This window comes from Clarias gariepinus, chromosome 1 (assembly GCF_024256425.1).
Source record: "Clarias gariepinus isolate MV-2021 ecotype Netherlands chromosome 1, CGAR_prim_01v2, whole genome shotgun sequence".
Lineage (NCBI taxonomy): Eukaryota > Metazoa > Chordata > Actinopteri > Siluriformes > Clariidae > Clarias > Clarias gariepinus.
The window spans coordinates 45,459,183-45,747,540 of NC_071100.1; the positions used below are offsets into that span (position 1 = coordinate 45,459,183).

General features: G+C 38.6%; 7 protein-coding genes and 1 long non-coding RNA gene across 14 annotated transcripts; all 8 read right to left on the minus strand.

The window, feature by feature from the left end:
• Positions 1–395: 395 nt before the first annotated feature.
• Positions 396–5,106, minus strand: LOC128528008 (zinc finger protein ZFP2-like). The gene is made up of 3 exons (XM_053500721.1): positions 4,764–5,106; positions 2,392–2,411; positions 396–2,310 (listed from the first exon to the last, which is right to left on the minus strand). Exons 1-3 carry the CDS (start codon positions 5,019–5,021, stop codon positions 774–776), a joined length of 1,815 nt encoding a protein of 604 aa, XP_053356696.1. The 5' UTR covers positions 5,022–5,106; the 3' UTR covers positions 396–773.
• An 11,652-nt stretch (positions 5,107–16,758) lies between these two features.
• LOC128534302 (zinc finger protein 883-like) lies at positions 16,759–28,197 on the minus strand. Of its 2 annotated transcripts, none has more exons than XM_053508799.1 (4): positions 27,840–28,197; positions 18,620–18,781; positions 18,504–18,523; positions 16,759–18,422 (listed from the first exon to the last, which is right to left on the minus strand). In XM_053508799.1, the coding sequence occupies exons 1-4, from the start codon at positions 28,095–28,097 to the stop codon at positions 16,883–16,885; spliced, it is 1,980 nt and encodes a 659-aa protein (XP_053364774.1). In that variant the 5' UTR covers positions 28,098–28,197; the 3' UTR covers positions 16,759–16,882. The 2 variants fall into 2 exon arrangements, with proteins under 2 accessions (XP_053364774.1, XP_053364697.1); XM_053508722.1 differs by having other exon boundaries at positions 18,620–18,793.
• A 2,612-nt stretch (positions 28,198–30,809) lies between these two features.
• On the minus strand, positions 30,810–37,992 carry LOC128535471 (oocyte zinc finger protein XlCOF6-like). Of its 3 annotated transcripts, none has more exons than XM_053509586.1 (4): positions 37,704–37,992; positions 34,416–34,435; positions 32,794–34,326; positions 30,810–30,868 (listed from the first exon to the last, which is right to left on the minus strand). In XM_053509586.1, the coding sequence occupies exons 1-3, from the start codon at positions 37,959–37,961 to the stop codon at positions 32,796–32,798; spliced, it is 1,809 nt and encodes a 602-aa protein (XP_053365561.1). In that variant the 5' UTR covers positions 37,962–37,992; the 3' UTR covers positions 30,810–30,868; positions 32,794–32,795. The 3 variants fall into 3 exon arrangements, with proteins under 3 accessions (XP_053365561.1, XP_053365480.1, XP_053365397.1); XM_053509505.1 differs by lacking the exon at positions 30,810–30,868 and adding an exon at positions 32,224–32,465; XM_053509422.1 differs by lacking the exon at positions 30,810–30,868 and having other exon boundaries at positions 32,641–34,326.
• An 8,749-nt stretch (positions 37,993–46,741) lies between these two features.
• Positions 46,742–59,686, minus strand: copb2 (COPI coat complex subunit beta 2). 2 transcript variants are annotated; one of them, XM_053501344.1, is made up of 22 exons: positions 59,569–59,686; positions 55,516–55,653; positions 55,317–55,403; positions 54,841–54,967; positions 54,056–54,204; positions 53,188–53,334; positions 52,961–53,060; positions 52,739–52,881; positions 52,427–52,626; positions 52,233–52,343; positions 51,787–51,875; positions 51,532–51,638; positions 51,288–51,431; positions 50,978–51,108; positions 50,086–50,293; positions 49,886–49,996; positions 49,504–49,718; positions 48,152–48,244; positions 47,761–47,944; positions 47,559–47,633; positions 47,319–47,465; positions 46,742–47,166 (listed from the first exon to the last, which is right to left on the minus strand). In XM_053501344.1, exons 1-22 carry the CDS (start codon positions 59,569–59,571, stop codon positions 47,071–47,073), a joined length of 2,805 nt encoding a protein of 934 aa, XP_053357319.1. In that variant the 5' UTR covers positions 59,572–59,686; the 3' UTR covers positions 46,742–47,070. The 2 variants fall into 2 exon arrangements, with proteins under 2 accessions (XP_053357319.1, XP_053357310.1); XM_053501335.1 differs by having other exon boundaries at positions 47,319–47,468.
• Positions 59,687–62,710: 3,024 nt separating this feature from the next.
• On the minus strand, positions 62,711–63,388 carry LOC128537648 (uncharacterized). Its single transcript, XR_008363078.1, has 3 exons — positions 63,239–63,388; positions 63,031–63,145; positions 62,711–62,888 (listed from the first exon to the last, which is right to left on the minus strand). It is a non-coding gene; the product is annotated as an uncharacterized LOC128537648 (long non-coding RNA).
• A 10,750-nt stretch (positions 63,389–74,138) lies between these two features.
• LOC128526951 (retinol-binding protein 2-like) lies at positions 74,139–76,685 on the minus strand. Of its 2 annotated transcripts, none has more exons than XM_053499183.1 (4): positions 76,586–76,685; positions 76,281–76,459; positions 74,353–74,454; positions 74,139–74,249 (listed from the first exon to the last, which is right to left on the minus strand). In XM_053499183.1, the coding sequence occupies exons 1-4, from the start codon at positions 76,656–76,658 to the stop codon at positions 74,196–74,198; spliced, it is 408 nt and encodes a 135-aa protein (XP_053355158.1). In that variant the 5' UTR covers positions 76,659–76,685; the 3' UTR covers positions 74,139–74,195. The 2 variants fall into 2 exon arrangements, with proteins under 2 accessions (XP_053355158.1, XP_053355167.1); XM_053499192.1 differs by having other exon boundaries at positions 74,163–74,249; positions 74,353–74,459.
• A 6,493-nt stretch (positions 76,686–83,178) lies between these two features.
• Positions 83,179–183,487, minus strand: clstn2a (calsyntenin 2a). Its single transcript, XM_053495610.1, has 17 exons — positions 183,333–183,487; positions 139,677–139,799; positions 120,568–120,763; positions 119,109–119,317; positions 116,221–116,370; positions 111,884–112,069; positions 109,049–109,306; positions 106,947–107,068; positions 95,555–95,717; positions 92,939–93,105; positions 92,712–92,860; positions 92,412–92,620; positions 89,713–89,880; positions 88,284–88,429; positions 87,980–88,100; positions 86,294–86,481; positions 83,179–83,662 (listed from the first exon to the last, which is right to left on the minus strand). Exons 1-17 carry the CDS (start codon positions 183,400–183,402, stop codon positions 83,453–83,455), a joined length of 2,835 nt encoding a protein of 944 aa, XP_053351585.1. The 5' UTR covers positions 183,403–183,487; the 3' UTR covers positions 83,179–83,452.
• A 45,765-nt stretch (positions 183,488–229,252) lies between these two features.
• On the minus strand, positions 229,253–262,902 carry spsb4a (splA/ryanodine receptor domain and SOCS box containing 4a). Of its 2 annotated transcripts, none has more exons than XM_053506771.1 (3): positions 262,478–262,902; positions 251,120–251,937; positions 229,253–230,261 (listed from the first exon to the last, which is right to left on the minus strand). In XM_053506771.1, the coding sequence occupies exons 2-3, from the start codon at positions 251,823–251,825 to the stop codon at positions 230,134–230,136; spliced, it is 834 nt and encodes a 277-aa protein (XP_053362746.1). In that variant the 5' UTR covers positions 251,826–251,937; positions 262,478–262,902; the 3' UTR covers positions 229,253–230,133. The 2 variants fall into 2 exon arrangements, with proteins under 2 accessions (XP_053362746.1, XP_053362826.1); XM_053506851.1 differs by having other exon boundaries at positions 262,467–262,902.
• Between the last annotated feature and the right edge of the window lie 25,456 nt (positions 262,903–288,358).

Consider the following 288,358-nt stretch of genomic DNA (forward strand, 5'->3'; position numbering starts at 1 on the left):
GAGTTGTTGACCCGGCCTCCAAATTCCCCAGATCCCACTTTGATCAAATTTTATGGGGTGCGGCAGTCCCATGGCTGGTCCTACCCAGTAACTTTCAGCACCCTATGGACACCACAGGTGCTAGACACCACCTTACACCCCTAGACGTCTTATGGTCGAGGGGCCAGAGCTGCCCCAGTGACACAAAGAGAATCTAAATCCTAGGTGGTTTTAATGTTAATGGTTTAAAAGTTATGGCTAATTGTGCATACTGAAATTAAGTATTAGTCGTTTAGCCGTGGTTAGCAGGGCTTCAGTACATTGATGGACAATAAAACATAAGAAAAATAGGTTGGATAAATTTGGTCACATGCTTTTAATAAATTCATAAAATTTCAGACCATTTGACTTTTGTAAATAACATTTAAAAAAGCCTAAATTATTTAATGTGAAACGATTCTAAACCAAAAACTGACCAATTAATTGCATCAGACAAAAATATTCAATTGCATAAAAGATTTAATCTCAACAGTATTGCATTACCTAAAAATATATATTTGGCAATAAGATATTGAAATGAAAATTGTTTGTTAAGGCTAACAGGTACTTCACAGAAATACCTGAATCTTATAATTAACAATCTGGATTAAATGATAATGGAAAGAAAAACTCCAGCAAACTGATGAGCAGGGAAAATACTGGAAAAAATTGTCATTCTTCATGAGCATTATTCAGGCAATACTTTCATCCCATTCTGTGAGGACCTCTCAAGTATCTCAGCTAGCAACAGCCTTTTATTTTGCACAGACATATGGACTCTCTCCAGCATGCACGACTTTCTGGTGCTTCCTCAGGTATGCCGCACTCTTGAAACACTTCTCACACTCGCCGCAGTAAAACTTTCTTGTTTCTTTGTGGCTCTGCATGTGTACAAGTAAACAGCTGTAGGAGCTGTAGCTTTTTCCACACTCCGAGCAGTTGTTGACTTTGGCCCCTGTATGGAGCTGTTTGTGAATTCTTAAGGTATCTTTGCGGGTGAAAATCTTGCCGCAATCGTCGCAGGGGTACTCTGTTTTGGTTGAATGGGTTATTTGGTGGGATTTTAGAGTTGTGGGGCTATTAAATCCCTGGCCGCACACTGTGCACCGGTAACGTCGCTCGTTTTTGTGTATTTCTTCATGGACTCTAAGAGAGGAGGAATCAGAAAAGCTTTTACCACACTCTCGGCAATGGTATGGCTTCTCCTGAGTGTGTCTTCGCTGGTGGTGGACCTTTAAGGTAGACAAGTGTCGAAAACTCTTCTCACACTCAGAACACTTGTAATCCTTTTTTTCTGAGTGGACTCGTCGATGGATATTTAGCTTGCCCGATGAGACAAAACGCTTTTCACAGTGGTCACAGCTGTACGGCTTTTCTCCTGTATGAATGCGTACATGAATCTTAAGAGAATACCGAGACTTAACAGCTTTGCCGCAGTGACTGCATTTAAATGGCAAGTCACCCGAGTGGGTCAACCCGTGGGCCTGTAGGTGGTGGACTCGTTTAAAACTCATGCCACAGTCTGGGCACTTAAACGGACGTTCTTCCTGATGAATTATTTTGTGGGTGTTAAGGACCTGGCTCGACCTGAAAGCCTTCCCGCACACTGAGCAACTATATGGAGTCTCTCCTGAATGCACACGCACATGGTTTTCCAGTTCAGATTTCTGAAAAAATCTCTTATCGCACTGATGACAAGCAAAGGGCTTTTCTCCTGTGTGCTTTGCCTTGTGTAACCTCAAGGACGCTGCCGTATAGAAAGACATTCCACACTGGTCGCACTGGTGAAGCTTGATCTCCTTGTGTCGCTTTATATGCATAACTAGTGAGTTTTTATGACTGAAGCACTTCCCACACAAAGAACAGGAGAAAGGCTTCTCTCCGGTGTGGCTTCTTTCATGGGATATCAAAGTTTTCTTTGTCATGAATTTCTTGTCACAGTAGGCACAATGGTGTAACCCCTCATTTGTATGTAGCCGCTGATGTAAATGAAGTTCACCCTTGCGGCTATATTGCTTTCCACAGGTGGAGCACTCGTATGGCCGCTGCACATTATGGGATTTCTGGTGGGTTTTCAGGGCTGTTTTGCTTTTAAAACTTTTGCCACATTCAGAACACAGATTGGATCTCAAGGCCAGGAAAGATGATGGGGCATTTGAAGGAGTGTGGGCCTCAAGATCCGCTGAATCCAAGCTTGGGTTCAGGACGTCGCCAGGATACTTTCTTGCAGATCTGGATTGAGAGGTAAGCTTTTTCTTCTTAACTTCGGCATTCTGTTCTTCTTCCTTTAACCTAAAAAGGTGCCAACTGTGTTAGGGTTCAAGTACACTAAAGCACAGTTAGTTATTTCTATATAGTCATGATTATACATACCTGAATCTTCTGGACGGCTTCTAAAAATACAAAGACAACAGTTTAATAGTTGGACACAGTCGATTTATTAGTCATAATAGCAAATCTTATGAATACTTTACTATTAAATGATTGACACTGCTCACATTTGACACTCGTGTGCCAGGTTCCTGGATGGTAAAATAACTTGACGTTTTTAGCTTTGCTGGGTGATTGTCCGGCCTCTTTTCTTTTGCAGTTCTGTGATTTTGATGGCCCTCAGAAGTCACCAGGCTTACTGAATTTTGAAGACGCATCTTTGCTTCTTCCTGCCAAGGAAACTTTAATAACACGAATTGTTATTTGTTATCTTGCTGCTACTATCTGGAGAACATGGTGATCCACATGGAATGGCCAATCCGGTGATAAAATTCTTATAACCTTTGTCGGGGTTAGTTCACTATAGGGCTGCACTAAGATCTTGATTCTTGTGAAAAAAAAAATTTCCAAACAAAATATTTTCTTCACTAGTAAAAAAAAAACAACAAAAAAAAACCTCTACTATGGGAGTAATTTTTCATTTGATTTAATGTGATTTTACTTACTTCTAAGGAATAAACGGTACCCCATCTTGATATAATCGACATTTACTGTAGCTAGCAGATCTGATGTGTGCGTATCTGAGCGTTTAGAGCCCCCTGGAATGTGCTTGCACAGGAAATCTTAGCTAAACATTGGGGCACCTAGAACGGAAAAGCTTAATGAAACCCAGATGTTGAAGATGACATCAACCCATTTATAATGGACCCAATTGTGGGGGGATGAGTATATAATGGGGAAGCGGTCGTGAGTGAGTGCGGCTCTGCAGACCTTCCACGCTTTATTGATCAACCAATAAAAGTTTCTTCTGAAACCAAAGCCTGTGCATCTTTGATTATTTTCTACGACACTACGAAGGAATTCGAACTCTTTTAAAACAGTCACTTCACCTTTAGAATCCTTAAAGTGAATAACTTAAAAGCTGTTGTACATAAATAAAATGTTAACAGTAATAAATAAAAATATCTAATAAATATTACCTGTTGCTTTTGGACACTTAACCAACTACAGTACTTCATCATTAGATGCATATGCTTACATTATTATTCTTTTTTATCAGCATAAAACAAAAAAGTTTAAGTTAGTTTAAAACGAAATACATAGTTTAAAGTATATATATATATTTTTTTTTTTAAGTTGCACACTCGAAGATTTTATTGTCATCTTTAGCTCTGATTACTGCACACAACCTGGTGTCCGGTTCAAGTTTGAAAATAATATTATGCTCTCAGCACCACTCTTACACAATTTAAGTCCGTCTGTGCCTTCAGGGAAGGAAAACTCCATAGATTTGATACTGCGGTCATTTAGTACATTCAGGTCAGCAGCTGATATTTATTGCCACATCTAAATCTAGACCTGACCAACTGAAGCAACCCCAGATCAAAAAACGTGACTCCGGAGGCTTCTACAGTGGCCACTATGCATGATGGGTGCATGCATACATACATACTGTACACACACACACACACACACACACACACACAGACGCAGATCTAAAAGTGTGTGTGTGTGTCATTGTTACACGTAGTGAATAAGGAAAAGAGCAGCGATTGAGATGTATGACTGAATCATTTGCTGACTGGTTAGTAAATTAATAGTGTTTAAAATAAGCAAACACGTGGATGCAGCGAGATCTGAATGCACAGAAATACATGCAAGAGTGAATCATGAAGAATCACAATCAAAAAATGTTTTTTGAATAACCGTGCAGCTCTAGTTCACTAGTTGCTTCTTTTAATTTAAAGGAAGTTTGAGGGATACCAAACACATTATCTGAGTTTCAGCAGCAGCATTAACACACACAGGTTGGGCTACCAATAAGATATTTTAAAACCTATTATATTAACTTGTAAATCTTTCATTACATAACTGAGTACAAATGAAGACTAAAATACTTAGTAACATGTGAGGTATGTCATTACCAAGAAGAGAAAAAGGAGTTCAAATACTTCCTCATTTCGCATCATGTGTAGTGATGCAAACACAATGGAGCTCAGTACTGAAGACACAGCAAAATCTCAAATCAGATTTTCCAAGCACGAACATTGGATGTAATACAGTACACTGAATCACTGAAACACTTCTGATATGTGTAGTAATCATTTTAAAATTTTATTTATAGATAGATATTTTATTGATGCTGAACGAAACTTCTTAAAGCTTTTTCTTTTTCCTCAACATCTGCATCTATGAACTTTTACTAAGACATTTTACTCCTTTCTTCATCATTTAGTATATCATTTAATATATAATAAATATTCATGCAAATTCCACGTTAATTAATAATTTTCATATAAAAGACATGCACTCACCGTTTTATCTCCTGTTTTCTCCATAAAAACATTTCCACTCTTTGATCCTGACATCTCAGCCCTGACATTTTGCAAAGTCACCCTACACAACGTCTCTTCCAAACAGACAGGACATTTCAGCGCGCGTGTCCTCTCCCAGTAACTTTGTACACAGCTCCAGCACAGCCTGTGATTACATCTTAACACCACAGGGTTGTTTAAACATCCCAAACAAACTGAACATCTGCTGTCCTCAGGAGGAGCTTGTCCTCTGGCCATGTTCTTACACAATAAAGGAAATGATTTTAAGGAGAAGGACACAATGGAGACACGTCCTACAACAAGCTGAAGGAAGCAAGTAACAACTCAGTGTTTAGCTTCTTTCCCTCTTCTTTCTGAATGGGCATGGACTTTTCTTCCTTTTTTCTATGGTGGCTTACTAGAATGCTGATTAGTGATGTCAGCACCACCTTCTGGACAGGATGACAAACATTTTTTCTTTCTTTCTTGTTTAAAGTTCCTATAGCTTTTCTCTTTCTTTTGCTCCACTTTCCTGGTACAATAAATTAAGGTTCACATTCTCACTATTTATAGGCCAATGTATCTTCTATTTCTAATGGTAAAGCATCAGAGTGGGGAAAAATAGCGGATCTGAATGAAACTGCTGATCTAGGGGGATTTTCACACACAACCATCTCAGGGGTTTACAGGGAAAGCAGAAGATCTCTAGAGGATTGGAAAAACAAGTTTAAAGTACTTGTTCAAGTCTAATAAGTCACATTTAAATCTCAAACTCAAGTTAATCTCAAATCTATTTTTTGTCACATACTGTATACAACTATACTTAAGTGAAATGCTTACAGGAGTGCTACTGACCAGAAAAAGTAAAAGGTTTAAGGTAGTTAAAGTCAGAGACAGTTTCATGATCTGAAGTTGCTTAAGTTGGTCAGATCTAGGCTCAGCAACGTTATGTGGAAATAAGCTGATAACCTGAATGTACTGAATGACCAGGTTATCACTTATATGGAGTTTTTCTTTCCTAATAGTACAGGCATATTCCAGGATTCAAATAGTGAATGTGTGGTTCTGGAATCATTTTCAAACATGATTTTGACACACACACACTCTCCAGTCCACTACATGGCAGTATTTTCACACGGCAAAAATAAACTCTAAAGTAGTATTTATAGAACATGCAAACATTTTGTATTTTAAATTAAATGTTTTATATTTTAACAAAACAATGTCAGAGGAACATTATTATCTAGATGTCACACAAGGCAAACAAACAAGAATATAACGCAATGTAAAGGTCCTCCGTGGAATGACAGGATGAAGTTGAATAAACTGTGATCCCAGCTTTAGAGTGTTGTCTTCCAAAGATCAAAGATTAGCTGCCTGTGTCAACCACAGCTTTACAGATGGTATCTGAAGTGGCTTAAATGCAGTTAAATCCACCAGCATAAACTCCAAGCCCTTACGGTGTTGATTAAAAAACAGAACTATACCTATATAAATAAGAGAAAGGTTTTGTATGTAAATTGGTCTTTCTTGAATGCTAAAATATTAAATATCTGAAACCTATCTCAGAAGTATGTCTGCTTGTCTGTATGTCTGTCCAGCAAGATTTTTTCACAGCATCATGTAAAACTAGCTGAACAGAATTTAATAATATTTTAGCAAAACCTTTGGGTTAACCTTCACCATAAGTGACATCTAATTTTTTTAATAAAACGCAAAATAATCTGCAAATTAAGTCTGCCTTTATAGTGATAGAAAATTAAACAAATGGTTTTCTGTATAAAAATATATGCTTGATTAAAAAAAAAAAGCCCTAGAATAAACTTGGTCCAACCCATCTCTTTTAAGCTTTAGGTGTTCAGATTCTTACAAACATGTCTCCTGTAAAAGAGCAATAGCTACCTTTCCCTTTTCCAAAAAGTTTAAATTGTCTTCTTTTTGATGACATTTCTCATGCCCTTCACATTCCCTGTAATCACTTTAGTTAGGCTGATCATTTAAAGGACACAATTGAAATAGCAGTAATTAATGCTGTTAATTAAATTTAATTGAATTCCTTTAGAAAAATAAGGGTGTACATGCAGTATATGATCCTTAAATGTAACTAGCTCCATGAAACAAGGACAATAACCATTTACCCTCCCCCAAGCCCAAGTGGATTGGTATGCTTGGTATGCCATAATGATAAGCACTGACCACGTAGAAGAACCTAGAAGAACAGTCAAATGAGACCATAATACCAATCCTCAAAAGGAAATTGAGAGTCAGTTATAAATTCACTAGACGAAAATTAAAGATTCAATTAATAAATATTATAAATACATAATATATGCACACATTCATAAGCAGTAAAACAAACTAACATAAATGAAAAAGGAATATTCCAGGATTTAAATAGTGAATGTGTGGTTCTGGAATCATTTTTACCCATGATTTTGGCACACACTGTGCAGCATAATCAAAGCTAAGGACATATATTGTTACCGTATATTGCACTTTGCGTTAAGCGACAAAGTGAGATCTCACAGCTTCATCGTACAGTGGTTCCCAGAGCTCCATATTTAATTCCATGACATTTAACCATTACCAGTGTACCATATTCATTTGAGAGCCATGCAGTATATGGGAACTAAATTATTTATATACACTCACCTAGAGGATTATTAGGAACACCATACTAATACAATGTTTGACCCCCTTTCGCCTTCAGAACTGCCTTAATTCTACATGGCACTAATTCAACAAGGTGCTGAAAACATTCTTTAAAAATTTTGGCCCATATTTATAGGATAGCATCTTGCAGTTGATGAAGATTTGTGGGATGCACATCCAGGGCACGAAGCTCCCGTTCCACCACATCACAAAGATGCTCTATTGGGTTGAGATCTGGTGACTGTGGGGGCCATTTTAGTACAGTAAACTCATTGTCATGTTCAAGAAATTAATTTGAAATTATTCGAGCTTTGTGACATGGTACATTATCCTGCTGGAAGTAGCCATAGTGGACATAATCAGAAACAATGCTCAGGTAACCCGTGGCATTTAAACGATGCCCAATTGGCACTAAGGGGCCTAAAGTGTGCCAAGAAAACATCCCCCACACCATTACACCACCACCAGCAGCCTGCACAGTGGTAACAAGGCATGATGGATCCATGTTCTCGTTATGTTTATGCCAAATTCTGACTCTACCATTTGAATGTCTCAACAGAAATCGAGACTCATCAGACCAGGCAACATTTTTCCAGTCTTCTGGAAAACTGTTGAATTTTGGTGAGCTCGTGCAAACTGTGGCCTCTTTTTCCTATTTGTAGTGGAGATGAGTGGTACCCAGTGGGGTCTTTTGCTGTTGTAGCCCATCCGCCTCAAGGTTGTGCGTGTTGTGGCTTCACAAATGCTTTGCTGCATACCTCGGTTGTAACGAGTGGTTATTTCAGTCAAAGTTGCTTTTCTATCAGCTTGAATAAGTCGGCCCATTCTCCTCTGACCTCTAGCATCAACAAGGTATTTTCGCCCACATGACTGCCGCATACTGGATGTTTTTCCCTTTTCACACCATTCTTTGTAAACCCTAGAAATTGTTGTGCGTGAAAATCCCAGTAACTAAGCAGATTGAGAAATACTCAGACCGGCCCGTCTGGCACCAACAACCATGCCACGCTCAAAATTGCTTAAATCACCTTTCTTCCCCATTTTGACATTCAGTTTGGAGTTCAGGAGATTGTCTTGACCAGGACAATAATGACACACCCCTAAATGCATTGAAGCAACCGCCATGTGATTGGTTAATTAGATAATTGCATCAATGAGAAATTGAACAGGTGTTCCTAATAATCCTTTAGGTGAGTGTACATTTAATTACCTTTTTTTATTTTATTTAGGCACGTATATTTTACTAGGTAGAATGTTTTATTAATATTTTGGGGACGTGGGATTTTCTATTTAATTTGATTTAGTAGCTCTCAGGGTTAAAAAAAAATACAGTGGAACCTCGGATTACGAGCTCAATTCGTTCCAGAAGCAGGCTCGTATTCCAAAACACTCGTAAACCAAATTTAATTTACCCATAGGAAATAATGGAAACTTAAATTATTCGTTCTACAGCCCAAAAAAATAAATACATAAATATAATTAACACAAAATATAAAGTAAAAATAAAACAAATTAACCTGTACTTTACCTTAAATTATTTTTAAAATAAATCCCGACAGATAAGGGTTTTCGTTTGTGCACGCAGGGTGTATGTGTGTAAAATGTGCATGCACACACACACACACACATTAACGGGTAGACCGTTTTTGAAACCGTTTAAAAATTAGCAAGGAACATTCCTAGTCACACTCACGTGAGCGCATACTAACAGGATCACTGCTGTAAGTAAAACAACAACAAAAAAATTAAACAGCTCCTCACCCTTGAAAACAATCGCGACAAAGAGAAGTTTGTGTGTTTATTTGGCAACCTGAGAAGAGGGGGGCTGAAGGGGGGCTCGCTCGCGTTTACAGCCCCCTTCTCTCAGGTTGCCAAACAAACACACAAACTCTCTGCCTTACACAGACACAAACACGCACGCGCACTCAAAAACACTGCAAGCACTAAGACCCAGCAGGGGAGACGATAGGTCTCGGCTTTACAGCTCCCCTTCTCTCAGGTTGCCAAATAAACACACAAACTTCTCTCTGTCGCGATTGTTTTCAAAGGTGAGGAGCTGTTTAATTTGTTTTTTGTTGTTGTTTTACTTACAGCAGTGATCCTGTTAGTATGCGCTCACGTGAGTGTGACTAGGAATGTTCCTTGCTAATTTTTAAACGGTTTTAAAAATGGTCTCTCCGTTAATGTGTGTGTGTGTGTGCGCGCACGTACATCACACACACACACACAGTATGTGTGCGTGTGTGTATTCACTCAGCAGGAGAGGCAATTACCTACAATTCTGCTGCAAGAGAGAGAAAAACCGTTGGCTCACTTGTGATGTAACGCTCGTTGTTAAAACAAGAAGCGCATGCGTGAAACATGATACTCGGTGCTCGCAAACTAAGACAATGCTTGTTTTTTAAGGCAAAAATTATTAAAAATTGTTGCTCGTCTTGCGAAACACTCGTAAACTGCGTTACTCGTAATCCGAGGTTCCACTGTATATGTAATTAAAATTTTAATTGTCACATACAGTCAAACATAGTACGATATGCAATGAAATGCTTAGACAACTTTGCCCGTGACCTTAAAATAAAAGACTATGAATAGGAAATAAATATTAAAAGAGAATAGAAGGTAAATTTAACTAAGAAAGAAAAAAATTAAATATAATAAATGAACAGTACAAAATATACAATATAAGAAACATATATGAAAAAACAGCTGTACAATATAGAATATATGGAATTTTTGTGTTAATATAAATGGAAATGTGTGCAAATGTGTCTGAAAGTGTAATGATTCACATATCCACATATTTAAAGTGGCTCTGTGCATCAGGAAAACAGAATGGCCAGGTGGTGTGCAAATGTGCTTTAAAGTGGCTTATTTAAAGTTACTTGTGATAGAGTAAACTAATTTCCATGAATGTGCAATTGTGCAGTGGCCACTAGTGTCAGTGAATGTCCAGAATGTCCAGAGTTAGTGCAAGAAACTTGGATGTGCAAAATGGATCAGTACTGTGTGGTGTAGACAGTATCGCCTGCGGGAAGAAGCTTCTCCTCAGTCTCTCTGTGTTGGTCTTCAGGGATGTCACACAAGGCAAACAAACAAGAATATATTAATTCATAAATGAGAACCATGGAACGGCAGGATGAAGTTAAATAAAGTGTGTTTCCAGCTTTAAAGTGTTGTCTTTCAAAGGTCGACGATTAGCTGCCTGTGTCAAACACATACAGTACCTGAAGTAGCTGAAATGCAGTTAACATCATCCACCAACATAAAGCCCAAGCCCTTACAGTGTTAAATAACACCATGTTTGACAGATATTGTGCTATGCTTTGGATCATGAGCGGATCGTTTCTTTATCTATACTTTTCTATTCCCATTGTTCTAGTACTGTACAAGAAAATTTTGGTCCAAAGAATCTGGCGAAGTTTTCTAGCAAAGTTTAACCTGGCCTTTCTGTTCTTGAACGTTACCAGTGATTTGCACCTGGTTGTGAAGCATTTGTATTTACTTTCAAAAGCCGTCTCTTTAGCCGACTGTAGACTTTGACCATGACACGGGTACTTTCCTCAAGAGTGTTCTTGACTTTGCTAGATGCTGAGAAATAGTTCTTCAACATGGATATTATCCTGCGGTCATCCACTTTGGTTGTCTCCCATAGTCTTTCAGGCCCATTGCTGTTTCTGAGCTTGCCAGTTAATTCCATTCTTTAAGAATATTCCAAACTGTTGTATTAGCAAAAACATTAGGATTGGCCATCTTTCTGATGGGTTAATTTTGTTTGTTTCAGCAAAATGATGCTTACTTTCAATTGAAAAAAAAAAAACTCTTCAGACCTCATGTTGAGAGTTTGAGCAGGTGAACAGCTATCAAATGCAAACATAACAGTCAGAACCATCTCCAGGCCTTTTATCTGCTTTATCTGATTAGTCATGGAGTAACGAGAAAATAGCCACACTTGGACATGCAACTGTTCCTGTCCTTCCAACATGATACAGTGGGAATTAAGGACCTGTGGGTGTTAAGGAGCTGACTCGATCTGAAAGCCTATTTTGCAGTTCCGTGCTTTTGAGGGCCCTCAGAAGTCACCAGGTTTACTGGATTTTTAAGTCGTATCTTTGGTTGTTCCTGCCAAGGAAACTTTAATGGCATGAGTTGTTATTTGTTATCTTGCTTCTACTATCATGGGGGACATGGTAATCCACATGGCAGCCAGTCAATCCAGTGATAAAATTCCTATAACCTATGTCAGGGTTAGTTCATTACAGGGCTGCATTGAGATCTTGATTCTTGAGGGTTTTTTTTTTTTGTCTACAAAGGAATTCGAACTCTTTCAAAACAGTCATTTCACCTTTAGGCTCCTTGAAGTGAATAACTTAAAAGCTGTTATAATATCTACAGCGGGGAAAATAAGTATTTGACACATCAGCATTTTTATCAGTAAGGGGATTTCTAAGTGGACTATTGACACAACATTTCCACCAGATGTTGCCATCAAGCCAAATATTGAATTCATACAAACAAATCAGAACATTTAAGTATACAAGTTAAACCATAATAAATAAAGTGAAATGACACAGGGAATAAGTATTGAATACATGAAGATAACAAGGTGCAAAATGACATAGAAAGCCAGGAGATCACCTGAAATCTGTCAGTATTGATAGAGAAATCCTGTCCCCTATCAGTACTAATTGATATCAGCTGCTTTAGTCCTAATTGATGGCCTATAAAGGCTTCTCATTACCCAGAAGGCACACAGGAAAGACTTCATGATGGGTAAAAGCAAAGAACTCTCTCAAGATCTTCGTAATCTTATCGTTGAAAAGCATTTTGATGGGAATGGTTATAGGTGCATTTCCAGAATGCTGAATGTTCCTGTGAGCACTGTGGGGGCCATTATCCGGAAATGGAAAGAGCATCAGTTCACCATAAACCAGCCACGATCAGGTGCTCCACGCAAGATCCCTGTCCGAGGAGTCCAAAGAATAATCAGGAGAGTTCTCCAAGAGCCAAGAACCACTCGGACAGAACTTCAGGAAGACCTTGCATCAGCAGGTACTGTTGTTTCAAAGAAAACTATAAGCAATGCACTGAACCGCCATGGCATCCATGCATGCTCACCACGCAAGACTCCATTGCTGAACAAAAAGCATGTCAAGGCTCGGTTAAAATTTGCGAAACAGCATTTGGAGAAGCCTGTGGATTATTGGGAGACTATAGTATGGTCAGATGAAAGCAAAATTGAACTTTTTGGCAGTCATTCTACACACCATGTTTGGAGAAGAAATGGCACTGCTCACCACCCCAAAAACACCATACCAACAGTTAAGTTTGGGGGTGGAAGCATCATGGTTTGGGGCTGCTTTTCAGCAAGGGGTACTGGCAGACTTCATATTATTGAAGGCAGGATGAATGGAGAAATGTACCGGGACATTCTGGATAAAAATCTGCTGCCATCTACCAGGAAGCTAAAAATGAAAAGAGGGTGGACATTTCAGCAAGACAATGATCCCAAACACAAGACCAAGGAAACAATGAAGTGGTTTCAAAGAAAGAAAATCAAGTTGCTTGAATGGCCCAGTCAATCACCTGACCTAAATCCCATAGAAAATCTATGGAGAGAACTGAAGATCAAAGTTCATAAAAGAGGCCCAAGGAACCTTCAAGATTTAAAGACCGTTTGTGTGGAAGAATGGGCCAGAATCACTCCTGAGCAATGCAGACGACTGGTCTATCCATACAAGAGGCGTCTAGAAGCTGTAATCACCAACAAAGGCTTTTCTACAAAGTATTAAATAAAGTGTGTTCAATACTTATTCCCTGTGTCATTGCACTTTATTTAATATGATTCAACTTGTATACTTAAATGTTCTGATTTGTTTGTATGAATTCAATATTTGGCTTGATGGCAACATCTGGTGGAAATGTTGTGTCAATAGTCCACTTAGAAATCCCCTTACTGATAAAAATGCTGATGTGTCAAATACTTATTTTCCCCGCTGTATATATCTAATAAAAAAAATATTAGATATATAGATATCTATAGATATATATCTAATTTTATCCAACTTTTTTCAATAAATTTACCCATTATATTTTTGTCTTTCTACCATGTTGCCATGTCACCACCTTGTAGTGGTAAGGTAAAGTACACTCAAAAAAATGAACCTGGCTACCTGTTACATGTACTAAAATGATATATGTGTTTTGTACATAATAATTTCATTTTTCCAAGATAAACATGAATAAATGATGTTGTATTTACATGAAATTCAACAACATGTATTAGATTTAATCATGTTGAGATAAACCAAAGAGATCTTGTCACTATAAAAAGCAGAAATATCAGATCAAACATCGCGAGACACACCGTGTTGAGAAGACAAACGTTTGGCGGGCGTGTGGAAAAGGTAAGCAGGAATTAATTCCCATCGTTCTAAATAAAAACGAAATACTGAACATAAATGTCACCTGCTGTTTAACGATGTTTAGTCACATTATTTTGGTTTAAGCTATTTCTTGTATTTTTAATCACACTTAAAATACCGACGGTTACATGCGCGTGCTTAATCTGCAGTTCGGTTCTGGTTTCAGTCTGTTCTCATGAGTTGTGAAGCGAGAGGAAGAAAGTATAAATATTGCTCATTTGATAAATTAAGTATCATGGTGGAAATTCTTTCCATAATTTAATTATGTTCATTCAACGGGTTATTTTTTTGAGTGTATTTCCTTGTGTTTTCCATACACTTATTACTAATTTACTATTTTAATTTTAGAAAAGAGCCTTAAGGCCTGCAGTTAAAATTCCTGAAATACTTGACAATATACTATATTCTTAGTTTGGCCAACTGTTGCAAAAATAAACAAATTCTTTGGGGAACCCACCCTTGAGCATGCAAGATAAAATTACCCGTGAGAAAAATACGGACCTCGGTTTAAGTAAAGTCTGACAATTGAAAAAAAAAAAAAAAAAAAAAGACTTTGATCTTGCAATCAGAATGCACAGTTCAACACTCACTGAAAAACTGATTATGTCCCTACTGTAACTCTGGAAGGTGTTTTTATTCAGCTCCTACCACCTCGGCAGCCATCTTGAAAATGAGCAGTGATATTTAACATGCATGTGAAAATATGTTGAGGTAAAGTCTGCCATCTGTGGTCAGCCTTGGAAACGCAATCTATACTCAATACAGTGAAAGACTCCTCATTAGCCATCTCGAAAATGGAATGGAATGAAATCAGTATTCTCTTGAAAATTAATGAGTATTAGGGGATGAAACCATAGCAGTATTTTGACCAGTGGAATGATAAATATATGGGCCACGTTTGGCCCAGATCCCCCAAAGCATGGAACAGCCTATAAGGAACATACATACATACTTACGTTGACATTTAGGGCTGCAACAGCGCTGTTGCGCAACGCAGAAAGATTTCATTTATAAAAAAAAAAAAAAAACTTTAGTTGAGCGCGGCGGGAGTGAACAACCTCGGTCTCGCGCACTGATGCTAGCAGAGTTCGGCACCTCATACACAGTGCGGAGCAAAAAAAAAAAAACAGCTCCGGGGTTGTTGTCTTTCCCAATCTCCTAAAAACACTACTAGGATACAGCACTTGGGGCACTAGCCTCACAATGGGGGAGTAGTCCTTTTATTGATTTAATATGCAAACATTTACAACTTAAAAATAAAGATATATACAACTACAGTGGAACCTTGGATTACGAGCATAATTTGTTCAGGAAGGAGGCTCATATTTCAAAAGACTCATGAACCAAATAGAATTTTTCCATAAGAAATAATGGAAACTCAAATTATTCATTTCACAGCCCCAAAAAACAACTAACACAAAATATTAAGTAAAAACAAATTAACCTGCACTTTAAAAAAAAAAAAGGAAAAATAAATCCCGACAGATAATTGTTTCCGTTTGTGCACGCAGGCGCTGTGTGTGTGTGTTTGTGTAAACCTCAAGTAAGCTCCCCTCTCTCCCTCGTCTTACAGTTACCCTTCCTACACATTTTTCACACATACGCACGCGGGCTCAATTAAATGTCTCTAATGACACTTGATTGAGCGACACACTAACGGAATCACTGCTTTAAATGAAAAAATAAAACAAATTTACCTGTACCTGGGTGTGTGTGTGTCTCTGAGGGCGAAAGTCTCCTACTTTGTGTGTGTGGGGCACGGTGTCCAATGACGCGCGCGCACAAAGAGCAGGCTGAGGTCAGTGTTATAGTAAATAAAAGATGCAGGCAAAGATGATTATACCAGTAAGAGACGCGCACTAAGACAGGGCAGGGAAGCCGATTGCCCAGAATTCCACAGCGCAAGAGAGAGAAAAAACGTTGGCTCAGTTGTGATCATGTGTCGCTCGGCGTCAAAACAAGAAGCGCATGCGTGATACATGATACTCTGTACTCGTAAAGCAAAACTTGCTCATTTTTCAAGTCAACCGTGTCATTCGCAATGCGAGGTTTCATTGTATATAAATAATATAAGATTTACACAGATAACTAAGTGAAAAGGTTCTAAAGAAAACAAAATGAGTAGAAGGACCAGTGTAGTCAGATTGCTGAGTAGATCAACACCTTAACACTCATTGGGCAGAAAATAAAGTGTAATCTAACAAATAGATAATGCAGCACAAAACCGAATAAAGTCAATGCTGGCCATGAAAGAAAGGTACCAGAACACCCAGTGCATCACAGTCTGCCATGTAGCTGGCTTAGCAGGAAAAGAGTTCAAGGTTTTTGACCCGGCCTCCAAATTCCCCAGATCCCACTTTGATCAAATTCTATGGGATGCGGTGGCCCCATGGCTGGTCTTACCCAGTAACTCACAGCACCCAAAGGACACCACAGGTGCCAGACACCACCTCACACCCCTAGATGTCTTATGGTTGAGGGGCCAGAGCTGCCCCAGTGACACAAAAAGAATCTAAATCCTAGGTGGTTTTAATGTTAATAGTTTAAAAGTTATGGCTAATTGTGCATACTGAAATTAAGTATTAGTCATTTAGCCATGGTTAGCAGGGCTTCAGTACATTAGTGGACAAATAATACAAGAACAAAAGGACACGTTGGATAAATATGGAGTTTGGAAGCAGAAAAAAACCCTGAGCTGCCATCATGCTTTGGTAACGTTTTAAATAAATTTATTTAAAAAAAATTTCGACCATTTGACTTTTGTAAATAACATTTTTAAAAAGGCTAAATTATTTAACGTAAAACGATTCTAAACCAAAAACTGACCAATTAATTGCACCAGACAAAAAAAAGAAATAAAAGATTAAATCTCACAACCGTATTGCATACTAAAAAATATATATTTGGCAATGAGATGAAGCTCCAGCAAACTGATGAGCAGGGCAAATACTGGAAAAAATTTTCATTCTACATGATCATTATTCAGGGAATACTTTCATCCTTTTCTGTGAGGACCTCTCAAGTATCTCAGCTAGCAACAGCCTTTTATTTTGCACAGACATATGGACTCTCTCCAGCATGCATGACTTTCTGGTGCTTCCTCAGGTATGCCGCACTCTTGAAACACTTCTCACACTCGCCGCAGTAATACTTTCTTGTTTCTTTGTGGCTCTGCATGTGTACAAGTAAACAGCTGTAGGAGCTGTAGCTTTTTCCACACTCCGAGCAGTTGTTGACTTTGACCCCTGTATGGAGCTGTTTGTGAATTCTTAAGGTATCTTTGCGGGTGAAAATCTTGCCGCAATCCTCGCAAGGGTACTCTGTTTTGGTTAAATGGGTCATTTGGTGGGACCTCAAAGTTGCAGGGGCATTAAATCCCTGGCCGCACACTGTGCACCGGTAGCGTCGCTCGTTTTTGTGTATTCCTTCATGAAGTCTGAGAGAGGAGGAATCAGAAAAGCTTTTACCACACTCCCGGCAATGGTATGGCTTCTCCTGAGTATGTCTTCGCTGGTGGTGGAGCCTCAAGGAAGACAAATGTCGAAAACTCTCCTTACACTTGGAGCACTTGTAGTTTCGTTCTTCCGAGTGGACTCGTCGATGGACGCTTAGGTCGCCCGATGAGATAAAACGCTTTTCACAGTGGTCACAGCTGTACGGCCTTTCTCCTGTATGAATGCGTACATGAAGCTTAAGAGAATGCCGAGTCCTAACAGCTTTGCCGCAATGACTGCATTTGAATGGCAAGTCACCCGAGTGGGTCAACCCGTGGGCCTGTAGGTGGTGGAATCGTTTAAAACTCATGCCACAGTCTGGGCACTTAAACGGACGTTCTTCCTGATGAATTATTTTGTGGGTGTTAAGGACCTGGCTCGACCTGAAAGCCTTCCCGCACACTGAGCAACTATATGGAGTTTCTCCTGAATGCACACGCACATGGTTTTCCAGTTCAGATTTCTGAAAAAATCTCTTATCGCACTGATGACAAGCAAAGGGCTTTTCTCCTGTGTGCCTTGCCTTGTGTAACCTCAAGGACGCTGCATTACAGAAAGACATTCCACACTGGTCGCACTGGTGAGGCTTGATCCCCTTGTGTCGCTTTATATGCATAACTAGTGAGGCTTTATAACTGAAGCTCGTCCCACACAAAGAACAGGAGAAAGGCTTCTCTCCGGTGTGGCTTCTTTCATGGGATATCAAATTTTTCTTTGTTGTGAACTTCTTGTCGCAGTAGGCACAATGGTGTAACCCCTCATTTGTATGTAGCCGCTGATGTAAACGAAGTTCACCCTTGCGGCTATATTGCTTTCCACAGGTGGAGCACTCGTATGGCCGCTGCACATAATGGGATTTCTGATGGGTTTTCAGGGCTGATTTGCTTTTAAAATTTTTGCCACATTCAGAACACAGATTGGATCTCAAGACCAGGAAAGATGATGGGGCATTTGAAGGAGTGTGGGTCTCAAGATCCGCTGAATCTACGTGTGGGGTCGGGACGTCGTCAGGATACTTTCTTGAAGTCGATCTGGATTGAGAAGAAAGCTTTTTCTTCTTAACTTCGGTATTCTGTTCTTCATTCTTTAATCTTAAAAGGTGCCAACTGTGTTAGGGTTCAAGGACATTAAAGCACAGTTAGTTATTTCTATATAGTCGTGATTATACATACCTGGATCTTCTGGATGGCTTCTAAAAATACAAAGACAAAGTTGGACACAGTCGATTTATTAGTCATAATAGCAAAACTTATGAATACTTTAATATTAAATGATTAACACTGCTCACATTTGACACTCGTGTGCCAGGTTCCTGAATGGTAAAATAACCTGACGTTTTTAGCTTTGCTGGGTGATTGTTCGGCCTCTTCTCTTTTGCAGTTCTGTGCTTTTGACGGCCCTCAGAAGTCACCAGGTTTACTGAATTTTGAAGACGTATCTTTGGTTGTTCCTGCCAAGGAAACTTTAATAGTATGAATTGTTATTTGTTATCTTGCTGCTACTATTAGGAAAACATGGTGGACATATAACCTATGTCAGGCTTAGATCTGGATGAAGTAAGCGGGATTTATTGCAGCAACAAAATCCAAGTGAGCCGCGCTTGCAATGCCTAGGTCATAGATCCAAGCACTATCAAGAGCAGACAGACTGACAGTTACATGCAGGCTCATTTTATACAGTTTGCAAGGGGAGGGGCTCACATCTTGTCCCCTTCTCTTTACTTCTTTTTTCCATTCCTTACCAAATTATTAACCTATTATAATCCAAATTTATCCAATAAATTCACCCATTACAGTTACTACCATGTTCTGACACATTAAATATCTCATCTGACTCCCCCTCGTGCTTATATATTTTTTTACCATTATAATAAATTTTTCTTGGCAATTACTTTCCATTATCTATTTAAATTTTTTAAATATTGGGGTGGCGCTTAATTTTACTAATACATTCCTTGTTTTTCCTGGTTTATTCTAAGGTTCTCAAGAGACGGGCCATAGGTAAACATCTCCTTCATAATATTTAAATTATTTGTTTTATTTTCCTAATTTGTTGTATTTACGTATTTTATTTTAATCTTATAGCTGATTATAATTGCTCAAGCGCTCAATTACATTCCTCTGGATGACTCAGACATCATGGGCAGTACGGATTACAACCCTACTGAACCTGCAATGTACGGGGCCTCTGTGAGTTTTATCCAGGCTGAGTCTGAGCCGGCTGTATTACTGTGCAATGTCTACAAGGGAGAGGGCTTACATACTTTAAGCAGGATGACTCCAAACCTGGTCCTTCTAAAAGACTGCATCTGGAGGTAAATAGCTTCCTTCTCGTGCTTTTAGGCCTGTACATGTTTGTCATGTAAGTGTTGCCACTCAGACCGGTTTTAAAGTGTCCGTTTTTACACTAACTAACGAGTGTGCCTCTGTTGGTACCCAAACAGATTTTTCTCCAGCACTTACAGCAATTTTGAACCGTGGCATTTCTGCTTTTGTCCCCCTTACTGATCTTCCTGTGGGTGTTGTTCTGGCTTAAAGAAGGTTTGATATGTGATTTATGTATTTTACTTCATTATTGATGCTAACCCAGGCCCCCTAAGTTATTTGCACTTTTATGTTGGGCCTTATATTTTGTATTTTTATATTATATTCTTCATGCATTTCCTTGTTTTGTCATTATGTAGATGCACATACTATTTTACTTTTGTGGGGGGGGTTCCAATTTCCTCCCTAATTTAGTCGTGGCTACTACTACCACTCAGTCGGGAGGGCAAATGCTATCCCGTGTTTCCTCCGAACCGCGTGACGTCAGCCGACCGCATCTTTTCGAACTGCTCGCTCACGCACCATTAGGGGCGGAGTAACACACTCTGAGGAAAAAGCGCTAGCCGCTCCTTCCACGTGCGCGAGCTCATAAACGCCCCTGATTTGTGGGAGCACAAGTACTTCTCATCCCTCCCCCCTGAGAGAGCTCGGCCAATCAGCTCTCTCTGTGCCTCCGACTGTGAGAGGAAAACAGTATCACCCGGGATTCGAACCAGCGATCTCTGGATGATAGGGCGAGTGCTACCACTGTGCCACTCCGAGGCGCTTTCCTTTTATATCTCATTTCCACTACACTGGTGCTGGTGCCAGAACCGGCCGTCATTTACACTAGGCAGGAGCTCAGCAAGAGCTGCATAATACATCACAGGCCACGCCCACTAAACAGAAACAAACATGACCGAAGTCAATTCACTCATTATTCTCCAAACAATGAAAAAATACTATTAATTTTTTTTATTTTTGTCCCTGTATTCTATCTTCAGTTTTCTTTTAGCTTATTCACTATTTGGTTGGTTGTTCGACTTTTCAATTTCTGCTGAATCTCGGCGGATGTCCAAATTGCTAAAAGCGCTTTTGTTTCATCCGCACTCCACATTAACAGACTTTTTTTTTTTTTTATTATTTTAGGGCACCGGCACCAATTTTTTCTGCGGAAAAGCGCAGCACTGGTTCCAAAATTGGGAACCGGCACAGGAACCAGAGCAGTAGAAAAGGGGTATTGGACATGTGTGCGCAACTGTGGGTGCGTGTGTATTTAACACCTGATTCGTCTATTACATCATATCTGAGATTACATAATGTCTTGAGATCACACCATGTCTTTAGATGACATCATGTCTAGGGTTACTATTACATCATGTACCTTGGGTACACATTGTACACCGAGCGTCATTACATCATCTGCTTTCTGCTATGATTTACGACCTGTCTTCATGTCGTCTGCTTTTTCTTGGATCACCTGTTTCCTTACCATCTGCGTTCCTCGTCTTACATCTATTTTATTTTATCAAGATCAATATTCTGTTGATTACTATTATGTTTTTGTTACATTGCTGCATAAACAAGTATATTTAATTAAAATATAATTACATCATTAGATGCATATGTTTACATTATTATTCTTTTTATCAACATGAAGCAAATGTCAGAGTTTCTTAATTAGTTTAAAACGAAATACATAGTTTAAAGTATAGGATAATAAAAAAAAGTGGTACACTCAAAGATTTCATTCAGTCACCTTTAGCTTTGATTACAGCACACAACCTGGTGTCCAGTCCATGTTTGAAAATGATTCCTCATGCTCCCAGCACCACTCTATAAGACAAGTGTTTTTCTTATGGATAAACAGCTGTTTAGTCCCATGTGAGTTCTCATCACATTGTGTGCGTGTGTGTGTGTGTGGAAATTCTTTTACTATTAAATATAGGTTTTTAGGTTTTAAATATGGTTTTTACTGTTGATTTTTTTTTACCATGCAATATATATCGTTTATGATAGCCATCAAACAATTATTTCAACGAAGTTGATTGTTCAGCACTATCCTGGCAGGTTTTAATGATGTGTTGTAGGAATCTTAAGCCAGTTCAAGCACTAGGACCAGAACCAACAGTACCGGTTGATTTTCTTAGCTTGATGCAGCTTAAAATTTGACCAATTTAAAATGCTTTTGATTAATTATTTTTGTCCAGGCAGTGTGTATGTCTGTGTATTAGGGATGCACCAAATGTTCGGCAACCGAATAAGTAAAAAGGACGAATAAGTTAAAAAGCCGAATAAATTTTGCCGAACAATGCCGTTTTTAATGACGCAATCAAATAGCCACCCGCATAGAGTGAGAGGCGCGCGCTTTATGCAGCAAACATGTCAGCAGTGTGGAAGCACTTTAAAGTGTCAGAGAAAGAGGCAAAAACGGCCGTTTGCAGACACTGTTCTGCTGAATTGTCCAGAGGGGGTGCATCTGCAAAAACGTACAGCACTTTAAGTTTAATTTATTACTTAAAATCAAGACACCCCGAACATCATGCAGAGTACGAGAAAGACACGGCGGCTGCTACGGCAACAGCAGCAGTGAATCCACATTTTTTGCACTATTTAATGCACATTTGTTGTTGTAGACATACAGAGTTACATTCTTTTAACGGTCAGTTACAGGCCTAACATAGGCTATTCAAGAAGGGGCGCTTCAAAGATGGCCAAATAAAAATATTTTTTTATTTTACTAATTTATTTATTTTAAGTTATATTGTGCTTTGTTTCTATAATATCTGCTAAAATGTTTAAAAAAAAATGTTCAGCGTTGAATAAATATTTTTAAATTGTATTTTTGTTATTTGATTTATTTTTCTGAAAAGCAACACAAAATAGTAAAAAGCAAATTTTTACTATTTATTAAATAATTAATATAAATTGGCAAAATAAATGAAAAAAAAAATGCGAAACACCGCGTTCGGTATTCGACCTTCGGCCAAGCATTTCATTATTGTTCGGCTTCGGCCAAGAATTCTATTTCGGTGCATCCCTACTGTGTATGTGTACAGTATGTATGTGTGTGTGGGGGGGGGAGATAATTCTTTCACCTGTCGATGTTGCTTTTAGTTTAAAATATCAAACATTTAACAAACTACTTACAAAATTAAATTAAAGAAAATTTCAGACGCCACGCAGAGCTGGATAAAGTAAGTCAGGCTTTTATTGCAGCAATAAGACCCCAGATGAGCCAGCTTAGCAATGCTTTGGATCAAAACCCAAGCAGTACCAAGTTCAGACTGAATTCACAAAGAAAAGCATGCTCCTTTTATACAGTTCGTGAGAGAAGGAGAAAATATCTAGTCTCCTGCCCTATACAATCATCTGTTGATTACGGCAAATATCAACCCATTATAGTCCAATAATGGTCAATAATCTTTTCCATTAAAATTACACCTCGTCATTTGACCCTTCCCTGCGCTTATCTGACTCCTCCCATGCTTATAATTTTTTCCATTATAATTTATTTTCTTTAATACTTATTTTCTATTATCTTTACATTTTTCGTATCTTTTTATAAAAAATCTAGGGTGGCGCTTGTTTTCAAGCCTTTTTTTCACGTTTTTCTTTGGTTTGTTCTTCATTTCTCAAGAGACCAGCCATGGTTAAGCATCTCCGTTGTACTATTTTACTTGTTTGCCTTATTTTAGCCAATTCATTGTTTCTATACATTTTATTCTATTTTATAGCTAACTGCTAACTGCTAACTTCTCCATTGATGACTTCATCCCTTTGGGTGACTCGGACGGCAGGGCAGTCCAGATTGTGTTCCATCTGAGGACTACAACCCGACTGAACCCGTTATGGATCAGGCCTACGTGAGTCCTATCCGAGCTGATTCTGAGTTGTCTGGATCTCTGTGGCAGTATCTACGAGATAAGGGACTTACTTATTGTAAGAAAGGTAATTCTAAACCTGGTTCTTCTAAAAGACGGTGTCTGGATTTTGAGAGTCCTCATTGTTTTTTTCAGCCAGTGGGCCAGAGTCTAGCACTCCAGCTCCATCTATCAGAAAGCCTAGATGTAATGTAAGTGTTGGTACCCAAACTGATTTTAAAGTGTCTGTTAGTACACAGACTAACGAGACAGCTACCATTGGTACTTAAACAGATTTTCCTTAGGCTTCTGTGCCTTTGTTAAATTGTGGTATTTCTGCTTTTATTCATCTCACTGATCTTCCTCTTGCTGTTGTCCTAGCTCAGAGAAGGTTTGTTATATAACTTTATTTCTGTTGATGCTTTTACCCTGGCCCCTTATGTTTTGTATTTTATGCTGGACCTTATACTTTGTATTTTATATCATTATCATGTAAATACACTCATTTTATACTGTGTCTACTCTTATTAAGATATGTTATTCACAAGACTGGCTCTGTGTCTATGGTTTATTTCTTATCTGCCCGTCGTACCAGTCTGCGCCCGCGGCTATTTGCACATATGCTTTATCTCATAGGAAACTCCTGATCCTTTCAAGTTTGGTTTCGAGTGTACAATTTATTACATAGCTCCCTGTACATTCTTATAACATGTACGTGAGTCTCTTTCCAATTATCTGGTTTCTATTGCCTGGTCATCCTTTCTTTATAGGGTGTTCTAGGTATTTTCCATTCCCCCTCTGCTTTGCTTGTTCTAGCTGCATGGGCCCCCGGTATCGCTGTTCCTGACTTGCTCCTGTCCTCCCTTTTTGCTATAATGGTACATTTGTAGATCTTTTTATTTTTCTGCCTGCATAAGTATATGTTGATTAAAATATGCTTACATATGTATTCACACATACTGTACAAGCGCACGCGCGCACACACACACACACACACACACACACACACACAAAGAGTACATCCTGGGCTTTCTATTGATAAAATACACGTGCTATTTTTATAACAGGCTTAAGCTTTGTCACTTATCTAGAGTTTTCTTTCAAAGAGGTCAAGTGGCCTATTAACATGACTGGGGTGTGTTGTCTCTAAGTGTCTTCCTACTTTGTTGAGTCTCATGCTGTCTGCTGCCAGCCGTTTTAAGACACACAACACACACGGGTCTCTCCTCTGTCCCACCACCTCCACCATGAATACCGCCCCACCCCACATAATCTCTTTCAAATAATATATTAGAACAAATTCATAGGTTTATAAATTACAAATTATAACAAAGGAATTTTATTATAAAATAAGCAATATAATAATATATATAGCATATAATATTTTTTTACCACAAACAATATTTATATAGTGTAATTTGTGATAAATAATTAGTTATTTGTACATTGACAAACCCCTGCAAAATAAATGTGCCATAAAATAATCATTTTTGAAAATTTGTATTAATCGTCTCGACGACAGTCACGTGCCTAGGGTTAATTAGGAAAGTAATAATATATTTGATAATAATAAACCTTTGAGTGTATGTCCTAATATAATATTTGATAGAGATTATGTAGGGGAGCAATCCGTGGCAGGGGCATTTTAGCGCATAACACCTGTTTGTGTCCGCGGTAAAGTTAGTTTGATATTCGCATCTCTGAATTTAATAGCTGCGTAAATAAACCCGCAAATAAGATACCCACATATATTTCCTCTCTACATTGTCTTTAAGCTACATCTGCTTTTAATTATACATGTTTAAAAGCATAAACACTTTTATTCTCTACAACGCAACGAATGATTAAGGGATCATCGCAAAATGCCGGACACCAACAAAATGCGTGGAACAATATTGATCTTCCCTTTTGTTCAGCACCTGAAGGATCAAAAAGGAAACTTTGTTGCCACACTGGAAACTAGAAATGCCAGACTAGTACTGCCTGATAAAATATAAATTTTTAACAACAATACAGAAACATCAGCATACACATAGGAATAAATGAAATTACATATATAATACCGAATGTTTCCTTATATATTGTTCCTCTGGAATTAACATGCTGACGTTAAACCGTTATTGTTGCACTATGGTTCCACTTTGTCTCTGATGTTATCTTAATTTTTTTGTATTAATGATCCATTTCTTAGCATGTGATTGTTTAGTTTCGAGTGTCCGATCTTTATTGTCAATAAACAAAAGCATGAATTAGAATAGGTACTTTCCCATTATTTTCCACTAATTCCCTGCCGTTCATTGCGCCCCACCTGTCATGTCTGTATTCCCCACAAGTGGCACGCGCCCCACACTTTGAGAACCACGGCATTAACAGCTCATTGAGCTAAACAAATTTCACATTGCAAGTCATGGGCTCAACTCAACAGGAAGTCAGTTATTTTGTGTCTGCCAATTTTGGAATTATGCAATCGACACCGAACTGGGCCTATGTGATCTAAAGACATTGAGGATGCAAGATTGCAGAGGGATTTTTGATATATCAAACAGGTCAGCTGTGACGATGCCTTAAACATAAACAGAAAATTGGTTAATAACTTTCTGGGTAACAACAGGTTCAGTGACATCACGTTCAGTGACATCACGTTCAGTGACATCACAGCTTTGCCTAGGTGGTGATGGCGCAGGATGCTTGGGCCTGCTCATTGTTGCTTCCAACTATATTACTTATTATATAATACTTATATAACTATTGTGGGAGATAATTCTTTAACCTTTTAAAGTATTAAACATTTCCTTAACAACTTACAAAGAGAATCAAAGAAGATTTTAGACTCCACGCAGATCTGGATGAAGTAAGACAGGATTTTATTGCAGCAATAAGAACCCAAATGAGCCAGTCTAGCAATGCTTAGGTTGAAAGCTTTTTCCTCGTTTTTCTTTGGTTTGTTCTTAATTTCTCAAGAGACCAGCGATGGGTAAGCATCTCCGCTATTTTACTTATTTGCCTTATTTTAGCCAATTCAATATGCATTGCAATGCATTTTATTCTATTTCATAGCTAACTGCAACTGCTCTAATGTTGACTACATCCCTTTGGATGATTCGGACAGCCAGGGCTGTAGTGTAAGGACAGTGGGCTCTAGTACTCCAGCTCCATCTGTCAGGAAACCTGGGTGTCATGTAAGTGTTGGTACTCAAACTGATTTGAAAGTATCTGTTAGTACACAGACTAATGAGCGCACCACTATTGGCACTCAAACAGATTTTCCTCAGGCACCTGTGCCTCTGTTAAATCGTGGTATTTCGGCTTTTGTTCCTCTTACTGATCTTCCTCTCTGCGTTGTTCTGGCTCAAAGAAGGTTTGCTATGTGATTTTATTTTGTTGATGCCTACCCAGGCCTCTTATGTTTTGTATTTTATGTTGGGCTTTCATACTTTTGTATTTTCATATCATTACCATTTAGATACACATGTTTTTATCCTGTGTAATATGTTATTTTTGCTGCCCTTTTGCTGTTTGCATACATGTTCTTAGCATACAGTGAAACTCCATGAATCGCCAAAGGGTGGTTTCGGGCATACATTTCGCATGACATATACGTGTGTTTTTTTTGGTCCCTAGTCGCCTAGTTATTTGCTCTTTATGTTCTTAGACTTTGCCTTAGTTGTTTTAGGTGCTTTCCAATCCCCCCTGTTTTGCTCTTCCAGTTACATGGGCTGTTTCAGGTGCTTCCCTGCATTGCTATTCCTGACTTACTCCTGTCCTCCTTTTTTGCTATAATGGTGTATTGATATAGTTATTTATATTTCTGCATGCATAAGTATATGTTTACTAAAATATGCTTACACTATAGTATATATTACTAAATAGAACTAAAAAAATGCATTGTACTTCTATCTTCAAAGCAAGACCCAGTGTACAGTACATTGCGAGGGACATGTTATAACTAATAAATAAATGACAGTTTTGAAAAAAAAAAATCTGTGCGACATGTTTCTGACATCTCACAGACTTATGTTATATAAAAAAATTAATATTAAAACTTTTTTTTTCTTTCAGGTCTCAGGAGGATAAGTGTAGCAATCATCTATAAATCATCTATAAATCATCTATAAATCTTAATTATAGACAGATATTTAATTGATCCTGAAGGAAAATGACATTACATTAAAGCACACCATTTTCCTTTCCTCCTAATTTATTATATGATTTAATATATAATAAACAATAAATATTTATGCAAATCCCCCAAAATGATTATATATATATATACATACATACATACATACACACATATATATATATATATATATATATATATATAAATAAGACATGCACTCACCGTTTTATCTCCTGTTTTCTCCATAAAAACATTTCCACTCTTTGATCCTGACATCTCAGCCCTGACATTTTGCAAAGTCACCCTACACAACGTCTCTTCTAAACAGACAGGACATTTCAGCGCGCGTGTCCTCTCCCAGTAACTTTGTACACAGCTCCAGCACAGCCTGTGATTACATCTTAACACCACAGGGTTGTTTAAACATCCCAAACAAACTGAACACCCGCTGTCCCCAGGAGGAGCTTGTCCTCTGGCCATGTTCTTACACAATAAAGAAAATGATTTTAAGTGGAGGAGGGACGCAATGAATACTGTAAGCGTCCTGCAACAAGCTGAAGGAAGCAAGTAACAGCGTCTAAGTAAGCGTTTAGCGTCGTTCTTCTTCTTCTTTGTTTTTGTTTTGGCGGCTGGCAGCCAACTTATATGTGCATTACTGCCACCTGCTGGACTGGAGTGTGCCTCATCAGATAGACAGTAAAACACACATAAAAAAAGAGTGGGGGGAAATGGATTATAGTTCCTTCTCTTAGATTCTATCGACTAGGCCAGTTTCCCTTCGGCAGTTACAGACTTTTATATATTTTCCGGTTTGGAAGATATCTTCCCTAGTATGTTTTCTGTTGTTGTTTCTGGTCCTTCTTCTTGCTGTCTTTCTTTGTCGTACCTTTTACAGTTTGTTAGCATATGTTTATTACTATCTCTGTTTGTCCACAGAATTCACATTCCGCAGTTGGGTGTTTGACTATTATTGTAAGACTTTGGTTTAGTCCTGCGTGTCCTATTCTTAGTCTAGTTGTGTTAATTTCCTCTCTTCTGTTTCTGCCCCACACTTTCTCTCTTTTGATCTGTTTTTGAAATGTATGCATATGTCTACCTTTTTCTTCTTCATCCCATCTTTCGTTTGCGTTTTCTTTCAATATTTTATAACTTCTAATTTTATAACTAATTTTATAAGTATAACTTCTGCTCTGCTTATTGGGATTTTTTATTTGGACATTTTTGCTTTTGAGTGCTTGTTTGGCGAGTTTATCTGCTTTGTTTTTTCCTTTTACACTTACATGTGCTGGTACCCATAGGACGGTTATGACTGACATGTTATCAGATGCTATTATTGTCTCTCCTTGGTGATTCTTCTCCACCCATTTAAGTACCATTTGTATTCCTATTAGTTCGGAAGTGTATACTGATAGTTGGTCTGTTATTCTTTCTTTAGCTGATATTTTATGTTGTGGGATGTAGAACGCTGCCCCTGTTCTTCCAGTACCTGGGTCTTTGGAACCATCCATGTATATTATTAGTTTCTTATTTCCTACTGTTTTTATGTGGTTTTGCACTATTAGCCAGCATGGGATGTTTGTTGTATTTTAAATTCTATTCTTAATATTTTAACAAAACAATGTCAGAGGAAGATTATTATCCAGATGTCACACCAGGCAAACAAATAAGAATATAATGCAATGTAAAGGAGGACCATGGAATGACAGGATAAAATGATCCCAGCTTTAGAGTGTTGTCTTCCAACACTCTAAAATTAGCTGCCTGTGTCAACCACAGCTTTACAGATGGTATCTGAAGTGGCTCAAATGCAGTTAAATCCAATAGATGTTAATTAGAAAATCTAAACTGATTTTTTTCACGGGGATTATTTCATATTTTTACCTCTGTAATAACAGCGTTGAAGTGGTACAGTATAAGTGAATTTTAACATGACAAAGTTGTTTTAAGACAAAACTCAATCTTTGAACTTAAGTGATTTGCTTTCCAATTACAGAACAGGGAGCATATTTAAATGACAACGAAAGTAGTACAACGTAGGGTAAACAAGGTGTAAGATTACAAAAATGTATTTCTTTGTATTAATAGGTTAGGCTGTACAGAAAAACAGGCAGACAGGTACATGGGCTTCAACCTGAAATAATAATAAACATTAAAGCTGATCAGCTTATTTTTAGCTTTAACCTTTTAACTATTTATACAAACTCTTCTCCCCATCAATGACAGGTACTTCAGCAAGTTTGACATAAAATCAGACCTATCATCAACTAGAGCATACACAAATAAGGGACAGTCAGAGATTTCCCTAAGATGTGACCTGCAAAATAATCTGCAAATTAAATATGCCTTTATAGTGATCGAAAATTAAACAAATGGTATACTGTATAAAAATAAATACACTCCGTTTGCTTGATAAAAAAAAAGCCATAGAATACTGTACACTTGGCTCAACACATCTCTTTTAAGCTTTAGGTGTTCCGATTTTTACAAACATGTCTCCTGTAAAAGAGCAATAGCTACCTTTTCCCTCTTCAAAAAAGTTGAAATTGTATTCTTTTTAATGACATTTCTCATGCCCTTCACATTCCCTGTGATCACTTTAGTTAGGCTCATCATTAAATGGAGATAATTGAAATAGCAGTAATTAATGGTGTTGCTAAAGAAAAATAAGGGTCAACATACAGTATATGATCCTTAAATGTAACTAGCTTCATGAAACAAGGACAATAACCATTCACCCTCCCCCAAGCCCAAGTGGATTGGTATGCTTGGTATGCCATAATGATAAGCACTGACCACCTAGAAGAACCTAAAAGAACAGTCAAATGAGACCATAATACCAATCCTCAAAAGGAAACTGAGAGTCAGTTATAACAAATTTCACTAGATGAAAATTGAAGAGTAAATTAATAAATGTTACAAATAAATAATATATGCACACATTCATAAGCAGTGAAAAACTACCGTAATTACAATTATAAGAGTTGCATTTAATACTTTGATGAAAATCCTTTGCAGTCAACGCCTGATTAAAGTCACATGGAAACACATGGACCAAATGCTGAGTTTCCCTCAAGATGCTTTGCCAGGCCTTTACAGCGGCGGCCTTCAGCTGCTTGGCTGAGGGACTTTCTGCCTTCAGTCTTGTCTTCAGTAAGTGAAACATATGTTCTATTGGGTTGTGAGCAGGTAACTGACTTGGCCTGTGATGATTATCCCATATTTTTGCTTAGGGTAGCTTTCACATTATCCATCTGCAATATAAAGCAGCATCCTATTGGTTTTACAGAATCTAAACAGAGAGTATAGCCCTGTACAATTTGAATTCTAGTTCAATATACATGAATACACAATATATTTATTCTGCTACTTTTATCAGCAGTCAGGTCATCAAGAAAATGTGTTTACATGCTCTCCCTGTTCTTGGTGGGATTTCTCTCTCTATCGTGCATAGTTCCCGCATAGTTTATAAGCATCTGGAGGCAGTGTTATGATCTGGGCTTGCTCTAGTCGGTCAGGTCTAGACTCAGCAAATATGTGGATCTGAAATATGTGGAAATAATATGAAGTCAGCTGACAACCTGAATGTACTAAATGACTAGGTTATCACATCTATAGAGTTTTTCCTCCCTGATGGCACTGGAATATTCCAGGATTTAAATAGTGAATGTGTGGTGTAAGGCCATATTTCATTTTTATGATTCTGTTGTTGTGTTTATTAAAATAAATTAGTTAAGCATTCACCTATAATCGTAAGTTGTTGTGTGACGTCATTCCATAAATGCGTAGTTGCATGATTATTACGCACAGTAGAAGCTGTTAAGTTGCGGAAGTTTTGGAGAACACAAGCTTTTGACCGTTATCTAACAGAGCCATGACTGGAAGTACAATTCATCAAGATACAGCAAATAAGTTGTTGTAACCATATTGGATTTATGCAAGAAAACTGTAAGAAGTGTTGAGCTTTTGATGTTAAAAATAAACGAAGGAACAAAAGGAATTCTCGGATGTCCGAGTCGTGAGTAAACGAGTTCAATAAGAAAGATACGCAACAGAACTTGTGGAATAACATGCCCATACATGTGGTTCTGGAATCATTTTCACACATGATTTTGGCACCACACTGTGCAGCATAATCAAAGCTAAAGACAGTTACATTTTAGTTTTTTTTGGCCAAGCAGTGTATGTTGTTACAGCATATTGCACTTTGCGTTAAGCGACAAAGTGAGATCTCACAGTATTTCCAGATATACAGTATTTCCCAGAGTTCCATATTAAATTCCATGACATTTAACCATTACATATTTAACCATTACCAGTGTAACATATTCTCTTGAGAGCCATGCAGTATATCGTGGGATTTCCTATTCAATTTGATTCAGTAGCCCTCAGCATACAGATTTTGTATTAAGTTTTGTATTATTTAAATATTAAAAACTATGACTCTGCTTTTGCTCTTTACTCTTCTGCTCCACACACACGCACACTCCAGTCCACTACATGGCAGTATTTTCACAAGGCAACAATAAACTCAAGTAGTATTCATAGAACATGCAAACATTTTGTATTTTAAATTCAATTTTTTTATATTTTAACAAAATATTGTCAGAGGAAGATAATTATCCTGATGTCACACAAGGCAAACAAAAAAGGATATAATGCAATGTAAATGAGAACCATGGAATGACAGGATGAAGTTAAATAAAGTGTGTTCCACTTTGGTTGTCTCCCATAGTTAATTCCATTCTTTAAGAATATTCCAAACTGTTCCTGTCCTTCCAACATGAGACGGTGGGAGTAACAGTTTAGTTTTAGACTTGAAAGATCAATACACTTTTGTGTGATCGTCATCTGAAAGTAATAAGTGTCTATTTAAAATGTTATGACTTTTCACCGCATTCAAAAAAATACTCAAGTAAAGTACAGATACATTAAAATACACATGTAACAAAACAGTAACAAAGTTTTATATGTAGTTTATTACTTGCAACCCTCCCCCCCCCCACCCCAAGCTTTGGTAGAAGTTTTAAAGGATGTGACAATTTTGGATCATTTAACTTCTGTAAATAACTTGTTTGTTTATCATAAATAAAAAGCCTAAATAATTTTAAAACAGTAAATCAATTATGAATCTCTCTAGGATCTCTGCTAGCGAAAACCAGGATCATGAATACTTTACCTTTACTCTGCACAGACATATGGACTCTCTCCAGCATGCACGACTTTCTGGTGCTTCCTCAGGTATGCCGCACTCTTAAAACACTTCTCACATTCGCCGCAGTAATACTTTCTTGTTCCTTTGTGGCTCTGCATGTGTACAAGAAAACTGCTGTAGGAGCTATAGCTTTTTCCACACTCCGAGCAGACTTTGGCCCCTGTATGGAGCCGTTTGTGAATTCTTAAGGTATCTTTGCGGGTGAAAATCTTGCCGCAATCATCGCAACGGTACTCTGTTTTGGTCGAATGGGTCTTTTGGTGGGACCTCAGAGTTGTGTGGGCATTAAATCCTTGGCCGCACACTGTGCACTGGTAACGTCGCTCGTTTTTGTGTATTTTTCCATGGACTCTAAGAGAGGAGGAATCAGAAAAGCTTTTACCACACTCTCGGCAATGGTATGGCTTCTCCTGAGTGTGTCTTCGCTGGTGGTGGAGCTTCAAGGAAGACAGGTGTCGAAAACTATTCTCACACTCAGAACACTTGTAAACCTTTTCTTCCGAGTGGACTCGTCGATGGACGCTTAGGTCGCCCGATGAGACAAAACGCTTTTCACAGTGGTCACAGCTGTACGGCCTTTCTCCTGTATGAATGCGTACATGAAGCTTAAGAGAATGCCGAGTCCTAACAGCTTTGCCGCAATGACTGCATTTGAATGGCAAGTCACCCGAGTGGGTCAACCCGTGGGCCTGTAGGTGGTGGACTCGTTTAAAACTCATGCCACAGTCTGGGCACTTAAACGGACGTTCTTCCTGATGAATTATTTTGTGGGTGTTAAGGACCTGGCTCGACCTGAAAGCCTTCCCGCACACTGAGCAACTATATGGAGTCTCTCCTGAATGCACACGCACATGGTTTTCCAGTTCAGATTTCTGGAAAAATCTCTTATCGCACTGATGACAAGCAAAGGGCTTTTCTCCTGTGTGCTTTGCCTTGTGTAATCTCAAGGACGCTGCCGTATAGAAAGACATTCCACACTGGTCGCACTGGTAAAGCTTGATCCCTTTGTGTCGCTTTATATGCATAACTAGTGAGTTTTTATAACTGAAGCTCGTCCCACACAAAGAACAGGAGAAAGGCTTCTCTCCGGTGTGGCTTCTTTCATGGCATATCAATGTTTTTTTTCTCGTGAACTTCTTGTCGCAGTAGGCACAATGGTGGAGCTGCTCATTTGTATGTAGCCGCTGATGTAAACGAAGTTCACTCTTGCTGCTATATTGCTTTCCACAGGTGGAGCACTCGTATGGCCGCTGCACATAATGGGATTTCTGATGGGTTTTCAGGGCTGATTTGCTTTTAAAACATTTGCCACATTCAGAACACAGATTGGATCTCAAGACCAGGAAAGATGATGGGGCATTTGAAGTTTGGGCTTCTGAATCCATTGAGTCCATGCTAGTGTTCAGAATGTCATTAGAAGACTTTCGTGCAGTGGATCTGGATTGAGAGGAAAGCTTTTTCTTTTTAACATTTGCATGATGCTCTTCATCTTTTAACCTGAAAAGGTGCCAACTGTGTTAGAGTTCAATGACATGCTACAGTAAGTGCACAGCTAATTATTATAGTTGTGATCATACAGTACGTACCTGGATCTTCTGGTCGGCTTCTAAAAATACGGAAGACAACAGTTTAATAATTGGACAAATGTTCAAATTACTAGTCATTATACCAAACATTTTTATTATCATTAAAAGAATCTTTCCCACATCTTTCTCTTTGAACCCAGTCTCCTGGATGATAAAAATTACCTGACATTTTTTTAAGCTCTTCTTTTTTGCAGTACCAGGCTTTTGACATTAACATTTGCATTGTTACTTGTTAATTTGTAAGCCACATAAAAATCTGAGAATCCAGTGATAAAATCCAATTAGTTTATTATTATAAGTAGTAATATCCATTTGATATATTTACTCAATTCAAACATTGCACTGATTCATGCATATCATGGTCGTTTAGCACCTTTACATGATATATACTTGATATATACACATGATATATACGCTTGAGAGACTTTAGACTGCCCTCCAGGGTGCTTAGGAACTTTTACTCTTGCACCATAGAGAGCATCCTGACGGGGAAACATGACGACCTGGTTCGGGAACAGCAGGACAGACAAGCTTTTCAGAGGATGGTGAGATGACTCGAGCACACCATCTGCATCAAGCTCCCTGACCTGCACACAATCTACAGCAAGCGGTGCTGGTCCAAGCCCAGGAAGATTGTGCAGGACGTTAGCCACCCCAACAATGGACTGTTCCCTCTGTTGCAGTCAGGAAAGCGATTCTGCTCCCTGACGGCCAACACAGAGAAACTGAGGAGGAGTTTCTTCCAGCAGGCGATATGGTCTCTCAATCAGAACTCCACACAGGACTAAAACATTCTTTTTGCACATTGCAACTTAGACATATATAGACATTGCTCACACCCAAAACATTTATGGACATTATACATTTGCACATTCATGCACATTTGCACTCATCCCAGATATTTCTATATAAATTCTACACAAGTTTCCATATCTTCCATATTTGTACATTTTGTACAGCTAAGTTTTTACAATATTTTTTTACATTCTATATTTTATATATTGTTCTTCAATTTTTTTCTGCAGCTAAGTCTTTCTATATTTTATTCTTATTCTATTCTATTATTTATTTCTTATTAATAATCTTGATTTTAAGGTCACGAGCGGTCGTATAAGCATTTCACTGAATATTGTACTGTGTATGACTAGGTTTTTGAATACACACACACACACACACACAATAGCAAGAAAAATATGTGACCCTTTTGGAATTTCATGTTTTTCTGCATTAATTTGTCATAAAATGTGATCCGATCTTCATCTAAGTCAAGGGTGTTGACAAATATAAGGTGCCTAAAATAATAACACAATTTACTGATCTTTCATGTCTTTATTGAACACACTCATTCAAAAGTGGACAAAGTAAGTAAACCCTTGGATTTAAAAAAGTGGATGCCCATAATCCTTTAACTCAAGGGTTCACATACTTTCCACTAGCACTATGAGGTTTTTATGGTTGTTCTCAATAAAGACAAATTTTCGTGTTATTATTTTAGGAATGTTATATTTGTCAATACTCTTAACTTTAGATCAGATCACATTTTATGACAAATTTTTATATATATATATTAGACATGCAGATAAATCTCCAATGTGCATGTACAAATGAAAAACCATGAGATTGTCTTGTGTTCTTGTCTTCTTAGTGTTTATCTGCAGTAGGTTTCTATTGGTTGTATTGGTTCCATTGCCTTTCGCCACCTTCTGGTCTTGATCTCCCTCGTCTTCCTTTGAGTTTAAATCCTCTGGTATCCTATCAGCTTTTAAAAAAAAAAAACATCAAATACTTTCTTGTCCTCTTTCTCCATTTCTGAAATACTTTTCACAGTGTACTCAACTCCCATGGCTCCTCGCCTAAAGGTTGGGGTGGAGCTTGCTGTGTCTTGCTTCCCACAAGTTTTTCATGCTTCTTGGCATATAGCTGCATAGGACATACACTCAGACAATCAGATAATCTCTTGCTGCTTTCCAATTTGTAACTAGGTACAGCAACTGTAGCCCCAGGTTTCTCCCATCCTTAGATTCATATGCCATGCCGCATACACTATCTTTATATTTCTGGTCAATATATCTACAGTATTCGCTAACAAGGTCAATTATCTTGTCAAGATGCTTGTTCATTAATAATTTCAAATCAGTATTTGGTGTTTCTAATATTTAGAACGGTCTAAACAGGCCTGTAGGGAATATTTCATTTCTACTGTGTTCCCTGATATTCTGTATGCATGAGAACAGTGTTTTCTTTCTTTGACCTCTACATGCTGCACTATCAACACATTCCTTAGTATAATCTATGTTCAGGGTCGTAAAACTGCTAAAGGCTCAGAATTGCAGAACTGTTCCCAAGCCTCTATTCTTCTTCACGTTATCTTTTATAAACATTCCAGACCAGTTGTACCGTAACTGCTCCTGTGCACTCCTTTTTGTTTCTTTTTGTGTGTGTGCATATAATATATACTCCTGTCTTCCAGCACTGACCACTGACTTGTGTGTTTACAAGGCCACACTCTGGTTGCACCAAAATCTTTACCATACACACCTATCTCTATTGCCAGATGATCTCTTTTTCAGCAGGACATGATCAGCTTTCCTTTTGAGTCCTCTCCATGAGATTTTCTCCCTATTATGACCTCATATAAAGATAACTCCTCCCCCCAAAAAATAATAATAATAACTTCTTGCTCACTCTTTTGGGGTGTGGCTCAGCAGTAGCCCACTTTTGTAGAAACTCAAACAAGTGCATTTGAAGGAGGTGTAAAATAATGGGAGTTTAAGGTATAAAATCTGTGACATTAAAACATGTAAAATCTGTGACATTTAAACACAACATTTTGCACAATACATTTTTTTTTCATATGGTGAATGCCTGAAACACTTCTGTTATATGCATCAATATAAATATTATTATGATTTTCATGTCAAGTTCCTTTATAAGCCTTAAAAAACACAATGAAAACACATTAAACCACATTCATAGAGCTTCTAGAACAGTACCTGGATATTTGCATGCATGAACTTTCATGCATTTACTCCTATTATCACTTAGGACTATGTATATTAGAGAAAATATTATTATTTTTAGATTATTATGTCTAAAGATATATGTCTAGGAACAATATTGCGAAATGTGCACGATACCAAACGTCATGCAGGAAGTAGACTTACATCCATTGTCCATATTATAGCAAGTACAATAATAGAGACTTTTCTAAATGTTAATATATATATATATATATATATATATATATATATATAAATATTTTTTTTAAACGCCCAAACATGCACTCACCATTTTAACTTCTGTTTTCTCGATAAAATCATTTATCCTGTTTAATCTTGCCACCTCTGCCAATTCATTTTGTAAAGACACCTTAGACAACGTCTCTTCCAAACAGACAGGACATTTCAGCGCGCATGTCCTCTCCCAGTAACTTTGTACACAGTTCCAGCACAGCCTATGATTACATCTTAACACCACAGGGTTGTTTAAACATCCCAAACAAACTAAACACCTGCTGTCCTCAGGGGGAGTTTGTCCTCTCGCCATGTTTTTTACAGAATGGAGGAAATGAGTCTCAAGCAACAACTTACTTCCCTTTTCTCACTGCATGAGGTGCCTTTTTTTTCTTTCTTCTATTGTGACTGACTAGAATGCTGACTAGTAATGTCTGCACCACCTTCTGGTAAGGATGATAAGGATTGTTCTAAATGACAGGTCAAACATCTGTCAAACGTTTTATCTTAGCTCGACCCCTTCTGTTGCTGAACTTTCCTGACAAAACACATTCAAGGGAAAGTTGTTATACACATGACAGCAACTCGATGTATTTACACATGTGGACATGATCGAGACAACTCGCTGAAGTTTAAACCGCACCTCAGAACGGGGAATGAAGCTGATTTAAGTGACATGAACATGGCATGGTTCCTGGTTTAAGTCTTTCTGAAACAGCTGATCTACTGGGATTTTCACACAAACCATAGGGTTTACAGAGAATGGTCGGAAAAAGTGAAAATATCCAGTGAGTGGCAGTTCTCCATGTGAAAATGCCATATTGATGGCAGAGGTTGGAGGAGAATTACTAGAATGTTAACTGAGGAATGCCAAAGAGCTTCTCTGAATGCACAACATGTCAAACCTTGAAGCAGGTTTGGCTACAACAGCAGAAGACCACAACAGGTGCTGCTCCTGTCAGCCAAAAACAAGAAACTGAGGCTATGGGCTCATCAAATTTGGAAAAAAATTTTGCTTAGTCTGATAAGTCTTAAACATTTTTGCTGTGACATTTGGATGTTAGGGTAAGAATTTCTCATAAATAACACGAAACCGTGGATCCATTTTACCGTGATGGTGGCGTAATGATGTGGGGGATAAAACTAGGTCTCGTGAAGACCATCCCAGGAAAGCAAGGCCAAAACATCAGTGCCAGGCCATTACACAGCTGTTATACACAGTAAATAAAAAAGCTGTCCCCAAAATTCCCCCAAACATCTAATAAGGAACATCTACCGGCTTATTGCAAACCACTGTGTCAGATTCTGTAAAGGTCAGTATGAGGATAAATCAACACTCCTTGAGAATGTATCCCCCCGGGTTGTCGTTTCCAATCTCCCAAAAACACTACTAGGATACGGCACTTGGGGCACTAGCCACACAATGGGAGGTAGTCCTTTTATTGATTTAATATGCAAAAAGTTACAACTTAAGCAAAATAAAGCAATAAAAGATAAGATACTCTATATAAAAAGTTGATGAGGACAACTATGCAAAATAATTTCTAAGGAAAAAAAAAATAATTACAAGGACCAGGGAATTCAGATTCCTCCAATCAAAGAACAAACATCTAAGTACAGATATGTTATATACCCTGGTTCTGTGACTTAACATTCTTCCAAGGTTTAATAATCTTATGTAACATTATTTCCAACAAACAAGCTAAAACTTGGCCACAAAACCACGCACATGTAAATTCGGAGACCCTGAAGATCTCATGATACAAGACAACATATTATTTAGCACAACTGACTCAGGGCTTTGTGATTGTCTTTGTGAACGTTGATGTAGACAACTAACTGTCAGAAGTAGACACACTGTTTAGTGATGTTGGCACTCAAATCTGCGTATGGCAGGCAGGATTGTTACCTTCAAGCTTGACATGGATGCTGAAGCGAATGTCATTCTAAAGAAAATCATTGATCGGCTTGGGATTGCTGTAAACATTTAAAAGACAAACACTGTGCTTGTATGTGCTTGTATCATATGGAGGCACCCGCCTTAAACCAAAAAGTGTTGTTAAACTACCTGTAGAGGCTGGAAACAAAACAACTGACATGATATTCTTTGTGACCACAGCATCGAATACACCCTCCTGGGGAGACAGGGATGGAAAAAGTGCAGACACTCAAACATTCAACATGCTCCACAAAAACTGAGCTCCTCAGCTGCTATGCATCAGTGTTTCAAGAATAAGGCCAGATTCCAAGATTGCATCATATCCAAACTGTTCCTAATGTTCCACCTGTCTAGAGATCCTAGATGAGAGGATCCTGGATTAGAAGGATGGCTATGGGCAGATTAAACTGGATGAGGAGTCAAAAGACCTGTACGCTTTCAACACTCCATGGGGCAGGTACCGCTTTAATCGCATGCCTTTTGGGATCAAGTCAGCAAGAGAAGTCTTTCAGCGCTTGAACTCAGAGAGTTTTGGGGATTCAATGTGTCTTCATGGTGGCCGAGGACATGATCATAGTGGCAGCCACCAAAGCAGAGTATGATGCCAAGTTAGAAAAGGTGATGAAGCAGGGAGTCTTAACATCAAGTTCAACAAAGACAATGTCTTTGTTGCAATATATGGTGAATGAGGTGACTTACCTTCTGTAGGCCATGTCATTACATCGGATGCATCGAAACTTAATGAATCAAAGGTATCAGCAATATTACAGCTTCCTCATCCCACTGACAGAAAAACACTTGAACAGCCTCTGCTAGGTATGACAAGTTACCTGTCGCAATACAAACCCAATGAAGCCTCCCTTACTGCACAACTCAGGCTGTTGCTAAGGAAAGATATAGACTGGAAATGGCATCCTGAACAGCAGACAGCTCTAGACAGGCTAAAAACAGTCAATAAAATGTTACTCAGACATTTTGATCCAAAAGAGCCCATAAAGGTGCACGCAAATGCCTTAAAAGATGGCTTGGGAGCCACTCTGATGCAGAAACAACAACCTATAGCATATGCTTCAGGAGCTCTCTCTGCTGCTAAAAAGAACTATGCTCAGATAGAAAATGAACTGCTGGCCATAGTGTTTGCTCTGAGGAAATTTCGCCAGTATGTTTATGGCGTTCTCAACAGAGTTCAGTCGGATCATAAACCGATTGAGGCAATATTGTCCTAACAAATTGGGGCAACGCCAGCACGTCTTCAAAGAATGCTGCTCCAGTTACAAAGGTATGACATTCATATCGTCTTCACTCCGGGCCACCAAATGTTGATCGCTCACATACTGTCCAGAATGTATATTCCATCTGACGGAGCAGAGAATCTAGATCTGAGTGAAGAGAAAGTAATCTACGCAGTAAATGGAGAATCACTCTAAGGTTACATCATGATGGACATGACTGCACCATCTACAGTGGTGATAACCTGTGGAACAATATAGCTTCTGAGCCTGTTCAAACCACTCTGCACCCCTGAAAATATACACTACCGTTCAAAAGTTTGGGCTCAATTTCTAACTCCATGATGGTTCCTGATTTCTATTTCTTTCTACATTGTAAAGGAATGCTGAAGGCATCTAAAAAAATGCATTAATCTCCTTTGAACAGTTAATGGTGAGATGTTTCTGCTACTTCTGCTCTGTAAAGACTTCATAACGCCTCTAATCTGAGGTGCTGTTAATTGGTCATTTTTCAGGCTGATAACTCTTAATGAACTTCTCGTCTGTGGCAGAGATCCTGAGATGCCCTTCATGAGAGCCAGTTTCATTATGGGGCTTGACGGATTTTGCAAATGCACTTGACAATACTGTTCTTGCAAGAACTATTACAGAAAGGCTGACCTCTGTGTCTTAAAATAACAAATAACTGTTGTTTTTCTTGTTGTTACGTAATTACCTAATCCCATATGTGTTATTTTATAGTTTTGAAATCCCCAGTATTGTTGAAGAATGTAGAAAATAAATCAAACAAAAACAAAGAAATTTGCAAGTGTTCTAAAACTTTTGAACGGTAGTGTATATTTAGCAAACAGATATTGAAATAAAAACAGTTTGTTAAGGCTAACAGCTACTTCACAGAAATAACTGAATCTTATAATTAACAATCCGGATTAAATGACAATGGAAAGAAAAACTCAGGTAAACAAATGAGCAGGGCAAATACTGGGAGAAATTATCATTCTTCGTAAAATAGCCTTTCCCACTTGTCGACAATTAAGTGATACTTTCATCCCATTCTGTGAGGACCTCTCAAGTATCTCAGCTAGCAACAGCCTTTTATTTTGCACAGACATATGGACCCTCTCCAGCATGCACGACTTTCTGGTGCTTCCTCAGGTATGCCGCACTCTTAAAACACTTCTCACACTCGCCGCAGTAATACTTTCTTGTTGCTTTGTGGCTCTGCATGTGTATAAGTAAACAGCTGTAGCTTTTTCCACACTTCAAGCAGTTGTTGACTTTGACCCCTGTATGGAGCTGTTTGTGAATTCTTAAGGTATCTTTGCGCGTAAAAATCTTGCGCAATCGTCGCAACGGTACTCTGTTTTGGCCGAATTGGTCATTTGGTGCTTGTACAGAGTTGTGTGGGCATTAAATCCCTGGCCGCACACTGTGCACCGGTAACGTCGCTCGTTTTTGTGTATTTTTTCATGGACCTTTAGGTGATGGATTAGTTTAAAGCCTTTAAAGTCTTGGCATGTAAACGGACGTTCTTCCTGATAAGTTATTTTGTGGGTGTTAAGAACATGCCTCCACCTAAAAGCCTTGCCGCACACTGAACTGGAGTTTCTCCTGAATGCACACCGACATGGTTTTCCAGTTTAGATTTCTGATGGGTTTTCAGGGCTGATTTGCTTTCAAAACTTTTACCACACACAGAACACAGATTGGCTCTCAAGGCCAGGAACGAAGATGGGGCATTTAAAGGAATGTGGGCTTCTTCATCCGTTGAGTCCATGCTCGAGTTCTGAAGATCTGCAAGCTGGTTTAAACCTTTAATCTAAAAAGGTGCCAACTGTGTTAAGATTAAGGTTCAAGGACACATTAAGTACATTAGTGCTAGTTAGGTGTGACTATACATACTTGGATATTCTGACCGGCTCCTAAAAATACACAAGACAACAGTTTAATAAATGGACACACAGTCAAATTACTAATCATTACAGCCAAAACAAATACATATTGCATGTTGTTGTTATGTACAGCAAGAAGCTGTAGAAATCATTTTGGTTCAAACTTTTTATTGTGTAGTCATCATGACATATAAATTTAAGCGATTGTCCATTTTTAACAATATAAACATGCAAAAAACAATAAAGCAAGCATTAAGTACAATCAAACAAGAACCAACAACCACACCCCAAACATTGAGAAAAAAAAAAATAATAATAATAATAATAATAACAAAACACACAAAAAATAATAATAATAAATAAAAAATAAAAAAAACATTTTTTATAAATTAATAAATAAAAAAACTATTATAAAAAATAAAAAATAATTACACTAAACAGAAGGCAGAATATTGAGAGATTTAAAATATGAAATAAATGATTGCCATTTTTTAAAAAAGCAACTACTCCCAGAGCATCTAATCTTTTCTAGTTTAAGAAAGAACATGGTATCTACGAGCCATTGAGACGCAGTAGGAGGCTTAGCAGATTTCCAGTGGATCAGAATACGGCGCCTAGCCATTAAAGCCAAAATATCGAGTTGTTTGGAACTAAACTGAGACCAGACGCGTGGAACCCCAAAAATTGCAATAGCAGGGCAAACATCAATATCAACCCGGAGCACCTTGGACATCACTGTAAAATAGTTAATCCAGTAAGCTTGCAGCTTAGAACAAGTGAAAAACATGTGACTTAAATTGCACTGAGATGCTTGACATCTGTCACATATGTCCTCTACAGTCGAATATATTGTAGATAAGCGGGCCTTAGAGAAATGAATTCTATGTAGTACTTTAAATTGTATAAGGCTCAGACGAGCACATATTGTACTAGAACGTATTCTGTCCAATGCAGCGGCCCACCATTCCTCTTCAAAATCCTCTCCAAGCTCCCCCTCCCAGGCTCTTTTAATTTTATCAATAACACTGCCATCTAAAGATAATAATCGACCATAAATTCTTGAGATTTGTGACTTATGATGAGGGTGAAAAATTCTTCCCATTCTTGCATATGGGGTAAAGAGGGGTAGCTAGGAAACAGAGTGGCAGCACAATGTCTAACCTGAAAGAACCGAAACAGATGGGAATCAGGCAGCCCCAGTTCTGAAGACAACTGCAGATAATTGCAAAAGGTACCTTCTTTATATAGGTCTTGAAAGCATCTAATACCTTTTCCATACCATTGCTTAAAAACAGGGGTAGGAATCATTTTAATGCAATAATGTTTATTATAATGACTTTGGAGTGGACCTATCATCAAAAAATGAAACTTTTTTACCCATTTGTTGACTTTTAGACTTGCTTGTCCAAACAAAAAAGAGAGCGAGACAGAAATTCCATGCTTTTGTCGTTTTTGCATTTTTATATTGGCCAGAGGTTAAACAAGCCATTCATGACTTCATATCAGAAGATACCTTCCCCCACCTGTTTTGGGACAGGGGTAGCTCAGTGGTTAAGGCATTGGACTACGGTTCAGAACCCCACAACCACCAAGTTGCCACTGGTGGGCCCTTGAGCAAGGCCCTTAACCCTCATCTGCTCAGATGTATAATGAGATAAAATGTAAGTCGCTCTGGATAAGAGCGTCTGCTAAATGCCTAAATGTAAATGTATGTAAATGTTTTCTGCCAGGATGTGGCTCAGCAGTAGCTCATTTACATAAACACTGAAACAGCACAGTTGGAGACTGGAGTATTAAGAATACATTATCTGAGGGTATTTTACCTGGAGACAAAAAAGTCCTACAGAAATCCTGGAGGTCTATTCCCTAAGAGTACATTAGAATTCAAGGAAGTCTTTGGAAGTAAAATATAAAGAAATGAAATAACAAACAGACAAGACATTTCAGAGAGTGTGTCCTCTCCCAGTAACTGTGTCTAGCTCCAGCACAGCCTGTGATTACATCTGAACACCACAGGGTTGTTAAAACTAAACATCTGCTGTCCTCAGGAGGAGCTTGTCCTCTGGCCATGTTCTTACACAACGGAGGAAATGTAATGCATTAGTTTTCCTGCTATGTACAAGCACCTAGCTGATAGCTGTTAAGTCGACTTCCGTAGTTTCCCTACTGCATCTGCATTTATTGTGCATGTGTATGACTTTCTTCCTTTCTTCTATGGTGGCTGACTGGAATGCTGATTAGAAAAGTCATTTATAACCTTAGCTCTACCCCCTGAACTTTCCTGACAAAACACATTAAGTTAAGTTCTTGTTAGTTATAGGCCAAAGGAGCTTCTACTATTTTAGGTTTTACTATTTGAGTTTTGTCTCAATCTCATTGACCGACCCATTAAGATGGTGAAAATGTGAGAAGTTAATACTCAGAATAAAAAAGGTGTACAATTGTGTGTTGTAATTTCCACCACAATAACCAAAATAAAATTTCTTGGACTACACTTTGAGAAACACTGCCCTATAAGGCAGAGTAACATCTCCAGGAGCTAAAATACAAGACGTGTAATAGGGATATTTTAGGCAACAGGTGAAAAGTTAAATCTTGCTTTTAAAGTCTGAAAAATGGGCAAGCTTAAGGACTAAGTGACTGACTACTGAGAGTGAAATTGTAAAGCCTAGACAACTGCATGAGGACATCTTCAAAGTCCTTTGAGGTGTTCCCAGTATGGAAGAACAAACAGTGAACTGGGGACAGGATCATGTGTGCCCAAGACACACTGATGTGCATAGAACGCAAAGGCTAGCCCGATCCCACAGAACAGGTACTGTTACACAAATTGCTGAAAAATGTAATGAAAAAAAGGTGTATTAAATAACAGCTTGCTGTGTAAGAGGCTGCATAACTGCAGACAGCTTAGAGTGCCCATTGACCCGCGTACAGCATAGAACACACCTTCTATGGGCATCAGAAATGGACCATGGAGCAATAGAAGAAGGTGGCCTGGTCTGATGGATCAAGTTTTTTTTAAAACATTTGAATGGCTCAGGGCGTATACATCATTGGCCACATAGCGTATCTCAAGGCTCTATTTTAGGCCCAATGCTATTTTATAGCATTATTAATAAAAGTACAATAATGACTATATTACTGTATACGTTTCTGATCGATCAAGATTAATTCTCTGCAACTGCAGCTTTGACAGTATTTACAGTAGTTAGTAATAACCCTCACTCACTCATCCTCCAAATCCTACGGGGTGGGCTGTAGGAGCCTATTCCAGTGGATAGGCAAAATCCTGAACAGGGATTTGAGACAGTAACCAAGAGTAGTGGTGTTGTACACAGAAAATAGTGTATGATTTGAATTGATAGTAAAGGATGTTCAAGGTAATGACTGTATAAAACTCATTTTATAGGTGTCATTCTTAAATAAGAGTATATATACACAAGAGAGAAATACTGTACAATGCATAAGGGTGCAGTGTTATTGGAAAATAATCAATTTCTGGCGGAAAGAGTACAGTAACTCCACTTTGTACCAGAATATCATGCACAAGATAAATGTCATTAAATCAGTTTCTCAGACAGCATCTCTCTCTAAATCTTGATGTTTGTTTTATTTCAGCTCTTAACTAGTAAAAAGTTCCAAAAAGGTCGCCAAATCAAAATCCTCTCTTTTCCTGGAGATTGCTGCTGACGCAGATGTTCCTATTTTTTTTTTTTTAGCTCACTGGCAGCCTGTCCAGTCACTGCATCATTTTTATATAATGCTATCAACATAAATGAACCGTGCAAAGCTGAAGGAGTCAGTTACTCATAAATCCAATTGTGTATACTTATTACTTTAAAAAGTTATCAGGTTAAAATGAGGTATCCAAAACATGAACCCTTTAGAGCAACTATGGTCCCCTTGATGTAATACAAATTGAGCAAAAAAATCACTTTAACAATGCCATTTATGTGAAATTCATTAACAGGGGAAACTTTTTTTTAAACGGCTAAATTTGTGCATTCTCTTTATTATATACACAAATAAACTATTTTTAGATTATTGAATATATATTTATTGAGCACTTGAATCAGGCGGATTCACACTTTCAGATATGACTCGAAATTTACAGTTTAATGTAATGGCAAAAAAAAAAAAAAAAGGGAGAGAAGAAGGAATCAGATCCTGCATGAAATACAAAATTCAGACTTGACAACATTTTTTTTCCCCCCAAACCCAGCATGTCGTCAAAAGATATTCTGCTCAGTCCACATTACCCCTCCACATCCTGACTTCAGGGAGACTTTCTGATTAATGACAGAACAACAGATACAAAAAGGCTTGGTCTTTTAAATAAAACTTGACGTCTCTGGGATGTGATCAGTCGTCTAGGAAGTCGTCGTCGAGGTTGACGTCTGTAGTGTCTATGTCGTCCAGCTCCAGGTTGTCCAGGTCGTCCTCCAGTTCCTCGAGAGTCTATGTGCAAAAAGCCAAACATTTTTTTTAAAACACTATGAATACATTGTTTATACAACTGTTACAAAGTATAAAAAGTCAAAGGTTTACTTCTTTACGTTTTAAAGATAATATATAATTAACCATTAAAAAAAAAAGACTATGTTGCATACCTTATCTCTAAAGTTTTTTATTTCTTCCTCTTGTTTCTTAGAAGGTTCAGGCTGTGGAGGAGCCACACTAACTACTGGAGCAGGTACTGGATTAGCCATGACTGGAGATACTTCTGCTTCTTCTGTAGCCTTCTCAGTCTCAGAAGTCTGCTGTGATTGAACATACACACAGATATTATGTCCATCTCTTCAACCTGGGAATCATAGGCATGCATTTAAAATGGTGTAAATGTACAGTACCTGTGTATGGGTGGGAATAACGCCCTTGGGTTCATAGCCGCTGGCTTCTTCTAGAATGTTCCGTTCTTCATTGGGCTAGATGGACACAGATTCAAAAAGTTATTATTATTAATTTTATCATCAGTTTAAAGATACATAGTATATATAAAGAACTGGCAGTTAAACATGGTCAGGATGAAAACAGCGTGCTGAACTCCCTCACCGTGACCAGTGGGTAGTCGGTGGCAGGTCTGCTCTTGCCCAGGCAGGTCTCTCTGAGGTACTGCTCAGCCACGAACGCCTCCTTCAGCCCAGGGAACAAATTCTCGTATTCTGTGGGGTCGGCCAGTGACTCTGCCGCCTTCTGGTTTACTTTCGACAGACTCTCTCTCCACAGCTTGACGACTCTGTAAGCATTACACACCACCACTTCTAGTTCGATCGTATACTTCTGCTGACTAATGTTAACCTGGTAATGATTAGACTGGCCAGTAGGTGGCAGCAGTGTTTTGGAAGAAGTGTTTTGGTGGGAAAGTATGAAGATGTCTGTGTATATAAATTATAATTTAAGGTGTTGAGAAGTAGTGATGGAGTGCATGAGTGTGTGAAGGCACCTGGACACTTGACTGGGCAGGTAGGTGCGAGCGAGGAAGGCGGCCTCAGGCAGGCGATTGGTCCTGATCAGAAGTTCTAGACACTGGTCCAACCTGAAGGTAAAAACAGCAACATGCACATGTAAGTACATTACACATGGCAAGATTTTTTTTGGTATTTTAGATTAGCCTTCTAACAGCTTTTATTGTAGTCTTTGAGCCTACTTTCTCACATTTTTACAAAGTTTCACCCACAAGATGTCTGTAAGACCACCAACAAATATTACATTCTTGACCAGAAGAAGTCACTCATCCAAATAAAGATTTTTTAAAAACAAATTTTTTACATATTCTACTACTTTATTTATACTAGCAAGGATTAAAACATTATCACCTACAGTCATTAGATTCTTTTAAACAACATGACAGACATCTACAACTACTATAATACATATTTATTAGAGATGTAGGTAAAAAAATAAACAAAATCAGTTACATATTTCTTTTATGAATTCTTTCATTTAAAGATTCTTTCTGCAGCAATTCATGAATTGTAACATTGACTCCATAATTGATGTTTTAAATTTAAATATTTTTTTTTCTATTTACATTTGAGTTGTTAATAATGTTGCTGTTTCTCTATAATCCTACAGATGGTAGGTATTATTATCATTATTGTTCACACATGGCCAGGCAGCACATTATCTTGTATGGGAGGCACAAATTGGAATAGAATAGAATATCTTTATCGGTGCTTTACACAAGATATTACACAAGATACACAAATGACGCAAGAAACAGTTCATGCATATTGCACAAAAAAAGTTACATATATTGCACCTTAACTAATGTACTGAAAATTTTTACATTTCCTAAATGCTTGTACTGTGCTTTTATCTACACTCTTTTTTGCCTAACGGGTAACAGTTCAAACAGAGGGTGACACAGATCTCTAATGACACTGCTAGCTTTATTGACGAAGCTGGAATTATAGTAAAATATAGTATTATAGGGGAGAGGACACTCAGTGATCATGTGGGCATAGTTAATTATCCTAATTTTTTCAATTATTTGTCAAGTTTGTTTAGAATTGTAACAAAATGGGGAAAAAAAACCCAAAGAATAATTTTAAATCGGGATATTTATAAAATTGTTCCTTCACAAAAATCTTAATACAAATCAAATCAGCACCTGGGTATCGTGATAATATCGTATCAGGTGGCACCTGGTGATTCCCATCCCAAACATCACTTTATATTGAAAATTTGTTAACACTGCGCTTAGTTTATTAACTAATCTTTATTCACAATGATGGACTTTCCGTTAAAGGTTTGCTTTTTAAAATTAAAATAAAAAATTAAAAATGTACATACTTCCCCTGCAAGAAGTAGGTCATAAAGGCGACGTTGTTCTTGCCGTCACGTTCAGCGCCCTCTGCCAGTTTGCTCACCATAGCAGCATTGCCAGAGGCTGTAGCCAACAGCAGCAGGCCTCCATAGTCCTGGGCATGATGGAGGCACTCTTGTGCCAAGGCAAACTGGCACTTACTGATAGCCAGCTCTGCCAGCTGCTTCCACTTTTGCTCAGACTAGACAGAAAAGAAAAACAAAAACAATTTTTTTTTGACTATGGTTGTAAGCATTTTTTTTTTCTTCTTCTTCCCTTTTACCCTACCCTGTATTAAACTAGGAATTGGATGCCTTGCCTTAGATAAGACACAAAGCAGAATAAAGGGGAAAATAGACATTTGCTTACTTCTGCTTCTACTGCAAGCTGGTAGCCAATCTTCAGTTCCCCGAGTTGCAAAGCAAGCTCGAACCTGTGCTCTGGGTCAGTGGACACGGCCAGCGCTTGCTGTTTAAAACCCTATAAATATAAAATTTAATTAAACTCAAGCCCTTTTATATAAAAAGATAAGCAACTAGAGTGCTGCGGCACATAATGTGAAGTCGAACCTGTTTCTCCAGGAAGTGTGCCACCCTGGTCCTCTGCTCCTTTGGAATGGTCGGGAGCACTTTGTCAGCCATGGAGAAGTCGCGTCGCATGACGGCGGTCTGATACTCCAACACCGAAACCAGCAGCGAGTAACTGACGATGTTCAGCTCCTTGTCTCCCAGGTACAGTCGATCGTCTTTGGGAATGTAGCCCAGCAGGTACATCGTCCTGATGGAGATCAAAGAAAACGACTTAATAGTAAACCAGGCAAAAAAATAAAAATTAATTGTAACACCCTACATGCACAGTACCAGTCAAAAGTTTGGACACATGTTCTAAATTCTTGATTTCTGTTACTTTCTACAATACTGAAAGGGTTTATCCAAAATGTGAAATCTGAACAGGTGATATTGAGATGTATCTGAGATTACGTATGCTCTATAACACCTTCATAACGGCTCTAATCTGAGGTCCTTTATTTTTAATTGGTGATTTCTGAGGTAACTGGAGACTCAAAATGAACTCCTCCTCTGTAGCAGAGGTCCGTTTTGGTCTTGTTTTCCTGGGAAGGTCTTCACGAGAGTTTCATCATCCCGGTGCTTGATGGGTTTTGCAATTGCACTTGACAAAATACTGTTCTTGCAAGAACGATTCCAGAACAGCTGACCTTCATGTCTTAAAATAACAACTGACTGTATTTGTTGTTACTTAATTACCTCATGCCACAGTTTTGAAATTTCCAGTATTGTTCTAAAATGTATTAAATAAATCCGCACAACAAACAATCAAACAAAAAAACAAAAACATGGAACTGAATTAAGGAGGTTGTCCAAACTTTTGCCATCATTACAGCCAGGCAACCTTTAAATTCTACAACACTGAAGGAAATTTAAATGGTCTACTGAAATTCACCTATCCAGATGAGCAATGGTGACGATCTCTCCTCCAACAAAGTAGTTGAGTCGGTTGACAGAGCTGGTGTAGATGAAGCAGTCTCCCACCCACAGACCTGTCTTGACAATCTCCTGAATCTCACCCTGGACCTGTGCACAGAAAGTAGTTCAGTCATGTTCAGTCACTGTTTTTGCAATTTATCTGACAAGTAGGTTCTTACTTCCTATGGACTATTCGTAAGTAAAAAAAAGAAAAGTTTTTATTAGTTATACATTGTTAAGACTAATACTGTCTATGTCAGTGTATTTATTATTGATTGGAAGCAAACCTCAAAAGCATCCTCGATTCCGTCCTCGGTAACCCCCTCGTTGGACTCTTGCGATGCGGCCACTTTGTCCGCCAGGTAGCGCAAGATGAAGAACGACTCCTCTGTCGCGATGCACACCAGCTCTCCAGAATCTGACCAGAAGATCTGAGCACAGGCATTACGAAAGAAGGCTCGGGTAATTAATGCCGGGGTTAGGCACAAACAAACGGAATGATGAGATGGGAGACGGAATTTTGTCACGTACGTGCTTGGGCTGGATCTCGATGCGCCGAATCAGCTCGGTGTTCTCCCAGTCGTAGAATGCTAAGCCGTTAACGGACCTGACGCCCAGCAGGAATCCACCGTAGATACCTGAAAGGAACAACAACAAAAATCTAGATTGGCGCATACATCTCTTGATTCTGCTGAAAACTCTCTTTTGGGCAATGCCCTGACCCGTAACACACACCCGCTTAGCTCTAGTACAAGTTATTTTGTAAATGAATAATAAATAAATTACCTTCTGCTCCAAAGTCAGGCTTGAAGGACTTCTTCTCCTTAAAATTCTTAAAGATTTTCACCACGCTGCTGGTTTCTCTGATCGCATACCTGTACAGGAGGACAAGCTGTTTACATACTTAGCTTTTATATGCTTAGTTCAAGGGTAATCACAAATATAAACAAACATGACTTAAATTCCAGGGTTTTTTTTGTTGCTAAACCTTTAATCAACTAACTAATGCTTCATGTTTGCTTATCGTCTGTACCACATTTTCACTGTATTCTGTTTTTTTGATGGTTAACCATGTTAACCATCAAACTTCATGCACACAGATGGAAATTTAACCTGGAACCTGGAGGTGCAAGGTGCAACAGTGCTAACCACTACGCCACATCTGTCACTTCATTTCCAGTTTTTTTCCCCCTGAGATTCTTGCGTCAGCGCTAGTTGAGATAAACACTCACTCTGAAGAATCATGAGCCCAAACGAACTCCTGAGCCGAGCCGAAGCTCTTGTTCCTCAGAGCCATGGCTGTGTAGATGATGTACTCTCCATCTCCGCAGACCACCACAAACCTGGCGAACATACAACATCATCCGGTTGGTCGTAATACAGATGATTACAGATACGTGTGTTTATCATCGGCATGCAAACTGACCTCCCGTTGGGGTTATGCTGAATGGTCTGGGGGTAGATCTCACAGCTGCCCATGTCTTTGACGGCTAGAGGCAGCCTCTCTCCGTCTTTAATCTCTGTATCGCCCATGGCTTTCAGGTTGGCCTGTTGTACCTCTGAATGCTTGGCCCAGATAATCTTCCCGTTGGTGTCCATGGACATGGCAGGCTCCTCACGACCAAGCTAATTAAAAGACAGACAAAGCAAAAACATGAAAACCGTTTACGGATATAATTCAAACCCTAGCTTTTACGTTAACACGTTTATATATTTTATTAAATCATATTGCGTGTACCTTAATGATGATGCTGCCTTCGTCGTAACCAAGCGCGACGTTATTGGAACCGCGCAGGCCGCACACGCACCACACCCGCTCCATGCCGTAGTTCAGCGTGCTCTCCAGTCGGTAGGTGCTGGAGTGCCAGATGCGCACCGTGCCTAAACATGAACGCAACATAAATAACCCCCACAAAAAAACTAAATCAGTCACATGCTGCGAGTCCTTTGACGCTCTTACCGTCTTCAGATCCCGTCACGATGATCGGCAGCTCGGGATGGAAACTGACGCATGACACGTTCTGGGCGTGACCCTCCAGGGTCTGCACGCACGTCTTATTCTGAAAGGGAATCGTTATGTAAGATAAGGGTCCCGAGACAAGATCACATCACATCAGGAATGAAAAGAGAAAAAGAGAGACTAAGAGAGAGACGGGGAGAGAGAGAGAGAGAGAGAGAGGTGCTCACCTGGTAGTCCCAGATCTTTACCAGCCTGTCATCAGCTCCTGAAATGAGATACGGCTTATCTCCACCGCTGTAATAATCGATGCAGTTCACTCCCTTCTCGTGGCCCTCCAGAGTGAAGTTGGGGGACGAAGAGCCCAGCTGCCACACCTGAAACATCACACACCATCATCATCTCAAAGTCTTAATGGTTCCTTTTCCCTTTCTCTTTTCAAGGTTGTGTAAGCATTTCACTGCCTATTAGTGATGGGTCATTTATGAACGATTAGTTCTTTTTTTAACGAATCTTTAACGTGACTCAGAAGAACGAGTAGTCTCGGAAAGTAATTCGTTCATTTTCTACTTGGTTGCCCATGCGCAAATCATCGCGAAACCCTTCGTAGATTATGTACAGGAAACAGAATTAAACAATTCTTCCTCAATGACTCTTCTACTCCGAGTAGTTCGTTCCTTTGTCACGTGACTCCCATAGACGTTATGCAGGGCAACAGACTCAAAAGAACGAATGACTCAGACTGGAAGATATAAGAGGTGAGCTGCTCATTCTGTTTATTATAAAATGTCCTTAGCTGCACTGTAATATTTTCATTACTGGAACTAGCCAAAATTTGTGCATGTAGACGTATTGGGGGTCTTTTTTATTGAAAATTTTACATTTTATTTTATTTCTTATCAAAAGAACGAAATTAACTAAATTACTTAAAAAAAGATTTGTTTATTTTGATGAACGAGATTCAAGGAACTGTGTCACTAAAAGGATTCACACTTCCCATCACTACTGCCTAGCATACAGCTTGCGCTTGATGTCCAGCCTGAGAGGCTATGGTTGGGTAAGTGAATTTTCATTTGTTCTTAGGTACAAAATAATCACCTTAATGGTTCTGTCCAGTGACGCGCTCGCGAACTGGTTGTTGTCTTTGGGGTTGATCACAATCTGCATGACGTAGTGCGTGTGGCCCTCGAACACCTGACTGCACGACCACTTCTTCTCCCAGTCCCACAGCTTAATTAACATATCATCTGAACACACACACAAACGTAAACAATGAGTTAATAAATAAAACACATATACTACCACTCAAATGTTTGGGATCACTTGCAAAAGTTCTTTGTTTTTGTTCAGTGATTTATTTTCTACATTCTATAACAATAGTGGGGATTTCAAAACTATGAAATAAGACATATGGTAAATGGTATTTTATAAAAAATTAGGTAATTATGTAACAACAACAGCAGCAGTTATTTTAAGGCACAAAGGTCTGGAATAGTTCTCGCAAGAACAGTATTGTCTGTTATTGCATTTGCAAAACCTATCAAGCACCATGATGATAAAACGGTCTTTTATGAAGACCTTCCCAGGAGAGCAAGACCAAAACTTACCTCTGCTGTAAAGGAGAAGTTTATTTAGAGTCACCAGCTTCAAAAATCACTAATTAACAAACAGCACCTCAGATTAGAGCCATTATGAAGCTTTTACAGATCATAAGTAGCAGATACATCTCAATATCAACTGTTCAAAGGAGATTATTGCATATTTTGGATGCCTTCAGCGTTGTACATAAATAAATAAAAATCAGGAAGTAGTTAGAAAGTGATCCCAAACTTTCGAGCAGTAGTGAACATGAATAGTGTTTCGTGTAAAAATACTGTACGTACCACTGCTAGTAAGGATGTAGGGCTGAGTCGGGTGCACGGCAATGCAGCGGATGTAATCCGAATGGGCCTCGAACATGTGTACTCGCTCTAATGTGTTGTAGTTGAAAACACGAATCTGCATGTCGTCCTGGAACACAGAAGAAAGGTGGAGGTGGAACTAAATCTGTATACGCATTACTAGAAATCAGGGAAAATTTATCTATACAGTTATACGTTGTGTTTTTTTCTTTGTATACATGCATTTTTTTAAACTATCATTTTTAATTTAGATGTTTAAATTTGAAATGTTGCAACTGCTTTATAATCCTTGACGTTTGAAACTATTTATAAATTACCAGACAGTGTAGTAGTACGAGCAAATAATTTGCTTAAAAAAAATTATACATATTTATATATATATATATCGAATCAGCACTTGGGTATCATGATAATACTTTATCGAGTGATCCCTGTTGATTCCTGTTCCCAATACTTACTGCTCCAGTTATGACCCAGTTCTTCCTTGCGACAAACTTTGACGCTCTCACTGGCAGATCACACACTTCAAACGTCTTCACCAGAGTCTACAATGATAACAAAAAACAAAACAACATTTAGTGAACAATAGGATATAACTGACTCTCAATTTGACATTGAGCAGTACATGCTTTTTATTTTATTTTTTTATCCGCTCACTTGTGTTTCGTGGTTCCAGACGCACACGCTGCCGTTGTAAAGACTGGCCAGCATCCATGGCTCGGTGGGATGGAGGTCGACGCTTTTGACGCGGTCTGACCGAGCGGTGAGCTTGCGCTTGATGTCCAGCCTGAGAGGCTATGGGAAAGAAATGGAGAAACCATGAGGGAAGTAATACGACCGCTGCAAATCACATAACATGAAAAGTGATGATGAGCAGAAGTTTTGAACTTCTACTGGAATTTAAAAAGATGTATTTGTCACAAATTTGTCGTTATGTGCACGAGAAGAAAACAGACACGTAAAATGCTTTTTGGGACTCTAAAGGTCTAAAATCAATCAATGATGCAAACATGTTAAAGAAATATTTTGTCCCCAAAAAACTGTTTGACTTTATACAAAGCCTCGCCGAAGTGAACATTTTATGCAACCTCATGCGACATGTGATCGCCACCTTTCAAACTGCTGTGGTACATCAACTTAAACAGTGTTTGTTTTATTTGAGCTCTTTGAGTTTGTTTAACTGAAGAATGCTTAAGCTCTAAACAAGACAATCTTAAAAATATTTATATATTTTTTGCTTCATGTGCTTTTTAACTAATTTCAGTAGCTTAAAATTTTTCATATTAAAATGGCTTTACTATGTTTTTGTAAAATGTATTAACTATTTTAAAAGGGAAAATTGAATAGAAATTGCTTGAATTATATTAACATTTTCGTCATGGTTAAATTTGTTGATGTAGGGTGTACAATCCCATGCTTCACACAGTAAGTAGTGCCCTTGATCAGTGGTTGGAGAGTGATTTCGAATTTAGCCTGTGATTCATTGTGTTGCGCTTGTTAGATTTGTTGCCGTAAATAACAGAACACAGACAGTTCAGTTTTGATTCAGACCGACTTTTTTTTTTTTTTTTTAAGATATAACGTTATCCGGACGTCCTGCTGGTGTGTGTGTCGACGGGAGAGGCTTTAGATATGTCAAGTAGAAATAAAGTTATCATTACTTTTAAAATATGTAAATTTTACTGCCACAAAAAAAAGTACATTATGTCACTCTATATTGCACAATCCTGATGCCATATATAACACCGTTATTTAAAAAAAAGTGGCTAACAATGCTGTTTTTTTTAGGGGCTGCAAACAGAGCATTTTTGAAAAAAATGTATTGCTTCACCTTACTCCTTATAAAGGGGTAGGTGGAGGCGAGGGGTTAGGTTGGACCTCTGAAACAGTAAATTAATAGTAATATTAAAAATAAATTAAATATTGTGTTAAAAGTAGGGATGCACCGGAATTTCGGCCGCCGAAAATTTTCGGCCGAAATAGCATTATCGGTTTCGGCCGAAACGTAAGAAAGCGCCGAAAATAAAAGCCGAAAGTGTCGCCACGCCTCTCCCATCCTCTCGTCTCGTTCGCGCTGTCATTACGCATCAAACACGGAGTGTGTCGGCGGTTTGGAAGCCCTTGGAAGCAAGTTTTGTTATTGTTAAACAGCCTTATTACTGTTATTTATTATCAATAAAAGTTTGATTGCTTAATTAATTTGTAGTTTTTTTAATACAAACAAAAAGAAAATATTTTAAACATGTTTTTTAATGAAGCCATTTTCGGTTTCGGTATCGGTTTTCGGCCAAGTGCATCCAAAAATTTCGGTTTCGTTTTCGGCCCAGAATTTTCATTTCGGTGCATCCCTAGTTAAAAGGTCATATGTATTTGTGTTTTGTTGTATGTAGTGGACAACTTTTTGTGTTGGCAGGTAACGCCGGCTCGTTCCGCTGGTTAAAACCGCAGCTATATTTCAGTCCTTGTTTATAGTAAGACTTTGAGAGGAAATGTAACTAGGGGACATCTTAATGAATTTGAGTTGGTGATCGATACCACGATTATAATATCAATATTGTGAAAACTGTCATGTCATGGGACATATTTATCTCACTTAAACATTGTTACTGAACCCTGAAATGGATTAAACTAATTTTTTTTAAACTTATTATAAAATAAGTACTTGTTACAGTTGAACATTATTATACGTGTAAACATTTTACACTTTTTTTATTGTCTTGTTAATGTTTTTTTTTAATAACGAATCCGAAATGCACGTTTTAAATGGTTAGTATTGGTGCTTCTAATACACTGACTAGTCATAATAAACAAAGCGTGTAAACAACAATAATTAACAGACAAAGAAATATAATTTTCAGTTAGCTTTAAACATTAATGTATAGAAATGGCAGGCGTTTTTTTTACATTGACAAAAACCGTGTGCGTTAAAACCGTGTGCGAGTTTTGGCGCTGCGATTATGTTTCCATCTTCCTGCACGAAAAAAAAAAATTAACATGCAAATTTTGGGGCGGTCCTCGCAGAAGCTTGCGGACCTTGCAGAACTTCGCGGAACGTCGGCGGGCAGTTGCGGTGGCTCACGGCGCCTAACACCGCATCTCACCGTGAGTCAAACCGCATAGATGAGATAGGGGTATAAGGTATTCCTTGTATTGTGAATAATGACAATGTTTATTTTTGATAAAATGCTGTATGCATTTAAAAAATAAAAGTTGATTTTCTAAAAAGAAAACCAGTTAATCTTTGTTTCTCTTATATATTTTACATTGCTGTTTAATTAAGCGAAAGTACATTTCATCTAATTAATCGATTTAATTTTAGGTAGAATACTCGATTACTAAAATATTCGATAGCTACAGCCCTAGTGGACGCTTTACCATGAAGACGAACTCGGACTCAGCCGATGCAGACAGCTGTTCTCTGAGGACTTGTGACTGCAGTGGCTTAATAGCTTAGGACTGGATATTTCTACAGTCTACCTGAGCCTCCAAATTAACTTAAAGACATCATCTGTTATACTGAACTTTCAGCTGGCTAACACACAGTATGACTTCAGATCAATCCCTGCTATCTGTTATCACCCAAATGAGGATGGGTTCCCTGTAGGGTCTGGTTCCTCTCCAGGTTTCTTCCTATTGCTGTCTCAGAGAGTTTTTCCCTCAGCACTTGGCTTTTTCATCATGGACAATCTGATCCTTTTGATTTATAGATATTTTCTTACATTTATACACATTTCCATGATCTTTGATTTTGTAAAGCTGCTTTGCGACAATGACAGTTGTTAAAAGTGCTATACAAATAAAATAAAACCGAATTAAAATGTCACAGTTCCTTTATTATCCTACAGGTTTTTCAGTTGACATTTTCATCCCGTGTGGTAGGAGTAAATTATTTAAAAAGTTTATTTAGAAACAATAATCACGGCGGATGACAGTTACGTGCTGCTCAGTTAAACATTAAACTCTTGTATTTGTAAAGTTAGTTTGTATTGTTTAAATGTTGCACTTGGTTTTTAAGTTAGAAAACTAAATGTTAAAAGAAACAGGCTGCAGTTAATTACTCGTATTTCTTTAAAGGTTTAAAGGTGTAACAAAAATCGGAAAACTTGTATTTTGGATCAGGATATTTACAAAATTGTGATACTTTATAGAATCGCAATTTTAATCGAATCGGCACCGAGATATCGTGATAATATCGTATCGGTAACTGGTGACTGGTGGTTCCCTTTACTACTAACGTACTGAGTCCACCTTACCAGCACAACATGCAAACAAATACACACATATATACCAACAGTTTAATTCAGACTAAAATAGACATTATTATTATTATCATCATCATTATCACCATCATTACTACTCCTACTAACATTATCATCATCTTCAAGTGCATACTGGACCACAGTCCCAAGCTAACTAAGTACCACATTCATCAGCTAGCTAGCAATTTGGCTGAAATTATGTCAACCAGTTTACAATTACTTATACCCAACAATACACGCACGTGATATTTTATATTTAGCATTAATAACCGTTAAACCACACGCGCGTTAGAGTTAGCAATATATTAGCGTTAGCATTATATTAGCGTTAGCATTTCGTCTACACGGCCTCCGGTTCAGCACATATTAAAATATCGTTAGCTAGCTAGTTTTCTTGTTGTGCAGCTACGCGTTTAATTTGGTTTTAAACCACCAGCGCCGTAGGACTCACCATGTCTCTGCTTTAGCTCCGCTTGTCTCTTATAATAAATTAGCGACGCTGAAGCTCCGGCACTGCAGGGTTTTTTCTCTTTCCTCTACACTGCAAAATCTGACGTGGAACTTCCTGAAACGTGTTGTCGGAAGTGGTGACGTGGAACGCAAAGCATTGTGGGCTGGTACAGTTGGGATTCTCCTGACAGGAGGAGTTGAGTGTAGTTTAATCAAACACAGCCAGATGTTACTCTCCTGCTCGCTCATTTTAAACACAGTTTTATCTGGAACAATTTTTTGTAAAAAAAAAAAAATTGGTGTAGCCCTTAAATCTTAAAGCGTTTTAACCATTATTTGTTTTGCTTTTGTTTTCTTAATAAACATACTGTACAGTAATTGAGAGCTCAGAATTGTGCAGTATAGAGTGAGAACTACTTAACCAACTACTTAAACATGACTAAGCAAAAAAGCAAAAAATAAAAAATGGGTCACATAGGCAAAGAAATAGCACAGATACACGATCATATGCTTTTCTGGTTGTTTCCAGGTGTTTCTATGACCAAAAAAAAATAAATAAATAATTATTAGTACGCTCATTTTGAGAGATCTAAAATTTAAAGACGTCATTTGCATGTTATCAAAACTTGCACGTTATCAAACCTTGCACGTTATCAGCTAAACACTGAGTGCCCTTGGAATGATTTGTTTAACTTTTGACCATAAATATAGAGTATTTTGGGTCCAGTGAAATAACACAGACAATGCTTTTACTTAAAATTTATAAATGTATTAATGAATTGAACTTAATTCTAATCTGTCTATATTGTTGTGTGTAAACCTCAAGTTATGTCCCATTACTTACTCATCACCTGGATGGAATATTGAACTAGCCCATTCAGTTAAAAGTGGCTTTATTTCTGAGGCTTTTTAAATGAAAAAAAAAAATACTTAAGTAATTAATTAACTGACTACTTTTAAGTAAAAGTGCCTGAATTTGCTGTTTTTTTAAACTAAAATATATTAATAAATGAAGTGATTTATTAACACATGATCATTAATTCATTCATTTACAGTATAATGACTTATATGTCATATCATTTTTTGTCAGATATTTATGTTTGTTTGTTTATTCCAAGCAATGTTGCTTTAAATAAAAGGAGTTTTTATTCATTCGAAAATGATTCCTGTTTTTCTGTGCTTATTTAGAAATCTATCACAAATCTCTAAAGCAAGGGTCTTCATTCTTATCCATTAAAAATGCTGGTGTGGCTGCAGGTCTTTATTTCAACCAAAAGGTTTGTGGTGTTTAGTGTTTTACATAGATATCTGGAATCATTTACATTAAGTATTTTCATGCTTTTTTTGTTTCTTGTCTTTAGCCTTTAGTAAAATAGGAAAGGGAAGATAAACTGTTTGACAACCACACCTACTAAACACTCAAACAGCTGTGTCAAGAGCAGTCTCAAAGAAAAAAAAAAGAAGGTTTTCTTCAGGTTGTTTTAGATTATAATTATGTTTATTCTCTAAGTATTTGCACCATCTTCCTCGCGTCTTGTAGGAAAGCCAACTTTGCTAATCGTCATCACCAGCATATGAAACGTGGTTTGTTGTATATTTGATTGCGTGACATTTTTTTTCAGAATCGAGTAGTATTCATGAGAGCCATAATATAAATAAATTATATGTACAGATATACAGTGGCAGAAATTTCTTTCACTGATTTTTTTTTTATTTTATTTGTCACACTTAAATTATTGCAAGCATTAAAATTTTAATATTACACAAGGATAATCAAATTACAAAATGCAGTTTTTAAATAAGAACTTAATTTATTAAGGGAAAAAAAGCTGTCCAAGTCTGCCTGGGTCTATGTGAAAAAGTAATTGCCCCTTAACTTAACATAAAAACTGCTTGTGACTCCCTTACTACTGCAGTCAGGCATTTGTGATAACCAGCAATGAGTTTTTCACATCATGGTGGAGAAATTTTGGCCCACTTCTCTGCAGAATTGTTTTACTTCAGCTACATTGGACGGTTTTCAAGCATGAGAGGCGTGTTTAAGGTCATCGCAAACAGATTTCAATCCGGACTTTGAATAGGCCACTCCGAAACCTTAATTTTGTTTTTGTTTTGTTTTTTTGATCCATTCAGAAGTGGACTTGCTGGTGTGTTTCAGATCATTGTCCTGCAGCATAACATACGTGTGCTCGAGCTTGAGGTCACAAACTGATGGCTGGACATTCTCCTGCAGGATCTTTTTCTTCTCTTTCTCTCTCTTTCTTTCATTCTGCTGCATGCTGTTGAGGATCACTGCTACTGCTGCCGTCTGAACACTTTGTAGTTCTGCCTATGCATCTTTGATCTGCCCGTCTGTCTGTCATTCTGCCTGCGTGCACACACACACACTTCCTTTTTAAATACTTTGCTTTTTTTTTGGATTTTATTGATTATTTTATATTTTTATAGGTTTATTTTGTTTAATTTTATTTTATAAAAATGCAATGGTACCAGAAATGGCTTTGTTCCGGCTTTTAACAGATACACAAAAACTGTTTTTAATAAATTACTGGAGATTACATCTTCACAAAATAACTAAGAGTAAATAAGGTCTGCAAAACCTTCCTTCCTCATATCAAAATATGGACTTGCATACTGTACGTGCCAATATTTCTATTGACGGTCTTAAGAATTGCCTTGGAAGTCTTATCTCACCTTGTTGCTCTTGTTGTCATTTGCAGGGATGGCTTTATGTTTCTGTCGTTCTGGGGTCGCTGCTTCTCCTGCTTGTTCTGTGTCACGACTTTTGTCTCGTTTTTGACTTTATCTTTTGTTTTACAGTCCTAATGTTTTATACTGAGAGTCCAGTCATTCAGTCATACACAGAAAGAAAAAGGATTAGAGAGATGGTAAAGGAAACGTGGAACGAGGCTGGAAACGTTCTGCAGCAGGAGGAAGATCCGGTCTGAGGCTTTCTTCTCCTGGATGATTTGGTGGATTTAAAAGTAATTCCTCATAGAGAACTGGACCAACAGAGAAAGTGTTGTTAACACATGGGGACTCACACACAGACCACTATTCAGTAAAGAGTAAAGCTTAAATCAACAATGACACACATGCAAGACCGGACTGCACAGAGATAAGCCGAGCGTACACACCATGGTCGCATCCACATCCAGCTCCTTGCTGATGTTCTACATTAGGAGGCAGGAACATGGACTTTTCAGCAGTTTGGAGATGCAGTTGTGCACAGCCTGCTTCAGGAACTCTTTCCTCTTGAACAGTTCACAGATATTACGATGTTACTGATGAAGTGACCACTTTCCTTCCCTTCATTCACTTCTGTGCTTAGGTGTTTGTTATGGAAAAGAAAAGAAAAATCAGCATTTAGTTCAACAGGGACAACAAGCTAGTGGACAGAAATTAGCCAAAAAAATACAATTTTGAAAAGAAGTGTGTATATGGAATCATCAGAGTGTGGCACCTGCTCCTGCTTTTGCTCTACATCCTTCTGAAAGAAATCCAAACAGTGACTGAGCAGCATTTTTGGGAACATCATGTTATCTTGATGACCATTTAAGAGGCTAGAAGTCTCTCACCTGGACCAGAACATAGAGCCCAAATAATGACATCTATTTTTTAAATACAGTAGCTCTACCGCAATGAGCACAAAGCCATCGTTGAAGTCTTACAGTGTATGCGCTGTGGATCGTCTCGGGCAAACTCTGCCATACGATACCACACATGATTGAAATGCACTATTCAGGAACTATTTCCCCGCAATGTGCCACCACCCCAAGGACAAGTGCTGCGTCCCTGTAACGGAACTGATCAGGTCTGTAAATAACTGATAATAATCACTGCGGCACACAAGCTGAAGAAAAAGCTTTGCCCTAGGGTCAGTCGCAACCACAGATGTCCACACATGAAGGCTGTCTCTCCCGTCTCCCTATCCGGACGCGTTTTTATTCTGAAGAAAACAAACACAGGTTTTATCAAAAGGTTTCTTAACGATAATATAATATAAAGTGAAAGCACCAGCCTAACACGTCTGGAAAAGTACTTTTATAGCACATTAAACACCATAAATAGCCAAGTGTGACTGATCTACCTTCTCCAGCTCAGTGTCCATCTCCTCTTCCATTTCCCGTTCCTCTATCTCGGTCGGAGGAAGACAGAAACGGACTTGCTTTACACACTTTTTCTGGGAGAGATCAAACACAGGTTTATCATAATGTTTTCTTATGACAATAAATTTAAAAGCACCAACACAAAAAAAAGCACTCGAGACACACATATTTCTGTAAATTTATCTATACATACATAGATACATGAGGGTGAGTCAGAAAAGATCTGCATTCCAGTTATATTAAAACTTCACACTGTCTTATCAACACTTTCTGTTTCTGTATCAGCGGCTACTGTCTCCCGAGTCACTGCTGTGCAGGTGTGAACGTGTTACATCAGTTCTTTTGTAAGTGCGGTGCAATGAGAAATGGCATATCCCTCCTGTGACTTACATGAAAGAAGAGCAGCGTGCCGAAACAACTCACAAAAGAGCATAAACAGAAGCTTTGAATATCTGCTAACAAAATTTGGACCGATACTCTACGGAAGACGAAAGTCTTTTAAAGAGAATCATTTCTGGTGAAGAGACACGGATTCATCACTACGAGCCTAAGAGTAAACAGCAAAGGAATGGAAATGTCCTCAATCGCTGACCAAGAAACAAATCAACCATCAGCCGGAAAATTCATTAATTGCTTACAGTTTTTAGGGATTCTCAAGGGCCAGAACTAGAACATTATAAGGAAAAAGGTTCAACAATCAACAGTGCTCGTTACAGTGAGACGCTTATTGAAGAGCTGCAGACTAAACTTCAGATGAAACACAGGACTGAGGACTGAGATCTGAGGGTGTTGCCATCTTGCATCTGGCATGATGATGGAAGCCCTGTTTGGTCTGTTTCATCCCCCGAAAACAGCCCTAATATGACGAAGAGTGACTTCTGATAGAGACAGGAAGACAGTGGTGCATTTGTGGCTCACACCTGTTTAAAACTTTTCTTAACGAAGGAATATGAAGGCTTGTAGACAGATGGATAAACAATATTGAAAAGCAAGTAGCTGTCTTAAGAAATGAAAATATGTATTTGTCTTTTCTAAACGTTTATTAGATACGTACTGTATATATACATACACACCCCCTCTATAATAGGATATAGATATAGATAGATAGATATAAAGAGGGATAGAGAGAGGGATAGAGAGAGAGATAGAGAGAGGGAGAGAGACTACTGTATAAACAATGATCCACCCTCTCCAGCTCAGTCTTCATCTCCGCCGCAGCAGACGTGGTGGCCTCCGCCTCCTGGGTAGCCGTGGTTTCCAGAGCTACAGAAGCCTCCGCAATGTCATTCAATTTAAGTGCTGAAGGAGCCAGAGGTGTAGAGGAGGGCAGGGGCGATGAGGCAAATGCAAGAACCTCACTGGATGCCGCTACAGCCTCTTCCACTTCTTGTTCCATTTCCTCTACCTCAGATGAAGGAAGACGGTAATAAACTTGATCACTACACTCTTCCTGGGGTGATAAAACACAGATTTATCATATAGTTTCTTAATAACTGTACATTTAAAGAGAAAAAAAAATTCACTCAAAGTTTTCAAACGAGGCTTTTGTAGGACACTAAACACCTTAAACACTCGACTCAAGCATGGATGTTCTTACCTTCTCCAGCTTACTCTCGTCTTCTGGCACTGAGGCATCGTTGGTGTTGGTGCTGGAGAGCGCCGCATGCTGCGGCGGTGTGGGTTGTCGAGGTACAGAAGCCTTCATGCCGTCGGTGTTTTTAGACTTAGAAGAGAACAAACACAGATTGACTGTTATAAATATTCGTAAAAAAGTTCTTCTGAATGGTGTTCAGCTTGCTTAGACGGTTATATTGAACAGAAATCTAGCAGATTTGTAGTGGGGTTGGTTGAAGTTTAGATAAATGGAGTGCTGAGACGAGAAAGAAAAAGATGATCTATTATCATGAATAAACTGGGGCTTTTACTTGAAATTTATCTCCTGAGATGATCTCAGTGAGGTAGGGGAGGAATCAGACTGATTAGCCCCACTGCAATAAAGCAAGGCCGGCACAGTGGAGCGTATGATCCCTGGCTTTAGTTGTTAGTTGCTCCCACCGAGGGGTCGCCACAACATCCAATGATATAATCCGATCCGCACAACAACTTGGCACAGGTTTTGATATAACCCTCCCATTTTAGCCAGACTTGGGATGGCACTGCATCCATGGCTGGGGTTTTGGGCATTGGGCCAGAATTGAACTCGTGCCGAACCGTGCAGGCGAGAAACCTACCACTGAGCCACCAAGATCTGGCTTTAGGACCAAGAAGCCGTCATGAGCACCACCTAACCTACCTTCTTGGGCTGATTTTAAGTCAATAATAGTGATCTCCAGCAGTCAGGACTACAGTACAGCCCCAGCTCAGTCTCACACAGTCTCAACCCTCAGCGGTGTAATCATCATGGCCAATGTGGAGATCACTTTCAGCAAAAACAACCAACATAAACCTGTCTATGTGAAAGTCAGTAAAATACTGAATATGTGCGTTGCTACGCTGCTGGTAATGTGTATAGAAACCCACGTCACAGTCACGCGTCACAGAGGACCACACGGGGGCGCAAGAGTGCGGAAATAAAAAGGCTCTATAGTATAAGTAGAGGACTGTCAATCATATTTAAAGCAGCACATTGCAGCAATGGGAAAATTCCTTACTGCAAGATCTGTCCTGAGAAGGATTTCTTATCTTAAATATCTTAAGATATTAAAAAATATATTAAAAACGTTCATTTTATATATTATAAAAAGTGATTTTCAATTGATTCATGTGATTTTCATACTGTATATACATACACACATTTAAGCAACATTTAAATAAATGCATTACATGTAGATAAAAATGTGAATTTACCTTCTTTGCACATATATCAAGTTGTAATACATGTGCAACCTATAAGGCTAATAATGACAGGGGAGCCATTTGCCATCAAGTACACTAGAATAAGTTTACGAAAAGAGAAAAATAACTAATAATTAACCCAGTGTGGTTACAATAAGATGAAGATAAAGGACCCAACTAATTTGACTTGAGTAAAAGACAGAAACATGATTCCCATAAGAAAATACAAAAAAAACAACAATTTTTTCAACACACTTTATTATATACAAACAGATTCACTGTCTATTCTGAAATAAACCTTTTTAACAGTTCATTAGTTTAATAACTACTGAATAGAAAACAACCTGGATAACTCCAACTATTACAACAGGAACAAATCAATCAGTAAAACGTTTTGAAGTCTTTTAAAACACCTCCCCCTGTCGGTCAATCCTCGGTATCGCAGGTCGGGGGATCTCCACGTGATAACGCTCAGTGAGAAAGAAAAAAATATATACAAAAAAAGGACACAAACTACAATCAAAAATATTATATCACAATTACTCATTAACATAAAACACCATACAAAAACTATTACCTTGGTATAAAACACTCTTTTGCTAATTCTTCAGCCAAAGCAAAAATCAAATCTTTTTAAAACTCTCAGTAAACCCGTTCCTAAATCAGTGGCGATAAAACAACAGCATAATAAAACAGCAGTATTCGAACACATGTACTTGTAAGACGTGAATGAAACAACAGCTATAGTCTAAAAACAAATGTTTAAAAAAAATAACGCAACAGTTTGCATAAACATTTTATCAAGTATAAGTCTAACCAACAAACTACATGAGTAGTAAGCACAATTAACTTCTTCAGTAGAGTTAAATGCTTCTTTATTTACCAACTTCCGTCATTATAAGCGGTGCAAAACATGCAAGTGATGTTACCATGACACCGAAGCTGGAGCAGGAGGGGGCGTGGCTAAAGAAAGCCTCGATTGGAGGCGCGTGTCTGTTGAGTCACGTGACCAACGACAAACGAAGCCTCGCGGTTGCCGGAATAACGTGACTGAATCATTATATTAGAGATTTGCAAATAGTGGCTTGTTGGTTGTATTGATGTTCTTGTTTATAATAAAAAAATAAATGAATAATTGTTCTTCACATTTCCTTGAACAGTGGATTTTCAAACAGCACACACGACTATCAATGATGAATGCAACAGTACAGTACTTGCAGCAGCTTGTGATGTTACGACCCAGTTGCTACACAAAATGTGTCCACTAGATGGCAGTGAATGACAATGAGCGCTTAATTGAAGCTTCATGAAATGAACCTAGGCTCTGACGCTGAGAAGTCTCTCGATATTTACATTGGGCTTCACCTCACCATCACTCGTGCAAACAAGTTAAGTATGCTTCTCATAAATATTAAGTTCTTTTAGTTTTTTTCACTTTTTGCATAAGTAAACTTTAATAGCTGATTGATAATTTAAGCCCAAATGCTTTTAACTTATCAATCAGTTACAAATCAAGTTGGTCCAATTACATTTCCTCTGGTAGTTTATACATTTCCAAATTTTATTTAGGCGGCTCCACACTCAGAATAAGGAAAAGGGGAATAAATACCACCTTTACTGTCTGCACTCAACACAAAAGCCATGCGACATCATTCTTCTTATTCTGGTGAGTGTACTTGGCGGTTGGCAAACAACGTTAAGGTTTTTTTTTTTTTACCGCCCCCTACTGGAGTGGAGTATATATACACACTGTATAATATATAAGCAGGATCCTATCTACACTAATATTGAGTGTAAGAAGACGAAAATCTGTGAGAAAATAATAAAAGTGTTACTTAAACAATTAACATATACACACATTTTTCTTTATTAAAGTTATAATGACGATATAAAAAAGTTTTATTCCAGCAGCGATTAGACAGTTACTGTAAATAAGGTATAAATAGATATTTAAAGGAGAATTGGACACTAAAGAATCGTGTTTGGGCACTTATGTTTAAAGTTTATGGTACTTGTTTGTCTGTTTTACAATGTGTGGTTTGTTTTGTACTGTATGTGTTGTGAATGAGGACTCTTGACTGCAAATCAATTTTACCCTAGGTACAAATAAAGGAACTTGAACTCATTCAAGGGCTCATTGTACTGCCATCTAGTGGACAAATCTTGTGTAGCAACTACGCTCGTAACCTCCCAAGCAACGCAGTAAATACGGACGTGGAGGCCGGAAGTACTGTAATGTTGCAGACATCATTGCCAGTCGTGTGTGTGGGTGTGTGTGCTGTTTGAAAATCCACTGTTCAAAGAAACGTTTATGCACACAATCACCATCTCTGGATCTTTGAAAATTAACCAAAGATATAGAACAGAAAAAATAGCGAAGTCCTTTTCTTTCTTTCTTTCTTTCTTTCTTTGTTTTTTGTTAATTATAAACATGAATACAACTAACACGCACCTGTTAGAAATATTTGAACAGTATATCTATCATTAATCATTAATATTAAGCAAAAGATTTTGTTTGCATTTTCCTTTTTCATATATCATATACGAAGTAAATGTAAAGTTCATTGTGGAATGCAGTTAAAACTTTTCCGAATCTTGATTTATAATAATAATAAAAAAAAAACCTTCAAGGGAACGATTCAGTCACGTGATTCGTCGTTGGCCACGTGACTCTCAGGGACCACTCACGCCTCGAAGCAAGGCTTCATTTGGACACGCCCCCTTCTGCTCCGTACAAGGTTCGGCGCTTTTGTGTCATGGTGACGTCACCACCAAACAGCCTAAAGCTAAACGCGTAAACAGCAACGTAATTTCCTTCTGAATGTGCAATATCATTGTATGTTTGAATAATTGAGTATTAATTTATTCAATCTTTATCTTTTAGACTACTGATTCACGATTCGGTCCAATAGGTGGCAGTAATGTATGTAACGCTTTCCCCTTAAAAAAATGAGTTATTCAAGTAAACAAACAAAAATGTTAGCTCTAGAAAGTCTCTGTTTATCTAGTTTTAGTAAAAGTCAACTACATTAAATGCTCACTAACATCTGGATATAACTTTGAATATTGTGTATATACATGGAAGCATGGTGGCGTAGTGGTTAGCACTGTGGCCTTCCCTCCACGTCCAGGGTTCGATTCTGTGTGGTGCTTGGTGGGTTTCCCTCCCACAGTCCAAAGACATGCTAACTGGCGTTCCCAAATTTCCCATAACACCCTATCCAGGGTATACCTCACCTCGCGCTCTAAGTTGCCTTAGGCTCCAGGCCCCCGTAACTCTGTATACAGGATAAAGTACAAAGTTTAAAGCAGTATAGACAATTACTGAGTGAGTGAAATCATTCTGGGTAAATAATCCAGTTTAAGTGCTTACATGGATGCTGATCTGATTATGTGATGCTGATTATGTGCATTGACATAAACAAACCACTTAATAAGAATATATAAATGCATCAAGTTTTTTTGCCCTCTGTGTGAAGCGTTTACATATAACATAAGACAATGTTTTTTCTCTCCTAATATACAACTATGTTAGGCTTCTTGGCTTTTTTAATTAATCCCTAATTCTGTGTTACAAGAATTCAGTCACTTCTGTGAAATATTTTGCTACATATAGAATTGTGAGCCAATCAGTGCCCTTTGCTCAGAGATCTGTTCTTGCAGAGATTCTTTACAGATTAGCAAAATTTCCTTTCCAGAAACTTAAGTTGCCTAATGTGGAGCAAATATTTACAGAATTTATTGCAATCTGTGGAACAGTGTGGCAATGGTTTGCTTCTTACCTAGAAGATAGGTCATATGAGGTGACATGGAGGGGACCCACATCTGCCCCACGGAGACCCTCTACATTATGTCCCATAGGGTTCATTACTTGGTCATCTTCTGTTCTCCCTCAATACCCGGTCTCTTGGTAAGGTCATATCATCGCATGGTTTCTCATACCATTGTTATGCAGACGACGCATAACTTATTCTTTCCTTTTCTCCCTGAGACACTCAGGTTTCCACCCAGATCTCAGCATGGTTGGCAGAGATCTCATCCTGGATGGTAGCTCATCAGCTAAAGCTCAGTCTAAGTAAAACCGAACTGCTTTTCATCCCAGCCGACTTTGTGATCTCCCTGGACAACAATTGGATTACTCCTTGAGCGAATGCCCGCAATCCTGGGGTAACTGTGGACAATCATCTGTCATTTTCCCCACACATTGCTAACCTTATTCGCTCTTGTCGATTTCTTCCTTATAAAATCAGAAGAATCCGCCCATTTCTTTCTTCACAGGCTACTCAGGTGCTTATTTAGTCCCTTGTTATTTTAAGACTACTGCAACTCACTCCTGGCAGTTCTGCTTCTGTCCACCATTCGCCCTCAGAATGCAGCTGCAGGTCTCGTTTTCAACCTTCCCAAGTTCTTCCACACCACCCCACTTCTTCGCTTCCTGCACTGGCTTCCTGTAGCTGGCCGCATCAAAATTAAAACCCTGATGCTTGCCTACAAACTGCACCCACTTACCTTACAGCTCTAATCACACCACACACCGCACCAAGTTCCCTCCTATCTGATCACTGCTCGTCTGGTCCCACGTCTCCCCGAGATTGAGGAAGACATTCATCCAGACTCTTTTCTGTTCTGGCACCTAGGTGGTGAAATTAACTTTCTCTAAATGTGTTTAAACGACGACTCAAGACGTATTTTTCACACCCATTTATATATACAATATAAATACCATTTATCTGTACAAAAAAAAAAAAATCCCCTTTCCCAACTGTGTTTGACTGATGGCACTTGGTTATTAACCCAGTGAACGTATCTATCCAATGAATGAAACTTCAAAGCACTTTTTTTAAGTCGCTTTGGATTAGGTCTGTCAAATTCCTAAATGTATATTTATTCCCACTAGAGAGGAATGCAAGCCATGCATTATTTGCATGGCTAATCTTTACCTATTGAAGGGAACATCACCACCCCTCTCATTCCGATTGAAAATTCTATTTGGGTCTTACTGTGTTGATCGAGGTGTTTACATGCAGCATTTTAATACGATTGGGCAATTATCCACATTCATAGTGTAATATTAGAGTCCTGTTACTAAATATGAGTTTTTGTTTTTACTTGTTGACTAAACTAAATACAAATGCAGCTGGGAAGTACAAAGGTCTTTTATAAATGTCAGCTGGCACTTGGAAAAAATGCATTATATGGACCATATTATAATTGTTGGGTTTGTTTGATATCATATCGTTAGTTGGTGTACCAGTGCAACAGTGTTTTGGGCTTTTGGTGTTAAAAAGTTGTTAAAAGTGTGAACCATACTAAAAGCCTGGTTTGAAGCATCTAACACCCTACTATTAACATTATTTTTTTTCTACTTTTGATACCGGAAATTATTCTAATATCTTGAATTTGAATAAATTTATACATTTTTGCCCGTTCACAATGGAAGGTGGTGTGTTACATTTAAAAGTACTGATTATTTGATAAAACATGACGAACAAGAGATGACCATGAAGAACACAAGATTATAGACCAAAGAAAAACAGCCAAACAGTTGTTTTGGGACTTGTAGAAGGTGGCACAGTGGAGTTGTGGATAGCACTGAGTCCTTGCAACTTCTTGTCCTTGCAACTTGCAGGGTTGAGGTTCGACTCCCACCACGGGTCTGTGTGCATGTTCTCCCCGTGCTTGGTGGGTTTCCTCTGGGTACTCCGGTTTCCTCCCACAACTCAAAGACATTGAGATTAACGAAAGACATAATTAAAAAGTGTTTACAAATCATCCATAGTGTGTGTGTAAAGGTGTGTTTAAGACTTTGTGTGTGCGCCTGTGCCCTGCAGTGAATTGGCACCCTGTCCATCTCATGAGTCTCCTGGGATACACTCATACACAGCACCTTAATAGATGATTATGATATAGTCATGTTAAACCTACCTGAGTGTAACATGACTATTGCATTTACATCATTGCATATGAAAATATAAATATGTTAAGCTTTTAGACAAGCACATTCTACAACATAATACACTTACAGTATATTTTACTGTGGAAAAATCTCATTAGGTCAAAGTAAAATAGCTTAATTTTGATTTTAAGGGAAATTACATTAGTTTAATATTATAGCTTTGTTTGATTTTAAATGTAAGATTACAGTGGTGCAGGGTAATGTCAAAAGAATTTTGTACATTGAAAAAGTCAGATTTTGCAAACACTATTCAACCAGTGTATCATTTTTGAGGACAGTGTCCAGAAATATTTAAGCATGTTTAAAGGCACATCATGTCTCCAGGTGCATGAAAATGTGCCTTAACGATGTAACAGATATGAAAAAAAAACTCCCTACAGAGAAAAAATGAGTTTGTGCACAAGATAGACACAGATTTTTGTTCTTGACTGACAGGAGTAGAACTAGATGTGGTCTTGTGTTTTAGATCATCCACTTCAAAGTTTAAAATATTGTGCATGATGAGATGCTCTCACAACTGTTGTAAATATTGAATAATTAAGATGATGTTTCAACTGAGATCAGCGGTTTCTAAAATAGTCAGACTAACCGTTTGGTACAACACCAATAGTTATTCACCGATGTTGGTGTTCCAATGTCGGTGTTAATTCCTCTTTGCTGGTATTCCACTGTTAATTCAGTAGTTGGTGCATTTCAATGTTAATTTACCAATGTTGGTATTTCAGTGAAAATTTACCAATGCTAATTTACCCAGTGTTAATCTACCAATGCTAATTTACCCAGTGTTAATCTACCAATGCTGGTATCCCAGTGTTATTCTACCAATGCTGGTATTCCAGTGTTGATACACTAATGTCCGCATTTCATTGTTGGTTTACCAGTGTTGATATTCCAGTGTTAATTCACTCATGTTGGTATTTCAATATTAATTTTCTAATGTTTGTTTTTCAAGGTTAATTCACCAATGTTGGCAATTCAATAGTAATTCATTAGTCTTGGTATTCCAATGTGACGACACAGTGGCTTAGTGGTTAGTACTGTCGTCTTGAATCACTGTTCCTGCCCGGGTTTAATTCCTGCCTGTGTGTGCATGTTTCCCTGTGCTTGGTGGATTTGCTTTGGGAACTCATGCAGATTAGGCTAATTGTCGTTCTGTTATTGCCCATAGTGTGTGAGTGAGTGTATATATGTGTGCCCTGCCATGGATTGATATTGATACCCTGTTCAGGGTGTTCCATGTCTTGTGCCCTAAGTCTCCTGGGAAAGTCTCCAATCCCCCTGCGACCCTGAATACAGGATAAAGCAGCATAGGCGATTTGTGAGTGAAAGTGATGTTTCAATATTCATTTACAAGTGTTGGTATTTCAGTGTTATTTCACTAAAAAGTTGACATTTTATTCTTTAAAGTTTAGTGCATTCATCATTTCAACCAACCTGAGAGTTTTGTTTAAATAGCTGTAACATTTAACATTTATATATTTTCTGTTGATGAAAACCCATCACCTAAGCTCAGAATTTAATTTGCAACTGCTGTCATTAAAAATGAATCCACATGAAGCATGAAATCTCCTTAATCAGATTTGAGAGTTTAACAGCTTGTGGTATAAATCTCATTAATTAATATAAAAAAATAGAAATAAGACTCATTAATCCTTATTGCACACATATCTTTATTATTATTATTATTATTATTAATGTTGGTAAAACAGAGTGACCATAATTTTGGCACTATTGCTTTCTGTTGAAAACTTGATGACAGACAACGTCTTCACAATACAGCTTCTGAAAAAGAAAAAAGAAAAAACAAAAAACAAAACAAATTATATGAGAAGAAGTTAAAGTACACAGGTTTTATGTCTTGCATTGTAAAATACTTTAAGTCTACCATGTGCAGTTTATCTCCCTCCATCCAGTGCTTCCATCCACGGTTGGCCTTTTCTCCCTTTTGTGTGCACACCAGTGTGTCGCCCTCCCAGGTGACCAAAGTCTGTTCTTACAGTTAAATAGCAGTCAGAGTGATATCATACAAGCTTTAATTGATAAGAAAACTTGTTTATTTTGAAGTCTGTGCTGAATTGTCTAATTATTAAAATAATAATTAATAATGTGTTTTTATGATCAGTGATTTTATGAGGCAATTTCAGACATAGCAGTAGCATTTCACGGCAACAAACACAAGGTACATACAGATTCGTGTTTTCACACACTGCCCTCGTCACCATACATTAACTCACAGGTGCTTGTGTAATATCACTGTGGTTGACTTACAGGATGAACTCTTGCCTGTTACACCACTCTTACGAACAGTAAGATTATACACTGTCTGGCTAAAAAAAAAAGTTGCCATTTCAGAAGGGTCAAATTATTAAATTGCCAATGAATTGCCATTTCTTTGCTTCATACTGGCATCTATGAAGCAAAGAAAACAACTAAGGAGATTTAAAATAGCTGGAATCCTTTAACACATTATTAAAACCTGGAAAGATAGTGCTGAACCGCCAAATTTGTGGAAGAAATGTGGTTTAAAAAAAATCATAAATGGAGATCACAAACACTTGATGAAGATGCATGGTAAAAAAATATCAGTAAAAACCAGAGTTATGTTTAATAGTGAAAGTAAGAGCGTTTCCATATGCACACAACGTGAAGAGGATTGGGACTGAACAGCTGTATGGCCATAAGAAAATCACTTGTTAGTCAGACTAATGAGAGGCTTCAGTTTCTTAGGAAGAATAAAGATTGGACGATTGAAAAAAAAAACTCTTGTGTTCTGCGGACTCCAGATTGACTCTACACTAGAGCGATGGGTGCATCAGGGTAAGAAGGGAAGCACATGAAGTAATACACCCATCATGCATAGTGGCCACTGGAGGCAGTGTTATGGGTCAGGTCTAGCCTCAGCATATTATGTGGCGATAAAATGAAGTCAGCTGAGGACCTGAATGTACTGAATGAGCAGGTTATCACATCTATGGAATTTTTATTTTCTGATGGAACAGACATATTCCAGGACTTAGATTGTGAAAAAGTCGTTCTGGGAGCACGAGGAATCGGACAGCACATTGTGTTTTTTTATTTTATTTTTTTACCAGGCAGTGTACACCAACTACTCAATTAAATAAAAAAAAAAACAGCTTTTTTTTTTCAACTAATACCACGGGAAACTGGCAACAGTTTTTTTCCTATTTATTTAAAAATGCCACTTGGGGATTCGGTGGTTCAGTGGTAGGACCCTCGTCTGCACTATGGTTGGCATGTATGCCCAGCCAGCCAAATCCTGCCACTGGGGTTTCACTAGTCAGTGCACTCATATTTGCCAGGCCCAAGCCCAGATTAAATGTGAAGGTTGTGTTAGGTTGGGCATCTGGCATAACCACTGTGCCAAATGAAATGGGGTTTCCGCTGCAGCAACCCCTGATGGGAGCAGACGAATGAAGAAGACCAAGATTAAAGATTAACACATCAAATTTATGTTGTAGACCACATGTATCCTGTTATCACAACGATGGTTGTTCATTCATTTTCTGGTCATCATTTCTGGTATCTTCAGGCTGCCAATAGTTCATGGAAACAGGTTCTTTCTGCCTTTTTTTTGTTTTAGGTACATTGGCATTGTGAAACATTTTCAAAACCTTGCCCCTTATATAACAGGTCATACTACAGCATAGATCAGATACTGCATTTCAGCATGTAATGGTCGAGAATTGGAGCTGATAATAGAAAATGTCAAACTGAAAGCTGATGTTAAAATTAACCCAAAAAGCAGTCCTCTAAAAATAGAGAGTCAAATATACAGTTAGTTTTCACACTTACCTTAAGCATTCTGTTGTCAAGTCCCTTTGTATACTCATCAAACTCCTCCCCAATTGTCAAGTGAACCTCGTAGTTCCTGAAGGTGCTCAGTGTCTTTATCGTAAGCTTGTCTCCATCCTGGATAATAACCTTGTTTTGAGACAGGTGCACGGCGATTTTCCGTGTGACCAAATCGATGTCTGAAAAAAAAAAAGAGAGGACATAATGCACTTGGGACAGGATGCATAAGTTGATATTGAAATGATCTGCAAGCAGCATGCTTACAAGAATTAAAAAATGATTACGCATGATCTCACGCCACTCACTAAGAATTTTCATGTACTCCTCAAAGTTGTCATTTGTCTCCATCACCCAGGTCCCACTGAAATCCACAGCCATGGTGGTGGTGTTCGGTGAACTTTGGGCAGAGAAAGAGAGCATGCTGTTCTGGGACTTTATACTGGAGCAAGCAAAAAGCGTCACAGTATTAAAGATAAGAAGGAAGAACAACTGGAGGAAAGCCAAAATGAGGGACACATTCTGACAGTCTAACTAACAGAATGAGAAGAAGAGAAAACATGACATAACTCTCATTCTCAATCAATTCCGTGGTCACATGTTGTTTTCTATATTATAATCCTTTAATGCGCATGCATTCCTCAATTTATGGGAGCTAAAGTTAATCAAATGGATCATTCAGTTCATCTTAAAGGTGTTGCAAATAATAATTACTCAGTCAGCATTTGGAGCATTTTAGAAAGAAAAGCACACTAGGGGTCAGCGATGTCTAGCTTTTACATAGTGACCACCAAAAGTCTTCAGAAGTAGAAAAGCACATGACCACGCCATCAGAATAACAGCTCATACACTACATCAAATTAAGCAATAAGACAATAAAACCCCAGTTCCTACTTATCACATCATGGCTACCAACATGAGAAGTAATACAACCTATACTCATGTACATGATGCCCTGCGACAGAATGGCCTCCTATCCAGTCCAGTGTTAGTGTGATAAGCTCCAGCCCCATTGTGACCCAGAATATGAATGGGTTTTATTTTGACGACGCACACTAGCACTGGCGAAGCTTCTGTTGGTTATTGACTCGGACCCACAAAGCAATTTCACAGGCCATTTCCAGCCAAATCTATAGAATAAATGCGAACAAAAGCCTGCCCTTTAGCAAGGAGATACCAGCACGTCTGTCTGCATCATGAGAACAAAGCAACGCCAGCACAGTGTGACTTTCCAGCCAGATGAAAGCATTGCAACTACTGGGGAGGTCATTAGAGATCACCGTTATAATAGGTTCTGTTTGAATTGTGTCCATTGTCATTTCATGAATGGGCAGTGTCATTTCATGGAGCTAATTCTCTTTTTTTGTTTCAGTTTCTTGCTATATACTGGACAAGCCACTGTTGGTTTGGGCGCATAGGTGTAGACAATATAGATATATAGAAAATAATCTAGAAAATACAACAGCATTGCTGCATCTTTTTGTATAAGAGAAGAAGATGAAGTACTTTTTTATTTTACTAATAATAACAACTTATACCCAAGTTCTGTTAAAAAAATATTTCATAGAAATACAGTCAGATGTCCTTCATGTCACAACCCTCTCCACTTATACAAGCTTAGGACCAGCAGTAAGTGAGCACTGGCTTGTGCAACCCCCAGTAGGTGAAAATGCTTAGTCCTAACCACAGTCCCACAGAGAACCCAGTACCTCTAGACTCAATCATCAGTATTAAATAAGAATTTTTTTTTTTGCCCGGTTTAAAGTACTTTGTCTTCACAATCTCCACCTCATTTATTTTAAAATACCTCAGTCAGGATGAACTTCTTCTGAACCACTGTCAAAAATTCAGGTGATAATGACATGGAAAATGTAAACAGTGAGTGTGTAAAAACCCACTTGAGCAAAATAATGGCTGCAGGCTTCTCGCCACGTGAAATGATATCTTAGACAGTATGGGGTTTTGAAGAAAATCAATAATCCATTAAATACTGAGCAACAATGTTTAAATTATTGGCAAGAAGAGCTCTTGTGTAGATGTTAGAGCTTCACGTCAACAGGAGAAATCTAAACAACTGCTGGGATTTTGTGTAAAAAGGAATTTTAGCATTCTCCAAAAAATGTAAAAGCTCAAAAGAGCACAGATGTCTTCTCAGAAATTCTGAAAACCTTTAGTTCTATAAACAGAATTATATAGGAGATCATTGCCATACAAGAGGATGTTAGAAAAGCAAAGAAAGAGTCCAATTGTGGCTCCATAGAGTTCAAAAGAACCAAGTAAATATTTTATAGAACAAGCATCTCAAAGCAGAAGTTCTATAGAATCCTGTAGCAGTTCTTTTTTGTTTTTTTGGATTCTTCCCAGATTTTCTCCCTAATTTAGTCGTGTCCAATTTCTTCCCAAGGGCTCACACATTAAGGCTGCTACTACGACTCAGTCAGGAGGGCCGAAGACCTCCGAACCACGTAACGCCCGCCGATGGCATCTTTTCTAACTGTTTGCTCATGCACCGATGGGAGTGGCGTAACACACTCGGAGGACAGCGCTATCCGCTCCTTCTGCTTGCGTGAGCTCATAGACGCTCCTGATTGGCTGTAGAGCCGTGATCTCATCCCTCCAAGAGCTCCGACAGCTCTCTTTATTTTTTATATGGAAAATATAAACACTAAATAAAATATTCCAGAATTGCCAAATACTAAGTACTCGATTTTATATCAGTTTTGGCATTGATTAATCCCATGAAACTTATTCTTAGTCTAAAAAAAACAAACAACAAACAAACAGAATGGTACAGTTGTATCACTATTGAAAAACTTTAAATCTCATGCACAACCTTGAAAATAAATATTCATTTATTAGTGAAAATGAGAAAACTGAAAAGCTTAACTAGTAAAATACAATTCTTTAATGTGCTACACATTATGGACCAGGTGCTTGTCTTTGAAACTAACACAAGCGTTGGCCCATAAAATCTGAGTTCTGTCACGTACATCTTTCCCCCCCATTACTTTTCTGAAAAAAAGTTGTAGTTAAAGTTCCTCAGTTGTGGCACCGTTACTTTTTTGTTCCCTGCTAATAAAGCTAATTTGTTTTTAAAAAATCTGCACTGTTAATTGAACGTGCATTCGAGCGCACCATGGGTGCCATTCCAAATGTATGATTATTTAATTTTGTCTCACCAAATACTGTCATTAAGAAAATGAGCTTCTTCGATTATAGTAAAAGATGGTAAGCTGCATGTACCTCCAGGCCCTGGAGTTGGATGGTGGTTATAATTCTCAGTTAAATCGTTGGGGCCATTGACAAGTTACAGCAACTTTTTAATCTTTAGCCTTGTTGCAGCAGGGATGTTGAAGAAACTTCAGAGTTTTTATCAGCGCCTCTTCTGCCCCTCTTTAGTGCAGTATCAAAATGGCATTATACTGTATAAACATGGATGCCAAACTAATTTAAATGACATAATGGGAAATATGACTGAGATATCAACTGGTAACATATTGATGTATCAGTTACATGACTATAGCTAAAGAAACAGAATGAACTTTCTTGCCGCATTGTGTGAGGTTTATAGGGCGCTGTTGAGACTAGGCATGGAGTTATGAGTTTTTGAGCTACACTACCGTTCAAAAGTTTGGGGTCACTTTCTAACTCCATAATGGTTACTGATTTTTATTTCTTTCTACATTGAAAAGGAATGCTGAAGGCGTCCAAAAAATGCATTAATCTCCTTTGAACAGTTAATGGTGAGATGTTTCTGCTACTTTTGCTCTGTAAAGACTTCATAACGCCTCTAATCTGAGCTGCTGTTAATTGGTCATTTTTCAGGCTGATAACTCTAAATGAACTTCTCGTCTGAGGCAGAGGTAGGTTTTGGTCTCGCCCTCCTGGGACGGCCTTCATGAGAGCCATTTTCATTATGGTGCTTGACGAATTTTGCAAATGCACTTGACAATACTGTTCTTGCAAGAACTATTACAGAAAGGCTGCCTCTGTGTCTTATAATAACAACTAACTGTTGTTTTTGTTGTTTTTATGTAATTACCTAATTCCATATGTGTTATTTTATAGTTTTGAAATCCCCAGTATTGTTGTAGAATGTAGAAAATAAATCACTAACCAAAAACAAAGAAATTTGCAAGTGACCCCAAACTTTTGAACGGTAGTGTGTATTATTAATTTGCTGGTTATGAAATCCCTAAAAATTTTGTCATTTGCCAAACCCAAGGCCACATAACTTCCCAGGAATCATGATTGACACCTGGTCGCTTCTCTGTGCACCATAAAAAAAATTACTTGTTTGACAGCTTACATTGTATTGACCAACACACAGTGCAATAAGAAAGTGCAAGGAGCTCAGTACAATTTTGGAAAAGAGGATCATACCCTTCTAAACAACTTCAAACAATTGTCACCCTCAGTTGAGAGAAAATTGGTTCAGATGGTCAGGAACAACTCGAGAACCACCAAGGTTTTGAGCTGCCATGAACCAGACCAGTATCACCGTCTAAAGTCAAGCTAGTTTTATAGCACCATGAAATGAAAGAATAATAATTCTGTTGGTGATTTGAGAGATGTTTAGAGGAATAAAGATGATACTGATTGAGTATGGTGTTCTTCAGCCCCAAGAACACCATACTCAATCAGTAAAATTAGCGTACTTACCATGGTAGTGGTATCATTATGCTTTGGGGATGTCTTGCTGCCAGAGGAACTGTTGCAAAGTGCATAGGATAGTGACGTTGGACTTTTACAAAGAAGGTTGTGGAATGGATGAAGCAGGCTAACTTTAAGCTTTTGCAGCCGCAACCCAACAATAATAATAATAATAATAATTATAACAATAATAATAATAATAATAATAATAATAATAATAATTACGCTCTGTTCCAGGAAGCCAACAAAGTTCCCTGAACCAGGTTTTTGTGTTCAAATATACAAAAACCTGTTGACTACCGAAAGCCATTATTTAAATATTAAGTGTGTTAGATGTAAAATTTTGATTCTGTAGTATTAAATGTTGAGCATATTGTTCTGACTGAAACCTGATACCTGTGCACCCTTAGTAATATTTCCCCTTTTAGGAATTAGAATTCTGAGCAAATGCATTCACATTCAATTGACCTTAAAAAGAGTAGAAGCAGGAAAAGGGAATGCACTGCCTGGTTACATTTGCTAATTATGTATTTTGGTTTCATACAGAGTGTGGATGCTCCACTGCCTTGCTACGTGCTGGGCCGCATTCGAGTTTGGTCTGAAGGATTATTCTTTACCCCTGTGTGTGGGGGCTGTCGTCGACAATCCGCTTTCTGCTCCCTTTAGAAAGATGCATTTCCTGCTGCTGCCCTTTGAGTTCTGGGCGTTCTGGAACTAGATTTCAAATGACTCTATTTCTTCCTCTGTAGGCACCATCCAGACAATCTGCAGCACACAGCGTGAGACATAGATCCCTCCGTTGGCACAATGCCTTCTAATAATGACTCGGTTTAAGAAAGGCATTTTATTGCTCGAAAGCTAGAAAAATACTTCCAACATTCATAATCGTATCAATCGATATTCAGGGTTATTTAGCGTGTACTTACTGAAAATTTGGAGTAAAGCCAATTCTTAAGTATTTTTTTAGGTCCTTGGTTTAAATATATTAAGAAACATTTTAAAGGTAAAGAGACACTTTTTTTTATTCTAAAGAAATGTCTTTATTGGTCAATGTACAGAAAGTGCTGTAGTGACCACCAGAGAAAAGGCATAACTTGAAACATTTACAAAAAAATCAAATCAAATGAAAAAAACATCAAAAAGAAAAGTGAGTAAAACAGTTGGGTGTGGTCGAGTATCTCACGACGATGGTATTACAAGCACATGGCGGATTAGGAAAACAGTAACCACAACTACAAAAACGTACAGTGCAAAAAAATAAATGAAGCAAATGACCTTTTCCTAGCTTCAATCACATAGCAGGAACAACAAGCAATTTCCAGCTACAGAACAATGACTATGTTAACATCCATCTTAAGTTTAATCCTACTATATGGTTAAACAAGCCTTCTCAACAAATGTATATGTTCTTAATGGATCAGCAAAATGGCACAAAGCCTTCTCATCTTTACAAGACATTTTCCACCTACTATATATTTTTCTCTCTTTTTCTTTTTCTTTTTTGTGTCTTGCCTGGCTCCGGGACTCAGTGGCATTCTGAACTCATTACTAAACATGAAGTGAGGCCATTTTTAACCACCTGTTTTTTTTTCTTTAAACCACAAGTGAAAGAGAAAATTTTCTTTTTTAATTCTAAAATTTGGATAGAAAAGGGGAGACATCATGATTTTCCGTTCTTCATCTTTTATGTGAAAAAAGACAAATATGTCAAAGAGACACTAATAAACAGAGAGGCTTTTTTTTCTATGACGAGCAAGTGCGGACACGAAACACGGTGACATGAAGGGGATGCATAATCATTCTCTTCTATTTACAGTATACAGGCATATAAAATTGTACTGACACCCTTTCTATGAGCCCAATTTAACAGAAACGAAGGAAAACACGGAAAAAAACTTTTTTGTTTTGATATATTTCTGTTAGAATGTATTCTGTTAGAATGCACATGAATTAAAATCTATTTAGGGTTTTAAATATTAAATGCAATTAAAAGTATTTTACAGAAAAAATAAACTCTTTAGTGTTATTTATTCAACAACAAAAAAAGAATAAACAGTGAACTTTGTGCCACACAAACTAAGTACTCTGTAAGGTACTGTTAAGGAAAATAACAATTAATGGCATGTTGAGTCATTAAATTAAGATGTGTCAGGGTAATGTGTGTGTATATATATATATATATATATATATATATATATATATATATATATATATATATATATATATATATATATATAATAAAAATGGTGGGAATGCCACCAAAACCATTTTTTCTTGAGTTGATTATGTTTAAGCTCCCTAAACACAGGGAGCACGGACTCACAATTTGAGTAAGGGCATGTTGGTGCACTTCCATTGCTGGCATTTAGGACAGATTAGAGGATTAGGCAACATATCAGGTAAATGTCAGCAAAAACATCTCAGGGTGGGTCAGTTAGATAACGATAGATTTTCAGGCAGCGATTTCTGATTTTTTGTTGTTGTTGTATGTGTCTCCTGAGCATATGAGATTACGAGGGGTGTTAATAGGGTAAAGTGGACTCGTCCCACACTAGTTTGCCCTTTACTCTGCCTCTCTCAACCTTTGTGTGCTCTTCTTCTTCGCTATCATCTGACTCCGCACTGGACAGATTCCTTGCCAGCTCGTCCTCATCGTCCTCCCCAATGTATTCGTCCTCTTTCTCAGGATACTCCTCATCGATATCTTCAGAATTCCGAGGGCCATCAACGTTCTGTTTCACAAAAAACAACCAACAGACTGTTAACTTTGTACAGAGTTTTAGCTTTAAAAATTTCAACCCATCCCACTCACTTATCATCTATACTGCTTAATTCTGTATATAGGGTCGAGCGAGGCCTGGAGCCTATCCTTAAACTTAGGGTACAGGGTGGGGTACACCCTGGACAGGGTGCCAATCCATCGCAGAGCACACCCACTTACTCGCACACTTATTTATACACTACAGGCAATTTCGGTATGCCAGTTAGCCTTAATCTCCATGTACTGTGGGAGAAAACCCACCAGGCTTGGGAAAAACATGCAAACTCCGTGGGAATCGAACCCAGACCATTGAGGTCTAAGGCGACTAAGGTAAGGCACTAGGTGTCTTCCATTGGTTCAAGTTGCACTTGAAGCTGGACTTTGTAGTACCTAGTTCAGGTTCCACTGAGCTTCTGTGGTAGACCCAGACCCTAAAACATTGCTCACTGTGCAAGATAAGAGGATTATTCACAGTGTCTCACGCCACAGCTGGTGCATAGATGGAGCAGACAGACTGCAAATGACCCTTGCCATCATGCCAGTGATGTGCTGGAATTCCTCCCATGGGCCGGGCTCATAATTTCAAGCTGTGCCTTCTGGCGGGCTAAAGGGTACGGTGTGCCCATTAATAATGTCAAAAACAAATGCTTTATCAAAATGGAGCTATCAAGAATACTAGTTGCATAGTTTGTTAAAAAACCTAAAGTCATGTACCCTATGCCGTACCCTATACCCCATACCCTTTTGCCTGATGTACACTTTCTAAAGATGTTACTCTGGAGTAACCGGAATACCCGGAGGAAACCCACCAAGCATAGGGAGAACATGCACACAGAGACGAGAATCGAACCCGGACGGGAATCGAACCCGGACCCTTAAGGTGCAATTAATTACGTAATTGTAAAAGAAAATGTTTCCTCAATCTAAATCGCCATTGCTTGTCAGGCACCAAAAAAAAACACTGACAAAAGAGTGGCATATAAAAACCACCGTCTATTAGTGGTTTGGTGGTATAATTGCAGAGCGACACAGACACAAGTATAAAGGCTCTGTGTAGACTTGGCAAAGACGGATAAATCAAACTTTGTTTGATACAGTGGGAACAATGACAGACAGACTTGACGTGGATGAAGCACCTGTTTTATTAATTTTTTTCCTGATTTAGTCATATCCAATCCCTCCCCGTCACTAGGGGGCTCACACATTAAGGCTACTACTACCAGTCAGTCGGGAGGGCTGAAGGCTATCACATGCTTCCTCTGAATCATGAGATGCCGAACGCATCTTTTGGAACTGCTCGCTCACACACCATTGGGGGTGACGTAACACACTCGCAGGACAGCGCTATCTGTTCCTTCTCCTTGCGTGAGCTAACAGATGCCTCTGATTGGCTGTAGAGTCGTAATTAATGTGAGAGCACTAAGTAATTCATCCCTCCCTTCTGAAAGAGCGCTCTCTAGGCCTCGGGCTATGAGAGGTAACAGCATCACCCGGGAATCGAACTCACGATCTCTGGATGATAGGGTGATGGATCGCCTGTTAATTCACCGTGTAAATTAGCCATTTCCCAGGCAAAGGTTTTCTTTGAAAACAAAGCATTCATTGTCTGGTTGAATGGGTCTGGTACTGTAGGTAGGCAGTTGTTAGTTAAAAAAACGTACATCTGCCCAATTCCAGAGCTTTTTCTTTGGCCACCTCACATTTCTTTGCAATTTTGTGCCCCTGATTGTTTGATGTATAACATGGACCAACATAATGTGGATATACACATTTTCTAATTCTGTGGTCACATTTAGGATTTAGAACTATTTAACTATTTAAGATTGTTCATTGCTCTGATCATGTGCTGCTTGAGTAACAACTTCCATTGTCAATAGACTTGGATGTTGAGCCTCTGCCTGCAGACCCCTCAGTTTCGTAGCAGTCAATTCCTGAACTGTAAATGACACCCTGTGGACACTGTTATCAGTAGCTAATGATCTAGTTATCAAGACCACGGAGAAGAACACCATCACACCGTCAACTGTGCAATTTCCACAATGACAGGGTGATCTCTTAGCACTTTCAGTGATCCGAGTCAATTTGATTTCTAAATGACTTTCAACCAAGCAGAGGATTTTAGAAGACTAAAGGAAGGCAGTACTATGTTTAGAATGGGCATCTAGGGAATGAAAAGGAGAGCCGAAAGGTGTGCGTTCAAATGGCACAAGCAAAGGTGGTGGGAATTTTAATAAGGCATTTATCAAACCACTCTTATCTGACAAGGATAACGAGATTAGGATATTAACAAAAACTAAGCATTAGAGCACTACCCTGCTGCATGTCTTTTAGTCAATTTCCCCTAATGTCTTTTTAAGACCAGGAAAGAAAACTGAATGACTGTGTCTCCAAGGTGGACGTAATGTGATGACTTAGCTATCGGTCCATGGCAAATAAACCCGAAAGAACTTTTTTTAATCCAATACTGAAATGCCACTTTTTCTCCTCTCAGCCTTAAAAGTTAACCAGCATGTGTCTTCGGATTCATGATTCAAACTGTCTGCTTATACTCTGGGAACAAAACTCATACTGGATGGGTTAACGAAACAAGTGTGCAAGTCACCTCCATAGGATTGACAGTAATGGTGAAGTTTGTGTCATCCCAGGCTATTTCAGGCTCTTTCCATTCGTCCTCTTTCTCCTTTAGACCTTCTACATAGACGGCATGAAAGCGGTAGATGCCCAGGACTATGAAGACCACCAGGGCAGTGATACACATCACAATCATTACTGTAGCAGCTGCAGATGTTTCTGTGAACATGCACACATATATACACAAAATGGCAAATTATAATGCATATACTGTAAGGTTTTAGGTTAAGTAAAGTGTTAATATCATACACCGCACACTGACTCACTGCTTGCGCAAAATCAGAAGCAAACGTTCACATGTTCTCAGAAGCACAAGGTTTATGGTTTGGAAGGTCCCAGGTTCCATTGCAGGGCAGTATCTAATAATAAATTATTCTTTATGTCTTTATTACCATTATTTTAAACTTACATAAGTCTCCATTATTGAATTCATATGTATAATAATGTAATCAGTGATATTATTATTATTATTTCAGGTTGAAGCTCATGTACATGTAATTTATGCTAAGTTGTACTTCCTCTGTCAGCCAAATACACTCCCTGTTTGGTAATCGGAGACTGAATCAAAGATGAGAAATCAAGAAAGACGATCAGAAAATGATGAGGTTTTGCTTCAAGACGACTCCAACGCGTTAAAATTCACTTATACCACTTCAGCGCTGTTATTTCAGAGGTGAAAATATGAACAGTAAAACCATTCAGTTTAGCTTTTCTAATTAATGTCAATTAGTGCAGGTGTGTTTACATTGAGCAAATAGCTTATTTTAAAGCAGGCTGTTAAATCCGACATAACGTAGCTGTTCATGTCATCACTTTAAATCAACATTTAGATTTCAGTTCAACTTCAGGCAGATATACAAGTACTATAAAAGTTTTAATGAATTTTGTCAGCCAGTTTTGCATGATGCTTTGACAAAATCTCACTGGATAGACAGACAGAATGAGACTCGGGTTTTGGGTTCTCCAATGTATAAAACATAAAGATACCATTGAAAGAACAATGCACAGGCAAAACCTTTTAATTTCCTGATATAGATTTTTTTTTTATACCATCATTAAAACATTACATTTCCTAACCCTTTTGGCTCAATACTTTCTCGGAGCTCCTGCAAATTGTGTCGCTTAATACACCAGATAAAATACCTTACAGATGATGCTTTTTTTTCATACCTCAAACTTTTTCACTCCCCTTTTGTGCAGTTTCTGTGTTTTTTTTAAATGAGCTACTACCGAGCGACGCCCTACCATTAGAACTGAGCATCTCATTGGCTTGTTTAAACCCCTGCCAATAAAAAAAAAATGGAAAAGTAGCGATTTTTGATTTTTTATAAAAATGTATTTTAATTAAATTGAATTAAAATGGAGATCTAATGTCTAAAATGACTTTTTTGCATAACAAGTCCCCTTTAAAACCAATTAAGCAATAATAATAATAATAATAATTGCTCCAGAAAGAACACAAGGGTCCGTGTTATGCAATATTTTTCTTTTGTCCAGTTTTAGATCATGTGGCTCGTCGTCCCAGTGTATGACCGGTTCCTGTTAGAGCAATAACGTATCACAAAAAATGAAAGCAACAGTTTGCTAATATTCATTCATATTCTAATTACTATTAATAAATGTCAATAAGTGAAGAGTAAGTGGAAAGTATCCGTACCTGACATGTATTTTGAGTTGGTGTGGATGACTAGTGGCTCATGAACTGGTCTCATGTACTGGGATTGGGCAGCCATGTGATTGACATGTTCCACAGATTCAATGCTATGAATTATCCGTAGCTAAAGTGAAAAAATAATAAATAAAAAAAAACAGTTATGATTTGCAGGATGCTGTGTGCTGCAAGAAGTTTGCCCATGGCATATTTTTTTACAGGAGCTTATTGCTGTTTGTAGAGAAGGTTTCGATTAAACCGTCAGAACATGTCAGGGAAATGATAAATAGTGCAAGGTGTGACCTCTGACCTCCAAGTTAAAGTTGTTGCTGGTGTAGCGGCCATTGAGCTCAGAGCAGCTGAGCCTGAATCTTCTTTCAGACAGGCTGGCCAGCCGCCAGTTGCGGTACCTCACCTGCCGGATAGCCAGCTCATAATTTGCCATGGAGTCCACACCTGAGACACACACACACACACACACTTTAGCTAGACGGAATTGCTGAAAACCAGTAGAGTCACTAAAATAACATCTAACCACAGTTACTCGAATGGTATATCTGTGCCACAATGCCGTACATACACTCACTGGCCACTTCATCAGAAACACCTTGCTAGTACTGTATTCAACGCCATTTGCATTCAGAACTGCCCTAATTCTTCATTGTATAGATTCAACAAGTTCGGAAAACATTCCTTAGAAATTTTGATCGATTTTAAAATGATCATGTCACACTATTGCTGCAGGTTTGTCGGCTGCACATCCATGATGCGAATCTCCCATTCCACCACACCCCAAAGGTGTCTACTGGATTGAGATCTGGTGACTGTTCAGATCATTTAACTACAGCGAACTTGTTGTTATGTTCAATGAACCAGTTTGAGATGATTTTAGCTTTGTTGCATGGTCCTGTTTTGATAAAGGGATGGACACGGCCAGCAACAATACTCAGGAAGGCTGTAGCTGGACAGCTGTTACAAGGCAGGATGAATCAATGGATGGATTTGGTTGTTTACACCAAATTCTGAACCCACCATCTGAATGTCACAACAGAAAAACAAGACTCATCTGACGAAACATGACAACGTTTTTTTCCCAATCTTTAATTTTGATAAGCCCATGTGAATTCTGTACTTCTGTAATTTGCTGTTCTTAGTTGACAGAACTGCCACCTGGTGTGGTCTTCTGCTGCTGTAGCCCATCTGCTTCAAGGTTCGACATTTTGTGCGTTCAGAGATGCTCTTCTGCAAACTTCTACCTTTGTAGGATGTTCTGTTGCCTTTTTAACATCTCAAACCAGTCTGTTTTTTCTCTTCTGACCTCAATGAGGTATTTTCCACTGCATATTTCCTCTTTTTCAGACCATTCTCTGTAAACCCTAGAAATGGTAAGTTTACAGAGAAAAATGGTAAACCCTACATGAAAATCCCAGCAGATCAGCAGTTATGAAAATACACAGATCCTCTCGTCTGGCATCAACAATCATGCCACGCTCAAAGTCACTTAAATCACCTTTCTCCCCCATTCTGATGCTCGTTTTGAACTTCAGCAGATTTCCTTGACCAAGTCTACATCCCTAAATGTGTTGAGGTGCTGTAATCTAATTGGCTGATTAGATAAGCTCTTAAACACGTGTACCTGATAGAGCAGCCAGTGAGTGTGTGTGTATATTAATTTCAAGTCAGACGGAAGCTGAGCAAATGGTAAGCTTAATATTTTAAGCTTTCTCAGACTTGTATACCATAGATGGAGATGCCAGAGGTGGAATTTGTGGCATCTAGATGTTTTCCCAGTAGAGAGCTATGATGGATCTCCAGACTCTCATGCTCTGGATTCAGTTCCTCCCCAATGACCAACACGTCACAGTAATCAAGGTTGTGCATTACTTCCAGAATTCCAGGTCTGTGACCTACACACGCACACACAAACACACACACACATAGATGCATGCACATATTATTCATATTAAAACGACCTTAAAACCACTCTCTGTAGCCATTTTGTCATGTCTCACATAGATGCACATTATCCATTATTCACTGCTCTCTCCATATCCCCTATATACACCACATATCACCTGAGCCTTTTGTGTGGTGCATGAATGCAATTTCAGTGATCTATTGGTTCTCCGAAAAGGAGCACAACGCATCTAATAAAACAAGGTGTGCGACCCGGTGAGCCGTGGACATGACAGTTCCTAAACGTATACTTGTATCGCTTGTTTTTGAGAACATTTTATTTTCTAGTCATCGTGAAACATCCCGTTTGGTGAGTCATGTTGTTATCGCGCCTCCAGGTAATAACTTTAATTTATTTTTGTTTCTATCATATCTGCATGCTCCCCAAGCTAACCTGGAAGGGGACATAGCAAATTAAATGTTCCAAGAGTATCAGAAAGTCTAGCTTTTATATATTTTATATATTTGTGTCATTCTGGCAGCATGCTAATTTATTCATGCTATCTATCATGTTGTTTATGCAGGAAAGCAGAACTCCTTTATATAGATTTTTAGAAAACGTGTTTCCCTTCAAGACACGTGAATTCATCCGTGTTGCATGTCAAGGCATCCCAACACACACATAGAAAATCACTATCTGTAACCCTCCTTTGTATACATGAGTTTACCTCCCAGTGTTGCTGGGATTGACAGGAGAGAATGAGTACGACATTCCTCCCACCCAGAGAGCAAGTTTTGCTCCTATTCTGCTCCCTATGGCTCAAACATGTAAGTAAAGATAGTTGTGGCATTTGATGTGTTTCGGACTTGTGATCTACAGTACAGGCCAATAGTTTGGACACACCTTCTCATTCAATGACCATTTACATTGGTACATTCTCACTGAAGGCATCAAAACTATGAATGTAAACATGTGGAGTTATGTACTTAACAAAAAAAGGTGAAATAACTGAAAACATGTTTTATGTTCTAGTTTCTTCAAAATAGCCACCCTTTGCTCTGATTACTGCTTTGCACACTCTTGGCATTCTCTCGATGAGCTTCAAGAAGTAGTCACCTGAAATGGTTTTCCAACAGTGTTGAAGGAGTTCCCAGAGGTGTTTAGCACTTATTGGCCCCTTTGCCTTCACTCTGCGGTCCAGCTTACCCCAAACCATCTCGGTTTAGAAGGCACCTGTGGAGGCAAGGTCATCTGTCGCAGCACTCCATCACTCTCCTTCTTGGTCAAATAGCCCTTACACAGCCTGGAGGTGTGTTTGGGGTCATTGTCCTGTTGAAAAATAAATGATCGTCCAATTAAACCCAAACTGGTTGGGATGGCATGTCGCTGCAGGATGCTTTGGTAGCCATGCTGGTTCAGTGTGCCTTCAATTTTGAATAAATCCCCAACAGTGTCACCAGCAAAACACCCCCACACCATCACACCTCCTCCTCCATGCTTCACAGTGGGAACCAGGCATGTGGAATCCAACCGTTCACCTTTTCTCCAGATTTCCACTGGTCTAATGTCCATTCCTTGTGTTTCTTGGCCCAAACAAATCTTTTCTGCTTGTTGCCTTTCCTTAGCAGTGGTTTCCTGGCTGTCGTTTGACCATGAAGGCCTGATTCGCACTGTCTCCTCTTAACAGTTGTTCTAGAGATGGGTCTGCTGCTAGAACTCTGTGTGGCATTTATCTGGTCTCTGATCTGAGCTGCTGATAACTTGCTATTTCTGAGGCTGGATGAACTTGTCTTCAGAAGCAGAGGTTACTCTTGGTATTTCTTTCCTGGGTCGGTCCTCATGTGTGCCAGTTTTGTTGTAGCACTTGATGGTTTTTGCGACTTCACTTGGGAACACAATTAAAGTTTTTGCAGTTTTCCGGACTGACTGACCTTCATTTCTTATAGTAATGATGGCCATTCGTTTTTCTTTAGTTAGCTTGAGCTATGGTTATTGCCATAATATGAATTTTAACAGTTGTCCAATAGGGCTGTCGGTTGTGTAGTAAATTGACTTCTGCACAACACAACTGATGGTCCCAACCCCAATGATTTCATTAATTAATGATAATGCACACCTGTAAAGTGAAAACCCTTTTAGGTGACTACCTCTTGAAGCTCATCGAGAGAATGTCAATAGTGGGCAAAGCAGTAATCAGAGCAAAGGGTGGCTATTTTAAAGAAACTAGAATATAAAACATGTTTTCAGTTATTTCACCTTTTTTTGTTAAGTACATAACTCCACATGTTTACACACATGTGTTTTATAGTTTTAATGCCTTCCGTGAGAATCTACACATGTAAATGGTCATTAAAATAAAGAAAACACATTGCATGAGAAGGTGTGTCCAAACTTTTGACCTGTACTACATACAATAGGACCTACACTTTTCTCAAGAGAGGGAATAAATGTATTTGAAGTTCAAGTTATAAATTATAAGCTTTGTTATTAATGCTTTTTAGTAAAAATACATGCATTATGGAGTGAAACAAACCATCATACCCAAGCTGAACGTTCCGTCGCCCCTGGTGACAGTACTGATGATGTGGATCTCTTTGAACAGTGCCACCCCAAGAGGGGCTCGGAGCTCCGCTGCTGGTATTGTCATGTGCTCGGAGCCCGTGATGCTGATCTGGGGCTCGCTGGGCACCAGGACCATCACTACTGCTTTTATGTCTGGGATGGAGATACAGGAGTCCTCGCCAAAACATCTGCACCACACAGATAGAAAAGAAGCCTTTAGTAAAGACTTGCTTTGGAGAAAAAATACCCATTGTTAAAATGGAATAATGATGCACTTACTGCATGGTAGTGGATACATGTAGCGTGCGTAAGCCTGGCGTCGGGAACTGCCTCGAGTTAATATAGGAGACCTTTGCCATGGCTGTGTTAATGCTCTCTAGATCATCACTTTCCATCACCAGAACCGACTGGGCCGGGTTGAAGTGGAACTGAAACAGACAGCGAGAGGGGGAATAAGTTGAAAGGTTTATACCCGTGTGAATGACCTCATCTGTTTATGCGTGCACCTTGATGCCCTTCCCCAGGCTCTCCATGGAATTGATATCCAAACCCTCTTTGCAGGCCTGTAAACAGGAGATGACCTTCTGGGTCTCGATCTTCCCAGGACGGATAGTGAGACCTGAGAGACTTCCGCGGAAGTACTGCGTGAAGCGGGGAGTCATCACCTCTCCACCTGCCAGGCAGTCACAACAAAGTCACACAAAACAAGTGCAATTTAGCCATCTCCAGATACATTGTGTGTGGGGGCGAAAAAAGCTTTGCATTTCCTTTTTTAATATGCTGACACTAGCACTCTCCTAATCTAGCCTCCCTCTTGGCCTACTGATCATTTCTCTGACAGAAATTACCATTTAATTGTTATCTAAGCTCAGGAAAAGAGCATGGGAACACTTGAGCTCTGATTTATAATAGGAAAGGACAAGCTGCAAGGATATTTCGGTTATGATACAGTAGAAATTTATTCTAGCCTGGAACTGTAAAGAAAATGAAAAATGAATACCTGATTCTTAACACTAGCTATTTAAGTAATTAGATTCTAAATAATTAAATTGCCCACTCATGTCTGTTTGTGAGTGCAGCACATTAGCGATTTTAACATGATGAAATGCTTATGAAATGGAAAAGCCGTAGCAGTAGTCGATTTAATAGACTGTTTGTGTTCGTTTTGGTTATACGCTGCCCAGCCAAAAAAACAGTCACCACCCGGATGTCACTTAGCAAATAGTAAAGAGCCGTTCATTGGATAATTACTGCAGTGATTAATATGGTTCAGCCTGCAACAGGTTATTTAACCCTAACTGATGGAGTGAGCAGCTTCTCATTTCTTAAACAATGGACATATCTTGTGGTCATAATAATAAAGATGCTACACTGGTTCAACTTATTGATCTGCATCAGGCAAAGAAAACAACTAAGGGGATTTCCGAACCTACTAATATTGGGTTAAGAACTGTAAAAACGCATTATTAAAACCTGCAAGGATAGTGGGGAACCATCACCTTTGAGGAAGAAATGTGGTTGGATTTTTTTTTTTTTTTTAACAATCTAACATTTGGTCAAATCAAATTGTAGAAAAACAACAACAACAACAGTAGAACAAATGCATATATTTATTAGAAAGTAATAAATAGGAACTGGGACAAACAGCTGTGTAGCCTGAAGGGAACTATTTATCAGTAAGGGTAATTGCTTGAGTTTGCTAGGAAGCATAAAGAATGGAGTGTGGAGCATTGGAAAAGAGGTCATGTGGTCTGATGAGTCCAGATTTGCCTTGTTCCAGAGTGATGGGCGAATCAGGGTAAGAAGAGAGGTGAAGGAAGAAATGCAAAGACTTGAATGTAAAGACAAACACAGGGTTGGCACTAGGATCAGCATCATTATGTGCCCCAAAAAAATGAGGTCAGCTGAATATACTGTATGGGCAGGTCTTTTCTTTCCTGATGGGACGTATTCGAATACTACAGAGTCCAGACCCTAACCCCGTTAGAATGTGCTGAAGAAGACTCATCATTAATCCAAGATGTTAGAGAGAAATCAACGTGACTCCGGATGAAAATAATTGTCGTGACATTGCCTGGCCTTTATCAAAACTATAAGCTGTGGCATGTACTGCTGTAATCAAAGCAGTTCAATGACATTTTTTTTTTAGTTGTAGATATTTATATCAGTGCATGGTTGAATTCTCAAATCTGATTGGTTGCTAGTTTAAATCACAGGTTTTATATACAGTACATGTGCTTGTTGTAATGTTTCTATATATGTTAGCATGCACACTCCCAAGTCTTTTTTTTATTTTTTATTCTTTATACTTGTTTTCCATTCATGACTTTTTTTGAACAGTGATAGGGATCCTGACCTTTTAAATCCATTTCATGTCATTATGTTGACTGCAAATGGAATCCTAAGGGAGTCCTAAATCCATGCTAAAAGTCAGAAAGGTTCTATACTGTGGCTTAGCGAAGTTCAGACAAGAAGCTGAGGTGTACTATTGAGAGAACGGTTCGATTCCTAGCTATCCTGTCTTGGGATTCACAATAATCACCACCAGAGGCAAAATAGAAAGAAAAACAGGTGAGTGCTGAAAGCCTCATTTCAGAAAGCTGAAACTAATTCGATTTTTTTTTCCTTTTGATGGTTTGTAGCCGCTGGCTTTTAAGCAAAAAAAGAGAGAAAGAAACAAAGAAAGAAAGAATAGAAAAACTACTATGTTTCAAAGGGGCCAAAAATGGCATCTCTATTGGTATTTCAGCTGGGACTACTCAAACCTAAAAATACATTATAATGCTAACAAATATTCCAAAGTGCATATAATATAATATAATATAATATAATATAATATAATATAATATAATAAGAAAATATAGTTGTGTCAGATTAAGATGTAATGCAAATTACAATATTTTAATAAACTGTCTAGCTGTCATAGCTGTTCACAGTATAGACCCTTCGAGAGTCGAGGGAGACAAAAAAAAGACCTGTTGCAAAATACTGTAACTGCGACACAATCTCTATGTTCCAATCAAACAATTTTCATGACAGTAAAGAAGTAATTTTGCTGATCTTTGCAAAAACAAATCAAACCAAAAAAATCAGCATGACCCCATCTGACCTCATTTTCTCACCTTGCCAACAGGCACCAACAGTCAGTTGCACATCAATCTGCGAGGGGTGAATTGGCCAATCGTCTGTTACTAGGTAGGGGTCGTAGGTCACTCCGTCGACAAAAAGGGTTACAGCAGGAAACTCCACGTTGATCACATAGTAGTGCCACTCTTTATCACAGATCTGCGTGAAGGAAAGAGGAAAAAGGTATTACACAATTCAGGACGTTTACAACACATCACTATAAGCCGGTTGTAAAAATATAAAAGTATGAGAGCTGAGTATTAACAGAATTTGAGGTTTTTCTATGTCAGTGTTAGTCTTAAGGTCTTTTATGTTAATATTGTCTACTGTCTTGTGTTTCACTCTTTCAGTTACATTCACTATTTAGGCTCCTGTTTTTTTTTTTTCGTAGAATAGTTGTCGTGCAACTGTCTCCTTCAACCTTCTACCTGTTCTGTTTCATTGTTCTGTTGTTCCTGATATGTTTATGTTGTATTAGTCTCCATCTGCTTTTATACTGTGCCTTTGCCGATCTCGAAATGCAAGACCATCAATCGTTCAGTGTAGACAATGGGCTGTCCTATATTATATTTTCAGATGGAGTTATGACTCCAGACTCGGTCAGGCGATTGAAATCAGCAGGCAGTCCTTCAAGATCCGGCGTCCAGGTGGCAACAGTAAGGCGCGCACAAAAGAAATCAATGTAAAATCCCACATGGTTCTCCAAAACGAGACTGGAAAAAAGCGTGCAATTGTGCATGGTGAAGATGCTTCTCATACATCACTGGTCAACAGGGAGACCGTCCAGAACCGGAGCCAAATCCGGACCTTTCCCTGTTAGGTTTGAATCATGTCTATTCTAAGACTTGCTACTGCTGTGAGTACTGAAATAGACCCAGAGAGTGGCCCTGTTTTACGTGTCAGCCATGACGAGTCATGCCATGGTAGCCTTGTATTATTCTATTTTAACCCAAAACCATGCCCTGTTTGAGTCTGAGCTATGCCTGGATCATGCCATGATCCGTGCTGTGCTGTGCTTGAATTATGCCATGCTCTACCTAGTGTATGCCCTGTTCTGCCCAAGATGTACCCTGCATTGCTTAAGCCTAACCCTGCAGAATCTCAGCCAAGCGCTTGGCTATTTCTAGTTGAATTTGCCTGCCGTGAACCTTATCCTGTGTGCTCCACACTCAAGCTTCTGGTGTGTAATTTTGGCGTCCTGACCAGGATTTGAGGATGTCATGCCTGCAAACCAGCTTCACTGATGCCATGCTTGCTCCACACCCTAGCTGCCATGATGTCGTGCTTGCTCTTCACTCTAGCTTTGATGAAATCATGCATGCTTTAGCAGTGGTTGTTGCTTTATATCTGAGCCTTGTTCTCAGTGCTCTCCTGTTTCAACTATTACAAAACAAAAGTCTTAAAAAGGATGAAAAAACTGTACATACATGTACAGTAAATAATAAAACACGAACCACGTTCAATTCAGTTTGGTAAGCAGCTGTTCCAGTCGACTAAACCCTGTTATGATCTCTTTTCCTATCTGTTTTATGGGGGATTTTTATTTTTTTAAATCCTGTCAACATACAGTACTTATCCTGTGACCTTTGGAACAAACTATAAATTAAACCATAACAGGATGGACAGCAGGAATACAAATCAAACCTGAAATTACATTTCGCTTTTGATTCATATTTAAGCATCATTGTCTAAAGGGCAATGGATATCCATATTAATGTAATAGTATGCAATGACAGCTAAGACTTTTATTGCATGACAGTGTGCAGCTACACATGCAAAGGAAATCCTCCCTAATTAAAAGATTTAAAATAGTACTTTAAATGATGTTACTTTATTTCAAAATGAGGCATTTGTGGCAAATTTAACTCTACTTACTATTACTTACTACTTACTTCTTACTATTTTGTCATTTGCCAGTTGGGAGGACAATGAATGATAATAATATTCATATTAATTATCAATAGACCGATTATGCTCACAAATTCCAACAAAGATAGAAAAGATCAGCTTGATTTCACAGGATTCTGATCGACGATTCCGTTTGTCTGCGACAGATGATTGTATTTTTTTCATCAGAAAAGCTTGCAATTGTTCAGAATGTAGGAGAAACAATCCCCTGTTCACTTCTTCACCCCTTTTACTGGATCACGTCTCTGTTGCAGAAACAAAAGCGTTTCATAAAAAATTGAACATTCAAGCTGTGAAATACTCGAATGTTTTATCTGTACATGGGCAAAAGCTGCATTGAAAGATAAAATGTCTCTTATTTAGCTGAATTACTCATGGGATGTTAGAGAATTTAGAGATGTTTTTTACTCTTATTTATTATAAATATACAGTATATTGGGGTCAGGCTTGTGCAATATAGAATGGGATATCTTTGTTTTTCAGCACAACCTAGGAAATGTGAAGAAATACTTTTAATTTCATTTTAACCAACTATAAAAACATGACAGCAAACATTATTTCTGTGATCAAAGATTGTGGTTAGGCATTTTAAAAGTAATGTTATCTATGCATCTACTAATGTATCCAAAAACCCAAATGTCTGAAGCCTCCACCGTCGACACACATCGGCAGGACTTTTGTATAAGCATTTCTTTTTTTTTTTAACTGTTTATTGACCAATGCGGAGTTGCTTGCACTGATCCATGCCACTTAAGTGTTAAGGGTTAAGACTAGAGATGCCCATTTGTAATGGGCCCCTACTGGATTATTATTGATCAGGAGGTGTTTACTTTTATACGCCTGCATCAAGGTCATGGGACAAAGAAAGACCACCTTCATTAGCAGTATGTCACTGTGCAATGCATTTGCAGCATTCTTGGTATCGGCCCAGCCAATGGAATAGGCTTCGATTGGTGTCTTAGTGGCAGCATGGTGGCTTTAGTGGTTAGTACTATTACCTTGAACCTCCAGTGTTATGCGTTTGTCTGTGGAGTTTGCATGTCATCCCCATGCTTTGTGGGTTTCCTTTGGGTATTTTCTTTCGTCCCACAGTCCCAAGACACATGTTGTAGGCTGATTGGTGTTTTCAATTTGTCCATAGTGTATGATTGGGTTCTTAAGTGTGTGTGTGGTTACGCTGTGCATTGGTTGCCACCATATCCAGGGTGTCTCTCGCCTATGCTTTGAGTTCAATAGAAGAGGTTCCAGCCCCCGTTACCCTACATCTGTTACAGCATACTTGTGCAGTGCCAAAATCAAAACATGCAGGTAAAAATGATCCTAATTGGTGCATCTGAAAACAACAACAACAACAACAACAAACGTCACCAGTCTGAAATTAGACACACGACAGATAAACCCAAGTCAGCATTTACCAATTGAATTCAGCAGGCTTGAGGGGATTTACCGAGAAAGTAAAATGTCCATGAGAGAAACAAAGGGTATGAAATGATCATCCTCGTTTTGCACTCTGATAGGTGGAGCTGTTGATTGCCTTCAGAGTGCAGACTGAGCTGATCATTGGAGCATGAGATTGGCTGAGTGGTTCTAAGTGCCAGGAGATTTATGGACCTGTAATAGGCCAGACTTGAGTTTCTTTGGGGGTAAACAATCATCTGAGCACCCCCACCCTTCCAAACTCACTCTTTTATTTTTTTCCTCTCTGCCTTCTCTTGTACCTAGTGCACCCAATTTGTTGAGCTTTCGAATGTACAGAATTTGTAGTTAAGAATTAAGTAGTGCTCACTTTGAAAGACGAATAACTCGGCGCATGACGCAACTTTAGAAATTATTCATCAGCTGTACAGCTGTGCACAGGGAGATGGGCTTAGAACTTGCATTAGAATGTAAAATATTACACTGAAAATTAGATATTGACTTTAAGTTCTCATATTGTACACTAAGTCTCAGAAGTCCTCCAAAATGTGTATGTTAATGCCCTAGCAGAAATACATACTGAATAAGATAATAATAATAAAAAAAACATATTTATCTCTTATATGAGGTCACATTAGGGGGAAAAAATCTAATTGACTTGGTTGAGCCCTGAGGCAATACCAAAACAGAAACATGACAAGAAGCAGGCAAGGTTTTTATCTCACATCTTTTGTTTCATAGGCACACAACAGAGACCATCTAAATGTCTAATAAATATTGTGCATAGTAGGTGCACTAGGTATTCTGGGTATATCTTGAAAATGTGCTATTTTTTTTGTACGGCACCAGATCAAATGTTTACCAGGACTAGAATAGGTTTTTATATTGCCGAATTTCTGATACATTACTGACAGCAACCTTCATGTATACACCGCAAGCTGGTCCGGTATGGGGCCAGATATTGATCTGACATAAATACCAAATCAGTGCTACAGGAAGCAGGGCTTATTTATTTCTGGGCAGATATTAGAGTTCTTTACTGCATTGGTTCCTTCTTCAGTAACAAAAATATTACATATAGTAAAATAATATATAATATTTAACCCAAAGCCAGTCCAGCTGGGGACAAGCTAGGGCCACTGTGGCCTGCAGCCTATTCTAGGGAGGAGGAGCACATCCTGGGAGGACACACACTATCATGCGCTATGAGCAATTTGGAAACACCAATCAACATACATGGCATGTCTACACACAAAGCCAGGATCGGAGATTCACACATCCAATTTTTTACAATCTGGAGGCAATTTAATGTAGACAATCCAGCTTTTTCAGACTGTGGGAGGAAATCTGCAGAACCCAGATAACCCCTGTGCAAAACCTGGGAGATGTTCTACAAGCACACATGGGTGTTTTAGAGAGTTGTCCACAAAGTTTTAAGGCAAAGAATTAGTCACTTCCTAGTGTGAAGGTATGTCAAGAACACTCCTGACACTCGGTTCATAAAGGCGGCACATAGAATAATGGTTGTTTAAAACTTGTTGTAACGTGTTTCCATGTAATTCCATTTAAATGCCCATGGAGGTGATTAAATTTGCAAAAGCCTGCCTGCAATCAAGGTGGACTAATATCTCATGGTGATAGAGATAGGGGAAGCTATCTCTTTAATCTCTCACATCCACGTTGATGAGACTGCAGAGCTGCAACTGCACATGCCCTTTCCTGGAAATGGCCATTCGTGCACATGAAAGCACTAACACACACTTATGCAGTTGCACACAAACACTTGGCTTAGCTTGCCTGTCAGTGTGGCTCTGCCAAGCACTTCAGTCAGCCATGACAAAGCCATCATTTCAGACTCCCTCCTCCAGGAAATGCATTGTGTGTTCAGAAGGCACTCTTCTGATTCGGCACACAATGTATTGGCTGGGCTCTTAAATAATCCCCTACAGTAGGCTTCTAAGTAAAGAACGACAGAAAACTTAGTTTGTCACTCTCTCTTTTTTTTGTTACATCAGAAAAACTGTAGGCAAAGCCAAGCTTTTGTGGTACAACAAAGGATGGGAATGGTACATGGTGAATGGATGTTTAATATTGTTTCAGGGGTAAGTAGCTCTTCTTGATTGCTGAAAGCTGGGTAGGAGAATTAAGGACTCCCTCTTTCATTGCTGCATTGTTCCACTCGCTTTTCTCTTAGCCTTTTTCCAACACCATCTTTAGAATTTGGTACTGCGATTACGGTTTAGTCTCTTATTTAAAGGTTTTTGTTCGGACACTACTAGCAAGCCATTATTTTAAATAATGAATAGTTTTTAGATGCAATTCTCCATTTTTAGTTTAAATCTTGGGCGCTTATGCAGCCTTGCCTCAGCTTTGTAATTGGGTCTGTATAGGGAGAAATTAAATTGTAATATCATTTAGCAACTGGGAAAAACCTTACTAAGGCCAATACAAGATATTATTTTAATATAAACTTTGAGATGGAAAAAAGCTTTTAAGTTATTTAGCAGACATTTAAGCATGATACAGTATTTCAGCCTAATTGAGAACTTTAAGAAATGTCACTAAAATTAAGTTGGAATTATAATTGTAATAATTGCAATATATTGGTCAGGCGGCGTGGAGGCATCGTGGTTTGTACTGTTACTGTACTGTTGTTGCACCTGCAGGGTTTTTGAATGTTCTCCCTATGTTCTTGGTGGATTTCCTCCAGGATTCCCTCTGGTTTCCTCTCACAGTCCAAAGACATGCAGATTAGGCTAATTGGCGATCCTAAATTGCCCATAGCATGTGTGTGTGTGTGTGTGTAGGTGTGTGGCCTGCTATGGATCGGCTTGAATCACAAACATCAGATTTTCGACTACAGGTTTTAGTAAAAAGGTAGGAACGATAGTGTACTTAAACTTTTTGCGTGGATGAAACGTCATGCTTAGGAACAAGGTAAACCATACAGCTTTAAAAAGAGGTGGAAGTGAAAGTGAAAATAAAGTCTTTTTTCTTTTTTATTTTCCTTCTGGTCCTGTCTGACTCGTCCTGGTGTCCCGCTTCTGGTTGGAGATCTGCTCGCATGGATGCCCTGTGTGATCTGTTTGGGATGCGTTTGGTGACTGGGGACGGTTCCACTTTTCCATAAAGACGGTCTTGTCCTTGGCTGATGCAGACAGCTGTTCTCTGAGGACTCGCTCGATAGTTCAGGACTGGAGTTTACTGCAGTCTACCTGAGCCTACAATAATGAATTGGACTCCATTTTAACTTAAACACATCTCCCATTATACTAAACGTCCAGTCTCACACAGTATGACTGCAGATCAATCCCTGCTATCCGTTTCACCCAGATGAGGATGTTGAGTCTGGGTCCTTCTCAAGGTTTCTTCCTATTACCATCTCAGGGAGTTTTTCCTTGCCACTGTCGCCATCGTCCTCAGCTTGCTCATCAGGGACAATCTTATCATTTTGATTCAATTGTTAAAAGCGCTATACAAATGTTATAGTGGACTTTTGCAGGATAAATGGTTTAATTCATCAGTCTGTAAATGGATAAGATAAGCCTTGATTTGTCACACAGACATTGCAGCACATAGCACAGGGTCAGTGATGATACAATGCACCTGTAAGGGTCTTATGCAAGAGGCCGAAAAGGGAAATATTGGTGCAGCTAGGGACTGAATCATTAACTTTCTGAACAGTAACCCAGAGCCTCAACCCACTGGACTTCCACTGCACCGCAATATCCTGTAATACCCCACTCTAATAATTCATCCCTGACTTATTTAACTAAGCACTATAAAATCTCATAATGGTGCTTTTCATTAGCCTCACACCAACTACTGTACGTCTAATGTAAATTAACGATGTATTGTTTTCTCACAACATACCTTCTGGATGATTTTTAATTACACATGGTACCTGATATCACTGACTAGTGGAAAGACAGCATCCACCAAAAACACACTGTGATATTTTAAATCCAAACCAGTTTGTTCCTATTTTGTGTTGGCAGTATAATGGCGATCTCACTTGTGGCATTTACTGCTGTAAGGAATCAAAGTTATAGCTCATGCAAAATGAGGAAGAGCATGGATTTGTGTGTTTTAAATAATTATATTCATGTTCATATTGTATTCTCCTGCTGAAGGGCAAATCTAAGTAATCTGAATCAGTGCCAAATGACATGGGACTAATGATGCTCATCAAGTCAATGCTACAATGAACTGGAGAGAAACGGATATGCTCCATTTCTATCCACCTACACCATCACATACATATCAACACTATCAGCATCTACGTTCTCCCAAAGATTTTTTTTTTTTAGACCAGAACGTCCATTATAAATACCTTAATCACCAACAGATTAGGAGGCAAAATAATTAAAATGAAAATAAAATAATGTTTCTCATTTATAGTCATAGAACAAGAGACACCACAATTAGCTGGGGAAAAAACATTTATTAGTCCCTGTATGTCATTATAATTTTCTTTTTTATGCTTTCCGGTTTGGAGAACATCAATGGCAAAATGAATAATGCGACAGCTGGTTGTTGATTAAAAAAAAGCACATCAACCAAGACCTTTTAATTCAGCATATTTGATGAATATAGTCCACATATTAATTTCAGTGTCCACACTGTTTTCACCAGTGGCTCTAGAAACACCAGTAGCATAAGCTAAGAGCAGTACTAGGGACAGATTGTGAATATCTGATAAGGTAACTGCTGAGTAATAACGCAAAATTAAATTATACTGAATTATACATTAATGGGAAAAGGGTTTTAAGAAATAGTAAAAAGGTTAAAGCTAAAAATAAGCTGATCAGCTTTAATGTAATCAGTATTTATTATTATTATTATTATTATTATTATTATTGTTGTTGTTGTTATTATTTCAGGTTAAAGCCCATGTACACGTCTGCCTGCAACAAAGATGATATTTTTGATTTTGATCTTGATTTTTTTTTTAACTGTAATTTTAGTTTTGGTGTGACATGATTATATGGTATTGGTTTCCACTACAATGGTGGCCAAATATTAGGAAATGATACAAAATTTGCATAGTTTTGGCAAGATTTCAAATCTACTGTCATTTCATCTTAATACAATCAATGGGAGAAAGAAGATATAGAAATATTGTTTACGCCTTGTTTACACTCGGCTTTATTTCCTTCATCGTCGGCCAAATACACTCCCTGTTCGGTAATCGGAGAGTAAATCACAGATGAGAAATCGAAAAAGTAGATCGGATAAAGATAAAGTTTTGTCTTAAAACGACTTCAGCGTTGTTATTTCAGAGGTGGAAATATGCACTAATCCCAGTAAAAATATCCCCACACCCTCACACTACCACCATCATGTTTGACTGCTGGTATGATGCCAGGTCTTTTAAGAAGTTCCACTTTCAACACATCAGTCCAAATGGCTTTGAGGTCATTAAGCTATCTTTTTAGCGACTGATTTGAGCAAGCCTTTACTGTATAAAGTTGTTTTACAACTGTTTTGCAGTGGTTTTAACTCCAGCCTCTATCTAACAGTAATAATCAATGCTGGACTTATCCAAGACAAATCATCCCTTTTGTTGCTTAAATGCTTTATTGCATTCAGTATCTGCTGTCAATGTACTGTATGTTTGGAGATAACGGCCTATGCTGGAATGCTGGGGTTAATGCATAGTACCGTATCTGAATGACTGCAGCGTGGACAGTAATAATAACAAATCTTACAGAAGGAAACTTTGGGATAAAAAGGAATTATGAGACCATTTGACACTTGCACGTTTACCACGTGAAACCTTAACTCTTAAACATTCATTAGTGATGGAAATCACCAGTCACTGCCCGATACAATATTATCTCGATACCTCGGTGCCGATTCGATTAAAATTGTAACAGGATTTTATAAATATCCTGATTTGACATTGAACCTTATTAAAAAAAAAGTTAATGTTTAAAAAAGCTTAAGGATTAATTCAATGTAGCCAAGTCCTTTTAACATTAAAACCAAGAGCAGCGTTTAAACAATACATACTCACTTTAAATACAAGAGTTTAACATGTACCTTAAAGTTTAATTAAGCAAAAAGCTAACATTATAGTCAGCAGCATGTGTCTGGCATCCGCCTTAATTATTATTTCTAAACTAACTTAGCAAATAATTCACTTCTACTCTAATGAAAGTGTGTAAACAAATGAAAGTGTGTAAACAGTTCAGTATTATCTGTAGTAATATAAAGAAACAACAATGTTTTAATGCCTCAAAAATCTCAAAACTCTACTCGACACTGAGCACGCGGGCATGTGCAGATTCTAATGTAGGAATGTGGGGCTTCTAACACACATCATTCTTAACTAATTTGCACTCCCGATGTTTAGAGTCTGGTGTAAGCGTGTATAATGAGTGAGTTTGAAAGTAATTCGTTTAGAGAGTTTGGAGAAAAAGACTTTTAACGTGCACAATTTTGATAATGTAGAGCCAAAAAAATGGTTTCCTTTGAGCCACTCGGAAGCTTAAGTGCTTGTTACAGAATCGGTTATATCACCGATCACGGCCAATCAAACTGAAAACAAGCCAATTCTGATTCTGACCGACCGATTAACTGGTTCATCTCTATTATAAATGTAAAAATATTTTGTAAAAGATTTTGGAGTCGTGAATCGTCACACAAAAGAATCGCGATTTATAACTGAATAAATTTTTTCCCCATGTCTACCATCCTTGATCTCATTCATCGGCAAGCTAGAGTTTTTGCTTTCCCAGGTTGATCTTTGCTTTCTACCCAAGGAATATTGCATAAACAGACAGGTAATGATTTTACTAAATTGTACACAGTGTGGGTGACTAGAATAAAGACGCATTATTTCCTCTTGACCTGTAATGAACTGAGGAGATCATGCTGGCATGTTGAATGGCTCATGCTGTTATGGAAATACAAAAGCCCCTCGCTGCTTGTATGCAATTTCTCAATGGCGGATAATTAACCCAGAGGAAATTTGCACATTTGCAGACTCTCTCAGCTGAGGAAGACCGTCACATTTTTTTCTTTTTTTTGAAAGCAGAAGAATTATGCAGTTGTTGACACAAATGGAGGCTCTCATGGCTGGAGAACCAGATGTTACGTCGCCTGTGTAATCAGTCATATTTCTAGACTGCTTTCTTTTAAAAGCTTCACTCTGGATAAAAAAACAAAAAAACAAAACACCTACATTCAGTGTCTAATATTTTTGGGACATGCTGAGTCTTCAAGTTGTGTGAACTGATTACTACAGCACATAAAAATCTCTGTTTGCTCTAGAGACATCTAAAGTAATGGGAACATATGTTGGAAACAGGGATTCACAAATTATAGATGTCGCAGCAGAAACATGGTCATATTTCATTTCATACGGATGTTCCATCTGTTCCCAATCAGTAGTTGAGTGTGGTAAAAATTGGGGTTATTAATTATTAGAAGATTTTCAGTCAAAATGTTACCACACTGCCATTGGAGAGCTCTTCAGCAAGGTGCTTAAACTGGTGCTGATCTGATTCAAGGATAGCAGAAAGCCTGGAGACCTAAGCAAGGACACTTTTTCACACCATTACCAATGAACCAATGCATGAAGACCTGACCCAACACAAAAAGCACATCCTTTGCTACATTAGAAATCCGTTATGAGCATTTGATTAACCACAGTATTGCACAAAAATGTGGTTTTACTTTAGGCAACTGGCTGCTTTCCTGTTGTCCCACAAATGGTCTATCCAACCCTTCGTCCAACCCTTTAGCATATTTAGACTCAATGGCCAGCACTCACAGCACATTGTTTCTTAAATATCTGTTTATTTATTAATAAACGTATTTATTTAAAGCAAGTTTTAGTTTGCATTTTTTTTTTATTTAAAGAAGTGGCCTCATTCACTTCATACAGTATCCATGCTCATTAAGAACCCCCTAGTGGACAGGGCCTCTGGCCATCCCATTCAACAACTCTGGAATGCTGGAATGGAAATACACCTATTTACACCTATTTTAGTTTCTCTCTCTCTCTCTCTCTCTCTCTCTCTCTCTCTTAGGAAGTGGAGACAAATGTTCTCTCACCTGCTCCAACTTCCAGTGAAACTCGGCCGGCCTGAATGTGTCCATCTGAGAGAAGTCCCTCCGTAGCAAGAAGACCAGCCGGCAGTTGTGCACATACAGTGAGTAATGGTGTCTGTTCATCTCTGATGATATATAAATGAGGGAGGAAAATTAATTAAAATGAAAGAAAAAACCGGAATCAGACAATCAAAAATGTACTGCATGACACAAATAAGCAATTAACATGGATAGGAATACTGCGCCAGCCAAACTGACCTCAGTGTTGGATTAGGATTGCAGGATTAAACATCTAATTGTTTTTTAAAAGGGGATTATTATTGTGACAGGTTGTCAAGAGCATCAAGCACTAGCCTTCTAACCCTAGGTGACTGAGAGTGTTAACTGTCTGATATATTAACATTGCGATGTGATTCCACGAAGATGCAAAAGGTTTGTCTTAGGTTCAAAATATTCCGCACACCCATGACATGCCAATTCCTTATTTCTTATTCGCATGTAACAAAAATAATGAACTATAATAAGGACTGGTTAGCAGTAATTAGCAATGATTTTTGACTTGGTAATATATACAGTACACTCACCTAAAGGATTATTAGGAACACCTGTTCAATTTCTCATTAATGCAATTATCTAATCAACCAATCACATGGCAGTTGCTTCAATGCATTTAGGGGTGTGGTCCTGGTCAAGCCAATCTCCTGAATGCCAAACTGAATGTCAGAATGGGAAAGAAAGGTGATTTAAGCAATTTTGAGCGTGGCATGGTTGTTGGTGCCAGACGGGCCGGTCTGAGTATTTCACAATCTGCTCAGTTACTGGGATTTTCACGCACAACCATTTCTAGGGTTTACAAAGAATGGTGTGAAAAGGGAAAAACATCCAGTATGCGGCTGTCCTGTGGGCAAAAATGCCTTGTTGATGCTAGAGGTCAGAGGAGAATGGGCCGACTGATTCAAGCTGATAGAAGAGCAACTTTGACTGAAATAACCACTCGTTACAACCACTCATTGTGCGTGTTGTGGCTTCATTTGTGACACACAACCTTGAGGCGGATGGGCTACAACAGCAGAAGACCCCACCGGGTACCACTCATCTCCACTACAAATAGGAAAAAGAGGCTACAATTTGCACAAGCTCACAAAAATTGGACAGTTTGAGACATTCAAATAGTAGAGTTAGAATTTGGCGTAAACAGAATGAGAACATGGATCCATCATGCCTTGTTACCACTGTGCAGGCTGCTGGTGGTGTAATGGTGTGGGGGATGTTTTCTTGAGACACTTTAGGCCACTTAGTGCCAATTAGGCATCGTTTAAATGCCACGGGCTACCTGAGCATTGTTTCTGACCATGTCCGTCCCTTTATGACCACCATGTACCCATCCTCTGATGGCTACTTCCAGCAGGATAATGCACCATGTCACAAAGCTCAAATAATTTCAAATTGGTTTCTTGAACATGACAATGAGTTCACTGTACTAAAATTGCCCCCACAGTCACCAGATCTCAACCCGATAGAGCATCTTTGGGATGTGGTGGAACGGGAGCTTCGTGCCCTGGATGTGCATCTCACAAATCTCCATCAACTGCAAGATGCTATCCTATCAATATGGGCCAACATTTCTAAAGAATGATTTCAGCACCTTGTTGAAGGCGAAAGGGGGTCAAACACCGTATTTGTATGGTGTTCCTAATAATCTCTCTCTCTCTCTTTCTGCGATCAGGTTAGTTTTTTGCTAGGAGGGTCTCAGAAAAAAAAAAAAAAAAACTATTTCTATAATATTTCAATGAGGATTTTGTTATGTGGGAGCCTCATTTTGATTCCAGGATTTCCCTGCTACCCCTACCTGGAATAACCAGCTTGGATAGTTTTCATTAAAGTGTTTTAAAAGAATGTTTAAAACTTTCTCAATTCTGTTGTAGGATCCAGAAGATACTGTATTTATCCATTGAATTTTGCTGACAATAATGATTTGATATATTTCACCCACTGCTCTCTACTCGTCATGGTGCAAAACAAACCTGTACGATTTACTACCTGACCTGATATGACGGGTCACATTTCTGAATGAAGCATTCCTTCATCATAGGCTAGTGGCATACCCGTCTTGTCCGAGTTGCAAAGCAGCGTCTCCTTCTCGCCTCTCAGTCCAGGACTTGGGCCGTGCTTCATCCACGTGGCGATGGTGAATTGTTCGGTGAGGTTCTGAGGCACCACCAGTTCTGGAATATTGGCCGCCTGTCGTCCATCGAAATGAAAGACGAGGTCGCTGTCTCGTCCGCTATCTGTCAGCAGGAAAGCTGTCCAATTTGTCGAAGCGCTCGGGGCAGGGAGAAGATCCACACTGCCTGAAGCGGCACCTGCAGAAATAACAACGGTGACAATGGTTTTAGCTTATGAGGGGATGAGAATTCCCAAATTGAACTCAACAGCCCGCATCAGCTCAGAACACTGCATTAGAAAAGCAAAAACCAGGCATTTCTAAATATTTGCAGTCACATACACTTCTTTTTATACATGCCTTCTGCCTTTCGTACTTTGTTACTTGATTTGTGCATTGAATGATGACAGGATGGAAGTGAAACATAACACAATGTGCAAACTGGTGTTCTAGTAGATCATTCGATCATTATCCTCTTGAATAAGTAGGGTGGTGCAGCGTACATGCTTTAAACATCGTCCTAGTCCTTAACCCCACATCTTTAAATCCTGCTTAAAATGATTAAGGTCTCCATATTACCAGGCTGAAGGATCCTTAAATGAAAATGACAGAAGTTCAATTCTAGTGATTTTCCGTTTCAGCAAATGAGGAGAAAATCAATGGGCAGGGCAACTTGAAAGAAACAAAGGTGTAATCTACGGCATGATTAAAATGTATAGGAGATACTTCTGGAAGTCTGAAAGACAAGCCTTGTGCGCAACTTCAACTTGATTGCATGCACTGAAGTTTCTAAGATCATATCCAGTGCAGATATGTAAATAAATATTGTTATGGTTGTATTTTGGATAACTCGACACTATGGTATGAGGTAGTAACACTGGTATGGATTATCATCTCAAACCAGATTACTGGCTGTAGCTGCTTGAGTCATTATTTAGTACATTAATTAAGGTGTTTGCCATAATGCATGTGTTGATTAATAATACAAATGGCCTTGGGTCTATTACCACATACTGCTGCCATATAACAAAAAAGGTGCTATATAACAGAAAACGGCGGGCCCACAAAACTACTTATCTAATGTACATATTGGGCATTATTGCACAACTTCATGTTTAAGCTCATTAAATAACCAGTTAAGTTCATTTTAACCAATGTTGAGATGTGTCTGCTACGTATGCTCTGTAGATCCTTCATAAGCTCTAATCTGAGGTGCTATTGAGGCTGGTGACTCTAAACTAACTTCTCCTCCGCAGCAGCCCTGGGAAGGTCTTCATGAGAGCCAGTTTCATCATGGTGCTTGATGGGTTTTACAAAAGCACAAACTATTGTTTGCAAGAACTGTCCCAGAACAGCTGACCTTTGTGTCTTAAAATAACACCTACCCGTTGTTGTTACTGTAAGTACCTAATGCCATGTGTGTTATTTCATAGTTTTGAAATCTCCAGCCTTGTTCTAGAATAGAGAAAATAAATCACTAAACCGAAAGCCATAAATTAGAAGGTGTGTCCAATCTTTTGACTTCTAGCACATGCCCAAGGCATACTCATTCCAGAGATTAAACTTGCATAGATATTGTAGATGTGACTGCAAAAAACTGCTGTTGTAGTGATAAAAAATTTGATTCCCAGACTTTCATTTACAATTTGCTCATACTGAAAATCCTGTAAATACAATTTGCACTCTTCTACAACTTGAATATACTCAAAGTTCCCATCACAATGCGATGAAGATTATAAAGTTCCCATGGCATCCTGAAAATATCTGAAGAATGTAGCAGGAACCCGGTCAAATGCACCAGTCACGTTGCTCACTCTGTCTATTATATTGTCATTAATTTCCCTTCCCGCATACGATCACACGTGGAATAGATTGAACCAAGTTATTATTATGTCAGATCAGATGGCACCATGCTCTTGCGTGGCACTTGTCACATGCTTACAACGTTGTCATTATGTCCGACAAGTTGGTTGCTTTTCATTAGAAAGTGATGGTTTGAGGAATTTGGTTTATGTATAGTAAATTCTTGGAACATGAAATAGACGTGCAGATAACCTGCTGCATTTGTGTCATAAACATGGTAAGCACCAGAAGAATGTGATATAAGGTTAATCTGGTCTCCGATTTGTGCAGGTGCCCCATTTACAGCATTTGGGACCTTACTCAAGCGCCTAAAAGTGGTAGTTTGGTTTGAACCTGGGACCTTTAGATCCACAGTCCAAACAAAGCCTTCACTGCTGAGCTGCTGCCCTGCTTCAACACAACGTCATAACACAATCCTAAAGATGGTGTTGTGAGACCTCCAAGACAGTCAGAATGCCATCCGATCCCATCCGCATCATGAATGTAATATGTCAATGAAGTCCCTACCTTAAGAGGTCTTCGGTAGGTTATTAACTGGTCAGTGCCATGGTTTAATACATACTAAAGTTCTTCCTGTGTTTTGCTTCAACCATATCCTCTCCAGGTTTTTTTTTTTTAATGTACAAAAACTTCAGCAACACTATGAATAGATGCTGTCTACAGCATTCCTGCCAGGTTGTACATGCTCTTCCTCTATTCACTCAACTTTTTTGTTTATGTAGTGTGATTTTTCATTAATGTAAACGGGTTAACGATATAAAATCCCACAACATAGTGTCACCTAGAAAAGACATGGTTCACCTTTAAGTCTGGTTTCTTATTTTTGTCCATATTTCAGTACTCAAATATTCTACAGTTCTGAATGACTTCATTCTCCGACTAGAACTAACTAACTGATAAATACTTGACTTACCACAGAGCTTCTGCAGCGATTTCTCAGAATAGGTTTCCCTGTCGCAGCCCTTCCCGATGTGGCTGGTCTGCAGTTCTACAGTGACTCGAACCGAGGACATCGGCCCGCCACACGTCTCAAGGTGCATCGTGGGAAACAGCTGCTTGCTGCCTGTCCCGGGCTCATAGTCCATTTGCTTGCTCCATCCTAGAGACAAAACAAAATGATGCAATGATAACACCATCATTAAGGCAATACCGTGTGTCCATATGGACATGAACTAGAACTATGATTTATACCAACATATCATATCACCCAAGCACTTGTGCACTCAATTTAGAATTTTGTCACGTCCACAAAACTTCATAAAATGCAATGCTCACAAAACCAAAAAATTGATAAAGCTCACTAGCTACCACACACACACACACACACCAACACATATTGCTTTCATACCACTCCATTACTTTTGCCCTAATTGAAAAGTCTCTTTTATTTGTCTTTATTTATGGATTTGATTTTGCTTCAATGTCTTTCAAGCCGCTAACGTTTTTTTTTCCCGGTCTAACTCCTTCATACATATTTTTAGTAACACACTCCTCATTTATAATGGCAAGACAGTACTATCCATGTTGAAACAGATGCTGTCTTTTTTCTCAAGAGAGAAAGGGTCATAGTCCTTTATGAATAATTGTGGCAGTATTTTCACTCTGAATACAGAGAACGAGAGAAAAAAGCTTTGCATCTGTAATTAAAAGAATGAGATTAGATAAGTTTGGATTGTTCAGGAAACTTTTCCAATTTACCATATCTATTAGAAAAAAAACACTTAAGTATAACAATACAGTATAACTATAACTACTCCACATAATGCTTGTTAAATTGGAACCTTGTGCGCCGACACCTTTTTTAGGTCTGGAGAAAAGAATGGTACTTAGTATTTAGCATCCTAAGGTTTGTATTTAGAGTTTAGAGAGACTTTACCAGTTTTGTAGGGACATTGCTGTATATTCAGAGATTGGTTGAGTTTTTTTCTTTTCAATTAAACATAATAGTAATAGTAATATGCTGCCAGGCCAAAAAGAGCCACCATGTAATTTTAAATAAGCACGAACAGTATAGTACAGTACTTTGACTGAATAATTATTGCAGTGATCAATATGCTTCATCGTCTAACTCTTACTGATCCAGTGCATTGCTGTATGCCAGAAGATGTATCTCATGGTTTCTGAAAAGTCAAATTATTGACCTGCATCGAGCAAAGACAACAACTAGGGACATTGCTTAAATTGTGTGTTATAATCTGGGGTTGCTTCAAGTGCTGAGGTCTAGGATCTGTAATATTATGTGGCAATAAAACAAAGTAAGCTGATGACCAGAATGTACTGAATGACAGGTTCTTCCAGTTATGGAAGTCTTTGGGAAGTGCTGGAGGAGGAGGGTGGTTCGAATCTCTCGTCATCAAAGTCGGACATAAATCAAAGCAACTGAAATCAATGTTTTGATGTTGCAAAAGGTTCTTGAAACCATCCCATGGCGAATGTGTAAAAAAAAAAAAAAAACAGCTAAAGGTGGTCCAATGAAATATGATACTAATTTTTTTTTTTATAATTTTTTTTTGTTTACACAGTGTTTATTTCCAGTATATTTCTGCCTGAATAACTATAGCCACTTTTATAATTCAACAGCTTAAAAAAAGGCACTCGATCCAACGCATGCTATTATTTTCTTTAAAATAAATAAATAAATGATCACGCACCATCCAGCAGTTAATTATGCACACAATTTAACGAAGATATTAAATTCACGGCCATGAAATTGGAATTTGTATTGTTTTTTAATCATTTTATTGAAATTAATTTCGGAGTTTGTTTTTATTGACGGTCATAAAGAACGTGCTAACAATTTAAAGGAGGTCTAAGGTCTGCTATATTTTCAGTTAAGATTATACCAATAACCCCAACAAAAACCTTTTAGTCTACTTTACATGCATTTTAATTCTAAATAAGTCTGTAAATGTATTCAGGTAAAAAAAAAAGAGATATAATTCAATAACATGACTCTTGGTCATGACTTGAGGTCGTCTGGAAGCTCATTCGTGATATGTCACTTATTCTATATGCAAGAGGAAATATTTTTGTTGTAATTTATGTTACAAAACATTAGGAAACCAGGAGAGGCACTTTTTAAAAACTTGATGTTAAACCTGAGTGAAATGTTAATCCGTCCTAACGGCCAGGGCGGACCGGAGAAGGCAGTGGAAGGGATGGAGGATATAGATAGATAGATCAATGCTGACACATGAGGATTGACCCTGGAGAGAAAGATGGGCCAGCCAATTACAGACCTGCACTCGCATGACATTCGGGACTGAGAAATACCCTCTTTTCTTTCTTTCGAGCCTCCTTCTGTCCTTGCCCTGGGCTCATTACCACAGTCACCATGTTTCCACCTCAGCTCCTCACACTGAATGACAATGCAAGGCACACAATCTACAAGCCAGTGACTGAGTCTAGCTGCTGGTCAGTGCCTGTCAAAACATATTTAAGGAACTATCATGCATGAGGCTAAAGGAGGATGGGTCGGGGTCGATTGAATACAGGGAGGAGATTGACTTCGGTGAAATTGATTTGCACTTTCGGACTGAACTTGAGCATCGTGTGAGGTTGCTTTTACAAGATTTGTAATTAATCTGCTTGAGGGTGACCTTTTGCATTGTGCGGGGAAGAAGCTGTCATTTCGCAGGATAATCAAAACCAACACTTTCTCTGGGTAACACAAGAACATCCTCACCAGACCATGCTGTTCCTATGATAAACTGATGGACAGAATAATATTAAAATCGGTGGCACTTTTCTAATTGGCCCAGATCAAAAAAGTTCAGTTTAACAAGCGCTTGGAAAAGTGACTCGTGACAGCAAGATGCACATTTGCTGGTTAATTTGCCTTGGCACAAGTACTGGTAAGATGATTTAATTATGTGATATGAAGGGGAAACACAGCTTGGTTTACTTTTGCTCAGAGTGGAAATTGCTATTGGAATAAATTTGCATTCGGTTTAAAACTTGACGGAAAGCTGTTCTCCACACTGAGGTGAAATTCATTTCGTCAGATCTGCAACTACATCTTCTAACAGTTTTTTTTTTCCCCATTTCATTTTCGCTCAAATTTCCATGGTTTATCATTAAGGATTATTCTTATTCCTTTCTAAAAGCACATTTGCCCTTATTTAAAGAACTTCTGGTAATACATGGGTACCCATGAAAAGAAATTTCACCATGATACCTGTACTATAAAATTTTTGATAGAACCATGGCACTTATTTTCTGATATAGTACCTATATCACACCGTACTGTAGTATGGTAGACTGGGGGTACTGTAGTATGGTAGACTGTTCTTCTGTGGTATGGTACTCGGGAACAAGCACCAGGGTACTGTCATAAATATGTTTACATGTTTTGGTACTGCATATACTATACAATGCCAGTAGTATGTGCTAACATATTCAATATTATACATATACTGTAAGATACATCCTCAACTTTAGTAGCCACACAATACCATAGTATTCATAGTACTACCACATTACCTACCCTGGTACTCTGTAGATCTTCTGGTGCCTACCGTGGTAATGTTTGAAGTATTATGGTATCAGTATGGTATATTATGGTACGTACAGTACTACAGTTAGTATTTACATTTTACTAACATATTAAAATGGCTTATGGGTAAGTGCTACATAATTGCTAAACACTGGAAAACCAAATGTACAAAAACGTTAAACTTATTTAGTACCCATTTTAACGCCAAGGAAAAAAAAAACGCAGGACATGTTAATCCCTCTTTAATTCAGTGACTGCTACATGCAAGAATGGTAGCTGACATTTGAGTTAATTTCAAAAGCTTCTTAAATATGCTTTGTTAAACTTTGGAGACAGAGGGATTAACTACCAATTTGGCACAGTGCACCCGAATCACTGGCTCTGGAAAAAGGAAGCTTAAGAAGTAATTGTAATAAGAATATGGTATAAATTTTATACACCTTTACCAGTCTTCAGAACAGACTGTACTAAAGAACATACGTACTATAACTAAGAAACATACAATGTTCTAGGCAAACCCCATGTTCAAATGTGCATGTTCTCTATGTAATCCCCTGCACCATTCTTTTTTTTTTATTGTGGCAAAAAATCTCAGCACTGTACTTTGCCTGAAGTCTTCTCTAAATAGTCGGTTTTACGGCTTCATTGATAAAAAGTTTCATCATGAGTCTCTGTTTGACTTGAAGTGCCTAGTAAAAGGTGACTGTTGTGTTGGTGTTAAAGTAGAGGAGTAAGAAAAGAAGCAACAAACCAACCTTGCCAGCCAGGCTTGCACATGGGTTTGACGTGGATTTGGACAAGAACGCTGTCTTTCGCCCTCTTTTGGCCACAGTCATACGCGCTCACCATGATCTCGTAGTACTGCTGCTTGTCGTAACTTAAATGTTCCGTGTTCCGAATGTTGCCTTTAGGAAAGAAAAACATGTAAAAGGTGTGTTAATGAATTTCAAATAACCACAAGGGGCCAGTAAAGATTTCTATAAGATTTCTTGTGTTTATGTGCATGCTTGAAAAGACCTTAGACCGAAATAGCTAGTCAATAAATATTACTGTCATCCAGCCATCTTTCCTTGGAACCTTTTCAGTGGGTTGGCATGAAGACACAAAGAATCCCGACAGCAATCATAGTTTCATAGAACCACAGGGGACTAAAAAATTGGCACTGTCATGGTATGTTGATGGCCAGCCTTTGCTTAGACAAAAGAGTCTTTCCTCTTGGACAGTGAACCGGCAGTCTAGGGACTGGTCTAAATATGGCCAAAAGATGCTTACTCTGAACATCAAGGCTAGGAAACCTCAGCCCCACTGAATGGTTCAAAGTCCCATCAACTTCTTTACAAAAATGGACTGACACGAACCAGGACAGAAATCCTGGGAACAACCACAAGGTCATCAAAAGTAAGGTCATCCTCTAGAGTTCACAAAACACCCATTTTAAAATCTCATATAGTCTTAAGAAAGTCCAGCACAAGGTTGAGATCCCATGATGGGGTCCTAGAAGAACATAGTAGACTGTGAAGTGACCACAAAGCTTTCAGATAAGGTATAATAAATTTGAGATGCGAGAATCATAATGTCTTTGGTGCTATGATGAGCTATAGACATACACCAATGAGCCACCATTGGGTGACCTGAACAACACTGATCACCAGCTGTACAATGCTGGCCATGAGAGCACCCAATACACCGCAGTCCACCCCACACTGGGCCCAGCAGGCAGAGACCTCAAGACTTCCGAGCAGGCTTCAAAACTCCTTAGCTCCCAATGTGCTGGACAAACAACTCTGTTCCACAGAGGCTCCACCCTGCAGCGACCAAAGGATCCAACGCTTATGCCATGGTGTCAGACACCTTAGAGGCCCTGCCTCCTGCCCCCTGCCTTCAAGGAGTGTTAATAGTTTAAATGTTGTAGATGATCAGTGTATACTGTATATAGAAACTTGTTACTATCACACAGTACCCAGAGATGAGCTAGTATTTTCCAAATTAAGCAATGCATTGGCCTGTTGGACGCAAACCAATAATGGAAGCGAGAAAGTCTCACACTGCTTTCCACACTCCGATGGGGCTGACTCATTTAGTTAAAAATGCCTTGTATCTTTAGTAATTTAAAGCCAATTTCCATCTCACTGAGACAAAAGTGCACCCCTGGGTGTGGCATTTGTGGTCCAGCCAAACGTTAGCAATTCCTGCAAGCCTACAGGGGTTGCCACTACAGCTTCTGTTAGGAATCCCATCAGTGCTGGAACAGGATCCAATATTGCACACAGTGACCCAGGTAAATCTGATTGGCAAGCATAACACCGAGGTGACACGGTGGATAGAATTCAGTGAATCTAGCTTTCTGTTTTGTTTTTGGGAAAACATGCATAATATATAAATTGAAATGCATGTCCTTGGACAGAATACGGAGGACATGAAAATAGGCATGTTGTTGGCATAGCAATGTCCGTGACATGGACCAGCCTGATGAGGAGGGGAGGAAGACCAGAGGTTGTGGTATAGCAATGTATAAAAATACACTCGCCATGGCAAAAGAGATGACCTGTTACCCGAAGCGTACATATCTCTATATGATATACAGTACGTGTCATCCACCACGGGAAAAGGAAAGGGCAAGATGGCTGTATGCAAATATTGCATCATAATATGTCATATTCAGAATTTGTTAGAAGGTCTCAGCTTGCCTGTGCATGCACACAAGAAGGACACTACGTACATATTAGGCACAGATATGAAGCTGTATGACTAAATAAAGCACATGCGTCATACTATTGTATAGACGTTCAGTTGGAGATGTCTTTGTGTTCATGTGAGAGTTAATGTAGGCACTAACAGCAGGTGTAGGAAGGGATCTGTGAGAGTTGTCCTCATTATAAGGAGAACATTCTTGAAGCACTTGTACTGTGAAACTTGTGCACTGGCCACCTTCTGCTCGAGGGCTGAGACGGGAGCTAACGAGCGGTAGCTCTGAGACTAAACTTCTGCGGGTGATGATTGAAAGATGAACGAGTTCAAATTCGAATTCTTAATTCATTTAAATGTTAAGTAGCTTTTTTTTTTCAGAATGCGAAATGAGGATGTGTCGGAGAGGAGGTGAAATCTTGACACAACTGACAAAGGTGTTTGCAGACACACGTGCAGGCGTATCCGCTAACACCGCTGAGACAGCGGCAAGGATGTAAATTAAATCTAAATCATTCTTGACATCTGTTTTTGCCTGTTGTCTTTATCTAATGTGTATATATGGAAGTGAGTGCAACATATGGGCAGGGAATATAACAAGCTTTCCTTTTGTCAAATACAAGAGGAAAGTGTTCCTGATTATCTCATCTAGCACTTGCGGAGTGAGCCATCTTGTTCTTTCATGCGTATGGGAATAGGCCTAGCTTCGTATTTCACATACGTAAAAGGCAATCAGTTCTTATTTACGACGCACAGAAATGATGCAGAGATAAGCGAAGTAAAGATTCTGTGGGTCTTTTTATATCCCTGCTCTGTTCATAATGCAGAGAAGCAGGAAGTTGAGGAGAGACAGAGAAGCCTCGTCTTTATTGTGCCTATTAATCTTTGTGTTTTTGTGCATGCGAGAGATAAAAAGAGATAGAAAGGAAAGTAATATTAGAGAGTAAAAGAGCCTTACCGTTGCGGTCAATGGCAAAAGGTGTGTTTTGCGTAATGATCTCAAAGTTGCAGATCTGGCTGTACTGGGCCGAACAATCCTGGTCCCAAGCCTCCACTTGCACAATGCTGTCATAAATCTTTCCCTCTGTCACCGTGGCCTGGTACACCGGCTCACGGAAGGAAGGAGAGAACTCGTTCACGTCCTCGACCTGGATGTGGACCACTGCTCTAATGCACAGAATGAAGCAGGGATGGGATAATGGAGACGAGTGCAGAGAGGTAGAAAATAAACAGATAAAGTTGTACAAGACGAACGTAAAGTCAATGTAATAGGAAGGTAGGAAAACCAGCAGGGGTAGTTAAATACTTAACTACTCACACATCACTAATTTATCGCTAATTATACAAGTAAGTGCTGTATTTAGCATGCTGAAATAAACATTGGGGCATTTAAAATCACTTAGATTCAATTGAAATAAAAAAGAAAGTAGGTTAGGAATTACTTATGGCATAAAACAGAACTGCGGAATACAGTACAGATAGAAAGATGAAAATAGAACTGTGCACGTTTTCTCTAAATAAATCGAGAATTTGCATCCTAGTCTATGTCTTAACCAGGTCGCATCAGCTCCAGATAAGTGTTAAGTATATACATTTAATTCCCAGCAAAGGTCCCATTTCCACTTTACCAAGTGCTCGCAGGTCTCAGAGGTGCCCTAGTGTGTGCCTATTAATGCTGAAGCTGAAAAATTACTCAGATAAAACATTTCAATGTGTTTTAAAATTTTCAATTTCCTTTGCTTCACTTCTCCTCCGAACACACTGTTTCATTGTTTATCCAAAGGAGCTACTGCTGAGCCATGTGCACTATAGAGAACAACAAAACTGAGCTACAGCCCAGGGGGAGGGTCTCTTCTTATATGAGGTCACATAATGAGAAACTTTAACTAAGTAAGTAATACCTAAGTACTACATCTAATAACGTCTAAGGATTTGGCTATATCTAAGAAAAAAAAAATTTGGGAAAGTTTTCGTCTTGTGTTTTCTGTTTGGATCTGAATCTCTAAAGTTAATTTTGCATAACATGCCCCCTTTCGTCAGCATGATGGCGTAGTGGTTAGTACAGGTCCAGATTCCGGGTTCGATTCCTGCCTCGGCCCTGTGTGCATGGAGTTTGCATGTTCTCCCCATGCTGGGGGGTTTCCTCCGATGCTCCAGTTTCCTCCCACAGGTCAAAAGTTTAGCATATTACAGTAGGCTAATTGGTGTTCTCAAATTTCCCTATAGTGTGTGAATGCCCGTGTGAATGTATGTGTGTGCCCTGTGACAGATTGGCACTCTGTCCAGGCAATAGGCACCTGGGATAGGCTCCAGGCCCTCCGACCCTGTGTACAGGATAAAGCGGTGTAGACGATGAGTGAGTGAGTTTTGAGGGTGAGTTTTTCGATCCAATTAGATTACATCGCACATCTACGCACTTGTGGCTCTTTTTCCAGCCGTCTCCTGAGACGTCAGCCCCGCAGTCGTAAGCCTGAATGATGAAGGTGAACTCCTTTTGTTGCTCGCAATCAATGGGACCAGACGCTTTCAGTACTCCTTCCCCTGATGTCTTGTTTAATACCTCCGCCTTGAACGGGGCGTCCTGTCCACGGATCTTGAAAGCACAAATCTCCCCTGAAACAGTAAAAAAAACAAAAAAAAAAAACAAGAGGAAGAGAATAATGAGTTTCATATATGCATATTAGGCTTTTTCAACCCCACCGTCATTTCAACAAGGTGTTGTCAGATCTCAAGTTTCAAACAGAAGGTTTTTAATGCTTAAATATGCGGGGCGCTACTGTATGTAGATTTCGTTTTTACTGCGAGCGCAGGCTGAGAGGGAAGGTCTGCCTTTTCATGCATTTCTTTACTGTGGATGTAAAATCTCATTGTGTCATAACAGAGCTCGCAAAGCCTGGAATGGGGCTCTGTGAAAATTACTGACCTAAATATTTAAGATTCTTGTCTCCATAGCACATTGTTAACTGGCCCCTTTCAATTTCTTGCCAAGGAGAATTCAATTATGAGAGCTGCACTGAGAGCACAGTGGGATTTATTTTTCCTTGTACGTGTACAATTTAATTATGGCAAGTTATTGCCTTGTAATAATGAACTATGGGTGTTTACTTGTGTCTTTCATCTTCCTTATGCAGGTGAGGAGATAAAAGCCTACCTCTCGAGAGAATTAATTTGGTTTAATGGTATGCCACAGTGAAGGCCTGCCCATATGACCATGAAATATCGGCTTACGAGAAAAAAAAAAATTACAACAAAGGATGTTGTCTTGCTTTTATATCAACTTCCTCTTCCTTAATATGTCTTGTCACGGATTAGAAGCAGTGATCAGGAAAGTTTATTGAAGTGTGTGACCGTGAAATATGTATGTTCCACAGCCTTGGCTATGTCACAAGAAAATTTTTTTGCTATTTAGTTGGCCAAAAACAGAATGTACATATCAATACAATGCATTTGTTAGAGAGATTTCTATTCGTAAACACAATTGTGGACACTTTCAATAAGGTGGCCACACTACAGTATGATTCATTCAGTAAGTAGCGGACTAAGATGTCCAGCAATGGTTCAGACTCCTGTTGTGGTTCCTTGTTCTGGAGATTGATTCCAGTTTTTCAAAGCTCATAAATCCAAAAATATTCAATCCAGACAAAGCTTTAAAAAAAAAAAAAAAAGAGAGGGAGACTCATCTTCCAAGGTGTAGGGCTAATCAAAATCACAGTGGTCAACCTCAAAAAGGGAAATGTCATGTATACGAATATATAGCAGAATAATAAGCGTTGGCAAAAACTATTGAACCGAAAATTGAATTGCGTGAATTTCTCCCTTGTTCTTCATATCGTATCGGATCATTCAATATATTATCAATATATTATATCTATACACTACTGCTGCAATTAAAATTTTCTACAACCAGTGATAACAGATAATTGTTCGTGAGTTATTTACTACGGAACATTGTTAAACACTTCTGTGATGTTATGTTAGTAATTTGTTTTGCCTGAATGGTTTCCTTAACACAATTATGTATATCAGGCGCGTTTACTAGTCAGCATTTACTAGTTCATTGGAAACCAGAAAGTAAGACTGAGTAAGTCTACAACAGGAAAAGAGATGCGTAGTATTTGACAGTTGAGATCTCTGCTTGCAATTGATTTTTTCCCCAAAAGGTTTATTTTTCCACCGGTGACGGACTGGCCGCCCATCCAGGGTGTACCCTGCCTAGTGCCCTGGGATAGGCTTCAGGCTTCCGTGACCCTGAACAGGATAAAGGGTATAAAAAGTGAGTGAGTGAATGAAAGTGTTTTCTCTGATAGACAGCTCTCTGGTCTATCATTTTTAGCGAAAAATGTATTTTTCACGGGTTAAAAAATGGGTCTAGACCAAAATTTGACATTCAGATCTACAGTCAAAATTGTGTCCCCCCAAAACCCCACATCCTACTCCTTTTGTTGTCAACTGGTGTTTTTTTTCCCATGTTGTGTATTTTGTCGTCTCTGGAAGCTCTGTCACTAAAACAAATTCCTTGTATATGCAAATGTACTTGTCAATAAAGCTCTTTGTGATTAATTGTTCAAACATGAAAAAAAAGCATTCTATATTCTGGACAGTGGTGGCTCAGTGCGTTATGGATCATACGGTTGCCTCTGTTGGGCCCTTAAGCAAGGCCCCCAACAGTGTCTGCTCCAGGCTTAGGTGTAGTTTGACAGCTGACCCTGCTCTCTGACCACTGCCTTCTAACAAAAAGCAGAAAAAGCTGAAAAAGCTAGAAGCAGGGAAACAGCATTTCCATGCTTATTTATATATACTTTAAATTAAATGGAATACATTTTCTGCTATTTTGCCTCTCTTTTAATCCTTCTCTCAGTTGGTACCCATGCCTGTTGTGGATCCACTGGAACTATAAAATCTGGAGCATTGTCAAGACCATTCTGTCCAATCCTATAAAGTATTTTTTATTCAATATTTTATAGAAGCTGATTTTGTCCCTGTCACATTTTAAAAGCGTACACTGTTCAGTTGCTCAAGGCAAAACCCTAACCAAGCACCTTACAAAACTGTACAGGATATTTCCTTCCAATTACACTGACACATGGTGCTCTGGTGGCATTGACATTTAATGAGAACTGTCCTGTTGTAGTGTGCACTCGCCTCACTGCTTGTGGTGTGCACTTGATTTGTAGCCGCTTGATTTTACGTTTTTTGCTGCCAAGTGATAGGCTAATTGTAATTGAATTACTCACTCTCACTCACTCATCTTCTATACCGCTTTATCCTGCGTTCAGGGTCGCGGGGACCTGGAGTCTATCCCAGGAGGCTTGGGGCACGAGGCAGGGTACACCCTGGACAGGGTGTCGATCCATCGCAGGGCTGGGTAGTTACATAAATGAGTATTTTGATAGTCCAGAATCAATTGGATGCACTCTAAGACTTATGCGCTATTACAAAATGAGTTTACAGTGAGACTTTCCTAAATAATATATGTTAGAATATGTTGAAAACAAGATCTGACTGCTCTTTCTGCTTTCTGCAAAGTGACATGAATTGCACCTGTACAAAGGTATTCACAATCAGAGAGCAGGGAAGTGAGGGCATGCAGAGGAACTATTATGCATGAGATCACTTCCACAGTTGTCTGAGTCACACACACTTCCCTTTCCCCTCACTCTTCAATCCAGCATGTACAATTTGTTTGCAAGGTTGTCAAGGTGTGATTCAAGGCACCTTGCATTCATTTTAATGAGCACACTTGCCGGTACCGCTCTGCATGCACTGTTGGCTGTCTTCGCACTCTCTAATAAAGATACTGTTTAAGCGCCATAACATCATAAACATAAAAATCAGCATTAGGAATTCACAGTTCATTGTAGCAGCTTAAATAGGTAACTTACAAAGAGGTTAATAAAATGTCCAATGATGCTCCTTATTGCCAGTGTAATATATATATATATATACACACGAATGTGGACGAGAGGAAATATATGAATATTTCTCAGGGACTGCGGGGTCTTTTCACTGTTTCCTCATTTCCTAAGCCATTCTGTCCTCAAATGTCATTGGAAAGGCAGATCTTAAAGGGCAGAGTGAAAACTGATCCAGAGGAAGAAGGACCGAGGTTCGAGCCATGAAAGGTCAAGGCAATAGGTTAATACGGTCTATAGTATGTGTATGTAGAATATTTGTAGCCTTATTTACTCAAAGAAATGAAGTCTGCTCAAGAAACTTTGTGAAGAAATTGTGGAGAAGGAATAGACTGTAGAAAAGGAGTGGAATAAAACATAAGGAGGGCGGACTGACGTGGTGGTGTCTTTCCCAATGGTGAAGTTGATAGAGAAGTCACTTATGCCACATAATTTCCCTCCATTTTCTCCATAACTTGGTCACCAATAGACCTGCAGTCAAATGCAACTCTGAACCATACAACTGAGTCTCCTTTTTAACACTGAGCACAAAAGGTTCTTCGCAATGCACAAGTATTATGAGATTGAAAGAAGAAGGTCCAAGTGGGCGGACTTGGTTGAAGAGGCAAGTGTATGAAAGGCATTGTAGAAATGACAGAACTGTGAATGGGAGTGTAGGGAGCCATCCGTCAAAACTCAAAGAAGTGCTTGAAATGTGTAATTATTGGATCTTTCTGCTGTCAAAACTAATGGGTCAGTGCCTTTTGTCCACCAAGCTCTTGGGAAAAAAAACGTACTTGGTTGTGACGTGCAGGACCGCCTTCTTACTCTAATGGATTGACTGCTTTATATGACTTCCTTATGCCTCTATGGTTTGCAAGAATTCTGGCACAGTTGTGCGAACATGACAGAAAATTTTGTTTTGTTGTTCTTATATGGTCAAAAATGCTTCCATTGTGCATTTTTTCTACATATCTATCATGCTTTAGAAACTCTTAGGCTGGGAATATACTCGCTTTTACCTACGCATATGCACACATGGGATTGCATTAGGTTGGTGCATAGCCTGTGCATGTACTCAGAAATGAATGCAATTTCCTGTAAGATGCAACTGTACAGTATATAAACCGTGGGGGCAGCAGGCACATCAAAAATGGGGGAAAGTTTTAAAGAGTAGCTCCACAATTACCCGCAATTGTATGATATATATTTATACTGTACAGTAACATGCATGTAAAAAAGTTGGCAGGAGATGAGAACTATCTGGCCATGATATTAGCATTAGCATTAGCGTCACCATGTTTGTTTTCTTCATAAAAAACTGGTTCATTGAATTCTTCAGTGTGCCCCCTATTGGAATCCTCCTGGAAGTACAGTATGTAAACAAAACCCCTCAAAGCGTTGACTGTTGACTACATGAACACATGGTTTAAAAGGGATTATACCTCAGACTTTACGATATCCTTAATATAGATAAATAATAAAGATTACAAAGTGGTAGCTACAGTAACATTCAGACAGACGCATACTCGATAAGTGGCTTAACACGGGCTAAGGGGAAAAACATCTACAAAAAAAGTATACAGAACGAAAAAAGTAAACCTCTTAAGATACTGTAGGCATAACTCTTACCCTCTAATAAAAAGTTTTTTTTTTTAAATAAAACCTGATATGCTTGTGCTGTTAATAAAAATGTCAGCAAGTTATTGGCCACCATTTTGAGATGTAGTACGTCTGGTAAGCATTGTTATTTTCTACTCATAATTTCTATTGATATCATCTTTCTTCATTTTTAAATGTGTTCCTGTCCTGTCACATTTATTACAAGCTATTTTTATGTACACCATTTATCATCCCAACATAAATAAGCTACTTCACTATACTACTGATTAAATAACCTTGTAGGATAGAATAGAGGTGCAATGACCATTGCGCGGCAGGAATGGTTCATGTGGATTTGTGGATGTCCCAAGGACAGGTATCTGAAATCTAAGGTCAACCTTTGACCTCTCTTTAGAAATTTACGATATATGTAGGTGGCCTTGTCGCTTTTAAAAGCCAGTGTGACCCTCTCTGTGTCAAACCAAAAAAAAAACAAAAAACAGGCCATCCAGGTAATGGTGTGTAGTCTCATTGTGAAAGCACCCTATCACCAAAACAGGCCATTTATCAGCATAAAACTGGGTTCATTGAGCCTGCTAGCCACTCTGTCACCCCAATATGGGACAGATACTATTGTGCTTGCCAGTCAGGATTCAGGAATCAGGCAGGATACTCGGCTTGCTGATTGCAGTGCTAAGTCCCTTGGGCCAGCTATACCTAAAAGGGTTTTAGCAATGGGTTATTAGCCTTCACCAAGATCCCAAATACTGCAGACAAAGGTGTGTCCTCATCTTATCCCATCGCATCTCAGTAAGAGGAGTCCACATGGAAGCAGTATCACACTGGGGAGAGTAAGTAACCATGGGTGCACTGTGGTGTCATATAGACACAAGGGTGTCTCCAATCCTCCTGTGAGATCAGTACACACCTCCTAATTCAAAGTGAGAATGACCTACAGTATCTGGCTATATTCTTGTTCTTCAGTTATACCAGTTCTGAGACACTACCATAAACTGTTCCAGGTGATTCTTTTGTAACATCACCATACAATGTAAGGTGGAATGTGGAGAATTCTACTGTATGCATTTCTGCCTCGAAAGTGATTTAGACAAAGAGTCCTACTCATATCCCATGTGATCACTGCTACTGTGGCAGCTTTGTCCCTGAGTTGACCTGCTGTCCCAAATTGACCAAGAGGTTTGGCATCCTGGCCAGGTTACGTCACCTGTACTAAGTGGAGACAGGTGAATCCCCTCCAAACCATGAATTCCCTGATAAATTGTCATACATGAGCTTAGCATAGGGGTGCAGCTCGTACACTGACCACCTCACAGCTACTGGGTCAGTCGTGATATTAGACTCTTTACGCATGTTCTGCCACAGTTTCTGTCTACACACTATCGGTTTGGAATCTACTGGCTTACTTCCACATCCCAAAAATAAGCCAACCGATGGTCAGAATGAATGTTTTGACATGAGGCTACATGGTGATCAACTGCTGTCCCACCTATTGAGTTTTAGAAATGGGTTATTAGCCTTCACCAAGATCCCAAATACCTCAGACAAAGATGTGTCCTCATCTCATCCACATTTCCCACTTTACACCCAGTGTTAGGGATAGCAGTGGAAGTCTTTATGAGGTTTCTTAGTTTACAACAAAAGAACCATATTTTTTTAAGAACAAAAGAACTAAAACTGCACCATCTTAAGAAAGAGTCCCTCATGAAGACCAACATACAGTAAGCAGCACATGCATATAAACCTGTCTGAGCCAGGCTGTCATAAAAATTGAACACCTTCTAAACCATCATAATTGAAAATTCAACATTGCTCTTTGGTTAAGCGTTTATAATTTATTGAGTGATAAAATGTTCATTCATGTGCTCAATACTTACTTTGTAATTAGATTTTGATTTACACCATGTTCTGGAAAAATGTTCAAAAGTCTTGAAGCCCTCCGATTTCTGCATATTTTTCTTCCAAATAGACAAAACTTCTTGCATTTATTAATGTAGCCTTGATGAATAATTCTTCAGGCTTCTTAAAGGAATTAAAAAAAAAGTTTTTATACCTGAGCAGTTTTAGAGAAATGTGTTAAGCCACACAGTGACCTAAGAATCATTTAATTATACAACGTACTGTAAGGCATGAACCAGTAAGAAACAGGTGCAGATGATGACAGATGATCAGGCCAGTAATTATTATACCGCTGATAGTGAATGCGGAGTTGTTGGAACAGACGAGCGGGGAAATAAGGTTGCTGCTGAGGTTGTTACATAAACAATTTAAAATTGTATCTTTAGCCACTTTGCAACCTGCAAAACATTTGTTCCAGTCTCTTTCATTTAATCTAAATCATTTGATTTAATTTAATTTATATAGTATGTATATACGGTATCAATCTATCTGAGTATGCATGAGTTTCTGAAGTCGGAATGATTTTTGTTCAAAAGCGAAGCTCTCTGATTCAAACTGTTCTGAGAGTCTTGTTTAAAAACAGACAATGCTACAGAATCAATGGATCTCAGATGGACATATAGCCAGATTTGTACACAGTGCTCGCTCCACAGATGATGCCGCAATACTTATTTCTGAAACATCATTTGCAACCTGATCTCCATCTAAAAGATGTTTGTAGCGACTGACCGTCAATTTATTTTCAGTGCAGAGAAGGAGCTTTAACAGATTTTGATGGACACAAGCTCCATGGTGTATTTTTGCTCATTTTATGCTTGCTTGAACAAGGCGAATAGGCTGAGGGAGATATGTAAATATGAATCTAATTGGCTTGTCAGGGCTTCGACCGCCCCATTCATATGCGTGACAGAAAATAAGGCAGACTGAATTTAGCTGTTACGCTCCTATGTGTAATTAAGTTCTAGCATATACATTGCACCTTGGCTCAATGGGCTGTGTTTGAACTGGCCTGTCATTTCCTGTCATCTACTAGGCATGTATATCCTGTTTCACCTTCTACAGCCTCAAAAGCAATTCTCTTGCATGGTTGATGATGGATTTTTTTTTTTTTTTTTTTGGGGAAATATCCTGTTTCGTTCTTTTTATACATTCCTCTGTGTACCCACTGGTGAGTGACAATCTGTCAAGTTATCGTTATTTTTTCATGTTTGAACATGACACTTTTAAAATGAGCTTTTCTCAATTCTATGCAAATTAAGTAACTTTTCACACTGTAAAGCAACAAATCTAAAGAGTTGGGGGTTTGAATCTCAGCTCAGGTCTACATATGTTCTGTTCTCCTTATACTGGAGTGGTACTACTGTATGTCTTCCCACCACAGTCCAAAGACATGTGTTGCAGGCTCATTGGTATTCCCATTCCAGGTTGCCCTTCCACCTTGTATGAGGTCCAGAGTTCGATTCCTGTGTTGGTTCTGTGTGCATGTTCTCTCTATTCTTTTCTATCTTCCCTCCCACAGTCCAAAGGCATACAGATTAGTCTGATTGGTGTTCCCAAATTGACTATAGTATGTGAATGTGTGTAAATATGCATGCAAATGTTGACCGGAGGTCCTACAATAGGCATACAAAATAGGAATAAATGGTTGAACTTATATTTACAGTATATGTATAAAACTGACAGGTTCTGGAACCACCAGGACCTAAGATCTGTATTAGAACACATTAAGATGTTTTTTTTTTGTCTGTTTGTTTGTGCACGCATCATGTAAAGGGTACTGAAAGAATTTTAATGTGGTTTTCATAGTTGCGTTTGGCCGAGCTTGAGGTGACATATAGGCTTTGTTTCATTGCAATCGGCCCACAGGAACAGAAGATATACTACTTCAAAATTGAAATGGAAAATGCCCTCAATATCATAAAAAATCTATCTTCAAAAATTATTAGTTACTCTTAGTACAGATTGTACATTTTTTAATATGCACCTATGAGTGTTCAATTGAAATCTATTTAATAAACACAATCTCTAACCTTCATTCTGCGCACTTCAAAGAAAGACGTAAATATTTTTAGTTAATTCCGAAATGAAACAGATGGCATTGAACATTTTTTAAGGCATGCTTATAAATGTGCAATTGAATTCCACGTGATTGTAGACATGGCAATATCTATCTGTATATCCATATAGGGGAATGTCCCAGAAACGTCCTTTGAATACTTATACTATGATGTTTGGGGAGGGAGTCCCCAGAATGTCCCCACAATGGTAAATATTTTACCATAGGCCCAAAAAGGAACTTTGTGTCAAGGTTAAATTTCCTTTACATTCACATGGGGACCAAATGCAAACTTCAAAAATGCAAAGTTCCCTGAACGTCCAGGGGGCGTCCCTCGGTTTCTGGGTTAATGTACATTTACTGCCCATTTTAAAGGGGCACCTACCTGTTCATGCAATTATACACTTATCCAACCCTATAGCATGCACGTCTAGAATTATCTGCACTGAATACGTTCTTTTAGGTTTTTCAGTTCCAATCTCCAGGCTCTTTACAAAACACAATCTTTCAGTTACCAGGTTGGAGTATGAAGGCAGGGTGCTTAAGAAATTCAAGGGTGAAGTTTGAGAAAAGAGTTTAAGAAAATGTTTCAAGATTAGAATACTTAATGAGTTGCAAATGGCAGTAAAGGATGTTAGACTTAATGATGCCTCAGGAGATGCCTTCATTGGGGAAATCTCATCCAACCTGTTCTATCTATCCAAGTTTAAATGAAGATAGACAAAGAGACATTTCTTTAAAACATAGCTTTTCGTTTTTTTAAGGATCTATTTTTTTTTTATTTCCATAAAAACAGAATTAAATAGAAGAAAATTATATGAAATGATGTATTGAAGATATATTATTGCAGCAATGGAGCCGGGCTTTGATGGAACTGATATGAGTAGATATATGACATATAAACATACAGTATAGGTGTAACGTACAGTAGTAACAGTATTTGGAATTGTACCTGTTCAGTCCTTCAAATATACTGGTATCTGTATTGGTCTATATTAGGGGATAGAATTAATCTTCAAAAGAACTAAGGGGTGGGAATTTATTCCTTTAAAAATATCCACATTCTCCAAATGTTTTATTTTTAACTTAAATGTGCATCATCTGGATTTAAATTTATTTCTGCAGAAACTAATATAAAAGGAAATATTAAGTATAAAGTATTTTAATGACTAAATTATAATTTCGAAATAGTATATGTACAATATTTCTGACACAGTTTTGAACTGCTGCAGAAGGCAAATTCTGAATTCTCTGCAAAAAACTGCAATTATTTTTTTTAAATGCTAAGCTGTTCAATGGACTGTAAAAAAATATTGATTGGATTTTGTAAAGAAAGTTTCTAATTATATACCTGAGCCATGTTTTATTTATTGATAATGACAATAACAACAACAACAACAACAACAACAATAATAATTTTTATTATTGATGCATAATTATTGATGCTAAATTATAGTTATTATAAGTGATTGGGAAGCAAGACATCTTAAATTGTCCTACCATAAACCTAATCCACCATAAATGTGTGCATGAAAGAGTTAAAAAGCAACACTCCGTGGTGTGGAGAAAATGGTAACACTCTTTTATGCAAAACACACTTACTGCCACTTTTAGAAACAGGAAAAAAATGTTCCCTGCTTATGTTTTAATTATCACCCCGTCAGTGTCTTAACAAGTTTGTAAAGCTTACACTTTCCCATATCTGTAAATGATCATCTCAAAATGGGATTTTTCAATCCAGTCCCACCAATAAAAAAAAAAAAAACAATAACATTGTACAGCGAACGTACATACAAGCAGCATCAGATATACTAGTACTGAGTCTTAAGCCTCAGCCAGAGAAAAAGAGCTGTGATTTCAACGACGCTGCATTTTGCTAAATCCCATGTGAATAATTAGGATGACGCTGCTGTGACTAGTTCCTCCAGCATATGTGCTCATCCCAAGGGAATCTTTTAGATAATGGACATCAGTATGGCATATTATTCATTGATTTTATGACATGAAAACATGGGGCACAGATGCACGCTCTCAAAACTGCCCCGCTCTCACACACTCCCCCAATTATTTCTCACGCTGCCAAAAAAAGACTGACCCAGAGTCCGCTGGTGCCAGAGGGAGATTTAACACCTGTCCAGAATCTCATGTTGTCATCATTTAGCAAAATAATCTCATATGGCTAGGAGCAGACTGTCAGTCATAAAGCTCATGGGACAAATTAGAGCCGTGTTTATTAACATGAAATTAGTACAGTGTCGCATTTTCATAAGCATTAATATTTCTTTCATTTTATAATTATTAATTTATTATTATTGATATTTCATTGATTTTTGCATACTTGTTTTAGTAAGTATTCAGGATTGAGCCACTGTGTTTGGAATTTATTTATGTTTATATTCTGGGATATATACCCCACGTTCAAGTCAAACCGGGACTTGTGATTACAGTTCAAAAGTGTCTACAGGAGTGGATGGAATTGGTGGACTGTGACTATAGGATTATGTGCAGGTCAGATTTTTCTATTGGAAAAGATGGAATAGTCAAGTCTGTAAGTGAGTAGGACTTGTCAAGTGGGAGCAGCTTGAATTGTTCAAGAATGTCTGCAGGACTAGGTAGGATTGTGCAAGGATGTTTGCCTTCAAAAAACATTTATAAATATATCAAAAAACATTTGATTTATGGTCTGGAGATCACGTTATCTGTGGCCAGAAGTCTTTAAAAACAACTCACTTTACTCTCTTGGTGGGAGGTGTGGGACTGGGCAGGACTGTTTGAGCTGATGAGATTGGTAAAGGGTTTCTTTTACCCGCAAAAACCTTCACTCTGTCTCCCCTTCCTCTGTGTCTTCATACACCCTATCATCCCTCCCAGACCCAGACTACTTCTCCTCTTTACCACTAGAGACTGCGACTGAAACTTTCCTCTCCTCTCTCTCCTCATCCATAGATCTCCTTTGCCCGCTGTCATCTAAACCAAGGAAGACGTCTTGTCCTGCTCCTTGGCTATCTGATGTACTGCGCAACAACAGGAGAGAATTAAGAACTGCAGAGAGAAGATGGAAGAAATCACAGCTTGATGCAGATCTCATCTCTTACCAGACTCTTCTTTCCAAATTCTCATGTGATGTGACTTCTGCCAAAACTACCTTCTTCAGACAAAAGTTGGAAGCGTCTGCACATGATCCTGGCAAACTCCACAACATCTTCTCCTCACTACTCAACCCACCGACTCCTCCTGCCCCTTCCTCTCTGACTGCTGACGATTTTGCCACATTCTACGATGGGAAGATTGCAGCAATCCGCCAGTCCTTCGCTCTCAACCAAACTCCTACGGCAGAACCTCAGGACCTTTCCTTCCCTCCTTTAGCAGAATTTTCCAACCTGTCATCTGATGAGATTCAACAGATCATCTCGTCATCTAACCCCACCACCTGTTCATTAGACCCAATCCCTTCCACAATGCTCCAGGCCATCTCACGAGACCTCCTTCCCTTCACCACAGCCATCATCAACCAATCCATATCATCTGGTCATGTTCCTGCCGCTTTTAAGAAGGCGAGGGTTATTCCCATCCTCAAGAAACCCTGCCTGGACCCATCAGAAGTTAACAACTATCGCCCGGTATCACTGCTCTCTTTTATTTCCAAAATTCTTGAAAGAACGGTTTATAATCAAATGTCTCTTTATCTCTCACAGAACAACCTTAATGACCCAAACCAATCTGGATTCAAAGTGGCACATTCCACAGAGACTGCCCTTCTGTCAGTCACTGAGAAGCTCCATGCTGCTAGATCTGCTAAACTTTCATCTGTCCTCATCCTCCTAGACCTGTCAGCTGCATTTGACACCGTGAACCACAGGATTCTATTATTTATTCTTACAAGCCCTGGAATTTGTGGAACAGTGTGGCAATGGTTTGCTTCTTACCTAAGAGATAGGTCATATGAGGTAACATGGAGGGGATCTACCCCACGTAGACTCTCTACTGGTGTCCCGCAGGGCTCAGTACTTGGTCCTCTTCTGTTCTCCCTCTATACCCGGTCTCTTGGTAAGGTCATATCATCACATGGATTCTCATACCACTGTTATGCAGACAACACCCAACTTGTTCTCTCCTTTCCTCCCTCTGACACTCGGGTTTCCACCCGGATCTCAGCATGTCTGGCAGACATCCCATTTTGGATGGCTGCTCATCAGCTGAAGCTCAATCTCAGTAAAACCGAACTGTTGTTTATCCCTTGTGACTCATCTCCAGGTCAAGACCTTGTGATATCCATGGACAACAACCAAATCACTCCCTCAACCACTGCCCGCAATCTTGGGGTAACCGTGGATAATCATCTGTCATTTTCCCCACACATCGCTAACCTTACTCGCTCTTGTCGATTTCTTCTTTACAATATCAGAAGAATTCGCCCATTTCTTTCTTCACAGGCTACTCAGGTGCTTGTTCAGTCCCTTGTTATTTTAAGACTGGACTACTGCAACTCACTCCTGGCAGGCCTGCCTTTGTCCACGATTCGTCCTCTGCAACTGATCCAGAATGCAGCAGCACGACTCGTTTTTAACCTTCCCAAGTTCTCCCACACCACCCCACTCCTCCGCTTCCTCCACTGGCTTCCTGTAGCTGCCCGCATCAAATTCAAAACACTGATGCTTGCCTATAAAGCTAAAAATGGCCCAGCACCCACTTACCTCTCTGCGCTAATTACACCACGCACTGCACCATGTTCCCTCCGATCCTCCAGCACTGCTCGCCTCATCCTACCATCTCTCAGGGATCGAGGGCGGCATTCATCCAGGCTCTTTTCTGTTCTGGCACCTAGATGGTGGAATGAACTTCCTCTAGATGTCCGTACATCAGAGACTTTGACTATCTTTAAACGACGACTCAAGACGCATCTGTTTCTCCAGTACTTGGACTAACCCCCCCCCCCCCCCCCCCCCCCGAAAAAAAAAAATAAAAAAATAAAATCTTCAGATGTGTTGGACTAATGGTACTTAGTTATTAACCTAGTTAACCCAGTGTAAGTATGTATCCAATGTTGTAAACATTAAAGCACTTTTTGTAAGTCGCTCTGGATAAGAGCGTCTGCCAAATGCCTAAATGTAAATGTAAATGTTTCTGTGATCAGTGGGAGGTCTGTGGAAGTGGGCGGAATTGCTAAAGAATATCTGTGGGAGTGGCTGGGATCAGTTGCGATTGCCTGTGGAAGTAGTTGGGATTGGTCAAAAAGGTAAATGGTAGAAGGTGGGACTGGTCAAGTCCATTTACTGTATGGAAGAGGGTGGGATTGGTCGAGTGATTGTATGAGCGTGGGTGGAAAAATGCATGTGATGGGCACTTACAGTACATACATCAGCATACGAATGTATTATGTTCCACAGGTGTGGTCTTAAGGTGAAATTTCATTTTGGAAAACACATTTTCCCATAGGAACTAATTTAAATGCTGATAATCCGTTCCAAAAAATATTACCAATATTACAAATTTCCAACGCTATAATTATTTTTTTTCCATATAAAAACAATCAAAACATTTAAAAAAGACATGTAAATCAAGTAAAATATAAACGAAAGAGACATTAAACCTCATGTAACATTTTCTTTCTGCCACTGTCCTTGCTAACATTCTCGGGACCCATGGTGCTACGTCTTTTGCTTCACTAAATCTTGCACAAAATGCAAAAAAAAAAAGTAAACTCGCTTTGCTTGGCTTTCCACTGACGCAAATACTCATATACCACTTGATAAGGAGACAAATTTCTTGCAACATTTAGTTCTTAAGGCTAAAATTTGCAATCCAGGGTGTTCGTAAGCCACCGTGTTCTTCATTAAATTAATCTTCGAGTTAGAAATCTCACATCTTTTTGCATTGCTTACCAACACATTAGGGTGATGTTATGGTCATCTATGTGTAGGGTTATCTCACAATGAAACAATAAAGGCTTAAATTCAAGTTTCTGTAGCCATAAATACAGCATGATGCGTGTGAGGGAGGATAAACCAATCCGACCTTGTACAGCACGTTTTTAAGTTGAGTTTTATTTTTTTTAATGGGAATCTTTTATTACTTTTTCTAACTTTCTCTCTCCAGCAGTATTTATTTTTTCTCCTCTGGAGTGAGGGACAGCTCTGCTCCACTTTTTTTCCCGATCTGCGTGGGAATAGCACTGCAGCACATTAAAGTGCATGACAGGAAACTGATAGACAAACCCTCACTGACTAGGTCTACTGAGTGCAGTTCAATTACTGTTATAGTTCCTTGTTTCGTTTACATATTGATGAGTATGACTTTTAATAGATACTTTAATGAAAAGCAAATGTGTAGTCGCACGTGACGTGCCAGTTTGATGTGAGGTACGAAGCTGGTACTTGTGCCAGTGATGTCTAAATCAGCTACATTATGCGTGATGAGTGGGAGAACAAAATGCTTGATTACAACCCCTGGTTGAAAAAAAAAAAAAAATTACCCAATTTTATGCAGCATATTTTGTAGCTAATTAACAAAACACAGATATAAGGAGTAAGCACTTTTTGTCTAACAGATGAACACTCTGGCTGTGTAAAAAATACCGCAAATGTATTATTTTACTTAACGTCATATTTTTTTTTTAGATCAAGTAGAGCCAAAAAAAAAAAAAAAAGAACATGGGATCACCTTGTAATTTGCATTTCTAAAACAAATACGTGGCACGTAGTCTAAAATGCAAATGAGTCTGCAAGATAAAAGAGAGTGCTTAAAGACCTTAATGAGCTGTTGGACTCGGCTAATTGAAAGGAAGAGAGAGACTTGAAACAATGGAAAAGTTTATACGGTAAAACTCCTTGAAAAAAGAACTCCAACTAAAGGTGCTGCTCGTTCTCAGTCAGGGGCGAGTATCAAGAAAAATGGACGGCTATGCAAGAAAAACATGCACAAGACCAGGGCAGGACAAAAAACTTGCCGGGAAAGTAAAATAAAAATAAATGAATTAAATAAAATGAATGGTCGAAAATAGGAGTCGAGGGGTGCGACAGAGACGGAGATATCGACTGAATGAAATGAGATTTACATAAAGAAAAGCCAAAAGAGGAGAGAAGAGAAGCAATCATGGAGTGTGCATGATTGAATGAAAGTGATATTCTCTAATGAAAAAGGAATCTGCTTCGGCCCAGGAACTGTTGTCTGGTGCCATATAAAGACAACTGTCTGAAGGAACTAATCACATTTCCTCACCCACTTATGGTATTGGGTTGCATGTCAGGTAAGGAACCCAGGGGCAGTGGTAATTATTACCTCAACACTTAACGCTAGGGACGTAATCATGAGTTTCACAAGTACAAGTTTCAAGGAGTTTTAAAATTTACAACAAATACAGCGGTGTATATAATAAAGTGATATCCATGGAAAAGCCAGATGAACAAGTCGAAGAACGTGGGTAGCTGAAGAATTATCTGCACTCTGCCTGTAGGATTTATTTTAATTAACTTTTAGAGAAGACAAATACTGTATATACTGTGTCTCCTTGCTGTTCAATACACTTTGTTCATCTGTCAACAAGCTTTCATATTCCCTCATTAAAAAATGTTTTAGGCTGAGTTGCGAGCCACGAATGCAATCATCATCAGACGTGAGTCTTCGTGCTCATAGGGCTGCTTTCAGGTGACCAAACAGGTGAAAGTCCGATAGAGCGAGATCAGGACTACAGAAACCAAATTTCTGAACCAAAATTTTTGCAGAGTAGCCGGAAGTGTGCGGACGAACGTTATCAACCAGATCACAACACCCTTGAACCCAAGTTTAGGCTTCAACTCTTCAATAGGCATCTCACTGTAACAGCTATTGTCGATTGTTGAACCTTTTTCCTAATAATGTTCCAGTACAAGTTTTCAGCTGATGGTTGACCTTTTTCCTTGGTTGGCGATTGAGGATGTTTGCGTTCCATACTCTGCTGTTTACTCTCAGGCTTGTAGTAATAAATCCGTGTCTTCTCACCAGTTTCTACCTAATGCAGAATTTAGTCTTATCCAATTTCACCCCATTATTAGGGCACTCCAATATTAAGGCACATTTTCTCTGAATCACTCGATGCCAGCTAACCACATATTTTTAAACTGCATGCTCATGCACTGTTGGGAACGGCGTAACACACTCGGGCGATCTCGCTATCCATTCCTACCCACTGCTTGCTAGCTGTTATTGATGAGAGCACTCAGTGCCTTTCATCCCATCCCTCTGAGAGCTCGGCCAATCAGCTCTCTTCAGGCCCCCGGGCTGTGGGAGGCTACAGCAGCACCCAGAAATCAAACAAACGTTCTCCAGGTGATGGGGCGGGCACTTTCCCGTTGCGCACACAAAATCTTGAGAAATACGGCACCAGTTACACCCCTTAAATCAGAAAAAGACTAATCACTGCACGCTGCTCTTTTTTCGTGCAAATCACAAGTGGTATCAGTTTTTCACAGTTCAAATTCCACTGGAGCAACAATGCAGTGACTATGAATGCCACTTAATCTTTCCCATTTGTGCCATGCTTGTAAAATGTACATTAAGTCCTTAAGGGGTGTTATTTACACTGTACATGGTCGATGCTGTTTTTACTACATCCTTATTCGATCATGTCCTTGAAGATATCCAAAAAAAAGCACAGCATGTTAACAAAGTCGATACTAGAACCATACCGGTTTCTACTTCCTAATAATTTGTACAAGATTTTTTGATAGTGCTGTAGGAATGTGAATCAGTGCGATTGGGGTTTTAGTTGTAGGTGGCATTAAATGCTTCCTATTCTGAGAAAGAAGGGTTTAGTGAGTTGTGCAAATACCACCAATATAAATTGTTTGAATATTGTTTTAAAATAGCCTTTCAATATACATTCTTAAAAAAAACACGCTGTTTGCGTAATAAATTAAATTTCATGTATTCTTTTTTTTCATGACTCCAATGTACCTAAAATGTAGCAAAACCTGATTTCAAAACCAAGGTACACGCAAGGTAAAAAACAAGGTATGTATCAAAGCATGACTTCTCTCATTCCACGGACAACAAACACATTCTAAAGTGATGACGTCATTGTTCAGGATGATTTTTCACAAGCAATAGTGTTAAAAAATTTCTTTATGAATTCACTTGTTAACAAACTGTCTGGATTTTAATCTGAGATCAGAAAATTTAAAATAACATTTTAATTGATGGAAATTTAAAAATTTGGTCCATCTTGGGTTTTTATTTTTTTAATTTTTTTTAGGAAAGTCCATGCCACTAAGAATTCAGGCCATTATAAAAGACAAAAATGAAGCCACAAAGTACTAACAATTATTTTTTATGTTGTTTTTGTTATTGTTATTAATAACTCCTTCATTTTTCCTGAACATGAAATAAACATGCCAGAATGATCATCCATTAAGTAATATTTTGTGTGAGATCTCTGATTTGCTTGTTTGCTACTAACTAAAAAAGCAAGTTAACAACCCGGGGTTGTAATATCAGTGATAATGCTGTGTGCCAAGTTAGAAAGAAAAAAAAAACGCAGAATCCAGGATGTCAGAAAGCAGATTAATTCTATCCTTTGCCAGTTAATAAGCTGTAAAACACTGTCACAGTACCTTGTTTGCCTCTTTGGATAAATATAAATATAAAATTATCACTACAGTTGAATTACTCTCCAGCTGGCACATCCAGACACTTACCTGACACCAACACACAAATATAATTATCGTTTTCTTATTTATTTATTTATTTATTTATTTTTTCTTTCACAAGACTTCCAGCTGATCCCCGCTTACACTTGTCTGAATCGAATAACCAGATTGATGATATCCAGGACTGTTTCTTTTTTCTTATTTCTTTTTCTACCATTTCTAAGGTCAGGAGGAATATAAATACACATCACTGGTGTAATCAGGATGTCAGGAAGAAAGATTACTAAGAGGTTAGAGCACCAGTCGGAAAATGTCTCAGAAAAGATCTGTTTAATCCCTATAATCTGAGCACTATGCTTTATAAAGACGCTCGGGCAAAGACGACAAGATATTTCTTTGAAAGTGTCTCGGTTCAGTCAGTGAGACTAAGCACGTACCTGCGTAGGGAATGGGAGCATCTTTGTCCAAAGCCACTAGTGGAGGGTCAAGCAGGACCGTGTCCATGTTCTCGGTGATCACTCCATGGTAGGACGTCTCAATCCATGGTTTATGTTTGTTCACTGGAAAAGAATGACATAAGATACAACCAAGGTAAGTTAGCAGATTAACAAATGTCATCATATACGCTGGTTCTCAATAACCCAAAACAATTCTCCAGAGGAATTTAAAGGGTCCAGATGCTTTCCCAGTTGAACAACTGGTTTTCCTGGATCAAGTGCTATTTCATAAGCCACTCAACAATTCACCATGAGACATACAATATTTATTACCCTGCAACTAATTACGCACAATCTTCTTGGAATATTTTTTGCTCATATTTAGGGTTATTGAGGTGCACTTAGTGTATATACAGTTACAGACATTTTGTGTCCTTCCTGCCATGCGGAAGGGCAAGGTTCGATTCCCAGCCAGTGCCCAAACCCCAGCCACTGGATGCAGTGCCGGTCCCAAGCCGGAAGAAATGGTAGGGTTGCGTCAGGAAGGGCATTCGGCGTAAAACCTGTGCCAAGTTGTAGTGCGGACTGGGTATTCCGCTGTTGTGACCCCCTGCCGGGAGCAGCCGAAAGACCAACAACATTATTATTATTATTTTTTTACTAGATGCCTTTTCTAAAACAACCCACTTTAACTTGGAATCAGCATTGATGTTAGACTTAATCCACCTCTGATGGCTAAGGTGATATGACAGCCACTAGTCCAACTGGGACGCTTTTTCCTAATGTAAGTTGGAGGATACAAAACAACACACAGACATGCTAAAACTTTAAAACCAAATGAACAGCTGGTTCTGTTGGGTTACACAAAGCAGGTGCAAACATTCAGTCATTAATTTATCTTTCATACCGCTTTATCCTATGGTCAGGGTCATGGGGGCCTGAAGCCTCTCCCAATGGGCAATTTGGGAATGGCCATTAACCTAGTCTGCAAGTCTTTAAACTGTGGGAGGAAACCGGAGTACCTGAAGGAAACCCACCAAGCACAGGGAAAACATGCAAACTCCATGCACACAGACCCCGAGGCGGAAATCAAACCAGCGACCCAGCACTGAATACAGGATAAAGCGGTATAGACGATGAGTGAGTGTGCTTAAATACCACCAGTCATTCAGGTATGTATGATTTGCCTGTACTTTAAAGAGTCTGTATTCCATTATACACCCTCATCCACTTCATTTCTCTCCTCCTCCTTTCTTCCTGTCTCATTTTCTCTCCCTTTCTCTATAATGTCTCAGTTATTACCCGGAAAATAATTATATTATACATTATGCAGCGTTAATGCACTGTAATGGAGGCTAATGCAACAGAACGATAATGCTTTTATCCACTCCAGAGTCATATACTCTGCTATGAGACATCCAAACACCAGAATAATGGACAGCAGGCTTTTAACATGACTTTATCATTAGCAGTTGATTGCTTTGCTCATTTATTTATAAACTGTTGGATGTGGACGGCTTTTTTTTTCCCGTCTCATGATGATTGACATGCCCGCGTAATTATATCTTAATGAATATGACAGGAATGATTGAACATTAAGCGGATACTCTGGCTTTGGGTGTTTTTTTTTTTTTTTGCCTAAAACACTACAAAACTGCCTTTAAACACAAGAGCTTTGCCTAAATTCTTAAAAAAAACATTAAGGATATGATGATGTATGATTGAGAACATTGCAAGCATTGAAATAAAAAGATAACAAGCTATTACTTTTTAATATTTCTCTGATGTTGACGTTGATGTTTAATGAATAAATAGTGTAATATTCATGTGTTTAATCTTTTAAGCTTTAAAATGTCATTTTTTTGTAGTTGTTTTACCATATTGTTAGCTCAAACATAAAATTCAGCGCCACATATTATCAGGCAGGCAGAGATCGGAATAATAATGTGAACATTTTTTGCTATTAAAGCATCCCTGCGCATGCGTACCTCCTGGTGAAGAGGTGTTTCGTGGGAAGAGGTGTTTCGCTGGTTAATGACTCGTGAAAAACTGCCTTCCAGAGGAACACCTGGCTCAGTTATCTCCCAGTGGATTACTCTTACGCGTAATAGTATACAATGCCTTTTATTTTTTTTTGCAGGATAGCAAAAGACTGCCAATTTAGAATTTTTTTTCAAGGCATCGACTTCCTTCAGGTTCCTGCCAGTCTGTTGCTGCAGCACATCAGAGTTGAATTTGGTATTCAAATATATTACATTTGACTTGGAGTTGAGTGTGGCATGAGGGGATTCTCCACACTTGAAGAGTTTAAAAATAAATAAAACGTGTTTAAACTCTATTAATGAGCAAGTCTTTTATTCTCATTAAGCTCAGGATTTGTATAGATTTCAATGACGCACCTGCACTTGTGCTGCGCCTGGTGTCGGTGGGAGACGAGTCTCCTAGTTGGAATGCAGAATGCAATATTTGAACAAATTGTTCGGATGCTTTTAAAACAGTGCAACTTTAGGCCTGAGAAAGCAAATACTTAACAGGAATTATCTCCTATAGAGAATAGCCGGAATGACAGACATTCCCTTTAAAGGACTTAAGGGCACATAATTTCACATTTACACCTTTTTAGTGTAAGTTTTTTTTTTTTTTTTTTTAATAATTCCAGAAAATAACTGACAGTTGCACTGTCACCTTGCACCTCCTGGGTCCACCTCAGGTCTCTGTGCATGGAGTTTGCATGTTCTTCCCATGTTTGGTGGGTTTCCTCTGTACTTCCCACAGTCCAAAGATATGCAGATTAGGCTGTTCCAAATTGCCTGTAGTGTGTGAATGAATTAATGTGTGAGTAAGTGGATGTGTGTGTGTGCCCTGCGATGGATTAGAACCTCATTCAGGGTGTACCCTGCCTTGTGCCCTAAGTCTCCGGGGATAGGCTCCAGGTTACAAAGTGCAGGTTAATTTGTTTTATTTTAACTTTACAGCAGTGATTCGGTTAATGTGTCGCTCAATCGAGTGTCATTAGAGGGATTTCTTGTTTATTTTTCCGATAAAACAGTGTTTCTGTTGTGTGCGCGTGTGTGAAAAGAGTGGAGGAGGGGTAGATAAGTAAGACGAGAAGGGAGAGAGGGGGAGAGGCTCCTTACTTTAGCTTTACACACACACACACACACCCACACACATACACAGCGCCCCTGCGCGCACAAACAGAAACACTAATCTGTCGTGATTTATTTGTACTTTTTTTTTAAAGGTAAAGTGCACTTTAATTAGTTTTTTTTTTACTTTGTATTTTGTGATAATTCTTTTTATGAATTTTTTTTTTGGGGCTGTGGAACGAATAATTAGAGTTTCCATAATTTCTTATGGAAAAATTTTATTTCGTTTATGAGTGTTTTAAAATACGAGCCCGCTTCCAGAACAAATTTTGCTCATAATCCAAGGTTCTGTATCAGATAAAATGGTATAGATGGTGACTGAGTGAGTAACTGATCTGCCCCGACACCAAATTTCCTCCATTCTGCTTTGTAAAGCCTTTCTTATTTTAGTATCTATTTGGGTGTTTGGAACTATTGCCATGTGCTGCCTCCACACGTCTAGCAGTACATGACAGATGACGAAAGCTGATATCTAACAAAACTGAGGCCAGGGTTAAACATTGTGAAAAATAAACATTGTAGATACTGACATAGACATCCATTTATCCCAACATGGTTGGTATTTATGTTACAAGAAGTTGATGGACATGTATGTACGCTTCACTTGGTGAAGAATAATCACAGACCTCATGCTTCATGGATGCCACTTGGGAGTACCACTGAATAAAATAATTACATCTATTCATATAGAAACATTAAAGAAAATTAAAGTGGGGGCTAATAGCCAATCAGGATCCACTCAAATCATTACAATTATAAGATCATATAATAATTGTGCACAATCATTTATTGTGATGCGTTATCCCAAATGTCCTAAATGATCTCATTGTTATGTATATCATGGATAAACGCACATTTTAAAACTTTTCATTTTTAAATTTATGCATTATTATCCCTTACATGATAATGTTACCTCTAAACTGATCTAAACGATTGGTCACTTGGCTCATACACGTCCTCATATTTGTCAAACTACTCAGTGTTTATGTGATGCCTTCTCTTAAAGAAGGTGAGACTCCAATATCAGTACCTTTTTCTTTTCTACTGTATTTATGTTTATGATGTACAGCACATGCCATGATATATATAAACCTTACATACCACACATACTCGTAATGAGCAAAACCTCATTAAACCAGTGGCAGGCTCAATTTGCATCTCCTTGACAGAGCGAACAAAATTATGATTGGAAGTCAGAATGTAAAGATTTTTTTTTTGTCCAGAAGTCTAGCAGTAAAAACTGGGAATGTTGAATGTTTATAGATTGTATAATAGAGATAGAGGTATCATGATTATTTTATGTGGATTCCCAAAATTGCTATTTTTTATTGTAGATTATTTTAGTTTATGTATGTTTGCATTAAAGGTGGTAAAATTTAGCAGTTCCTTTATAATCCTACAGTACATGTGGTGCACTCTAAACTATTAGATGTAGGATAAGTAAGATATTTAAGCGTATAAGTTTGCTTGGAATTGTAACAAAATCTGAAAAAACTCATATTAATTTGGGATATGTATAAAAATAATAAAGCATAAGAATTTAATCCGTTTTGGAGACGTGTTCTTAAGGCAAAATTGTGTATTGTGAAACTAATTTTCCCAATAATGTAATAATGCAAATACAGATAATCCCTTTTAGCCACTTAAAATATTACCAATATTACCAATTTCCAACACTATAATTATATTTCTACATATAAAAACAATAAAACATTTAGACATGTAAGTATATAAATATAAATAATAGACATTAAACCTCCCTTAACCTTAATTTATGATTCCTCTTGGCACCGGCTGCTTTTAAAACAAAACTGAAAGTGGCTCTGTTTTCTTCCTGCTACCGTCCTTGCTAACACTCTTGGGACTCATGGTGCTACGTCTTCCCAAAATGTAAATACCCACATAAACATTTCAACTAGCTTCACTTGGTTCAGCTCGCATTAGTCACCAAAAGGTGTGACAATATGCAGAAAATGCAAAAATTACAATACAAATCAAATCATCATCTAGGTATCGCGATAATATTGTATCGAGTGGTCCCTAATGGCTCCTATCCCAATTAATTAATTCATCTCTAAATGCTCAGTCAGCCATATTGAAAGATGTGTTAGCGCTAGTGAAGGCAATATACAGTGTGTGTTTATGATATTTCTCAGCCTGTCCCTCTGTCCAGGTACAGGTGGAATGTATTAGTATGAACTGTATTAGTGAAAAAAAGATGGAATGAAAATGTAAGTTTAAACATTAGCAGGTAAAAAAAAAGAGAGAGAGATAGGAAAGCTGCATAGTTTATGCTGCAACATTACTGTCTAAGTGTCCGATCCTTCATTAACAGCACTGAGGCATTTTCTATAGGACCTCAGCTAAGCCTTCGTTAGTCTGAGTAGCCCATCCATTACTGGAAAAAGCATTATATGCACGTCAGACTCTAGACTTTAGACTTCCTGACTCTGAAAGAAAAAAAAAAACCTGTCAAGCAGAATCCGACTAGCATTCAGATTCACAAATGGAATTAAAGAAAAACTAGTGGTTAGATTAGTCTTTGTAATAGACCTTACAAGCTTTAAAAGGTCCAGAAATGACAAACAGGAAGAGACTAATTGGGCGTATCGATTTAAGATAAGCCAATACTTGCACATTAAGCCCGAATTGAATTCACTGTAAGGGACAGGAGAGTCATTTTTACAAGCATTAAACTCAATTCAAAGCCATTTCCAACTGACCATATTAGTTTTGTTTTTTTGTTTTTTATTTTTACGGCGTCTTTCTGAGATTAGGCGTGAAATAATTGGCGTTGAATAATTGCTTCTCTAATGCCAGTTTCAGTTGTGTGAGCCAATGTTCTGGGAAGCATGCCAGTACTATACTCCAGCCATATTATTCCTACTATGACTGTTATGACTGTTATTAATCCAGAACACATTTAATCCTTTTCTCCAAAGTGATGTACAATTGAGGGTTAAGGGCCTTGCTCAAGGCCAGCCTGGTGGTTCTGGGATCAGAACCTGTTACATTCTGATCGCTGTCTTAACCACAGAACAAATGGCATGAAGATTTCTTAGTAATAAAAAAAAAACAACAAATAATAATAATGCTATGATTTGCAGGATGAAAGGATATAAATCGCACTGTTTCCATTAAGCAATCTCTGAACTGAATCTTTTTTGCACCGACATTTGCCATTCTCATCTCGTTTTCGACGCCCTTGAGGACTCAGAAATGTCAATTGCCCATAATTAGAAAGCTGCCAAATTTAGTCGACAGACGTGCTGGTACAGAATGTGACTCTTTGCTGTTTTTCATATCGTTTATCCATAGCGTCGATCCTTTCATTCGTGTCACTCTGTGTCTCCGTGTTGTTGAGACTCTAATAAAACCTTAAAGAGGCAATTTATTTGATTGCAAACGAGAGTGTTGCTTTGAAGGAAAATTAAATGATAAAATATTTTTATGGAGCTAAATGATAACTCATGTCAAGGGGATTAAAAAAAACAAAAGTCTAAGCATATACTGTGAAATCCTTTTGATTTGAACATCACGTATCAGACAGCACAGTCAGGGTATGAAACAATTTGAAAGAGTAACCAAGAGGGCAGATTAAACATAGCCTAAGTACTATGATCAAAGTAAACATGGCATAAAGTAACGATAGGTCAACATAGCACACTGGACAGTCTAAAAAGTGCCAACAAATAGGCCACATTAAACCTCAAGGCAACGCAACATCAGCTACCGGAGACGGCCCGATAGTTAGTAACCACAATATGTCAAGGTTTAAAGTGTTACATGGTTTGAGATGCTTTTCTCCTCACCACTGTTGTGAAGAGGAGTTATTTAATTACCATAGCTTTCAATTATCTTCTAATTCTTCTTTTGGCTTCTCCTGTTTGGGTCGCCAAAGCAGACCATTTGTCTCCATCTAACTCTGTCTACTTCTGCATGTCCTCCCTCACCACATCCATGAACATCCTCTTGGTTCTTCCTCTTCTCCTCCTGCCTGGCAGCCCCATCTCTAACATTTTCCTCCCTATCTACCCTTCCTCCTTCCTCTCCACCTTAATCTGGCCTCTCTAACTTTGTCTCCAAATTGTCCTACCTGCACCCTCTAATATAAAGTACTCATTCTTAATCCCATCCATTCTTATCACTCCAAAGAAAACCGCAGCATCTTCAGCTCTACCATAGTCTTCAATTATGCCAAGGTCACAAGAGACCTGTGCTTTCCCCTGTCTCCTTATTAGCAGTAATATTAAATTTCCACTTTGAGTCATTACTTTTTTGTACTTTTATTATATTTAATATAATAAAACTCGTAAACTTGTCAGAGGTAAACAGATTGGGTGCTTGGTGGCAGAGTGTCAGAAAGAGGAGAGTCATTAACGTCGCTTTGCCTTTTGGAAAACATGATTGCTGCCAAAGAAGTGTCACATTACCATACAACATTCTACCATTATATCCATTATTTCCCCTCAAAGGTACTCAATTATTTTTTATTTTTTTGCCAAGTACTTTTATTTATGACTCAACCACCTCCTCAATACAGTAATTTCAACTGATAACCTCTAGTTCGTTTCACTAGTTTGTCTCACCTGGGAGGATATTTTCCCCATATTTCTATTTACAAAATCTTGAAAAATGACACTATCGACACTACAATATCAAAGCTTATGGAAATGTAAGAAAGACATGAAGAACAGTAGAACCCAGAAAAAGTGATAAAAAAAAGTATTTTTGTTAGCATCTAATTGAATTAACTTCCTATATTAAATAACAATGTGTAGTGTCTGGCCATAAGAAATCCTACCATGGTACATACTGTACAGTAGTATTTTTAAATTTTTTTTGACAGAACAATGGGACTAAGGAACTAAGAAACAAGTACTAGGATATTGTCGAGCATATGTAATACTATATGTAAGATACCTGCTGAACTTTGGTAGCCACTGTGGTACCAAATAAGCACCATCGTATTTACAGTCTTGTAGTACATACTGTACCATGATTCAACCATTGTACCCACTGAAGCGCTATAGTACCCTCCCTGGTACTCCATCAAGTCCTATGGTTCCTATGGAGTAACTTAGTGGAGTAATGTGATAAGTACTGCAGAAACACTATGGTCGATGGTCAGGGGTAGCTCAGTGGTTAAGACATTGGATTAGGGTTCAGAAGGTCCCAGGTTTAAATCCCACGACCACCAAGTTGTCCCTCTTGGGCCCTTGAGCAAGGCCCATAACCCTTAACTGCTTAAATGTATAATGAGATATAAAAATTGCTTTGGGGAGTCTGCTTAATGTATAATATGTAAACGATAGTGCCATAGCAAAACTTCTTATGGGTGCTTATCTCTTCTTCAACATATAAGGGCATATATTCTTTTCCTCTCAAAGGGCAATAAAATTTTTCTACAGCTGAGCAAATGGTGCGTGTTCTCGCAATATGAAATTAGCTGTTGTACAAATATTGGCTGCTCCCATCAAGGGATCACCACAGCAGACCATCCGATCCACAAAGAACTTGGCATAGGTTTTACGCTGGATGCCCTTCCTGATGCAACACTCCCATTTTATCCAGGCTTGGGATCGACACTGCATCCATTGGCTGGGGTTTGGGCATTGGATGGGAACTGAACCCGGGCCTTCGAGACGAGAAATCTACCATACACAAAAGAAAACGATCATGCCTAACACTAATGCATCAAACAATACATGTGCTGCTGTACGTTCAGTAATCTTGTAATGAAAATCAATAAAATGCCAGAAGAATGCTTGGAATGGAATCTGGATCAAGGTTAGCCGTAAGTTCGAAAAATATATTGTTTGTAGTTTTAATTTTTATTTTTATCAAATCTGCTGTGGAATGTTCTATTTTTTATTTCTATTTATGTTGTCACCCTTTCCAATAAATAAAAAGAGAAAGAAAGTGAGTGAATGGGAAAGTGAAAAATATTCAGTTCAACAAATCTGACTTTACCACGTGGAAGCACTAGGGCATCTCACATACTGTACCTGAACTCCTATTAGGCAGACGATGTGTCATGGGTAGATATGTCAAGGTGAGATATGATTAAGACTGAATTCTCAACACCCCTTGATCTCTTGGACTGGTTGGGATCTGGAGTCTAGAAATATGTTTCTGGAGATGAACAGATTATGACAGCTAGTGCTCCAGGTGTAGTTTGAGTTAGGGGTGTAATGCAATGCTGATATCTATATTTATATACTTGTTTTGCATCTGTTTAGAAATTTCTTTATCTTCTGCATATAGACCCCTTTAGAGACTATGTCATGATTATGCCATGATTTTAGCTGGAGGCAAAACCATGAATAACCTCAGGCTACATCACTTACTTTCACTGTGATCTTGGGTGAAGGATTAATAGCTATATATAAAAAAACTTTTTGGTAAAAACCAACAAGAGGAAAGGATCTTATCGATGTGATCATCAAAATGCTTGTATTTCTAGTGCACATATATCAGGTAAGGTTAAAGAGCGTATATGTGGATATACAAGTGTATTTGTTTAAAGTCTTATTTTCCTCTTCGGTATTAAACTACAAGCCAATAAAACTTGCTAGCCAGCATTAGTTAATGTGTTCAGTGAATTATTTTTGCCTCCAGCTAGGCTTCACCCACCAAAATGTCTGAAAGTGGTCTTCTGCAGTGCTGCAGTTTATTGTTCATGGCCTTCTCCGTGCTTCATATCTGAATGTTCGCTTACACATGAATACAATCTCGCACCCCAATGGATCCCAGTAGCAAGGTACACTTATATTCTCAGCCAGAGGCCCTGGCTAGCCTCGTACGCCTATTTGTGTAAACACGTTATCTGTTTATTACAATTAGCATATTCATATATATTTCATCATAATATTCTGCAATAGGATGATAACAAGTTAACTTTCCACAGAAAATATTGAAAACATATTCATTAGCATGAAACCAAACAAAATTGTTGTTGCTTATTTTCTTTCTTTCTTTCTTTCTTTCTTTCTTTCTTTCTTTCTCTCTCTCTCTCTCTCTCTCTCTTTCTTTCTTTCCCTCCATCCGATCCGCAAAGAACTTGGCATAGGTTTTACGCTGGATGCCCTTCCTGATGCAACACTCCCATTTTATCCAGGCTTGGGATCGACACTGCATCCATAAGCTGGGATTTGGGCATTTGATGGGAACTGAACCCGGGCCTTCGAGATGAGAAATCTACCATACACAAAAGAAAACGATTATGCCTCATCCTAATGCATTTCTTTCTTTCTTTCTTTCTTTCTTTCTTTCTTTCTTTCTTTCTTTTTTTCTTTCTCCATCCGATCCGCAAAGAACTTGGCATAGGTTTCTTTCTTTCTTTCTTTCTTTCTTTCTTTCTTTCTTTTTCTTTCTTTCTTTCTTTCTTTCTTTCTTTCTTTCTTTCTTTCTTTTTTTCTTTCTCCATCCGATCCGCAAAGAACTTGGCATAGGTTTCTTTCTTTCTTTCTTTCTTTCTTTCTTTCTTTCTTTCTTTCTTTCTTCATTCCTCCCTCTCTCTCTCCCTTCCCTCTCCCTTTCTTCCTTCCTTTCTTCCTTCCTTAAAATACTGTAGGTTGCTCAAAGAAGCCCAAATTGCCAGCTTTTTCTGGACGCCTCCCTGTCGGTGCCAGGCACCGAACCCAGCGCAGGTGCAGATACAGCGCTTCATTTTAAAACTGGCAAACAAATCCAAAATGTACTGTAAGGCAAAGCCATGATCACAAAACAGGAAAAACAATGGCCGCATGATGAACAAACAGACAGGCTGGAAACTGGAAACCAGTTCAATAAGCAGGCGAGTGAACATATTAGCAAGAAACAACATGACATCATTTTCCTTCCAGTTAAAGGCTTTATTGGTTTGCTTAACCAATTGCAACATAGCATTAAGTTCTATGCAGTGGAACCTGGTTGTTTCTGAAAAAATTCAACAAACAGCACAGCGTTTGTACTGTATCACTAATAAACTGCTCATAAATCCAATTTTATTTAGATGTTAATTATTTCTAAGGTATGGCCATTTCAGTCAGGAATTCTAGTTTCTGATGGGGCATGTCTGTAGGCCGTGATGCAGTTTGGATACTAGCGTGTGGCATCACTTACAGAAGGTTAATTAAAAAGGCAATTTGTTCACAAAATAATACCTGCACCCAAAGAAAATTATACTGTGGTAAACACACGGTAGCATAATATACCATAGTATTATCATTGTACTTCAGCTATTACCATGGCAGGCACTTTATAGTACAAGGGTAGGTATTAATGTACTTCATTGGGTTCTATGGTGTGTTCCACAATACTTATGTGAATTCCATGATACATATTGCAGGTATGCAATATTGAATGTTTGTACATTACTATACCATACATGATAGTACATACTACGGGTATGGTATAGTAAAGAAAAGTTAAAGAATTTTAATATATACTATGGCATTTCAATGATTATTTAAATACTCTATACTGTAAATATTACCCATTATGGTATATAATTTTTTTTAAAGGTCATGGGCGGCCGTTTAAGCATTTCACTGCATAATGCTTATGTGCATGTGTGTAACTGTCCATGGTACTGACAAAAATACCAAGGTATGGGTACAATTGGACATTTAATATGGGCATTCAGCTAATGAAAAATATAATATAGTAATATATAATTAAATTTAAATATATAATAATTTGTCTGTATAACTCTAAATCAAAGAACAAGACAGTGACAAAAAAGTCGTGAAAGTACACAAAAGAAATAAAGAAAGCAAAAGTGGGTTACGCAAGAAAAGGGAGCGAAAGAAAAGAGAAAGTAGGAGAAAAAAAAGGATGCAACAAAAGCAAACGAGAGTGAAACGTAACTTGAAGACAGGCTTCGAGCTGGAGTAAAAAAGAAAATTGTGTGTGTGTGTGTATAACTTTTTAAAGCTTTAGTGCATCTGTCTGTCAATTTCAAAGCCTCACTTTCTTCACGAGAGCTGTGATTAGTTCAAATGTCAGGACAAAATGGCCCCCGGTACATGTTAGTACACTCCTGTCAAGCCTGTCTCTGGAAGAAAACAGGCTTGAAAAGGTTGAATTGTTAGTATCGACATCAGATTACTTGTTAATGTAAGCCAAACATCTTAAACCTTTCTGTTTACCTCTATGTTTGGTATTTGGAGCATGAACCCAGTAGGGCATTCGCAGCTAAAATTGAAATGATAAACATGTCTGCTCAAGTGTGTGTGTGTGTGTGTGTTAGTTTGTCCTGACATCATTTTCATTTTACCATCAATAACACCTTTTGATATAATCCCAGTTGAACTATTGATGTAAAATTTTAGCCACGCACCTGGGTACACTTCAACCTCTCCAACCGGGATGGAAAAGGAAGGGACGGAAAGGAACGAAACAACACGTTTCCCCCAAATTTATTGTAAACATGATGTAAATAGACTACGAACAAGTTTCTCGAATCGTGCTCGCATATCCACATGACCCAGTGGTTGCACAGACGCATGGAGGGAGAAAGCATGACAAAAGACAAATTGCTGTTTATTTTGAGGCAACACTCGGGTGATGGTGTGCAGACAGATGGAGATTTAAGAAAGAATCCCAGCAGTCTTACCAATGCTAAGCGCTGAGCAGGAGTGTGTGTGTGTGTGTGTGTGTGTGTGTAAGATTTTACATGTGATTGAAATTTCCAAGCATGCAACCAGAGATTAGTCATGATGAATCGCCCCCGCTATATCTAGGGGCGTTTTAAACAGAATACTGCAGTAAGCCCAAATTTTATCCTCCTTCCTCTTTTTCACTTCATGCTCATCTCTGTCTCTCTCCCTGCCTTCATCTTTCCTCTCCTTCATCACCATCTACAATCTCCCTCTCCTTCTCTGTGATAAAAGCATGGCTCCATTAGTGCCTCTCTTACACACACACACACACACACACTCCCCCTCTCCGATAAGAGCATGGCCCCATTAGTGCCTCTCTCTCTTTCCCTCTATCTTCCTCTATAGGAATTATAGAAACACACAAAGAGAAGAAAAAGAGGGTCACCATGTACTTAAATTGAAAGAAGGGTGAAGGAAGAAGATTTAAGTGTGTGACATTGTGTTACGTGTTATGCGTTAGCTGTATTTGTTCAATACTGCATGTAATGATTGGTTGAAGTATGTCGAGCTCTCAGAATCACGTCAAAGTCGATTCCATCAGCCGTATCTCTCCGGGAACACGGGTACCATAAACAGCTACGTTAATGGACGTGTGTATCGATCAGAACATCTTGCAGTGCTTTAAAAATACCTTCGAAAGTGCCAGATCTGAGGAATAGTTCTGCTTTAGTCAGGTTCGGAGTGCTTATCAATTGAAGAAATGAGAGTCGAACAATGTGTTAGAACAGAATCTATTGTCTTTGACATTTCTATTTCTTCTGCTTTAATGGTCTGTAGCAGGACTGTGGACTCTGGATGCCCTGCTAAATTTGATTATCTGTGAAAGCATGACAATATCATTACTTATGATGATATTAGCATGGTCAGAATGTTGATGCGTTGAATCACCAGGATGCGTGGAGGACCTGACAGACATTAGAACCCTTTGATGGTGTCTACCCGAGCACCCAAAGCCATACAAATCCTCATTTACTGATTACTCAGACCATTTAACCTGTGTCTTTTCCATTTCCCCCTTTTCTTCTTTCATCTCCGTCTTATTAATGAGGCATTTGTACAGCTCTCTCAGCACAGGAGCACACAAATAAACAAACTGTGCAAACAGCTAATACTGTACGTACATAGTCAGTAAGTCAAAGAAATCAGCCCCTAATGACCTTTAAAATCTCACAGCAGATGCTGCTCCCTAGCAGATCGCCATGCTTTTAGCTGGTGTTTGTATGCAGATAAACTAAACGATTTTTTTTTATTAGGGTTATTAGGTTGATTACATGTGAACAGTTTGACAGCAAAACGAGATAAACACCATTTTCGGCAAATTGCTGTCTATGTGCAGGAACACGTAGTTGTCTGTACCAAAGCATCTTTTCTTTAAATTAGAAGATTTGAACTGGCACTCGCAATTTTTTGGTTTGGGGCAATTTGGGAGCCATAGTGTCTGGTTACAGTATGTCTGATACACTCTGTTCTCCATTCAAGATTTCTGAACTACTTATACTATAAACTTGCCTGATCAGACTACATGGTTCATATGGTGCATCCCTATATAATGCTATGATAAAAAATAAAAAAAATGAAGTGACTGAAACTGGTGGAGGATGACGTTGATGGTGCTGTGAATTTACATTTCAAATTAAATTCTATTTTTCTTTGTCACATACACAAGCAAGCACAGTATGACATGCAGTGAAATGCTTATATATACCTTAAATAGAAACATTAATCAGAAGAATAGAATTACACTACAAATTAAAAATTTCCACAAAAAATACAATTAAATTAATGCTAAAATTTGCAATATGCTAATTTTAACTGAAAATTAAGTTTTGAAATTCAATAAAACTAAAAAAGAATTTGAATAGTTTTGTATTTGTAGTCGTATTGTTTTAACGTTTCTTATAATCTTTAAAAAAAACTGGTTTCAATTAGCACTGACAGTCTTTTTTTCAACCAACATACTATTGAAACATAATTACCTAGTTACATCGCCACAAAAACAATATCAGGCTAACTTTTTTAAATATCAGGCTAAATATTGCGACAAAACTGTGTCAAGTGGAGTTACAGTGTTTTTGCGAAAATCATCCAAAAATCGCTCTGATATAGCCAAAATAATTGTGATGTAAAGTTTTCTTAATTTGTGCAATACTATGCAAATGTTTCCTAAATTTGCCAAAATGCGGATATCTAATTTTGGTGTATATGTATAATACTGTACATCTAAGATTATGTACCTAATAAAGCGGCTATAAATAAACAAGGTATACTTATGAAGGAATACAATGCCACCCACTCTAATATAAAGAGAGTACTTTTGGTTATTAAGTAGTAGAGTTCAGCATTATGGGTCTAAGCTCTACGTTCTACGTCTGGTTTCAAAACCTTTTTGTTTTATTAAGGCATTTTGTAAGATGATCCTAATTCTCCATTCAACTTCAAAACCAGAAGGTAAGAATCATTAGAGTACCCCGAACAGCTGTTCTATAGTTGGGAGTCATTGTGAGAAAATCTCTGCTTTTATAGCCTTTATTATTCTAGGTACTAATGACGACCCTGCACCTTCGTCTAAAGCAGGCATGGTAGATTTTAACAAAATGTATGTTTATTGAGGAGAGGATTCAGCTCTTTAAAGCTAATTGATGTGAAAATTAACATGATCCAGGGCAAATTAATTCACAGAATTCTTGGCAAATTAAGTAGCATTTTATAATCAGTATGCCATTTTTCTTGGAGTCAGTAAAGTGCTGATTAAATAGGGGTATTATGATTAAATAGTTCTAACAAGGACTCTGCTGCATGGACTACCTGGGGTTCTTTTATGGACTTGCGCATCAAGACAGCAAGGTATTACAGGAATCCAACCTAAAGGTAACAACAGGTTTGAATGAAACTCATAGATATGGAGATATACATGCATATCTGGATTTCTGTCAAGTTCCTTTGTGACTGTTTTGAATTTCGGTGAATTGAAGTTAAAATGACAAGAATTCTGTATTTCTATCAGTCCAAGACCAAAGAAATATAAGGCACTTAAAAAAATTAAATAAAATATTCAAATGTCAGAGAGAAAAGGAAGTAAACAGCGGTTATAACTGTATTTTGCTGCAATAAAACATACCAGTACCAATTTTCATCATTTAGAGCAAACCTGGTTCTCAAAGCGACAGCTAGATTGAAATATTTACCCTTAATGTTCATAGCATTTAAAGGCAACAAATCAATCAGAATGCAGGAATGCTCAATATTGTCATGAACATTTTTAAATTTATGTACAGTATGTTTTCTCCCATCCATCCATCTTCCCCTTTCCCGCTCTTCTTCAATCCTAAGAGATTTGCAAATGTAAATCTGCCTTTTGTGTTCCACAACCCCTTTTTTTTTTTCTTCCGTGGTCAATGAGGCACTTTCTCACTTGCCATATTTTCGTCATGTGTGTACACACACTCACATCAAACATTTGCTAATCCGTTTGGGGCTCAAAGGAAAGCTGCACCTCAGGCATGTACGCTTGAACTAAGGCTTGTATTACAATAGACCTTGAGTCTTAAACTGGATCAGAGATTGAAGAGAATGAATAAATCAGACATGGGAGCTGGCAGTAATACGCGTTTTACCATCTCCCCCTGTTCCTTTTCTCTACCTCATTCTCTCCATCTGCTTCTTTCTGTCTTTTCCCTAGCTCAGCAGTTTAGCACGCTCCTCCACCCCTCCTCTTTCCTGCTCTTTAGTATAAGACAGTCCAGGTAGAACGGTCAACAGCTTGTGTAGAGCTGGTGTTGATGTAATGAAAGGGGGGAAGAAAGGAGAAAGAGAATACTTGTCCTTGAGTTATTGTTGCTGGGCAAATGAATAGAGAGTTGCTACAGAGGTGGGGATGTGACTGTGAAGATGGTGCTCGTTCCCCCCCTTTTGTTTTTTTTTTGTTTTTGTTTTTTTGTTTTAACAAGGTTTCGTTTTGTTAAGGTCCAGCATACGGTAGAGATCCGGGAATGTAGTGTAGATCTAAAGAAGTTAAGTGAGACCGAATGAGATTTAGGTAGGATTTTTGCACGAACACACAACTGTTTCCCTTATAAACTGTAAGAAACGGCAGAATTACAGAGAGCTAGTGTTGCTGTATTGAGCCTGTTCATTTAGCACAAAGCCCTAGACTTTTGCCTTGACCATGAATAATAGCTCTTGCTTACTGATACACAATCCAAACAAAGTCAGAATTACCTTCCCGACAGCACTAATGCGCATCTGTTTGTCCTTTTAAGGGGACCTATTTGGCAAGATTTACTTTTTAGTCACTAAATCAAAAATTCTGATTCGTCTTCAGTGTGCATAAACAAGCAAAAAACAAATGAGAGAGAGAGAGAGAGAGAGAGAGAGAGAGAGAGAGAGAGAATCTCCGATTGTCGTGCCTTTTTCTGGACCAGGGTTTAAACAAGGGTAGGTGCCACCCCTATTATGACCTCATATAAGAAAAGCCCCTCCCCCAGCTTGGTGCCCAACTCTGCTGCTGGGACGTGTCTCAAAAGTAGCTCATTTACATAGACACTGAAACAACGGGAGTTTGTCTTATAAAAAAAGGAAATATTATTTAAAGGTCCATTTTAGCTGGAATATTAAAAGACACAGTATGGGGGAGCGCTGAGACCTGTGTTACCTTTATGTGAATTAAATGCGTGATAAAATAGCCTGCCCTTGGTACACACAGTAGGATTTTGTGACCTGGATTCGGTATCTCATGGCTTCAATAATTTGTATGCTCAATTAATTGTTGCCCTGAAAAAAATAAACTGACATAAAGTAGGATCATGTGATATAAGCCATGATTAATGTGATAATTATGACTAGAATGATTCACAAGCAACATATTGCCAATGTACTAGACACCTGGATGTTTACTGCAATGCTTGATATCTCATCCATATATCATCATCATCATCATCATCATCATCATGTTAGTCATATTCCAGTCTTTCACTTTTCCCTGTTAAATTGTGTCTTTTGTTTAATGTTAAATAATATCACACTTGACAGTAAAGCCGTGAAACAAAACAAACAAACAAGTGCTTCTTTCTTCGTGCTTTTTCTTTCTTCAGCCTGTACTTTGTATCCGTGATTTTTATTCAGGCTTAAATGTAAGCTCTGTTTAAGTAAAATCTGGCAACCCCATCTCTGAGAAAGGTACTGTATGCACCTATTTTTTTTAGATCCTGAATTAGGCATTCAGACAACTTAAGTACCACTTTGACCTGTCTCTGTGCACTTTTTTTTTTTTTTTTGCAGTAACACAGGAGTGGCAACCTTGTTAAAAATAAAAGTGGTTGCAAAGAAAGTGTAAGAACTCTTAAGGCTGCTGTAGTGTTGAGCTAACAAATGGAGCAGGAGGTAAAGAATGTCTTCCACTTGCTTTCAGAAATCAAGTTTCTGCGAACAGTTATGCAAAAAAACAAAAACAAAGACAAGGTGTTAAGAAGTGCTGTTAATAAGTTCACACTCGCACACTCACACCAAACAAGCTCAAAACCTGTCTTTTTTTCTTTCTTTCTTTTTTTTTTTTAAATATGTCTATCTATTTTTGTTTTAAGTTCGGTGCCAGCTCACGGCAGAAAATGATCTGAGAGAACGAGAGGAAAGCTGTCCAGCAGAGCTGATCCAGTGCTAAAATGTTTAAAAGATAAAAAGATTTTTTTTAAGGAATGGAACGGAGAGGAAGACAACGACAGGGAAGCTCTAGCAACAAAAAAAAGAAGAAGAAAAAAAAAAAGAAAGTGGATGATGAAACTGAGAGGTTAGGTTTGTTCTCTCATTAATGATTCTGTGTTGCTAACGTGGTGTCTCTGAAGTCGTACACGCCATGTGTCCTGACCATCTGCAGCCCTTCTGCCACCTTTCCCAAGGTGTGACACTAACTCTCAACCATAAACCATATGATGATCATTCAATATCGCCTGACAGGAAGGGAGACGGGTGCCAAAAATACTGTGTGGTCCTCCGGAAACGCCTTGAAGTCTCCAAACCAATCCAAAGTCTCTAACGATATACTTACTTCTCCTACGACGGTAATAAAATACAAGGTGTGTTCAAGTCAAACCACGACTTTTGATGGTGCGTAATAACGGAGTTATGAGAGTAAAGTAATGGCCCTTTAATGCATTTAATGGCCCAAGGCAGTGGAAATGGCTTGGAGCAAGGTCAGAACTGTAATGTGCAAACTTGTCTGCTGGGAAGTATAAGGGTGTGGATTGTCCTGCAAAAACAGAGCACCGTTGGTGATCAAACCAGGCCGTTTTATCCATTAAAGGTAAGTGCTGAGTTCCTGGAATGCCAGCATTTCAATAGAGACAATGACGTCATTGGCATGCTGAGAAAACTTTTAACCTTGACGATATCCAAGCAACAAACGCTAGGATAAGTACAATACTTTAATATAGCAGGGGATTACATCAAGAAATTTATTTTAAGTCCTGGCTTGACGTGAACAACAAATAGGTTAAGTAGTTCAGTGGCACATCTTAGATATTTGTTGTCGCTTTGATTGTAGTTAAATCAGTATGATTGCACTGGACCTTGTCTCAATTACATACTGTATGATCCTCAACTTTATTTATTCCACAATATCAGATTAAAGGTGGAAGGGTGGTGAAGTGGTCAGCACTGTTGCCTCGCACCTCCAGGGTCAACAGTTTGATTCTTGTCTCGGGTCTGTATGTTTGTGGGAGTTTGCATATTCTCCCCGTTCTTGGGGGGGAGGAGGGGTTCCTCTGGGTACTCCAGTTTTCTCCCAAAGTGCAAAAAAACATGCATTAGATTAATTGGCATTTCCAAATTTCCTGTAATGTGTGTGTGTGCCCTACGATGGATTGGCCACCTGTCCAGGGTGTACCCCGCCTCGTGCCCTAAGTCTCCTGGGATAGGCTACAGGCTCCATGGTGCTACAGGATATGCAGTACAGAAGATGAATGAATGATATCAGCTCAAGGGTGGAACACTTTGCGCATATGCATTGCCATTCAAATACACATATGAATGAATATTAATGACTGAATTAGTAGCATTATCCTTTAACACTCAGAAAATGTTTTTCAAACACTTAAAATGTGCTGAAAGGATTGCAAATGAGTGCACACATTACAATTTCATGACCTCTATCTTGTGGCTTCATTAAATCCACTAATAATACATATTTTAAATAATAATAATAAAATCCGACCTGTATAATAGGATGTCTTGAATCAAGTGTTGTTTTATACGCTGCTGAATAATGAGGGTGGAAGCCCGGTTCTACCAAATTTGCATTTATTAGGGCGATAATCATAGCTAGGAGGCATTCATGTGGTTATATATTCGGAATATACTGGCCATCTATTGGATATTTATTTCAATGCATGCCATCATTTCATTCATATATTAGTATTTCCCATTAGAACTGTAACCATGGTAGTCCAGTGGTATTCCTCACAGTACCATGGTACTTATTTGCTAATATTGTACATGCACTACACTATGGTACATGCTGTAGTATGGTACTATGGACCATATACATGTTTAAGTAGCATACTGGTAATATTTGCTATACAGTAATATATACAGTGCCTTTTTACCTCTTATGGTATCATCAAAAGGTTACTACACAATACTTTAATGAATGCTTTGGGAGTGTTAGCACAGACGACTAAGACTCTAGGTTGTTGGTTTGGGGATCTAAGGATCCGGGATCGAGCCCTGCTGTCGGTGGGTTGCCACACCCCATACTACCCAGCAACTCCGTGTCTGCAGTCCCAAGCCTGGATAAAATGGCAGGGTTGCGTCAGGAAGCGCATCCAGTGTGAAACCTGTGCGGATTGATGGTCCACCGTGCCGACTACTGGACAGGAGCAGTCAAAACACCTTCAGATTTTGGTGAATACGGTACTTATTAGGTACCAGTGCCTCCCAAAATTGAGTAAATATGGTACTACTTGTACTATAGCTTCCCAGACGTACATACTAATGTGGTACAGTACGTACAAACACGCCATATTAAATTTGGTAGCTGCTGTACTGTGGTAGGCACATGGTATTCATTGGGCACTGGTGGCTCAGTGGTAGGTGTTTCGTCTGCCATTCGATTTCCAGCCACTGGATTCAGTGCCGGTCCCAAGCTTAGATAAAATGGAGGGTTGGGCCAGGAAGGGCATCCGGCATAAAACCTGTGCCAAGCTTGTTTGTGCCTACCGTGTTGTATTATGGTGTGTATTATAGCTTACCATTCATGTTAATTTTTTTTTTACTATCATGGAAAAATTTATTATTTTTAATTCCATATTGATTAACAACATACAGTACCAGATTTTTTGTGGCAATTGCATGTGTTTAAAGATGGAGAGGTAGTCTTCAAGATATGATAAGATGCGATTTTGTTCTATACTTACTATACTCACTGATTTTTTTTTACTTTTGTTTTGTTTATTAATCTTTTGTTACATGTTTACATTAATACTTTAAAACCTCTTTATCATGCTCCTGTACTAGCACTGATTTTTGTGAGCCATAGTAATATTTCCGAAAGAAAATAAACAGGGTAATAATGCTAAAATGATCAAGAGACACACAACCGTTTTGTCACGTTCTACACGTATACTAAGAAATAACAAAAGTAAGGGGTCACAGATGTATATGGTTGAACACATTAAGTGGCATAAATGTCACCATTAAATCTTTACATTTTGTTGTTTGGAGGTTGCATTTGCACCATCATACTTTGTTTATACATTTACCATTGTCTCAGCGCCATTTCATGAACGCCATTTTAACCTGCAGGAGAATATTATTTATTGTGCTTTGGGTGGATGAATAGGACTTATCCTATTTTACAGGCAGTGCAGGCAGTTACTTTCTTTCTTTCCAACTCTTAAGTGTAAGTGCAACTTTTCCTTTCCTACAAGGAATATAAAATTTACATTTGCTACTTTTATAGGTCATTTTACGAGAGTAAGTCAAAACTTATCTTCACTCCAGTTATATTAAAACTTCTGCTGGCCACACTGTCTTATCAGTTCTTTGCCTTCAAGGCTATTTTCTCCCCAGTCACTGCTGAGCAGGTGTGAACGTGTTACATCAGTTCATTTGCACGAAGGAAGAGTTCAGTGATTAGTTTTTTATGGTCTCAGGGTATACATGGAGCTGGAGCTGAAACAACTCATTGAACGAGCTCGAAAGTCAGTGTACAGAAGCGGTTGGATTTCTGCGGACAAAATTTGGAGCACTACTCTACATGAGGTGAAAGTTTCTTAAAGAGAATCATTACTGGTGACGAGACACGGATTCGTCACTACCAGCCTGAGAGTTAACGGAACGGAAACATCCTTGATCGCTGAAAGTTCAAAAGTCAACCATCAGCTGGAAAAATTTTGAGTTTTCTGGGATTCTCAAGGGCCGGTATTGGAACACTACTGGCCCTTGCATGACGATACACATCCACACACTTCATTTTGAGGTGTTAAAGCATCCTCTCTGTAGTCCTGATCTCACTCCATCTGATTTTGGCCCCCTGAAAGCAGGACTACAGTACGAGGACGACAGTGGTACATCCGTGTCTCACAGCTCAGCCTAAAACATTTTAACTATGGTATAATCCAGATGTTGTCTAAATCTAATTCACTACCTGTAAGCCACCTTAAATACAGCCTGGCTTACTGGATGCTATAATGCACTGACACATATATTAATAATAATCACCAATCTGAGTTGAAGAAAGGTTTATTTTTTACTGTATATGTCTGGTGAGCAAATCAAAAGGATTTCATATATTATTTTGTATGCTTGAGCTTCTTCCCAACTAACGAATACAGCAGGTGGAAAGATTGATGATCTGTTGCAGTGCCACGAAATAATGTTTCCTATAATGCTGAAATAATTGTGGATATTAAAAAATGGAAGTCAATGCCATCTCAAAAGCAGAATGGATTGAGAGTGGCAGTAATATAATAAAAGGGGCCGCCGCTGATGGAGGAAAAATTTCATTAACAATAATAAAAGATGGACGTGACTGGATGGCTGAAACACAGGAAGACAGACCATTCTTCAGTATCGCCTTATAATGTTGCTTGGCTCTTTTCTGTGTCTGTGCAAGCACACACGTGTGTGTGTGTGTGTGTGTGTTTGTGTGTGTGTGTCTGTGCATGTTAATCACTTCCTAATAGTATAATATTTGTGTAAACAAAATGTTTTATTGATTACTTACTTGTATTTCTGTGTTGCCTGAATTTGTAAACAACATTTAATGCAAAATAATTTCACCTGTGACAGACTGGAGCGAATCCCAGCTCTGCAGTCATCATGACCCTGACCAAGATAAATACTAATGAATCAGTGCAAGATGTGCGAATAGATAATCCTTATATACTGTAGCACTTAGGAAACTTCCCCTCCTTTACAATATATATATATATATTCTCTTATCACACATGTAACAACAACTCTTATCGCATTTTCCCTGTTACAATATTACAATACCTTCGATTTTTTAGGGTTCCTAGAGATTTTCTAGGTAAGTTCAAAGCTGGGTCATTTACATTATTGATCGTCTGCTCGGAAATCAATCCTTAGATCTGACATAAATGTGTTTCTCATGAGGAAGAAAAGTTAAGGCAGCACTTGAAGGGTTCTAATGCAAAATGAGATCCATTCCAAAATCCATTATGTTTTTTTTAATGGGGGGGGGGGTATGTATAATAATAATAATAATTATTATATATATATATATATATATAGATAGATAGATAGATAGATAGATAGATATAATTTATTTATTACAAAGGGTTAAAAGAAATTTTAAATCATTTAAAAAAAATCTACAGCATTTTTATTTATTTTTTATTTATTTTATTTTATGCACAGCTCTACATCAAGTCCATGACTACAGGGGTAAATGCTCAGTGGCAGTAATCAACTGTTAATAGAGGTCAGGGGTAGCTCAGTGGTTAAGGCATTGGAATACCTTTCGGAAAGTCCCAGGTTCAAATCTCATGTCCACCAAGTTGCCCCTGTTGGGCCCTTAACTCTAAACTGATTGGATGTATAATGAAATAAAAATGTAAGTCTCTCTGGATAAGCGAGTCTGCTAAATGCATAAATTTCAATAAACACCCCTTTTCCTGGTATTATAGCTCTCCATTTTAGTCCATTTATTGGCACCATGATACTGTCCAACTGGTATAGTTTTCTTTACTGATCATGTTTTTGAAAGAAGCGATGTGATTTGGATGTGAATACAGAACTCATCATGTTTTGCTATGAAATGTGGGGGTTTCCTGTCGTGTTTTTGGTGGGATTTGGTGAAACATTTAGCGATTTATAAAAAAACACAAAAACCTTTTTTTGTGCCTGAGGAAATAAATTTACAGGCACTGAGACTCATCACTTATAAATGTACATTTTTACTCTGATACTGAAGGTAAACAAACATAAGTTGAACAAACACAATGCATATTTTGGGACAAAAAAGGCACCTAAATCATAATGTAGTCTCTTAAGAATTTAATTAGAATTAGCAGTTGGCAAAGTAGCTCACAGGATAAACAGTCTGAGTGTCAGGCTGGTGTCGGGATAATGTTTAAGATTGAGTAAATAATGAGTACTGTTAAGCAACATTTAATATAACAATGAAAATGAAATTAATCTGTTTTGACTTTGCCTGAAATGAAATAGATGGCTTTTAGAAGGGAGTAAGGTTACAATTGCAAACGTACTTTATATTCAGAGCTATCAAATCAAAGAAACAAACATTACTAGTTGTTACCCCTCCAGCTCTGACCTCCACTGTTGCTTTTCCTATTTACATGTCAATTTAGCCAGCTCGCATGTATAAATAAATAAACAAAGTCAATAAATAAATAAAAGAAAAGCTTTCTGTGACTAAAAAATGTAGGGTGTTACATTTTTTAGCATTTTCAGCAGTAGGGTCAAATTAGAGTTGAACCACATTCTCACTGATACAGCACTGCTTCTTGTTTGAGATGGGATCTAACCCACATCCAAACAAAAATCACTAATAAAAGCAGAACTGAAAACAACAGCAACAAACAAAGGAAAAAAAAAACACAGAATAATTAATTGAATAACAATAATGAAAGGATGTATCTAGTGAACTTACCGCGTAAAACAAGCAATTAATTTTCGCAAAAGCTGAAAAGAAACTTTCTACAGCTACATCATCGAACTAAAACCATACAGCACTAGCAGATGTAATGAAATTGCAATGTGTAGCACATGTGATGAAATACATGCAGTGGACAAAGAAATAGGGTATTTAAATATTTCAATTATTACAATAAGGAAATTAATTTTTTCTTTCATTTTTACTTACTTAAAACATTTGATATATATACAGTATATCAGCAACGTGTAGTGATATGATCCCTTTAAAGATGTTGGTAGTCGCACCATCTTTGATGCTATCATGTGACTGTCAGAAGAGAGGCATATTGGTTTGAAGTGAGTATACATCCGCAGTGTAAGTCGAACCAGGACTGTTGATTGTGGAGAGTATCAGAACACAGCTCTGAGAGTCTTTGTTTCTCTATATATTCCCCATCTACACTTGGATACCATCAAGGTAATGGACCAAACATGTGGAAATGGCTTGGATCGAGGTCAGGATTGTATGGCAATACACTCCCAGCCCAGTTCCTATAATGTGCAAGTGATGGTGTGAATGATTGTGTTTACAGGTCCCGCAGACAGATTCGTCTTTTCGTCAAATTGGTGGCAGGATATCTGTCAATTTTTAAGAATTACTTATTTCAATCATGGATGTTCACAGAAACAACTGCAGTGGGTCGCTAGTCACCTCTGCCAGAACTGTCATCACCATACTTTGCTTAGTCCTTAACCAGACATTTACAGAAGATTCATTCACAAAAAATTTCAGTTACCAGTCTTGCACGTGTTTTGAAAATAAAGCTTAAGAAGCTTCATCTTTTAATTAAAGTAGTAAAACACACTAATCTAATCACAATCAGCAACATCTAATGCAAACCTTAGCTTTTATCTTTCCTCTAACCAACCAAACGACCTTGACAGTTTGCAGATAAACATTTCTGCTCCATCCAATTATATTATGCTGGTAATCTAAACAGATTATAATCAACAACACATTGCATAGCGGGCACAGTGGCTTTGTTTTCAGTACTGTCAACACAGCTGAGGGTTCCTAGTGTGCCTCTGGTCTGTCGGTATGCAGTTTGCATGTTCTCCCGTGCTTGGTGGGTTTCCTCCAGGTGCTCTGACAGTTCGAAGACATGCAGCGTACGCTAATTAGCATTTCCGAATTGCCGGTAGTATATGACTGGGTGTGTGAATGTGTGCCCTGTGATGGGTTAGAACCTAAGGTGTACCCTCCATGCAACAGGATACACAGGATTAGCAGTATAGATGGATTATGGATAGAGGAAACGTTTACTGTAACATGTTAAACCTTCATCTTGTTAATTTTTTTATGCCAAATAATGAATTCATAAATTTGATTTAAATGCATATCCAGGCACAGAAGTGCCGAAAGCTTAATCCAAATGAAGAAACACATATTCTTATTTGCTGACCAGGTGGAAATTAACAAACTTTGTACAGTGAAACCTCGGATTGCGAGTAACGCGGTTTGCGAGTGTTCCGCAAGACGAGCAAAGATTTTTAATAAATTTTGACTTGAAAACTGAGCAAGTCTTGGTTCACGAGCAACGAATATCATAAATATCATAAATCATAAATCATGCTAACACAATATCTTCACAATTCTCACAATCAATCAATCAATCTTTATACATTCATGGACACTATGGACAACTCCACGCACATCACATCTACACTACATGTTTACGTTTACATTCTGGACCATTGCACAAAGACACTTTAATAACCATTGCACAAAGTCACTTTTTCTATGCATATTTGCACACCATTATAGTTCTATGTGTACAGTATATTTCTATTTTCAGGTTCTATTTTTTCTAGTTACATTTTATTTTAATTTTTTTTATTTAAATTTTCTATCATATTTCTTCTATTTATATTTATTACTTATTATAAGTTTTAATTCTCTTTTTAAGGTCACTGGCGGTCGTGTAAGCATTTCACTACATTTCGTACTGTGTATGACTGTGTATGTGACAAATAAAATTTGAATTTGAATTTGTTTTGACACCAAGCGTCTCGTGATCACAACTCGTCCAACGGTTTTTCTCTCTTTTTCACTGTGGAATTGCAGTTAATCGTCTCCCCTGCTGGGTCTTAGTGCGCGTCTCTTACTGGTATAATCAACATCCGTGCACGCATGTACAGTACTGTTTATTATAACACTGTGACTATGTGTGTGTGTAAAACATATTTTATTTTGTGTTTGAAAGCGCGTGTGTACAGCACGCATGTACTGTTTTTTATAACACACGTGTGTGTCCGCGTGTAAAGCAAAAGAAAGTCTCATTAGAGGTTAAAAACCCATTTTCTTCCTCTCTGTCGTTGGTTGTTTGGTTATGTGTGCACGCATAATTTGACACAGGTTCACACATTCTCTCTCTCTCTCTTTTTCTCTCTTTCCTTTTTATGTGTGTGTGTTATGTGTGTGTGTGTGTGTGTTTCTTTCTCTTGCGCTGCAGAGTGTGTGCATTATGTATGTGCGTGCATAATTTGACACCGTGCCAGTTCACACACACTTTCTTTCTCTTTCACCTTAACGGTGTGTGTGTGTGTGACACACAAAGACACTAAAGGCGAGAGAGAGAGAGAAAAAGAGAGAGTGTGTATGAACCAGCACGGTGTCAAATAACACGCGCACACACACATAATGCACAAGAGAGAGAAACACACACAGCGCCTGTGTGCATAAACGGAAACACTTATCTGTCGAGATTTATTTTTACTTTTTTTTTAAAGATAACAGGCAGGTTAATTTGCTTTATTTTTACTTTTTTTGTGGCTGTGGAATGAATAATTAGAATTTCCGTGTTTTGGAATACGAGCCCGCTTCCGAAACAAATTATGCTCGTAATCCAAGGTTCCACTGTACAAGTTTACTGCAAACTTGGAGATATACCTTTAAAATGAAGTGTGTAATGGCATTTAGTTTGCTATAATCTGAGCTAGCTTGTTAGAGAATAGGGATAAGGACAGAGTGAATCGATAAATATGTGTTCGCACAGACAAAAAAGAAAATTACAGAGAAAAACTGAGAGGAAAGAAAAAAAAAAGAACAACATTCTCCTTTTTTTCCCTCTATATTGTTTAGGAACTGGGTTTGGTAAAAACATGTCCCCACTAATGCACTAAAATTCTCTGATTGGTCTGAAAGGTGATGTTGATTCATTGATATTGATAAGGAGAATCAGTCAGCGTGAGACTAATTCTAAACACATATTTATTAAAATAAAGTAAAGTTTTCAATACGTTTTATAAAATTTTCTCCCTGAATTGTTGATACACCGCAGTAATATCTGATTGGTCAGACATTGTTTTTGTCTATTTAGGAGAGAGAGACGCAACAAGGATGGTAAAGGATTGACTGTTTATATCTGTAGATACAGACATTCCAAATATAATCAGAAACTTGTCAAATTGTTTTTGTCTAATTTAATAGAGAGACAAAACAAGCCTGGTAAAAGAACAAATGCCTACTGCTGCTACAGTCATAGCAGAAACAAAATGTTCTATCTGATCGTTCCAAAACTATAAACTCATTAAATGTATAAAATGGCTTTTTTTATTTTTTATAAATAAACCATGTAATTTGTTGTATAAGAGGATTAAAGCACCTTGCTGATGATTTTGCTATAATGGATAATCCTTGCTATGTTTCAATCCCAAAGTAAATGATGATGCGAGACATAACAAATGTGTTGTTTTGTACAGTATAATATATTATCTGGCGTATATTGTCATGTGCATGCAGCGTAAATCCCAGTCAGGATGTCCAGAAGCAAGCAGAAAAGCAGTGGCGATGAAGCTGTACTGCTCAGAAGTTTCAAGCAATAACAATAAAATAACAATGATGCCCTAATTTCAACACCACATAAAAATGGAACATTTGTACTATATAGTCACCAGCTATTTTTTCTTTTCCAGTTTGCATTTCTTATCGTATCTACACAGCATGATATTCTACGCTAAGTCCTATAAAATCGTCAGAATTATAACCTTCATTATGGATAGTAAGACGGCATGATTTCGACTGGAAAGGAGGTCATGAGTCTAGATTGAACTCACTAAAAATAAAATCACATGGTCATCCTTATTCATTTGAAACAGCTTTCTAATTGAAGTATTCTGAATCGATAATTTGTCCAGGAACTGTATGGAACACAATAGGTTTAATTAATTTTTAATGAAGCCTGAGCACCATAATTAAGTCTGGCAGTAGTAGCCTGAAAAGCAGCGAGTAGTATTTCTGCATGTATTGTAAGTGTTCTTGATGGAGAGAGCTTGGAAGGAGTGAGCTATCCTTGACTGAATGTAGTACAGTAATGACTGGCAGTAGGATGCTTATACTCTTCAACCTCTACAGGAACTAAGGACAGTGCTGGGAAGCCTGTTTGGCCAAGAAGGTTTTGTCGAGGTCCAGACTAAGTCTTCTGCCATGTGCACATTAATGATTAGCAGTCTTGATGAGGTGCTGAGGAAGGGAAACAGAGATGCAAGCTGAGACAAGATTGCCTTTTTGGAATTTTTCTTTTTTGGTTATATGCCCTTCATGGTTCCAGCCACTGTAGCTTATTAAAAGAATATTAATACAAAGTAAAAAATAAATCACTCCTTTCATCAGCTATACAGTAAGACCCCTACATACAAACATTTAAGTTACGAACTTCTCAAACGTCTGGCATACATTGTCACTCGCGTGCAGCATGCATCCATGGTGAAAATATGGCAGATGTTGCTTGTTCTTTTACCATGAATCGTTCAACCATCAACATGATTCTAAAGAACAAGGACAAGATCATGGAACATGCTAGTTTAATATTGGGTAAAGCCATTTGTTTTAGTATCCTAATACCTAGAGAATGTTTGTTAGACTGACAAACAAATCAAACTTACTCTCTGAACGAAACTCATTCATATTTTGGAGACTTACTGTACTGGTTGTCCTGTAAAGGTTTGTGGGGGCCTAGAGCCTATCCCATGGAAGGTAGGGCAGAAGGCAGGGTTCAACTCGGAATGGGTACCATCCCCATCATATAGTATGGACACTTTGAAATAACACTCAGGTTACGTGGAGGAAACCCACAAACCAAGGAAAGAGCGTGAAAACTCACAGAGAGACTAGGGATTTGAACCTCCGACCCTAGAGTGGTGAGGTAACAGTGCTAACCGCAAAGCCACCATGCTGCCTTCCAAAGAAACCCAAATTCCCCCCAAAAGAAATCATACTAAAAAACATTAAAAAAAAGGAAAAAAGCTAAAGTTCCTTTAATCATTATACGAAATGTGAGCATGTGGTATGGGCTTAGATTGCAGACACACTTTATGATTATGTGATTTTTCCACTGCTGAACAGAATCTGAACATGATGTGCATTTTGTCACAATCTTGTGTGAAAAGAACATAAGGGACTTATAATAAGCAGCTTCTGTTAAATATGGTAATCAGAAACATAACATACTGGGCAGGCCAGTTGTGAAAAAGTAATAAAAGAAAATAGAAATCATGCTGCTTTATGTTTTGCTCTGCTGCATACAACTGGGCACTATTTAAAGGAATACATTAGATTATTATTTTTTTAATCTGTCTTAAATCAAAATTGAGGTGCACATACTGTACAGTAAATGCATTGCCAAGGGTCTTGGTCAGTATAAATTTTCCTGACACAGACTCTGAAGTTTGTCACTAGGAATGCGAGTACACTTAAATAATCAGGGGCCAAATTTCACAACCCTCATTCTGTGCAAAGTTGCATTCCAAAGTTTGCCCCCTGAATAGTCATACGGCTAACTGCAACTTACTGTACACCTATTTCCCGGGAAAGCTAAATACACTGTAACTTTGAAAGATACCAACTTGATTTAGCTCAATGGATGGCTAAAGTTTTCTATGAGTCCTAACCTCGGAATGCATCTTTGCATGGAACAAGGGTTGTTAAATTTGGCCCCGATTACTTAAGTGTACTCGCATTCCTGGTGACAAACTTCAGAGTCTGTGTCAGGAAAAATTTTCTGACCAAGACTCTTGGCAATGCATTGACTGTATGTGCACCTTAATTTTGTGCACCGTGACAGTTTTTCATGGTCAGTGTGCTAAGCCGGGCAATTTTTTTTTAGTAACCAAGCCCTCCGGTAATGTACTTGAAAAAATTCAAACTATCCGTTTAAACCATGAGCATCAACCTTGAAATCTCATGCTATAGTACTGTATAATGGGTTCACTACCGTAATTATCTGGAAAAAGCCTATTTATGTATTGGGAATGGATCAAATCAGTAAGATATAGGGCAAACATGAGAATGAAGGAAATGACATCTTTAAACATGGCATGGTTGTTAGTGCCAGATAGGCTGGATTAAATATTTCAGAAATGACTGACTCTAAAGGAGTTTCATGTGTATATAGTCTAGAAAAAGAAAGAAACAAATAAATCTATTACTGTTTGTAACCATGGTGGCCAACAAACCATCTCCGACACTGAGTCAGATGGGCTACAACAGCAGAAGACCACACTGCGTTCTACAGTATGCCTGTCCTTATAAATCCCAATAGTTTTAGATAGTATGAAGCATCATAAGAAGATGGATAGAGCAGCGCAGTTGCCGCCAGACCTGACATTTCAAAAATGAGTCATCTTCCTCGCAGTCCAAATAATGACAATAAATGCTTATTTGAATGACACCAGGCGGCTGAGAGTTCATATTTTTGTAGCCAATATTGAAAGGGAAAAAATATGGCTGCATATTCAGGGCTTAGGGGAGGGGTTGGGAATAGAAACAGTTATTGCTGCCACGCAGTAGAAAAGTGTGTGTTGTTTTATGGTTTACCATAATTAAGTTAAAGTCTCTAAGGCAAAGGGAAGCAGTGTGTGCAGTGCCACACAATCATACCCAAAGTTTGAAATGTCTCACTGTTGTTTATTTCCACAACTCAGAGATCCCTAAATAACTCAGTGCTGAATAAACTCAAAACTGTTGACACATGTTTCATCTTCTCTAGATTGGAATGTCTTTCTGAGTGTCTTGAGATCCGCACCATGTGCTCATGCACAGCTGTGTCCAGGACACAGATTGATGATATCATAATCCTGTTGTTGTGTGTGTGTGTGCATGTCTGTTGTTCTTGATCCTTAGTAATAAAGGACATCGAGAATTATTATGAATAGTGTGATGGATGATGAAATTCTGCATGTATTATTAAAAGCATAATTTATTGGAGACAAAATAAAAGTTAAAAGGAATTGTAAAATGGTAAAAATACGGCTTATCACCAGCTTTTATATACATAGTAGCTTCTGCCATTTCCCAATCCCAATGCTGGTCAGCTTTCACATTAGTAATTCTTAGTACCTGGGTACACTTGTGGATTGGCCACCCTGTTCAGGGTATACCCTGCTTTATGCCTAAAGAGCAGTGGCAGTACGCACCTTATTGGTTCAACAAAGAATAAGAGGACAAGAAAAGTGATGGAGATTTCATAGAAAGCAGTTGGAATTGATGACCTCACATTCGAAATAGAGGTCCATTTCATCTATTTTTGGTGGTTGGACTTTATAACCAGATTTGATCTGTTCTCAAGTACACTGTACCGTGCTTGAGACAGTGGGTGCCTTTTATTGCCTTTCAAACTACTTCATGTCCTGACTGGGGACACATTATTCAAACCGCCCAAACTTTCCAGCAAGCAAGTGCTTTTCCAAAGCCTATAGAGTGAAAACATCCGTTCACCATCGCATGGTGTTAAGTTAATTTGCCAGTTAGGGGCCAGGGGTAGCTCAGTGGTTAAGGCATTGGACTACGGTTTGGAAGACCCCAGGTTCAAACCCCACAACCACCAAATTGCCACTGTTGGGTTCTTGAGCAAGGCCTTTAACCCTCAACTTTTTAATTGAGATAAAAAAAAAAAAAAGTAAGTCGCTCTGGATAAGAGCGTCTGCCAAATGCCTAAATGTAAGTTGACATGGACCTGGCCTTCCTTTCAACAGGCTAGTGCTGGTTGCATCATGATGCGGGGAATGTTTCCTTTGCGTTCACATAACAAAGAACTATTGGTCCAGACAATCCCATTATGGTTGAAAATACACTGATCAGTCATAATATATATGTAAGTATAATGGCCTTTGGTTCCAAGAGGCATGGATGAGTCTTGGTTGTCCATGATCCAGTCACCATTGTACTGGTATATAATTGATAATCAGTGTTATTCTGAAAGTCATCTTTCAGTGGTGTTAGTGTTGTTAGATTGGTGTATATCCATTTTATAAAATCTACTTCCAATGTGATAATCCATCACTTGACATTATGATCTTAGATTGGACTCATGAAGATGAAAATTAGCTCATTGTATTTCAGTGTCCTTGCAAGTCACCAGCTTTGAATCTAGTAGAGCACCTTTGGGTTCCTTGTCTCGAACTCAAGTCAGCCTCGAGCATCAAAATGAAAGAAAGAAAGAAAGAAAGAAATAGGGAAGAATTTTTGGATCCTCAAGCCTTATCTTTGCCAGAACACTGTGTACATGGTGAGTCATAAATCTTCCTACGCGATTTCTAGACAAGCCACCTCAACTGACACCACGACCAGGCCTCTCAGTCAGCCGACACTTGCAGCGACAACTAAACAGTATAACACTTTGCCAATTATCTCTCCAAGTGTTGACATGGGAGAGCAGCTAGATAAGGAATACAACTCTTGGAAGTGTTTTGGACCCCTCCCCCAGGCTCTTTCCATAAAGGTTAAATAATCTCCTTACAAAAACGTCACCGGATCAACGATTACATCAACTTTGTTAGATAACCAATTTCACCTATTTAACCTAATGAAGTCAATTATCGAATTGAAGCCAGCACAAGTGTCTGAGCTGATGCTAGAGAAAACTCATCAGCACCTCCTGAACAAACAGAATAGAGAATCGAAAATAATTTGATCCGCTGTGGTTTGTATCAGCAGGATAGTTTGCATTTTAAAATCCTTGATCCATTTTGAGGACCTGCCTCTCTAAGGGTCTGCCGCAAGGCCCTGAAGAGGACGTGAAAAGAAACAGCAGGGCAGAAAATATATAAATATATATAAATAAACACATAATCAAATCACCTTGCACAAATAAGACATAATGTCCTCTGATAATACGATTGTGCTGAGATGTTATTGTGTCAGCATGCCTGGCTCAGGGGAAGAGCGTGTGTTAGTATAGGAAAATGGAAGCTGAGAGGATGAAGGAGGAGGAAAATCCATGCTGGGGCGCAATAGTCTAGAAACACAGAAAAGCACCCCTAAACACTGCATAAAACAATGCTTTGCCATTTAACATGATGGTCCCAGGATGTAAGACTAACACATCTGTTTACTTAACAAGGTGATTTTCCATAATGCACTTTTTTTTTTTCATTTTCTACTTGAATGCATACAGGTTAAGTGCTTTGTGGGCATGTCAGCCATCCCATGATTTGGGAAATGGGGTACCATGCTCCATCGGGAAAACAGTTGAGCTGAGTTGAATCTAGTATCTAGGTTTTCTTATATGAGGTCACATAAGAAGAAAAATCTAATAAATTTTGATCTTTGTTTAAGCCTTCAGATGATTTTTATTTTATTTTTACTTGGGCTTTGTCCCTTTTATCCTACTGTAGGTGTTGCTCACTCACGCACTCATCGTCTATACTGCTTTATTCTGTATTCAGGGTTGCGGGGGGCCGAGTTAGGGCACAAGGAAAGGTACACCCTGGACAGGGTGCCAATCCATTGCAGGCCACACACTCTTTCACACACTATGGGCAATTTGGGAATGCTAATTAGCCTAATCTGCATGTCTTTCCTCGGAGGAAACTGACCGAGGTACCCGGAGGGAACCCTACCAAGCACGGGGAGAACATGCAAACTCCATGCACACAGAGACAGAAATCAAACCTGGCTGGGATTCAAACCCAGACCCTGGTGGTGCAAGGCAAGTGCTAACTACTACTTAAGTATTGCTACATCGGATAACTTAATATGTAAGATCTGGCACAGGTTTTATGCCCGATGCCTTCTGGTTTTCTAACCAGGCCTGGGACTGGCACTGAATGCAGTGGCTAGGTTGTATGGGGCATAAGGTTAAGGGTCTTACCCAAGGACCCAACTGTGGCGACCTGGCAGTGGCAGGGCACGAGCCTCTGACTCTCCAAGCAGCAAACCCAGAGCCTCAATTGCCTGACCTACCACTGCCCCTAAACCTTCAACTAATACAAAATGGCAAAAGGGCAAAAAAACTAAAATCCCACAAACAATAACAACACAGAATGTCCATATAAATATCTCATAATGACTTTGAATTATGCGTAATAGGTTGTCTTTTTGTGTATTCTTGTCGTTTACTTTTCTCTTTACATACACATTATGAATACCAGTGCAACACAAACTGTGCAAGCTGCTCTGTTCTGTGGCACTGAATAAAAGGCGAGCAGAAGCTCTAGAGGAGAACTTCCTTACATAGCGAATGTACCGTAGCGTTCACCTGGGAGCATCCTGGCGCAGGTGTTCAGACTGGGATATCAGCTCTAAACATGAGTAATGAGCACTCTGGGGGAGTGTGTGCAGGTAAACACGTACACACAGGTACACACACATACACACAGATACACACTCACTCCCCAGCCTAGCCCTCGAACCTATTACGTATTATCTCAAAAACATTTCTAGCATCTTTACAATAGCACAATGGAAAATGGCTGAAAATCATAATGACAGTGTTTTTACTCATGGCACAGATGGAAGGAGATGGAAGAGGGCTTCACCTGTTGTTGCTGACTAGGATGGAAAAAACCAAGAACGCATTGTCTCAATCCAATTAAAGAGCGAAGACAAAGAGATAATAACGCTGCATCAGATTCTTTGCTCAAGTTATGCGTTTCATCGTATTTAACCAAAGTGGACACACTTGCAAGCGAGAGAGAAGGACATGCATGTGTCTAAGTGCTCCTCACTTGTGTTCTCACTTCACTGCTCCGAAAGGATGCTTTCTGTTTACGCTAGACTTGATATTCATCTTTCTGTACGACAGGCAGACCCGCCCCCAAATGCTTTCAACCTGGTACAATACATGTTGTATTATTGCTTTCAGTTAAGTTCTGTACTGGCATACTAGTGTTTGGGTATGATCTGCATACATAACGGTGCTGTTACTATGGTAACTCATGGGTTAACCATCACAAGACTTGTGCATTTGCCTCCGTAAATGCCTCCTCTTGTAATAGTTGAAGTCTGACTTATCTTACCCAGTAAGATGTTTTCTTGCAAAATGTGTGTTTGTGTGTATGTGTGTGCCCAACAGACAGTTGCTTGCAGTCAGTGTAGTGAATTTTTACCTTGCTTTGTGAAATGTACCGCAGCAGGGCTAATGCACAGTACAGTACATCCAGCACTTAAAGTTTGATCCACTCAACAAAGCGCTAAAAGACTATATATCCATCAAGCCATCCATCCATATAGGAACCTCTGCAATCCAACTAGGGACCATGGAGGCCGGTGGTGGCCATTATATTCATTCACTTTTTTTTTTTTTAAACGACCGTGGTCGGACCTCCGGTCAACATTCACACATACTTTTATACCCTATAGGTGTGTTCCATGCGGAAGGCCCAGGTTCAATTCCCAGCAAATGCAAAATGGGAACCGGTCCCAAGCCCAGGTAAAACATGGAATGGTTGAGTAAGAAAGGGCATCTGACATAAATAAAAACCTGTGCCAAGTTGTTGTGTGAATAGGAAGGTCCGCTGTGGCGACCCCTTGATAAGGGAGCAGCCAAAAGTCCAAAATCATCAATTAGCCCAACCTGCATGTCTTTGAAAACCAAAATTTAAACCACCAAACTCGGGGAGAACATGCGAAGTGGGGGTGCAAGGCAACAGTGCTAACCACTAAGCCACCTTGCCAGAATATATATACAGTATTGGCATATATATTTCATATCAATAGAAAAATAGATACAATTTTTATTGGTAACACAAACCCAAAATGCCACACTGAAAAGCACAACAAGGTATTGCTTCATCTCTTTAGTGACATTCAGAAAAAAACGAAACAAAACACAAAACTACATACTGAAAAGGCAATGCTGTGATTGCGTTGCTGTTACATCAGCATGAGATTTGTCAGGAACTGTGCACGTGTATGTGCATATAATTGCCCTGTAAATTGCTTTTTACTTCGCTGTACACGAGGTATTAGCCCCGCCTCGTATTACACTCGCTGTTCTCACAACATTCAGAAACACTCAGGGGCGTGGTTTTAATCAGCGAGGAGGACAAGAACCCGTAAAAATCATTTGCCACGTGCTTTAAAGTCATAAGCTCATTGTTTCTTCGTTCCTACTGCACTGACCCCCTTTAATCATCAGGCTATTTCTGGAGTGATTATTAAAAGATGATGAAAGTGTTCATATGATTAAAAAGACTTTGAGCTAACAGCAGGATGTAGGAGTTCAAATCTCTTCCAGCTACACCTCTGCGTCGTGGTACACATAGTAGGATTATGATTTGTTCGTCCTACCGGTGTTGCTTAACAAAGCTACAGATCAAACTCATATTCAATATGAGTGCATTTATATGGAGACCTCCTGCGGGGATTTGTGAAATGGTTTAATGGAACCTTTTAGATTCAACAAGAAAAGTGGGCTCGCCAAAATCACGTCTGGCATCTCTCTTTCACACACACACACACACACACACACCCACACACACACACATAAAAAGGTCACAGTGAATAATGCAGCCTTCTACCTCCATCCAAAATATCGCAACCTAATTTAAACAGTTTAGGTCATCGAAACAATTCTTTTCTTTTAGCTCTGAAATCACCAGATGACACACACACACACACACACGCGCTCATGGAAGTGAAGCTCGAAAGACACTTTGAAATGGACTGACATGTGAACTGAAGGTCAGAGGAACTGGCCCCCTGTTTGCCTGGATTGATGAATCCTCAAGTGCTCCATTGTGTAAAATCTGATAACACACTATTCATGTTTGGGCCCTTTGTGAGAACCAAATGTCCTCATTATGATAGGGTGGGGTCAAAAGTCCATACAGAAGAAAATGTGTTTTTACCTGTACAAAAACAGATTTTATTTTTAAGAAAGTAAAAATATTTCATTTTGGGAGCTGGAGCTAGATTTTAAGGTTCAACATCTCGTTAATTAGCTACGGTAACGATGATGTCAATGAAAGGTCCTTAGAAAAGGCTCAACTTAAAAATTTATAAGCCAATCCACCAAGTAAAAGCTTTAACAGTTTTATATTTTGAGTGCCTAGAAACTGGCTAGCCTAAAATGAGATAGCTATCTTATTGCGTATTATTGTGATGTACTGTAGTCTTATGGAGATATCACAGCTGTGCTGATATTCAGTACAACAGCATGCCTTGAGTGTATTATTAACAGATTATGATTTGTTATATTGCTCTGAAAGGACATGACTGGCCACCGACAGTTAGTTGTAATTAACATAAGTGAAAATTGTTGTAAATTCTAACCAGTAGCCAAAAGATGAGGTCAATAAATCATGGATGTGTTGGACAGTCCTTACAAGATTAACTTTATATTCCCATTCATTCCACTTTAGAATATCAGTTAACTTCCAATGTTCCAGAGTTGAATCCCAAATTGCGTTAAATGGGAATCAAGTGTGCTAGGATATTAGAATCCCTTGTTCCAAAAAAAAAAAACAAGTAGTGCCCTTGATCAGGGATTAGAAAGGGATTAGGGATTCAGACATAGACTACGTTTACACTGCAGGTCTCGATGCCTGATTCTGATTTGTTGCCTATATCAGATTTTTTTGACCGTCTGTTTACACGTTCTTTCAACTATGACTCATATCCGATTCACGTGTTTACACTTTCCATGCCATCTGAAACATCGCGCATACTTAAAGGAAGGTTATTGCGCTACACACTAGCCAAGATAGACGAAGGTGAAGTATGCTTAACGCTCTGCGATATATGCAAAGTTCGCGAAACGACACCATGGTTTTAAAATGGAGGAGGAGAAAAAACGGCATAATTGCAGCCTGCGCATATGCTTCATTCACCAAATTTAGATTTCTTGATTTTATTTAGCGCTAATAAGCATTTAAGGGGGGGCACTGGGTGCTTTTCCTTTTCCATGTCACCTGCGATGTTATAATCCCACACACGCTTCCACTGGAGAATAACATTACGTCATTAAACCGTAGAAGTCGCAGTTTTAATGTTATACAGAACGCAATGCCTCAGAAAATCCGATCTGTCCGTTTACACGACAATCACATTAGCACATATCTGATTTATATGTGATTTATTTCCACATATGAAAGAGGCTTGAAACCGATCTCAAAATATCGGAATGCATGCGTTTTTTCCTGTTTACACGGACATAGAACATATCGGATATTTGTCACATATGAGCAAAAAATCGGACTTGGGTCACATTTACCTGACAGTGTAAACGTAGCCTTAGTGTTAGAAGTTAGTAAGCTTTGGAGTGCATGGTAGCCATGAACAGAACAATTTAGAGGCAATTTAAAATGACTTGGAAGCAATTACAAAAGAGACAAAGTGCTGTTTAAGATGACATAACGTTGGCAAATGTGTTTTTTGCTGAAAGTGCTTCTGTGACTGGTTTTGAGTGTACTGTACTGTAGGTCTTGGCAGGCAGCTGCTCTCTCCTCTTTCTAGTAATGACCTACTTTCACCCTTACTGGTGACTGACAGTGTAATTAACGGTTGTTAGAACACCAGTGATGCTGAGTGATACATACAGGTAAACATTATGAAGCATGTCGAACCTCTACAATTACTGTATGTATTTACTTTCGCACATTTTAACACACATTAAAGACACAGCACTTTGTGTATCACTGTGTAAATAAAGTAAAGGCACGGGTTCCACATGGCACCATGTTTTAGTTGATTATTTGGTTGTTAAACCTTGTTCTCGTACAAAAAAAAAAAAAAAATACCAACTGCCTGGACACAAACTCTGGTGCCTGGGCTACTGATATTTCTAGCCCTGGTATGTGTCTGGGTTCATATGGGTTAATGAAAGTGTAGCTGAGCATGCAGTGTTATTCTTGTGCAGACTGGACAGACCTGACCTGTGGGAGAAGCTGGGCCAGAAATGATAGAGGCAGGACCAAGCTGTCCAATGTTTTTTTTTCCACTTGGCCAACCTCTTTCCATTTTGCCCAAGGGTCGTGTGCTGTTATGGGAAAATAACGATGGGGGCGACACCAATGAGTTGAACAATCAGATTCAAGCAAATAACATCCTTGTGTTGGAAAATTAGTGTTAAATTAAGCGAAACGTCTGAAAGCACTTCTGCTGTATATTTTCGTGTTACAAAATAAGAGCGAAGAATACAGGTGTGCATTAGGTTCGAGAAACATAACACCGGCATTTACTCGACAAACGACCCCCATATTTAACCAGGACATTGAATCGCTCCCATAACAACGACAGTCATGCAGAGGAGAATGCATCTTCGAACACTTTTGTTCTCCGAGTCAAAGAACAAAAGCTTGAATTATGCAGCTTCCCCAGATAAGACAACACGATTTATTTAGCTTTTAACTAATGCTCAGCTTTCAGAGAAAGGTCCGCCGTAAATCTCACCCTCTTTTACACTCGGGCACCTGGGTCTCGTTGTTCCCTTTCCTATATTTCTCTGCGGTGCTCTTTATGAGTCTCTTCTGTCTATTTCGTCCCCTCTTTATAGATCCATGGATGCGGTATTCAAAGAATCTCTCTGCTTCTTAGCCACAACCTTTCTCAGGTTCTTAGGAGAAAAATATCAATAAATAAGACAGAATTGTAGAACAAGAAAGAACCAACAAAATACAGCGAAGCAACAGACAAACAAATGCATAAATAAATAAATAAATTTGATTGAAACAATTAATTAGCAATATTTTAAAAAGCAGTAATACACTTGTGCTATATTACTCAATCATTCTTTATTTAAACTATATAAGCTTATTTAAAAACAGTTCCAGCATATAAGGCTTAAATTAAAGTGAATATTTTCGGATAAATTTTGGAAATTAAAATCACGAGCAAAAAAAGGATTAAAAGTATTTGTGTTTTTACATGGATGATTTTAAAGTTTATTCCTAGCTTAAGTAAGAAAATATGGGTCTTATTAAATATAATTTTATATTCTTTATTAAACATAGTGCTCCCATTATTTATAATAACCTTTAAATAAAATCCAACTGTTTGGTCACTGAAAAAAAAATAAATAAATAATAATAATAATATATATATATATATAGACACAGTCTGTTTTCTAATCACTGTTGTTCAAAGGAAAAAGGTCAGTAAGTTCTTCCTTTGAATAATATTACATATAAAAAAATGGAATATGATTTATTATCTTGGTGAAAAAAAAAGCGAATCCATATATACCTGGGGCATTCAAGTTAATCCAACCTTTATTTCTCTATATAATCCCCTGATACACAAATGCATTTATTCCAGTGTTTTGCTGGTTTTTGGATACCATCAAGGTACAAAGTTTACTCAGCATGATGGAATCATGATCAGACTGCATGCTTTACAAAGTCTTAAACTCTGGGAAACTCCTTAATGGCCAAATATGTGGAAATGACTTGGAGCGAGGTCAAGACTGTATGGGTGATGTGGCAATAACCCCCAGGTGAGTTCTTGTAATGTGCAAGTGGTGTTGCTGAAGTATTGTGTGAACAGTTCACAATGACAGATGCGTCTCTTCTTTAAGCTAGCAACAAGTTATCAGACGATTTTTAAAGATTAAGCGTTCCACTCGGCTGGGATCAACCTTCACAGACGTACCACCTTCTCTATAAAACAAAACTTTATGGCACCGTTCAAATGTTCTAATTCACCGTACTGTGATAGAAGTCTTCTGTAAATGTCAATCAATTATTTGCCTTCATTCAGAAGAAATGTCAACACAAGTCCGGGTTTGACTTGAACACCACTTGTAAATGGGCTATAGAATAATTTCAAATAGAAATATTATTATTGCTTCTTATCGCGTGGGTTAGTTTGCAGCACTTCATAGCAGGATTTTTTTCCCTAATCTGGCAACCTTTTCCTGCACATAGTATGTAGGTGAGAGAGAGAGAGAGAGAGAGAGAGAGAGAGTTTGTGTAAGTAAAAGTACAAATAATTAGTGTGTGCATAAGAGAGTTAAAAAAATTACTATATAAGATCTGCCAATGGGCCCAAATATAACACTGTGACAAGAAAACCATGTGTATCTGTTTCACCAAGTCGTCTAGGTCTAGGTCTTGTAAAGTACTTAAAATATGTGTGATATATTCATAGTATGGTAATACTGATAAGACAAAAAAAAATTATATATTTTTTTTTATTCTATAATTCCCTTTTTTGTCATATTTGTACCAAATTGTAATTAATTAAATATTAACACTCGTGTTATTGTTCAGTATGGTAAAGTATGTGTTTTAGGGCTATATTTCTGGGTCTTTTATTCCATGCAAAATCTTTTGGAATGGATTTTTTGAATTCTTGACTAAAAAGCCAAAAAACTTTTGTGGAAGGTCTAAGTGTGGAAATCAGCATGAACCTTCCTCATGAGGCTTGCATAATAAATATACTGTATAATATGCAACATGTTTTTACTGTAAAGTGATGAACACAGGGCAATCCCAATGTCAAATGATTCATTTTCTATCTGCAGTGTGGTTCATTAAGTCTCACTTTCAATACGTTCACATACAGTAAAAATACCTCTGAAGGATGTGTATTAAATTTGCAAAATCCGCTTACTTGCACAGCTGATGATAAATTTATACTGAATCTTAATACTGAGAAAGTTGATTTAAAATCAGTAAAATACAGTTTTACAGTTATATCCATTACATCTCATTGTACTGCTTTAAATGGAAAGATTTAGTTCTCATTAACCTTACTGGTACAAATGCATACTGGTACAAATGCATACAGGTACACATTAGCTGTTGTTATAGTATATTCGAGTGTCATTCAAGCAGCTCTGCATGATTTATCCTTGACATGCTGCTACAGTCTTAGTGACATCAGAGCCATGATATTACATGCAGACAGATACATGAGACCAATTCGTTGAAATCTTCTAATTATACACACAACCTGGATGGGTGTTCAGTTCATCGCGGGACACCATGCATATATGCGTTCACCTGGTAGAAACCCACATGGGCACCATGTGAAACATCAGACAAAGAGTAACCCAAGTTCAAAATCGAATCAAGACCCTGGACCTTGGCATATACTTTTCAGTCCACTTGTACTAATTTTTCACTGGTGCTTATTGTTCTGTACAGAAATCCACCCGAAGGTAAAAGCTTTAGAAACCCTGGACAAACTTTCAACACTTGAAACAGAGGTGAAGGACATTAGGAGATGAAACAGATTGTTTGTTTATCAAACATGCAGCTTTAACACATGGGTGTATCTATACAGCCATATTCACAGCTCATCAATCTATAGTGTCAATGCCTCAAAATTAAATATAAAGCAACTGTTCCTGGAAAGAGGTAATAATAATAATAAAAAAAAAAAACTTAGTACAGCTTAGTGAGTGCTCCACCCATTAACCAAAATTAGATACAAAATTAAAGCATAAGAGAACAGCTGGGCAGGTCACATGTCCAGCAGCTGTTTAAAGAATATGTGCGCTTTTTGCTCTCGTGCTGAGTTTCCCTACCTTTCAAAGCGAGGATGCAGCTCTGGCTGAAAAGCCCCAAAAGCACCAGTGCTATCACGGCCATCTTCATGACGATGAGAGCCAAAATTCACACTTCTCTTCCATGCTCGTTGCTGCTCTGGGTGTGTGCGTGTGTGTGTGTGTGTGTGTGTGTGCGCGTGTAAAGGCGAGTCCCTCCTTCCTACCAGCACAGGCAGAAACGCACGCGGCGGGATGGAGTCAGAGTGAAGTCCCTGCGCACGAGAGTGAAAATCACAAGCAGTGCTGCCTCCTACGTCACATGTGTGTCTGTGATTAGACCTGTGTCTGTGATTTCAATCAGGAACAGCAAGCTTTTTATAAAATACATTGTTTTATATAAAATAATAATAAGAAGAATTAACATACATTGTAGTCCATATACAGTACAATCTAACATTTATACGCATAGACTTATTGCTTTTCACTTATCCTGCTGCTAACTTCAGCCCCTTTCACAGCAGGTTCAAGGTGAGAGTATTGCGCCGCTGTTGCGCTTCAGCGTTCTGTGTGAAAGGAACCAGAGGCAGAATCGGGGGTCATTGTTGTTACACATTTAATCCTTAGAGCATAAGGAGTGTCGATCCAGACGAGACCCCCCTCCTCCCTGCCTTTGTGGAAAGAGGGTCTAATGTGTGATCAGTGTGACACAGTGTTGAAGGGTAAACCACTGGCAGCTCACCTGCAGATGTCTCGGAAAGAGTAGATCTATGTTCAAAAAGGAAAAGTGCATTGTTTCACTAAGTTATGGGTTTAACCACAAAAAACATATAGGTTTTAGCAAGGCATGTCTTTTTCCATCCAGTGTTTTGTGTTTATTGCGCCATTCCATCTAATGTCTTCTTGTGCCAGTCCCAAGTCTGGGTAAATGCAGAGAGTTGTGGCAGGAAGAGCATCCGACATAAAACATTTGCCAAATCAAATAATGCGAATCATTAACAGGACTTCCATACCGGATCAATCGTGGCCCAGGTTAACAACGATCGCCACCGATGCTGTTGACCTACAGGGTGCTGTTGGAAATTGGGCTACTGTTAGTCCAAAAATGAGAGGAGGAAGGTGTGTTTGTAGGCAGAAAGAGAAAAGGAAAGGCACGAGTTTAGGAATGACAATAGGGACTTTAAATGTTGGAACTATGACAGGGAAGGCAAGAGAGTTGGTTGATATGATGCAGAGCAGAAAGGTGGAGATACTACCTGTCCAGGAGGCCATGTAGCTACGCTAGAACTTAGGATCAGGGTTCAAGTTGTTTTACCATGGCGTGAATAGGAAAAGAAATGGAGTAGGAGTTATCATGAAAGAGAAGTTTTGTAAGGAATTTTCTAGAGATGCAGACATCAGATAGGGTGATGAGTCTGAAGCTGGAAATTGATGGTGTGATGTGCAATGTTGTTAAAGTGATGCCCCACAGGTACTGTAGGATGTGAGTTAGAAGAGAAGGAGAATTTCTCTAGTGAGTTAGATAAAGTAATCCAGAGCATCCCCAGAGGTGAGAGAGTGGTGATTGGTGCAGATTTTAATGGACATGTTGTGGAAGGGAAGAGAGGTGATGAAAATGTGATGGGTAGGTTTGGTCTTCAGGACGGGAGCATACTGTAGAAGAACAGATGGTGGTGGACTTTGCAAAGAGGATGGCAATGGCAGTAGTAAATACTTTCTTCCAGAAGAGGCAGGAACATAGGGTGACATACAGTATAAGAGTAGCAAAAGCACTCAGGTGGACTACATCTTGTGCCAATGTTGTGATCTGAAGGAGATCAGTGACTGCAAAGTATTGGTAGGGGAGGGTGTAGCCAGACAACACAGGATGGAGGTGTGTAAAATGGCCCTGGTGATGAAGAAGGTGAAGAGGACAAAGGCAGAACAGAGAAGAAAGTGGTGGAAGTTGAAAAAGGAAGAATGTTGTGCAGTTTTCAGGGCGGAGTTAAGACAGGCTCTGGGTTATCAGGAGGTGCTTCTTGTTGATGGATGACTACAGCTAAGGTGACCAGGAAGACATGTAGGAGGGTACTTGGTGTATCATTAGGTGGGGGAAAAGTGGACAAGGATACTTGCTGGTGGAATAAGTAGGTCCAGGAGTGTGTACAGAGAAAGAGACTAACTAAGATGAAGTGGGACACTGAGAGGACTGAAGAGAGTAGACAGGAGTACAGGGAGATACAGCGTAAGGTGAAGATAGAGGTAGCAAAGCCCAAACAAAGAGCATATGAGGACTTGTATGCTAGGTTGGACAGTAAGGAGGGTGAGTTGGATCTGTACAGGTTGGCGAGGCAGAGAGATAGAGATGGTAAAGATGTGCTGCATCTTAAAGTCATTAAAAATGTACTGACAGGTGCAATGAGGGTGATGGGAAGATGGAAGGAGAACTTTGAAGGTGTTAATGAATGAGGAACATAAAAGAGAACAAAGAGTAGAAGACATGACTGCAGGAAGTAGCAAAAATCAGTAAGATTTTGAGGTGAGGAGGGCGTTAAAGAGGATGAAGAGTGAAAAGGCAGTTGATCCTGATGACATACCTGTGAAGGTATGGAAGTGCTAAGGAGAGGTTGCAGAGTTTCTGACTAGTTTGTTTAACAAGATTTTGGAGAGTGAGAGAATCCCAGAGGAATGGAGGAGAAGTGTATTAGTGCCGATCTTCAAGAACAAGGGGGATGTGCAGAGCTGTGGCAACTACAGATGATAAGCCATACAATGAAGCTTTGGGAAAGAGTAGTGGAAGCTAGGTTAAGGGCAGAGGTGAGCATTTGTGAGCAGCAATATGAATGCAACGAATGCAATATTTGCTTTGAGGATGCTGATGGAGAAGTACAGAGACGGTGACAGGGAGTTGCATTGTGTCTTTGTAGATTAAAAAAAAAAAGGGTATGACAGAGTGCTAAGAGAGGATCTGTGGTATTGTATGAGAAAGTCTGGCATAGAAGTATGTAAGAGTGGTGCAGGACATGTATGAGAGCTGTAATACAGTGGTAAGATGTGCTATAGGTCTGACAGAAGAGTTCAAGGTGGAGGTGGGTCTGCATCAAGGGTCGGCTCTGAGCCCCTTCTTATTTGCTATGGTGATGGACAGGATGACACATGAGGTTAGACAGGAGTCTCCATGGACAATGATGTTTGCAGATGACATTGTGCTTTGAAGCGAGAGCGGGGAACAGGTGGAGGAAAATGGAGAGATGCCGGTATGCTCTAGAAAGCAGAGGGATGAAAGTTGGCTGTAGCAAGACAGAATACATGTGTGTGAATGAGAGGAACCTAAGTAGAAGGGTAAGGCTACAGGAAGCAAGATAAAGAGGGTGCAGGACTTTAAGTACTTAGGGTCAACGGTCCAGAGCAACGTGGAGTGTGGAAAGGAGGTCAAGAGGTGGGTACAGGCAGGTTGGAATGGGTGGACAAAAGCGTCAGGTGTGTTATTTGACAAAAGAGTATCAGCGAGAGCGAAATGAAAGGTGTACAGGACAGTGGTGAGACCAGCGATGCTCCATGGCTTAGAGACAGTGTCACTGAAGAAAAGACAGGAGGCAGAGTTGGATGTAGCAGAGATAAACATGTTTGTCATGTTCTCTTTGGGAGTGACAAGCATAGATAGGATCAAGAATAAGTTCATCAGAGGGACAACCCAAGTTGGAGGTTTTGGAGATAAATTCAGAGAGACCAGATTGAGGTGGTTTGGACATGTTTAGAGGAGAGATTGTGAATATATCAGTAGAAGGATGCTGAGGTTTGAACTGCCAGGCAGGAGGTCTAGAGAAAGACCAAAGAGGACACTTATGGATGCAGTGAGAGAGGACATGAAGTTAGTTGGGGTGAGAGAAGAGGAAGCAGAGGATAGGGTTAGGTGGGGGCAGAAAATCCGTTCCAACAACCCAAAAATGTTACCAATATTACCAATTTCCAGCACTATAATCTATAATTTTTGCATATAAAAACAATTAAAACATTTAAAAAAGTTTCTAGAAATCATTCTAGAAAAGTTCCTCTTGGCCCCGGCTGCTTTAGAAACAAAACTGAAAGTGGCTCCCTTTTCTACCTTACTAACATTCTTGGGACACATGGTGCAATCTTGTATAGGGATTAAATCTTAAAAATAAATAAAAATAAAAATAAAACACAAAAAAATAAATAAACTTAGTTTACTTTAAATAAACTTGCTTTGCTTGGCTTTCCATTGACGGACATGGTATACACAGGACTATACTGTACAGAAATATATCAAAAAGGCTTTGTATGCTGAGGCAAATTTGTTTAAAAACTTTTTAAGTTCTTAAGGTGGTTAGTATGCAGAGGTACCACAGAACTCAAACAAACCTATCTGATACCAACATATATGGCAAAATTAAAGTTGTAGAGATTTCGTCATACAAACTGAACCTCTTAATCTGTATCTACATAATTTCTGATTGGTTAACTGCATGAATGTGTCTAATAAATTGGACAATAAGAGTATGTTGTAGCATTATTGCTTGTGTATTAATTAATTTAATTACAGATTGACCAAAATGTGGAGGCACGGTGGTGTAGTGGTTAGCACTGTCACCTTGCACCTCCAGGGTCCGGGCTTGATTCCCGGCCAGGCTTAATTCCCTTCTCTACGTGCATGGAGTTTGCATGTTTTCCCCGTGCTTGGTGGGTTTCTGCCGGGTACTCCGGTTTCCTCCCACAGTCCAAAGACATGTAGGTTAGGTTGATTGGCGTTCCCAAGTTGCCCGTTGTGTATAAATGAGTGTGTGAGTGTGGGTATGTATGTACTGTATGTATGTATGTGTGCCCTGCGATGGATTGGCACCCTGTCCAGGGTGTACCCCGCCTTGTGCCCTAAGCCTCCTGGGATAGACTCCAGGACTCCTCAGACCTTTTTGAACCCAGTAACCTGCAAAAAGAAACATTTCACTGTGTGGCTCAAGCAGTCAATGATTGTAGAACCTATCTAGCAAATGCTTTCTATGTGTAAATGTTTAGAGATAGAAGCTTTCAAGGACAGGCAGCAATAAGAAATAAATTCTTTTGGTACTAATTTTGAAACCCTGTACAACCTGACAAGATTGAAACACTGGATATAGCCATGTACAAACAAAGCGTGTGAAACAGTCTCATCATTAAGGCTTTGTTTTGTGTATGACAGCAGCTTCATTGTACCAACATACCCTTCTTTAAATATATTGTAATCCTACACATCAACTTGTGGTATAGTGAAGATCCAAACTGCTTCTTCTGCCTATCCCCAGCAGAACTGTAACACCTTCTGATTGCCTGGAAGACATGTCTAACCTGGCAACGCAATGTCTAGCAGGAGTAATGGGAATACTGCAAGGTGAATGCACAATAATGCACTATATACTCATTGATCAATTCTAAGCTCATCAGACTGCTCACCAGGGATTAGAAGTTGCTGGACATCCTGGACCAGAGGGTCTGTTTCCTAATTGAGATTGCCTGAATTAACATGATAGGACTTGCAGTTCTCTGGGAAGATTCTTTGCTTGGGGTGGTGAACTTTTTGCAGACACAGCTGGAGAGAGGTTCCATTCAGTAGGGATTAAAAGAACTCATCAAGGAGTCTAAAAAAGAAACCACCAAAGCCATCTCCAGCATTGCCGAGAAGAGCAACCCATGAGTTGTTCAGCCCCAGGCATCAAAAGGAGCAAGCTTGGGATGTCAGATCTCATGGTTGGACTCTCTGGAGATGTTCTGGACACATCTGTGGTGCAGTGAGCAGCATCTCTTGTATGAGTTTTGAGTGTTCATGTACTGCCTCTCGTTTTACAGTAGATAAGCTTCATAGCAGCTTACCTAGTTTTGGTTACACAGGCAATAAATCACCTACAAGTTAGCATGTTATATTATCTGTTTAAGTTCCACCCAAGAATGCTTTTATAATATGAAATTTTCTGTCTGTGGCACCAAATAATAGCAAAAAGGCATACAATGTGAAACCAGCTTCACGAAAACAAATGCTCTTTGTTGTCAGTAAAGTCATTTAAGGAGATTTCAATTTTATGCAAAATTCACATTTTGATAATTTTAGACAGTCACATGAGAAAAATGAGAAAACAGATTATACAGTACATCTCCTTCTTCTCTTTAAAACGGTGTGTTCTTGCTTCTTACTTTTACCATTCTTAAGATTCATCTTTTAATTTGACATCTTCAATGTTCCTGAAAAGAAAAAAAGGTCATAAGGCTTTTTTAAACTGAAGCGACAGTATATATCGTTTAAGACTGGAGCTTCTGTGCTAAAGATGAGTAGGTCAGTAACTAACCCCTAAGAGCTAAAAAGGTATTGTTACTTCACCTAAAAACAATATAACAGGATGACTCCTGGTTAGAGCTGAACCCTGAGCAAGAAAAAAGATTTAAGATCTTGTTATTTATTTATTTATTTATTTATTTATTTTTTACATATTGTTAAACACTAAAGATGTGAATTACATTTACATTTAGGCATTTGGCACACGCTATTATCTAATGCGACTTACAAAAGTGCTTAAGTTTCCGTCATTGGATAGATTCTTACACTGGGTTACTGGGTTATTAATTAGGAACTCGGAAATATACACAAAATAAAAAAAGTTGCAAATGAAAAACAAGATCAATCATTCCAGAATCCAGAATGCAAGATATGAGTTGTATTTCTGCTGGAAAAGTAACAGACACATTTTGGAGTCTAATATTAAGTTGCTTAAAAAGGAATAAAATTGGTGAGTTTTAACTAAAACCATTGTTGTTTAATTTGCCTACCTCATTTAGTAAATGCAAATAATAGATAACTCATAGCTGAGCTCCTGTTATTGTTTGCATGAAATATCACAATGTTGGGGGGTAAAAAATTATGTAAATAACTGTAACCTTGGCAGATGGACTGGTTTAGGTATTTCAGAAATCTCCTGCGAAATTCAAATACATCAAAAATATTAAAGTGAGTGATAATTCTGTAGCTTGTTTGATCAGTTGAAACTCAAATAAACACTTTTTTACAACTGTGTTGAACAGAAAAGCATCTCAGAATGCACAGCATGTCTAAGCTTCAGGAGGATGCTCTACAACAATATTAGACCACATCAGGTTCCTCACCTGTCAGTCAGTCTGGAAATAACCTAAAGCTACAGTAGGCGCAGTTTCTCCCACATAGTACATGTATATCTTTATCTGTGAGAAAGAGCTTCCGTATCTTATGCACTCATTTTAAAATTCTTTTTTTTTGATATTTAATGCCTTAGATAACTTTCCTTCAGTGGATCTGACTGAACTGATCACTCCGTATGCCCTGCTTGATCATTCTGATCTGGGTGCTAGAGCATTCTGTAGGGCAGCGCCAAGGCTCGGCAACGAACTCCTGAGTTTAAAGCAGCTACCAAGACTCATCTTTTTAACTTAGTGTTTAAATTTTAATGTCTGTTTTATATAACTTTTTTTTTTCTTATATTAGTGATTTAATTTCCAAATATTGATTACTGATTGACATTTTATTTTATTTTACATTATATTTAATCTTGCAGATCTTAATTGTTTACTATTTTACAGTATATTAATTATATTATTCTTTATTCTTTATTTAATGCTTTTCAGTTTTCTTACCTTTTATGTCCAGTGTAAGGTGTCCGTGGGTACTTGAAAGGTGTTTATACATTAAATGTATTATTATTATTATTATTATTATTCACCAAAAACTGGACATGTGAAAAAAAAATATATATATATATATATATATATATATATATATATATATATATATATATATATATATATATATATATAATTATTATTTTTTTTTTTTATTCAGTCCCCACAGTGGCCATTTAAAGTGAATACTAACTGTTGGCTGCAAATATTTACTGCTACTTTACATAATAAAACTAATACAAACACCCTTTTCCTTTCATTAACCTTCTCCACATACTATAACTCACCATTTCTTACTACACGTCATTTCTCCCTCCATTGTTTTACGGTCATTTGTGCTATTGTATGCCCTTGAGAGAGATCAGTATGTGTGTACAGACAGGAAGGAAGGGAGGAGGGAGGGAGGAGGGGAGGTTTGATCAGATGTTTGCGTCATGGCTAATAAATAATAAAGCAGAGTGAATTAAATACACATTAGAATGATTTATTTTAATTTATTTCCCATCAGCATATACTGTAGCACTCCTGGCCCATAGTGACCTTGTTTGAGATCAGCCCCAGACTGATCTGATGTGAGTGTGTGCTCGTTCATGTGTGCTAGAATTGGTTGCTGATGGCTCACTATAATTGCGATGTACACCTGAGACATGAAAACATATGGTACTTGCGCACACACACACACACACACACACACACACACACACACACATATGCATGCACACCCACGAAAGCCAATGGCATTAACTCTATTTAAGCTTTAAATATTTTTATAATCATAATATTAAAATATGTTTTTTTCTTTTTTATGCGATTTTTACTCATGTTGCTAATTATTTAATAGTTCCCACCAAATTCAACTTTAACTTTTTTAACTTTAACTTTACTACAACTATACAGTATATATAATTATATATATTTAAATTTAATTTTAATTTAATTTATATATATAATTATACGTATACATATACACTACCGTTTAAAAGTTCACTGGGGTCACTTTCCAACTCCATGATCGTTCCTGATTTTTATTTCTTTCTACATTGTAAAGGATCTCAAGTAATCTCTATCACTTAACAAATACAAAGTAATTTGCAAGTGATCCCAAACTTTTGAACGATAGTATATATAAACACTACCGTTGAAAAATTTGGGGTCACTTGCAAATTTCTTTGTTCACTAAACACAAACCAACATACTGTATATATAAATGCTGTCAGGGTTTGTAGGTCAAATTAGCCATAAACAAAACAACAGTGATGTTTCAGAGGCAATTTGGAACAAATTAGAAGCAATTACAAAATAGACAAGGTTTTGTTTAGGATGACATAATGTTATTAGATGTTATTAATGTTATTAGATGTGTTGCTGCAAGTGCTTCTGTGACTGGTTTTGAATGTGAGTTTTGGCAGGCAGCTACTCTCTCTTCAGCACTGCAGAACATACAGACCTACTTTCAGTCATACTGCAACCGAGTTAGTGTAATTACGTCTTTTTAAAACACCTGTGATGCAAACTGAGGCATAAAGTTAAACATCACAGTGCTGTTATGCTCGATATCACCTATCCTGGAATAACTCTCGTCAATTCAGATTAATTAGTCAAAACTGTTGTGTAATATATAATATCTTTTAAGAGATGTTAACCTTTGAGCAATACATTTTTTGACAAGGAGCTTACTATTGTACACATTACATACATAATGCAATAAAAAAGCCTCAGCTCGACTTCTTCATCTCATTTGATGTATTTTTCATTGAATATTTGTTGTGCTGTTCCGCTTGATGTCTATTTATTTATATCAATTGCTGCATTAATTATAATAACGATTGTAATTCTCACTGTTACAGATGAGCAGTACATCGCTTTATTCATAACCACATACCCTCCTTGTACTGAATAATAATTGAAGATAAATAGCTTAATATTAGGTTGGGATATTAAGCAGTTAAATTCTGCTCATAATAGTGCCACACTGTAGCAGGATTTTTCTTCTCAACGATTTCCATAAAAAATTTTTTGCAATATCTAATATGTGATTCTACGAGCGTTTAAAAAAGCGCTCGTGCTGGAGCTGATTATTGGGAAAGGCATCATTTTAATGAAAGTGCTTTATCGGCACTTTTTTTTTTGTTGTGCCAGAACCATTAGCGAGAAAAGCTGTGAACAGATTTCAGACTAAAAAACATCACTCACTCCATCAGGCTCTCCTATTTATTTATTGACTTCTTTATTAACTTTTATATGTATGCCTTGCTCTGTGGACCGGTGTGGGTTGTAGACAGGAGGCTAGTGTTTTTTAATTTGATAGTAAGTGACATTTGCTAATTCCTCTTCACCCTTTGATGCAGGCAATTACACACTTATAAAAACCTACGGAGAGAAACCATGTAATTATTGTAATAAGTGAGAGCATGTCAGGCAGGAGCTCCTCTTCAGTGGAAGAGCCTAAGTTGAAGTGGAAGGCTTGGACAGGACACATGAGATTAAATTATTTATTTCTCTGCCTACAGCTACTGTTTCATTTGTGCCTACTCTAGGCTTACGTTATGTATACAAGAAAGAACTAATGCTTTTATAGGAAGAACAGGGAGGTAATGATCAGACCGTGTGTGGCAGGAAATCTATATTAAACTGACATCTTTCTTCCTTTCTCTAACATTGTAGAGCAGGACAGGTTTTGGAAGTCTTGTTCCATCTCGATGCTCTAATCTCCAGTTTTATTAGGTTTAACCATTAAGGTGCACTTAACGTTTTAGCCTTGCAGGCAAGCGTACTGGATGCTTTTCACAAAGACAATCTTGGGAGAGAAACCATATTACGAATGAAAGCTTTTTTTTTTGCTTCTAAACAATTGAGGTGCACATCTCACCAGAAAGGTGAGAACCAGGATTGAACCAAGATTCTGAAGGATGCAACAAAACAATTCCTCAGGTGGCAGTTTTTTACTTCATTGTAAGTCTGAGTGATTATGCAATGTTTTTTTTTTCATTAACTCATACTACCAGGATCATCCTTTAAAAATTTTATTCTGGAATATGCACATTGTTTTCCCCATGCTTGGTGCGTTTCCTCTGGGTATTCTGGTTTCCTCCCACAGTCCAATGACATGCAGATCAGGCTAATTGGCGGTTTTAAATTGTAACTGTAGTGTGTGAATGCATGTGTGATTTTTACCCGTAGGTCCTAGACCACGGTCATAAAAATTGGAATAAATACGGTCACCATTGGCCTCCAAGGTCCCTAGTTGGACTACAGCGGTTCCCAGATGGATGGATGGATGGAATATGCCCATGCCATCAGCAAAGAAAATCTAAATAGATGTGATAAACTGGTCATTCAGTACATTCAGGTCATCAGCTGGTTTAATTTTATTGCCACATAATGTTACTTGGCCTAGACCTGAGTATCAAATTAAAATTAAAATTTTATTTGTCACATACACAGTCATACACAGTACGATATGCAGTGAAATGCTTAGACAACTGCTCATGATCTAAGAATAAAAGAATATGAATAAGAATAGGAAACAAATATGGAAATTAAAATAAAGGGTAAGTTTAGGGAAGAAAAAAATAAAAATATACAAATGAAAGTTAAAAATAAAATAACTGTACACAAAAATACACAATATAGAACATAAATGGAGAATATATGAAAAAATTTAAAACAATAAGAGCAGCCGAATAAATGGTAATAAAAGAATGGTTATGTCCATGGTTGTGCAATCCACATATTAAAAGTGACTTATGCAGTGCAAATATTAAAGTGAATAAAGTGATTTATTTAAAGTGACTTGTGATGGAGTGATTTAATGACCACGAAGTGTAGTTGTGCAGTGGCCACTAGTGTAAACGAATGTCCAGAATGTCCAGTGTGTGTGTAAAAACTATATGCGTGGGTCAGTACTGTGTGGTGGTGTGATTGAGAGACCGTATTGCCTGCGGGATGAAGCTCCTCCTCAGGCGCTCTGTGTTGGCCTTCAGGGAGCAGAATCGCTTTCCTGACCTCAACAGAGAGAACAGTCCATTGTTGGGATGGCTAAGGTCCTTCACGATCTTCTTGGCCTTGGTCCAGCACTGCCTGCTGTAGATTGAGTGCAGGTCAGGGAGTTCTATGCGGATGGTGCGCTTAGCTGATCGCACAACCCTCTGTAGAGCTCGTCTGTCCTGCATGGTGCTGTTCCCGAACCAGGTTGAGATGTTTTTCATCAGGATGCTCTCTATGGTGCAGGAGTAAAAGTTCCTGAGCACCTTGGAGGGCAGTCGGAAGTCTCTCAAGCGTCTGAGGTGGTAGAGACGCTGTCTGGCCTTTTTCATTACGGTGTTGATGTGACAGGACCATGACAGGTCTGTCCACTCTCTTCACTGGGCTCTCGTTGATGACGAGGGTCTGGTAGTTCCTCTCCTGCTTGGTGCTGAAGTCCACTATCAACTCCTTTGTCTTACTGACGTTTAGAAGGAGGTTGTTTCTCTGGCACCAATTCTCCAGATTCCTAATGTCCTTCAGGTAGGCCGTCTTATTGTTATCAGAGTTCAGGCCCACCACGACAGTGTCGTCAGCAAACTTAATGATGGTGGTGGAGCTGGTAGTGGTCACACAGTCATATGTGTACAAAGAGTACAGCAGGGGGCTCAGAACACAACCCTGGGTGCTCCAGTGCTGAGAGTGATGGAGGCTGAGACGTGTCCGCCCATCCTTACTGCCTGTGGTCTGCCAGTTAGGAAGTTGGAGATCCACTGACACATAGATAAGCTGAGTCCCAGGTGCTCCAGCTTGGTGGTGAATGTGGAGGGAATTATGGTATTTAATGCAGAGTTGTAGTCGATGAAGAGCATTTTAACATAATTCCCCCTTCTAGTGTCCAAGTAAGTAAGTGATGTGTGGAGGAGATGAGAAATGGCATCGTCTGTGGAACGATTTGGACGGTAAGCGAACTGTAGTGAGTCCAGTGTGTCGGGTAGTAAAGAAATGATGAAGTCTTTGACCAGGCGTTCAAAGCACTTCATCACTACTGAGGTGAGGGCTACAGGGCGATAGTCATTGAGAGAAGCAGGATGAGGTTTCTTTGGGACAGGAACAATGATGGACTCTTTGAAGCATGTGGGGATCACCGACTGGGATAAAGAGATGTTGAATATCTCAGTGAACACAGGTGCTAGCTGGTCTGCGCAGGCTCTGAGAATACAGCCTGAGATGCCGTCTGGTCCTGCTGCTTTCCTGGTGTTCAATCTCTTGAAGGCTCTCCTTACGTCATGCTCGGTGATGATGAACGCATTTCCGGTGCTGGCAGTGTCTTCCTGTCTGCAGCCGTTAGCGCCGCTAGCATTACCATTGCTAGCATCTTTAGCTGCAGCCTCGAAGCGAGCATAGAAGGTGTTCAGCTCGTCCGCCAGAGTAGCGTCCGCGTTCGTCATACCGGTTGTTGGTGTTTTATAGTCTGTTATTGTCCTTAATCCCTGCCACAGGCTCCTAGAGTCACTCTGTTGGAGTTGTGACTCTAGTTTTCTCCCGTAGCGCTGCTTCGCCTCTTTCACCGCTTTCCGGACGTTGTATGATGCAGCCTTGTATGGTTCCATGTCCCCCGATGCGAGTCTCGTGTTGTAGGCAGCAGTGCGAGGTCTCAGAGCGTCGCGGATGGTTTTATCCACCCATGGCTTTTGGTTGGGAAACGTTTTAATAGTCTTTTTCTCCACGGTATCGTCCGCTAGTTTCCCAATGAATCCCACAACCGCTTACCGTGTGCGGTGTGCACGGGCTCTCAGCCTGTTCCTAACGCCGGCTCGTTTCCCTCGTGGCCGCCGCTTCGCGTTGCGTCCTTTGTTGTCCCTCAGGATCTCACTCGGCCAACTCGGATCCGGAGTTAAAAACGTCGAATTGTGAGTACATTGTATACCAATAGAAGCAAGAGTGTCTCTATCATAACTAATCTACTCCATGGTGGTAATTTTGCCGGTTTTAAAACGCTGTAAACTAACTTAAAAAACAAAAACAAAGAAAAGGTGGTCAGAGCAGTCGTCACGGCAGCCGACCTCACCGGCGCCATCTTGGATTCCCCCAAGTAATTAAAGCAACCCCAGATCATAATACTGCCTCTGGAGGCTCGCCATTATGAATGATAGGTATGCCGCTGCATGGGCTTCCTTTTCTACCCTGAAATGCCAATGGCTCACCCTTTTCTGTTGGACCAAAAGTCTATTTTGTATGCTCCCCAGAAAACTGAAACTGATTAGCCTCACTAACAAGTGATTTTCTAATGGCCACACAGCTGTTTTATCCTAAATCTTTTAAGTTCTCATCACATTTTGCATGTTCAAAAGCCTAAATGTCAGAAAGGGGTGATTGCAGTAAGAAATTAAGTATGCTTATGTATGCATATATACTGTACTGTATATTCTCAGTTATACTGATAACATTCTGTCAAGACTGTATCACTCAAGAATAATTTGGGCACTGCTATGGTATATCACAAAAGAATGTTTATATAATTACTTTGAGTGCTATAATCAGTTTGTCTGGTTTGATTGTAATCAAACGTAATGTGATCAAGAGCAGTTTTTTATGTCATTGTCTGGAGCATGGCAAGCATGGTTTTATCATTAAGGAGCACTTTATTCTTTCAGTAACTGTGTATATCCAAAAAACTTATTACCTTTTAGTCAGTCGATTTTTTTTTTTTTTTAATGAAGATCAGCCTGGATTCACAACATATAGTATATTTTCTCTTGATTATACATTCAGAGGAAATATTTATCCATATTTAATTTATAAATATAACCATCCACATTAGTAAGGAAGTAAAAGAGAATGCATGCTGGCTCAATTGCTACAAGGCTTATTGTGTATCTCTTACAAGCCTTATGAAATGCAAAACTTCACTTTTATATGCATGGAGAAGTCAACATTAACAATAAAGTGATGTTAACAGTGTACTGTATTTAACTGCCCTTAGATGAAGCAACACAAATAAGGAAACACAGCCTTTATATCTCAGGCCAGGACTTGGTAATTTGCTATTTTAACCAGTGCTGTTTCTGTAGTATGATGTGACCTAGACCAGGGTAAAAAGATTCCATCTATGATATCTATGCAAGTACATCCCTAGGTGCTAAACTACTGTACAATGATTTGGTTTGACATTATCCAAAAGTTTAAACACATACAAGGGTAAAAAAGGATGTTCTGTTAATATCTGCAGTTTAAAAGATTAGTTATATTGCAGCACTGTGATAGACATTGTCTTTGCTAATGTGCATACCGCTACAATGTTATCTTCAGTTACATTAAACATAAGCATATATGTCCTTCAGAAACCTGTGCTTGCCCAACACATTAAGTTTACCCTCAATATTAATAGACAGCTGCTGTGGCCATAATCTCTAACCAATTTTCCAACTCTTCTTTAAACAAAGAACTTTTAACAGGCTTCTCGGTGGGAGCTTCAATTAAGAGACAGGCCTGTTTGACATTGAAGAGGAATGCTCTCTTGTGAAAGCATTAGTGCTGCAGCCATGTCATCAATTTGTCATTTATTCACCCTACTGTGAGGGCTCAACTGCCAAAGTTTGGGCGCATTCAAACTGTAATAATTAAAAATCAGCTTTAAAAACAATGGAAATGAATGTGGTGTGCAGCATCCATAATATCTCAATGTCAATATCACAATTCATCTTATGTCTCTACAAGTAGTGGTTATGGATTTTTTTTTTACTTATTTCTGTAAATACATCATTTCATATCTGCATAAGGGTACAAAAAGCAGAATGTATAAAAAAAATAAAAAAATAAAAAAAAAAAAATAAAATAATAATAATAATAATAATAATAAAAATTTATGCACTGAAGGACATCTCTTGTGGGAAGTCATAAAGGTAGTTTTATGCTGCTCGAGAATAACTATTTAAAGGCATCCTACCAGTAAGTAATGTAAGTCAATAAATTTCTTTTCTAAAAAATTAATTAACATATGACGTTCGCTTAAGCTCAAAGAAAATAACTCTATTGAGCTGATGTTTCTACACACAGTGATTATGGAGATATTGGCATATTCTATTATCTACATTTGGTGCATATGTGGATAAGACAATAACAAACCTAGTTATCTACACCAATCACCAACCGCGGTAAAACATCTAAATGGTGCAAACATTTTAAAGCAGGTTGTATGTTCATGAATGACAATCCCGCTTGAGTTGGTTTAGCACCCACTGCAGTCATTCCAGTGAACATTCAGGAAGTGGAACGCCTGATCCTTGGAAATCAACAATTCTGTTGAAATTGTACACATAATCACTCACCAACATCACTTGCACATTACAGAAACTCCACTGGGAGTTATTGCCACATCCCCGTACAGTTCTGACCTTGCTCAGTCATTTCCACATGTTTAGGCCATTAAAGGAGTTCCTAGGAGGCCAGTGTTTCAGGCATGAAACAGACAGTCTGATCATGTCTCTACTGGACTGAGAAAACGTTTTACAGTACATTGATGAGATCCAAGCACTAAGGACACACTGGGATATGTGCATTAGTGTGACAGGGGGTTATATTGAAAAATAAACAAAGGTTTTGCTCTCATAACTGTTCTGTTATTCTGCACAATCAATTGTCCCGGTTTGATGTGAATGCCCCACGTAGATTTAAAAATAAATTTTATTTTAGTAAAATTACACTAAATTAATCTTTATTTTATTAATTCTCTTAACACAGAACACTGATTAATATCAAGTGAATTTCATGGATTCAATAAATTAAGATGTGGAAAAAAAAAAAAAAGCAACGTCAGTGAATTTTTGAGGTGCCTTCTCACCTATTAATCTGCTTAAAATTAGCGTGAAACTGATTACTTGGTTTGATTGTTTTCTCACTGCACTTATTTAAGCAAATCACACAGCTGTAAAACGTTATCTGGGACTGAAAGTGCATGTACAGATCCTCTTTGTACAAGTTAAAATAAACATACCAATGTCAAAAACATCTATAAATCATAAAAAATAAATAAATTATAAATAACCTGAACATGGAGCCTTGTCAGATATTCATAGAAATTAATTTAAACTTCATCCATTTAATATTCATCCACCAATTATTTTAACTTTTATTTAAAGTTTTATTTTTCTCATACACAAGCATATACACGTGACCAGTACATAAAATTAAGTTACACTGGGGGAAAAAAATAGAGTAAAAGTTAAATTTAAACCAAGGATAAGAAAAGAAAAAAATGTACAATGTAAAATAAAATACTTAGGACAAGTATGATTGTTTTTGCATGAAATGCACATATGTCATATATAATTAATGTATTTTTGCATGTATGACCTGTGGTATATATATATATATATATATATATATATATATATATATATATATATATATTTAGCCGCTTTCAAAAAAGAATTTATATATACATGCCATGTTTGGTTCAGAATTGGATCATTTTCTCTTTGCAATCAAACATTGCTAGAGTTTGACTGAAATCTTTAAACCAGCTGGATCAGTTATTTTGATTCACATTGCTGTGTTCTCACCTGCACAAACAAATCGCACCTACATGGAAAGGGAACTAAGGTGCGATTCAAGAGGATGAAATTCTGCGCATGTAAAGGCACCCTTAATTATCATGCAGTTTGACCATAAATATTATCAAGAAGAAGATTTTTTTTATCACACTAAAGATAAAAGAAAAAAAAATTAGAAATAAACATCCCAATAAGACAGTGAACATTTCAATGATTCTGATTTCTCAAAAAAAAAAAAAAGTCTGTAAACATTAAAAATAGACACATCTGTTGCCTGGTAAAATGTTCTTCCTTGACAAACTCACACTAAAGCCAGCTGCATTACTTATTAATAACGTGTATTAAAAAAATCTATTAGCACCCCTGAAATTAAATAAATTTTCCCCATTCAAAAACCCAATGTCACCATGAAGGCCCCCAAACCTCACTCTTGCAAGAGAAACACTGGCACTAAAAGATCTACCCAGATTGATTTAGTCTGGTCTTAGACAGAGAGGCCATCTCTCTTTTCTCTTGTGCCTCTCTCGAGCGACTGCTGAAAGCACAGGAAATGTGATTAGATGAGCATCCACTTAACAGCATTAATGTAGTTTCATCGACCGTTCCGGGCTCTCAATGGTTTATTGAGGAAATGACGCCTGATGGTTAAATATAAGCACTTGGCTTGAGTGTTTGTTTGGCACTGCCAAGGATTATGGGGATCAATACGACTTGATAATGATATCGAATAGTATTATCAGGTAGCTTTTTAGCAGATTTACCAAAATGTAACAGGGAGTAATTATAAAAGACACTTTCAAGAAAAATACCAGATGTGAACAACTGCTGCTCTTCTTGGCTGTTCGGTGTAGATCGGATCATCTGAGATAGATGTTAATGTCAAGTCTGAATGCCAGGGCCTTCATGTTTCCCTAAGAGAGAGCAAGATCATGCCAGAATGCGAAAACCAAGCAAGTCAAACAAGCAGAGGAATAAAGGACGAGATTTACTATGTTGGCATTTTCTCGGAAGGTGCGGCGTTACCCCCAGTGATATATTTCTTCAGAAGCTGCATAATTCAGGCTTTTGTTCTGTGGCCGAGGGGGGGTAAAACGTGATGTTTCTGTTTTATTTTCCTAGTGTTGTTGAATCAGTAGAATACTGTAGCAAAAAAAAAAGAATTTACAATGTCACGTGTTTATATTATCCTCATTGCATTTTGCCAATGTGTGTCCTTAAAAGAAGCATGTCTTCCTTTTAAGTTTTCATGTTATCCCCTTCTGTAAACAAATCTTAATCAGTTGTCCGCCATGGATCGCTAGCTTGGTAAGATAGCTCACAGTAAGTGGTAAAGAAGCCAACTTTGGTGGGAAGTGGCATAGGAAAGGTGGTGAATAAAGGAAAGAGTTGCATAAGGAAAGATGTGCTGGGCTGTGCCACTTAAGTTATTTTGCCAGATGGCTAAATAGCACCGTTTTCTCTCTGGGGTCAGCTCTGATTATTTTGCACACAAACAACAGTTGTCCACTCTATTTAGAATAAACACACACAAGCCCAGTCTGCACATAAAAATCGGCTGGATTGTGGTAATAGTGTGTTCGCAAGTGTGGATTTAAGCCTGTCTTGTGGATTTTAGTCTCCTTTAAAGTTTCTTCAGACATAATAGACAATCAACTCTGATTTTCCTGACTACATCCTGAGAACAATCCCTCTGTCACTAACTATACTGGCCACTAACGTGCTTTTTCAGTGCTTCGTCATTTTAAGACTGAAATACTGCAACTCCCTGCTTTCAGCTCTGCCTTTCAGTGCCATTAAACCTCTGCAACTAATTCAGAATGCAGCTGTAAGACCTGTTTTCAACCTTCCTAAGTTCTCCCATAACATCCCATAGCTACATTTAGCCTAGCACTGGTTGACTGGTCCCACTGTCTCTCATTGTACCAGGAAGGCATGCATCAAGACTCTTCTGTGTTTGAGCATCTAGGTGGTGGCATTTCCCCTAGATGTCATACAAAGTCTTCAAATGATAACTGAATAGCTACACCAACATCAGAAGATTAAAACCATTGGATAGTTCAGTTAATGTGGTGGAAGCAGGAAAAATTGAGATGGCTAGACGACTTGAATGAGTCTTTTCATACCTGAACTTTTTTCCAAAATGTCCAGTCTTGTGGGGTGTTCTTGGTACTGTATGCAGTCGTCCGTACTTAACAAATGTGTTCAACTGGGAAAACTGGGGACTAGGTCAAGGGTGTCTACAGTAAGTCTTACTGATATTTGGGTGTCACAGCATGCAAGGTCACGCCTACCTTTCAAACTATGTCATGATTACCTGCGACTCTGCTCTACAATCCATTCCACTATTGCCTTATTGACATCTCATTTTGTGCCAGCTCCGAGCACAAATGTTCACCATTTTTATTCATCACTCTGCTCTCTCCAGCATGAATCCAGCAGAGGTTGCGTGGCTGGGGGCAGAGCTGCAGAGTCAATGTGTTTTCTCACTTCTCCTTGGTACTGCCCCCTGAGAGGGCGCCTTTACTTAATGTCACATCCTGAAAAAGAGGCTATGGAACTTCGTATCTCCGAATCCTTAGCTGCAGGAATCATCCAGCCTTCCTCCTCCCATGCCGGTGCTGGAGTCTTTTTCATAGAGAAGAAATACAAGTCCCTCTATACTTTAGATTATAGGGCGGTCAACCCAACGATAGAATCCCATGTGACACCCAAGTATGTTGTCCTCTGAGTCGGAAAAAGAAAGCTTTTCGCAGCGTTGAGTTTCAATCCTAATTATTGGAAATGAGCTAGGATGACATCCCGATGTCGAAGCGCTAGCTCCTGAGACTGGGCCAGGATGAGCCAGTCGTCTATGTAATTTAAGATACGCATTATGCAATATGCATTCTTAAGATCTATTGTCAGGGTGTTAGTGGTTCGGCATCCTGGAGTACAGCAGGATATGACTGAAGGACTAACGTACTGTTGGAGGCCAGTGTTGTCCGGAACACCAAAGGCGGCGGAAACTGAACACCGACCCCCTGGGGGTGGCAGAAAGGCCACCTTCTTATAGGAAAGAATTTTGAGCGCCCCTCCCGGGATCCACCCACACGGTCCTGGGCGCATAAGCTTCAGGACGACTTCTTCGAAAAGAGGACAGTGCGGCGATCTGACCTCTTTGAGGCAGCTTGTGAGAGGTGGCGAGCCGTACCCCAGTCTTTATGAGGGGGTGCCCGGCTGCTGACACTTTCTTTCTGCGCCTCCCGAGAATCAGATCTAATCGAGACTGGGTGGCAAACCATCTCGACTCTTGAGCACGGCTTAGGAGAAATTTCCCAAAATCCTTTTCGTACAGCCTAGCCTCCCAAAACCTGGTGGAGATGGATTTTACAGCATCGCCGAACAGGCCAGGAGGTGAGACAGGGGCATCAAAGAAGAATGTTCGATCCTTATCCTTGATGCCTGTCACAGGTGCCTTTCTGCGGACACCAGGGAAGCCATAGAACGGCTGATACCACGGCCCATCCGCTTGGTCACACGAAGGGACAAGTCAGTCGCCCGACGTAATTCTGTGAATGCTAACTCATTCATAGAGCTGCTCATGCTCAAATCTTTTAGCAGGTCGACCTGGTACGCCTGCAAGACTGCCATGGTGTGCAAAAAAGCGCCGGCTTGACCAGCTGCTTGAAACGGCTTTCCTACAAGGGTAAAAGAAGTTGGAGGGAAGTTTTGGCTTCTTTAGTGAGGATGATGTCCCAGGAGAGAGATAACCTCCGAGCGTCTCTTTTATCTGGGGCATCACATGTAACCAAGTCGACGGTACAAAAATACGGAATGAATAAGCCTTGCTCCATGAACGAGTTAATTCGTTGTGGAGGTCGTCAAAAAAAGGGGAGAGAGCGGCGTTGTGGCTCCATTTCCTGGCCACCCAACAGGAATCTGTCGTCTAGTTTTGAGCGGAAGGCTTGCTCCTGTGGCCAATCAATGTGCAGCCGCTCGACTGCACGCGTTATAACTTCAAGCAGCTCCTCATATTCTCTAGCTTCCTTAGAGGAGCGTTCTGAGGTAGCTACTTCCATTTCCGCAGAAGCAAGAAAGTGAGATTCTTCTACACATTACGAAAAGCACCAGATTGCGCTTGCAAAGTAAAAGGAGAGACTTCCTGATCAGAAGAGAGGGCAAGAGAAAGGAGGTGAAACTCCATCTCGCGCGCCTCGGCCAGATCGGCTTGTGATCCCCAGGAATGCAGCGCGGCTTGTGGCTCCCTAAAAAACGCGAGGCGCGCAAATCACTTTCATGGGGGGAAATCACAGTGTTCACAGTTTCCTTGAAGCCCTTGGAGAGCTTGACTTTCACCCAAACATTCAAAGCAAAAAGTGTGGAGATCGCCCTCCGAGAGGAAATTCTTGCACGGAGAAGAATTCTTACATCTCGCTTTAAACTTTTTAATTTTTTTTTTAGGCTTTTTTAATTTGCATAGAGATTTTTTGTGACACACGCGCACAATGCGGTCATGAAGACAAAAGATCTGAGGAATGTTTCCGGTTGACTCCTACTTATAACCTGCAGGTGCGTATCATCAGATGACGTCACCTGACCAAGGTTACATAAGCCAAAATTTTGTGTTTGATGCACACATGCTTTACAACTGGCAACACGAAAAGATGTTCCCATAGCGTTTTCACACAGCATCTGGCTGCAGGCTGACATTAGACAGAGCCAAACGAATGCCAGTGTAGAAGTCAATCGAACGCCACTACAAAACGCAACATAAACGTCTAGGACGTTCAGAGCGCGTTTGTTTATTCAAAAATTTAACGCCTGTGTAAACAAAGCCTAATGGTGGGTGAAAGACTCTTACTGAAGACCTCTGTATGACCGTGTGGGGCGCAGCTTCTTGGAGCCACTTTCTCCACTGGGTGTAATATACACATAATTCACTGATCACTTCCACCATCAGTATGTCCCAGTTCCAATGCTGTCTAGGTTAGCGACCACCATTATTTCCCACTCAGGAGGAAAAAAACTACTGTCCCTTCAGCTTAAGCTTTTGTTTTCTGCTGCAGAAACACATGGCGACAGGCCATGTACGCACAGTGAGCACATTTCAGCAAGGCCAATTGACAAGGTAAACTGTTGTCGTTCTGCGGCTCCAAAGTACTGTGTTGGCCAAAGTGTCATGCTCTGTACTGTCGATCTGCCACTCAAAACCTCACCCAGAAAGCTCTTGCTAAGATTTAGAGGTCCATTTACTATTTCACTTTGGGTCACCTTGGGGCGAAGCTTTCACTGTCCACAAACTTGTCACTGAGAGTGCGGCCTACAGTACCTTGTGGACTGGGAGAGCTATTGACCTGAGGATAGAAGCTGAATCCCAGCCATATTAGGCCTGGGCTGTCTTTCCTTTACCTGCTTCAAGTTTTGGATCTTGACCCACGCATACTCACAGTTCTTGTTTTGGACTTCATTTGGATTTCTCGATATCAACCCCCAATCTCTTTTCTTGACCACAAATCTGGATAACGGACTCTGTTTGACTTCCCGGCTTTAGACCATGTGTGTTTATGACCACGATTTATCTCCGCGGATGTGCTTCTTTCCGCACTTCTACTATACAACACGGATGACTCACTTCTCGTCACCATAAAGCAACAAGCACATTTTCCAACACACGCTCTGTGTTTGGATCCACCATGCCTTTTCGGATCATGACAGCGTGGGGAGTGAAGGCTAGCCTGTCTGGTCCAATTTCACTGAACATCTACTGTAAGGATTCTGCATACCTTGCTGGTAGACTTTTAGAAATGAGCCTAAAATATTTACGCAAGTTTGATCGCTTCTTAGCATTCGTCTAGTGGTGGAATTTGTGTGTATTTCTGTGTGTGTAAAATTACATAAAACATTTGTACATAAAAAATATTATAAATATATAATGTTATGTATTTTGCATTTTTTGGGGTCTTCAATCAGATGAGAAGTCACGTTGTGAAAAATAGAGATGAATACAAAACAAAAGTATTCTGTCAGAATACCAGTGAAGGAAAAAGTATCATATTTCCTATGCTTCTCAAGTTCTATAAAAGAAAAGCTTTACAGGTTTATGCCAGATAGTGTGTATGTGTGTGTGCGTGTGTGTGGATGTGTGTGGAGTTTTGATGTAGAGTAGGCTTTGTGTTGCTAGCTGAAGGCCACTTGGATGATTAGAGGCAGCAGTGGGAGAAAAAAAAATTGAAAGCCTGTCCACATGAAAGCAGCTATTAATTTTCCTGACACATCCCGCAGGCATTATTTCTTCTATGTGTCTGTTAAAATATGTTCTCTTCCATCAGGTTATTAAAAAGGGAAAAGAGAGTGAAAGTTAAAAACGAAGGTGAGGTCTGAGCATTGATCTTACAAACACAGCTGTAGTCTGTCATTTACAAGGGTGCAAAAGAGTGCACTTCACAATCTCCCTATATAGTTTAAAACTTTATACACTTTAACATGGTCAGTTTTTTCATAATTTTCTTAGCCTATACCCTCTTACTTTTGTTCTCAAGGCCTGCAAGGAGACGCAATAAAATGTGAAGAGGGATAATGTGTCCCATTCGAGTTATTAAAGCACAATAACCTTCAAGTTACGTATGTAATGATTAATATGATGTGAGGTATGACAATTCATATGATTTTTTGTTTTATGTTGTTGTCAGTGTAAGGCCAAAGGTTACATCAAGAAGTATGTGTGTAAAGTTATAGGTATTCAGACTCAGTTTACACACATATAGTCAGGTTTATCAGTATTTAGACTGAGGCACTCACTACAATAAATTTGAAATGAAGCAATCAAAAAGAGACTAAAGTATAGACTATAGGTGAATTGAATAATATTGATTATCAATTATATACCAGTAAACTGGTGACAGGATCATGGGTACTCAAGGCTCATCTGTGCCCAAAGGCAAACCTTTTTTAAATCCCATATATATATTTTATATATATATATGGGATTTAGGTTAATGTGACATTTTATGGACACATTATGAGTATGATGTGCCTGCTTCAGTCTTCTACAAAGTATATATAGAACATGTTAGAATCGTGAATTTTAACATGAATCTTTTGAAATAGTAGGTAACTATCTGTACTGTCTAATATGATGGAGTACTCTTAAGTGGGGAGGGCAAGCATTAAAATGAACTATCTAATAGGAACCTAGAATATTGGCAAAATATTAAAGCATAAGCAGTCCTACCGACTATTCCATTTTGTTGTGTTGTATTTACCGCACCATCCTACAGTTTGTGTTTATTGCATCATCTATCATCGGCTTGTACGCTTCCAATTCCCCTCTCTCCCAAGTTATGCACTACATGTTGTCCATGGTACACACTGCCTGTAATGTGGAACCAAGCCCTTACAGGATGCCACTTTATTATAATTATACAAATTCTTAAATTCTAGTTGTATGCAAAGTTAGACTCTAGAAATGTTTACACACACATTTTATGTTGGGAAATGAATAATGAAACTTTTTTGTGTGTGACTATCGGCAGGTCGCCTTCTTTTTAAAGAATGTTCCCAAAGTGACTGAGCATGAAAATGTTTTTGCGTGTATGTGTGTGTGGCTTTGAAAAAGGGATGTGGAAGCCTGTCTATGACTGATGTTGTCTGTCGGACTTGTCTAAAAGATGTGCCTCTGTGACATGTTTGTCTGATGTGTCTTTCTAGACAGGAGGTCATTAAGTTGCCCAAGCTGCTGACAAAATGATTATATCCAGAAGGGGACCTGGCTCTCATTCGCACTTTAAGCTAACCACTAAGCATTTTGTGCCCATCGGCAGAGAGAGAAAGAGAGAGAGGTGTGTTTGTGTGTGTGGGGGGTGATAATGGGGAGAGAGAGAAAAAAATTCCATTCCACTTCTTCTGAAACTCCAGGACTTGTCCTTTGTGGGAATTAAACGAGAATATCATTGTGGAATTGTGATTTTCCAACTTTGCAGATGACTGACTGCTCAGTTTCAGGGTTAAGGAAAAAAAAAGTAAAAGAAATGCTTCACATATTAATGAAATTCCTTTGAGATTTTAAAAAGGAAAATGACTGGAATGTTTTTTATTTTTTTCACTAACCACTACACCATTCTTCAGCGTCTGCCCTTAGCTTTGATTACATCACAAATTGTGGTGGCCAATTCACATGTGAAAATTATCCTTCCTTCTCCCCAAATCACTTTTTCACAATTTAACCCAAAATCATAAAGTGCCAAGTGCCATCATGAAGGGAAAACTTCATACAGTAGACGGGAGAACTTGGGCATTAAGTACATGCAGGTCATCAGCTGCATGCCTTCAATGACTTTATTTTGGTCAGTCAGTATGTATTGTACATGTGCTGAGTGCAGGAATCTGTTCTGATTGTTACATTCAGTACATGTCCCTTTCTACAGTCAGGATTTAAGAGAAAGAAGTAAGAAACTCAATGGATGCATATTTGGTCAGATGTTGTATTGTATCTGGGTCATTTTAGCAGTATTCAACAGTATCCCAACATAATTGTTAATGAAAATAATTCTAACTTTCAATAAACATTTGCATTTATCCAAGTCTGTCAATGTTTAATTCGTCCCTTATCTCAGACCATTTAGTAACTATTATAACCTGTCCATTGTTGCTGTTGAATTGGGATCCATCCCATGAACACATGGGTAAACGCAGGTCATTCATCAGGTCATTAAAGTGGAGAGAGTGTTTCACTTGACAAATTGGGAACATAACAAGTGCAGGTATTACTGTGGACCTGTAATTCAACAATGCTACCCATACAGCATCATTCCGTATGCTTACCGCACAGTTATGTTTACATGCTTGAATGTGCATGAGGTATTTTACAGTAACAACAAAGTTGGCCCCAATTGACAGCGTTTGCTCAGCTGCTTGACTTGTGTTGATTGAGTCTTGTCTGGGAGGAGCTCATAAACCTGCTTAATGCCTATAAAGTCCATGTGCTGCAAAATAAACAAACATTTGTTCTCAATCCCTGTGCAATTAAGATACTGATGTAAATGAATGAATGCATGAGTTAAAAGCCCAGTTTATTTCAGTCTATTAGAAGTGTAATAAATAAATGACAGACATCCTGGGTGACGCTGGTATGCTGGCATCATGCCACTGATGATGGCGAGGGATCAAATGCTTGAACCTAAAACAGTCATGAAAGAAAACACCATCCATTTCAGGAAAAAAAATATATATTCAGAATTAACCATTTCTTACACTGAGACAGATTTTATGGATGCTTGTATATCCCAAGGTTGGAGGTATCCCATTCACCAACCAAAAAAAAATTTGAACACTTAGTATATCTTCTTGCACATCACTCTGCTTGGAGGGATTTTTCATACAGAACAGTGGGATTTACAGCAGTTGTATTTCTGAGGTAAAGGCAATGCTTCATGATAATAGTGAGGTACTACCATGAAGTGGTAATTGGCTGCAAGGTTTCTCCGAAGTAGCCAGTAAATCCATAAATGTGTATGCCATCTGTAGGAAACTGCGCTGTAGACCCACCATTTACCATTTATTTGACGCTAGATATGTTTGGACCTTGAGGTGTTAAATATATTTACACTCCAGTTTACATGACTTTATTTAAGAGTTGATCTATAATTTTCAAAGACGTAAAAGTGACTGGAAGCATGTCAATGTCAAATAAAAGACATTACTTGCAGGGCCAAGGTAGTACATTGGCTTGAATGACTCTCATTCATCCTACATGATTGGAGTGTAGAAAAAGAATGATTGGTGTTTCTTGACACATTCATGCAATTGTATTGAAAAACTAGACTACTTATTACGCACATGAGGTCTCGACCAAATTGACAGCGGGGTCATGGTCACAATAAATGCAAGCCCTTGTGTTGCAGTCTGTTCTGATAGCTGATTGCAGTCTGTTCTGATAGCAAACATCTTTTCCACTGCATTGTGACTAAACAAATAGTCTTGCAGATGGCCATTTTTGTCTGTTCCAAGTGTCCTTTTCCATCCTATAGCTTCTAAAAAAACCCAGATCTTTGAATAAATTCTGTTTAAAGCCTACTACAATGCTGGTCAGTAATAGGAGGCCTTCAGTGCTCTCTTTCTGTCTCTCTGTATCTTAATAGCCATCCTTCTGCACTATTTTTGCTTCTGTTCTGCATAGGCTTGGGCCACCTCAGCCAGATAACATCACACTGTGCTTATTGGTACAAGTTGAAGATTGGAAGTATTGTCCACTACATGGATGACATCAAGTTATATGCTAAAAATAAATAAAGCATCAACCTGCTGATCCACTACAGTGAAGATGTCGGGATGTTATAAGCACCATATAATAGACACACAGACCAGCTACAAAGTACATTAGTACTTTTGATGCATTCAAATGGAAACCACAATGAGGTAGAACAGGTCCTGAAGAGACAGGTCAACTGAAAGAACAGTTTCAAGCTATCAGTATATATAATTTGCCAGTCATCAGATATCCTGGCCAAAAGACTGCCAAAGTCAAGACCCAGAAACTCCTCACAAAGCGTAAAGTTCTCCACCCCAAGTCCAGAACCCAGAGACGAAACACCAGCAGGAAAGAGGGTGGGGGTTGGCTTGGAAGTGTTAAGAGACTTAAGTCCAGGATTAAGTATCCAGAAGTATGTGCATAAGAGGGCACTCATGGGGAAAAAAGCTGCTACAGGACTAAACAATTGAATATTGTGGTAGTAGACCACAAAAAGGGAGTAGTGGTGATAAATAAAGAAGTACCAAGTTACAGCAACATCATGAAAGAAAAAAAAAGCAAAGAAGCTAGAGAGCTACCATGGCTAAAATGATGAACTGAAGCAAAAGGAATGGCTCCTAAACTGGGGGAAGGCCTCCAAAGGATCCCACGAACAACATCAAAACTCTGTCCAGAAGAATGCATATTAAGGAAAGCTAAGATATTATACAGAGCCGTCAGACTCCAAACTTCAGTTAAAAGATCTACTGTTGAGAGAGATGCATACCATCTGTGAGGGTGAGAAAAGAATTATTTCAATCAATTACCTATTGTACCAAGGTTGAGTAAAACTCATGCATGACACATGGGTGAGTGTTGGAGTGCTGAGTGGCTGAATCAGTTAAGGCTCTGGGTTACTGGTAAAGGTCGGGCACCCTATCTACTCCAGGGGCGTTGTATGCTGGCTGACCATGTGCTTTGACCCTGGCTTGCTAACTGTGATGTTCGAAAAAGAATTCCTTCACTGTGCTGTAAAGAACATCTGACAAATAATTAAATCTCAATCTTGATAGCAGCATAACCAGGTGAAAGGTGGTGTAGAATGGTGTTATCCAGTGCACAATCCTCTTAAAAGCTCTTGTTAGATTGTGTATAGTCCTTTAAATAATGAATGGTTTTAATGACCTGGGTATTCTAGCTGTACTGTTTCTATACAGATTGCTTTTAAGACTTTTTATTTTGTTGAACATTCTATCAAAAGCCACAGAACTTAGCCCATTTTTAGCCATCATGTCCTGTTTCTCACTCTGTCACTGAAAGGCTTAATAGGAATGATAGAAGACCTGCATTGCTCTTTTTCCGTCTCTCTTTATTATACTGGCTATCCTTGGTTTGTCACTGAGAAAGATTTTCAGCAGGGCACTTGATGACTATCCCCTCATGACTAAAGACTATCAGAAGAAAATGCTAGGCTTTGTTCTGTTGTTCATTAGCATACTTAACATACAGTGAGTGTACGCAATGTAACTCCTTCTTCTTCTACTTAAAAAGTATTTAAACAAAAATAAGCAAAAACAATATATATCATTACTGATGATGAAGACTTTCTTTAATCTTCATCTCTCTCTTTTGGCTTTTAGTTTTCTTCCTTTTTTTAACAAGAGGAAGAAGGAAGATAATATCCAGAACTATAAAATAGAAGCAATCATAAAGAAACTTAAGGGGATCTGGTGCATGATATAATTACTGTTTTATACCAGTGGCTTTGAAAGCATTTAGTGGCTGAGCTTCCAATATGCTCCCATTGAAAAGCCCTGCATAGCAGAGGTGACATGACACTGGGCTTTTCAGCAGTCATGATGATGATCATGTGAGTGTATTGAAAACGGCACTGCTTTCACACTCTTACAGTTTGTGTCAAATGGGCTGCATTAAAAGAAAAATACTGTGAAAATTGTCGTCTATGGTAAATGACCATACATTACCGCGGATGCCGCAGTGCACGTGCCGCAGATAAAAATGATTTAGGTTTAGGAATGCATATAGCATAAAATGTTAAACCATTTACATAGAAATTGAGGAAAATTTTAATACAAATGAAGTCTTTATATTTGTGAAAATGTAATTTCAGACAGGCCCCGAAGAGACCTTGTGATAAGGTAAGAAAACTGCAAGATAAAGAACAGGAAAGAAATAAAAATTTAGGTTAATGCCTTTTTCTGTGACAGCACCTGGGGGAAAGCTACAAAAACAAGTTTCTGCTAACATAATCTCTTTTCTCCTCTTTTGTCTGGCTGCCGTTCCAGGAATAGCTCAGTTAGAATAGCTCAGGTAGCAGAAATCTGGGGGTTTGACCTTTCCTACTGAGTACGAGGGAGGAAGCAGAATAGAGTATGATTGAGAATGGAGCAAATTCCTACTCATGCCTTGCGATCAGGAATTATTGGAAATAAAATAAGCAAATATACACAAATAAGCTGTTTTATTGTTTGTTGCAATTATTGTTATTCTTTAATATTAAACATAATGCATTTCAAAATTTGACCACATCTCCAAAGATTTTCACGACAAGTCACATGGAGGGCAAGATCAAGCAAAGAGAGCTTGTAGAGAACATCTGGTATTCTAGGCTTATAGTGGGTGTCAGCTTATACTTCCCCAAGGGCAAATTCAGAAACTGGCAAGGACATGAATGCCACCTACTCTAAGAGAAATGGATTACTAAGAAACCTACACTTATCATCATGCATGCAGCCAGTTGATATTGGAGCTTGAATTATATATTAAAGCAAGGAAAATGGTAAAGGTCATACAATTTTTACCACTCATACAATCATAGAGCTCACAAGTGTGGATCTTAGCAGAATTTTATAATCCACTTGAAAACTGTAAATAAAGACTACAAACGTAGCTTGTGTAAAATGAGTGTTACTGTAGTAGTAATTCGCTTGTGTATAAATAAAAGTAGTAATCAAAAATATTACTTAATTACGAATAAATAAGCCACCTGATTAAAATAATAAGCTAAGATGAGTAATGGGTGTAAAAACTCCCTTTATTTCTCTATATAATCTCCATTTACACTAATGCCCTTATCCCAGTGTTTCACTAGAGCTTGGATACTTTCAAGGCAGAACATATTCTCACTTTACTGGAGCTGTAATCAGACTGCTTGCTTCACGTCCGAAACACCGGCCTCCCAGGAACTCCTCTAATGGAAAAGGCTTTGATCGGGATCATTACTGTACAAGGAGATACGGCAATAACCCCTAGCTGACTTCCTGTAATGTCCAAGTGATGTTGGAGAATGATTATATATACAGTGTCACAGACATATGCATCTCTTCCGCAAGTTGGTGACAAGTTATCCATCAATCTTTAAGGGTCAGGCGTTCCACTTGCTGAATGGAAACGAATGCATTGGGCTCTGAGCTGCCTCACCTCACAGGAAGTTTTCTGTAAATGTCAATCAGTTTTACTACTTTTTTACAGTTTTACTTCAAGTTTAAGTTTGACTTGAAGCCCTCCATAAAAAAAGAAAGAAAAAGTATAGATTTTTCATTGCACAAGCTAGAGGTGATAGGGGTTACGGAAAACTCTCTGAGAAGTGTAGATCATTATTTTGCAAGGTTCTTCTAAAGCAGGTCTGGCGACCTCGATGTTGTTCTGTCCATAGTCATCACTGTCTATAGTCACAATGTCTTCAGGTTTTGTCAGCTGGAGCTGGGTATTGGTGCTATTAAAATCAAAATTAATTTTGAACTGAAATATTCTTGTATATCATTATAAAATTTCATTGTCCAGCATTGTGCACACAGTTCCTAATTAGAATGAAAATCAGCTATTTAATTGAGTATTATAGCAACGTACCTGGTCAGAACTTACTAAAGTACTCATTCATTCACTTCTTTTGACAGATAAATTGGTCTGCTTTACCACAATTAGTGGTAACGAAAATACCAAAATTATACACTTCATGATCACAAAAAAGGGTCCTTTCTGAAACACCTTTCATTCTGTAAGTATAATAAGGACTACAGCTATAATATAGCAGGTAATACAACAGTTATGATGGGGTTTGGCTTTTGCTTAGATTTAACCACAGAAAATGCATTTTTAATAGTATTCATGGGAAGAAAAGACAGAACAAAAGGAAAAGAACGGTGGTATTGAACGCTTAACTGTTCTCCTTCGATATCAATCCAGTGACACGTGCTTAGCCAGGGTCAAACGTGTTTTTATATCAAAGACAACAGCCATCATGCATAGTGCCCACTCTACAAGCCTCTGGAGGCAGTGTTATGATCTGGAGTTGCTTCAGCTGGTCAGGTCTAGACTCAGCCACCTTATGTGGTAATAAAAACAAAGTATCAGAATGTATTGAACGGCCAGGTTATCCCATCTCTGGATTAATTTTTTTTCTTGCACGATGGCACGGCCAAAATCTAGGTCTCAAATTGTGAGTGGTTCTGGCAGCATAAGGAATAATTTCAACATGAATAAAACCTAACATGAATCGGACACCACATTGTGAACCATTATCAAGGATAAAAGCGGTCAAATGAAATCTTATGAAAGTATAAAAGAAAAAAAAGTCTATAGATGTAATAACCTGGCCACTTATTATGTTCTGACCTCATTTATTAGGATATAACATTGTTAAGCATTTAATACCACCATTCTTTGCTTTTTGTTCTGTCTATTCTTCCCAGATCAAAGGAATGCCTCCAGAGGCTTGTACAGTGTGCACTATGCATGATGGGCTTTTTGCCGACATTTATTCCATGTTGACAGTTCAGCACTATCTTTTTTCCCCCGGTTTTAATAATGTCTTGGAAGGTTTCCTAAACTAATTCCAGTCATCTCAAATCCCCTTAATTGTTTTCCTCTGCTTGATTCAGGCCAACAATTTGACCCTTCTGAAAGCAGCCACTGTAACTCATGTCACTTGTACACAAAGTGCTTGCGCGGAATGGATCTTGCATATTAAGTGGTGTGTACATTTTTGACATGTTCATACTCCCCATAACAGTTTGTTTCCCAGGCTGCTTTTTTTTTTTTTTACGAATTTTGTAAATCGCTGGTGTCTAGAATTTTTGACTTGGCAGTTATTTTGAAGTGTGTGCTATTCGACAAAGCAATTTACATACATTTGCAGTATGATCACCATATTCCCTTATGGACCAGTAGCTAACATTCAGTCCTCTTACCACTAAAGACTGCGTTTAAATCTTGCTCAGACAATTGACTTAAAAAACAATGAGATTAAAAACAAATGCTATAAATAAGTGTTGTTTTAAAGTCATATTTGCAAAATCGTGATGAGGTCATTTGTTCAATGTTATATCAACGTCATCTATTCAATAAGGGTCCAACATGACCCGATCAAAGTAATTATTTTACTTTCAACAACAATCTAATAGCAGTGGTGTTAAAACTTTCATAACATTGTCAAATTAACATTGCCACAATGTTTGGTGGACTAAAACCTCCTGCTGGGGAGTGACATTCGCTTGAGTGACTCATCATCTACTGCTATTAGTATTGATTTTCTCACAATTGGAGGTCTTTCGGAGTGCAATTAAAGAGTGTATAAAATACACAACCTAAATGTTTCTGTAAGCTTAGAATTTCAATTATAAACAAGAAGTTTCTTTTTCACTACCAGTACTTTTTTTCCCTCTCCATGTTACAATTATCCAAATGTAACGATTTCAATAAAGTGTCTGTAGATGTTCAATGAGGCATGCACCTAATTCTACAGTGAGGCAAAACAAGCACTTCTCATCAAAGAAATGCATCAGAAACCCTAGAGATTCTGCTTCTGTAATCATGCTAGCATAAAAAACTCTTTTTGCATTTCAAACTAAACAGGCTGAATACAATCATGATGTAAAGCATGATCCATATGCTTAAAAGAGGTTAAAGAGCTGCAAAAAAATAGCACTGCACTAGATATGTCCTTATAATAGCTGTTTTTTTTTATGCATTTGAAAACACAGAATTTTCATTTTTCTGCGTTCTGCGATAAGTGGTATGACTTTGGAGAGGTGGCTGAAGCTGCAGATGGCCAGGCCACGAGGTGAACGAGACACCACATTAGCAACAAACTAAGATTAATGAGCATATGAACCTAAACTGTGTACAGAGACTTAATTTATTAGTTCCACTTTTTCATTTTGTAATTTTTCATAAACTCTCAGGATTGCATTCTATTACTTTTCTGAACATAATAGAAATTTGGTTTGCTGTTTATTCTGTTGCATTTACATACACTTACAGGAAGCGTATTCCTCTACAGTGGTACCTCAGCATATAAATTTAATCTGTTCGAAACGTGAAATTAACATATTATAAAAACGCATTTTCCCATAGGAAATAATGTAAATGTTTATAATCCGTTCCAACGATTTAAAAATGTTACCAATATTACCAATTTCGAACACTATGATCATATTTTAGCATATTAAAACAATCAAAAAACATGGAAATTAAGTATGAAATAAATAGACGTCAGTTAACTTTAATCTATGAATCGTCTTTTTGGGACATTCTTGGGACCCATGGTGCTATGTCTTCACTAAATCTCCCAAAAAAATGCAAAAAAACAAAAACAAACACCAAATATATCAAATCAAGGAGGGACTGTCGTCTCATCCATATATGTCCATTCTGAGACAAGTAAAAGTTAGATAAGTGTCGACTAGTTTTTACAAGCAGATGGCAGTGAAATCAATAAAATCACGGAGGGGATTAATTGTAATTTCTCAGCTGAGTTGTCTGCTGCAAAGTCTTGTGGTTGGAAACATTACATTTCCTACAGTAGTTAGTAATGCAGCTGCTCACTCTGTATAACCCACAGGAAATTGAGTAAATTTTCCTCCATCAATGGGCTGTAGCAAATTTTGGCTTTATCTTCACATGATTTTCTGTCTTCTCTGAAATAACAATTCAGAAAATAGACAATAAAAGGTTTAGGGAAGCAAATGGAACAAAATGGAATCTGTCATGTACCATGCAGAGGGATGTAAATTACCAAAAACAAGGCCAGATGTTGTCATATAAATCAGGCACAGCAATATACGGTAACTTAAAGCAGGTTGTATTTGCTGAACAACTAGATGGTCAAGTAGTGCTTAGATAACAATTACTTTAAACAATAAAGATAGTCACAAGGCAGTCTCAGAGAAAATCTGGCTGCAGATTTACATCACTAATGAGCAACTCTGCAATTTGGCAAGGGGAAGAAAACCCTCCCTGAAACAACAAAAGGGACCCTTCCTCTTCTGGTTGAAACTGGATATTGGGATTATACTGTAAATTGTTGCAGTACACAAAAGAGTAAAGACAAGCAAGACTTTCCTCACCAGCCACTTTATTAGATACACCTTACTAGCACTCTTCTTGACCCCATTATGCCTTCAGAGCTGCCTTAATTCTTCATGGCATAGATCCATTCCTTAGAGATTTTGGTCCATATCAACCAGGGCATCAAGCAGTTGCTGCAGATTTCTCGGCTACACATCCATGATGCAAATCTTTTGTTTACCACATCCCAAAGTTGCTCTCTTGGATTGAGATCTGGTGATTGTGGAGGCCATTTGAGTAAAGCGACCTCACTGTCATGCTGAAGAAACCAGTTTGAGATGATTTTAGCTTTGTGACATGTCATGTTATCCTGTGGTCATAAAGGGATGGACACGGTCAGCAACAACACTCACTTTAGACCATGCACAACTGGTACTAAGTGTGAAAGAAAATATTCCACTCACCTTTACACCACCAACACCAGCCTGAACTGTTGTTAAAAGGATGCAGGATGGATCCATACTTTCATGTTATTTAATCCTGACCCTAACATCTAAATGTCATAGCAGAATTCGAGACTCATCAGACCAGGCAATTATGTGAATTCTAGCCTAAGTTTCCTGTTCTTATCTGACAGCTGACCTGGAGTGGCACCAGGTCTGGTAACAGAGATGCTCTTCTGCATACCTTGGCTGTAACAAGATGTTATTTGGGTTACTGTTGCCTTTCTATCTGCTCAAACCAGTCTGCCCATTCTCCTCTGATGTCTGACATTAACAAGGCATTTTCACCAGGAGAACTTAATGCTCAACGGATATTTCCTCTTTCTCACACCATTCTATGTAAACCCTAGAGATCGTCATGTGTGAAAACCTTAGTAGATCAGCAGTTTTGAAAATACTCAGAGCAGCCCATCTGGCACTGACAACCATTTCATGGTAAAAGCCACTTAAATCACCTTTTTTTCCCCACATTCTGGTGCTTGGTTTGAACTTCAGCAACATGCTGCAACATTATTGGCTGATTAGATATTTGCCATAATGGGCAGTTGAACAAAGGTACCTAATGAAGTGGCTGGTGAGTGTATGCTGACAGGAAGTTCAGTATAAGTATATTTCACCAATACCACCAATTACGTATTTCTTTACTAATTTATTTATTTACTTTTTGCTCTCATTATCGCCATACAGGTAATGCTGAGAGGGTCAGGTGAGGTTCCCTGGACAGTTTGTAGCTTGGGGCTGTTTATATCATCATCACTGATTGGGTACACCATGGGATCTAGTGAACCAGATGATGTAATTTTATCTGTTATTGCTATTTCAGCTTGAAGCACAGTAGGAAGTCAGCAATATAAACAGCTGTGCACTAAGCACACAACCCTAAGAGATATAGTGCCCCTGTGGGATTCCATAAAGATAAAGCAAACCTGTTGATGATAATAACAAATTTTGTGATGAGTATTTTATTGAATCCAGGTACTGTAGGTTAGTCCCAGGTGGACCGTACTATACACTACTAGTGAGATGGGATATTTGGTCAGTATTTACAGTTGCATGCATAAGTGTTCACCCTTTGCTTTTTTATCACCTGAATCTTCAAAAGTTGGAAGTAACTGGTATGGTAGGTCGAAAAAGGGTGACAACAACATAGTTTGCAAAATTACTAATAAAGTGTGAGTGCAGTATTGTATGAAACACCTAAACTAGTTCAGGTACAAATAGGTGCATTTAAAAATCATATAATTAGTTTAATGGTGTTCACCTTTGTGTAATTAAAGTGTCACTGGAAAGCCCCAGAGCTTTGTTAGAGGAGATACAGTACCTAACATAAAAAAGGAAGAAGAAAAAAAGTCTCCTGAAAACCAAATGCTGTCAGAATAAGCTCTTGGGGGGGGAAAAAAAAAACTAAACTAAACAAAAAACCTCTATAAAGAGTTTAGTTAAAAAAAATGATCCCAAACTTTTAATCTCCCATGGAGCACCATTATATCCATTATTTAAAAATATAAGGCATATAGCATGACCATGACTCTGCCCAAAGAAGGATGTGACTAGGTTTTTGAAATAATGGTGAGAAGAAAGACAATGACATCTTATTTAATCTTATCTTCTATACCGCTTAATCTTGTATACAGGGTCACACAGGATCCCAGGTGATTTAGGGCACTAGACAGGGTGCCAATCCAGGGCAAACACATGACGAGCAATTTCGGAACGCCAATTGGCCTAATCTGCATTTCTTTGGACTTTGGAAGGAAACTGGAGTACCCGGAGGAAACCCACCAAGCATGGGGAGAACATGAAAACTTAATGCACACAGACCCCAAGACGGGAATCGAACCCAGATCCTGGAGGTGCAAGGCAACAGTGCTAACTACTAAGCCACCTTCTGCCTAAATAATAATAATAATAATAATAATAATAATATTTTAATTTGAAACACCAACCAAAGGGAGAACATGTGAACTCCAGGCACACAGAGACGGGAATCGAACCTGGTCGGTAATCGCACCCGGACCCTGGAGGTGCCATGTCGACAGTGCTAACCACTAAACACCTGTGCCAGCAAAACAAAGCCATAACAAAAAATGCATTTTGAAGATAAAAATGTTTTTTTTGTTTTTATTAGATGAAAATGTAACATTATGTACTTACAACAAAATACTATATTTGACAGAAACCCATCACCACTAACCAGCTTAAGCGCACAATCCCCACAGTGAAGCATGCTGGAGGTAGCATTGTGAATTACTATGGGGATTCCTTCCATCAGCAGGGTGGTCAAGGTTGAAGGCGTGATTGATGGCGCAGCATACGGGCCAGTCCTAGAGCAAACCTGTTCAAGAAACTGACTGGTCTAGGATGGAGGTTTACCTTTCATCAGAAACATGACCCCGAGCATCAACCAAATCTATTCTCTAGTGGTTTAAAACCTAAATGACCCAGCCAAAGCACTGACCTTAGTGGTTTAAGAATCTCAAACACCATGCTACTGTACAGTATACATCAATCTGACAAAGCTTGGGCGAATGAAGAATCGACAGAAATATCAGGATACAGATATGCAAAGCATATCCGATAAAGGCATATCTTAGACACGGAGTGAACGCGTCTGTGCCGCAAGTCTAGGATTTCAAAGCATTTTACGACCATGAGTGCTAACAACCAGGAGAGTTAGCTTTTCATTCGTGCAGGAATGTTAGAGAAGGGAAACAGGCAGCAAGGACATCAGCAAGCTGAACTGCAAATTATGCTGTGCACAAGCCATGTATCATGTCAGGGTCAGTTACTTGGTGTGACTTTGGAGAACATCCTCTAAACAACAACTGTGGATAGGTAGACGACATAGAGAGTGAGGTCCTTTTAAGAGCTTCTACCTAGAGTTGCAAGTTACGGATGAGTCATGAATGACTGAAATTTACGCATCGCTGTCCAACACATGGTATTCTTTTGTAGATAGTGATTACAGTACATCAATGAATATATTAAGTGTATTGTCGACACTATTGTACAAGAAACATTAAATAATATCATACTGACTCACCCACTTATCGTCTATAGAGATTTCTCCTGTATTTACATTTGGGGATTTAGCAGACGCTCTTATCCAGAGCGACTTACATTGTTATCTTATTACACATCTGAGCAGTTGAGGGTTAAGGGCCTTGCTCAAGGGCCCAACAGTGGCAACTTGGTGGTCGTGGGGTTTGAACCTGGGATCTTCCGAACCGTAGTCCAATGCCTTAACCACTGAGCTACCCCTGGTCTGTATACAGTGCTTGTACACTGCGGGGTACACCCTGGATCCAATCCATCGCAGGGCACACACACATGTACAAACTCATTTACACATTATGGGAAATTTGGAAACACCAATTAGCCTAATCTGCATGTCTTTGGACAGTGGGTAGAAACCGGATTACCCTGAGGAAACCCACCAAGCACGGGGAGAACATGCAAACTACCCGAGACGGGAATCAAACCCACACCCTGGAGGTGCAAGGCGACAGTGCTAACTACTAAGCCACCTTCTGCCTAAATAATAATAATAATAATAATAATAATATATTTTAATTTGAATCCTGCCAAAAAAAAAAAAATACTTTAGAGAATAATTAATAAAGATAGTGAATAAAAACTGATCTTTATACTGTAAAACATGTGTTAGTCTTTAAGTAAGCAGTGCTTAAGCCATCAGGGTAAATGATTAATTTTCTGTATTTTTCTGTGATCACTTGATAAAGCATTATTTCTCGTTACTCGGGAAACAAGCCAGGGATTTCGGCGAACAATTCCCATGCAACTATCTTAAAAACACTTTATTGTCTGTGCTTACACACATCATCAACCATTTTCCCTAGTTCAAATTGTTCACACTTTTGAAGACTATGTGATAAATTATACAGATCAAGATTGTATGGAAAAAACAAGAATCAAAGAACTATGACTGTTTAGAACTCTAAGCATGAACTCTGGAAGCCTGAAAGAACTTTTTGACTTCTAACCACTCCAGATAGTAGACAAGGAGACAAGAAGGTCAAGAGGGAGTCATAAACAGAGACTGGCTCCAGATGGCCCACTAATTGGACAGACTCTACCAAAAGTTTCTGACACCTGTTATTTAGACTTTCCAATGCAGTATAAAGCTGGAGGTTGTACACTAGACATATTTAAGCTTATTCATTTACCAGTGAGGTCTGTTTTCAATGTTTGTTGCGAAACCTTTGCTTTAAACCATGTGCCATGTTAGAAATAACTGAATTCAAAAGCATTATTTAGGAATCAACAGAACATTTCACCTAAAGAGATACAAAAAAATATATAGAGATCATCCATAACATTATGACCACTAAAAGGTGATGGGACTAACATTGATTACCTCGTCATAGTGACATCTAAAAATGTGATGGGAGATATTAGGAAGCAGGTTAACATTTTATCCTTGAATTCGATGTGTTGGAAGCAGAAAAATACCTGGCAAGGGTATGAATTTGAGCAACTTTGACAAGTGCCAAATTGTGATGGCTAGATCACTAGGTCAGAGCAACTCCAATACTGCAGGCTGTTCCTGGTCAGGACCTACCAAAAATGCTCCAGGAAAGCAAAACCAGTGAACCGGTGCCCATGCTAACCCGTTTCAACTGCCATAAGAACCTACAATGTTCAGCAGAACTGGACAACAGAGCAACAGAATGTTGTAATGGAACATGTTTTACATCACAGGGATGGCTGGTGCATGTGTTTCCCATACATGGGGAAGACCTGGAACAAATATGCAACCTATAAATATATAAAACCCTATGCAAAACCTTGGGTTTTTACAATTATTTGGAGGTAACTTTGTTTGTTATGTTTCACCTAACTAAGCATTGTTTCTGACCACATACACCCGATCGTGAAATCACTGTTGCCTGATGAAATTGGCCTCTTTGGTGGAGGTATGGTGGAGCCCATGCAAAAGCAAGACCTACCCGATATTACATGGGTGGCTTTAATGTTATGGCTGATCGGTGTATATCTTTTATAGTGATATGGAGCCCTCTGGAGGACAGAAAGTGGCATGAGACAGAGGAGGGAGGCCAAAATCTCACAGTGTGAACATGATTTGATACGCTAGTTGCTTTAATGAGTCAGAAATGTTTTAGAAGAAAAAAAAAAATGCAACTTGCCCAAAGACAAAAGAAGACATCTTATTGTGTTTCCAAATACTCTTAATATATTGTTAAGAGAGCACTGGCCTTATTAGAACATTATTTCCTGTGAATCATAACATGGTTTAGTGGTAAGAACAGCATACATGAAGTTTGCATGTTCTTTCCTCTGGCTATTTTGGTTTACTCTAACAGTCTAAGGAAATGCAGTGTCGGCTGGTGCCCTTTGTGCATGACTGGGTGTGTGAATGTGTGTGTGTGTGTGTGGTTGTGCCCAGTGATCTAGGGTGTACCCACTCTTTTGTGAACCAGGTAACCTGGAAAAGGCTCCAGGGCCTCTGCACCCCAACACTGGATAAGCGGTTAAAATAATGGCTGGATGGATAAAATGTTTCAATTACTTTATTGTTAAAAATTAAAATGAGTTTTTCATCACATCTTTATCATGTTTTGCGGGTGTGGACGGGATTTCAGGGGGACGGGCAGTTCTTGAGGACATCCTTGGAACTTTTATTATCTACTGAACACTTTTCTCTTTCCTGGCAGCTTTGTAGGCAAGACATTAATGCAGTTGCTCCATCTGCTGGTCAAAATGACATTGCAGTGATGTGTCTATTAAAAAGGTAGCTTTTAGACAGAATACAATTTGTATGCTTTTTTAGCCACTCAAATTGGTGTCCAGTGTGTGTATTCAGTTTTACCCCTCCCTGGAAAAACTAGTTTTGCTATTTTCTGCCTATGAATTAGCAGAAGCTCATTTACATACACATTGAAACAGAGTTTTGTATTTATTTCCTTTTTATGACCGTAGTAGGACACCTGGTCAGCATTCACACACACTAGAGGCAATTTGAGAGCGCCAATTAGCCCAATCTGCATGTTTTTGGACCTTTAAATGGTCTGCAACTGTTATGTTATCTAGTATTCGGGAAAAGAAATGAATTTCAGTGAGTAATATGCTATATTTATTAATAATAATAATTAATAATAATAATAATAATAATAATAATAATAATAACTAATTAATAATTAATGACTAGTAATACTTTTGTTCTGTTAATGGATAACACTACCGACTGTGATTATTAGCAAATATGTAAAATGATTTAAATTGCATTTACAATTAAAAGATGGTATTTTTTTTTTACAAATAAATGTTGCCTGTACATTATATGTTATCAAAATAAAAATATGTAAAGATATGTACATACAATTACCTGCCATTTTTATTGGAATACCTACGGATTTATGCAACTATCTAATTTATGTAACTAACTAATTCCATGCTTCTGTTGTTCTATTGGCAGGATGGACCATTTTGTCTGTTTCTTAAAACTAAAATGTTCAAATCTCTATCACTATGACAATAGCACAGGGGCAATTTGACATTGAGCATTTTATTACAACCTCAATTGATGATGCATTGAGTAATTTCCCCATGGGGATGAATAAAGTATCTATCTATCTATCTATCTATCTATCTATCTATCTATCTATCTATCTATCTATCTATCTATCTATCTATCCATCCATCCATCCATCCATCCATCCATCCATCTATCCATCCATCCATCCATCCATCTATCTATCTTCCCATATCACACATGTATACAACAACTTACAGAAACCACACTCATCTTGCAAGGGTTTACTGTAGTTATCTTTAGAATACCCCACCTCCCCCCCCTCTTTCACCAGATTCAGCCACAATGACCTGCAGCAAGCTTTGGCAGTCCAGCTCATATTTATAGCAGTAACATTTTCATTGCAAAAACTAAATGCCCCCGGGCCCCCGGTTGGTGCAACAGGATGACATTTGCTTTTTTGTCTGGAGATTATGAGTTTAAATTACATGGATACCACAGCAATCCATATCTAGGAGCCAAGGAAGCGAAAGTGGCAGTGTTCTCTGAGTGGGAGGGGCATACTCTCTCGTCGCTGGCAATCAAAACAGCATTGGGCAATCTTGGGCATCTCTTAGCTTATGTATCCAGAAACGTGGAGATCTGAGGAAATGTCCCTAACTGGTAGCTGTATTAAAGATGCAGGTCCCTATATTTCCGTCCTTTCGATCTTTTCATATCAATTGTACCTGCCACTCTCATCCTGTAGAGGGCAGCCTGTGCTCTTGTTTGTGCCCATTTCACCAAGGTGATCTTTGAAAACAATATCCCAAAGCTAATTTTGTACGACTGGGTTCGGGTTAGTAGAGCATGAAATAAGCTAAATAAAGCACTCGGACAAGTGTAGGTTGTGTTGAATGACTGGTTCTCACTCTGTGTTGTCTGTGTAACATGCTTGGCCAGGCAAGGATTCGTTACCATAACCTTACCCTATGTAACGTACCATCCATGACACTGACGTAACCCATCTGTACCGACCGGGGCAAGCAAGGTAACACAAAAATGTTTCCATATTTTAACCACAGCATCTCAGCTCTTAGCTTTTACCAGGGCTTATTAATGTTTAAGTCAGAAAGCAAACCTTAGTAGGAATATCTGACCATGTCAAGTGTTTAACCAAATTAGGTTTCACTTCAAAAGGAAGGAGGAAACTCAGATTTCATCACAGGGCATCAGAGCGAGAGAGAGAGAGAGAGAGAGAGAGAGAGAGAGAGAGACTCCCATGTCAGTGAGTAAAAGGTCATTTGTGAACTGACAAGTGGTACAAAGTGTTAAGAAAACAAGCAACACATTTCTTACCAGGTCAGATGGAAAGATAATGAGAATAGAAAGAATATTAAAGAATGCGGATGTCATCAAACTCTTAAGGCATGATATTAGTGTGGTGTAAGGCAGCCTGGCATGAAAAAAAAAAAAAGGAAATATTATTACCTAAATGTTAACAGTTTTCTTCTAAGATATTATGAAAAACTATCCATTAGTTCTGCGTTAGTTTTAAATGCCTATTTGCTACAGAAAATCCAATAATGATTTATTAGAGAATCAGATAGAAAAGAGTTAAAGATTGATATAGACTTAAATACATTACATTATGGTATTTGGCAGATTCCCTTATTCAGAGCGACTTACATTTTTATCTCTTTCTACATCTGAGCAGTTGGGGGTTAAGGGCCTTGCTCAAGGGCCCAACAGTTGCACCTTGGTGGCGCTGGGGATTGAACATGGGACCTTCCAATCAGTAGTCCCAATACCTTAACCACTAAGCTACCAAAATAGAGAAATTTGCTGCCTAATGGAAAGTCCATGAAGCTGGTGAAGTAAAAGTGTGATGGGGCACTATGAGAAGAGCGGAGACTTCAAAGCAAAGGGCAAGATTGGATTTGCATACACTTTTTTAAGGTTTGTCTTTTTTTGACATTGAACAGAATTCCACTGCAGATTATCACTGGGAACGGCTAGTAACTGAGCTCTGCGTGAGACTTTGAAGTAAGTGAAATTAAATGTATGAAGGGCATTTATACGGCTGACTGTATGAATTAAATTCTTTATATAAAAGTGGAATTGCCCTTCGACTTGGTCTACTCATATTAATTCAAATTAATGAATTGTTCCATCATATTACCAGGCATTTTGTCAGACACAATATTTAACTAAACAAACCTGTGTTTACTGGCATTACTTTTGTGATTGGATTTTTTCCCCCATAATTTCAATATGAATATGTGTAATGGGGAGACTTTCACTTTGTACGTATTGTCATGTACACCATTCTTCATCTTTTAGCCATTTAAACATTTTTTAATGCTTACTCAAACCTAAGTGAGAAAAAAACAGGTGCCAGTGGACCAACCACTTATACCACTAATCTGCCATTAGTCCCTGGTGGGTGGTAACTATAAGTGCATTTCCTTTGTTACTGTACTTAAGTACATATTTCACATATCTGTACATTACTTGAGTTGTTTTATTAGAGGACTTTTTGTTTTTTACTCACAAACAAATACTTGTACTTTCTATTTCACTACATTTCTGCATTACATAGTAATGTAGCATTGAAATTGCTGGTTCTTCTGCATACGTGCATGATTTGCATTTCCTAATCATGCAGCAGATATTCGAATTATTTGACTATAAGGTTAAGGTTAGTACTTTTGTACTTTAGTAGATATGTAAATGGAAGACTTCTACTTTAACTTGAGTAATATTTTACCTAAGGTGTCCAATCTTTTCCAGAAAGGTCATGTGTGTGTGTGTGTGTGTAGGATTTTATTTCACCCAACAAGAAGTTCTACTTCATTCCACTTGTTTAATTAGCTGTCCTTGGCTTTTAATGGATTATCAGATGTGGCATCTGCTTGGTTGGAATTGAAAAACAAAAAAACACCATTTCTCTACTTTTAGTCAAGTCCAGGATTTGTCTACTTTGTCAAAGTCTGCTGGTGACCCAAACCTACTGTATTGACACCACTGTCCAGAGCTAGTGTCTAAATTCCTTAATATTCCACAAAAAAATATTCATTTGGCCTGAACCAAATATTCCATTTTCTAGTGTTTAACATGGGATCCAAATATGTTTTCCCTCTTGTCTTGTTCACAAAAGATCTAAGCCTGATCCAGCTGTGTTTGTCCAGTTGCAATACGATTCTTTTATTAGCTTTATTTCTGACTTCAATTCTTTCTCTTGTTCGAGCTTCTTTGCAACATAAATCCTCAGGATTGAATAGACGTTTCATAGACATTCGGGACTTGAAAGGAGCTAAGGAGTGGAAAAACAGCAGAACAGGAAGCAGGCACAGCAGCAGATGTAAGGGATGAGGAAAGCTGTATTTATTCCGAATGAGAGAGACTGTGAAATCTGTTCGCGGATATTATCTTTGTTTATCTGTCTGAAGCTTTCTGGTTCGGTGTAAAGCAGCGTCTCTAAATTTCTACATCAAGAATAAACTCACTGTAATCCCTCACTTGAGAAAAGGACTTTTGAGTAGAACGTGATATTTAAATGATTGTCCAATGGAGGAAACCTTTTTATTAGTTTCATTGCTGAGAGATTTTAGCCTTGTGTTTAATATCAGCAAACATAACTGCTGTTTTCTGAAAGAAACACATTCTTAGAAGTTGATTGAATACAGGATGCACCTGGGTACAGTCTGGAGGTCAGGAGGTCATGTGAGAGACTGAGAACCTCCCCGTCCGAATGCTGCTCGCTATTTATATCTCTGTTCTCCCAGCGGAGAGGAGGAAGTGCAATAAGGATGCCTTGATCTTTTCACGCTATAGTCACAAAGGTCCCACAGCAATGTATGAGTGCTTCTGTCTGTCTGTTTATCTCTCTCTCTGTGTTTTCACACACAAATATGTCCAGTGGACAAACAGTGAGTGGTTACTGTCCTGGGAAAGCAAGAAGTCCCGGTGGAAAAGAAGTCTGACCAGTGCTTACTTACACTTGTTTAATGCACCTAGCATGGATCCAATCCATCTAATACATTATCCTATTTATAGGAGCTTATCGACAGGGACCTGCACTTTATATTAGGATTCATTCTATGTATAATGGGGTTACCTGGGGACATGACAAGCTGCACTTTTTCTATTTAAGCAAGATAGTATGAAATCTGTAATTATTTGTTAAATAGGACACATATACCCACATGCAACACACAGAAACGATGAAAAAATTGAGACGCTGTTCTCATTCACTTGGATTTTATTTCACATTTTAAATATACTAATGTTTAGCGGTGTTTTTACATTCCACTGTTTACTGCAGATCTCCTGATCAAACCTGCATGAATAATAATAATAATAATAATAATAATAGAAAAAAGCAGCATCCTGGTTTCAAATAAAAAGCTATTAGGGACGGATTTCTCATGTCCATGCGCTAGGACGCACAGTATCGTTTTCGTTAAAAAGGAATTACATCCAGATAAATAAAATAAAAATAAAGCATCAGCTCTAAACTTGTAACAGGATCTGTATCATTAATGGAGTCATAAATCATTAAAAACAAAAAAAATCACAATCACCTTAAAATCAAGGTAGACACTCAGGAATGACTCAAATTAGAAACGTGATTACTTTACTTGGGAGTGTTTGTTGCTGTATCAGTGCACTTTTTGACTAATCGGGTCTTAATATAATCAGCGGTCGCCTTTGTGCACGGGTAAGACCTGCTTGAAACCGGACACCGCTTCAGCTCCAGCTCCAAAGTCTGGCCTCTAAGGTGCTTGGTTTCCTTCTGGAATGTTTAAAGCATCGATGTGAGCCTCAAACGAGCATTCCCAGGGTTGTTCAGCATATATATATATTTTTAAAATGCCAAGCCCAAACATTCAGGAAGAGACTAACAGTGGAGGACGCTGGGGGCATCCATACACTCCTTACACGCCAAGCTCATAGTTTGGTTCTACATACCATCCAAAAAAAACAAAAAAAAACGAGGAAGAAAGAGAACATCTCTGGTAGAAGAGACATATCGTAGTGTAAACATCCGCCCTCGGTGGCCTGTTGTTGGCGCCAGAGTCGCCGCACCGCGAAGGGTTGCTCTTTGTCAGTCTGTGCGTGTTGAGTGGATCTGTCCACGTCATTGGTACTGGAGGTAATTTTTTAGAGATTGGGGTAAAGGCAAGGACTCAATCTGCTGCAGTCGGTCACGGCCCAGAGCCAGGCGCGCTGCTCTCCTACACAGGTCCATGAGTGGCAGGGGCTCAGCTAAAAAAAGGAGAGGAGAAAGAAGAAGCAGAAACAGAAACAGAGAGAAAGTATATTACTTTGTGCTGAATATGAACAGTTTTGCATGCATCCTACACACTGGATACCAAGATGGTCATTATTTAGCAATGTGTGTACTGTTGGGCCTTCTCACTCTAGACGTCATGTCTGTGTGGGAATGATGTGGGCAAGTTGGCTATTTTAATTGTGTGCATACTTCAGGTTGTGAAAATATAGCCTTTATTTGTTCATGGGGTTTGGGATAAGGACATGAGCTGACAGTAGTTACAGTAGGTTTAGGTTATATTGGAATATTCATTCATCCATCCATCTTGACTAAGGGTCAACTTTGTGGTTGGATCTGGAGTCCATCCCAGGAGCTCTGGCCACTTGGCCTGGAATACACCTTAGATGGGATGCACACTCCTTCACATTTAGGTGCAATTAATTTGAGAGATCTGTCTGTTTTTGCTCTGGAAATTGAATGTAACCCAAACTAACACGATGAGAACATTTGAAAGTCCTAAGATCCCGATCGCACCGGGTGCGATGAAGCTGTGGGGCGGAATACCACCTGCCTATCGGAGCAACTTTGTTATTAATATTTATGTAGATTTATTGCAGTGTCATGTAGCCTGAAGAGCAGCATGGTTCCATTGAAACACTGTCAAGCATTTCACATCTTTAGCCAAAGCCTTGTAACACAAAATAATTCAATGCATGTGTCGGTGAGCGCAAAAGGGATTGTTTTTGCCTGTCACTCCACATCACACTGAACACTCTTCCACTCCAACTGACAGAGCTTTTGAATAATAGATGCCAACTGAGCTAGTTCTTCCAAATGATACCGCTGTTACCCATCTGGCTAAAACCAGTCACCATGTGCCTTAAACGCTCACTCATGCTACCAACAGCTTCAGCTAGCCGAGGCTAATCAAATGTTACAATGTAGGAGGCTGCAGGAGCATTCTGGGTAAACGATGAGCCAGGAGTCATGCTTCAGCACTTTTCACGTCTGATGTCCCATAGTCACATTGACAGTTTACTATCTGAATCCGCTAGAACTATCATGTAGCTAATGTATTTCCAAACTACATTATAGTGAATGGTAATTTAAATCCGTTTGCTCATGCTGTCAAGCAATTGCTAACACAGATGTGTCCTCCTTAGCTGCTTAAATCAGATGTTGTCAACTGCTGAGATACAATCCCATTTTAGATGTTGGAAATTTAGCCATGAAATATTACAAAGATAAGATGTTCCAGATGTTCAGGATGGATTTTTTCCCCCCACCTTTAAGTGCTATAGCCGTTAGACTTGATGTTTTCATTTGAAGTTCTCTTTTAAGGCTGTTTGGATGTTAATGCAGATGCAGTGCATTCGCCATAATACCAGTCAGTCATATTCCACTGGAGACTCGTTACCCATTAGTATTTACCTCCTACTTCTTCTTAAACAACAGTGGTTTACTACACCATATACTGTACACTCACTGGATTTAAGGCTGGCTTTCCAAATGAGATAAGATTATACTATTTGCAAAGAAGAGAAGTACATAATTGTTTTCCTTCACATTTCCTGGAGGCAATAATAACAGTTATTTTAGTTAATTAATTATTTGAACTTAATTATTTAATTTATTTGCTTGTTTTACTTTATTTTTAACAGAGCTCAGCATAGGCCTCTTCCAAATGGTCGAGATGTTATTTCATGCTAAAAGTATGTCTCTATCTCTTTACTTTTACCATGAGGTGACATCTCAACCATTTGGAAGAGGCCTATGTTGAGCTCTGTAATATATGAGAGAACGAGAGAGAGAGAGGCTGAATGTTTTCCCTGTCGAATGCTTTGCTGTGTAGTTTTTTTATGGTTGCTTACTGTCTTGGCAGGAAGCAAACGTGTTACTGTAGTAGTTTTTCGGTAATTAGTATTCACCCTAATAAATTAAGCGTAATGATTTAATAATTCATATTAAATTACCATGCTGCCAAATTTTCATTACTTTCTAATGAATTTTTAACACCAACCTGTCAATACCATATGTTGTGTTATGTCTTGAACAGATCAATAAAATTCCAAGATAAAATTCCCACACTAAATGAATTATCCAAGAATATGCCAACTCAGGGCAATTTAATCACACAATACAAACACTAACTTGAACAGCAGCCAATACCCATCGGAATCATCCAAATCATACAACTAAGACCTTTTTTTTTTTTTTGTATACTGTGCTAAAAATACACTCGATGGGATAAACCCTAATGCTAATCCGGCTTCAGGACCTCCTAGGTCAGCTGGGGACCGTGCTTATGAGAGGCGTTGGAAATTCCAGAATGAGCCCAGGTTTGAAAATTCAATCACGATATGTCAGGGTTAACTCAATGGTTAAGGCATTGGACTACGGCTCAGAAGGTCCCAGGTTCAAGTCTCACAACCACAAAGTTGTCCCTGTTGCGCATTTAAGCAAGCCCCTTAACCATCAACTGCTCAAATGTGTAATGAGATAAAAATGTAAGTCACTCTGAATAAGGGTGCCTGCCAAATGACTAAATGTAAATGTGAAGTCATCCTAGAACATAATAATTGAGAAAGTCATCTCCATTCTGAAACAGATACAGAGTCTGGCCAGGCTCGGACCTACAGCTTTTGACAAAATAACGGCACACCAGATGGAAAGATTACACTTGAAAGAAAACATAGAGGAGAACACATGAGACCTGCTGGAGTAAGACCATCAGACAGACGCTCACCCACGCCTACAACATGTGCTATGCTGTATAACTCTGAACAGCACGACAATGGCACAAACAAAGCCTTGATGCCAGCTAAGGGTGGCTTAAAGGGCTAGCAAGGCTCATTTTTGGCATCTGCATAAGCTTGTTAACAAATGTCTGCTTCTTTTGGACTTTCGTGGTACTTGCCTTTGATCAGACCTCACGTCTTATAAGGAGCTAATGTAATATACAGCGTACTGCATTGCTCAACACAAATAGTTTCATCGCCAATCTATTGAAAGGTTTGAGAGATTTTGGACCATATAATATTCTCAAGAGACATTACCGGTTGGTGGCATTGTCCTACAGAGTATCAGTAAGATACCTTTGCCTCTGCCTTATCAGCTCATACATCTTTGCCAAGAGTAACAGTTGTGCTTGAGAGATGACACATTTTCATTCTGAGTATACTAAGATTACATTCCAAGAAACAGAAAAGAGAAAATAGAGCAAACTATTCCTCACCTAGGCCTCACACTGTCTCACCATGTTTCACCATGTCTGTCCATTTTGACATCAAACACATTATTCCACATGCACATATTTAATCAAGGCTATTATTGTACTTCAAAAGGCACAGACCCTGACTTCCCTGCTCTTCTTAAGTGTCTAACCCAATAACTATGGGAATATTTTACAAATTTCTGCATCAAATAGACCCTAACAATGTACCCTGCCTTGTGCCCAATGTTTTCAGCAATAAACTCAAGGCTTCCTGAGACCCTGAACAGTACAAGCAGTATAGAAGATGTGATGAGATCAACTTCAATGTTGTAACAGTAACCTAGAGCAATTTTTGAGCTTCTCACGAATTTCATGCTTACATTTACATTTGGGCATTTGACACTTTTATCTCATTACACATCTGGGCAGTTGAGGGTTAAGGGCCTTGCTCAAGGGCCCAACAGTGGCAACTTGGTGGTTGTGGGGTTTGAACCTGGGATCTTCCGAACCATAGTCCAATGCCTTAACCACTGAGCTACCCCTGGCCCCTGCTTAGGTAAAACATGCTACACTTTAATCCTTAGCTAAATTCTACATTCTGCTGATGCTGAATTAAATTAAGCAGGTGGTTGAGGCTATGGGCCACTGATCATGCCTCCTATGGGTCGCCACTGTTGGGTCCTTGGAAAAACCCTTAATCTTTTGTCCCATACCACCCAGCCATTCCATGCCCAGTTTAAAAATGTGAGGGTTGAAACAGGAAAAGTATCCATCATAAAACCTGTGCCAGAGCTTGTGGATCAAATGACCAATCAGGTGACCCATAGGATAAAGGGAACAAAGCCCAAAAAATAAGGAAATTCAATAAACTGGTCAGTCGTTACCACTACAAGAGATGTCCAAATACATGGAACATACATAAAATACAGAGCTGAAAACATCTGTATAATACTCATTCAGTGATGCTAATACATCAGGCAATCCCAGAAATATTTTTTCCCTGTAGCATTACACTCTAGGATAGGGTTATTTTTAAATACGCAGTTTGGAGATGCCCAGACAGCCACCAGGTTTTTCACACACCCCCAACAAGCTAGATCCAGACAAAAGCTGCAAGGACATTCACCATAGCAATGTCATGGTATAATAGTATAACTGTATATGGGAGAATATATTGCCTACAAAGTTCCATAGCAAGCAGATTCCGTATACGGTTGTCAAGACAGTGAATTTTCCATATTTTTCAACTTATATTTCGGAGGCAGAGAAAATAGCTTTGTCATGCTGACAGGACATCTGCGGAAAACTATGGTGGATTACATGTCTCCATGGCTGGAATGGATAGTACTCTAATGGGAAGATTCATCACCTAGCTAGACGAGTGATGCACTGTCTCTACTCCATGTCCGTGTGCAACAAACATTCAGATTCGGATTTATTACTTGGATGAGATATAAGGTTTCGAATATTTGAATTATGAGCAATGAGATATAGATAACTTCTTTTCTAATTCATGTAACTTCTATTTCTTAAAATGTGTATTTAAAATTGGACTAGAGAAACAAGCAGATCCAGGCAATGTCATGAATACAGGCACAGCTGCAGCCCACAGATTTTCAAAAGCCCAACTGAGACCGAGAAAAAGGCTTGTGTTTCCCTGTAGGAGTTTTATTTCCAGAGCTAAGAATCCCTTTACATCAACCTCACAAAGTATGTTGTTGTTGGGGCGCTTTCCTGGCTCAAGGCACACAGAGTATGACTAACAGTTATCAGTTTGTAAATGTTACTGATGACTCAGATCTGCTTTCTTAGCTAAATTAAGGAATAGATACTGAATCCTGATTCTCACTACATTAGCTCCCAGAAAGATTTAATAGTACGACCAATTATCTATAAAGCAATAAATGAGCTTCATCTTATTTACTTTAGGTCTGTTATGATCCACCATTCCACTTCAACTAGCAGGTGCAGGTTCTTTATTAGCACCTATAATAATAAAAACAACAGATAGAGAGCTTTTATCCCCCTACAATCCCATTTCCATTGAATAGCTTTCCAGTTTGTACTTGTAACTCAGAGAATTGTTTAATAAGGACTTATGACTGATTTACTTTGGCAGGCAATTTGATAAATAACTTTAAACCTATGATGTGCGGTCTGGCAAGGATGATTATTAAAAGCGCCTTACGAACAGAACTGCGTTTAAAGTACACCATCATGTTGAACAATTATTGAATGTCTTTTAATCTCTTGAAATATTTTATAATTATCATTTTTTTTACAAACACATATGACTCACTGTGTCCTACCTTATAGGTCTTCAAATGACATAATGGTTAAATGTGAAGCTTCTTTGTCTGAATAAATTGACAGTTTTTTTTTAATGACCGGTACATATTGAGTGTATGTGCATGTGGGAGTTTTCACAGCTTGTTCTCGTATCACTTCCCTCTGACACATAGTTAATGCATCTGCATCCTACCTGATTGCTTACATACATACATACATACATACTGTCTCTCACACATTTATACTGTACAATGTGGCATCCAATTCATATGTGAACATGATTCCTTAAAAACACTCAAAAAACAAAACGAACTCAATTGATGTAATATTGAGTAATTCAGTACATTCATTTTATTGTCAGATGGCATTGCTGAGACTAGACCTGGCCTACTGAAGCAACCCCATATCATATCACTGCCTACGGAGGCCTGTACAGTGGGCACTATGCTTAATTGGTGCATTATGTCATGCATTTACCTTCACTCTGGTATACGGTCAGTCTGAATTTATTAGACCACAAAGTCCAATCTTTATGCTCTTTAGAAAATGGAAGCATTTTTTTTTTTAGCCCCACTGAGTAGTACTCTTATGGTCACACAGCTGTTTAGTTCAAATCCTGTACGTTCTTGTCACATTGTATGTACGTGTGTGGAAATGTTCTACTTTTACTAGCTCGGATTTCTACCGCATATTTTTTTATGATGCAACTCTGCCAAGAATTTAAATGCATTTAGCACACTATAAAGTACAGATGGACTCTTAGATACTATTAAAGTCAGTAATAGAAAAAGCCTGACTAATGCTGCAGTGTTGTTTCTAATCTTTGACAGCAGGCTAAAGCAAGCTTGGGTTTTATGTGTCATTTTTCTTAGTACAACATATCTAGCGTAATACAACATGAAACATGAATTCATGCATCACATGCTATCTAATTCAGACTTGCACTAGGTCTCATCGCTTATGCATTTTTTTTACGCCTTTGAGTCTGCTTAGTTAGCAGAGCAGCACCTGTGGTATTGTAGCGTCTGAGATAGCAATTCATAATCCATGGGTGATTATTTATGGATGTTTTTTATCCATGTTTTATCATTCGAAGAACGAAGATTAATATATTAAGAATGCAATATAAAAGATTAATATATTAAAATCTTGCAGGTAAAAAATAAATAGTTCATGAGCATGAACTTGAAAATTTTTAGCCAATGTTGTACAGTATGGTGCAAAGTAATAACTTCAGTTAACTGCTTGGTGAAAATGGACAAAATAATTAATTATATATCCATGTTGCAACACCGGTGACACTTTGATTGAAGTAAAGCTCATTAATATTATTATTAAATCATGCCAATCATCTCTACACCTCCCATGACTATTGTGATCAGAATCAATTGAGATCTTTGCATCGTGCTCATTATCACAACTTATTAAAAAGTCGATCACTATATCCCCTTTCCAGCGCCACTACCCCGCGTAGATTGTTTTATTCATTTCTTAATTTCTTCCTTGCTTATTAAGGGATAATGAGTAAGAGGTGTGACAGACAGTGCTGAGGTAATGATGCACTTCTAATTTGTGTGAAGTGTGTGTGTGTGTGTGTGTGTGTGTGTGTGTGTGTTTGCGTAGGAGATTGGGGGTAACTGGTGGAGTGGTGTGCGTGACACTCTTTCTTGGCGTCTAAAAGGCAGCGTATAAACAACACACACACACACACACACACACTTAGGACACTTTTTTCCCTCTCATTAAAATGAAGAAGATTGCCAGGCAGATTCAGAATGCTGATATCCTGCTGACACAGCAGTGAGTTGCTAAGAGTGATGTAAAATAATGAGCGATGTTTGGAGAATTTTTTTTTTTTTAACATGGAATAAATCTCTATAATTCCTGATACTATAAAAAATGGGATTTCTTCTTGAAATGAAGGGGAAAAGAAGGTTTTGGGTTAATGTTTAAAATACAAGGAGCGTTCAAGTCAAACCGGGATTTGTGATGAAACGTCTGGTGAATAAGGGCTTGAAAACAAAAACAAATTTGAAGGATGCAAAAGTATTAAAGAAGGCTGTAGTCGTACGAATGATGATCCTGACCGAGGTGGCTCGGAGCCCACCCGCTAACATTCATTAAGCGCAACGCCAGATCTTTAAAAATCGAGAAAGATAACTTGTCACCAACATGCGAATCACTCACCAGCACCACTTGCACATTACAGGAACTCAGCTGAGAGTTATTGCCACATCCCTCGTACTGTATATTTTTATCCTTAACAATAAAGGGTTTTATTTTTTGACTGAAAATGAGCCATATTGCCCTCCTTAAATATTGACATAACTCGCTCATAAGCTACTGTATATTAGGAGGCTTAAAAAAAATTCTTGAGTGGCTGCCGGAAATCTAGACAGCATAATAACAGCATATTTGCTCCTGCCAACACAGAAGTTTTGTGTGGGTGTCATTTTTTTTTTTCTTTCGCAGTAATGCTACAATTTCAAAAAGCCATCATCTACTTTTCCACACATGTGCACACACCTGGCTGCAGATTTATAGAGATGTCTTAGATTCAGGTGCTATAAACAGACAGTTGTGATCTCTGATTCCTCTCTCTCTCTCTCCGTCTCTGACTCTCCACAGGCATACACACTCACATCGAAGGAGGATAACAAAGCATCTGAGATAGGGTTTAAAGTTTACCACGCAACCATACTGAGCATGCTGGGAGATTCATAGGCAGAACTGATTCTTTCTCCTCTCCTTTCTACCCTTTTTTTTTTTTTTATAAACAATACTCTTTATCTTGCCTTGTTTCATTGTTCCTGATCTCCTTTTCATCTTTTTTCAGCTTCTCACTTATTAAGTACCTGGTGTGTTTTTTTTCCCCCTTCAGACATGAGTCATTTAATTTGAGTTAGATGAGTCATTTAGTCTCACTCCTTTTTTCTTTTTGTTTATCCTTCTCCATGGGGGAAGGAGTCTAAATTAAGCCAGCATTATCGCTAGGGGATCGTGCAACTGAGAAGTGAGAAAAGGAATGAGGACGAAGTGGGATACCTTCACCCGGCTTTTATTATTATTATTATTATTATTTTTTAAGATTTGCCATTTGAACAAAACCAACCGTGGTTGGTTTTACCATTTACGTCATCATTTGGCGTTCTTCAATCTGTCTAGTTTTCTATTGCATAACATAACATGGTGTGTGACTTATAGGGATTTATATCCCTAATACTGTACAGTCAATGCCAGTTCCTATCTCTCTCTCTCTCTCTCTCTCTCTCTCTCTCTCTCTCTTTCTCTCTCTCTGTTAGTGCACTCTCTCATTAAGGAGAGTGAAGAATATCCCATCCTTCTGCCAATATTGGGGAGCAGCATAACAAATGCGAAGCAAAGTGCTATCCACCCTTTCCGCATGTGTGAGATAACAGTCAAACACGCTTGGCTAGTGTTGCCATGATTAAAGGACTGTCACCTTCACCCCTTGAGAGAGCACGGCTGATCCGAATCTCTATAGATGAATCTAACATCACTCAGCAACCAAACCCCAGGGTGATGTGACAGCTCAGGAGCATTAATGTCGTTTTATAGTAACGACTCCTCCACAAGGACTTTTACATATGACATTTATAATAGGTATGATTTAAGTCCAATAATAAACAGATTCAAAAACATGTTATGTATGAAAAACAAATATTGGTATTATGCAGTTAGTTGGGACGGTCTGAGGGTTTTTCCACCACAAAAAGTCTTCATGACCATAAACTGTCTGTTTTGATTGAAATATGACAAGATGTGTTATAATAATAATAATAATAATAATAATAATAATAATAGTTATTGTTGTTATTATTATTATTATTATTATTGTTACCTTAGACTTGACCACCATAATAACAGTGATAATAATTAGTATGATTAACTAACTTGTACTGAGGAAGTTTTATAACATCTAACTTAAGTATAAATTGAATAAAGTTGCTCTTTATTTAATAAATTTAAAATTTAACAAATGTAACAAATTTTAAATATAATTAATGCTGCTATTAAAAGAACACTTTGGGATGGTAACTGTAACACTAATTATTTACTATAACAGCTGCTTTTTCACTTGATTATATTATTTATAATAATAATAATTCGAATAATAATAATAATAATAATAATAATAGTAATGTGTTAATAAATGTTAATATTTTATCCTCATATTTTATTACTGGTGCATTTCCAAAGTGGTAAGACACACCTTCTGCATAAAGGCTTTTGCACTATTTATTGCAATGCTAATAAATATTTGAACAGTCTTGCTGAAATCCAAAACACTGCTCAAGGTTGTCCCCAAGGTTGTATAAAGCAAACAGTAAAACACAATCAATAATCTTTCTTTCTTTCTTTCTTTCTTGATTTTCCCATAAGGGAATCTACTATATAAATGTTCCATGCGCTCGGGTTACTGTAACTGTATAGTTGCACATGCTCTCAGCATGTCTGTCCCTGTTTTCCTTCCACCTCCCAAAACCATGCTGCGTAGTGAACTGGCTAGTCCAAAATTTCACTAGGTGTGAATAAGTGTGTGAATGTGTGTAGTCCTGTCTAACACCATAACAAAACCATAATGAGCCTGATACGAGTAGTGTAAAATCAACAAAAGATCATCAATGTGTACTAATAGTGCTATTTAATGTAATACTAGTGTTAATTAACGTAACCGTGAATCTGATTTAAAATCAGACAGTTATGCGACGTGGGTGGCGTGGGCTTGGGGTGTGAAATGGTTGATGGGAGATCTATTCATACGGTACAACCCCAACTGCTATGATGTGGCATTTTGAAAATGCTGAAATGAGACAACCACCTTCTTCAAAATATGTACTAAATTCTTAATTTTTATATTCTTCTGCTTAGAATTTTTTTTTTCCTTATGACTTTTTATTCATTACCTTCTCCACCTTCCCTCCTCTAGAGGGGACCAACAGAACCACCATGTCTGAGTTTTAAATTCATACCCCTAGGTAGTACTGTAATCTAGAGCTGTATGTATATTTTCCTTACGATTGTTGGTAGAACTGATGCTTTTTTTTTTTTTTACAATTTCCCCAATACCACAAACAGATTCTATGTTGGATGCTAAAACTCTGTCTGACTGTTCAGTTTTCCCTTTCTACCCCACACTACAGTACAGTACCTTACACCATTACACTCTCTGGTGGCAGTAATGCTGTTTAAAACGTTTCATGATTATATTAGTATTGAGCCCTGAGCAGCAACTTTACCTGACCTATAATTTGCTCATTGCACTAATTCAAAGTTGCACATAATGTGCCTGCCCTGGTTGTAAAGCTTTATTTAACAGATAAGTACAAGAAAAAAAGGTTTAAGAGGTAATGCTGAAATTGCACCTGACGAAAAGCAATATGACTCACTTTGCTATTTTTGGTGCTCGGTTTCCCCAGGGCAGGTGATACACTAATTTACCTTTTGTTGTTCCAGCCATAAACCTGCTTAAAGGTCAAATGTATTGCAGTAATTTAGTATTTTTGTAGGAGCTGGGTGGCCTTTCGCGATCGGGTTGTTTATCATGACTTATAGACTCTAGCAGCTAGAAGACAATACCAGTAAAGTTTGTTAAAATCTCCAGACTACTAGGTCTATGTTATAAACTACTACTACTACTACTACTACTAATAATAATAATAATAATAATAATAGTAGTAGTAGTAGTTTATAACATCAATCCTCAATCCTCAATCCAAAAAATACTAAAATATATAAGCAGAGCTGCATTTACTCAGATCTAGCTAAAGTCAGCTTGAAAGAAAGTATACAAAGATATAACAGTTTCTCAAAATCTGTATGTTGGATTCAGAAGAAATTCGGTACACTGCTTCTTTGTCCTCTTAGGTAAGAGTTTTTCTAATTATGGTTGGTTTTGTAAACAAAACTGGCCACCATTAGGCAATCAAATTTTTAGCAGGCAATTTATGGGGTAAGCTTTGTGGTTTCTGTGTTGTAACCTGGCAGGACGAGTGGAACAGTGGTGCAGGTCCAAGTTTTTCAATCAAGTCTGAGTAATTGTGTGTTTGGGTGACTGAGCATGTTCTCCCCATGTCGATGTGGGTTCCTCCAGGTGTCTTTTTTAATAATTATTATTATTACTATTATTAACTCAAACATTGGACCTTGAAGTATTTTTCATCATGCTATGTGGATGAACTTGTTGATCAAATTGTATACTAATTTTCCATTAGAAACGTATAATCTTTCTTAACATATTTATAAGGTTTACATTTTTTTTGCCAGAAAAGTCCTGTGTGATGATATTACTTCAAGATCTTATATATAGGAGATACATATGGGTTTTAAAAATAAATACCTCAATTTAATTAAGACCGATCCAAAATTAAAACATAACATTTAAACAATATTCTGTAGTTCTGTAGTTTTTTCACAATCTGCTACACACATACCTTTAATTTGTTCCAAAAGTCAGTTAGAAGGATGGCTTTTATTAAGGAAACATGTTTTGTTTGAGTTTTCCAATGTATTAAAAGGTAATGGCAGCTAAAATTGTTGCTCAGCAAGCCAGCTTATTTCGAAACATGTGCCTCCTAAGGTTCCTGCTTTCCAAATCCCTTCAAGCATGGCAGTCCATCTTATTTTAGCAGGCAATCCAAAAAGACAGAGGCTTGGGTACAGAATGGAACGTGTCTGATGAACCAAGAACAATACCGAGCCCAGATCCTGGACAAGCCAGTTGGAAATAAAGAATAAAGCAGAATGTCAGTGCAGTGAGGGGAAAGATATTCAATGGCATTAGAAAGATCTGGTTCACCTAGATTTGCAGATCATGTAGCAGGAGGCAATGCGGAGCAAGTGGAGAGAGAATCAATCAGAGAGAGAGAGGGAGAGACTGGCGCCCAGTAGTAAACAGTAAGACTGATAGGCCCTTCATTGATTAATTATTCCTTGATTCATTGTTTCCTTACCATCTCCCCATCACCAGCGCAGAGCTTTTAAGGACAAATGCTGATTCGCTGAAAACTTGAGTTTAAGCTTAGAAAAAACATGGAAGCCAAAGCAGACAGAGCAGATGTCTCTTTATGAGAATTCCCACGCTATTGCTCCCACTAAACGCTCGAAGGCGTGAAGTTAAATTTGGACTGAACAGACAGTTGGAAAATATAAATTTCTTCTGCAATAAGTTTCCTGTTTGCAGTTTTATTAAATCTGATAAGATTTGTCTAATGCCTTCTTGGAAGTCCATGCATCTAGTCAATTCCATGCAAAACAAAATCCATCAGGTTTTAAACATTTTTTCCTTTCTCCAATCACAGTGAATTATTTTTTTTAACAGCAGGGCCTGCGTTCACAGATAATACGGCACTCTGTGAGCAGTTTCGTTCCAGAATGTACATTACAAGATCATTTTAATGGCTAGAGAAAGATTGCTGGAGTCCTGCTAGACCAAACGGGGTCTGGAAGGACTTCCAGAACAAATTGCAAGTTAGATCCAAAAGCAAAATCAATAATGGGTTTATAGATCGCTACAGGCAGTAGGCCTCTGTTGACAGCTTTGAAAAAGAACTCACTTTGTACAACTCAATATCAGGTTGACAGCTCAGCGGATACAGAGTCTTCCGGATGTTAGTAGTCGTCACCATCTCTTTCTTTTACTCCAGTAATTTTGGTTTGTCTGTCTATTCATTTATATCTGCTAGTGATCTTATTTTAATGGCACCAGTTTTGGGCTGTTGGAATAAAGTAAAAGAAACAATAGATCAACAGCCATATATTTGTTATTCATGCTGCTTATTTAGACCTTCAGGACATGAGGACAGAATTAAAGACTAAAGCACTGCTGAATTGCTTTCCTTATGTAGAGATGATGCAAGATCCAATGCTCCCCCACCCCATTGTGCTTGATGGGTTTTGCAAATGCACTTGAGAATACCGTTCTTGCAAGAACTGTTCCAGAGCAGCTTTGTGTCCTAAAATAACAACTGACTGTTGTTGTTGATACTTAATTTCCTAATACCATATAATCCAAACCTTTAACAGGAACTGTATATACAGTAGATACATCGACAGACTGATATGAGTGGATTTTTTTCCTTTAAAACGATAGAAACATAATAAACATCAGAGACGCAACACAGCTTTGATGTGATATGAAAAGGTTCGTGCCGTGAAATGGCACGATCCAGCCCATACCAGAACTTGTTTCAATTGACGCTTACGTTGGCTTTGTTTCCTTCAAAATGCGTCTACAGAGAAATAAAACTGAAGTGCTGACTGAGCTGACAGCTCATAAACTGACGCATATACAGTACACACTCATGCTCATAAACAACTGCTGGCTGAGCAGATTTTAATTTGGAAGTGCTTTTCATATCACTAGGTAATCTGTCACCATCTCACAGAAGCAGTCCAAATGATGTGTTTAATGCACAGGATTATAGCGTCATGCTTTTGTTCTAGTCTTTTCCCCATTAACATTCCTTTCCTTTTCTTCCATGTCGTTCCCTCTTTTCCTTGACCGGATGGCATTGTGTGTGGTAGAGCAAGGACAGATGGAACAGCTGTAAACGACAAAGTGGAACTACAGCTGTGCAGCATTAGACGAAATCCGATCCAACCGTATAATCCTCTAAATAATAAGGCCTCAATTAGCATGCAGCCGCTTTTCCCTCGAATGCCAGACTTTCCTAATGTTCTCCTCCATCCTGCTCTATTTTCCTGCATTTTTTTTAAAATATTTGTCTCCATTGCTTGCAAGCTTGAGTCACATCCACTTTTCCGCTCCGACCCATTTACAGACTTCAAAAGCAAAACTGCTAACAAAACAGGTGAACAAAACACATGTCAGGCGTCCCGTTGGAGCAGGAAAATGAGAAGGATGAAATCTCATTTAACATATACTTTCAGTCATTCATTATACACTCTATGGATTTGGCCAAACTATGGATTTTGGCCACTCTATGGATTTGGCCAAACGTGCAATGACATTGTATCCAAATACATCTATTTCAACATGGAGTTGGACCTCTTTTTGCAGCTACAACAGCTTCCACTCTTCTTGGAAGGCTGTCCACAAGATTTTGGAGCGTTACCATGGGAATTCCACCACATTCATTCCGTAGAGCGTTTATGAGGTCAGACACTGATGTTGGATGAAAAGGCCTGGATCCCAATCTCCGTTTCGGTAGATCTAAAAGGTGCTCACTGGGGTTGAGGTCAGGGCTCTGTGTTAGGGCCACTCAAGCTCTTCCACACTGAACTCATCAAACCATGACTTGGTGCACTGGGGCACAGAATGGAAAAAAGGCCTTACCCAAACTGGTGCCACAAAGTTGGAAGCATAGTATTGTCCAAGATGTTTTGGGATGCTAAAGCATTAAGGGATAATCACTGGGGATAAATTTTCACCAATATTTTTCTATTGCCTGACTAATGATGTTTTAATTAAATGTTCTTAAAACCCTTAGTGTCATTAAAAGTATGTTATTTGCATGGATGCTGGTTAACCAGATTAAAAACAAAATGCTAATTATAGCCTTTAAAACATAACAATTGTTTGGTGGGTGAATTATTATGTAACTCATCAGATAATTTTTTTTTTTTCTACAGACATAAAATTCAGTAACGGATTCATATATTTATCTGTTCAGCCACTGTAGGTTTATAATTGACCTCCCCCCCCCCCCCCCCCTGCTGATTTCTCCAGGTTATTATACATGATCAATACCAGCTACTCTGGTTTAATGATTTATGGTCAGTATATCGATATACTGTACAACCCTCATGGCTGGCTGCTATAGAGTTAATGGCAGTACCAACTCTCAGTCTTGGGCTCTTTATAGCATGGAATAAGATGCATGAAATTCTTTCCACACATTAAACATACAGTATTTATGGGTTTAGCATCGTAGCATGATGTGAGCGAATCTTTTACATATATTCTAAAAATATGTTAAACCAAACACTCTCAGGAAGAACAGAAACTCAAAGGTCGAACACAGAACTAGAGGCACAAACAAGGACAATGTAAACGAATACTAATTGTTTTATGCTGACCCGGACTATCTACGTCTATCTGTATGATCGCAATTATTCCTCTGACGCTCATCCGACATTCTCTGTCTGCCTGCCACCATCTCGTGACACCTCCTTCTCACTTTGTCACCTTCCTATTTATCCTTTTTCAGTTTCGCACTCCTCGTTCCACACTGGATTAATGTGTATCACTGGGTCAGATGCCATTATTCAAGGAAACAAAAGTGGGATCATTAACATACGTCATAGGTGTGTAACACCGTGCCACTATCTATTTTTTTCCTTTTACAAAAGGGCTGCGCTGCCATGCATGAAATTACAACAAAAAAAAGATCAATATCTTGCTATAATGAGAGAGACATCACGTTATTATGTGAAAATGTCACGTTATTTTGTGAAAATATCACATTCCAATGAGAAAGATTGTTTTTGTTATGTGGAAAAACTTTTTCTTTATTTTTGGTTGTAACTATGCAACAATTTAGTTAATTATATATATTCCACATATTAAATAATATAAATAGATAAAACACCAGATGTGTATCTACAAACCAAATGATCAAATGAAGAAAAACATATTTTTTATGTATTTTATATATACCACCATGTTAATGTGCTGCATAGTTACAGTCAAAAATGATTTGCACATTATACCTATTAAAGAAATTTGGTAAAATACAGTATTTTTCCTCATTTGATTTTTTTATTTATTGCATTATTATATGAAAAAGATCGCATTATAAAAAAAACACATTGTAAGAAAAACGTGTTGTTAGTACAAAAACATTACATAATTTTGTGAAATGTTGCATTATTTGGATAAAATGTTATTTTCTGTAATAACAATAACTTACTAATAATTATTAATAATTTGCTCAAAATAAAATAAAAAAACTCCATGATAATGCAATGTTTTTTTTTGTAGAGGCATGATATTTTCATTTTAACTTTTTTTGCATAAAAATGTAACCATTTTATTATAAAAATGTGATATTTTTATGTCATAATATTTATGATATTTATATTAGGTATAGGAGCATGGAGCACCATAATAAGCGAAAAAATCATCTCAAAGTGGGTGTGGCTTAAACTTTTGGTAGCTGCCTAAAATATAAACAATTTACCAACTTTTAAACAACCTCAAACTTTCACTAATTACCAAGAAGTTTTCTTTCTATTTCTATATCTATCTACAGTATATCTGTTCCAAATAATCTATTCGTATTTATGTTTCATTTCTAGTATTTAAAATCAGCATGTGGAAGCATGATGACAACAAAATCAGTAAGCAGTCACAAAGATATCTCGGAAAAATACTACATTTATAGTGGGAGAATTTTGCGTGTGTGTGTGTGTGTGTGCAGGCGTGTGCCGTATTTGCTGCTTTTCATTTGCAATCATTACACGTAGCTGTAATAAATTAACTGCTAGTACTACAGCACTGCTGCATGGATACACACATACACAGACATTTTGTCTGATGACACACAAATCATCTCTCCCACACTCCGTCTGTGCTGCTCCAGCACTCCCTCTCTCTCACACACGTACACACACACAAACACACATATACACAACTGCTAATCTGCAATTTAGCACACTAGCAAAATTATTCTTACACATAATCTCTTCCTCTCACATTACATTATTGTGCTCTCTCTCTTTCTCTTTCTCTTCCTACAACTCTCCCTGCATGTCTAAACAGCTTTGTAATAATGCATGTCATGCAAAACGTCCTGGATTTAATGCATTGTCTCTTCCGTGTTAGTGTTACTGTATAAAACAAGTTTGCTTATTTTATCTTGTTGTTGTTGTTGTTGTTTAAACTGATTGTTGCATGATGCAAAAGAAAGGTTGCTTGTGCATTCTATTACATCGAGCTCCATGACCGTATCACATTTTTAAAAAGACGTTTTTTAAATATTATTATTCAATTCAGTTTACATAGCATTTTTATTCTGCACTTACTATATACACTACCGTTCAAAAGTTTGGGGTCACTTGCAAATTTCTTTGTTTTTGTTTAGTGATTTTTCTTCCACATTCTACAACAATACTGGGGATTTCAAAACTATAAAATAACACATATGGAATTAGGTAATTACATAACAACAAGAAAAACAACAGTTAGTTGTTATTATAAGACACAGAGGTCGGCCTTTCTGTAATAGTTCTTGCAAGAACAGTATTGTGTCAAGTGCATTTGCAAAATCCGTCAAGCACCATAATGAAACTGGCTCTCATGAAGGCCGTCCCAGGAGGGCGAGACCAAAACCTACCTCTGCCGCAGACGAGAAGTTCATTTAGAGTTATCAGCCTGAAAAATGACCAATTAACAGCACTTCAGATTAGAGGCGTTATGAAGTCTTTACAGAGCAGAAGTAGCAGAAACATCTCACCATTAACTGTTCAAAGGAGATTAATGCATTTTTTGGACGCCTTCAGCATTCCTTTACAATGTAGAAAGAAATAAAAATCAGGAATCATCATGGAGTTAGAAAGTGTTCTAAAACTTTTCAACGGTAGTGTATATTTCACCCCAAATGTTCATATTGCAAATGTTTAATTATTTGCCCAATTTCGCACAAAAAAAAAAACAAATATATACCCTGTACACGGTATATATTTGTTTGTTTTTGTGTGTGTGTGTAAAAATTGGCAAATAATTAAACATTTTTAATTGAATATTATAGTGTGTTGGTACGAAACCATTTCTTTTAATATATATTTTGCAAGAATATTTTGGAAACAGACTGATTTTAATTTTTTTTGGTTGTTTTGGCATTTGAACCAAAATACTCAAGATGTGAGCAAAGTTGAGACTTTCAGCTTTAATTCAATGGGGTGACAAAAGAGCACAATATTATTTAAATGTTTGGTTATTATTAAATCTCAGTCAATGTAAATCATGTTTTGAAATAAATCAGATGATCAGAATGAGTGCAAAACTGTGCTTAAAGAAAAAATAAAACCTTCCCAACAGTGTTTGGCTGGTACTTAGTTAGTAACCCAGTACCCCATTGTGTATCCAGTGATGGAAACTTTAAAGCACTTTTGCAAGTCACCCTGAATAAGAGCATAGGCCAAATGTCTAAATGTAAATGTACTGTAAGAATTCCCACCTTCTGCACTATGATTTCAGACATATCTCTTATTATTAAAATAAAATAAAATTATAATTTTACATTTTTCTTTTATGTTTTAAGGTTTTTTTTCCATGTCCTCTTATATTTTTTTTTGCTTTGCTGATTTGTCTTATATTGGTAATATGTTGGGATTGTGCCGCTGGATCTTATTAAGTAAAACTGAAGTTTTTGTTAGCATTAATGATCAATCGGTTATTTCTTGTTGACATGTTCAACTATCTGGTAAGAAATATGTACGAAATTTGCAACTCTATGGACCACATATGGACTATATATGGTCAACTCTCCATTACCTAAAAAAAGGTTACTCTAAACATTTAACAAATCGTATATTATAGTTAAGTCTGTTAGACTCGATTCAACTTGATTGTGTTTGACGTGCTGACATTACTCATGTCATCCTGCCTCAACATAATCTGTGGTCATGGGCAGCTCCTGTCATGAAGATAAATTTAACTCTGACTCCTAGGTGTGTATTATATTCTGATGGACATTCCTTATTTGCAAACCAAAACCCTTGCACAGTCTGGTGTCTCAACTACATCTTATCTATCGATTTTTTCCACAAAATCTCTGTCACAAATGACGAGAAAAAAATGTGCCAGCACCAAGCCAAAAAAAAAACACAAAAAAGAGAAGAGGAATACTTTTCTGCATTCTTTCTTGTTTCTAAGGCTTAACAGATCGTTCTTTCCCTTCGCATAAAACCAGACCCTTAAACAAAGCCTTGATGAGGTTTGAGACTTCTTAGGCAACACGCTGAGTTCCCCCATTACAATTTGCATGGGATCCTTTTGTGTTAAATCAACCGTAACTACTTTCAACTTTAAAAGGTGAGCTGGTTGTTCTCAGCTTTGTCACTACAGAAGCAAAACACAAAAGAGGACTCCGGGAAAAGGAAGGCCAAGTGAGCTTAATAGGAGGAAAAAAAGCCATTTTAAACATATCACCATAGCATTCTGTTCATTATGGCCTTCTATTTAGGGGGTTTGGAAATGCCACAGAGAAGTCAGGTGACATATTAAAAGGGACTTTTTCCGTAAATTCACATTCTGCTGTATGATTGAGAGGTCTCAGATGAGAATGTGTTAGGAGACCAGAAAAGATCTGGAGGAAACCAACTGGAAAACAGAGGGGAAAGATTCAGTCATGCAGTACAGGGGAAAGATTTGGCTCCCCATGGTTATTATTTGCCATGCTTGAATTTTGGTGACCCATTTCATGGTCATTTATAATTCCACAAGCCTTTGCGGTTTTGATTTCCAACCCAGTCACTTGACAGTGTATCCGCCTATGCAATTAATCCCAGAGTTAATCCGTTTGTTAGAAAGCCTTCAATGTAGCATCAAATAGATTGCCTGCTCGACCGCATTCACTAATAAACTATCACAAGGCAAATGGTTTAAAATAAGTGTTTGCTCTATGGATTAGAGAAGCTTGATGTTCGGTTATCTAACAGCTTCTAGAAGCCACCCTTAGGCAAAAAAAAAAAACGGTGAACTGCACACAGATGGTTCCCATCTGGCACACCTAGATTAGCGTGTTTCAGCACACACATCAGGTGTGTGCACATTATAGGCCAAGTACATCTAGATGGCAGCTGTTCTAAAAGTAAACCCAAGTATGAGTCGATCATTAATTAACATACATTTTCATTTAGGTAGGGTCACAGTAGTTACAGGGCGCTCACTGGGCCACACTGGGCGCAAGACGGAAACACAACATAACTGGTAATTTATAAAAGGTTGCCAGTCCACATCTTGGGATATTTTTTGGAGGTAAAAACAAACTGCCCATAAACAAATCGACTTAAAAATCTATGTTAGAAATCAAGGAACAAGTTTCTCAGATTATATAAAAATATCACAAGTTCATTAGACTGTGATCAAGTTTTACTCTCCAAAACCTAAAATCAGTGACTAGGCTACATTTCTGATTATTTAGTTTTTTCCTAAGATCTACATTATACTTATGTACCCCTTGTGCACGTCCCACTATAAGCTTTCACACAAAAATAGATCACATAGATAATCAGAATGCACTAATATTATTACTGTTATTTCCAGATAAAAGATTATTTTTTGCCCTGGTGTTATATTGGGCAAACAAAAATATGTATATGTCATTAGAATGAAAAATACTTGAAAATGTAAAGACTTACGATCCAAGCCATTGATGTAGCGCATGGTGATCTCACAGTGTCCCCATACAGCACTAACGATGGGATACAGCTTCTTTCCCTTTAGTCCTCTGAAGGCCACTCCAAGGTACTGTCCATCTACCATAAAACTAAGCGTTCCCTCATCCATATCCAGAACCACCACTAGGGTGTCAGGGAGGACAAAGGCTTCCTCAGGCTCAAGGAAGCTAGGATATGTAGGTGCCGATGAAGCTGGTCGGTTTTTGCTGTTGTGGTAGAGCTTGTTGCGGCCCAGGTCCCAGCCCCAGGACTCACTGTCACTACCTACCAGAGAGGTGTATCCCACTGAATGGAGCGGGGCCTCTGATGTGGACACACCCACTACGGCATGGGTGCCACGTTGCCTGGCGGGCCAATGGATGCGCCAAACATGGAGACCACGTGTATAGCCCACTCGTCCTCGGATGCAGTCCGTGCTCTGGGCCACCGGATGGCGGTGGAAAGTCAGCTTATCTTCTTCTTTGATGAAGATATTGAGAGAGCGGTCATCTGGGTTCCAGGCATGCTGCAGCTGATGCTCAAGGGATGCCGATGGCATATCCAGGAGAAGGTCAAGCCTTGCTGGCTTGAAGAAATCCGGACCTCGGAGTTCTCTCCGTAAGGGCCGGTAGGAGGGCTCACCCCTCACATCCACTGACTTGATGCTTCCTGAAATCTTCTGGCCCATGGTTCCTCAGAGGGATGTTGGGCAAATTGGTTGACTGTTACCTCATCAAAGCGCAGAGTGTCAGGCTGGTGTCCAACGAATCTGGGCAGCAGATGATAGCTTGACACAAGCCCTAAGATGGAACACAGGCGAGACTTTAGAAATGGCATGAATAGCATATAGGGACACATCTTCAAAGTTATAATAAGAAAGTAATAAGAGATAATCAAGCATGTTGTTATAGCAAAATAATCAGCTGTGGCATGCTTTGATGTGGTTTGACAAAGTTTTACCACCCGGACACTGATAATTTTGCAATAACATTACATCCTTATGAATTCTTAAAGCATAAGGATACATTACACTTGTTTACAGCTGCTTTAAATGTTATAAAAAAGTTTACTACATATTTCAGTGCTTGTTAAAAAATTCTTCTAAAATAAATATTTTAATGATAATGCACCTACAGTATACTGTATATGGTATGTACACCTTGTTCGCATCCCAGTATAAGCTTTCACACAAAAAAGATTACAGAGATAATTAGAATGCACTAATATTATTACTGTTATTTCCAGAGAAAATTATTCCAGCCCTTCTGGCAAGTTAGAATCGATCATTCAACACTATGATCAAGCAGTACATGGTATAAAAAATATATTTTGAGTTCACTGTAAATAACAGTAAAAGACTAGGAAAATACAGTTGTCTTTTACTGTTTCATGAAGCAGCACTCTAGAATAGAATATTGCAGTAGAACATGATGTAAATGTTGCCAATTCATATCTAATGAGGCTCTTTTCAGAAGAGCTGTAGCATACAAAAAACAAAGCAGGGAGACAACAAAGCAGGTAATAAGTAATTTACACACACCCCCACCCCACTACTTTTGATGGCTTTAGAGGTATATGCATGCATTAGCTAGAGAATAGTCTCAGTTTGCATCAAGGAAAAAAGTCACAAAGCTGTTTCCACCTTAAAGGCATGCTTCATCAAATGCTAATGTGGCCAATTAATTAAATCTAGTGAGGATCAGGTAGCATGGCTGAATTTAAATCTTTAGTGCTAAGTGCAAGTGCCTCTGCTGGCCGCAAAAGCATTTTGGTCTCAATTTAATGGTCAGGTTGAAATCAAAGAAGAGAGAAAGAGGGATGACGTAGGATGGAGGTACTTATGAATGTGCGCTACAAAGTCTACAGAGCAGTATGAAGCGCTAGCATGCAGGTCCTCCTACAGTGAGTGACGCACTTTCTTTTTCCAGGAATGAGTAGATGCTTCCCGTTGGAAGCAACAAGAACCAGAAGAAGGAACCAGCTGGCAAACACACACACAAACACACACAAATTTCTGTATTACTATCATTGTGAGGACTGTCCACCGACTAATTAGTGCTTTGCTAGAACGTAAATATAGCCCTAATTATACCATTTAACTCAGTAAACAAAATGAAAGTATTGGCCACTTTTAATTTTTAAACAAATGATGTCAAATGTTCCTGTCCGTGCCTGGAAATGTGGTTCCCGCATATAAAACCAGTGTGACACCATGTTCCACACAAAAAGACAAAAAATTGGACAAATATTACGTCAACGTGCCCGGTTAGCCAGACTATGATCAAACAGTTCCTGGAAAATAGAAAATACTGTAAGTCATGATTCAAATGTAGGCATAATACAGGCTAACACACAACGTTTTCCTATTGGAGGCAAAAGATTCCCGGCCTTGTGGAAGCAAGTTTGTCTCGAACAAGAATTACATAGTCACCCAAACACTCCCGCCGAGGTCACTAAGAGAGGAAGAGAATATAACGGATGATAGGAAGAAGAGCGACCAGACGTCCAGTCAGGAAACCTGGGTAAACATTACCAGCAGTAAAGCGAAGACAAATGAGGTCACAAAAGACGGAAAAGTGGATGGGGTTTGGATTGTCTGACTAACAGGGTAAACAACCAACACAGGATACACTCTAGGTCCCTTTAATCAAATGAACAGATTTGCAGGTTAAAAAAAAACAGGTTAAAAGTTAAGTTGTTAGTACTGTACATCCAATTATCCAAACAAATCATGTTGTATAATTTGTTTCTCATATTAAGTACAAAACTTTTAAATTTACCTCAAGCAGGAAGAGTGACTAGAAAAGCTAGTACCCCTTTCAAAGAGAAAACAAGATTAGCTATGGCTAATTAACGACAGCTTTACTCCTAATCTTTAAAACGCTAACTAGCATGCAAATACCTTTGACAAAGGAAGCAGCTGAAGGCTATTTGCTAGCTTGCACAATACGATCTCGGTGTAGCAGTGCAACAAGCAGAAAGGAATTTCTGTCTGAATAGAACACAAACATACTTTAAAACCAGATTTGATTACAAAATTAAAGTAATTAGCGATGTAAACGTAGGCAGTGTGCATAATTTATTAAGTATTCACTAATTCGACAAATTGTTAACTCAATCCTGATATAATCGCTAAGTTAGTAGATGAGTGCTGAGGTATAGTTAAAAGGCTCGTAAATGGGTGCTTGAATTGCTGTCATAAAAGAAAAGAAAGGAAGAAAAGGAGACGGAAAACTGGCTAAAAAAAACTTTTCTTTTTTTTTTTACTTGATCGATTTTTTTCACTAAAGTCTAGTGCCAAATGGACATAGAACTATGCAGCAGGTTTGAAGCATTCAGCTATTCTGACCTTGCCATTAGGACACAGCTAATCATTATGCATCAATAATGTTTTGCTACTTTATTGAGTCAGAGAAATACTCCTCAGAGAAGAGTTCTGACAAATTCTAACCAAGTGACTAAGTCACATTGCAAGATCTAATGACTGAAGTCATCCAGAGGCGGTAAAACATAAAATGACATCAGTTATAAATTTGCACATTGGGGTTAATGAGGCAGAACATACTGATGTTATGACAGTAATAACTATGTCTTAATGTACCGTGAATATGGTCCTTAACTACCCAACCGCAAAAGACAGAGCCGCACACAAAGTTAGCAAAACAGACGAGCACTTATTGTGCCACATTAGGTTTTTTTGTTTTGGCCAAACCGCTATTTTCTTTCTAAAAAAAAAATACTACCGGCGGAACCTATTGATTCACAGTCATAGTTCTGAATGTTAGTGAATACAAATAATAATATAATCAGCTGGTTTAGAGCAATGGCCTTGTTTGATAATTGATAAAGATATCTGCTGAGAATTGATTTAATCCCTTCAGTCTTTTAAGGCAGCACTGGTGATGGATATAATTGTTCTTGTCCTTATCACCATGTGATAAACAGATTCACATCACTGCAAGTAATTAACAAAACCTAATTTTATTGAGAACAGTGCTACAGAATGATCTACAAACAGAGCTGGAATTAATATTTTTTTAAAAAAAGAAGAATATTAGGAAAAAAGCATTAAGAAGGGGGCAGTGGTCGCTTAGCGTGGTTGAGCAGATGGTCAGGGGATGAGAGCCACCACCGCCGGCTTGCCACTGTTGGATCCTTGGGCAAGACCCTTAACCTTCTGCCCTACATAACCCAGCCACTGCATGCACTGCCAGTCCCAAAGCTGGTTAGGAAATGGGAGGGTTGCGACAGGAAGAGCATGTGGCATAAATCCTGTGCCAGATCTTTTGGATCAAATGATCCGCTGTTGAAATCCCTAGGATAATAGGTACGCAGTGCAAGGAAAAGAGATGCAATTAGGAAAATGTATTAGTAGTGATCCAAACTAACTGTGTTGCAAAGTCTTTCCTATTAGAAAATGTTGCAAGCGATGCTGTTGAAATGTAATTTTCACACATCTTACTGGCTTATCATGATCTCAAAATCTTGTTCCATTTGTCAGACGGCAGGAGTGTGAACAAGTGGTGTTGGGGGCAGGTGTGGACTTTAATGATACTGCTGGAAGAAACCCATATGTGAGCAAGGTTTCTTAGTGGTGGTCTCCTCTATCAACTTCCAGGGTTGGTTTACTTATTTACAGTCTTGGGGTTTTGGTACTAAACTGCAAGTATTGAAGATGCTTTCAGTGGTATACTAATAGAAGTCGCTAATAATTTCATGTGGATCGGTTCTGTGGTTACACTGATTATATAAGGGCTGAAAAAGTATATCTATTCTACCAGCCTGCGTTGGCCTGCAAGAATACCCAATATCCGGTGTCAAAGCTATACACTTGGTGGTACCGTGGTGAGGGTGATTGTGTTGAGCAATCTGCTAATCAGAAATCAATAGACATGTTTCTCACCTAACTGACTTACTCACCAAGAGGGACAATGGCAGGGAAGATCTCATCATCACTGGATCTGCTGTCACGATAAGAAAACCATTTTACAAATACTTTAATGCTACTGTTTTAGAATCAGTGAAACCAAATGGTTTCTATTTTCTTTGGGACATTTCGACCAGTCCATTGGTACATACCAAATGGAGGAAACCTTATACTGTTCAAGACATGCGATCTTGCAGGGTCTTGCATACCCTCACATTGTAGACTGTCCATGAAGGTTTCATGCATGGTGTAGTTGGAACCTTATACTGAAACCTCAATGAAAACTTGAGAACTTGGTCTTTGGTGCTTGTCGGAGCACCATCATAAGTAGGAACCTAACAGGAACCATTAGTTGCTACGCATATAAAAGGGGGAAAATCCTACTATCAGCAGGACAGTAGAATTAAATTTAATTTCACAGAATAGAATTTCATGGATGTGTTTCCGCTGTGTGATAAATGCCATATCTGCAACATTATGCTGTCTTGTCACTTGTTTGACTTTATTCCAACATCATGTAGTCAATGTTCATCCAATGCCATTTCAACAAAGTAATTGTAACTTTCAAAAATTGCTTAATAATAACATCTGTAATGTTGTCACAGCATTTTGACACTTAAAAATTTGGTAACCAGATAAAGGATGGAAAGCATCAAGCATGTTCCATCAAATTTGTTAACACGGTTTTAACCAGTACTTCTACGTTACTCAGTTTGGAAGAACTCTTGATATCTAAAGACTAATGTGATGTATTTGTGTAAATTGTGTGTATTTTTATACATAAATCATATCAAGCAAGAGTGAGTCATCCTGGGCAACTCCGCAATCTCTGTGTAAAACTTGTTTATTGATCGGTGTGTTAGCTAGCTTGCTAACCCTATCAACTTATGTCTAATGTACTTGATGGCTTGGGGAGCCAAAAGACACAAATTATGTAATAAAATACATACATAATTCACCTAGGCAATAAAAAAATAGGCAAAGAGCTGAGTTTTATACTCCAAGCTTTGTTTTAGAGTGCAAGCCAGAGTTAATGTGCTAGTTCGTGTCAATCTGCCTCATAGATGCACTGCCTCGTCTCTGGTACACATGTTGGCCTGCAGAGCAGCATGCTGTGAGAATGAGAGCCAACACAGCAGTACGGACTGAGATCACACTGAGGCTTTGTTCTTTCATGTGGTTAAGCCTAAGTAACTGTTCCAGTCACATCTTTGTGCATAATGAAGTTTCTTATAATGCTTCTGTATAAGAAAGGAAACATCAGCATTTAATTATCTCCTCGAACCACATACTACCGTAGTAATTAGTTGGTCAATACACCATTGTTGTCATTGCTATTAAGCTGTATTACTTAAGTGCATTATGTGGTTTGGGATGCAGCCCTGAATTGTCTAACACAAAGCCGCGAGATTAGTCCATGCAAATGAGAAGCACAAGAAGACACAGGACAACCCCTGTTATATAAAATGCTACGTTTTTTTCTTCTCTGAGAAGGCGAAATTCCAAAATCCTATTAATTAAGTCACTAAGAATACGACAGCGCAAATTACGAGTCGAGTACTGAAGTGTTTCTGCATCCTTTTCAAGTCTAGTTTTTATTAATAAGGATAAAAGTGAGCATGGGAAAAAGCTGTTTAGCTCATTTTATACATGACTATTGCTCTTCTCTAATGTTTAAATTCTTTCTCTTGTTTTATACCTTTTTTTCCCTCTTATATGACACACTTTTTATTTTATTTGATTTATTTTATTTTCATGGGCATCATGTAAACGATTTTCCCTATATTGCAGCTCAAAGACTAGCTATTAGCTCCTCTAATTATTTCCTTGTAATTAGACTCTGACATTTAGAGTCCATGCTTTTAATCCCAAAAGCAAACATACGAAATGAAATTACAATCCAGAGCAACGTCTGTTACCAGGCCTTACTTGGCAAACGAGGCCGGGGGATAATCCGAAAAACAAACCAAGAAAGGTCAAACGCAGGTTAAATCAGGAGAATAACAAGGCTCTGACACTACCTAAATGTAATGTTTGGAAGGACTTCACAATGAATTTATGCTCTTTGTGTGCTGACATAATAGAGAGCGAAGAAATGAGAGAAAGTAGAGTATACTCTATACTGTGTGTATGCATGAGGGATGTAACTGAATACTAATACATTTTACGTTACATGATAACATACCCTAAATGCATTGGTTGCTCAGAGAAGAAGCTCAGTAACATACTTAAGTAACTACCCAGTCTGTATCATGTGTGAATGTTAACCATTGGCCCCTACGACCACTAGTTGGACACAAAGGTTCCTAGATGAGATGGGATGAGATGAGTAGGCATCTCACTATCCAGCTTCATTCGTTAGAAAAGATCACATGGTAGTGGCATTGTCTTACACCTGTACTTGGCACATCATGGTGGTTCTCACCTCAAGCTGTTGGAGGAGGTTAAAGGGCGGCGAACATAAACTCACCATCTGGTGTTTAGTTTCCACTTTATTTGATTTGAAGATCTCAGTGTCTCTATCGCTATCGCCTCTTCTCTCTTGCTGTCTCACACCCTTCCCTTTCAGGACAGGCCGTTCTTCCTCCCCAGTCTTACGGACCGGCGTACTCTCATTTCTCGACACCTGCCGTCCTTTTGACCATTCTCCCCTAATTAAACGCACCGAGACAAACTGTTGCCACCACACACATACACATACAGACGCTGTGTGACCAATATGCACCATCCCAGTAGCAGGCATCTGTTCTGCCAGGTGGTGGTGTTTTTTTGTTTTTTTTCCCACTTAGAATGTTCCGGAAGCAGCACAAGAGGCCAGCCAGGCACAGTCACTCTTACAATCTCAGGTTATTAAAAACGAGAGAAGATTCACAGAGAGGCGCAGTGTTTAAAATGTGTGACGTGCGCAGACTGGGTGAGATGCCGATCGGATGGCGGAAGCTGGAGACGGCCGTCAGTCCTCGTCGCATCCAAACACGGGTAGGGGGAAATGAAGTTCGGCCACGACAAACACAAATCTAGAGGTGCGAAATTGGATTACACGCATCAACAGTTCACAAGCAAACGTTCTCCTCCACTGACCGTGCCCACCATAGATTTTGTTGTTTTTTGACCAGGAAAGCTCAATAAAATCTGTGGAGCACATAAAAACGTTGTAGATGACGGTGTAATTCCCATGAATTAGGAATTCAAATGTAACCATTAAAACTCTTCTCATGGTTCACAGCTTCTACTTGTTGATAAAGCTAACATTTTACCATCTTCTCATGATACTCCATACTCTATTTATAAAATATAAATATATAAAAACCATAGCTATGTCTAAGAGTGAAAGTAAAAGCATTTCTATACAAACACAATGTCATGAGGATTGGGACTAAACTAAAGATACTAAGGGGACTTATTATGGAATTAAAAAAATAATAATTTTAGACCAAATTGAAATTAAATCTGATCACCAGCGTATGTTTGAACACGAAAAATCTCTACTTTTTGTCGTTAAGGCAGAGTTTAGTCCGAATACTCATGTGGATATCAACAGGAGAGGCGGGCAACTTCTTGGGACCCCAGGCAAGTAGGACCAAAGGTGACGAATAGGCCCTTAAACGTTTTTGCCCAGGGTTCTAAAAGTCTCTAGTACCCCTTTTCCACTGCTCTGGTTCCCGTGCCGGTTCCCAATTTTGGAACCAGTGCCGCGCTTTTCCACAGAAAAAAATTGGTGCCCAAAAATAAGCACCTAAACTCTGCTAGTCTAGTCGCAAGAACCCGTGACGTCACGAGCAGTGGGCGGAGTTATAGGGAGTGTTAAAAAAAATGGCGGAGACCCAAAGTCCGTTAATGTGGAGCGCGGACGAAACAAAAGCGTTTTTTCTGCATTTTGGACATTCGCCGAGATTCAGCAGAAATTGGAAAGTGCATTAAGAAAACAAAAAAGTGTATGAGGAAATAAGAGAAGACCTAATAGTCGCAGGCTTCACACGAACAACTGACCAAATAGTGTATACGCTAAAAAAACTGAAGAAAGTTATAACACGTCGAATAAACTGCTTTTGGATACTGAATAACCAAGAATAACCAGTTAACTGACTTCGGCCATGGTCGTTTCTGTTTAGTGGGCATGGCCTGTGATGTATTATCATGCAGCTCCAGCTGAGCTCCTGTCTAGTGTAAATGCGGGCCGGTTCTCGGTGGTCCAGCACCGGCCGAGCACCGGAACCGGCACCTGGCACCAGCGTAGTGGAAATGAGGTATAGAATCGCCTTTGGGTTCCAACAAGTCGATTAAGTGTTCCTGCCAATGTGACCTCATATAAGAAAATCCCCCTTCCCTGGCTTGATGCTTAGCTCTGCAGTCCTTTGCAGGGGAGTGGCTCAGGATGGGGGAGCGATTTTGAATTAAGAAAAAAAAAAACTGAGGATTATTTAAGATGGAGCATTATTAATGCAGGGAAGCTCTGAGACTTGTGTTAACTTGATAAAGAAATAATAATATATGAGACCTTTAAAGACGATAGGTGGATGCACAAATATAAGCTTTAACTAAATAGCCAGCAATAAAAACAAAAATGGCGTCAGCAGTCAACTAATGTACTGTACGCATGAAGGCATTTTATAATTTTATAGATTTCCACTTATGACTTATTACCGTCCTTCATTTTTTTATTTTTTTTTCCAAACATCAAGAGATTGCAATGATTTCTGCTACGTCTCTGTTGACTCATTCCCTCGTCGCTCTAATGGATCATTTAACAAAATGAGTGAATAGAGTCATGGAGCAGCTCTTATTCAACGTCAGTGTCGAGTTATCTGAGAAGTTGCACATCAGCCTCCGCTTCAACTCGAAAAAAAAAAGCCTTAGCCAACTACAGGGGACACGGGGATCAACTCTGGAATCACTTTAATTCTTGTGTCCGACAGCTTTGCAGGTTACACAACCATCGTTCAAAGTGGATTCAACTAAGTGAGAGAGAGGTCGATGACCTTAAATGAAAAAAACAGAAAAAGTCACCAGGTACATCACTATTCCTGATAAATATTAGTTTTAAAAAAAAATAAAAAAATTGGGATTTCACCGAGAGACGAGGGCAGGTTTGGTTAAGAAATGAGGAAAGATTTTTTTTTGTGTATTGATACGCTTTTTAATCAACACCTGGAGAGTTTCCCATGGCTGTGGTATGAATGTGATGATCGTGTACATATCTGAGTTCAGGAAACGCTCAGCCATGTGGTGACTGTCGTGGTATAGAGACATTACAGTGTGTCAGGGGGGAGTGTGTGAGAGGTAGAGATTGAACGCTAGGCAGTCTGACAACTACAGGAGTCCAACCACACACACACAAACGGCCTGTATTACATGGCAAATCGGCTGGACTGCTTTCTGTCCACAAAACACACACCACCAACGACGTTATAATTCAGCCTAAAAGACTCTGAAATAGTTTGACACAAATAATAGACTGGATCCCAAAGGGCTTCGTCCTCTGTCTCAGTCCAGTAAACACACACATATAGGTGTGTTTTCCATCCAGAAATGCAGTGTTTTCCACCTCCTGGGCTCTCTCTCTCTCTCTCTCTCACACACACACACACACACACACACACACACACACACATACCTAAACAGGCGCATATGCAAAAGTGTGCTTGTCCCAGCTAAACCTGCACAAGCGCACATAGTCAACTACCATCTGGAGTTAGCTTCACTACTTCAACAACTCTTCTCTAATCCAAACACATTCCTCTGCTAGCAACTGGCAGCCACAATCACACACAGAGCTGAGCGAACATACCCTCACACACACACACACACAAGCCAAGGACACAATAAGGAGCATTCAAATCTCAATCCAGAGGTCCTTTTCCACACACACACACACAAAAAAAAAAAACTCAAATTTTTTGAACAACACACACACACACACACACTCCCACACTGGGACAGGAGACAGACTCGACAGACGGTGAGTGACGCACTGAGAGGCGATAAGAAAAGCCCTGGGTCTTGCACTCTTCCTCTAATCACTTTATCTTATCAAGCCAAAGCAGCTGAGAAAACGGCTCACACACACACACACACACACACACCTGGTGGCTCCATCAGCCGTTCATTCTTCTCGGCCAAACGTTCTGTCCTACTGTATGAGCATTCCCCACTCCTAAGGTTAAAACACACTGAGAGGATGTTGAGGAAAGAAATTCCTAGTGGAAGCTTTGAAGCTCTGGTTTCATGAGAGGAAATGGAAAGACGAGAGAGATCAAGACGTGAGAAGGTGTGAAGAGGAATCATTTGTATCTCCTGAACTCCCACCCACATACACACACTGAAAACAAAAACAAAACAAATATCATGCATGTTCAATTTCCTGGATTTCATCTTACAACACATATACATACACACACACACACGGTGCTTACGGTTCTAGAAGTCCTGTCCTCTGTAGTTCACTTTTGTCCCCTCACTCAGGACAACTGGGAATGGAGAAACAAAAGCCAGACGAATGAAAGGAAACCCAAGTCTCCACTGCATTGAAAAGAGCACGCTGCCTCTCCCTTTCTTGTCTTTCTTTCTTTCTTTCTCCTGAGGCAACAGAAAAGAAGCTTCTCCCCTGAGATGTCACCCTCCCACCCCTTCTGCTCTTCTACAACCCCCCCCCTCCTTGGGGCTGATCTGTCCCGTTCAAGGCTCGGAAAAGTCCAACTCCTCTCCTCCTCTTGTTCAGTCAGCCCACGGATGAAGAGAGAGGGAGAAGGAGGAATGGTAGACTTTGTAGGAGGCAGCAGTGCAAGAGCTGCCTCATGGTGAAAAGCAATCCTGTGTTCTTGTCAAGTAGAGACAGGGAGTGAAGGGACAGGAGGAGAGAGAGAATGAGAGAGACAGAGAGACAGAGAGAGAGAGAGAGAGAGAGTGTACGCCTCTTGCTCCACCCCCAAATCTCACATTCTGCCTTCCTCGGCCAATCAGAAAGCCCGAAAGATCCACAAGGAACAGGACAAGAACACACACGCTGCTTCTCTAATTCGGTACTCATGACTTCGAAGGCGCACCTTTCCATGTCTTTACATTTTTTTTTAGAGCAACCATCTCTATTAAAATTTCTTAGAATATCTATAAAACATACGAGAACGTCCAAGCACCCAATTTAAACTGAGTAACGTTTGTGAAGATACAGGTAAGTGGTCTAAAAAAAAAAATGAAGGAAAAATAAAAAAAACGCAACGAAACTAGAAGCCGCCCCTTGTGCTTTATGTCTCTCTTTGATACCCCCTACTCATTACATCCTTAAAACACACCGGTCGAGTGTGTATGAGTACAATCAGACTTACAGAATGACATGTGCTTCCTGTCCATTTCCTCTCCTCCAACAACACCCGGAGAGTGAAACAGAGCCGCTCTGCTTTTTCGCTCCTCTCTACCAGGAGTATCTGATCCTCTTTCGGTAACTTTATGAGCAAACTCAATCACCCTTTTCAGACCGCCTGGCACGAAAGAAAGGATGTAAAACCACGCGCACGCACGCATTTCCACCCGCAGACGCATTAAAACGCTATCACGTCCTTTCGAAATGTGCGAGCTGGCCGTTGCGGTTCTAGAAATAACTCGGCTTCAGTAGACAAGCTGCTAACTGTCACACTAGGAGGAAGTCGGGATGGTTTTTCACATCATAAAGCTACAAAAAGATCAAGTGGCGTGGTCGGGAAAATGAATCGTTTCCAGGCCTACTCTGTTAAGTTGACAGGAAGCTGTTAAATATTTCATTTGACCTTGCTCAAATTATTTCCCTAAATAATAATAATTAAAAAAAAAACGTTAAGGTATGATATTGGAGTTGAGAGGGGGAAAACCAAAAAAAAAAAAAAACCCTTTCTGTTTATCGTTTCTTGACCAACCAGGCTGTGAATTGCCCCCTCGTTTTCTGCTTGAAGGCGTTTTAACACTTTAGGGGAACAGCATGTGGTGGGGAGAGAGAGAGAAAAAACAGGGGGGAGGAGGGAGGGAGGGAGGTCGGGTTAATCCGAGGGACAAAAGGAGTCCTCCGCAACCCATACACTCTCAAAGATAAGGTCTTCGAAGCAATCCAAAAGGAGGATCGGGTAGGGGGTTCGGGGCACGGCGAGACCTTCTGGCAAAGCACGTGTCACGAATAAAGTCAGCCAATTGTCCCGAATGAAGGGATGGGGCTGGGGGATGGATAGATGGATGGATGGATGGATGAGGGGGAGGAGGGAGGAGGAGCGCAAAGGTATAGAGAGAAGAGAGGGGTGGGTGGTGCTCATCTGGCCAACGTCAGATAGCCAGCACAGATGGTGCACGTAGAACAGAAGCGAGGATGGACAGGCAGGTCAGGAAGCGAGAGGAAGGGTGACAAATTTGTTTTCCTCGCAGTCTGGTTTATGTATTGCTCATGCGTTACATGTTTTCTCACACCAAACGGTAACGTAGGTGGTGTAGAGTTTGCGGTCTTCTTGTGTCAGGGTGAGACGAGACGCTCCTACATTGCAGCTCATTAGAGTAAAAGCGAAACTGGGTGTGTTTTGAAACTTCCTTTCAAAGTCGAGATCTAAAAAGCAAAATAAAAGAAAAAAAAACAAAATAGGTTAAAAATCTCAGTAATTCGTTGAAATTTGACGTTGAAAACACACGAATTGGTACGCACACAAACACTACACATACTGTATATAAATAGGTCTTTGTTTCGTTATACTTGAAAGCTATGCGTAAAGTAGATTAAGAAAATATAGTGCAAAACGAACATTGCGGTAAATGTCTGAACTGGTGTTGAAATATAAATTTTAAATATAATTTTAATGCCAGTTTTTCTTTTACGTTCATTGTTGAGTGGATTATCCGACACAAAGACACTCCTCTTTTTATGTGTGTCTGTGTGGGGATGGAATAATCCATACAGTGAGCCCTGGAGACGAGGGGGAGGGGAACTAGCAGGGGCATGCTGCATCACACACAGAAGAGAAAGCTAAAACCAAGAAAGCTGCATTCACACTCACACTCACACACACACACACATATAAACACTCGCACGCATACATCTCAACCAAGTTTCTTTGTACATCTGCATCTCTATAGACACACACACACACACACACACCTGACTGGAAACGGAGGAAACAGAAAGGAGACAAAACAATCACTAGGCAAACAATACGCAAACGCTCGCATAAAAGGAGCAGAAAGGGCGAAAGCAAAGCCTGGAGGACACCTTTGAACAGCGAACAAATACAAACACGTGCAGACGCTGCAGGCGACACTTCAAAACAGTCACTCTCGACTCAGCTCTACCACAGCTTCCCGAAAACGACTCGAGAGAAAGAGACATTACAAACACTCTCCCCACTCACAGACACCACAAATACAAACTTGACCTCAAGCAAACAGATGACATCACGTTGGAACTGGCACTGGCAGCCAATTACAGCGCAGCGTCGGGCAGAAACACTCAGCAACAACACTTTAACGTCTGGACTTGCTTTCTCATCCGAGCGAAAAAACGTTTTACAGCTTGTCATATCAGGCATTTCTATGAGGGACGTTCAAGTCATATTAAATTGTCCAGAATAACATAACAGAATACCCTGCTACACTGATGGACTTATCCCAGTCTGTCATTAATGCTTGGATATCATCAAGGTAGAGAGCCATGATCGGACCTGATCCACGCTGGCCTCCCCGGATCTCCATCAATGGCCCAAACATGTGTAAATGGCTTGAATATCGATCAGGACTGATTTCCAAGTGGTGTTCATGAACGATTGTGTATACAGACAAGTTGGCGGCAAGTTATCCGTTCGTTTTCAAGGATCAGGTGTTCCACTCGCATAGCGAGTCAGCCTTATTTAATACATTTGCACCATTCAAAGGTGCTTTGCTGCGGCTAAGAGTCTCATCACCATACTGTGCTTGAAGTCTTTTGTAAATGTCAATCTACAATTGTGGAATGGCAATTTACAAATCTCAATTTATTCCTTTATTAATGACAAAATTAGTGATCACAAGTCCCAGTTTGACTAGAACACCCCTCGTATTTTGTGTAAAGTTAACACTTTCTAAAACATTACAACATATTAGTGTCTTCTTTATTTTGTAATATTATTTTCCAACCCTTTTTTTCCCCTGCACATTTTAACAACGATGCCAACGATGGATCTTCAAGACCTTCCCAGAATTCAGCTCGGTTTAACACCTATGGGAGATTTTAGGCAAAGTGTGAGACAGCGCTCTTCATCCAAGTACCAGCTGATGTAATATCGTTTGATGTTCCAGTTCCAGTGACTTGTAGAATCCGTGCCAAGCTGTTTTGAAGCTGTTCTGGTGGTTCATGTTGGCACTAACACAGTTTATACATTGTTGTTTTGTTCCCTTTACCTTCTCATCTGTCTGTATCTGTTAGAAGCAGAGAATAAATGTCTGGGATTGATGTGGCAAAATATTCTCAGCTCTGAATGTCAAAGCAACTCAAAACTGTATAATATAATATTTTGTATAGTATAGCCGTTTAATGCATCTTAAATACAACATCCATTTGTTATAGACTTTTTCTAAATAGACTAATAATGTGTAATTAGCATCAACCCAACACTCGAGCTGTAATTCATTAGCATAATTAGCTACATTAGCACATTAGCTGTTTTTTTTTTCACTCGACTCCTACCCAACAGTCTGAAAAGAGTTTAAATACTGTAGATATGCCTAATGACTGAATACTAATTTGCATCATTTTGGAATGCTAATATGGCACAATAACGAGCATCTGGATGTTGGTTAAAGCTGTACTGTTTCAAAATATTTGGTGCTTTAAATAACACTGTAACACTATTGCACAGATAGATTTTTTTTTACGTTTTCTAGAAATAGTTAAAACGTTAAAGCTAAAAATAATCTGATGAGCTTTAATGTAATCAGTGATATTATTATTATTACAGGTTGAATATCTGCCTGTCTTACTTATTAATACAAATAGATAAAAAAAATGTAAGGTGGAGTATCTTAGACCTTGTTTACGCTTCTTTTATCATCACACAAATACACTCCCTGTAACTTCTTTGTAGCTTAATTAAAATCAGATTATTGAATTTGCTACATAACTGTTCATAACATGTTGGCATTTACTCAATATTTTAATTTCACTTATAAATAAAAGTTAGACTTCAGTACTAGCAAAGTTTCATTGAATTCCAAACAGTTGTCTGGACAAACACACAGATAGACATACAGATATACAGACAGAAATTGTCCATCTATGAACTGTAAAGATATCATTGCTTTTATGCATATTTGCACACCTCAGCCATTTTTACATTACTTATATGGACAAATTTCTATTTTTTTCTTTCATATTTCTATATTATATATATTTTGTTCTTATTTGTACAGTATATTTTTTATTTTTATTTTATTTTATTTTACTTAGCACAGTATAATTTATTTTTACTAGTTAATTTAATTTTTCTGCAATATATCTTTATTTTTACTTGTACAGTATATTTTACCAGTTAATTTTATTTCTACCGTATTTCCTTTTATTTATAATTATTTCTTATGTATAAGCTTTTATTTTATGGTCACTGGTAGTCGAAAAAAGCATTTCACTGCATATCGTACTGTGTATGATTGTGTACGTTACAAATAAAATTTGAATTTGAATCATTTATCTGATCTATGTACAGACAAAACCTTTTTTTATTTATTTATATAGATAACAGATAACTTCTGATTTCCATCAGAATAACTAAGTACCTACTATAATTCTTACTCTGGCGTGTCTCTCTTGCTTCCCCTCCCTAATCCCTCCCTGCTGAAATCCAAAACTCATGAAGCTGAATTGGGGTCTTGGACAGGTCAGGGGTCAGGGCTTAATCAGATTGGTTCCCCTCCCCGCATACACACAGATGACCCTCCGTCACCCCGGAGCCTCACATCGGGTCGTTGGTTTCTATCTGACCCCAACCACACAGGAAGCCGACCAACACCATGTGACTACTATCAGTACAAACACACATGCAATTTGGTAGTTAAATACATCATGGTCACACCCCACGGGGGGAGCTTGATGCCTCATGTGATTGCTCTTCTGGCTTTCAGCGGTTTATTTGTCTCCTCTCTTCATTTTCTATTCTATTCAGTTTGGCTTGCAGTGGACAATCGCGTTCCATTTCTCTTGAACCAGTCAGTGCTGCGGGGCCATGGCGGCTTGATAGCACCTGGCTATTAGGTTGTTGTGTCTTTATGTGTTATGCCAAGCTTTTTGATATCAACTCCACCGCAATACACACAGGAGCACATTCAAAGGGTAGTGAATGTGTTTTTCTTCCTCTCATTCTTTCTTCCTCTCTCTTCCCCCCCCTCTCTTTAAAATATTCAGACCTACAGTCTCCAGTTACCTGGCTGGCTGGCTGGCAGGCAAGAGGCTCAGATTCACTTTCCACTATGCTGGGATGCCAGGGTTGTGCTAAAAGTGTTGGAGCCTCTGTCTTTTTGTCTTGCTTTGTTTGTAAGACCAAAACTGCAGCTCTGGCAAAAGCTCATCTGTAGGATACATCACTGTTTTACGTTATTTATTTATTTATATATATTAAATTAATCAATAATTAATTATATAATTATTAATAATATTATATTAATATATTAATAAATGGTTATTTCTATACTAAGGGACAGGTCACAGGGAAGCATACCAGTATAGAAAATGTTCCATATAATGTAAGTTTAATAATAAGAAAAAGTTGTTGACCTTGTGAATTCTTCTGTAAGAAGATGTTTATTCAACCTTAATGGAAGGAGTCTTAAAGGGATAATTCATTTTTTTTTTTAATTCTGTCATAAATCAAAATTGGCTTGCATATACACTTTATGAACATACTATAAGTATCTGTTAATTATTGAGTTCAGGTGATTCAATCAGACCCCTTATCCCCAGTCAAGGGCAATCTTAATGCTTCAGCATACATCAAGATACAACAAGACATCTTGGACAATGCTATGCTTCCACCTTTGTGGCAACAATTGGGGCACAAAGCAAAGTCCATAAAGAAATGGTTTGAGGAGTGTGGAAGAGCTCGACTGGCCCTAACACAGAGCCCTGATCTCAACTTCATTGAGCATCTTTGGGATGAACTGGAATGGAGATTGTGAGCCAGACCTTCTTGTCCAACATCAGTGCCTGACCTCATAAATGCACTACAGAAAGAATTGGCAGGAATTCCTACAGAAACACTCCAAAATCTTGTGGAGAGCTTTCCAAGCAGAGTGGAACTCCATGTTGAAGTATATAAAATACTTTTGTCCATATAGTATAAGTACATTACAGTAGATCTTGATCGTTATATAAGTTTTCTGCTCTGCACGTTGACTAGTTATATTGCTATGCCATATGGATTTCAACTGGTCAGGTCACTGGAGCTCTGCAATAGTAGCCAATCCTAGAGCACCAAGCTAGGAGATGTGTGCCTCATCAATTAGAAACAGCAGTGAACTGGAGAAACAGTGAGCTATGGGCAGAGCACTGAATTTGGTGAGTTACATAAAAGCGAGAGCACATCAACATTCAGTTCACCCATCATTGTTGTTATGAAAGCAGTGGTATGCACGGTATTTCTGTTATAGACTTTATACTAGATGCCAACAGCATTGCGGTAAAGCCATGCACTGGTTGAAAGCACACACCGAGGCGGCTTATTGCTGAATTCATGCTGGGGTCTTTGTGAGTTTCAAAATGTGAGGAAAAGTGCAATATGGAGAAGCAGCAACTCTCCATTATTTACCAGCCTCCTCCTGACTTCACGTCATCCAGACGTAGCTGCCTGCTATTACCTTGTCTCTATCCAGACCGCCAGCCATTTTAAGGGTCACGTTGGATTCAGTTTAACTGCCTTTTTAGTGTCTCCTTACTCACCTATTCATCCCCAGCTGTGGCACATGAATGCAGAATCATTGGCGGATAAAAGGAAAATGAAAAATGATGCCTAAAATGGCATTTAACCTGAATCCAAATAAATACAGGTTGAACCACGGGAAAAGGGTAAGTCAACAGAGCCGAGAGGAACCTGAAGAGTTGGGTTACTTGGCTTCATTCATCTTAATTCACATGTAACTGAACCCTCAGTGCCACTCAAACATCTACTGTGTAGATGGAAGAACTTTTTCCTCGAGTAAAAAATAATAAAAGCTGTTAGATTTTCAACAGATGCGTTGTAATTGATTTGATTTTATATCATCTAAGCTCCCTGATAATCACAGTTTATTATAAATAATCACCAGCTTAGCATCTCTGTTTATTATCGTGATGCATATTAATCAGGATCTACATTTGGAACAAATAGAGTGTTCGTGTGGTTATGGAGGTTACGGCGTTAACGGTAAAAATCAACAATTACATTGTGATTAATTGTCATGGAAAGAAAAATGAGTGATGAGGGAGCTGTGGGATGTCTGTCTTCATCTCTGGCTAATGTTTTCCCCATCCGTCCTTTACGGACATCCGAATAAACACTCAGTCTCAGTTGAACGGTCATAGGTCACCTAGGTCACATACTTACTCTAAACACGCAGCATAACCTGGCCACTGTTTTCTTTTTAAAAGACAAAATAGAATGGAAGTTGGAAGGGACGGAAATGAGAAATGGACGATGTACCACGCACATCAATGAGATAACTTCAATAACCAGGTTAATATATTATGCATTCAGCATTAGGGCATCACAGAAATAACTATCTTTATGTTTATCTTTATTCACCTCCTTATGTAAAATAAATTTGAATTTGAAGTCGAATTTGATTAAACAGATAGAAGAGGACAAGCTAATAAAAGAGTCATATTCTCAGCCTTGACCCTGCAACCCCGATGCGAAAGAAAAAAAAATCCCTAGGTTTTCATAACAACTGAGAAAATTGATAAGATTAGCACATGGCATGTTTCAGCCTATGGAGAAAAGGAAGACAGAGAGAGAGAAAGAAAGAGAGAGACGTGAGAGGACGAGCAAAAAGGGCAAATACCAAAGTCTAATGAACATCCTATAGAAGTGTGTCACGAACTGGAGCCACCCCCACAACAATAGGGGTGTTTCTAATTTGTAGTTAATTTGCTGGGAACTTCGTTCTTATGCGTGCACTCATGCCTTCCATGCGGAAAAACGTATTAGACTGTCAGTAGTATGCAAAATTCATAAAATTCCTGAATGTAGGGAAAAGGATGGATCTTAAAATGTTCACCTCACAGTAATTACAAAGCCTCACATATTATGGTTTGTGATATTAACTTGGCAGTTTTTCCTCCATGTATGGCATACTTAATGGAAACTAGTTGGAAACTAATTGGTTTCCCTTATCACTTACAATACGAAAAGCATGGAGTGTTTTCCAATGGTCAATTTCTTTTTAAATGTTTATTTTTTAAATAAATACATATTTTCACATAAGACATTTTAATTTTCAAAAACATATTGATTTATGCTGCTTGTGTTTTTATTTGTGTTTTATTAATTAAATACATTTTTATATGATATTTGGACAAAATCTTTCAATCATTCACAACACGTTTTAGATAGCGCAATATTGTTAATAATATAATTAATGTTTTTAATCCACATATTATTTTTACAACATCTATTTAATTTCACATATGATTTTACACGATTAATTTTCCCCAGTGTTTTTTTGCACACATTTATTTTTTTCTTGCTCGCAACATCTACTTTCAATTTATTTTTTCTATAATTACTTATTTTTTTCTATGTAATATTTACATTTATGCAATTTTTTTTACATATAAATTTTACATTATTTATTTACCTTTAGACATGAGCTTTACATGATTTATTAACAAGTTCATGTGATGTTTACAAATAAATAATTAATTTCTAATGTGATATTTTTACAATTCATTTGTTTTTTATTTTTTTACAATATTCCTTACATTTACAATTAATTCATTTTTATGATTAATATGTTTCTTTACTTTATATAATTTCTACACATACTTCTTTAACTTTTACATGTGAAATTTACCCGTGATTAATTTAAATTTACATGTGATTTCAAAACCATTCATTTACTTTTAGGTGTGATTTTTACACACTACTCATTTACTTTAATATTAAAGTCTAACACAATAAAATTTATTTTACATATATGATTTTTAAATATGTTTCATTTACTTTTACATGCGATTTTCAAACATAATTCATTTATTTTTACATCTGATTTTTGCACGACCTATTTTCTTCAGATGGGATTGTAACAACGATTCATTCACTTTTACATGTGGTTTTACACGATTGACTAATTTACATATGTAATATTCACACATTTTATTTATTTGCATGTATGAAAATTTTGTATGTGATATTTACACCCATAATCATTTTACCCCCCCCCCCCACCCAAATTATAAATTTTTTATTATATTATTGGTTATTGAACATTTCTTTTCACTTCCCTACAGTATGTACAACATTTTAAATGTGATTTCAAATGGCCAATATTTTTCACGACATGATGTTATGTTATTCCATAATCACATGTGAAATACATGTGATATTTTTCATAAAGGTGCCATTACTTGCTTCTTTTGAAGTTAATAAGACAAATTGTCACCGTAATGAGAAACCGGAAATCAGAAAGTGATGCCCTGAAGACTTTATCAAATTAAAATAATTCTAACAGTGAAAACTCCTTCCAGAATGTTAAAGCATAGGTTTTCTACCTTTACCTTAACAACTTAAATACAATATAAGAAACACATGAAATACCCCTTGCTTTAGCCTAACAAAATAAATATGATCCGATGTGTGTGTATAAAGGAAAAAGGGACCTTTGTGGACTGTTCTAGCCACCTCTTTCATCTTGATATTGCTTGATCAAAATGACAAAAGGCCACAAGATCACAGATGTGATACTCGATGATGCGACTCAGTTGATGGTGTTTTGGTGGCTGAGAGATTCGGGAGGATGGGAGAGTCTTTTATTAACCTAGCTTGATCTGCACTCATGTGAGAATTCTTTTCTCAGGGGAAGACAACCAGTGGATAGAATTTAAGAAAATCATTTGATGACTAAAACATGACAGGATGTGATGTTAAACGGAAATAATCAATCATAAGGCCTGGTCAGGAGTGTGCTGGATCCGTTGGGTATCCTGGAAACGCTGGACATCAAAGCTGAAATACACCCGAGGGGAAATTTTATCTATCTGGTCCACCTCTCTGTATGTTTTTGAGAGGTGGGAACAGGGAAAAACATGTGAAACTCTATATAGAGTCGATCCCGAGCACAGGATCAAACTTTGGTGATATGTTTGTGTATGTGGTGGGAACCCTGCTTACTCTGTTATAAAAAACTCCTTCCATAAAAGTGTCCTTACAAAAAGGGCCACCATGCCAACAACTGTACAGTTTTCTTGCAATCTGTTTATTATTAGGTTTACATGCTAAGGACGGCCCCCATGCAAATTGGTGTAAATGTGAGTTTATGTTAGTTTGCTTATATAACATTGCTGTACTCTTGCAGTGCTGTACCTTTGCATAAAATAAAATAGGATTTAGAAATTAAGATCAAAAGATATATTATGCCCAGAGACAGGCTGGGAAATTGACTAAAATCAGTAAACTCCAGTGACATGCATACAGGTCACTGCAGTGATATTATTCTCAAGCAATACTAACAAGTGAAAACTAATTGTGCAATATGTAGCATAATGAATTTTAAGATAATAGGACAATATAAAAATGATTAATAGACATAACATTAAAAACATTAACATCATAACAACCTAGGTTTTGGGTTCTCCTTGGCTCCTTGAGGTATGCCTCCAAAAGACCTCTAGGGGGTGTCCCGTGGTGTTCAGCACCAGGATGTTGGCACTGATAGTTGGCACTGGAGCTTAATTGTATTGGGATCAGGGGAATTTGGGGGGCCGGTTGGTGGTGTCTTTTCTGTTGGCACAGACTGGGCGGACAGGCTTATGGACACCACATGCATGAGTGAGCCTTGGGTGCCAACGATCCTATCACCGGTTTGTTATATAGTTATATAATTGATAATCAAGGTTAATGTGTTATGTGTTATGTGGTGGTAATGTTATGGTTGATTGGTGTATATTTTTTTAACTCTATAAAAGAGATGGGTTGACAACGTATTGGTAAACGTGTGTTTAAAAAGTCCCTCCACATTGGCCACGTAGAGTATGTTATGGGGAAAAAAAACTCATTTTTATTCTCACTCATGTATTTATTTATTAAATCTCCAGGTATTCTTGTCACCGGAAAAGCTGCTTGAATTTTTTACAAACTAAATCTTTGTATTTATCGCCAGCTTTAATAATGTTCTTCAAAGGTTAAACAAAGAACTCCACGGAAACATACAACAAACAGGTGGCACCAAACAAGAGCTGGTCAGCGCTACTCTACTACACATGTATTGAAATGACATTTTTGATTTACTGATGCCCGAGACTTGAGAACGTAAGAAAACTCCTTCTTCATGTAAGAAAACTCCAGCAACTTTAAGACCAGGCTCGTGTACAACTGTGTTGTAAAGTCCAACCTACGCGGCATCACGGATGTGGTTCATGGATAGTTTTGAGGTCAGACTGCTGAATACACATATGCACAACTTTAGCATTCACTGCCCACTCAATAATGAATTAAGTCCTCAAAGCCTCTTCTATTTTCAGAATATCGCCGTTTTTCTCTGCATAAACACACTTCACTTTGAATTTCCAGCCTTCCTGACCGGGTCTAGTGTTTCAGCTTTTCTTAATCATCCCTTGAATGCGAAACATCCTGAACCTATATTCTCAACTTGTGTGTCAGTTCTCGCGGTGTCCTCTCCGTGCAACAGTAGCATGTGTTGATAAAGGTGACCCTTGCCGAAATCAATAGGTGCAGCTTGAATTAGTCAGAGTCATTTGAGAAGAGGATGTAAGCAGAGCTTAGGCTCAAACAAATAGCGCCCCCCCCCCCCTTCTCTCTCTCACTCGTCTATTCTAAAGAAATTACCTACTGTAGCACATTGTCTAAGCCTCAAACACCTCATACTGCTTCCTTCCCAACAAGCTCCTGATGCAGGATTGCTAACTCTTTCAGAAGAAATCAGCTGATGTATGCTTGAAAAATTGCTGAGTCATAATGATTAACACATTATGATTAGCTTCACATCACTGCTTTAATTAGCACAGTGGTTTCGGAACATAAGAGACAAACTCGTTTTAAAATTCATGCGGTAAAAATGCAATGATCTGTTCATTCATCTTTAAAGGTTCAGTTTTCAAAAGTAACATTTCTCTTTTCAGTGTATTGCTGTGTCACGCACGTGTGTGTTTGTGTTTGGTAAGGATTTGGGCGTTTTGTACTGTAGATGCATTAAGGTCGTTTCTGTTCCTTAAACTGTCACATTATTTTCATGGGCTGTTGACTGACGCATATGGCCACACCCACTTTGAGAGCAAAAGCGCTATATTCGTCCAAAAAAGCGAAAGCTGCTGTGAGGTAATCTGGCACAAAACTGCTCGTAATGTCTCTTCTACTCAACAGTTTGATTTAATTTATTTGAAATAATTTCTGACCAATGTACAGTCTTTTGTTTATAAAGATAAAGTAGGAAAGTCAAAATCTTTGGTCGTAATGCCACAACCTAACTTGCATATTTGAAAAATATTATAATTTCTGTTAAGAACCTCAACAGATTAAATCTTGATTATAGACTATTTGGGAAACTGTCACAATGAAAAAATAACTTGTCTTACTATGCTTAAACATCTAAAAGAAATGAGAAAACTGAAAAACATGGTGCATGGGCGGAACGTTTCCAATATTTGGTCAATGGAAATAATGATGACCAGGGATTTGTTCTCATGAGCAATGGTGATCAGTAATGGTCTTTGTTTAAAAATGGTGATTAGTGATTGATTGTTTGAAACCATTGTGATCTGATTTGGGGTGGTGGGGGAAGGGTGATCTGATTTGTTGGAAACAATGGTGATCTGATATGGGGGGTTGATCTGATTTGTTGGAAACAGTGGTGATCTGATTTGTTGGAAACAGTGGTGATCTGATTTGGGGGGTTGATCTGATTTGTTGGAAACAGTGGTGATCTGATTTTGAATGTTGATCTGATTTGTTGGAAACAATGGTGATCTGATTTGGGTCATTGGTCATTGGTGAACAACTGTAAATAGAAATTGCTCATTGGAAACAATGGTGATCAGTAAGTGGTCGTTGGAAACAATGGTGATTAGTAATTGGTTACTGCAACAGTAATTGTGGCTCTTAGTGATTATTGCTATCAGTGATTGGTCATGGGGAGAAATTGAAAGCAACGTTGATCAGTGGTTGGTCACTGGAACCCAAGGTGATTAGTGATTGAACATTGTGAATAATGGTAAGCAGTTATTGGTCATTGATGAACAGTAGTGATCAGTGTTTACTTGTTTGGGAGTGGTGGTGATTAATGATAGCTTAATGAAAATGTTGTGATCGACAAGTGGCTGTTGGAAGCAGTGGAGATCAGTAAAATTGAGTCTTAGGAAAAAAATAGTTGATTAGTAATTGATCTTTGGTTTTGTATTGGTCATTAGAAACAGTGGTAAACGATGATAGTTTTTTTGACTCTGTTGACCCACTTGTGACTCTTTGACTCACTGACTCACTGACTCACTCACTCTCAGGTAGTTTTCTGGCTTGAAATGCTGCCCTGTGGCCCTAACCAGTGTTAAGAGTGCTATACAAATAAAACTAAGTTGAAACTGATACACTGTGAAACCAGAGTATTTGAACTAACACATTGAAGCCTGAATTGGGGTTGAAAACCAGCAGGAGAACAGACTCTACCTACACCCCACACAAAGGTTTTCCCTCTTGGATTGTATACAATGTCCTAATACTTAAGTACTTACAGTATGTACTGCCCAGTAATACAGGTCTTCAATCAAAAATGAAAGCATGATAAAATAACTAGAACTATAAAACAACTGTAGGTGTTGTCCTTCTGACCTAAACTCAGCTGAGGCGGCTCAGAGCCCACTGCAGTCTCCCGTGAACATTTAGCAAGTGGAACACCTCATTCTTTGAAAATCAAGAGGTAACTTGTCGCCAACTTGTGGAAGAGACGCATCTGTCTGTGGGAACTGTACACATAATCATTCGGCACTTGCATATTATATACCACTATATAACACCACTTGCATATTACAGGAACTCGGCTGGGAGTTTTTGCCACATTCCCCATATAGTCCTGTTTGGATTATTAAAGGATTTCCTGGGAGGCCAGCGCTTCAGATGTGAAGACCGGGAAAACTTTCTATCCTGATTATCTGTACGGTATCCATGCACTCTGAAATAAATGAGATAAATGCATAAGTGTAGCAGGGAATTATATAGAGAAATAAAGGGACTTTAATCATGTTTAGTCTTAAAGGAAATGAATTTACATTTTATTATTCAATTAAATATTTCTTTGAAAAAGTACAGTAGTGTCCAGATGTGGACATTTTGGATAACGTGCAAAGCTAGACGTTTAGACGTCAGTTAATGGGACACACAGCACTGAGAGTGCTGTTATATTGCCGTTGTGTGCGTCAGTTAATGGGCTCTTAGCATGTCCCTGAACATAAAGGAATAACGAACGTAGACAAAACAGACACACCCGCCGGCACAAAATGCACATAAATGTGGTCCAGCCTGTAGACCAACATGAAACAAGGAGTGCTCTTACTTCATTCCCTGCAATCGGGAAATATCAAAAGCGTCTCAATTAGATGTGTCTTATCTGTACCCTTTTCCTCCGTTTGAATATACTGTATGTTAAACTCAGTGTCCTTAACTCTCGGCAGTGTAATCACAAAAAAGGAGCTGGAGAGAGAGAGAAAGGTCATGGAGTATAATTCTTTTATCTCAAACACACCATGAAGTAATCAGGCCAAAGTGATATCCCTTTCACCTTACTAACCCCAACCTAATTTGACACTGCGGTAAAGAAGTTTCGTCATCCAGGCGGCGACCGAATGTTAGTTCAGACTAACGCTAACACTCAGGTCTGCTTTCAGGCTTTGACCCAGTTCTCATTCCAAACGGTAGGACGGAATGGATGAATAAATAAAAGGGTGGAGCCGTGAGCTATTTCTGTGAATTTTGGGACCAATTTGCCAGCCATCTCTCTCTCTCTCTCTCTCTCTCCAGGTCCCTTTGTGTCTCTTGTCCAACTACTGTATCTTGTCTTACATGCACACAACGCCTCTGTGATGAGAGGAGACGGTAGTGTCAGGGGAACCCATTTGTCTGACTTGTCATATACACCTACACACATAACACACACTCTCGTCAAGGCAGGACATGTGCGAGACTAATAAAGGACTAAAATAGCAATATCACTAGCGTTCTGCAGCAGAGCTTTTTTCTGGAGTCAGGTGAGACTGGCTTCTTGATGCGTCTTTAAATGATTAAAGCGCAGCTACTTCCTGTACTACACTGCAAGGCTGTAAAAGAGAAGAGTGTGTCGTCATGGGAACGTTTAGCACGCCTGTCCTGCAAACACACTTAAATGTATCGGGTGTCTTCGTTCAACAAGATGCCACTGCTGACTAAATCTCTACTCATACAACACCGTCAAAGACACACACACACACACACACACACACACACACACACTTTTCATGTCCATGAAATATAACTGTTTCTGTTAACTGGTGTAAATCCCTCTATACTGAAGTGTCTCAAAGTGTTATACAGTAATGTGCTTTTACAAAGGACTGACACTGGAGACTCCTTCCGTAAATGTTAAATAAAACATTGCTTTATAGAAAACGTGACCATGTCAACAAAAATAACACAGTATTTAATGCCTTTAACTAGAGCATCACTTGAACAGTATTGTTGTATAGCTTTATTTACACAACAGAATGATCCACTAATTTACGAATTAATCCACTAATTTGATTTTATAATAGTGTTGACTTTTTAGTGTAACTACAACATTTGTCTGCTTGTATCATTTCTTTTGTCTTCATTAAGTCTTCACTGTCTAGTGTTTTTATTTATTTATATTATTTTAATAATTTATACTATTACAACTACTATAATAATAATAATAATAATAATAATAATAATAATAATAATAAATGAGTGTAATTTCCAAAGGCACATCACTCACCATAATTTGACCTGTGTATTATTATTATTATTATTATTATTTATTATTATTTATTTTTATTATTATTATTATTATTATATCATAAACCACTATTGAGGTAAAGAGCTGTCTTGAGATACGTACTGTAACATCAAAGTTTTGACCTTTCAGTCAGAAACATTCTAAAATGATGTAATTTACACTACAAAAGGGAAACACTTACTAAAAGTTACTTTAAATTTGTGTTATTGAACTTACCAGACTTTTAAACTAAGATTAGCCAAAGACCTTAAGGATCTTGAAATTCTGTAAGATCAAAACTTCCCCTTAAACAAGCTAACTTACAAGGGCCGAATAAAGGACTTATAATGAAATTTCTTGTGAATAAAGGCATAAACGCGATCAACATTCCCAGAAGACTTTAAACAAGGTATGTTGATGAGACTCTTAGCCGCAGTAAAACATTTTAAATAAGGGGAAACATTTAAAAGAAGGCAGTACGTCTATGAATGACATGTCTCTTGGACATTCAGCAAGTGGGACGTCTGATCCTTGATAATCGACAGATAGGTTGCTACCAACTTGTGGAAGAGACTCATCTGTCAGTGGGAACTCCGGCAAACTGAGAACACTTTCTACCTCGATGGTGTCCAAGCACTAATAAGACGCTGGGATACGCGCATTAGTGTAGCAGGGGATTATAGAGATTTTTTTTTTAGAGGGGGGTTCTCATATGACCGTGTTCTGTTTTACACCCCCAGGGTTGGGGCTCAAATCTCGCCTCCAGTCTGTCTGAGTGGAGTTTACACCTTCTCCGCTCACGTGCTTTGGTTTCCTCAGGGTACTCCGATTTCCTTCCAAGTCCAAAGATATGTGGTCTTGGTTGATTGGCATTTCCAAATTGCCCATGATGTCTGAGTGTGTGCCTGCTTGTGCCGTGTGATGGATTGGCTTTTATTTTATTTTTTAAATAATAATTAATTAAAAGTAATAATAACAATAATGATAACATTAGCCACACAGGAGAAAAACGTGCTGAAATGTATGTGGTTAATTCTTTTTTCAGAGCAAACTGCTACAGGAACCTTCTACAGTGCGGGACAGGAAAATAGTTGCATGGTTGTTTTTGGAAACAGCCGGATGAGTGTGGTTGAGGACTGTCAGGGTGGGATGCTGGCAGTTATGGCCTCTCACCGACCTCTACATGACAACAATAACTAAGGTGTGTACATCTATTCTGTAAAAACAGCGATAACACACACTAATAAAAAAAATAGTAAAAAGCCAAAAACAACAGCAAAGAGAAATTAGGGTATTTCCGTAGTTTAAAAGGACCCTTGTTAGGACATATTGCACATTCGGTTGTATCATGAGGTGATATGACAACACCCTGAATGAACGTATGCAAAGCCGAGGTGCGAGACAAAGCTTATGATGCACTTAGACAAAGCAGCTTCCTTGGTTATAAAACAAAGAGTGAAAGTCAGACAGAAAAAAAACCCAAATACAAGATAGCTTATAGGTTAGGACATGAGTTGTCCAATTCATTATGAAAACATTGACATCCTGACAATACGATTTTAGAATATGGACTATTGTGCAGGGGGGAGAAAATACATTCTAAGACCCAATAAGCAGTATCGATTGCGTCGCATGTGTCCTCAGAGTAGCTGACAAGGACACACGAGGTTTGCGCATAGACTTAATCGTTCTCATTATGTTTAACTTTCATGACGGAGGCATCCATGACATCCTTGCTAAGCGGTGTGCAAGTCATGCATTATAGATTAAACTGATCCATAGCATTGCTCACCAATTCAACTTGCTAGTTACCAGATTATAAAGTTAATCAATATCGCACATTTTCAGCTTTGAGACAGAATAACTACGACTCGTTCTTAAAAAGCTCACATTTATTTTATTCAAAATAAATAAATAATAAATATTCTGGTCACAGCCCGAAATCAAGGGGGAAAAAATGTATGTGGTCAGCATGGAGTGTCCTCTCTCCTCCCCCACGACAGGACATCCATCACCCTTACACACCATCCCACCGAATGATCCCAATTAAAGCAGGCTAAGTGTGGCACCTGGCCCATCCCTAGGGGCTAACATTCAGGCCAGCTGAGCTCACAGTGGTCATACAAAGAGGCTACACCCCCCACGGAGGCTTGCATTTTACGCGATAGTGGTTCTTTAATTACAAGACTTGACATGGAGTGAGAAATTGGTGAAAGATTAAACCACAAATCAGACTCGCAAAAACAGTCGTAGCTTAACGATACAGCGCATACAGACATGAAACTAATGGGTCACTTCAATGAGCTCTAGACTATTCATAAGCACAGATGTCCCAATAAATAGGAGAGAGAGAGCACCAGGTGCTGCATTTAACTGTGGTCCTCCAAACCCAGGATAATGCCCCAGGGGTGATGTGGAACACCTGGACACCATGTACCCATCTATGCGTAAAAATGATATATGGTAAAATGCCATCTCAACTTTAGGATGGCATACAGATTAAATATCATACAATAAGAAGGAATCACTTTTTTTTTTTAAGTTAAGTGAGTGGTACTTATAGCAAGTACTTTTACTCACTCATCACCATTTTATCCTATATACAGGGTCATGAGCCTATCACAGGAGGCTTAGGGCACGAGGCAGGGTACACCCTGGACACAATCCATCTCAGGACACACACTCACACGCTCATTCACACACAACGGGCAATTTGGGAACGGCAGTTGACTTAATTTGCATGTCTTTGGACTGTGGGAGGACAACGGAGTACCCGGAGGAAACCCACCAAGCACGGGGAGAACATGCAAATTCCGTGCACACAGACCCAAGGTGGGAATCGAACCCTCGACCCTGGAGGTGCAAGGCGACAGTGTTAATCACTAAGCCACTGTGCTACCTTATAGCAAGTACCAAGTATATCAACAACCAAAATATTAATATCATCACTCACTCTAGGTGAAACTTTTCTAATAATATTTATAATATGGCTGTAATTAATAGCCACAAGCAACTGTAAATAGCAAACACTGTACATAATAGGCAAAATACATCATCACCTCCAGTCGTGACACATCCTACAAAATATTTCAGCAATAGAATCTTTTTAAAGGTCCTGAGATATACTGAAATTCATTTATCATACTGTGAATTTCCAATAATACCAATACCCCCCGAAAGCTTACTTCATGCCACTATGCATGTATTCGAAGCTATAAATCTATTGTTTTTAAAGAATAAATGAATCATACACCCAGAGCACATTTACCTGGTTTAGCCACAAGCCAGTATTATGACCCAACTTCAATAGCTGGATTAAAATGGTTCACAGACTACTACTTTACTGAATACACAATTGAATGCATGTCAGAAAAAAAGGTATAGAAGTGTTTAATTCACATGAATGAATGGACAGTCAGGGTCCTTTGCTAGTGAATGAGAATAGAAGGAGCTCATGAGAATGAGATTCACCTTCCAGGCTAAATTGCTCCAAGCAATGGCGCCATTTGCATTTTTATGGCCTTACGGCAGGCAGACAGGCAAATAAGCCAGGGTGAATGGGCGAATGGTTCCAGTGGAAATAGCTAAAAGGAGGGAGGTGGGTAAAGGCTAGTGACAATACAGTAGGTACAACATTTTGTGAAATTGTAGGCACTTGAGACAAAATGAGAACCATTATGATTTTGCATGAGCAGCATTTTAAAAGTTTTACAAAACAAAATGGAAACATATGGAATATTACTATTAACACACTAAATAGTATGATGGCGTAGGGTGCTAAACTTAGTATATGTCCAATACCACTCTGGTTTCAAATAGGAGTCTTCCTGTAGTTGGAGAACACGCAAAGTTACGTCCGTATCTCGTTTTCTATCATGACTATTACCTGGATAGCGTACGCCAAACTGTCTCGAGGAAGTGACTTATACAACAGGAAAGGTGTTTAGAAGATCTGCTTCCAGAAGGGGTAATATATACCTTGTAGGACATAATGAAGGTACACGGTGAGTTCCAGGGAGTTGCAGATTGACTTGCTTGCTAGGCAACACACGTCCATGAGGGAGAGCAACTCCTTTTACTTTATAGTCAATGTTATAAATGTTCTGGTAGTTGAATCAGGGTAACTCCCCCTGAGTTGTTAATCTAATTATTGCATAATACGGAATAGTTAGAAGGAGTCTTGAGAACTATGTGGAGTCTTCCTGGAGTCTTGAGAACTGTGTGAGGACAGTACAGTTATCAACAAATGTTTATCTGCCTATAGATGTGTCATCATCAGGACAGTTCTCCCATTCCTTTATCATGCTGACATGATCACCAGTTAAAAAAAAGTCTATAAAGAAACCAATTAGAGGCTAGCATACTGTTTGCCTTATAAGAAAGTGTCTTAAAGGATTCCTGGATGGAAGGTAAGTACTCCAGGAACTGGACAGGTCCACATATTTGCGGGCATCCCGTTCACAGAACTGTTTCCACCTTAGAGCATAGAAGATCTCCATACATCTCCATACACCTCCATACATTTCGGAACAAACATAAGGTCCATTTTTCATTTGGCCTCTGTCCACCAGCACATTGAATTTGAAATGAAACACTCAAGATATGAGACAAGGCAAGACTCTCAGCTTCAATTCAAAGGGTTTAATAATAGTGTGGCATTAACCATTCAGGAATTCTAGTCATTTTCATATGCACACCCCCATTTTGGGGCTCATAAATGATAAAACAAATTGCTGACAAGCAGTTGCATGGCCAGGTGTGGCCTGTTCCTTCATTACTCCATAACTAATCAAGTAGATAAAAAGCCTGGAGGTGGTTTTGAATGCTACATTTGCATTTGGTAACTACTTACTCAAACTCTAGAGGTCTCTGCAAGTGAAGGTGGCCATCATTAGGCATAAAAAACAAACAAATAAATAAATAAACCCATTGGAGAGTTAGCAATTGAGTCCTGAAGTGCATATGGTTATACTCTCTGCTTAGATTAAGCCAAATACTGTAAAACTGATCAGATGCTGCTTCATAAAGAAGATGGATAAAATTATACAATAAATGGCCAAAAAATTATTTAATTCTACAACTCTTCTCTGTAACATGTACACTATGTGGATAGTCAGTGTCAGTACAATAACACAACAAGACAATATTACATACCTGTATTAATATTGTAATAATACAATATTACATACCAATACAATATGTAATACAATATTACATATAATAATACAATACATATATTCCTGTATTAATTTGTGCAATATTTACCAGTGCTCTTGGGTCATATACCTAACCCTAAGGCATTCAAAAACTTTTTATTTTATTTCTAACTTTTTCGTTTTATTTTATTTTATCTTATTTTATTTATTATTTTTCCCCCTATTTATTACTCTCTCCTTTCAACTGGATCACAACCATGAGCAACTGTAACCAAGAATGAGCAATTTCCCTCTGGGATTAATAAAGTTCTTTGAATCTTGAATTTTTAATAACCACCCAAAGCATACAGTAAAAGCGACCTAAGAAAAATAAAGAGATTTTTTTACTGGCAAGAATAGTCACGTGATCTTAACTCAGAATAGTCACGTGATCTTAACTCAAAATACAGTGGCATGGTTTTCACTTACTGAACACAAGACTTCTCCCACATCTCGACTGTTTCATATAAAATTCTGAGTGGTGGAATACAGAGGCCAAATTACGAAAATGTATACCTGTTCCAAAATTTATGGACCTGGGTGGGATTATTTGATTCTTTAATGGAGTGTTCCATCCAGGTACCATGGTTAATCCAGGTAACATGTTCCTGTTTTGTGTCTTTCCAACTATTTAAGACACCATTTTTATGCAGGGATGAAGCTGACAAGATGTCCAGACCATTCATCAGAACAGCAACAGAAACCCAGGTCTCATGGTTTACTTTAGGCTCTGTGACCCAATTGTTGGTTATGAAGAGGGAGACTGTAGACAGTGAGGCCAGTTGTGGGCCCGTGTGTCCTGGATATTGTGTCAGTCATCAAGAATATGTGTTTTGCCAAAGTTTTACCTTAACTGGGACATCACTTTAGATCGCACTCTCCTGTCTTGTAGGGATAAGAATCATCAGGGACTACCTAATACAAGACTCTTTAAACCCAGGTGGAGATTCAGGATTTGTATTGCAATTCTATAAGTATCACGATTTTATAAATATCCTAATTGCATTTTTTATATTTTAGTTTGATTAAATTCTGATCAGGATTCACAAATTATTTGAAACTACCACGCAGAATGCTTTGGTGCTGCCATTTTTTGAAGGATTATAGATTATAGAACATTATAGAGGAATCATACCACCTTAAATGCAAATAGATAAAAATTCAATATGAATTAAAGTATCAGTGATGCAGTACATAAATTGAGACACAAAGGATCGCACATGCAAGATAATGAATATATATTTTTCCACCATCTGTCTTAAAGTTGTATCCACTACACCATTGTGCTGTCCTGACCATTAAATTGCTCTTAGTTCAGCTGACTCTAGGAGGGATACTCTTTGCAGGTTTTGTGCAAGGTCAAAAAGAATCATCTGAACCCGTTCCATGTTTGTCATTGATGTGACTAGTTATTATGGTGTCCAAAGAATTTATTTGCAAATTATGGTGGAAAATAAGTATTTGGTCAATAACAAAATTTCATCTCAATACATCGTTATATATAGTTCAAACGTTTTCTGTAAGTCTTCACAAGGTTTTTACACACTGTTGCTGGTATTTTGGCCCATTCCTCCATGCAGATCTCCTCTAGAGCAGTGATGTTTTGGGGCTGTCGCTGGGCAACACGGACTGCCAAAGATCTTCTATGAGGTTGAGATCTGGAGACTGGCTAGGCCACTCCAGGACCTTGAAATGCTTCTTACGAAGCCCTTGCTGATGGAAGGAGGTTTTTACTCAAAATCTAATGATGCATGGCCCCTTTCATTCTTTCCTTTACACGGACCAGTCGTCCTGGTCCCTTTGCAGAAAAACAGCCCCAAAGCATGATGTTTCCACCCCCATGCTTCACAGTAGGTATGGTGTTTTTTGGATGCAACTCAGCATTCTTTCTCCTCCAAACACGACAAGTTGAGTTTTTACCAAAAAGTTCTATTTTGTTTCCATCTGACCATATGACATTCTCCCAGTCCTCATCTGGATCATCCAAATGCTCTCTAGCAAACTTCAGACGGGCCTGGACATGTACTGACTTAAACAGGGGGACACGTCTGGCACTGCAGGATTTTAGTCCCTGGCGGCGCAGTGTGTTACTGATGGTAGCCTTTGTCACTTTGGTCCCAGCTCTCTGCAGGTCATTCACTAGGTCCCCCCGTGTGGTCCTGGGATTTTTTCTCACAGTTCTTGTGATCATTTTGACCCCACAGGGTGAGATCTTGCGTGGAGCCCCAGATCAAGGGAGATTATCAGTGGTCTTGTATGGCTTCCAGTTTCTAATAATTGCTCCCACAGTTGATTTCTTCACATTAAGCTGCTTACCTATTGCAGATTCAGTCTTCAGCCTGGTGCAGGACTACAGTTTTGTTTCTGGTGTCCTTTGACAGCTCTTTGGTCTTGGCCATAGTGGAGTTTGGAGTGTGACTGTTTTGAGGTTGTGGACAGGTGTCTTTTATACTGATAACAAGTTCAAACAGATGCCATTAATACAGGTAACAAGTGGAGGACAGAGGAGCCGCTTAAAGAAGAAGTTACAGGTCTGTGAGAGCTAGAAATCAACCAAATACTTATTTTACCAAGGAATGTACACAGGGTGTACCCCGCCTCATGCCCTAAGTCTCCTGGGATAGGACTTTATCCAAAACAAAGTGGTATAGCCGATGAGTAAGTGAGTGAGTGAGTAAGTAGAGAGAAATTGCCCTCAGTTCTAGCTGGATTTCGTGCTCTAGTTTGACATTGGAAATCCATATTTCTCCTGTTACTGTCTTCAAAATGAGGACGTGTCTATTTGAGATATGGAATTATAAGATCGTATCTGCATTCTGAGCTGTTTGGATATATTGAGCTTCCAAGCTTTTGCACTCCATAGAGAAAAAATGTGCTGTGCCTTTTTATTTATCTATCAAATAAAGAGTCCATATCAGTTAAAAAAAACTCACAGTAGGTTAGTAGTTTGTCACCGAATAAGAAAATGTGAATAGTTCAATTTGAATAACTTAGAAAGTACAATAGATAGAACCTTTTTACTCTAAGGAGACGATTTAGGGTTTCCAACTAAAAGCTGTTATACTGTATCAGTTCTGAATGTCCCTTAATTTCAACAAGGCCAAAAGAACTACTATTAAGTTCATGGTTGTCTAAGTGAATCTAGCTTCATTATAATAAATAATGTGCTTTAAAAAGTACAAAGTTCTCCAGAAGATAGTGATGGGGTCTGGTACTGATGGAGTTTGTATCCCTGAAACGTTATGGTCAGGACAACATGCTTAAGGTAGTTGCAAGGTAACTTTTTCAGTTGTGTCAGGCTGCGAACAGACAGCCTTCTTCTTCTTCAGCCCCTTGTTTTTGGGGGGTGGGATTGAAGGGGTGCTGAGGGAGTTCCTTGGCAGAAATATCCAGTATGGCAAACTAGGACAACTCAAGCTGTGATAGTCACACGTTTTTGAGAAAAACTCCACATTGAGGGGAAACCACACCAGAGAAATGACTATGAGGTGAGAAAGTGAACTGAGAAGCACTGAACTCAGAACACTGGAGTTATACAAGACCAAGACCGGCAAGCTAAGCTAAGAATTTAGGCTAGTATATACAAAGTTGGAATGGACGTCACAATACAGTATATAAAACATATTCGTACAGAAGTAAAGACGAAGTAGAAGATTTCATGATAGAGTAGCTCTGACCAGAGTCATAAGCTGTTACCAAAACTCCTCTCCATATGAAATATTCCATCATCTGATCAATTTGGAAGTTTGTGGTCACTTGTGGATGGTGGGGAAGATTATAACTGCCAATTCACAATCAAAAATGCGATGCAACCCCATTACTGAGATATGGCGTGTCAGGAAGAGCATGCATCATGAAAATGCTGAGATATATAGATGAAGGAGGATGAAGCCCATTTGTGGTAAAGCTTCCCCAGCAGTAAAAGTATAAGCTCATGAAGGGTTACAT

Coding starts and splice junctions, on each gene's coding strand:
- copb2 (XM_053501335.1), bottom strand. Junction 55,404..55,515: donor TCTGGAACCACGAAACACAA/GTGAGCGGATAA, acceptor TTATCATTGTAG/ACTCTGGTGAAGACGTTTGA. Junction 48,245..49,503: donor ACCTACTTCTTGCAGGGGAA/GTATGTACATTT, acceptor TTTTACCTTCAG/GTTGGACCAGTGTCTAGAAC.
- LOC128534302 (XM_053508722.1), bottom strand. CDS start 28,097: ATGGCCAGAGGACAAGCTCCTCCTGGGGACAGCGGGTGTTCAGTTTGT. Junction 18,524..18,619: donor CTGGCACACGAGTGTCAAAT/GTGAGCAGTGTT, acceptor TTGTATTTTTAG/AAGCCATCCAGAAGATCCAG. Junction 18,423..18,503: donor AAGCCATCCAGAAGATCCAG/GTATGTATAATC, acceptor GCACCTTTTAAG/ATTAAAGAATGAAGAACAGA.
- LOC128528008 (XM_053500721.1), bottom strand. CDS start 5,021: ATGGCCAGAGGACAAGCTCCTCCTGAGGACAGCAGATGTTCAGTTTGT. Junction 2,412..4,763: donor AGAAAACAGGAGATAAAACG/GTGAGTGCATGT, acceptor TTGTATTTTTAG/AAGCCGTCCAGAAGATTCAG. Junction 2,311..2,391: donor AAGCCGTCCAGAAGATTCAG/GTATGTATAATC, acceptor GCACCTTTTTAG/GTTAAAGGAAGAAGAACAGA.
- clstn2a (XM_053495610.1), bottom strand. CDS start 183,402: ATGAAGATGGCCGTGATAGCACTGGTGCTTTTGGGGCTTTTCAGCCAG. Junction 119,318..120,567: donor GGCTGGAAAAAGAGCCACAA/GTGCGTAGATGT, acceptor TCTGTGCATTAG/AGCAGTGGTCCACATCCAGG. Junction 92,621..92,711: donor CATGTATCCACTACCATGCA/GTAAGTGCATCA, acceptor TGTGTGGTGCAG/ATGTTTTGGCGAGGACTCCT.
- spsb4a (XM_053506771.1), bottom strand. CDS start 251,825: ATGGGCCAGAAGATTTCAGGAAGCATCAAGTCAGTGGATGTGAGGGGT. Junction 230,262..251,119: donor CTACATCAATGGCTTGGATC/GTAAGTCTTTAC, acceptor TCCTTTTTTTAG/CTGAGCCCCTGCCACTCATG.
- LOC128535471 (XM_053509586.1), bottom strand. CDS start 37,961: ATGGCGAGAGGACAAACTCCCCCTGAGGACAGCAGGTGTTTAGTTTGT. Junction 34,436..37,703: donor AGAAAACAGAAGTTAAAATG/GTGAGTGCATGT, acceptor CCGTATTTTTAG/AAGCCGACCAGAAGATCCAG. Junction 34,327..34,415: donor AAGCCGACCAGAAGATCCAG/GTACGTACTGTA, acceptor GCACCTTTTCAG/GTTAAAAGATGAAGAGCATC.
- LOC128526951 (XM_053499183.1), bottom strand. CDS start 76,658: ATGGCTGTGGATTTCAGTGGGACCTGGGTGATGGAGACAAATGACAAC. Junction 76,460..76,585: donor GGAGTACATGAAAATTCTTA/GTGAGTGGCGTG, acceptor TTTTTTTTTCAG/ACATCGATTTGGTCACACGG. Junction 74,455..76,280: donor TTGACAACAGAATGCTTAAG/GTAAGTGTGAAA, acceptor CTGTAAGAACAG/ACTTTGGTCACCTGGGAGGG.